Source organism: Aythya fuligula, chromosome Z (assembly GCF_009819795.1).
Source record: "Aythya fuligula isolate bAytFul2 chromosome Z, bAytFul2.pri, whole genome shotgun sequence".
Classification (NCBI taxonomy): Eukaryota; Metazoa; Chordata; class Aves; order Anseriformes; family Anatidae; genus Aythya; species Aythya fuligula.
In genome coordinates, this window is record NC_045593.1 from 50,133,260 (window position 1) to 50,372,411 (window position 239,152).

Genomic DNA, 239,152 nt, shown 5'->3' on the forward strand with positions numbered 1-239,152 from the left:
CTCAATAAGATTATGATCTGCATATGGGACATACAGTCACTAAGTCTTTTTTGTAATGATTTCCCTCCAGGAAAACTGCATTCTGGCACTGTAGTATAATTACAAGAGTGAAAGCCAAGCCATTAATGTTACTCTAGTGATACAAAGAAGTGGGCTGGTGAGTACATGGAGGGCTTCTCATCTTCAAGCCATTCTTTGAGTGAAGAGGGACTCTGGACTCTAGCAACAAAGGCAAGTTTGGAAGCAGATTTTTCTGTCACCCCTTGTCCTTCCCCTTTCAAGCTACATGTTTTTATGTTTCATGTGGAGATATTTTTCCCAGACACTCTAGTATCTGCTGACTGCTAAACACAGTGTTCCATGATAAAACAATTGCATGGGCTTCTTCACAGTACTCCTGTCAAAATAGGAGAGAACAGGGATATATCAATCTCACTTGCAAATGAGTGCTCTTGACGTATTTTCTTATGTTCTTATTAACAGGAAAATTACATATTCAAAAGCTCTAATATGATCACAGTCAGATTACTAAAATGGAAAAAGCTAACTTAAAGTAAGTCAGGCTGTAAGGATTTGTCAGAGACATTCTGAATATTAAGAAAGAGTTACTTCTCTGTGGGTCATTTATTCCCCAGTTCCCATTACAAGGAGCTCTGTACGCTCCCTGCAATGAGGTCAGCTGAGGCACTCTATTGAAAGTGCTACATCTGTACCAGAAGAGTAGTGGCTACTCAACTTTATGATCAAAATATGACAAAGCATTATCTTTCAGAAGCAACATATGACCACACAAGCAGATATAAATTCAGAATTAGTTACAGAGTGGTCACAGATCAAGCCTGTTGATGTTATTCCTCCTCTGCGGGTCTGCTTTGTAACTATACCAAATCCTGTCAGATATCACCAGCCTACTGACACCAGAAATCTGGAACAACATATCTTCTCAGGAGTCACTTCTTGTAAATGCAGAGGCTGTCAAATTGAAGCGGAATATGTGAACACTAAAATTGCTAGCACTAATTACTATGGCAACTCTGACAATTCTGATATTAAAATTAGGCACTTTGGTTTACATCTCCCCTTTCCTCTGGAGGAAAAAAATAATACCATTTAATTTATCTTACTTATAATGAAAATATTTTAACATATTTACATTCTTCTCATAGAAAATCTTTAAGTTCAAAATGGAATTTTAATCAAACTGATTCAGATCTGAAATCTGTGAAACACTGTAAATATAAAGCAAATTTATTCTACAGATATTTTGAGTTGAAAAATGTGGTATGGAAAGTATACAACAGATATTTTCCATTCGTGCTTATCACACCAGTAATTAAAATGCCTTGTTTCTGAAATAACAAACAGCAGCTCTCTATGTGAAGTAAAAAGTAGTCAAATGTCATCCATTTAAACAACTAGAGGAATGGGTGCAACTAAAAGGTGCAGAACACATTCTTCAATTATCTAGAATTAAATTTTCATTTAATAAAGATTTATTTGTGTAAAGAGGGAAATTAAAAAAATGAAAAATCAAATGGAAGAACATATTCTGTAATTAAATTTTGCTATCAAGATTTCAAAACAAAGCTATCTCAGTTTAAAACACTGAGTTATTCTAATATCTAAGAGGGGTTATAAAAATAGTGATGTCAGAAATCTGTAAAGATTTTTATTGTTTCACTTTTTCACCGCTGTTTTAATGAATGCTATAATGAAGACCAATAAATCAAGAAGCCATGCACAGTTGAGCAGGGAGCAGCAGTGCTCCTATCAGATGTAACTCTTGTGGTCACAGAGTTGGTAAAGTAACCAAAAGAAAGGACAGCCCCTTCACTCTGTGCCTGCTTTCTCTTGCATATAACATGACCAGAGCTGGTCCTGGAGACAAAACCACTGCAAGAACTTTGAGAAAGCTGGGGGAGGATTACTGATCCTTGCAAACAAACTAATTTTGAATATGTTATTCCATAAATTTTCATAATAAAAACTCATCAAGGAGTTTCTAGTTCCTTACAGTGTCCCAGAACAAGACAAAGATATGCTAAGCCACATTATCTGTGTAGTTTCCTCATTTACAATGCATGAAAATTGCGTGGGAAATGAGACAAAGATGGTATTCTTGACAGAGCATGTTGCTGTGCTCATTAACAGGTTTCCCCTTCCCCCTCTCACTTTGTCACAGTTGTCAGCTCATCTCAGATTATGGAGATGCTTTCAATCTGCCTTTTTGCATTAGTCTGTCATTAGTTTTACACTTTGTTCTTTCATCAATGGCTCTTAATTACTGTAATTTTGTTCTACAGTCTGTGATAAACTCATGCAGTGTCCCCTTTTCACGTTTTCATCCTATTGAATTGAAGGCGATGACTCCAGCACTTGCAAATGGTGTTAATGCAGGACTAAAATACCCAACCACACGCAAATGATTAGAAACCCATATCATGGCTCCTACTTTCATGCAGTTATTTTGGGAGATAAGGCTTTGATGCAGGTTAAAGAAAGGCCAGTATCCAGCACTTGTGGTAGGGAAGGAGAACAAAACAGATTTCAGTACATTTTTTCTGGACCTGGCTGTGGCTTCTGTCCAGCTTCCTGGGCCATTCTCTGCTGCCTGCTTTTGAGTAGGCTTTGGATGTCTGTCTTATCATCAGTGTCAGTGGTCAGAAGAAATATGCTTTAGCTTTGTGACATGTACATGGTTGGACTAGGAGTGGTAGACTTCACTCACTCACAGAAGAGAAATACGTAATGTTGATCTCTGACTGAACAGAGTTGCAAACTCAAATTCTATTCTGAAGATAACTTCCAGCTGACAGCTTCAGAACAAGTATAGTCAAAAGTAGGGTAAAGAATCATTATAAAACAACATTTTCTTTTATTTTATTTTCTTTCTTTACTTTTTTAACTGGTCCACAAAGACCAGTTTTCACTGTTTCTCTGCATTCTTTTCCATACAAAAGACTTCAGAGATAAAGGTGTATAAAGTTTTTTGTGTGAACAGATTAGCTGCCTTGCTCGATAGACACTTAAAGCGGGAGATCTATGCAATGGTCTGGATGATCCTCTGTTTAGCAGACCCAAAGAACATTTTTCTGGACTCGCATTTTGCCTTTGAGTGTTCTAGCTATAGGCTTCTAAACCCAGAACCATTACTTTGAACTTCAAGTTGCAAGGAGATTTAGCTGCAGAACTCGTTGATTTTAGTTCAAATTATATGTCTAGAAATCATGTTTCTTTTCAAAAGTATGTGTAGCCATTTGTTGTTCTTTCTTAGTAAGCATTTCTACTGACTGAACTATTTATATGTAAAGCCAAGAAACTGAAAGCTGCTATAAAATAATTCAAATTTTCTGTAATATTCAATGCTATATTTCTATGATTAAAGTGCATCCATATTTTCTAAAAGATCTTGTGGCTAACATTTTATAGATAAGAGCATTACCTCTGTGAAGCTGGCTGCATTGGATCCTAAATAAATATATATTTTAAGTAAAGAGTACAGCATAAATACAATATAAGACAAAATCATATAAGTCATTCTTATAACTGGGGTTCATTGGAGCCCATAAATGGGATCAGAATCTTACTGTGCATGGAACAAGCACAGGCCTAGAAGTGGAATGGACCCCAGAGACCTACTATCAAAGTATCAAATAAACAAGGAACGGAGCAAAGCTAGTGTCTATTAGTCAACAATGACAAGCAGAATACACTCCAGGCAGCTGCAAAAGATGCTTATTTAAAAACATAACAACAAAGTTTTGCAATGGGATCATATATCAATAATGAAAGAATGGTGGTGTGTATGGCAGTAAACTAAGCTCTAAAAGTGTAGAAATGCAGCAATCATTTCATGGAAGATGGTTGGCATGATGCACAGTTCCTAGTACATATCTACTCAAAATACATCAAGCAGAAAATATTAGTACATGCTCTAGTATGGATGTGCTTGAGTTTCGAATGGTTCTTATCCTCACTTGGATCTCTAGCATGGTTGCCACTGAATTTATTAAGCCTGTCAATACAAAAATAAAAGTATTGCCAGTTTTTTCCTCTTACTATAAATAAAATTGCCCTTGTCAAAAATGTACACTGTTGGTGAGTTACTGTATCTTTAATAAAAGTTAAGGGAACAACATTATGCAAAATGGAGCATGTGTTGTCAAGCAGTCAAAGGTTACTCATGCCAGACAGGTGCCCTCCACAAACCATCACTATTACTAATTGAAACTGATAATGCTGAAACTGTGAAGTTTTCTACAGGGAGAATGGTGATGATGATGATGATGATGCTTAATGGCATCCTATTTCTAGGAAAGGCATCATGATCTCATAGGTTTTAGCAGGTTGTCAAATTACATTGCTTTGATTAATCTTTGAGCTGAAAACTGATTGTTCCTATGATCAAAAATACACTAGTTGGTGAAGCTAGTCACATTTTCTTCCTTTGGCTTTTGTTCAAAAACAACTCCTGTGACTGGAGAAGTTTTCCACTAGTTTCTGCCAGTGAGGTCCTCTTAGCAATTTCAGCTCTGACATCATAGAGTTGCATTAGATTTCCTTGAAACAGTTCCCTAGGAACAGTGACATTTGTGCCCTTACCTTTTGTCATAAACAATTTAACAACTTATTTTCAAGGGGGTAAACAGTAATTTTTTTCCTGACTTCTCTTCTTCCCTCTCTCTATTTTTTTTTTTTCTTCTTTTTTTTTTTTTTTTTTTTTAAGTCTCTGTAACCACAGTATGCAGATGCTCTGGGCATGAACCCCACAGAAGCAGGCACCCTGTCATAGTGCTTCTCCAGCCACAGGGAACTTTATCATAAAACCCACCTCCAGAATCTTTTCTTCGCTCTTTTTTTTTTCTCACACCCATCACTGTGTAAGCCTTAAGGATAGACCAACCTTTGCTAGTCTGACATTCGGCAAAGTCAAATAAACTTTTTATTTTCTAAGTGAGGGGAAAGGTGGCACAACATCCACTGTGGTATGCATTTCTTTCTGTCATCCCGTGCTTCCTCAAGACATCCTGTATTTATCAGGCTTGGAATTACTAGTTGCCTGTTTCCAAATATAGTGCCGTAGTTGGATGTGGGATATCAACAGTGCAAGTAGGATTATTGAATCTCAAAATATCCTGAGTTGGAAGATAATCAAGTCCAACTCCTGGTCCACACAGGACCACCCAAAAATCAGACCATGTGTCTGATAGTGTTGTCCAAATGATTCTTGAACTCTGGCAGGCTTAGTGCTGTGACTACTACCCAGGGGAGCCTGTTTCAGTGTCCAACTACTCTCTCAGGTAAGAACTGTTTTCTGATATCCAGCCTGAACCACCTCTATCACAGCTTCAAGCCATTTTCTTGGGTCCTGTTGCTGTCACCATAGAGCAAAGCTCAGAGCTTGCCCCTCCACTCCCCTCATGAGGAAGCTGCAGGCTGCCATCAGGTCTTCCCTCAGTCTTCTTTTCTCTGGGCTCAACAAACCAAGTGTCCTCAGGCACTCCTCTTATGTCTCGCCCTCTAGACCCTTCAACATCTTTGTAGCCCTCCTTTGGTCATCCTCTAACAATTTTACTTCTTTCTTGTACTGCAGTGCCCAGAACTGCACATGGTACTCGAGGTGAGGCTGCACCAGCGCAGAGTAGAGTGGGACAATCACCTCCCTCTACCAACTAGCCATGCCGTGCTTGATGCACCCAAGGATATGGTTGCCCCTTCTGTATGCCAGAGCACACTGCTGGCTCACATTCAGCTTGCTGTCGATCAAAACCCCCAGATCCCTTTCTGTGGGGCTGCTCACCAGCCTCTCCCCTCTCAGTCTGTATGTATAACCAGGGTTGCCCCTTCATAGGTGCAGAAGCTGGCACTTGTCGTTGTTAAACTACAATACAATGAGTAACATCACTGTAACTACCTGAAAGGAGGTTGCAGTGAGGAGGAAGTCAGTCTCTTGTTTCAGGTGACAAATCAAGGACATGGGGCAACAGCCTCAAGTTGCTCTGGGTTGGTTTAGATTGGACCTCAGGAAGAATTTCTTCACAGAAAGTGTAGTTAGGCATTGGAATAGGCTGCCCAGGGAAGTGGTAGTGTTGCCATCCCTGAAGTTTTTGAGATGTGTTTAGTGGTAGACCTGCAGTGTTTGGTGCTTGGACTTGATGATCTTAAGGGTCTACTCCACCCCAAATAGTTCTAAGTTTGCTATTACCATTTTCCTACCTCTAAGCTTCAACACTTAGTACTAGAGACATACATGTATATCCCATCTTAATTTATCTGAAAATAAAAATCCCAGTAACGCAACGTCAGAACAGATATTTATTCCAAGCTTGGACTTTTGCAGAGCAGACTTTGCCCTCTTCAGGGATCTGCTTGGTAACATTCTTGGGACAAAGCCCTGGAGTGAAGAGGAGCCCAGGAATGTTGGTTAATAATCAATGATCACCTCATTCAAACTCAGGACCAATGCATCCCAACAAAGAAGCTGGGCAAAAAAACTAGGAGGCCTGCATGGATTAATGGGGAGCTCCCAGCTAAACTCAAATAGAAAAAGGAGGCCTACAGAGGGTGGAAGCAAGGATAGATAGCCTGTGAGGAATACAAAGAAATTGTCTGAGAAGCCAGGGATCAGGTTAGGAAAGCCAAACCCCTATTAGAATTAAAATTGACTACAGACATTAAGGGCAGCAAGAAAGTCTCCTAGAGGTATGTCTGTGATAAAAGGAAGTCTAGGGAAACTGTGGGCCCTCCGCAGAAGGAAATGGGAGAGTTGGTTACAAGGGATAGGGATAAAGCTGGGGTACTCAATGAATTTTTGCATCAGTCTTGCCTCAGCTCAGCAAGAGCTCTAGCTACATAACCCAAATCACAGAAGGCAAAGGCAGAGAATGGGAGAATGAAGAGCGACGTACTGTAGGAGAAGATCATGTCTGTGACCATCTAAGGAACATGAAAGTGCACAAGGCCATGTGACCTGATGAGATGAATCTGGGGATCATGCCTTGTCTCTAAATCGGAGAGACATAGATTTGATGGATGGAACACTCTATGAGTAAGGAATTGGCTGGATGGTTGCAGTAAAAGACCTGTGGTCAATGGCTCATTGTTCAAGGGGAGATTAGTAATAGATGGTATTCCTCAAGGGTCAGTATTGGAACCAGAACTGTTTAACATCTTTGTCAGTGACAAGGACAGTAGGATTGAGTGCACCCTCAGCAAGTTTGCTGATGACACCAAGCTTGGTGGTGCAGTTGATGCACTGGAGGGAAGGGATGCCATCCAGAGGGACTTGGACGGGCTTTTAAGGTGGGCCCATGCAAACCTCATGAAGTTCAAGTGCAAGGTCCTACACCTGGGACAGAGCAATCCCAAGCACTGGGTTGAGAATGAATTGACAACAGCCCTAAGGAGAAAGCCCTGGGGGTACTGGTTGATGAGAAGCTCAATATGAGCTGTCAATGTGGACAGACAGAAAACCAACCATATCCTAAGCTGCATCAAAAGAAACATGATCAACTGGTTGAGGGAGGTGATTCTCCCTCTACTCTGCTCTCATGAGACCCCATCTGGAGCGCTGTATTCAGCTTTGGGGCCTGCAACACAAGAAGGACACAGACCTATTAGAGCAAGTCCAGAGGAGGGTCACAAAGATGATCAGAGGGTTGATCATCTGGTACAGTTTTCTGCGCTGTTTGTATCCGCTCCTTCCTTTCACATTTATGAACTCTTGTTCCCTCCTTTCTCGTAACTGGCTCTTGTCTTTATGTATCAGGGTGAGTAAATTTGCTCATCCACAGACCTTCCTTACAAACAGAAAAAATAACTTTCTTGCATGAGTTCCCATACAGTTACATTCCCATTGCCTACCTCTGTCTCCTCTTGAGGCACACACATTTATGCTTCTTTTCCATAAGATTTGGCCCATGGGTTTCCTTACCTGGTGATGAGCTGAATCCATACAGGCCTGGTAGAGCAGAGAGTAGCAACATGCCAAATGTATGGAAGGAAAAGAAGAAAGGGAATTTTCTCTTTGATTTCTTGACTGCTTCCTTCTTTGCCTAGTCCCATGTTACTGTCAGTGTAGGCTCTCTTCTAAGGGTGTTGTAAGTTAAATTACGATCACTTCTGGGCTTTTTTGAACATGACTGGCAGATTTAGGGATTTGTCCTTGTGTCCTTCCCTTAAACAACTGTTGTTTACAGTAAAAGAGATGACACCATTATAAATGTACAAGCAATACAAATTTTCTACTATAGGCTGTTTTGGAGTAGAAAACACTACATTTCTTAATCACTTTTACGAGAGACATCTTCCTGTAATTTTTTTTTTTTTTTTTTTTTTTTTTTTTTTTTTTTTTTTTGTCAAAGGCATTTATATCTATTTGATATCCTCTTGTATTAGCACATGCTGAGTGCATGGCTCATTACTGCACTGCCAGTGCTCAATTTGGCCGCAGTCACTTAAAGAAATTTGCTCAGCTTTTTCAAGAGAAAATACTCTGTCATAACTCATAGTCATTCTGGTCTTCTTATCCAGCAAAGCCATTGTATCAATGCAGCAAATAAAAGGTTGTTGGTGAGCATACTCTATTTCAGCCACATATCTGGGGTTGATATTTTTACAGCAGCTCTATACTACTATCCAGACATATTTACAGAGAATCGTAGACCATCCCAAGTTGGAAAGAACCCATACAAATCATTGAGTCCGACTGCTGACTCCACACAAAAATCAGACCGTATGTCCAAGAGTGTTGTCCAAACACGTCTTGAGCTCTGACAGGCTTGTTCACCTGAAGGTAGATCCCATTATACTATCGTATTTTGTATGAACAGGTTTCTACTTATGTCAGATCAAGACAGACATTTAAGAGAATTGTCCTTGCTCTGGTCTAAAACTTACACTCCTTTCACTTGCAGTTCAATCCTCATTGTCAAAGCATTCAGTCAGCTCATCTTCTCTTTACCAAAAATAGCAGCACATTGATGGATGTATAAAATATAACAATTTATTGCTCCATATTAATCTAAGCCAGTGTGTGAGTCATGAAAGGTTCCTAAATACCCAAATATAATTATCTCAAGCACAAGTATGTTTTTCTGCATCACCCATCTTGTTCTATGTTTTTTTTTTGTTTGTTTGTTTGTTTGTTTGTTTGTTTTTTAATTTATTTGTTTGTTTATTTAATGAAATCAGTTAAAGGCTATATACCAGGAATAAATAAATAAAACCAGGAAAGTTTTGTGCACCTATGTTGGCTAGCCTACTTCACTTTTAGAAATACCTTCACAGAGCCTATGACATTGCTGGGGTTTGCTTACTGAAGGAATGTCTTCAGTGGCTGTGCACAGAAATTGTGGCAGCTGATGTTTTTGACCGTTGTATTTACTATCTGAGCAGAGGGTGAGTATGCCACATCAGAGTCCCTCTGAATCTGAGAATCAGCCTCTCATTTGTTCAAATAAGTCTGGTAAATCTTGCTGGCTCTATGAAGCTGAATGCTATGCCCATAGTCACTTAAAATTATTGCTAGACTTATGAACACTAACACACTGTAGGCACCCTATGTGCAGCAGGGCACTTACCCAGAGATGATCTTCCCCCCAGCACTACAAAAGAAACAAAATCCAGCAGGCTATAGTATATAGTAGATCTTTCAAGCTCTACCTACATGGTTAAGGTCTTCACTAATGCTAAATAAATACTAAACCAACAAGGATGCTTAAATTTTTCTTCAAAGTTCTGATAGAAGTCAAGCATCTGTTGAATACTTAGATGTCTAGAAAATAAGAGCATAAAAGAACAGTTTGTATCATCTAGTTCATATATGTATTGTCTTACATTTTAATAACCATTTTAATATTCATTTTGTTTAAAATGATGGAATTGCTAAATCTGCTTCTGGGATTATATATATATAAATATATATATAAAAAGAGAAAGAGGGAGAGAAAGAGAGAGAAAATCCCTGGAGTCTATTCATTTTCCTAGAGTTAAGAAACAGAAGAATCAGAAAGGTTTTGCATCTACTTGCCTTGATGGTAATCCAGTATAAGGGAGACCAGAGGAAGGGTGAAGTAATAATATCCAGAACACTTTTAAATTATAGTGACAAATAGTATATATTTGTGTATCGGCAAATGGAAACAATTTGAAGCAGGACTGGAAATTCATTCAGCAGTTTTATATGGCAGTGACATCATAAAACCATAACAAGAATTATTGTGAAAGCTCAGAAATGTTCAACTACTGTTGCAATATATATTGCAAATGGGGAGACCCAAGGAAAGGAAAATAGGAAGGAGAGGATAAGTCATGTTAAACCAGCTTATTAATCATGTGTATAAATGCTGGCAGAAGAAAATGTATAGAAAATTATTCTAAGAAATAAAAGAATTAAGAAAGGATTGATTTAACTTTATATGTTACTTACATACAGACTTAGAGAAAAAACCTTCAGTGGTATTCAGATATTGTAAATAGATAGACTCTTGTCAAACATCTTGTGCTGCAATTTTGGACCTTAATCTTCACTGCTACCCTCACTTTGTGGATGATTTTTGTATGTATTAATTACAGGCATTTCTTTCTTGTTCTTTGTTCTTGTTCTTGTTCTTGTTCTTGTTCTTGTTCTTGTTCTTGTTCTTGTTCTTGTTCTTGTTCTTGTTCTTTGTTCTTTCCCTTTCCCTTTCCCTTTCCCTTTCCCTTTCCCTTTCCCTTTCCCTTTCCCTTTCCCTTTCCCTTTCCCTTTCCCTCTTTTAATTTTCCTTTTTCCCTTCTCTTTCTCCTTCTCCTTCTCCTTCTCCTTCCCCCTCTCCTTCCCCCTCTCCTTCCCCTTCCCCTTCCCCTTCCCCTTCCCCTTCCCCTTCCCCTTCCCCTTCCCCTTCCCCTTCCCCTTCCCCTTCCCCTTCCCCTTCCCCTTCCCCCTCTCCCTCTTCCTCTCCCTCTCCCTCTCCCTCTTCTTCTCTTCAAAAGAGATTCTTTTCATCATCTGAACCTCATCTGGTTCTTTTTTGAAAAAATAGAGCAGAAGCACAGAACAGTCCTCCAGTCAGAAACTCACCTGTTCTTAGTCCTTAGTTTTCTCAAATAATTTTAGTTGATTTGAGGATGCAGGGAAATAAAAGATGTAGACTGCGGCTGTGCTTTGTTTTTATCTTAAAGCTAGTTTTGTTTGGAGAAAAATCCCTTGTGTGGCAAAGTATGTGTTAACTAATTACCAAACCAAGAGATTTTTAAATTACTTATTTGTTCTATTTAAAGAACGTGGTTGTTAATTCATGTTCCTTGGAAATCTCCATATTTCCTCAGGATCTGCAGTGCACTCCTAAGAGGCATTTTACCCTTATTATAACTTTTGCAAGAGAAGTGTGGCACTCTTGACCACACAGTGGTACAGTCTCCCAAAGGCACTTTTGTGCTCATCTTTATAGTCTTTGGTGAGTGCAGAAGACAAGTCTGTCCTGCTTTTTGGCACAGAGCCTTTGGCACCTTTTTTCCCATGTTTCCCACAATATGGTAGATCTTCAAGAGTGAAGTGTCATCCCCCAGCCCTCCTTTGCCCTCCCCAGCTGAGTGGAAGGACTGCTGATTTTGTCTTTCCTCTCCTTCACAAAGTCCCTTGAGGGGAAATAGGGAACTTGAAAGGAAGCAGACTCCCCTTTCCACCTGGGGATAGGGAGACTGAGGGTCTGCACAAGGATTCATGCCACCCCAACCCAATAAAATCTCAGTTTGACATCCTCCATTCACTCCTCCCAAGCCCTGATTATTTTATTTTTATTTCTATTTCTATTTTTATTTTTATTTCCATTTTTATCTCTATTTTTGTTTTTATTTTTTAATTCCCAAAAGCAGCCAGCAGCAGCAAGCAGCTTCATCTGCCCACTTGTAGCTCCAGGGAAAGGCATCCAGCAGCACTGGTAGCACCAAGAAGGTGCCTTAGGCAGAAGGTGTAGACTCCTTTGGCCAAACCACTTACCTTCCCCGAGCTTTCTGCCTTTCCCCAGCTTGAGAGCAAGTATACTCTACTGCAGGATATATTCAGCAATTCTTAGGAAGCCCAACCTGATGTCTTTCATTCATCTGGAAGATATAAATGCTCTGTTAAATTAAGTACTGTGAGCTGAAAACCATGTCAGTACGGGGCTGGTGTCAGTATTTCTGATTCTCTGTATTTCTGAGATTGTTTTAAGAACAGCAGTGTCTAAAGCCAGAGTGCAAGTAGTTTGCAAGCTGCTTCATTGCAATGAAACCAGGAAGCCTATTTCCAGAGTGAGCAGTTTTTGGAAAAATTGCTCATTATGCTCTTTTTTTGTGAATCCATTAATTACGCATTTACAAAGGGACATCATACACATAGAAATTTCATTTTACAATCAAGATTATGATTCAGACTAGACAAAAGCAAACAGTTGAATAGCACAGACATTCCCATCTTAACCTATACATCCATAACATTACTCTAACACTTTTGTGCTTTTTTTTTTCTTTTTTTTTCTTTTTTTTTTTTAATATGATCTCCATAGAAGGCATATTATTCCTTAAACAAACTAACACAAGTTCTCAAGTTATCTCAGGATAGTTATTTCAAAAGACAATGCAATATTTCATAATAAACATTTATAATCAGGTTTTTAACAAAGTAATTCATCATATAAACAAATGAACCAGTCAGACACTAAATAAATATTCATACTGGTAAATACTAGCATTTTGCTTATATCACTTAGGACCTGATCCTGCAAGCCCTCTGTATGCATCTTGATCCCCATTGAATGATTGGTTCCATTTCTTGTTCTAGTCTACTATTTTACTTTGAGCTGAACAAATACTTTCTGTCCACTAAACTAAAAAATGAAATAAGCACTGGATAGTACTCAGCAGATAATTATCTCTTTACACTTATTTGTAAATCATTATTTTCATTCATGTTTATGAAATCATCACAAACATTTATCAACGGGTATTCATTTTCAGATATTTGCAATCTGAGTTGTGTCAGTTAGCTGAGATTAATCAAATAAAACATGTTTCTTGTTCTTGGCTATCTAGCTGACCATAGCAAGAGCTTTGCACTCATTCAAGCTGAAAGAGAAGTTCACAAGAATTCCTTCATAATTAATACTAAATTTTATTTTCCCCAGATATCTGAGCTAACAAAACTGAGCTAGGAAGGAAAGAGCCTCCATGAGAATAACAAGCCAGGAGCACTCCTTGGGGAGGGCAGAAAAGCATGAATCTGTTCTAATCTAGCACAAATACTACCTGTTCCAAGGCAATGGGGATGACTACGTTTAAAGAATACAAAAAGGCCACAGCCAGCCCTTTGACTCAGAGTTTACTTATTCCCTTTTGGGGATGCCTTTTTCCTTGCATAGCAAATCCAGAACAGCCACCCATAGATAAGAGATATTAACTGACCTATGCAACCTCCCAGTGCCTTAGGAAATTTATCAGGGTATCTTCACACAAAAATACATGTTAGTGAATTCCAATCTCCTGGTTGTAGTTTGAAAGGAAACACAGAGGAGGTCAGTTGCTCTTGAAAAAGTATTTAGCATGTGAAAACTTCAGTAATTGCTTGCGTTCTTTTGCCCAGTTCATTCTTAAATACAATTTGAAATCCAGGGTACTGAGGTTATTGGATGTACCCACTGTGTTAACTTAAGTTTGGCTGAATGCTGATGGTTTCTTGCATGACTTTGAGCTCTAACCAAATTGTAACATGAAATGTTACAAGCATGTGGGAAAAATAATTGCAACAAATCACTACCTGAACTGAAAAGACCACCTTTTGAAATGATTCTCTTTCTATTTATATATATATATAGGGACATAAGCACACACACACACACACACTCACACACACACATAAATATATATCCCCATATAAACATTTATCTAAAATACAAAAAGTTGTTTTCATTATTTCTTATGTTGGTATCATTTTAAATACTTTACTCTGTCAATTGGTAATATGACAACGTCAGGCTGTCCAGAGAGATAGATCTTAACATAGTCTTACAACCTCCACTAATATAAATATATTGGCAAGGAATTTTGACCAGCAATAGTAAATTCTGAAACTTAAATAATTATTCTACAATTACTTTAATTTTAACACCAAATTGCTTCCGAGTACCAATATTCACGAAAAACATTTAAAAAAAAAAAAAAAAGAAAAGAAAAAAAAAAAGATACAGCTTTTAATTCTAACATTCTGTATCAAGTGCAGCTTCAAGAAGGGAATGTAAAAGAAAATTATATATTAGAGACTCATTCTAAAAAGAGAAACGGCAACTTATACTATATGCTTGAAAAAATAATACTGTATGCCTGCACTTTATCATAAATTACCATTTTGTGTCATAGTTTCTTGCCTGCAAATGAAGGACATTGGTTCACAAATGTCCTAAAGTGTACATGAGGATTTGATTAGATTCTGTTTCTTGTGAAAATAAGGTTCATTTACACTTAGAGTGAATAATAATGAGGAGTTTGTTATTCTAATAAGACATTTAAGGAACTTGGTAGCCAGTACCAGTTGCATTCGCAAGTAACTCCTCAGTTTTTCTTTCTTTTTTTTTTTTTTTTTAAAAATAAAGTTACAATCATAGTTATTCATTTACTTTAAAAATTTTAAAGGTGAAGAAAAGTAGTGTTTATACATATAAGTCCTGATATAAATTATAAAACTCAAGTTTATCTAACAGAGTTCCATCCCCAGAAGAAGCATAAAGCACTTTTGTGGTACCTTCACCAGTAAATATTTGTATCACATCAAGTCTGAGAAATGCAACAAAAATGATACTGCATCCTAAAGTCAAAAGAGAACACTCCTCTGATGCAGTCTCTCATGATGGATGTGCTCCACGGGATCATATGATTGCCATGATTTGACTGACTTTCAAATAAAGGAAAACTGACAGAATTCACTTAACCAGTTCAGTAGGTATAAGAAACATCAGTGAACAGCAGACTCATCTTGTTTGAGGTCAACAGTCTTTGGAAGACAACAAAGAGGGAGTTTAAAAATACAACAGCAAAATAAAATAATAACAATAACAATAACAATAATAATAATAATAATAATGAGGTAAACTCCCCTTAAAAGGCCAAATGAGTTGATATGTCAGGAGAGAGTTCGATTGTACCTGACACCCAAATGTTTCTCTAGCCAGAGTTCCGCAAGCTGCATGGTAGAAGCAAATGTACTTGCTTTGGACCCTAAGCACATTTTATATTGTTTCGGATCTAAATTGGGGTCACACTGAACTGGGTGAAAAATATGAACAACTCCGACTTCTTGACTTCTAAAAGCCTTCAAGCCAGATGTTATCACTTTAGTATAGAGGTCTACATCCTCAAGTCCCCAGCCTTGAATTGAGGTATCAAATCCACCAGCAGTAAGTAGATCACTTTTGTAAATACAGGTTATTCCAAATCCATACTCCCTCCAAAATCCAGTTCTTTTTGTGAAAACAAAATTACTGTCAGCTGGAGGATTGCCTCCATGTACTACTTTTGGATCATATTGGCTGAAGATGATAGGGTAGTAAACCTGTTCTCCCTGAATAGTGTTCTCTCTGCATCGCTGGAGGAAGTCTGGTGTGAATATCAGATCAACGTCACAGAACAGAAGCAAGGTGCCATTGTCAAATTGAGATGAGGCCATTTCAAGACCTAAACCTCTGGAAAACTTTCCTGCCATAGGAATCAGAGACATATCTGCTGTAGGATACTTAATGTTATATTCTTTCAACAGTTCTATGTGTTTGCTGGAGTCTTGGCCTGACTCAGAACTGAAGAGAATTATTGCCAACTTTACATTCTGCCTGGGAATCAAGCAAGTCTTCTCAAAGTTATCCATAAATCTTGAGAAAATGTCAAATCTTCCTATAAGAGGGACAAGAATATGTATTTTCTTGTCACTGTGTCCCCCAATGTCTTTGGTGCCTTGGAACGATGAGGAAAAAAATTTTAAAGAATTTGAAAGAAAAGAAAAAGATTGTGTGTCAGTGTTGGTATCCTCCAGCAGGCTTCTTACATCCAGTTCTTCTGCTTCTCTGAAGAAAGGTTTGCTAAACAATTGCTGAAGGTAAGCATGACGTCTCACTGGAACTGTAACTTTCCTTCCTTTGTGCCTTTTGTACAAAAGTAGTAAATCCAGGATGTACTCCACTCCATGCATAGGGTCCACCCTACGGTAGCCATACTGTATTTCCTTGAAATCAATCAGCCTTCCTCTAGATCTTGAGTTCTCATTTATCATTTCCATGACTTGCATTACAGCATCATCCAGTGCAGCCCGCAGGACACTGCTCAGGCTCTGCCGGGGTGGCTGGTTCTCCACCATTGAGTAAAGAAATTTTCCTGTTAGGAATTCCCACTCAATGACGTCATCCCTTTCATGTGGCTGGAAATGATTGAAAGATGGTAACACTCCCAGTTGCTGATCTTCTTTATTTATTTCACTGTTACTGAGCTTGCTCATGAGGGCACGTTCCCTATGGAGCTGGATGGTCCGATAGCGCAGTTCAGAAATTTTGCGGCTCAGTATATAATTGTGAAGCCTGTATTGGTAGGCTGGTCTTTTGTTTGGATGAAGGGTTATGGCTGTGTGAATCTTGCTGTTGTGAAGATCTTGAATGTAACCCTTCCGATTATGTTCATAGTTTTCATGAAACAATTGTTGCATCTAGAATAAAAGACAGGGAAAAACAAACAAAAAAAAGACATTAAGTGGAAGTGTTTCTACCTACAAAAAGACTGACATTGATACTGTTTATCATTAGGAATTTTGCTAGATCATAGGTGTTTTCAGGCACAAACTTTAATGTATTTAACAGGAACTATTGGTTTTGATTGATTTTAGTCTCAGTTTCAGCACAGTCTGCAGTAAGTAAACATTGTCCTCTAACTAAACAGAAGGGCAGATATTTTGGGATTATTTTTATTTAATCAAACTGCAAAGGTCTATAGGTACAGCAAAGGTCTATGAGTTCCTGTGTGCAGGCTGAATCATACTGTTCATCATGAAACACTAGGTTTTCAGGTACATCTGATTAGCAAAGATGTACCTCTCTGTACTGAAAGGTTAGCATCATTGAAGATTTTTTCTTAAGAAAATCTTGAATTTATATCTATGCAGTACATAGCTGCCTGCACTTCCTACAGCCATACACAAATGGATAGTGATACTTAACATTCATTAAGCAAATGGACTTCATTTCACTACATTATTTATTTATTTATTTATTTACTTGTTTGTTCCTGTTAGGAACCAACAAGGGGACAAAGAATTAAGGGACTGAAATTTAATCATTGGAATAAGTGTGCTGGCAGCGATATATCTAGCGATAATCTGTCGATTAAATCATAGATCATGCTAGTATAATTCATCCTGAGTAATTTCTAATGTATTCAGGTGACAAGAAAAGCCATTATACTTTTGTCAAATTACTAATTGTAATGTTTTAACTTTTTAGAAGACATTTTATGGCTGAAGCACAAGTCTAGGATTTAGAATACATGGCCTTTATACCCTTCTGTGCTAACATCTGAAGTATGAACAAATCATAAACCTTTTTCTGACTCAGCCTCTTCCCTAAAAGTGCACATAGCTCATTATACGTTTAATGTTATGAATATTCATTCTTAAAAGGAGAGCAGTATGGAGGAGTAACACATTAAGTTCATAAATATAGACCCACAAGCCTTTGTGAAGTTCATACTTACAAACTCCACAGGGAAAAAAAAAAAAAAAATCAGTGAATAGTAGGTAAAGAAGAAGAAGCTGTTCCTTTTATCTGAAAACATACTGGTCTGTAATTAATACATAAGAAAAATGTGATAATTAGGTAGAAATTGTTCAAGGAAGAGTAGTAAGCTTGAGCTATAATCAGATTTGAGATTTGTATTGAAGTTTGTTTTTTATACTCTAAGGAAATCAAGAAAGGTGGCATCTGATGATACAACATAGACTAAAAATGTGTATGCCATTTTACTGCATTTTTTTCTAGAACAGAAGTCTTGTTACTAGAAGTAATAATAAGCATAGGGTAACAAATGTAAAATAATTCTTAACAGGCTAAGATCCATGACAATTGTTCAAAAGTCCATTACCATGTACAAGAAATACACATGAGAAACACAGGGTTTCAATACAAAGTTTCTAGGATCCCCCTCCCCACCCAGGCGCTAAATGACTCTGCTTGAAGAAACATTGCTAGTCAGGTCAGCATTTTTGAGGCTATGATTACGACATGGAGAAAAAAAAGCTTCCTAATTCTGCAGACTATCTTCAGTGATCTTAACTTTACCTTTAACATAAATGTAGCAGACATTCCAGAGTGAGAGCACCAGTGAAAAAGATGTATATAGTTACAAGAAGACTCAAATACTCCTAATTCACAGAACACCTCCTGTCTAAACATGTCAGACCACATTTGTCCTATCTTGAGAAAGAGGTATTTTGCTTCTTGAGACGAACCAGCTACATGGTTTGGGTGATTTCCTCGCTATCAAAGGAAACAGGCACCAACATTATCAGTACTGAATCCCATAATCCCAGAATGGTTGTGGTTGGAAGGACGACCCCTCTGGTTAAGCATGGTCACCTACAGCAGGTTGCCAAGGATCATGTTCAGACAGCTTCCTAGCAGGGAGATTCCAAAACCTCTCTGAGCAGGGTTCATCAGCAGTGCTGGTGAAATCAAAATATGGTTTCTTCATGGATGAGAGATTAACATTGGCAGGACAGGCAGATTACAGGATGAAGAACTGAATCTCTCCAGTTGTAAACTTCACTCCCTTCCCCGCACCATTTATTTAAAGCTGTCTATTGCATCTTCTGCAAGTTGACTGTGCTTTTATATTTCCCTTTCAGTCACAAATCCCAACAGCTAGATCTTCTGTTTTCTTAGGATGCCAAAATACTAGCATTTTATTAATTGTAAAACTACTGAAAAGGTCATGTTATTTTCCGGAAAAGAAGTTGAATCTATAATTTTCACATTTAGAATTTTACATTACAATCCCCTTATAAAAGAGAAAGAAGATGTATAACTTTTTAAATGACAGAAAGTAAGGGAAGGCTGTTTAGTTACTGAATGGCATCAACATCCTTCTCCACAATTCCTGACAATCCTCTTTCCTAAATCCTCCTAAGTAAAGAATCACTTGTGTTTCTCTTCTTCATCCATAAAAATGTTGTTTGAGTAAAACTGAAACAACCATAACCACCTTTACAAATATAACTTATCTGCTTATCTGAACAGCAAGTTTCATTTAAAGAATTATATATATACTTTAAATATATATATACTGAAATACTTATATATATATTTTACCCCAAAGATTTTTAACAGATGACAAGCTGTCACTGTAAATCTAAACACTGTCTTATTGTGCAAATTCTTCCATAACCCTTGACTAATTACAAGCTCGGCTTCACAGCAGATTCATTAGCAGCACTCATGCAACAGGAATATTCTATTAACATGAATAGTACATTTTTATAACATTCCAATTTCAGATGCCTTAGTTTATTAGATATGCTCCACTGAAATCATAGTGAGAAGATGTACTCCATTATACTAATGACTTAGCCTTTGATAATCAACAACAGATTAACAGCAGCAATGAAAAAAGTTTGCATCAGCTCTGTAATACAATATTATCACACATATAGAAAACTGTACTAATCCATTTTCACTGCTGTTACTGAGCAATTTTAATACATCTCAATAATGAGAAAACAGTCCAGAACTTATACTGAAAACAATACTGAAACTACAAATTCTTCCTGAAGATAAGAAGTTTTCTTATTTGCTGTTCACCATTGCACATCTTAATTCCCAAACACTACTCTAATACAGAGAACAAATAAAAGAGAAATTAATTTCTTAAAACAATATACTAACAGAATACTCCATTTTTTATTTTTTTTTTTCCCATTGCAAACTGCTGGTACAATAGTCAGAACAATGAGTAATTTCAATTAATCTAGTGGAAACAAACTTCATTTTTGATGGAAATATTCTATTTTGTCATTCTCTCTCTCTCTCTCTCTCTCTCTTTTTTTTTTTTTTTTTCTAGAACACGTGTTTTATAGAAGTTCAGATTTGAAATTTGCATTGGCATTATCTAAATGTTGTTTTTCTCAACTTTTTTTTTTTTTCTTTTTTAAATCTTGGTGCCATGTAAAATATTTTTTTATTTATTATTATTTTCTGTAGGAGAAAATGTCTTCTTATAATTCAAATTCAGATAAATGTGATGCTTTTCTCTGAAATTTCTGAACAATAGGTCTGTTTAGTCTGGTTCTGCCCAGGAAGCAAAAGGGAAGATGGTTAGCTTTCTTGGAGGACAGATTTGTGCAATGGCATGAACTGGTCAGTGCAGTCATAAGTGACCTGGAAAAGGAGGTGACTTGGGAGGCAGTAAAATATAATAATCTAAACTAAAATCATTCAGCATTGTAAAAATAAATCTGCCTGAAAAAGTTCTCATGATTTTGAATGGCTAGGTAATAAAATAGATCAAATTATCTGTAGAAAAAAATGTACAGCACTTGTGAAGAAGGCAATCCTAATTACATGAATGATAATAGATTGCGAGCCAGTTGTTAGCACTCTGGAAAGTTTTACAATAGACAATTCCATGCAAATGTCACCTCACTGTTCAGTTGTGCTGAAAGAACAAGCAAACGGGACACGTGGAATCACTTGGACAAGTCCAGAGTGAATCAGAAACATCACTGTACCATTGTCCATAGTGCACCTGAATAGTCCATAGTGCACCTGAATCTTGAACAACATACAGGTACCTTGTCAATACCTTTATGTCCCATCTGAAATCTGTAACATAGGAAAAGAAAGGCACTAACCAAGGTCATCAAATGATCATGCATGTATACCATTAGATGACTAGGGTGGAAGAGGGTAATCCAGAGAGGGCCATCCCCAAGACAAGCACCATAAGGGAAGTGGATAGGAATAATCACTGTCTCTTCTCACAATGAGAGCTCTGACACATACAATGATGCTCTCAAGATTCAAAAACAGAAATGTAAATACTGACATAGCTCAATCACAGAATTTACTGGTACAACAAGTTGTGGATGAAAAACTTTTACATGCATTCCAAAGCTGAGTGGACAATTTAATGGAAGTCTTCTATCATTGACATGTTAAACACAAAGGTCAAATTTCTCTATGCTGCAGATTGGTGGTGCTGAGGTTGAGGCTGTACATTAATAAAGGCACATGTACAATAAAGGCACAATATGCCTTTATTCTGTTATATCTCTCCCTACTTCTATGGGTTTCTGCAGAGAAAGCATACTTGGTCAAAGGAACATTTCCCCTGACATGGTAGAATCAATTTAATCTTACTGAAAGTAGTGAATGGGAGAAATTATTTTCAATTCAATAAAGGGATGCACAACATTTTAATTTTTCATACTGCATGACTTTGTAACTTTCTTGAAGAGTTTGCTGCCTTCAGAACAATTCTTACAGCACAACTAACACAAGAGTTGGCAAGGGTTTCTGCTTGCCTCTTTTCATGCCAGCTGAAATTAGAAGTTGGCAAGAAACACCAACAATCTAATCATGCTCAAAGGAACTCCGAACTGCAAGCAGGAACAAAAGGGGAAAAAAAAAAAAAAAAAGATAAGAACCAAATTAGAATATTAGAATAAAGGCAATGCTTTATTATTGTGGGAGAGAAATACAGTAGCTAATACGTAAGCAGAATGTAATTTGTGTTGTAAACCCTGAACTCTTTGCAATCTTAGTGTCTTAGTGATTCGCTGATGTAATAAGAAAGGAAAGTTCTTGCTACACACACACAAAAGCCCAAACTAACACACTTTTATTATTGCAAAACTATAATTCATTAAAAGATAGAATCCAAATGGTCATTTTTAAATCAACAGTTTTATTTTTCTTTGAGCATTACTTAAAACAGTCTCTCCATAACCGTGAGGACATGATACTTAATCCCCTCCAGGTATTCTTAAATCCATAATACTACTAAACTGTCCACCACTTTATCTAAACTTAGCTTTTAAAAAAATCATAAATATAATCAAGAACTGTTATAGTGTTTGTTTGTTTGTTTTTTTCACCCTGCTTTTTAGAGTTTAGGTTTTCAAAATATAAAGAATTATTCGATATTTTCCGATTATTTCAAGAGACACTTCATCCATATAAAAAATGTATACAAAATCTGAGTCTGGGATGATACTGTCTGGCTGAATAGCAGCAAGATAAGTATCTGAACCAAGGAGAAAGTGAAAACAAACAAAAGACAATTCAGATGCAGGCTGAGGTACAGCTACAGGCACAGTAGGATTTTCTCAATAATGTGTAATAGAATATAATACAACTTTAAGCTTTCCTATGAGTGATCATAAATTTCCAGACACGAAACAGATTTCTGCAAGTCTCTTGGCATAGTGTTATGAGAAAAACCGTCAGCCTAAACAAGATACGGATTAAGACTGAAAGTACAAAATACGTATGTACTGGATAACAGAGTGGCAACAAATAGTGTTGAAATGGGGGACTGTTAGTTTAGAGGACCTTCCTCTAAACTAACAGAACCTTCCTGGTAACTAGTGCACTGGCACAACATGTGGAGCACAGCTTATGACACAAAGGAGAAGGCATCATGATCAGACAAGAGGAAGAGATATCCAACAAGAAGAGCCAGGAAACTTGAAGCAGTAGTTTCAGAAATTCCAGCACGAAACCATACATCCATGGTTATAGGAGGTAGGTGACTAAACATATTAGGAAAGTTGACTTTTTAAACTGGAAATAACTGACAAGTAAAGAAAACGTAAATATAATAAAGAGAATGTAAATATATGTCAGCACACAAGGTGAATGGAAAATTGAACAGAGTACAAGACATCAGTGTTTCCTCCACAGAAAAGAAAAATGAGATTCTGTGTTTCATTGGTCAGTGTATTTCTGAAAGACACAGCAGACAATTACAGACAAATCTGAACCTGCATCTTTATCAGAAGTGTGGGAATAAATCAATGCCAATGAGATTTGCCAGGACTGCAAACTGTTCTATGAGAAGGAGTTAATGTTATTTGGCTTCTTTAACTTCAGAAAATGAAGGATAAGGATCACACTGTCTCTGAATACATTCAGAAAATAAGAGAGAGATTAACTAGAGCAAACTAGCCATTACCATTTCCTACCATTACCTGGGTAGGAAATTACAAAGGAATTTCTACCTGTCAGAAGAAAAAGTTTTAGATCAGATTTTCAATACTGGTAATATATATAACTTTGAGTTTTATCAGGTTATAAAAAACAGATTTCTTCTGAAAAGGGGAATCTATGACTTGACAGATCCACTCATTTTCTCCTAATGATAGAGTTTGTTTCTTAGTAAGAATTAATTACATATTAATTGGCAGCAGACAAGCTTCTTACAGATATTACACTGAAAGTACTTTACATCCTTTCTCTATTCACAGTTCTTAGCCAACAGCAGTTTCTTGTTTCTACTTAATGTAACATCTAACAGCAGCTTTAAAACTTTAAACAATAATTGTAATAGTTTTATTTTTATAACAAACCCATTTACTTGTAGTTTATAATACATCTGAGTAACAACTTTATGGAATATTTTGCCACAAAAACAGAAAAAGGACTCGTGGTTTACTATTCACATTATTGTAAGGGGTTAAATACCTTCATAATATGCACATCACTTTAATATATGATGCAGCCAGATACAACATAGGGAGAACTAGCTTATAATTATAATCTAATGATTATAAGAATGATTATAAAATGCCATATTTACAACAGTTATATCTTCCTGCATAGTGACAGGCACATCTGCTAATTCTTCCTGGAGAAAAAAAGTTTGTGCCAATAAAGCAGCAGAAGAAAGTGCTGAACACTGTTCTGTTTCATTCATCATTAACAGACACATTAAATAACTCAGACACCAGAATCAACAGTCATCCTGCTGACATTGTCCCCAGGATGAACAAAACTTGATGTATCAATTCCATCTCTGGTATGTAAGGGCTGGTGAGAAGAAAATTTGCAAGTATACACCATGAGTTCAATTAATAATGTCTTCACCATTAGGACTGCTCAGTCACTAGAATGGGGTCTAGCTTCTTATTTACAAGTAAGCTAGATATGATATGTAATGATCATAACAAAATAACAAATTTATAAGTCAAAATAACAGATTTTTTGACTCTTGTAAATGGTAGAATTGTTCATTAGTTACTTATAACTCTTCTGTTTACTCTCATCTTAGATTAATAAATAAAGCTCAACATCAAAGCTTACAGAGTTCGATGTTAACCACACCTCCTTTCTCACATGAGTCAAGCCATTAGTCTGAAATAAGCTCAGCACTCTTTAAGCCAAATAACATCAAGGAAATCTGAGATAAAACTCTCATGAAACAGTATTGCTCTATTAACAGTAGCAGATTTTTTTTTTTTTTTTTTTTGACACCTCTTTTTTGGCATAGCTTTACATTAAAACAAAACAAAATAAAACAAACAATTAAACAAACAAAACCACTCTGGATCTGAAAGCTTTCCCTCAAAGTAGGAGAGACAATACAAGGATATATGATGTCATGCTGTTCTTTTATATGATTTTACCAACTCTTCTGTTATTAGGTTAGATCATCAATCCTACAAGCATATGAAAGCCAATGAAAAAGCCTATGTTAAAAAAGAAAATTAAATACAAAAACTTCTGGATGTTAGGAAAAGATTCTTCACCGAGAGGGTGGTCGGGCACTGGGACAGGCTCCCCACAGTAGTGGTCATGGCACTGAGTCTACCAGGGTTCAAGAAGCATTTGGACAATGCTCTCAGACATATGGTCTGACTTTTGGGTTGGTCCTATGCAGAGCTAGACTTGATGATCCTTGTAGGTGCCTTTCAACTCAGGATATTTTAATATTCTATGATCAACCAACAGCACTGACATACAAGTACTGCAGCATACCTGCAAGAAAACAGCAAAATGTCTAAAATGACCCTCTGAATTACCTAAGTGAAACAGCTGTGGAAAATGTTGTATTTCAGAAGCCAACAGGTTCAAGGAAGCTATGCCTTGACCCTTTCAAAGGGTCAAAAAACTCTCTTGGGTTTGGCCTGCCTAGTGCCACTAACCCTCTCCTTAGGCCCCAGCCAGACTTCAGAGCAGGAGCAACATGGGTAACTGGGAAGGGGCAAGGAGTTAACTAATTGGTAACAGTATAACAGTGACAATGAGCAATAACCCCCACTCATGGACAATCTTTGCATTTATGTGTAAAAAGGAGAAAGCTAAAAGTGCTGATTGTGTTATGTGTGCCACCACCCTCTTTACCCTTGCAGACAAAAGCTAGCTCAGGTGTTTTTATGATGCTGAAAATGTTCCACTCCATATTCTGGAAGAAAAAGGACAAGCAAACACAGGGAAGGTATAACTGATTTTCCCTCTGTGAGCTTATAGTTAATGTAATTCAGTGATCTTCAGATTTGTGGTTGTTCTTCCCACATAAGTCATTGGGAGAGTTCTGGAGAGGACGGCATATCCATGCCTTCATGGAGTTACATAATGAGACACTGCCAACTGCACTGAGTCTGGCTATGTGGTCAGACCTGGGAGCCAAGCATGTCACTTCAGCACAGATGTTTGCAGTCCAGTAGGAAAACTCACCTGCAGTTCTGCCATCCATTTGCCTCATTATTGCCTAATTACTTACCACAGCGTCATTGCCTGCTATCCCATCTGGACAACTGCCCTAAACACACACACACTTTAAATCCTTTTGAAGATCTTAGCAGCACACATGCACTTCCTTAGGCAACACATCTGTGGTTAAGATAAATATTTCCAAATGATTTCCAAAATGTTCTTGGGTTTTCCTCCGCATAAGATGAAGTGGCAACCTGCCTTCATGCGAGAGAAACCCTCCCAAGCCCTGAGGGCCACACTGTGCAAACTGTATCTCACCCAGGTTCCTTCCATGCTGCAAAGACTCTCCCAGCTCCTGGTACAACCACCCTGCCCTGAGCTCTGCACCTCGCTGATCCCTGATGCCTCACATAGATTGTCTGGAAACCTCTTGCAGAAATAGGGATTCTGACTTTATTCCTGCAAGAAGGACAGATTTGAGACCTAGCACCCTGTGTGAAGGTTTAAGAGATTGCTGCTTTGGTTTCCAAGCAAACTTTTCCACATCTGGGAGAAAGGAGAGCTGAGAGCTGTTCTCTACTTGTCAGTGTCAATGACCTCTAAAACAATTTCAGATGTGGAAGGACTGTGTCAAAGGTGTTTTTTTTTAATTTTTATTTTTTATTTTTTTCCTTGTTGGAGCTTGCTGATAGAACAAATGCTAATATTTATTCTCAAACAATTCTTTTTGGTTGGAGTTTTCCTAAAAACAAGCAGTTCTTTTATTATCTTATAGCTCAGAGATGCTCTGTAGCATCCTACAATAATATCTATACAGATGACTTGGAAAATACAGTACTTTATATATACAAGTTATATCTTCTGACTGTAAATGCTATGATGATTGTCCTAGGATCAATAGCAGTACAGTAAAATGCTCTCATGCTAAGCCTGTAAATAATTTGCTGTCATCAAGGTAAAGAAAATTGATTTTCTTTCCAAATGCTAAGACCTAGATTTCAGTGATTTCTCTTTTAGATATAGTATGAGACAGGAACAGAGTCAATTAATAAGCAATATTTCATAATTCTTATGATTTTTAACTTTACAAAGGTTTCTATATAAAACTTAGAGCATTTAAAAATGTTTTTATCTATAAGCTATAAGCATTTCTATTATGTAATTTAAAAATAAATAAAAAAAAAAGCTTAATCCTTGACTTCAAGGAGCAAAAAAGGTAAGTTACTTTGTTAACATCTTACCCTAAAGTAGAACATTTCTGAAAGCATGTTAGAACCACATTTAACCATAAGAATGCATTCCTGTTAGCAAAAATAATGAATGTTTTATTGTGTCCATGAAGTTATTTATTAAAATAAATTTGAGTAACAATTAACTCTATTACATAATCAATGTATTTTAAAGTGTTTAAGTATTTTTCCTTCCTGATCTTAAACTGTTTGTCACTGTGTTATTAAAAGTAATAAAAATCTCTTGTGTGATACTCATTTCTTTCTAGACAAACTGGGGTGAATTGTCCTGATTGTGCCTTCTAGCACTGAGTAAGTGAGAGATTTGGCCATACACAGGCAAAAACATTAAAATATTCTAAATTGCTAGTCTCCAGGACTTTTGCATCTGAAACACACACACACACACACACACACACAAAAAAAAAAAAAAAAAAAAAAAAAAAAAAAAAAGTTTAAAGGTCACAGATTTGTTTAGAAACAACAAATTCCATCATTTGGAATACAGAAAAAAGATGAAACAGTGACTTGATGACTGATTATCTTCTCTGAATTGTTTCAATGCGTTTTGTGAAATGAGCATTTTGTTTAATGATAAACTTCATTAAATATTTGTTTAATGATAAACATCACTAGAACATGGAGTTGTGCATCTGTGGATCTGATCAGAGATCTGAACATTGTAATTATTCTTGTAAGTGCATTATTAGCACAAAAGTTGATTTCACGTCACAAATTATACCCAAACTGGAAACTTGGTATTTTTGTAATACATGGATAATATTGCATGGGACTAACAGCATATCCCATTTTTTAGGATTACCCCAGAAAGAATACTTCTTCCTGAAAATTTTCTGTTTAGTTACACAAAGTATATGAACAATTCCATTATTTTCATGACAAGTTAGATTTTTTAAGCTCTTTAATTTTTGGATTCTGTTTTATTACAGAGTATTTGGCAATATTCTGTGCCTTCTGAAACATGGTGCCCAGTGCTTATGAATTCTGAGGGAGAATAAATCTAACTGAAGAATCTTCATGTTCGTACTTTAGACTGTTGTCCACTAAAGAAACTATACATTTTAGGTTGTTCTGCAAAAATTAAAAAGTTTGTCCTTAATTGATTCAGTCCTAAGACTCATTTCTTTTGAACTAACTAATTCAGCAGTTTAAATGCTGAAGAAATTATTGAGGAAAAATCACTATCATTTCTCATTCTTTTGAAAAACCAACCAACAAACAAACAAACAAAAAACATAAAAATCAGTTTCAGGACTATAAACCCTGAGATCTAACTGCTAAGGTAAATTGTTTTATGTTAGAAATGCTTCTCTGTCTCACCAGTTAGCCAGATTTCTGGCTAAATAAAGAGTTTTAAATAAAATCAATTATTCACATTTAATATTCACAATATATTTATTATTGCATATAAAAGGGAAATGCTCTGAGGTATTATACAGCAGTGTAATCAATTGTTAAATGCTCATCTCAATTGGGTTTTAGTAGTCATTAATAAGTATTACTGTTTGAGGCTAAAATTTGAGGCTAAAAATAAAGCAAAAGCCATTTTTTTCAAGCTTTTTAGTTGCTGTTTATCTTCAGGTTTACCTGATTTATCTTGATACAAAAGACAGAGTAAAAATCATAGAATCATAGAACAGCTCAGTTTGGAAGAGACTTCAAAGATCATCTAGTTCCTCCCCCCCCACCATAGGCAGGGATGCCACCCACTAGATCATGTGGCTCAGGGCCTCATCTAACCTGGTCTTGAAAACTTCCAGGGATGAGGCATCCACATCTCTGGGCAACCTGTTCCAGTGCTTCACCAGTGCCTGGGCTCTCTTTATGCAGCCCAGGATGCAGTTGGCCGCCTGGGCTGCAAGTGCGCACGGCTGGCTCATGGCAAGCTTTTTGTCAACTAGAACCCCCAGGTCCTTCTCTGCAGGGCTGCTCTCAGTGAGTTCTTCTACCAGCCTGGGGTTGCCCTGGCCAAGGAGCAGCACCTTGCAGTTGGATTTGTTGAGCCTCGTTAGGTTCACATGGGCCCAATTCTCAAGCTTTTCCAGGTCCCTTTTGATGGCATCCCTTCCTTCTATTGTATCAACTGCACCACTTAGCTTGGTGTCATCTGTTCAAAAATGAACAGATCTATGCACCTTGAAGTCCATATTAATTTGGAAAGAGTACTTTATTTTCCATGAATGCCAACAATAATAATAATAATAATAAAAATCTGTAACTAGAAGATGTCTTTATATGTCACATACCAAAAAAAATCTCTTTTTAAGCCTGAATGACAACTATTCATTTTTATTTATTGACTGCTAATTAATATTAACTGCCTTTACATGGCTTTTTGTCCTTTTCATGGCTTTTCATGCATTCCAACACATCACACTGTCACCCTCAAGCACTAATCTTCTGCAAAGACATAAGCTTTTGGAACTTGTTTGCCAGTACTTTTAATCCAGTGCAACCTGCTGCAACTTTGATTCTCAGCCCTGAACCCTATCTTCTTTTAAGAGCAAGGGACTGGGCCAGATGATCTCCACGGTCTCATTCAACTTAAATTATTCTGTGACTCTGCAATTCTATATTAAGATGTGTTCTGATATTAAGAAACATAATCAAAACAGTAACGTGGCAGAATTTTCAGAATCGGTTTCCTGAGGTTTTCTGAAAAGCAACTGGAGGAGAGGATGGAAATTAGTAAGAAAGAGACATTTTAAAAATACAGAACATAAAGACAAAAAAAAAAAAAAAAAAAAAAAAAAAAAAAAAAAAAAGCATCTTAAAAGAAATTCTGCATAGGATAAGGATGGGCAATGTGCGCAATAGACCTGTTTTGAGGAGTAGTGAGGAAGAGTTCACTTATGGGACCAAGAAAGAATGAAAAGAATATTCAGATATGCAGGAAGGAAAGGAAGGAATTTCTCATTCAGAAAGCAGACTTTGCCCTGAATAAGGGAATGCTGTACACTATGGGACATGTTCTCTGCTACTGAAATGTTCCTGAATGGTAAAGAGAACAAAGGCAGGGAAATGCATGTAGGGCTTGCTTTGTCTGACACTGTGCTTTCTATGTCAACAAGTAACTACTAAGGAAATGCTCCTAATACCAGTGAGGCATCATAAGGCTTGCTTACACCTACCTCCTTCCACTGGATGTTAAAACATACCAGGAACGTTTACATAGTTGAACATAGGGGATTTAGCTGTAAGGGATTGTGAGAAATAAGCGGTATGTTAATGAAAAAGCCAACATTTCCAATACTGAAGGGTTGCTAGACCAAAGATCAACTCTGAAGGGGCCTAGGATGCCCTAGCCAGAGCAATGCCAGGCCGTGTCTAAGATGCCAGGAGATGAGAATATGCAAGAGCCCATGGACTGGAGCCAGATATAAGGGTGGTTGGTGGATTTTTCAACACAGAGCTTGTTCAGATATACAAAAGAAGAAATATAACAGAATGTTTCATTTGCCTTTGCTGTTGCTTGTCTGATTAATTCTAGAGATATTTTCTCCTTAGATACAGAGAGATCTGAAAAGAATAAAGTGTTTCCATATCTGCAAATATTCATAACTCATAATAGCAAATCAGATTAGTAACAAAAAATAACTCAAGCACTGAAATGGGAAAAATTGTTTTAAAAGTCATTCAGGTTCTCAGGAAAAAAATGAGATTGGCTGGAAATTAAAATAAATAAATAAATAAATAAAAAACCCTGTATCTTTCCATATTTCAACACAATCCATAATGATGCATCTAAAATTTGATTTCTCTTGAGGTACAGGCACACAGCTTGTTTTCATCTCTACTGTTCAGCAATTACAACCTTTTTTTTTTTTTTTTTTTTTTTTTTAAAGAAACTATCACTCTACTGCAAATGCACTTCAGAAAACTGCTGTTTTTACCCCCTAAAGAATCTTTGAATTATTAAAATAAAATTCAATAAATGTTTGCATAACCAATTAAGTACAAATTTATACTTCAGCATTATCAGATAATGTTTAAATGATGTATGGAGTACAGCAACCATAACTTCTATTAAGTAACACCATGAATTTTGTGTTTAAAAACTTTGTCAACCAAATGAATCGACTGTCTGAAATTATTATCCACTTGTTTATATTAATGTCTCTGCACCTACAATAAAAATACTGCTGGAAAAACAGTTGGCCTCAAGTGTCTTTTTTATTCACAATTAGCAATATTTCACACAGAATTACTTCAAGTATTACTATTTCCAAATCCATTAGATCCATCTGGATAGATTTTTCACACAAAAAGACAGGTCAAGCATTATAAAGAGATATGCATAACTGAAAACCTTAAAAGCTTGTCATAGGAGTGACACTTGGTAATTTCTTTAAAGACAGAGTTTAAGAATTCAATCTGCAGCATCTGTGTTAAATTACATTCAGCCAGACAGCATCAGATAAAAATTCACTGCAACCTTTCGTGCACTGCAGGTTTAAGGACAAAGACAAGAATGGGCCATTGAGGTAATACATGTTTTTAAAACTAACTTGTATAAAAGCAAAATACATTTTGAGGGCAAGATAACTGGAAAGGACTTAAAAAGCTGCTTGGAAGCTTTTTGGACATCTTTGAGAGTTAATTCATTTCCTTGCTTCAAGCACAGTACATGATGTTTGCCTTTCTGTTTTGGGGTAATAAATGCAACATATTGACAAAACCTAAGGTATCGAAATGGATAAAGACCAACAGAAATTGTCAAACTGAAAATAGAAGTAAGTCAGGGCCATTATATATTCAAGATTTACAAGGAGGAAGATACTGCTAATACAAAAAAGACAATCATAAAATCAGCAACTGCAGCAGAGCACTGACTTTCTGCTTAAAACTCGAAGCATTTTACATTTATTTGATTTTATTTGAAACCTTCATGTTTATTCAAACTGCCTTTGAAATGTGGTGTCATGCAAAGGGTGTTGGGTGGAGTACATGTTCAGTTATGGATGTGTTGGAGCAGAGGAGTCCTGAAAGACAGCACCCAAACACAAAACAATCAAATAGCAACAACAAAAAGGAACCCCCCCTCTCTCCCCCCCAAAACAAAACAAAACAAAACACCACCAACATTTGTAAAGCTGGCAGAAGCTACAACTCCTTCTTCACACATTTCTCTGGATATGAGACCACAACCATCATTCCATTTCATGTGATTTCAGTGTACCTAGGCTTGACAGACAAATGACAGATGACATGAGCACTGAAGTGTGTTTAAGTACCTGTCTGTGACTTGATCTGTGTATACCCATTTATAGGGAAGTGGTCTGAATGAGAGCTATGACAAATGGCTGCCCACAGAATGAACTATTGCTAACTAGTCACCTTGACCTTTCTTGTGTGATTAAAACAGACATAAATTAGAGAATGACAGAATCACAGAATGGTAGAGCTTGGAAGAGACCTCTGGAGATCATCTAGTCCAACCCCCCTTCCAAACAGGATCACCTACATCACGTTGCACAGGAATAGTATTTCTACAGCAAGTCACTCAGCAATGCCCCACTCTGAACACCAAATCTTCCAGTCCTCTTTATGAACCTTGGCATCCCTCAGCCACCACCTGAGATGAGCTGGCCTTTGGTCACACCACAAGGCTTACCTGGTGTGTCCAGACCATTTACACTTCTAGGCTCCCCCTTGGGAATGCAGGCATGAACAGTGTTCAGAGAGCACATAAGCATGAAAAAGAAGATCAAAAGAGCACTTTTCTGGAGTCAAGGCTCCTCTCTTTGTTTCCTCAACCAGCAGTAGGGCTTTGTCTTTGCATTATGCAGAGGTCTTGCATTGCAAGTTAAGTTGAGTTTGGCACTGGGAGCTGTGCTCCAAAGGTGACTGGAATGGAAACCTGCCTCCCAGCCAGCTTTTTCTAACAATGGTAAGAATAACTTTACAGAGGGAACATGCAGTCATGCAGCTGCAATAACACAGAAATAATTTACAAGGTAAGGGAAATCAGACATGTCTCTTTTACTAGCGTGGAGAAACTGAAAATCAGCAGACATAAAACTTTGTAAAGGAAAAAGTCTGTGTGTGATCAATTACTTAAGGAAGCCAGCACATCTTAAAATCACTGAAGCACAGAACTTATCATGAAGCTAAAGGGATTAAACATACAGATAACAAGAGCATCAAAGATGCCATTATATAGGACAAGAGCAGTGAGGATCCTTGCTGTTCCAGGGCAAAAGCAATTTGGTAGCTCAACAATGGCACATTGCAAAATCTTAGCATGAGTGCACTCCAAAGATCAAGCCTACAGGATGCGATATTAATAACCCTTCTCAGAGAAATATATTTAGTAAAAAATTAGATTTTGAATTCTCTCACATATGTCAGAACACATTTTACATACTGAGAAGTTGAATTTTCAGTACCTTTGGACAACAAAATAATAAACACAGAGTAGTGAAAAAAGAGTTTTTCTTTATTTTTAACCTGATGAGTACATTCCAAAAATAATTAAATATATTTCAGAGTCCCATTCTTACCTCTCATGTTAAACAAGAAAACACAAACATCAGCAGACCTGTATCACATGGCCCAAAACTCTTCATTCCATCTCTGCTGATTAAATATTCTCTTCTTAATATTAACTTAAACATAGCATGTATAGCAGCTTCTACAAATTTTAGGAATGACTGAAACCTAATTCCACTGGCGGATCGAGTATTGAAAGTTGCTTCCTAGAAGTTTCCAATGGAGAATTAAAGACTGAGATAAAGAAATTAGAATCACCTAAATAACCAGAATTCTCCCCCCAAAACAACAGACAAAATCAAGATGGCAAGATTTTCTGTTATACTTCTCCACTCCCTTGACACAAAGGCTGTTCACCAGACTTCACACTGCTAGTCTGCACGATTGGCCAGATTTAACCTCTGATTTAATTTTGCTGCACTAGCACTGCATCAAATCATTACTCAGCTGAGGAACTGAACAGCATGCTCTCCTTGTCAACCTACTTTTTTCCTTTCTTGCTTTGTCAGTAAAAAAAATTAAATGACTTAAAAAAGGATGTTCAAATTAAGATTTTACTCCTTATGGTGTAATCAAGATTAAGCAAAGCTTCCTTCCAGCTGATTTTATTAACATTAAAGTTTATGATAAATTATGAACCACCCTTGAGCTAAACATTCAATTAAAGTAACATAAACGTGGCAGGATGTCTGTTACAATGTTTTTCTTAGAAGAAATCCTAATTATATTGCCATTATACTTTTCCACGGGCATTGCTGTGTTTTCTGACTAGATGGGATGAAAATATAGCATTAATTAACATGAATGCATTCCTACAACATTACCGAGAATTAGTTTTACACTAAAAATAAACATAATCCATGTCTACTGAGTTATGTGCTTCATGGGGACTGGAGATATTGCACTAAACAGTGACTCCCCATTCTCCTGGTATTATAAAATATTCTTAACAATACACTTTATTGTTGGGTTTCCGAATCAGGAACTGCTGCTGTTTAGTAAAAAGAAAAAAATCTTCCAGCTGCAGAGTGGTAATTTAAAACCCATTTTATACTACCTCTTATGTCTTTATGGCTGAAAATGTTACTGTTTTACACATTTGAAACAAACATTAGAAAATCTATGTTACAAAAAACAAAACAAACAAACAAACAACAGAAAAAGTCGTATTACCTTCCTAAAGGTAATTTCTAATTCAAACCATAGAATTCAGACTATTTCTTTTTTTTTAGATGGTGAAAGACACAAATATTCATTGGTTCCTCAGTAATAAACTCTACCAATTTTCCTACAAATCACAAAAGCATGTCTAACCTAGTGATTAGCTTAAGAAGGAATTCGTAATCTACATGCACTGTGTCTCTTTATGTTATACATTTCTGTACCAAATAAGTGTGACCAGTGATAAGTGATAGGACCCAAGGGAATGGTGTCAAGCTGTGATAGGGAAGGTTCAGGCTGGATATCAGGAAGAGGTTCTTCACCAAGAGGGTTGTTGTGCACTGGAATAGGTGCACATAACTCATAATGGAATGTTGTGCACCCGTGTGCTACCAGGAGTTGGACTCGATGATCCTTCCAACTCAGGATATTCTATGATTTCTGTTTTATACCAAGTCTGTCACAGCATGTATATAGTGTAGTATAGCATTTCGATAGTATAGTATATATATAATATATATTATTTACTATATTATATAAATACATATATACTATATTTATACTGTACTATTGTATATATATATACTATATATATACACACATGTATATAGTGTGTATATATAATATATAGTATATACTATATATACTATATATAGTACTATAGTATATACTATTTCATATGATGAAATATTTAGAAAACTTCTATAAGCTAACCATAAAGATTATGGAATCATACAAATGCAAAACAAGAAAATTGGCAAATGGGGAATTGCGGTGGAGTATAAGTAATGGACAGGTTTTACACATTTGGAGAAATACTCAAGAGTAGCAAATTCCCAGTGAAAACAATTCAGAAAATAAAATAAAATAAAATAAAATAAAATAAAATAAAATAAAATAAAATAAAATAAAATAAAATAAGATAAGATAAGATAAGATAAGATAAGATAAAATAAAATAAAATAAAATAAAATAAAATAAAATAAAATAAAATAAAATAAAATAAAATAAAATAAAATAAAATAAAAAAAGCACTTCATATTTTATCAGTACAATTGACCTTTTATTTTTATTTTTATTTTTTTTTAGAAATGAGTTAACCATCACTTTTATTAAGTTGTTAGTTGTTTTGTTTGTGTTTTGAGGGGAGGTTGTAGGGTAGACAAAAGAGTAAAAGGAAAGTAAAAATCCAAACAAAATACAATAATTCATTTTAATTTTCCCCCATCTCTTGCTAGAAGTGTTACAATACCTTGAAGGAATGAGACTAGAACTAGAGAAAGCTGGATCTAATTCTGTAGGATAACCTCTTCTTTATTTTTAATAGGATAAATAATAAGAAAATTACTCCTCTGTCTAGGTGGCCAGTAGTTCCATTTCTTATTGATAGCAAGATAAGTTCTTTCACACACAATTTAATTTTCTGATCATCTTGAAAAAGCATTTCAGAGCCATTTGAAACCCACCTAATAGGACTTTTACATTTGTTTTCTTGGATATATGCCTACAGGGAGCTGTTATTTCTGTTACAGGCATGCCTAACAATTCCTATAAAGGATAAAATTAAATAACATTTATTTAAAATACTGAACAAAAAGGGGAAAACAACACAGAACTTTAGAAAGATGTGATAATAGGAATAATATAATTCAAAATCACAGTAACAAAATATTTTTTCCTGCACTAGGACTGAAGACAGAATGTGGAATGTTATAAATATAAAGCAGTTAGACACAATGGGTATTTACACTCAAGTTGCACTGAGATATGAAGGCAGGTTGAAATGAAGGTGGGTTGAAATGTTACTGTATCTGGCTCAAAACAAAACTTTGCCTTCCCAGAAAAGCTACACATTACAACATGCAAATGACCTCACTCACATATGGAGTTCACAAACCTTATCAAAAAGGAAGAAGGAAATAATGTATTGGAACCTTCCTGCTTCTAAGCTGAAAAAGCAGTAAAACTAGGAATTGGAGACATAATTGGTTATTCCTACCACATTAGTGGTAGGAATGAACTGATCAATACAGCTATCATCAGTTTGGAAATGAGTTTTGGTCTTTTCTATTTACTGTCAGATAGTCGTTTGTTAGTTTGTTTTTAACACTTATCAACATATTTTCCATACAGCTATCACCAACAGATATTTCTTTCAAAGTCAGGTTTAAATATATTTAGAATAGCAATGAGTTCTTTCATCAAATAAGCATGTTGTATTTACTTGTGAAATAAAAGTAATGCTGTTAACTATGCAACAGCTACTGTACATGAACATATTTCAACCACTACCAGCTTAAATTACAGTTACACTGGTGACCTGGAATAGCTTAACATCCTAACAACAACAAAAAAGAAAGCCCACCTAGCCTAGGGTCTTTCTGCTTTTACATAAATCATGTAAAGGAAATTATTAGAAAGCATGTGTCCATTCCCAGACCGGTGTCAAACTGATAAACCTATTTCCCCACCTTACTCACCTCTCAGCTTATAGAAACTGTAAGTATGAACTCCTACTAGGTCCTCCCTTCTTCCAGTCTACAAAATAATTCCTTAGTGGCCCCTAATTTTAAAATGCTCACATTAGGAGGTTTAACTCATAATGACACATAATCTATTTTTGTATATAATAAATTCAGAATCACAATCACTGAATTTTAGTCATTTTCTTAAAATCCTTCCCATAGAACACTTGGAACAAGCAAAATTTAGATGCAGCACACTGAGCAAGGAGCATTCACAGACAATTACGCTTAATCACTGCCTTAATATGGGCAATTTCTGGTGTATAAGATTTATTTTTAATGCAGTCTGAACTATTAATTTCATACAGTTGGCTTAGAATAAAAGTGTGAGAGGGAAAAAACAGAACCACTTAAAATAGGAAATGATGCAAAAGCACTGCTTCTTATTACTGTTTCTGGTGATCCTTGAATAGTAGTTTTATAATGCCTTCAAGTGCATACAAAAGTAGGCATATAACTCTGCCTTCAAGAATTTGAAATATTTGTCTCAGAAAGCTTGCAGACAGTAGCTTTTTAAAAGTTATTTCAAGTGACTTTTGTTAAGCTAGGAGAGTTATAACCTTCTAGTTTTGTCAGCCTCAAAACTGTAAAATCAAAATCCTCTGGAAAAGGTCCTGCAGCAGCAGAAAATCTTCAATTACCATCTTCAGTTTTAGAAGGATTAAATAAAACAACTAAGCATACACACACACACACGCACACACACAAAACAGACAACTTTTACTTAATAAATTCAGAGAAACAGAGGATCAGCATTTTTCATTTGAAACAAACACTATCATTGTCTTGGACAGCAGTCACATCCACCATACTAAAAAGGCAAGATCCACAAAGGTTCCCAATTTTCTCTATACAGGCTAGAATATATGCTGAGGGAAGATTCATAATCTAAGATACAAACAGAATTGATTTTGTGATTTTATTTTATTTATTTTATTATTTTTTTTTTATCACTTTCCATAGGCTAGTCACACAACTAGTGCATCTGACACCGCATACAGGCCAGCTACCAGACAGCATTATTTGTGACTGTATAAACAAATACAGAAGAGTCAGAAGTCATAAATAGAATTGTTAATCCAATGTTTTCATTAGTCCTTGAAAACATCATCTACATACTTATTGCATAATGCACAGAGAATACATCTGCTTGCCAGATCTACTAACTAGTTATGTGCAAAATACATGCTTAATGTTTTCATTACAAATAGACACAGTATGGTTCTTTTTAGAAAGGCTATGAAATGTGTCTATGAGACGCACGAGTTACTTTCTAACTTATAATCAGTGAAAATGAATCAGGAATTATCAGTTCAGACACTACTGATTCAGACACTACTTATGTAGTGTCTGAACTGATAGGCTGCTCACCATCACCAAACAACTAGATTTTCAGTACACGAAATTTTAAATCTCATGATACCAACTGTAATTTTCTAAAGCTTACAGCCACTTGAAAACTACAGTAAGCATGTCAATACTTAAAACTGTCTCCGTTACCTATACATTTGCCTTCCAGAGACGAATTAGAAGTTCAGTAAGCTCAATATCCCCATGTGAAGTAAGCTGCAAAGAATACTAACCTTTGTAAATATAGTATTTGGCAATAAAATAGCTAAAACGTGTTTCACAGAAATGTTAAGCAAACTACAGATCACTTTTACATTAAGTATAATTTTAAGTTTGCTAACTAAGCAAGGCTCTTTAGAAAAATTTCACTATATTTTAAAAGGATTAAAACCTCCACTTCCCATATTCTGTAAGCACAAAGAAAGATCACCCATTACATAGCATTCCATTGGAATAAATTACTTCATCACCTTTCCAACTCTGTCAACACTTCCTCCCACTAGCTGCAGTTTTTCTTCATATGAACTAAAAGATTTCATACAATTAGATGCCAAATAATTGTTTTCAAGTTTTATTTCATTGGATATTGATGGAGTCTTGAAGAGAGCTTGTATGTCCAAATCCTCATTTTACTACCTCTACCGTGTAGCTCCAATAAATGCCATTGTGTCTCCCTACAGTCCTCACCTGATATAAAAGCTCATAAGCATTGGTGGAAGGGAAAAATTAAACACAACCTTCCCCAATTTCTACATGTAGGAGTTTTCAGTGCTTCTATTTTTTACTACATTCTGGATGCAATATTACTGTTCTTTAACAGAAACAAAAAATTAAAAAAAGTACTTGCTACCCATCCATATGACATAAATACATGTAATTGCTTTTCTCTAGTTTTGGACTTCACAAGAAATTTCAGGATCAAAGGTAGGGGATGTGGCAGTCTAGAGCTGCGAGTTAAGACTGTCCAAAGCACACAGCCTGGGCCAGGAATAAGCAAGTAGGGTCACATCAACTCCTGACTGCTCCTATTAAATCAGTTTGGTCTTCAAGATCCCCAGCAGAGGCTTCAGCAGAGGCTTTGAATTAATGAAGGCCGATTATAAAAAAAAATATTAATAATACAGAGAGTTTTTAGCTCCTGCTGACTGAAAAGGAGAGCAGAAAGGAGACCTGCTGCTGCCAGTTCTACAAAGCACATGCCCTAAAACTTACAGTTATCTCTCTCTGCCCGCATCCATATTTATGATCATACCTACTGTATTTTCTCCTCAAATCCTTGCTCCTGTCCAGTGGTCTTCACTGCCCTACTCTCTGCCTCTCTGCATTCCCAGGCACCCTGTCATGGACCCCATGCTCTTCTACTGTACAGAGGTGTTTCTGCTTTGCCCCTCCAGCCACCGCACTGGCTTGCTTTAGAGGGGTAATGAGTAAGCAGTCATGTTGGCAGGTAGGTGCTGTCAGATGGCAAAATATCCTTCCAGCAGATGACAGCTTTGGACAGCATAATTGTCTCTGTCTTTCCCACAAAAACAATCTGTCTGTAGGTAAATTTTCACAATGATGGTTAGTACGGATCTGCACCTCGATCATCAGTCTGCTAGCTGATGACCCAGTAGCCATCCCCAAGTATGAATGTGAACCCATTGGTCAGTAAGAATGCATTTCTGCTTTTCTTAATGCTGACCAGCAATATTATTTCCCTAATCTTGTTCTTCAAAGATGTCATTCACATCTTGCAAAATTATAAGCAAAGAAAATAAAGCCTTTTTCCAGGAAGATTTATGCAATCCATAATTAACAACAGCACTATCAGTCCAGGCTACACGAAATAACGGCATAAACTCAGTAGAAAAACAGAGCTTCTTACACAGAATTAAGTCTACCTTCTGCTCACTAAAGCAAAAGACAAATAAAAGTCTTTGATTAAAAGTCCAGACATGTTTACATGATGTGTTCTGATTTATCCAATATTTCCTATCACTGTCTGTTACTATAGTATCTCTGTTTGATAAATGACTTCAGCTCCTCAGAGTTTGTAGTTAGATTTGCAGATATTTGAGTACTGATGTCACAGTGTAAAGACTTTAAATAATCTGCTTAAGTTTTAAATATAGGATTTTTAGTCCCTTTTTCTTCATTTCCTTTATTTGCCTCTTTTTACATTGTTTCATTTCCACAGCTTCAACCACAGTCATAGCTGATTATTTTTTCCCATTCAGAAAAACAATATATCCCATCACTAACTAAAATTTAGATCAATCTGATGTTCATTTCTTATCAGAGATTTTTAAAATTTCAATAGGAAAGTACATCATTTTTTCCTTCTTAGAAAATATTTTATTTGCAACTTCTCCTGCAGATTTCCACTTGCAGAAAACATCACATATTTCCTAGGGCTCCTCATTCTGTCTAACAACCAAAAAAATGTTTTGTGTGGGCACTACATTGCCAACAGCTGACTGTAAAACTTAAATCTTCTCCGTTGAAGCCAGGCAATTTTTGATGGGAATCACTCCGGGTACTTAGCAGTCCAGCTGACCTACACACTAGCCAAAGGTGTACTGGGTACTTCAGAACTGTGAACACACGTGCATAACTGATGTTTGGGAATTTTTCCTGTAATGCATTACTGAAGATTCAAGCTATGCTGAAAATGTAAAATAAATAAATAAAATAAAAAAGGAAGAGACAGTAATAAAAAACTCATTCCCAGAATGAATTCCTACTATTTTTTTATACAATTTTATACTCACAGTATTTTTTCTCACTGATACTGCACATTTTCTTCAGAAGCCATGACCACAAAGACTCTCTATGACCGTCCTGTAGGATGCAACACAGGGACAGGAGCCTGCACTAATAAAAGTCTCAAATCAGAAGTGCAGCACCCCTGTGACAAACCTTTGATGGAAGCAGTCCAGCTTAGTTGCCTGCTCAGCGGTGTATTGTATTTATAGCCTTCTACTTGTATGAATGAAATCTTTGCTGATAAAAGCAAAAAATACCATCACTTACACTAGCAAAGTGCTTTTCACAGATGTTCAAGGGCTATGAAAAAAAATTACAAGTCAAGCTGATTTTACACTTGGTTATATTTCCTTTTAAAACAGATGGATTTCTTTTTATGGCTTGTAAAGACAATTTTTATATATATTTTAATTATCTCTATTCCATCTGTACAGTTTAATTACTGATTTATTTTGCTTTTTAGTATGACATCCATCTCCATATATTTAATTACTGTCTATATTAAGGAATGCAAATAACTTCATTTTCCTTATGAAAGTGATGATGTGTCTTTTAAAGACAGTACGACTAGGACATATCAACAACAACAAAACAGCTACAACAAAAAAACCTGCAGAGAACAAGATGTGTAAGTGTAGTTCGTTTTACTAAACTCTATATCTTATCATCTAGTTGTAAAAAATGTTTTGATGAGACAAAACAACATATATAGTGTCTCAAAGTCTGATTTCACCTGTTTTGCTTAAAGCTTGCTCAGAATTGCATTACAGTTTTCTCTGTGAATCCAGATGCACTATCTCAGGCTCTCTGAAAACTCTCTGTCGCTTTTTAATGTGAACACTAAGATACACAGTGTAATTTCCTAGTTCAAACTTGGGCAGACCCATTTTGATTTTGATGTAACTCTGAACATAAGGAGAAAATTAGCAGTACTTCCCTCTTCAGAATGTGGCTTTTTCTAAAGCAATAAAATACAATGTTGGTCCAGTTATGAACATTCTCATGATTTTGTAACAACCCTGTCCAAATGGCACAGGTGCTTAAGTAGTCATAAGGAAACATATGAATACAGTAAAGAAATAGTACAGTTGAATCTGTTCACAATTGGGAGGTTACTTATGTGAGAATATAAAATTTAGGAAAATGGTGTAGTTAAGTCCATAGAACCGATCACATGAATAAGTAAAACTAGCATAGTTTTAACAGATGCAATGCTTTTATACACTTTTAAAAATCCTGGCTTTCCTACACGTGTAAGATATTTCTGATCAAGTGGAGTGTAAATCATTGTAAGCGTTTATCACTATGCCTCATATATCATTTTCCTCTCCAAGAGCAATTGCCAAGAAATAACTGTACATTGCAATGGTGACATTATACTATAAGCAAAAACACATGCAAAGCCTACAGAAAAGCATTAATACTGCCACAGACTAATATGTTTACCAAAGCAAATTCTACATGTCTTTTATAAATACATGTAGCTTTTCAACATAATGATTAAAATGGGATCAAACTATACCCAAAACAAGTACTGTTTACATTTGACCTAGCAATAGTCAACAGTGATGGAATAATTGGGAAAACCAAAAAATATTTAGTTTATATCAGAGCTGCTGAGAAGTAATCAGAACTTTCAAACCACCTTGAGACAGCTGAAGCATTTTATTAGAAAGAGGAAAGAAAAAAAAAGATCCAGCTGATCTAGGAATTAACAGATTATATGTGTCAACATGCATCACTCTCCAAGAACACAGGGTTTATATGAACATTATTATTATTGCTATCCCTTTTGTTCTAAGTGTATCTAAGACGAACTTCAAAACTGTGGTTTTGCTCTTGCTCTGCTTGACCTTAATTTTAGATTAAGATCATGCTTTCATACCATAAAGCTTTACAAAATCTTCCCAAAATAAATAATTTATGAAGCAAACTTACCTCATTTGCAACATATTTAAAGGGTGAGGTCTTTACTTGAGCAGACAGCTACAGTCATTATACCTCAATCACTCTACTTAGTTTTTAGGCTAAATGAAAGCAGTCATCCTATGAATCAATGCAGAAACCAGGGTGATTGATTATGACCTCAAGTACTTCTGTAACTCAAGCATCCATAGCTCCCTTAAATTACAGTACAGTTGTCACTATCACACAGATTTTAGGTTCCCTTTCCACATTGTGACTTGGGCTGCTTGATGTTGCTAAAACGACCACCTGACTCACGGACTTTTGTACAGAAAATGAGAAGAAGGCAAGAACAGGTAAGTAAATCTGTGTTATCCAGAGTAGTAGAGAGACAGAAGAGACTACTGTGATGATGATGGAGAAAAAAAATAAATCATACTATACTGTATTAGGCAGCAATGGGAATGGACACAAAGCAGTGGCTTTGTGCAGAGGCAAGCTCTGGATGTGCTTCTGCAGGGGCCTGTGTGCTGCCTGCTGCAGCTTCACATGCCCCAAGCAGCTGTACCACTGCCCCACCTGGGAGTCATGCTGGAGCAAATGCATGAGCCACCTTGGCACAGGACCAGCTCTGCGCTCCTCTCCATGATGCTGTCAGTGTGTAGCTCAGATAATCCAGCCTTGATTAAGTTGAGAGAGAACATCGCAAGAGAGCTGGGGGTATTGACAAGACGACCTTTAAGCCAGCTGCATGATTTACCACATAAGACTATGAATTGCAGCAGTGGAGTCTCCAGGTGCTTGTAAAAGCACCACCTTGTGCAGTGGCCACGTTAAACATGATTTCTGAAGGACTGTATGCCTTCTGTGATTCTGTGACTCACACAAATCCAAAGGCAAGCTAGTATTTTTATTTGTGCATTAAAACTTGCAGGTGTTTTTCCTTGTTAATTGCTGCCAGAGCAATAGAAATGACAAAATCCATGAGATGCAAAGTGCAAGTGATTTCTCTGATCTTTCTGGTGTGACAATTGGAGAACTGATTACTCAAGTTCCTACAATGCAAATGTGACTACCACAGTTTCCAAAGAGATTGAAAATGTCTTAAACATTTCTTTGCTTGCAACAGACTGTACATATGAGAGCAAATATAGAAAGAAAGAATGGTAAACATGACTGTTCCACACTACCTCAAACAAGCTAACTATTCAGCTGGTTTCAGTATCACTTGTCTTTGCCAAAAGCACCATGCTATTGATATGTATGAGAAACCCATCTTCCCATGTGTAACTCAGTTGAAAAGGTCAGTGCCACATATATGATACTTTTACTCAGAAATTAGGATTCCTTTTACTCCTTAAGGAATTTCTACTTTGCTAAATGTTTATAAAACCAGATACTACTTTCAAAGAGTGCTTGATCGACAATGCCCTTGTGCCACTCCCTTCTCCAAGGAAACAGCACCCGACTCAAGCAAATTATATTTCAAAAAATATAACAGCAAAAGATGGACACCATAACATTAAATGTGCTTTTGCATCACGCATAACTTTTTTATTGACACTGCCTCACAAAACGTTCTCATTCAATTTAGTTTAGTTGTTTAAAGCTAATTGGCTTGACTTTCTGGGTTAAGTCATGTAAAATGTCACTAAAGTTCTTTGTTCCCTAGGCAAGGATATTATAGCCCTCCATGAAGGAGAATGGATTATTACAGCTAATAATACAGCTAATTATAATAATGTTCTTCTTATTAATTGTTCTTATTATTATATGTTCTGCTTATTTAAACAGAGGTAAAACATTCATCTTCAGTAACATTGTTTAGAAACCTCCAAAGAGGAGAATTTGTAATTTAAGAATTTCCTTAAGTCGCAAAACAATAAACTGAAATAAGTTAGCTGATCACCCTATTCACAGACCACAAGATCTAAGAAATATCTGGACATAAACAGTTTTTACTGATGGCCATCACTGCAGCATCCCAAAGTAAATCCTGTGTGATGATCCTAGAGCACTTTCTGAAAAACTAGGAGTCTCAGAAGGTGACTGAGCACAGCTCTTCCAGGTTTTGTTGAGGCTCTTACAATAGCTAGTGAAAAACAGAAACAAAAGAAAAACAAACAATGAAACAAACAAACAAACAAAAACACTGTAACGATATCCCAGTAAACCAAAGGTTCAATACCTTTTTTCCTCAAAAAGAGAGGAATATACACTGAATATACCCCATTAAGACTATAATCAGAGGCTTACTTGATCTTCCAATCAGCTAAACATAGGAGTAGATTTCCGAATGACATAGATGAGGTTAATATGGTATTACCAAGACATGCATTAAATTTATACTAGCAAATAATTTTTTCTGCTAATGTCCACTAGTCTGTAACTAATCTGAACACTTCACAGACTACCACACAGAACAATTAATTTTTTTCCCTGTTTTTTTCTGCATTCTTCAAGGGAGAACCTTTAATGATTTATTGAACAGTCTGCAATTACTGTAGCTTGACCAAAGGTAAAACTTTCAAAAGATAAAATTAGTAACAGTAGGAACATGCAAATATGCATAATACAATGAAATGAAACTCTAGCAAGGGGAGAGGGAATCAATTTTAACTTTTTTTTTTTTCCTCCAACATTAGTATTTTGTACCAGAAAGAGTAAAATAATTCAAAGAATCCAAAAATGTTCTAGTAAGAGTATAAGACAAATATGATGAGACCTGATTAAGACATAGCTTTAACATCACTTCTGGAAATACTAGCTAGTTATGAATTTCATCGCAGGTCATAACTTCTCCTTGACCACTTCACTTTGACTGGGGATAGCTACTGTAACTGAGCTGCCTTTTAGACGGCCTTTTTTTCTTTCATCTGTCAAAAGCTCTAAAAAGAAAATTACAATTTAAGATATCATTAAAATTGAAGAGAGGGTTTTAATGTGTGCAACAACAGAATTATTTTGGTTTATTGTGTAGACACTGGCAATAATCAAGCCATAACACCAGAGGTAGTAATCAGCTGCAGCAGTGTGTTCCACATGCAGTATAAACAACTGACAGTGTTGTAACATGTGCTTAAGCCCTAGGTCACATGCACCAATGTTTATAAATATCTTCCTCTCTCCTCCCTTGAAAACTAACTTCCTCTCAAAACTAACACTGCAGGCAGCCTAAGTTACTAATTACTTTTATTATAAAGTCAGACTTACAAACATAGAAAACTGTGCATTCTTGAACCTTAAATGGGATAGGCTTAAGACCATTTTTAGTATGAGCACAGATCATACAAATTTGCATAAAGGCTCAGTCAGACTTTGACCGACCAAACCAGCCAAATTCTAACCAAAACAAAGTCAGACCTTTGAGTCTGTTGTCTTTACATATCTTTAGGCACTATGGTAAAACACTGTTCTGTGTTTCACTTAGTTCCCTTGTTCTAAATATGACCATCCACGTGTTTGTGGCAAACATTCTGCATGCTTTTTTAAGAAACATTTTTTGCAATACTTCTGTGGGAATTGATATACAGTGGTACTTGCCAAATTTTTTCAAAACATGACTTTGTAATCATGTTTTTCCACCTGTAATGCCTTTTCCCAGCTTGCATTGTACGTTTCTCACATATAAAACATTGTAAGAAAGACACAGTTTTCTGCAAACTGAGTATTCTTCTCAGTTAAAAGCTGGTTGAGAGCAACTAACAATACTGTAACAATCCAGCAATCATTATTACTTTATTGCTATTGTTAATTGAAAAACAGCAATCTTGTAGACTGTATTCACAACACAATTGTTCATTGACACTTATCTACAAGCACAAAGTAACACAACTTATTTTGCAAGATTGTCTTCCTTGTATTCCATAGTCTTTTGCTTCATACAGACTATGCTCCACAAAAAACTCCTATTTTAATACTAAAGCTAAGCAAGAAACACGTTTGCTGTTACATTTATTTTCCAACTCTTGACAGTATTAATTAAAAAATGGTAATGGTGACAGAAGACAGGAATTAATGTGTTATATAAAAAAAAATGATGTAAAGAAAATGTCATAAATAAATAGCTGGTTTCAATATCTGCATTAGGTTTTAGAGAGTGCTGCCTTCATGACAGGATAAGGATTATTTAGGGAGAAACTGGAGTTTCTAGTTCAGAGTTTGAACTTCTTGTGTGCTCTCATATTGAATTATACAGAATAGTACCTCACCTTTGTTCCTATATTCATCTATATCTGAGTAAGTAAACAGGAAAAACAAAAACAAACAAACAAACAAAAAAACTTTAAACCTGACAAAATAACGTGGCTTACTCAACATTTGGTTTTAAATACTTAATGATACCCTCTTGGTTATGTGCATTCACAAAATCTCAAAAGGAAACATGCTGGGGCTTTTTTCTCTGCAATTATTCAAGAACCGTTAAAAAAAAAAAAATAATTGTGTTGTTCTTGTGACTTCACTGTATTTTCCTCTGGCAAACAGGTCATTCATGTCCAGCGAAAGAATCATGAATGAAATCACTGCTCTGTTGAAATACTGGGCAGCCTGGTAACTAAATGTGTCTGCAGACAGCCTGCGAGTGCTTACTCCCTTTCTCCAGGAAAGGGGTCCCAGCTACATGTGAAGATACAAGAGAACGCAGGAAACTGCCTCCCATTGCTTCCTACTTCATCATCTGCTTTCACTGTGAATCTGCAGGAGCACATTCACTGCACTTCAGTTAGGGTTCCCCCAACATATGTCGTGGAAGGGAAGAAAAGGAAAAGGAATCCTTCCTTTTGTTACTTTTTAGGTTTTCTCCAACCCTTCTTATACTGTCTAACTTAAAGAAAGGAATCAGAATATTTCTGACTTGTCTTCTGAAATTCAAATTCCAGACTAAAGGAAAAAATTACTTCTATATGAAACTTATCATTAGGTAGAAGAGAATCCAGCAAAAATACTTGAGTAGAAATCAGAAAAAACAACAACAACAACAATGAAGAGCTGTTGTTTGTTTCCACTGCCAATTCAAAGTTAAATTTCTTTTGGATAGGGAGGGTGTGTGTTCAGTCTTTTGGGTTTGTTTGCTGCAGCAACTCTGCTCTCCAACTGCATATACCATCAAGATGTAGTACTAAAGTAATGATGGGAAAATATTTTATAATTCAAAGCCTATTTGCATTGCTCAATCTGTAGAAATATGATCTAGAACACTAAGCAAATGTACAGTTCCTGCCATCACTCTTCTCTCCAAATTTGTTTAAGAGAGTTTTGTAAATATGAGCTCTCCGCACTTGCTACTATATTTTAAAGGATGTAAACGTAAGATTGCTGGACTGATGATTCTCTTTTACAACTAAAAATGCCAAAAATACAAAACCAAAGCCAGCATAAGGATATTTATATTAGCTATCATATCCGATCACAGTTCTCTAAATTCAAACACGTCATGAGTACTTTTTCTACACAGAGAAAAACTTTCTATTCCTTTAGAATTTATCCAGAAATTGTCTCCTCAAAGTGATTATAATAATCTATCTTCAACTTTTTCTACTCATAGGGCCTTAATACTGGATGTCACAAAGGAAATTTTGAAAATTAAGCGACTATATAACACTAACTTCTACTCTAACATGCCAGAAGCATATGCCTAAAAGAAGGGCCCCAATGACCCTGCAAGAGAAAAGAAAACAAAGCAGAACACCAACTTGTACAAGAATGTACACGTAATATTTTTTTCATTGGAAAGAGAACAATTCAGTTTTTCTCTAGCAGTTTTCTAAAAGAAGACTTCTATTTACAGTTATTTTTTTCAGCAGCTACTCTCCATTACATTTGATTTGCATGCCAAACTTGCTTAAGAACTACTAACCTCAAGTTTCCATTGGGGAATACCTTGCAGCTGCAGAGTGCTTGCCAAAATATGACACCTTGCTGCTATGTTAACATATTTTATTGTAGTCTCTACTACAGAAAAACTCAGTCACATCTTTCATTTGCTTAAGGAAGTAGACCTAATGGAAAAAATCTTTCTGGTTCCACAGAAATATACTAGTGCAAGATCTAGTAGTATACATTAATCTACAGGCACACAGAGTGTCATTTAAAGAAAGAAAGAAGAAAGAAGAAAGAAGAAAGAAGAAAGAAGAAAGAAGAAAGAAGAAAGAAGAAAGAAGAAAGAAGAAAGAAGAAAGAAGAAAGAAGAAAGAAGAAAGAAGAAAGAAGAAAGAAGAAAGAAGAAAGAAAAAAGTAGCATCCTTGTCACTTTGAAAACTAGATGTATTCATCCTAGCAATGGACTGACATAATGTTTGTAAAAACAGTGATCTACCTCAGATATTCATTAAGTAAAGGCAATAAGAATAGGTAAATTAAAAGGAGAGGAATGACAATTCATTGATTAAGCCATTGCAGTTTGAGGAACCCATTCTCCGTTCCTTATGCCACTACAAACCTACTAGTGACACTTCAGATGAGAAACTTTGAGTGATGATAAAAAAAAAAAAAAAAAGGAGAGAGAAGAAAAAGAAGACAGGCACTAAGAAAAGATTTGGGTCCTTGGAATCAAAAGTCTCAATGAAATTACTTTAAAGCTTCTGCTTTTACTTGCATGTATCTAAGGTAACACTTGCAGTTACTTGTTCCCGCCATGTGCTGTCATGGAGCAAGGTTGACTCCAAAAATGTATTCAAGAAATTGGCTAGATAACATCAACAACAGGCACTGGCTGCAAATATAGATTCACCTCTAGATACACCATGATACTGTCAGGTTGTCATCGGTCTGACCACCAAACATCTTAGGAGCTCAAGACCATGCAGGGTTTTTCACTAAATCCAAAGTGCAAGAATTTTACTTCTGCAGTCACTCATCCCTCTGTCTCCTTCACTCTCCCCACCATGTTTCCCCTCTCTTTCCTGACTCTCTCTTCTTTGCCTTCATTGAAAAAAGAAACAGACTTGGGCAGCCAGGACCAAGAATTCAGCTCAAAGCAGCACGCTTAAGAGGCTGAAGAAAATCTGCCAGGGTTTGGAAGGTTGTTGCATCATTTTTCTGTCTTTCTTGTTCTCTTCCCCATTGTGCACAGCTTTTTCTTTCTGGTGTCACCTTTCTCTTCTCTGGAAGTGAGAGGAAAGGAATATTCAAGGTATTAAGACCAAAACACATCTCAGTTCAATTAAATTCATGCTCTACACACTGTCCCCAAAACTTTCCAAATGAATGCAAAGAGCAGTTTTTTCAGTAAAACAAAGACAAAGAAAATAAAAGAGACTGTCAAGAATGCAAACCTTACTTAAAACTTTGAGTTACAAATGCTTTCCTGGTTTTCTTCCTTTGTGTATTTTAACAAAGTTTTTTTTAAAGATTTAAGTAGCAATTTTTCGACAGAGACAAGTCTGTGTCTGAAATCCCAAACTCTGTCTGACTGCTTAGTTTTCAGTGAGAGGATCACATTAATTCAATTGAATTTCTGGGCTCATTTAATCTAACAAAATTAACATACTTGGAGTAAATAATTAGATAGTTGCAGTGTACTAAGAAAATACTTGTTTAAAAGCACAGAAAATCTGTCAGTTATCAACAGAAATTAATGATATTTCTCTAATGTGGTAGAAAGTTCCACAAGTGAATGATTTGAAGTGTACTGAACATTTGGAGATTGTTTCGCAGTACATTTGCAGCTGTTGACATCAGCCTAACTCATACATTCTCACTGCGTCAGTTTTTATATCAGCATTTGCCGAGACGATCGGCTCCGGGGCAGACGCGTTCTGCAGCGGAGCGGGGGATCGGGCCAGGCAGGGCTAATTTTTTCCGGCATCGAGCCTACTTGAGGGAGCCGCCAGGACCCGGCAGCCCTCGTGAGGGAGGCTGACGAGGCGAAGGCGGAGCCAGCAGCGCCCCCTCCCCAGCCGTTCAAAAGCCGCCCTTAGGGAGCGCGGCGACCAGGGCGGGCAAACAGGGCGTGGCACGTCAGAAGGGAGTGGCGCGGCAGTTAGCGCGGCAGTTCGCGCAGGAAGGGCAGAGCGCTCCCCCTACACACAAACAACACCTCGTTAACAACAGCCGTAACTAGGCGATAATGGTCGCCACCAGGCACGGCGCGCTCTCCAGAAAGTCGGTACACACCCAGACCGACTACCCGTTAAAAAATGCCGCAGTTCAGGTCACCGGATGCAAGGAGTGTCTGAGCCTGTTGCTGCCATCGGCGGGAGGCAGAGAAACTGCGTGCGTGAGGTGCGAGCAGGTGGATGACCTGGTCCGCATGGTGGCGGAGCTCAAGGAGGAGGTGGAGAGGTTGAGGGCCATCAGGGAGTGTGAGCAAGAGATAGACTTCTGGAGTAACTCCCTGCAGGGCCTCAAGGGGAGGTGCCGAGGTGAGACTCCTCAAATGGGGGCGGACCCCCTGCCCTGTCCCGGTCGGGCAGAGGGAGGGGATCTGGGAGCTGAGGAGGAATGGAAACAGGTCCCTGCTCGACATCGCAGGCGATGCTCTCCCCTTCCGGCCCCACCTTCCCAGGTGCCCTTACACAACAGGTTTGAGGCCCTAGAGATTGAGAGGCCGGTGTGTGAGGAAGAGGTAGCAAATGTTCCCAGGAGGATGCCTGGGACGAGGAGGTCGACTCCGCGCCTCAGGACTGCCTCCACCAAGAAAGACAGGAGGGTTATTGTTGTTGGAGACTCGATTCTTAGGGGAACAGAGGGCCCTATTTGTCGGCCTGACCCTACCCGTAGGGAAGTCTGCTGTCTCCCTGGGGCCAGGGTCAGGGACGTTGCCAGGAAGCTTCCTAACCTGGTACGCCCCTCTGACTATTACCCCCTTTTGATAGTCCAGGCGGGCAGTGATAACATCAAAGAGAGAAACCTCAAGGCTATCAAAAGGGACTTTAGGGGACTGGGTCGGTTAGTGGATGGAGCGGGAGTGCAGGTGGTGTTTTCGTCCATCCCTACGGTGGCAGGGAGGGGTTCAGAGAGGACACGGAAAGCCCACCTGTTAAACACGTGGCTCCGGGACTGGTGCCAACGCAGAAATCTTGTTTTTTTTGATCATGGGGCACTTTACTCAGCAGCTGGCCTGATGGCCGCAGACGGGTCCCTATCTTTTAGGGGAAAAAGGATCCTGGGCCAGGAGCTGGCAGGGCTCATTGAGAGGGCTTTAAACTAGGTAGGAAGGGGGATGGGGCTGAGGCTAGCATTGTTGGGGCTGTGCCAGGGGGAACAATGGCAAGGCCGGAGGATAAGGCAATGGCCCAGCTGAAGTGCATCTACACCAATGCACGCAGCATGGGTAACAAACAGGAGGAGCTGGAAGCCATCGTGCGGCAGGCAGGCTACGACTTGGTTGCCATCACGGAGACGTGGTGGGACCAGTCTCATGACTGGAGTGCTGCAATGCCTGGCTATAAGCTCTGTAGAAGGGACAGGCAGCATAGAAGGGGTGGTGGTGTGGCTCTCTATATTAGAGAGTCTTTCGAGGTTGTAGAACTTGAGGTTGGGAATGACAAGGTCGAGTCCCTTTGGGTTAGGATCAGCAGGGACAACAAGGCTAGTGTCCTGGTCGGGGTCTGCTATAGACCGCCGAACCAGGATGAGGAGACGGATGAGGAATTCTACAGGCAGCTGACAGAGGTTGCAAAATCATCAGCTCTTGTACTCGTGGGGCACTTCAACTTCCCTGACATATCCTGGACGCACAACACAGCCCAGAGAAAGCAGTCTAGGAGGCTTCTGGAGAGCCTGGAAGATAGCTTCCTGACGCAGCTGGTTAGTGAGCCTAGCAGGGGTGGTGCCCCGCTAGACCTTCTCTTCACAAACAGAGAAGGACTGGTGGAGGACGTGATCGTCGGGAGCTGTCTCGGGCAGAGTGACCACGCAATGGTGGAGTTCACTATTCTTGGCGAGGCCAGGAAGGGGACCAGTAAAACCGCTGTATTGGACTTTTGGAGGGCTGACTTTGAGCTGCTCAGGACACTGGTTGGTGGAGTCCCTTGGGAGGTGGTTCTGAAGGGCAGAGGGGTCCAGGAAGGCTGGGCGCTCTTCAAGAGGGAAGTCTTAATGGCGCAGGAACGGTCTGTCCCCACGTGCCCAAAGACGAGCTGGCGGGGAAGAAGACCAGCCTGGCTCAACAGAGAATTGTGGCTTGATCTTAGGAGGAAAAAGAGGGTTTATAAGCTTTGGAAAAGTGGGCAGGCCACTAAGGAGGACTTTAAAGAAGTAGCGAGGCTGTGCAGGGACAAAATTAGAAAGGCCAAAGCTCATCTGGAGCTCAATCTGGCTACTACCGTTAAAGATAACAAAAAACGTTTCTATAAATACATCAACACAAAAAGGAGGACTAAGGAGAATCTCCATCCTTTACTGGATGCGGGGGGAAACTTAGTTACAAGAGATGAGGAAAAGGTGGAGGTGCTCAATGCCTTCTTTGCCTCAGTCTTTAGCGGCAATACCGGATGTTCTCTGGATACCCAGTACCCTGAGCTGGTGGAAGGGGATGGGGAGCAGGATGTGGCCCTCATTATCCATGAAGAACTGTTTGGTGACCTGCTACGGCATTTAGATGTGCACAAGTCGATGGGGCCGGATGGGATCCACCCAAGGGTACTGAGGGAACTGGCAGAGGAGCTGGCCAAGCCACTATCCATCATTTATCAACAGTCCTGGCTATCGGGGGAGGTCCCAATCGACTGGCGGCTAGCAAACGTGACACCCATCTACAAGAAGGGCCGGAGGGCAGACCCAGGAAACTACAGGCCTGTCAGTTTGACCTCAGTGCCAGGAAAGCTCATGGAGCAGATCCTCCTGAGAGTCATCATGCAGCACTTGCAGGGGAAGCAGGCGATCAGGCCCAGTCAGCATGGCTTTATGAAAGGCAGGTCATGCCTGACGAACCTGATCTCCTTCTATGACAGAGTGACGCGCTGGGTGGATGAGGGAAAGGCTGTGGATGTGGTCTACTTTGACTTCAGCAAGGCTTTTGACACCGTCTCCCACAGCATTCTCCTCAAGAAACTGGCTGCCCTAGGCTTGGACTGGCGCACGCTTCGTTGGGTTAGAAACTGGCTGGATAGCCGGGCCCAAAGAGTCGTGGTGAATGGAGCCAAGTCCAGTTGGAGGCCAGTCACTAGTGGCGTCCCCCAGGGCTCGGTGCTGGGGCTGGTCCTCTTTAATATCTTCATCGATGATCTGGACGAGGGCATCGAGTGCACCCTCAGTAAGTTTGCAGATGACACCAAGTTAGGTGCGTGTGTCGATCTGCTTGAGGGTAGGAAAGCTCTGCAGGAGGATCTGGATAGGCTGCACCGATGGGCTGAGGTCAACTGCATGAAGTTCAACAAGGCCAAGTGCCGGGTCCTGCACCTGGGGCGCAATAACCCCAAGCAGAGCTACAGGCTGGGAGAGGAATGGTTGGAGAGCTGCCAGGCAGAGAAGGACCTGGGAGTGATGGTTGATAGTCGGCTGAATATGAGCCAGCAGTGTGCTCAGGTGGCCAAGAAGGCCAACGGCATCCTGGCTTGCATAAGAAACAGTGTGACCAGCAGGGCTAGGGAGGTGATCGTCCCCCTGTACTCAGCTCTGGTGAGGCCGCACCTCGAGTACTGTGTTCAGTTTTGGGCCCCTCGCTACAAGAAGGACATGGAGGTGCTTGAGCGGGTGCAGAGAAGGGCGACGAAGCTGGTGAGGGGCCTGGAGAACAAGTCCTACGAGGAGCGGCTGAGGGAGCTGGGCTTGTTCAGCCTGGAGAAGAGGAGGCTCAGGGGCGACCTTATCGCTCTCTATAGGTACCTCATGGGAGGCTGTAGCGAGGTGGGGGTTGGCCTGTTCTCCCACGTGCCTGGTGACAGGACGAGGGGGAATGGGCTTAAGTTGAGCCAGGGGAGTTTTAGGTTAGATGTTAGGAAGAACTTCTTTACCGAAAGGGTTGTTAGACATTGGAACAGGTTGCCCAAGGAAGTGGTGGAGTCACCATCCCTGGAGGTCTTTAAAAGACGTTTAGATGTAGAGCTTAGGGAAATGGTTTAGTGGGGACTGTTAGCGTTAGGTCAGAGGTTGGACTCGATGACCTTGAGGTCTCTTCCAACCTAGAAAATTCTGTGATTCTGTGATTTAACAAAACAAGCTTTTTTTGGAAGAGCTGATTGATGTTTCCTAATGCACCCTCCCAGGTAATTTTCCCTTTGCTGTAATATGTAGTTTAGAGGCGAGTGCTAGCAATGTCCCTGACTATCATGCAACCATGATCACTTGGCAGTCATGCACCCTTGGAAGTGGCATGAACAAGGAAAAAAACACAGGTTTTCAAACCGGACAATGAAGAATTTTGAGACGCAGCCATGGGACACCTCAAACAATATGTGAATATATACCATGTTGAACTGTGGAAGCCCTACTTGCTCATTTTAAACTGAAAGTCAAAACCAGGAACCACTTTTCTGAAACTTGTTAAAAGCCATATTGTACAATGTTTTAATGGTGAAATCCCTGAAACAACCCTGTAACTTCTGTTTGTCAAATGTTTTGAAAAGACTGTCATTCTTTTCCTTTTTTGGCAAGATGTGGCGGGAAGGCAGCATACACATCTCCTGTTAAATTGGTAAAGAGTTGCCTTAATTACTATGAATTGTGCCTTCTATTTGCTTTTGTATCTAGCCAAGCCTTTGGGATAGAAAAGTATTCACCAAACCAAAACATCTTACCCGTGCAAAATTTGCAGTATGAAGCGGGATTAGGAAGGACATATGTATCATGGAAGTAGTTTCAAGGAATTCTAGTGCTTCCATCCAGAGTAACTTAAACAGTAATGTCTCCTACCAAATTATTTTTATGTACTTAAAACAACCAAATATTACTGAGCATTCTAAGAGTAGGAAGAAGTATAAGCACGTAAGTAGAGGAATGGTAAAGAAAGAATTCCTTCTGTATAACAGAAGTGTTTAACTTTCAGTTTCATTGTTCATGTTTGTGGCTTATTTATTTCTCATTCTCCCTTATGAGTATACAATTCATAGTGTTTACAGGTATACATTACTTTATCATCTATTTGCACCTTCTGCCTTTTTTTTTTTTTTCTACATAATTTGGAAGTAAGAAAGTCAGTCTGTGTTTAATGGCCAGGAACTTTCTAATATAGTTTCAAAGATAGGTCAGAACCAATCCAACCTGTAGAGGGATAGCATGGAAGCAGCACAATGGATTTTTAATTTTATCAAAAAACTCCAACTCTTTATTCAATCAACCTTTTGGTCTTCAATGTTTGACCATTTTTTTGAAGTAATGTCAGATTGTAAGTAAATAGAACTCACTCAATGCTTCTCAAACTAGAAAATATGTTAAATTTTAATGAGAGGGGAGGGGAGGGGAGGGGAGGGGAGTACCAAATTCTACCACTGGCTCCTCTTTATTTGCCCAAGTTTCTATAAGTAACTCACAAGACGGGGTGCATTGTTGAAATGGAGATAAGAAGGGTACAGGCTGCATAAAGGAAAGGAAGGGAAAGGAAGTGAAAGGAGAATGAAAAAGAAAAACAAAAATAAGAAAGAAAAAAAAAAGAAAAAGGAAAAAAGGGAAAGGAAAATAAAAAGGAAAAAGGGACTTGGAATGATGGAAAGGAGAAAAAAAAAGAAGGGGAAACAAATGGAAAGGGGAAAAAAGGAAAAAAGAAAGAAGAAAAAAACGGACATCTCAAAAAGAAAATGAAGAAAATGAAGAATGTTTGTTATTGTCAGCTAAGCAGCGGAATCAGGCTCAAGAACAAATCCAAGAGGAAAAGAGGAAAACAATAATAGGTGAAGCTGGAAATACGCTTCAATGCATTCAGACGAACTCATAAAACCACTCCCCAAAAATGGACTAAGCTATAAAGAAACTCAAAGTCTCATGGGTTTTGCTAGTTAAAATGGCAGATGTTTTGCTTTTAAACTACTGCTGGGCACTTCATATATATATATGTATACATATATATGTACATAATATGTATACGTATTTAATTTCAGATTGGTATTTCAAATATGATAAAAAATATTTTTTTTAATATGCCTTATTTTCAGGTTTTCTTAATGTATAAATAGTATAGGAAGTCTAAACGTAACAGCCATATAATCTCGATATATAAAATAATAATAATAATTTTCAGCTGTTAGAATAACTTAATTTCAGAGTTTCTATATATATTACTCTAAGATGATGGTGCAATAAACATGATTTGACTAATGATCTTTTCCTCCACAGAAAACAATTCATTTTCCTTCTACATTTTTAGGAACTTAAGATTCATAGAGCAAAACATGCTTTGAAAATTACCACAATGTAGTACAGAACAGAAATATACAAAATTAAAAAAAAATAAAATAAAATATAGAGAAATGACTATATAACTAGCTAGTAACTGGAAAATATTAGGATGCTTACACTTTCGGTTATTTTTACACCACTAACACAAGGCGTTGCCATGCCAACATTGGAAGAATAACTAACGAGTGTATATATACATACAGATATATATATTTTAGGTATCAATCTTAGGGAAATTTCTGGTTTCTAAAAGCAAAAGAAACTCTAGATAACCAAATTCAGAAATCATTCTAATAAAATGTAATATGGTTCAATACTGTACCTAAAATGTACTGTACCTAAAAATACCTTTTGTTTCTAAGCATGGACTTATAATTAATATTTAATTTCAACCATCCATACAGTTTAGTCTCTTTCTACATATGGTACTTTCAGCACTGAGTTATGATATATACCCAACAGAGAAATGCCAAAAAATTTGAATTGCCACCATCCGTAAAAATGACTATACATAGGTATATCATAACAGAAATGAAACAGTAGTTTTACTCATTATTGCCTCAATCCCGGCAATTATTGGGGGGGGGGGGGGGGGGGGGGGGGGGGGGGGGGGGGAGTTAGAAAGATTTGCATTATTGTTCTTGAAATATTTTTTCTGGATTTATTCTCAGTCGTAGAAATATCAGAAAATCTAAACTGTCTCTTTTTGGAATTTTGTTTTTAGAAATTTTCAATTGATACAGCAAGACATTCTGTGTTTTCTGCCTTTAGTTGGAGATACTTGGATACACTGAATCTTTAGCAAACACATAATTTATTTAATCTTTCTTGAATTGTAATTGAGCTCAGCAGGTGTTAAAATACAGCTTTAGACACTATGAACAAAACCGTTTCCTTTCCTCCATCACATATTTGTTCCTTAATTTGAAAAGTAACAAATTACATGGCCATACTATGAAAAAGACATTCATTTTAATGCATGGAATGGGAAATTTTTGTATACTGCATGGTGTTAAAGGAAGCAAATGACTGAATTAATAAATATAAAGTATTCTGTATATTTTATAAAAATGCCTAACTTTACTATATGAAGTTGTATATATATGTTTAGTATATTTCATATGCAACATGTAATACATTAAAGATTTTACCATGGTTAATTAGAGAATACCTACATAAATTTGATTTACTCTACAAATCCAACCCCCAGTGTCTTAATGCTTAAAGTCATGATTTAAGATAGGCACAAATGTAAGACTGCTCAAGTAAAATGTACACACAAAGATGACAACCAATAATATCCTTACATAGTCACTACCTGGCACAGACAAGAAAAACCCAGAGATTCTCACTTTCGGATATGTTCAAACAGACGTTTCCCTCTTCACATGGTGTGGAAACCACCGAGGAGCTCCTCACATGAAAGGCACTATGAAAATCCTGCAGTTAGGGAGGGATGACTCATTTATTTTCTGCACTGCCTTTGTGAAAAGTCTTTATGTGGCTTGATGAATTTACTAACTTCTTAGGCTGGAACCATTCACTGTGAATTTTTTGACCTGTCCATCATTTGGTCCTCAGTTTCAATCTGAATAGATGCTGCAATAAATGAAGCTACCTCATGATTTCTTGTAATCATCTCACTTAGAAATGCCCTTTTTCTGATTTGGAACAATACACTCTTAAAAAGCTAAAGGTTATATTTTCATTTTGTTTTAATGGAATATATTATTGCTGCTCAGGGCCTATTTTTATCATCTGTTAGCTGCCTCACAGATTCTTATGAGTGCAGTAGATTTGAACTGTTCCTGACTGCATCTAGAACAGAAAAGCTGAACTCCACTGCATCTATTCATTATTTATTTATTTATTTATTCAGCCATTTCACCTTGACATTTATACAGCCACTTCACCTTGACATTCCTTCTTCCAAGCTCAGAGTGGCAACAATGAACAGCATAGCACAGATGTCAGCTGCTGTCCAGACTCACAGAGTAAGGCATTGAAAGGAGGAACTAATATAAAACCAGGTTCACTATTGCAAATGAAGAACTCTCCACCATGCCACAGCTGCCTGTTTGGGTAATCACAGCAGCAGCACACAGAGTCCAAATGAACAATCTTCATCACCTTGTGTTATTATTTTAGCCCACCAGGAATTGTAAACCCACAGTTGAGTTGATCAGTATGCTCCTTCAGATACTGTTAAAATCATTGCCCTGCTTATATCCATTAGCAACAATATTTGTTGCTGTTAGAATTGTTTTAAACACCGCTCCTGAGAACTCAGCGTTATTCTTGAAGTTCCTCTCTTTATGAAGTGACCAACCTCTCCCACACCGCACCTCAGTGCACGTCAGTTTCCACTAGCTTCCTAAGTGCCCCTCTCTCTTCTAATTTCTCCACTTTCAAGTCAGCAATGTATTCTCATTTTCTGCAGTATCATGCATGCTTCCATTCTCTCTCCTCTGCCACAGCTCCTGGAAGCATTGTGCACTTTATTTCACTGCAGAAAGACATCAGAAATTCAATTTAACTAAGTAACACACCGAAGAGCAGCCTGGCAGCAACTATGCCAGAAAGGGTCATCTCTTTTCATGGACTAATAGACAGGCTAATAGACTAGAAAATCTTTCATAGTCAAACTTACATACCATAGACCCCTTCATACCTTGTATTTGAGCTTCACATTAAAGTCTATACATTATTCTTGGCAAAGAAGCAGCTTTTCAAAAGCTGATGTGAAGGAATCAGAAGGAAGATAATCTGCCATTTGCCTCAACAGTTGTTTCAGAATTTACACATACTCCCTTTAAAAAATCTGTTAATTTTTCAGTTTGACTTTCTCTGCTTGTACCTTTCAGCCCTTTTTGTTCTGTCTGACTTTGATAAGAAAAGGAACCACCTAGTAACAATCTTTTCACTTACATGTTCAAATAATCTAGTCATACCTCCATCTCTTTCATATAAAATATACCACCAAAGTCTTGCGTTTAACAATGACATTTTCTCTAACTCTAAAACAATTCAAAATGCATATGCTAGACACACCTCCAGGTAACAATCACAGGTTTTACTGGTGGAAGTAAAAATTCCTCCTTTCTACTCTACTATTCCACGTTTTCAAGGATTTTGCTAACTCCAGTGGCCATACTGTAGGGTCAGGCTCAACTGTCTGCCTGCTCTGCTGGCTGAACCTTGTATGCAGTTCTTGTTTTCAGGAACACAAAGCCTTCCACCACATTTTATAGGAACAGCTTCCTTTCCACGTTCCCAAGCCACTAACTCTTGCCTTGGTTAAAGGCATACAGTGTTCAAATTAACCATGTAACAGAGATTACCCTGCTCCCTTTTAACCTATCTCTCCATTGTGCCTTTCATGACAGTTGTCAGGTCTAGCAGGGGATGTTATTCTTAGGAAAAACTTATGATGACTTCTCCCAGTTGATAAATATGTGTAGAGACCTCACATATTGTTAGCTGTATCTTAATAACTTTAGCTTGTACTCTCTTCATAGCATATAATGCTGTTAAGAAAAATGATGCCAAGCAGTATTAAACAGTTAACAAAACCCATTAGTTCTACACAATTTACCTTTATTAAGCAAACCTGAATCTCATCAGGGGACACCAATGAATCAGGCAGAGAGTTTTTATTTTCCATGTAACAATTGTGATGAACATTAACTACATTCTTCAGTTTTAACTCTAATTCATTTTTCTTCTAATTGTAACAAATAGTGGAAAGTTGCCACTTTCCACTTGCCACTGGAAAGTTGACCTAAAGATATTGATCTAGTTCCAGAACCAGTCTACAGAAGTCAGTTATGAAAGAATTACAAACTGGGACAGCAAACTGGGACACACAGCCATCAATGTATGGGCTTGCAAAATACCTCTGAAGTGAAGCTCAAAAAAAAAAAAAAAAAAAAAAAAAAATCAAAGCAAGCAATCCTTCTATGGAGATGCAGGCAGAGAGGAAGTCACCAGTAACACATGATGAAAGTATCTGGCAACTGCAAAACTGTCCCATTCTATGATAGACTTGGTGTGATCTACTACATTAAAATAGTTTACTACATCAAAATAGTTCAAAAATTAATCATTTATAAAATTCTAAGGCACACACACCACTATTCCAATGGCATGCCTAACAGCATCCAGACAGGCAGGCAGGCAGAGATGGAAGTCTTGATAAAAATTTAGATGAAAATTACTCTTTTCTGCTTTGGTCAAAGTTTTTCCCTGCTCCTTCTCCCCATTAAGCATTGAATCTGCTTAGATTACAGGGAATGCTGAAAACATCAATTGGGTTTCAAGCATAGTAATCTCTCTCTTTTTTTTTTTTTTTTTTTCTCAGAAAAACTATCATAAAATATCCATGTCAGGGAATTCTAAAGACCAGCGCAAACAGAACGTCCACACCAGAGAGGAGGTAGTAGGCATTTTGTGGACTGCAATGGTTCAGTGAACAAAGTTCCTTCTGTTTGCTAGCTCAGGCCACCAGCCAAAATAACCAAATGGTCTAGTAACTTTTACAGTAAGTTAGGTAATTCCACAGTTGTGGATCCTATTACTAGATGACATCATATTTTTGAGCTAATGGTTAAAACTCCTGGCTTAAATCTATGATTGTGGATGTTTTGTCAAAGAGTAGGTAAGGTATGTCCTGAAATCTTATACTGCATTTTATAGTTCACCATTTAATGTACAGATTATTATAAAATAGGAAAATGCAGTAATATAAAAGCTCCATCTTATGCATAAAATGAAGTATTAGAATCAGATATAAGCTACTGAGAAAGTAATAGGAAAAACATTTAAACCACCAAAAATGGTTTAAATTCAGCTAGTGCTAGCTCCATATGTTAGTTGGGAGAAAACAGAAAAGACAATCTTTTTTTTTTTTTTTTTTTTTTTTTTTTTAAATAAACTGCACTCTAATTGAAAGGGAACAGGAAAACATTCATCAAATGCATGGAATATTTTCATCAGGTAACATCTTATCAGGAAAGGCTGACTCAGATGATAAGCTTTAGTCATAGTACAAGCAGTTTGCCAGTGATCACGCAAAATAATTGTAAGAACAAATTTTAGCATACTAGCCAATCCTTCTACAAACCTGTTTTTAATAGCTGTACAAGTCATGCTATAACTGAGGATTATTTCTGTGAATAAGTACGTTACATACAGTATCCACTGGAAATCACAACACTTGAACATAGGCTGCCACTAGTGCCTCTAAATATAGTGATCAAAACTCAATTCAGGAAAGAGCCTAGTATGGGAATATCTGAGTCTGTATTTTTAAGAGACATATCAGACTAATCTAAAAAGTGTAACTTACAGATTTTAACATGGCTCTTACAGTGAAGAATAGTTAAAATTGGGAGATTTTACCAGAAATGAGAAAAGACTGGAGGAACTGAACAAGCATGGATACTTAAGAAAAAGAATCAAGGAAAAAAAGAATACAGCATTAGGAAAAAGGCAAGAAGATACAGTACTGCTTAGCCAGATTAACCTTTACGGCACATTATGTAAACAATTCTGAATAATATAAATGCATGTTATAGTAAAGAAGATATTAAGGTTCTTAAGCTTGTATACACCAGTTGTCACAAAAACAAGAACGACAACAACAACAACAACAAAAAAACAGCAAAATAAACAGGCTTACTAAAAACATATTTCAGAAAGTGGTGAAACATAGACATATTGTTCATCTTATTTCCATTTCTAAGAGAGTTTTCAAGATTGAATGCAAATCTATCATGTTGGTTTACCATATTTGTAAACATAGAGCAGGAGTAAGTAGGGCAACATCTGCCAGAATTTACCACCAAATGTTCTTCCCAGCCATAATTTGTAAATAAATCTCCTTGGGTTTAAAAATTTAGATAACTGATCTCTTCTGGATGTAACATCCAGTGGTGTCAGTATCCAACAAGGACAAAAGCATGTTTTATTTCTTTTCCAAGACTGTGGCAACAAATAAATAAATGCTGGGTGCTGGATTTTGTTGTTGTTGTTGTCTCTCCTCTTTTCCCCTCCCCTCAGCATATTTTAGTTTTCTGCACTGGTTACTTTGCAGTCCCATTAAAGCGGTCATTAGTTTGACTGTTTCACCCAGATTTCTTTCAAAGGAATCTAATCTTCACATAATTGGAAGTTTTTCTGAATTGGTTATATTTCAGGCTCTAAAAGACTAGGTTATACCTTAAACTTGTCACCTTACCAAGAAATCCAAGTATGCTTAAAGATAAGCATAAAATAAATTATTAAAAATAATAATATAGCTAATGTTGTAAGGAAACACAGATAAAGAACTGCTGATTTTATGATAGTATCACTAGGGACAGAGAGATTCAGCTCTCAAAAAAAAATAATAATGTGTATATATATATATATATATATATACACCTATATATATATGAACATATGAACATCTTTTATGTTGTTCTCTTTCTAGAAAATGAGCTCCTGAAAAATTTTAGCCATAAAATTACATTATATATATAAAGCTTCATTGTAAGAAGCACAATATTGATTCTGTGTTTCTCTTTTTTTTTTTTTTTTTTTATTCAATTTCAAATCCATGGATAATCACATCTGCTTTGCTGTCAAATACATGATGCACAGAATACCTATCACTTAAACACACAAAACAAAACAAAACAAAGCACTATTATTTACAAGCAGATGATCTAAGCAAGCAGAAACTTCCTAAACATTGAAGCCACACAATATTTGTGGCATATACATTTCCCCTAGATCATTCCTTATTCAACGGGTAAGTAGCAGTTTATCCCAGATGTTTTTCATTTCTTCACTCTCAGGTACCAAGTAGTCGTTTTCAGTGCAGGGAGTGAAAATTCTCATGGATCACCCAAATGGCTTAAATAGCATGTAACATCCTCGCATCCTACACATCATGCCTCCATGACTAAATACATCTGCCAAGTATATGTCACAGGATAGGACCTGCTCAGTTATGCTCCTGTAATCCCACTGTTATGCTGCTTTTTCTAGCATCTGCCACTCACAGTTCTCCTCCCTCACAATTTCATTCATCTTGGCAGGCAAGCTCCCCAGGAATGACCAGCAGCTGCTATGTCTGCAGATCCCAGCAACAGATGACAACAAGCAGTAACAATACATGCCAGAGATGCAAATACTGCTGATTTCTGCATCCTCTCAACAGGCTCTTCAGCCAAGAAACAGTCAGGATATGGAAGTTTCAATTATTTAAATGAGCTAAAATAACAAACAAGAGATAAAATGAAGTCTTGCTCTGCCTTCCAGCAGAGACAAGGGCATTCCAGCACAGAACAGAGGTCCAGCTCATTGAGAACAGAGAGCTTGATAAACCAGTTAATACCTATTAAAAACCATCATTTTAAGTCATTAACAACACTTAAGAGTAATCTTAAAAAACAGGTTTACAGATTGTCTTATAAACAGTAACAAGCCCTAACAGAATTATTAGCTATGATATTGGTGGAGAGCATCCTGACAATACTCACCCCACTGCTAGTAGTATGCCCACAACTACAAATAGATTTATGTGAAGAAAGTGTGAAATACTCTAAATCAATGTGTAACAATGTCTTCACACCACACATCATGGTCCAGGTGCTGTGTGTATCAGGTTCTCCTGTCACAGTGTTTGTGGAGGAGGCTGACCCTGTGCTGGTCACCTCAGAGCCGCCTGGCCATGGTGATAGCACCTCAATGAAAACTTATTTAAGAAAGGGCAAAATACACTGAACAGAGGGAAGATGAAGGAACAGAGTCGGAAACAGCACAGAAAGCACCAAGACCAGAGAAGGAGGATGAAGAGGTGCCATTTGAATTGGCAATGAACTATATTACTTTTCTCCCATCCAAGTCTGTTTGCCTCGATGGGTAATTGTGAAGTGATCTCCTTCTCTCAATCTTGACTGGTGATCAGCTTTCCTGCTTCCGATTTCCCTGTTTTCTCTCCACTTCTCACTAATGCAGGGGAGTGGCTGAGTGGGACTTTGGTCTTTAGCCAGGGCTAACCCACATTGCTTAACTAGCAGCTTCTAGCTTACAATGGCAAGTACCAGAGCAATAGTGTCCAAGCCCCTTTTCAGTATGAGCAGCTTGCACACTGCAGACACAACAGAATATTTCATTACAAGGCCTGTTCTGTGGCCTAATTTTCTAATTTTGTCTGGACAGAGCTGCCAGGATACATATGGCCAAGGACACTGAGCCAGTAAGCTGCAAACAAGCTTGAATGCAGAATTCCAGACTACACTATCACAGCACCACTTGTGAATAGATCCTTAGGCTTACTAAGCTCCATGAGAATGCAACCAATAGCTAAATCAGTATCTGAGCAAGGATGTAATTTTCTCCCAGTGCAACTAAAACAAAGTACAACTCACTGAGTACCTGACTGATACAATATACTTCAGGGAGAAATGATAACACAACACTGATTTTAGGCTGAAAGCATAAACCGAATCTCAATTAGTCAAAGATGTAACTTGTATTCAGTCTGCATCTTCTCAATATGCCTTCTGAGCAATAGGCTGACCTTCTCATATCAAAAATATGCAAACCAGCAGAGCATTCTTCAGAGACAGAATTCAATGACACAAAATGATAGGTAAAAACTAACAGTACTTCCTTAACTCTTCTTGGAAAACAACTTTTTACTCAAAATCCTCTAATGGAAGATTCCATGCATTCAGTGCTCTAGACCTAATAAAACAACTGTTTCCTAATGGCAATCACAAGACATAAAAGCACCAAGCCACTCTGAAATCATGCCCTACTCTTTCCTTTCTAATGTAGGACAGCTGTATGTCATCTGGAGCTAATCTGATTACAGTATGCAAAAGTAATCAAGAAGAAATTAATAGTCTAGGAGCAGTGAAGAGTACATGACTTCTTAGATTTTAGTAAAATTGTTTTTTGTTTTGTTATGAACCTAAGGCCATGAGCAGCTAAGTCTAAAACTTAAGTTCCTTTTTTTTTTTTTTTTTTTTTTTTTTTTTTACCACAAGATGCTATTATGAGTGCAAATGAGAAAGCATTAAGAAAGTCATTTAGGCAAGTGGGAGCAGAATGATGACAAGGTCCTTCATGCTTGTTGAAAACTGGAAACCATAATAAAGGAAGCAAATGACAAGAGTAGTAGACAACCACCACCAAAGAGGATGGAAAATCAGAACAGGGTATATAGATACAGCATCAAAAGGAAATAAGAAGCCAATATATCTTGAGCTCTCTGCACCATCATTCCCCATTCTTACTACCAACACTCAGTGTCTCATCTTTTCATAGACTCAAAAGGGAAAAAGAAAGATACAAGCTATTTGGAGATCCAGGTGCAATTGCTTCCTTCTTTCTATTATACTGATAATACTGTTTTGCAATAAATCTTTCAAAAGTCTCAGTGAGAAAGAATAGAAAGTAATTCCTATAGGAAAAAAAAAAAAAATCAGAAATCCTAGTTGAGACACAATCCCTATATTTAAGCCCTTTTTTTTTTTTTTTTTTTTTTTTTTTTCCAGAGGATTCTTTTCCTTCATTTCTTTGTATCATTAAAACAAACTCTCAGTTCCTCCCAGCCAAAAAAGTGCTGAAACATGACAAGGAATTGCTTCAGTTTCACTTAACTAATCCAAACAGAAAATGTTAGAAAAGTGAAGATGGAAAACTAGTCAATATGACTAATAATTGGGTATTACATAAATAATAAGCCTTCCTCTGAGCACTATTATAACCTCTGTTTCATTCAATTCAGGCTTCACTTGAAATACTAACCAAGGATAATAATGAGAAGTTTTGTGTCTAGAAGATAGAAACATTGAAAAGTGACTGAAAGACTTTGGGATACATATTTTAGAAGAGAATGAGAGGAAACATGCTGTTCAACTCAAAGAGATGTTCTTTGTCTCCTGTGGGATTTCACAAGTATCAGTAGTTAACACTGCAGCAAGAGAGAGCAAGGGAGGAAGCAGTTAGTAAATGGAAATTTAGTTAATACTGAAATAGACTGCCTAATGAGGTGATGGTATGTCTATCACAGGAGGTTTCTAAAAAGAACATAAGCACCTGTTTATCTGGAATGACATAAGTAAGTCATTCTGAAAGCATGAACTAACTGATGTTGTGAGATCTGCCCAGGCCAGATTTTACAGACTAATGTTAAGGGCTTTCTCTACTGCCAATAGCAGTGAATATAGATGATGATGTAAGAAGTGGCAATGTATAGATAAAATCTATGTTGGTCATTTAAGAAAAGGACTAAAGAAAATTCAGGGGTTTGGTTTGAATTTAAGCGAGTCGTGGGTAACATGACACTTCATATACTGATACTTAGAGCTTTCAGATGACACACAACATGGTGACCATCACATTTAAATGAAGCTAAAGGGTGTAATTTTTTATGAATATATCAATAATCTATGGAGGTTGGGAAGAGCATAAAAATGCTGAAAACAACATCTAGGTAGGAAAACAAACAAACAAACAAACAAACAAAAACACCGAAAACATCGTGAAAGAATGAAGAGAGGAGAGGAGAGGAGAGGAGAGGAGAGGAGAGGAGAGGAGAGGAGAGGAGAGGAGAGGAGAGGAGAGGAGAGGAGAGGAGAGGAGAGGAGAGGAGAGGAGAGGAGAGGAGAGGAGAGGAGAAAGAGGAGAGGAGAGGAGAGGAGAGGAGAGGAGAGGAGAGGAGAGGAGAGGAGAGGAGAGGAGAGGAGAGGAGAGGAGAGGAGAGGAGAGGAGAGGAGAGGGTAGCAATCTTCCACTATTCAAAAAAATCACTATTGAGATGAGCTCAGTGATGAGCTTTTCCAGATGTCTGCTGGGTACCCAAGGAAAAGGATACATGTATGTGGAATGGGATTCCATTTGGAGCAAGATTATTTTGCTTGCATGGCAGAAACAAATATTTTAGCTATATACTGAGGAAAAACTTTATGATACCATTAAATTGGAAATGTCAGAGTGTTCAATCTAGGAGGCTTTTAAGAATACATTTGACAAATTTATATAAGGGATAGTCTAAGCAGATTTTAGCAGGTTGCAGTGCACTAAATCAATAGAATCCAGATGACCTTCACGTAGCTATATTCCTGCATATCTAAATACCTCTGAAAGTTAGACCCACATTTTAAATTTAGCAAAGACTAGTGTATCAGAGGGAGCAAGTCAGAAATTAGATTTTATCATTTTATCATGAGAAATGATCCTTTAAAAATTTATGTGGATTCATGAAATAATAGTTTACATGCAGAAACATCTACTTTCCATATAGATGTAGTCTAAAAAATTCTCTATTTTAAATAGTATTGACAGTTAAAAATCCCAAACTTACAACAATTGATATAGTATCTGTAAGACTATCGTTATCTGGAAAGATACCACATTCTCTCTGGAAAAAATCCAGTAACCTTGGAGTTTTCTAAACTGCTAAAACCCAATGCTCCACAATAAAAGTTCAGTTCTAACTCGAAGGCTATGTTTTGTTTGAATCTAAAATACTAAGATAGGTCAAAACATTCACGGTTTCCTCAGAGGAATGCCTTTCATGTACTAACTGAAAAGTGGTATATCTACTCTTGAAAATTATCAAAGCTTTTATACATGTCAGGCAGAACAAAGTCTCTCCCACTTAAATTTGTCCTGTTGAAGACTATTACAAAACTTTTGCTCAGAGGTAATAAGGATTATTTTATAACACTTTTTTTTTTTTTTTTAGTACTGTTTACTATTTTTGTAAAGAGAAGAAAACCAAAGCTTTCTTTTTAAAACTCTGCCAAGGACAGACAACATGTGGCCACTCATAATCAAGCAGTAAAAAAGGTACAGTGCTTCACAGAAGATAGAAGAGCTCAAGGTCTCCAGCATGTGGCCAGCAGCCGTATGTTCCAGCACATTTCTGTTGGTCAGACCTCAGATGTCTGAACAGAACCAGTACAATGTAAAGGACAAGTAACAACCTTCCAGGGATTTAGATGACTCACTCATAGCTCTTTGCAACTCATGTTCAGAGAGGTACCATTAAGTTCAATTTGGGTGAGCAAAAAACACATCCACTTGAGACGGCATAGATACAAATCCCACTTTAATATCATTACAGTGCAAGCAGCACTGTTATCTCATTTCATGATTTTCTAGCATTTTAATAGGTACTCTAATAGAAAACACATTTTGGGACTAGGTTGTCATCAAGCACAACAGATAGAATTTTATGAACAAAAAGGACAAGCATAGAGAAAGTAAAAAATGTCACTCCTGATCAGTGATTACTCTCCTAATCTGCCTCTATCTATTTACAGGAAGAGAAGTGGACACAGAAGAGGAAAGAAGGGAGGAGATAAACAAGAATACTTATGAGGAATGTGAATGAAGAAACCATGGAAAAAGGAAAAAAGAGAAAAATTATTAACAGAAGATTCTGTCATTAATAACTAAAATACAAGATGGCCTAAAAGTAGCTGGATGGAAAAGTCAAGGACATTATAAGTCAGGCAGGCAAATCAAAACTTTCCATGATGCAGAAAAAAAAAAAAAAAAAAAAAAAAAAGTGAAATTAAAATCTGTGACTATGAATAAGAACATACATTTTAAGTACTGATTGTAGTTATGAAAATGTAGTTATGAAAAAATGTTCCATGATATGGTATGCTGATATGCTGATTAGCATACTTAACTTAAGATGAAGTCTTCTGAGGCAGAAAGAAGACAAGAGTTTCAAAATATTTGGAAGACTGTATTCATAGTGCATTATAATTCTGTAAGCATTTTGTTTACTTACTTTTCACTCAAATTTATTATCACAGACAACTGAGTAAACAATGCTAAAGTTACTCTCACACTACTATGAAGTTGTTCTCACTATGCATTCTCATTAGTCCTGTTTTCGCCTTTGTGAGATTTAAGTGTGCGCATTCTCCTGTTTCTTTTTCATCATAAAATGCAAACTCTCACCTTTCCTACCTTGTATCCAGCTCAGATTTTCACTTGCTTCATCATCAGTTTTTCCCAAACACTATCATTCTCTTCCCACAATACATACACGCAGAGCACATCACTTGACATATTAAAGGTAACAAAGTGATCAATCAGGATAGGCAAGAAATACAATGTAGAAGTTGAAACACTGGGCATCATCCAATTGATTATATGTCAGGTAATACCTTGAATAATTAGTTTCCCTCTTATCCAGAAGTTTACACTGCTCAATCAATGCTCATCATCGGTTTTGTCTTGGCCATTAAATTTTAGTCACATCAATGACTGAGAGGTTGAAGAAAATCAGTGGTGGTGCTTACAACTCATCTGAAGCATGACTGATCCAAAGCCCCAGCTGAACACAGGGCAGCAGGGACCCAGCTAGCAAGCCGGCCTGCAGCAGACAGGCTGCAGTGCGAGGCTGGCATCACGAACACTATCGCACGTGTTTACAGAGTCAGGTTTGAGCACGATGGTCAGACTACACCTTTTACATAGCATTTCTATATTGAATGCAAATTTTCACATACATACTGCAAACTCTGCTAGCATGTGAGCTTGTTTATTGGAGCCACTATGCAGTGAAATACTCACTAGGAATCAGTATCTTTCCATCTACATATGAAACAGAGCTAGGAAAGCTTCTGACTCAGATACAACTTTCTCTTGTAAATTTTTAACTATGTATGCCTAATTCCATGGCTAACATGACCTACAGCCCTATAGGTGGGATCTGGATTTATACCTACATGATCTCTAGCCTGCCCCTTCCTCCTCCACTCCCCAGGCATGCTTATTCAGACTGCATTATACACACTACTACACCGGATGCTTTTAATAAAAGTTTTAAGAATTTGGATAAAGGTCCTTTAAAGTCCCCAAAATACTAGCAGCAATTAAGCTAAGCTTAGGCAACCCTATCTAAATAAACTTATTAACATTTAACATAAACTTATTAACATTAAAATTATTAACACAAGCTAAAGGAAACTGAACTGCACTAAAACTGACGTATCCATGGAGGAACTTCCTTTTTGACTAAATTGGTTTTAACACTTTAAATCAATCCATGAACACCAGCAGGTCTTAGATTTCTTAACCTCTCACAATTTCAGAACATTCTCAAAGTAAGTAAACACTGACCTTCAATACAATTCAGCTCTGCACCATGCAAATCAGGGTGACAGCTAGAGGAAAGGGCCACATGTTCTCAAAAGATGCCAAATCTTGCCTTTCTAAGGTCTAAGAGAAGTTTCACAAGATAACATTAATACATTTTGCTAGTATTGACGTATTTGTCTAAGATGCTAAGGTTTGGAAATAGGTTGAATAAGATGTTGCCATCTTTGTACTCTGAGCTTGTGCACTGAGTTACCTAAATATGTGTAGAACCCTTTTACCCCTTGGATACAACTCTCTGTAAACATTCTTGAATATTTTCAGGAAACTGTGATTTTCAGGAAAGCAAATATTTTTAAAATTGTATTAAGGATGCCTACATAATGTAAGAGCCTGCATAATGTAAGAGCCTTAAGAGGCCCCACAGGACTGGGATGTAGTTACAACAAGCCCCATGTCCCCCCTTTGGCAAGACCCAGCAGCAATATGAAGGGATAGCATGAGTCCATCAGGCAGTAACACACCATCAGCATCCAAGACCTTGTCATCCTTGATTGGACAGATACCAGGAGAGATTATAACTTACACAGAGGTTAAAACAGGATTGGAAGGACAAGGGGGGGACCATGTGACAATGGAATACAAACATCTGATTGAAGAACCTAGAAGAACCTCTGTGCCTGACCCACCTTTTTCCACTTTTCATAGAAAAATCCAAGACAATGAGTTGATAAAGCTGATATGCAGAAAGCTGATATTAAGATTCACAACTATGTAAGCACAAAATTCTTTTCTGTACCTTTCTCTCTAGAAGCTATTGCCCTGTGCTTATTAAGCATATCTTTCTGAACTTTTGAAAGGAACACAAAAGGAACAAATCATTGTTTTAAAAAAGTAGCCTGATCACACTCCTGAAGTCTTACATCACACCGTAAGTCACATTATCCTGATCTATTAAGCCTCACATTACATCACATTATCCTGATTTATTAAGCCTGCAGTATTAACTCATTCTTAAATTTCACAGCTCAGACAGATACCTATAAAAATAGAAAAATACTCGGATACTAGTAGGTAACTTGCATACAATATTTAAAGGGAAAATATAATTTGTCAGGAAATAAAATACCATAAAGACCTTAAATATTGGAATTGAATACCAAAATTAATAGAAATACAAAGCTAATAATGAAGATTAGATTCACAAGATCACATGTGAAGACACTGAAAATGATTCTGAAACTTTTCATAGGATAATACCACCAGCAGACTGCAGTAATATTTCGTAGTGTTACTTCTACTCCAAAGTAAGTATCTGCCAAGCTGTAAAGCACCTGAAGGATTTAAACTCCAAGCAAAGAAAATCGGTGAAGGTATTATACACAGATTCCAAGTTACATAAATTTAATGCTAAATACAATAAATTCTTCCTCTTCCTCTAACATAACAGCCAGCTGCAATTCCTGGCAACTCTTTTTCTTTCATTAAAATGTAACCAATAAATACAAAAGAAAAGTTATGCTACTAATAAAAAGATGCAGGCATTTCATGATATCAGCAAATTTTACTGGTTAGGCAGTTGTAAATAGGTACCCCAGAAAAAAAGGAAAAGCAAGTTTTATGAAAGAATATAAAGGAGAACAGGTATACAACTTCAGCAAAACAGATTAAGAAGATGGTACTGGAGAAAATGCCAAAAAGCAGTTGAAGCAACTGATTTTGTTTGTCCTAGAAGCAGCTCAATGGTTAGCAGAAAACAGAAAATTAAACATGACAATGAGTACAATCCCATCTAGAACCAGAGGGATAAAATAAACATCACTTCACAAGTGTGATTTTTTCTCTCTTTCACTTTGCACCACTAGCAAAATCACTCAGAATTTTTATTCTTTTCTGTGAATCTCAACATGCAATTTAGAGCATCAACAATTTAAAGCTTCAGAGTTCTTTTTGAAATGAAGTATTTTATTATGCAAGACCTTGTTCAAGGAAAATGTGTTGTAAAACTATCTGACTTCAGTACATTCTGTTAAAGAAAATAAAAAATGGACTATGCTGTATATATTGCAACAATTTAGAGCTCATAAAGCCATTTGAAATTCTTCCCAGCAAGTATTTTCAGGCTCTTTTGCTCCCTCAAGCCATTATAGCAAAACACTTAAGATGCTATTAATAAACCAGCAGTGAATCTTTCTGAATTCTAACCAAACACACCAAAACTGAAATGTAGCTTTCACCTAGGGCAATTTAGTTAAGGCTGGTATGACTGTGCTGTATTAGAATCATTTTAGAGGTATGAATTCAAAATAAATTTTCTAAGTGATAGTACTCTGTCCTTCACTTGCTAGCTCTGTCTTCCTTGGTACGTTACCATGAGCTGCAGATGCAGTGGACTTGCTTGACCTGTGTGTATAAATAGCAGGTGCTGCTTTCCACATTTAGGATCAAATAGAGTTACAATTAAATCAATGACCATAACTCTGGTGTCAGCACTATCTAACTTCACACAGGGATTAGAATTCATTCTAAACACCAGCAGCTCTATTAGTGCCAATGGATAAAAGGGCTCCTTCAGCAAAAATTTTAGGAAAGGTTGACAGCAGACGTAAGGGTGACAGTTGGCCAGACTCTGGACATGCCACATGGCTACAGAAACATGTTTCTACCTCTTTTCTAAAGGTCTAAAAAGAATTTTATGAGCTACAAATGAATTGTTTGCTCCTTACTGAATAGTGTTCCTGTTTGTGTGAAACAGTGAAAGCTGAAATCTTTCTTTTTTACTTTGTTCAACAAGCAAATCTCTCTAATCCAGCCACAAGCAGGTATCTGCAATTATATGTCGTGCAAAAACTTGCTAAAGGAGACCTACTAGTAATCATAATAAAATAATCTGTTCTCTGCTTCATGACATGCTGAGGTCTGTATTGCAGAGAGGGTTTGCCGTGGCTTTAGGGAGAAAACAGGCAGATGGAAGCAAACAACTTGTGTCCTACACTCCTGCTGTTAAACTGTCTTTTTTTTTTTTTTTTTTTTTTTTCCTCCTGCTGAGTACCTTGCAAGGATGCATTTCCAATACTTTGACATTTCATTTCAGAACTTTTTTATGTCTTCCTCATGAAGGACAAAGGCAATTAATTTTGTTCTTTTTATGAAATAGGTCTAACTTATTTATTTGAAATAAACAGTGTATGCTATACATTTTGGTTGATATGCCACCAGAATTCAGCAGTTTGATATCAGAAGACTTTACAGAAAATGAAAGAAAAATAAAATAAATAAAAGCAACGAACTAGTTTACGAAGAAAGGGAAGGGAAGGGAAGGGAAGGGAAGGGAAGGGAAGGGAAGGGAAGGGAAGGGAAGGGAAGGGAAGGGAAGGGAAGGGAAGGGAAGGGAAGGGAAGGGAAGGGAAGGGAAGGGAAGGGAAGGGAAGGGAAGGGAAGGGAAGGGAAGGGAAGGGAAGGGAAGGGAAGGGAAGGGAAGGGAAGGGAAGGGAAGGGAAGGGAAGGGAAGGGAAGGGAAGGGAAGGGAAGGGAAGGGAATTCTTTTCAATCAAGAGTAAGAGGTCTCCACATATTCTGTTGATGATTGCCTTCTTTTTTACACTAGTACTTGAAAAGCAGAAATATTGTTTCATGGATGAAGGTGTGCAGGAAAGTATAATGCAGTTTAATGTTTAGTGCTCGTACTTTAACTAGACATGTCAGTTACACTTTTTTTTTTTTTTCCACCACAGTAAAACATAACTTAAAATATCTTGATTCTGGAAATCAAGATATATATATAGGAAACTATACTACTTACTGCATGGATCAAGAAGGCTTACTCAGAATAATGAGCAGTACTGCTCTAATAAACTGATTTCAGTTTCCAATCTGTGGACTTCATTACTGGAAGAGTCCCACTTTCACATCTTAAATATATGGAGGTAAGTACTGAGAACAGTCACACTCCTCCAGTTTAGTGAAACTTGTCTCCCACACAGAAGTGTCTGAAAGCACGTATGGCACTGTGCTCGAGCCACTGAAGGTGCTCTGCTTCCAGCTCTACTGTTCTGTACCACAGTGACAGCCTGCTGTCTGCTTTGCTTCTGGCTTCAGCATTACACTGTATAAAATCCAGACAGATGTCTCAGCAGACAAAGTCACATTATGGGACAGATAAGCGTAACTTAACTCTCCTTTTTTTCAACCTTCCAGGTAACGGCACAGAGCTCATTTGAAAATTACTCAACATAAAGTTCTCTTTTGGCTATGGGCTTCAAGACAATATGTTGTAATTTAGACTTACAGGCTTGTCAGACCTAAAAATAAATAAATAAATAAATAAATAAATACATACATACATGCCACAATTGGGACAGTTATTTAAAATGTCTTCTGAAATAAAGTAGAAAATAATACATTCATTTCAGGCCAACCCAGATGCTGAGGTATCCTTAGGATGGCTGAATCCACAGCTGAAGTTTGTACCTCCAACTTTTATAAACATGAGTAATAAGCAAAGGCAGTATTCAGCTGTGTAGTAGTGCAAAACTGCTACAAATATCAGATATTTAGAAGCTATATATTCCTATAAAAACATGTACTTCATGAAACACAGTAAAGTTAATATCATGATAAAAAGTGATGCCTTGATGTCTTTCATGTTTCAACTGTATATGCATTAAAATTTATTTCTGTGGAAAAAGCTCATGAAAGCCATAGAAAAGAGTTTTTACTGTGTTTAATGAGTTAGAGGTCATGTGAGAATCTGTTCAGTATGGAGAGTGATGTCCATGACTGGAAGATTCATTTTACAAGCACAACCTTCTCCCAGTTAAAGAAATTAAATCTGTTTAACTTTAACTTTCTCATTATACTGGTTGAGTAGTACTAAATATCAAGTATGATAAGCTTTTGGGGCATTTTGAAAGTTTGGAGGAATTACTTCTAAATCTTCAAGTGCAATGAAGACAAGGATTCCCTCAAAGAAGAAGAAAAAAATACTATATTAGTACATATTTACATTGTGTTGAATTATTTTCTTGCAGTTCTCCTGTAATTATTAGAATGACCGCCACTGCCTTTTCCAGAATTAATAGCTTAGAAGCATTAAGTGTCATGCATGCATTTGGAAAAGCTCCATGTATTCAGTAGAAAATACATTAGACACAGTAACAATTTATTTCTTTCTCATGTAAGTATCTCACTACCAATTCTAGAAAACTGCAATCTACTCATTTGTTTTAACTTGCAGTAAAAGATATAAACACTGGTACCTTTTCAAGTTTTTCAATTTTTTAATATATCCACTTTTTTATTCTATTGCCACATACAGAATAATGAATCCAGGAAATTCCTATTAGCTGCTTTTCTTTATGGGAACAGAAACTGGAAAATGAATGAATTGAATCTGAATGCAATTATTGGATTTTGTCTGTTATTAGAACTAATAATATACCGATACAATACATTATCCATAGCAAAGTATAAACCAGAAACTTGTACTATTTTGTTACTGATGTTGCCCACCTGAAATTCATTCCTCTTTTTCTTGCTAAAACATGAAATTATTTAAAAATGTTAATCAGGAATTGCTCTATGACATGACATTAAAATAGCAAGTTTCTCATGTGCATAGCTCACTGAAGAAGAAAAATTGAACATCCACTTGAGACAGCAGAGATCCCTCAAGGGAATGCCAACCACAGGGATATACTTAATTGCTGGTTGCAACAAATCACAGAACACATTAAGAGGAAAACCAGGCCTCAGTTTCCATGCACAGAAAATTAATTCAATCCCACAGGGACTCGTAGGATTTTCAGTTGGTGGAGAATCTAATTGGAAGTTTTGTAGCTGGTATGTGTGTGGGTGTGTCTATGTGCATAGGCATCATTTCTGTGGAAGAGAAAACCATAGCACACAAGAACAACAGTACAGTTCAGTCATTATTAGCATAAATACTGCATTTCTCTTGTGTTGTGTGTTGCCCAGGTAAATAAAAAAATACATACTGCATTTCCTATAGACAGGCCTCAGTTGCCATCTCCATACGCTAGCATGGTTTTCACAGTGAACAACATTGCACCTGAGCAGTCATCCTCGATGAGAATTCTGTTGGCCATGCCCTAGCTTGCAGATATGGGTTGTGCCAGCTTGGGCAGAACCCAAAAAAACAGCATGTAAGAAAGCCACCAGGTGCTTTACAATTAATTGATCAATTTTTCTGTTCTAACACAAGAAACAGCTATTTCCACCCTATTAGTATAATTTTGATGCCGAACAACGCACACCATTCTTCTTTCATGTAACTGCTTTCTTATACCTCTATTACATAATGCTCTTACTGCATGTTACCACTAATGCAGAATAAGATGGCTAATAGCATTATTGCTGCATTAGGCAAAGTATTGCCAGCAGGTAAAGAGAGGTGATCCTTCCCCTCTACTCAGCACCGTTAATGTGACACTAGGAGTGCTGTGTCCACTTTGTGGGCTCCCCAGTACAAGAGAGACATGGACATACTTGGAAGAGTCCAACGTAGGGTCACTAAGATGACCAAGGAACTAGAGCATGTCTCCTGTGAGGAGAGGCTGAGAGAGCTGGGACTATTCAGCCTGGAGAAGAGGAGGCTCAGGGGACATCTCACCAATGTCTATAAATACCTGAAGGGAAAGTACAAAGAGAATGGAGATAGGCTCTTCTCAGTGGTGCCCAGTGCCAGGAAAATAGGCAATGGACACAAACAGAAATACAAGAGGATCCATCTAAACATCATGATAGATGTGGGGGTGATTTACTGTGTGGGTGACTGAGCAGGCTATCCAGAGTTGTGGAGTCTCCCTCTTTGGAGATCTTCAACAGCCACCTAGACAAGGTCCTGGGCAACTTGCCTTATGTGCTCCTGCTTGAGCATGAGGGTTGGACCAGATGACCTCCAGAGGCCCCTTCCAACATCAAGCTTTCCGTGACTACGTGATTCTGTAGTAATAATGAGTGATTTTTACCAAACTGTAAAAAGTGCTGTTGTGGATGAACTCCACTATACTATAATGGGTCCCATGGTGAACGAAGTGGGTGTCCTAGTAATGGGAAACGCTGAGAAAGCAGAGATACTGAATGCTTTCTTTGCTTCAAGGACTGCCCCCCAGGACTCCTTGACCCTGGAGGGAGGAGAAAAAGTCTGGGAAGTGGAGATCTCCCCCCTTGTTGACAAGGGAGTGGTTTGGGAGCATCTGAGTGGGCTCAACGCACACAAATCCATGGGTCCCAATGGGATGCATCCACATGTGCTAAGGGAGTTGGCAGAGGTGATTGCTGAACCACTCTCTGTCATCTTTGAAAGGTTCTGGAGAACAGGAGAGCTGCCTGAAGATTGGACTATAGCCAATGTCACTCCAGTCTTCAAGAAGGGCAAGAAGGAGGATCCGGGAAACTACAACCCAGTCAGTCTCACCTCTGTACCTGGAAAGGTGTTGGAACACCTTGTTCTGGATGCCATCTCCAAGCAATTGGAAGAGAAGAAGGTTATGAGGAGTAGTCAGCATCGATTCACCAAGGGGAAGTCGTGCTCGACCAACCTTGTTGCCTTCTATGATGGCATCACCAGCTGGGTAGATGAGGGGAGAGTAGTGGATGTCATCTACCTTGACTTTAATAAGGCTTTCGATACTGTCTCCCATGACATCCTGCTAACAAAGCTGAGAAAGTGTGGGATAGAGGAGTGGACAGTAAGGTGGGTTGAGAACTGGCTGACTGGACAAGCTCAGAGGGTGGTGATCAGTGGCACAGAGTCTGGCTGGAGATCTGTGACTAGCGGTGTTCCCTGGGGGTCAGTTCTGGGTCCAGTCTTGTTCAACATCTTCATCGACAACTTTCATGAGGGAACAGTGTCTGCCCTCAGCAAGTACGCTGATGACACAAAGCTGGGAGGAGTGGCTGACAAGCCAGAAGGCTGTGCTGCCATTCAGCAAGACCTGGACAGGCTGGAGAGATGGGCAGGAAGAAACCAAATGAGGTTTAATAAGAGCAAGTGTAGAGTCCTGCACCTGGGAAGGAACAACCACATGTATCAGTACAGGCTGGGGGATGACCTGCTGGAGAGGAGCTCTGAGGAGAAGGACATGGGGGTCCTGGTGGATGACAGGCTGACCATGAGCCAGCAGGGTGCCCTCGTGGCCAGAAGGGCCAATGGGATCCTAGTGTGCATTAAAAGGAGTGTGGACAGCAGGTGAAGGGAGGTGATCCTCACCCTCTACTCTGCCCTGGTCGGGCCTCACCTGGAGTACTGTGTCCAGTTCTGGGCTTTCCCGGTACAAAAAAGACAGGGATCTCCTAGAAAGAGTCAAGCAGAGGGCCACAAAGATGATATGGGGCCTGGAGCATCTTCCTTATGAGAAAAGGCTGAGAGACCTGGGTCTGTTCAGCCTGGAGAAAAGAAGACTGAGAGGGGATCTCATCTTTGTGTATAAATACTTGAGGTGTGGGAGACAGGGATTTCTCCAAACTCTTATCAGTGGGACAGGACAAGGAGTAATGGTCACAAGATAGAGCACAGGAAGTTCCGCACCAACATGCAAAAGAACTTCTTCAAGGTGAGGGTGACAGAGCACTGGAACAGGCTGCCCAGGGAGGTTGTGGAATCTCCTTCTCTGGAGATATTTAAGGCCTGTCTGGATGCCTACCTGGGCAGCCTGCTCTAAGGAACTTGCTTTGGCAGGGGACCTGATGGCCTTTCAAGGTCCCTTCCAACCCCTACAATTCTGTGATTCTGTGATAATAGCATGCTCTGTTACAGTCAAAGTGCAATTCAAGTGCTATGTGGGGCTGCAATAAGTATACATCATCAATTATGCTTCATCAAATTAAATTTAATACCAAGTAACCGCATGAAACCTACAAAATTTTCACAACAGTCTCCCCACCAACTTTCTTCTGCCCAGGCTACATCATCTCAAAATCACCCATGGACATGCCCCAGCTATGTAGGAGGGTCATTTGGGTTGGTTTTGTGTGGAACTACTAGCTTGAAAGTATAATGTGCCAAACAAATCTTCCATGTAAAATATCTAAAGAGTTTTTAAATATACATTGAGCAATCTGTAAGAAAACACTGCTAAACAAAATCGTCACATTCATTTTCATCACTACTACAATGTCAAGCACAGAGTGCTGATAAATACTTCAGCTACAAAACAACAGGAGCTCTAGATGTAACTAATTTTAAAATTAAATTGCTTCGTTGTTCTTCAGAAAACACATATTACACTGATTTTATTCTATTTTGTTTTTAATGAAAACATGCTGGAGAGCTTGAGTATGTTGTTTGAGCTAAAAGAATCAGCAAAACATTTCATATTCAATTTATGACAACTGTAAAAATCCTTTCCTACAAAAGTGAAAGGACAAATGGTATAAATAGGAACCTATTTACTTATTTCTACTAATACATAGGGATGTACTGGAGTGACATGTTTATGTTGACAGACAGACAACCTATCTGCCAGCAGCAGATGTTTGTCTCAGTGAAAATTTACATATACAAAAGAAATTGTATTTCAGCAAAATTAATTCCATTAAATTAATTCAAAAATATTTATTTCAGTATTTAATTGTAGTTTTATTGGTTCCTGTTACATTCATTAAATTTGCTCTCATTTGCTCTCATTTGCTCTCATTTAATTGGGTTCTTTATTTTCTCACCAGTTGTGTTGCCTTTCATTTCCTGAGGCTACTCTCTCCATTTCAAATTTCTTGTTTTAGATTACTGCTCATTCCTCTCACTCTTTGTTTCTTTCACAGTTATTTCTACCTAGATGGATTTTTTCTCTACTTACTTTACCAGATTTTTCTCCATGAGAGCAAATATCTGACAACCAATTTTATCTTCCATTTATTTCTACTCATTCACCTTTTTGATCCCTTAAATTCAGACTATACATTTCCATTCCTGTTAACAGTACAGATGTAATTAGAATGTACATTGCAGAAAAATAAATAAGAAAGTATGAAACAGTATTTCAGTTTTAAAACATAGCTGAAAACAACAAATCCCTCCCGTAAAGTGATAGGCCAAAAGTATTGCGTTTAAAGGATCTGTAGCCATGAAAAGGTGAGAGAATATGGTTTTGTACCAGTGCTATACTAAAGAAATTTTATGTTAGATTGATTGCATCTAATCATTTCCCACTGCAAGTCTGAAAATGCAAATGCAACTATTCCATGTAGCATTGTTTTTAGTCTCTCACAAAACTCAGAATTCTTCATTGTCTGTGTGATACCCACTCCACTCATGGTATACTGCATAAGTGCACATATTTTGTCCAACAAAGTGGTTTCAATCATCTCTATAGTTGTAAATCCACCAAAATTTAATAACATCTCCTTTTGCATGGGGAGAGAAAATAAACTTTCATTCATCAACATAAATTGTCTTAATCTAATGACATTGTTCACAGTATCCAAACTAAAAATCTCTGTTTATTTTTCTTTTTTGTTTTCAGATTTGACATTCACTACTTCTGCAACCTGATTTTTTTTTAAATTCCATACAAGAGGTATTTTCCATGTATTATTTTAAATCCACTTAAAATTAAAAAAAAAAATAAAAATTTTAAAATTTTAAGTTCCACATTCACACAGGACAAGACTGATTTCTGAAAGTTTGTTAAATTCAGAAATCTTTAAATTTAAGCACACACAGAAGTGTGTATAGGCTAACCTATACCTACATGGAAGAGCAGCAATAATGACAGTCTTTAATTCTCAAATATTACTAATACTTTTTACCCATACAAACACTGCAGCATGGTTTGGCTAAAGCAATACTTTGTTAATTGTCCAAGTTGTAGAAAAATCACTATAAATTCAAAAGCAACGGTGATAATCTAGACTGATAATTTAGACTTAGGAGGGTTGACTGGTTTATTTGCTGGTTTTATTGTTTTTATCTGAAGCTCTAAAATAACTCAAATACATTAAGATCACATATTAAGTTTTAAAAACATAAAAAAATGCTTCTACTTAGCTCTCACATTTTAGGAATCAGATGAGTCAAAAATCCTTCATGTCTGTTTCCAAGCAACACAGGAATATTTGTTTACAAAAGTTATGATTTGTCTACAAATTTCTTAGTACTCTTTCTACAATACTTCACCAAACAGAAACCAACCATCAAACAAGACACCAACAAGAAAATAAAAAAGAGAGAGAAAAAAAAAAAATTGGCAAGTTTTTTTTTTTTTTTCCTAAGTGTTCTGCCAGGAAAGGTTACAGTCAAATCCTTACTTGTTTTGACATCAGAAGATTATGTTATTACTATCTGGTAGAATTATAATTCAAATGTGTGTATTTTAATATGAAACAACTTAAGACACAAATAATAGTAACTATCCAAAATGAGTTAAATTGAACCAGTGATGTATGGCATGGTCATGGAACATAAAATTGGTACAGGTATACTTACATGTCTACTTGTACAGAAGACCTTTTCTGCAATAATATTTAAATATACAGGTATGCTGATAAATTACATGGTCATATATGCACACACTCCAAATTTAAAGTGACACAGGGCAGATAAAAATTAAGGAAAAAAGGTGAGTTCAAAGAGAACTTACTGTTAGACCGCAAACAACATTTAAAAACTTGAAAGATGTTTTCTTCTTTAATGCACACAATTTAAAGTTGTCTTAGAATTACTACAAGTGAGCAAAATGTATTAAAAAGTATAATCTCACCATAGTACTAAAAATTGGAAAAACATATAAGACATTTGTAGGGAGAATACAACCCCAAAGAATAAACATTACTGTTCTTATTATTCTTATCATTATTTACTTAAAAATAGGACAATGTCCTGATTAATTCCTATTTAATTTTAGACATTAACATTAGGAGCCCTAATATACAAGGAACAATTTGTAGGGAAGGACAAAGACATTTATTAAAATAAACAGAAAGAGCAAGCCTTAGGTGCTAATGTTAGAAAACCTCAGTATGCAGATATTCAATATATAGATCTTGAATCTAACTAGAAAGATATATATAATTCCTCTTAACATTTCAAAAGTTGTATCTATTAGCTAGCAATAACACAATCGATTTTGTTCCAGCTGTAAGGTACACTACATTTTAGCATTTAAAACACTCCCAAGAATGTTGTCTTTGAAACCTTAAAATTTAATATAAAACTGGAGAAGATATTTCAATTTACTTAAATAGATTTAGTATGCTGTACTATATTAAGGCAAGTTCTCCAACGAATGTTCCAGTAAAATTTAGTGAAAACTAACAACTGCAAGACAACATTGCACTACAATTAAGACACTAAAAGTAACTGTAACAGCATAATCACCGTCTTAAAAAAAAAAAAAAAAAAAAGCATTTCAAGCAACCAGCTGGTGAAGGATGTCATTACTTAGGGAGACATCCATTTCTAATGAAAGGCACCTGTGAAAAACACAAACAAGGCTTAACACAGAATTCTGATATAATTGTATTTTTACTACCATGGCTTGCAGTAAATCTCAAATACCCATAGTCAGTACAAACCCTGTAGGAAAAGTTCCTAGTTAAATCAGGCTTTTAAAATTTTAAATCCACAGGGCTGCTTTGGACAGAAATGTCAAAACTTCAAAAACTTACAGCACTATGTTTGAAACTTACTTTCACCATTTTATTTCAGCTAGCATGAGAGTTTTTCAAATATAATGCTCTCTTCAGTGACAATTTATCTTTGCTAAAAATGAAATTAAAACGTTAACAACATGGGACCACAGCAGGAGGAAGTTAGCATATCTGCAGATACAGTTTCGGGTTGCAGAAGCAGTACTTGTCAGTATCCAAACGAATGAATGTCACTATACCAAATGAATGGTTTTTGCAAAAGATGTGATGCTTACTTATAATTTAAAATAAGAATAACAGCTGCACATGATTTTAACTGGAAATACTTGTTGATGGAATGCACCTTTTTTTTCCTTTCCAATCCTTAATTCTTTTTAAAAGTAGTCTTAAAATAAATAATAATAATGAAAAAAAGAAAGTCACATCTTGAAATATGAAGCATTGTTATCCAACGGAAACTTATCTTTCAATCATTTTCAGAGTTTAAAGCATGTACTGGGAGAGATTTGTTCCCAACTGAACCTTTCAAAATGATAGATAAAACAAACTTAAAAAAAGTAGTCAGAGCTTTTCTAAAAGTGTACAAAAATCTGTAAAATGTGTATGTGTATGACATTAAAAGAGTAGGATGTAGCATTACCTGGATACTTTAGAAAAAAGGATTTTATTACTGACTTCAATCTGTTCGCACTTTGGCAGAAGTTTCCTCTTGCACTGTAATTCTTTATAATGACCTTTCACAAAGTTCAGCATGAGTGAGAACTGCATTTTTTTTTTTTTATTTTATTTTTAATATTGGTGATTTCAGTTTGTATTTTGAAAAGAGAAGAAAGTCCTGTTATGAAATTAGCTGTTACAAGACTCATAAGAATTTGAGACGCCAAGCTGCATCAGAATGTTTTTTCCTTACATCTACAACCCACCCTTTAATACAATTCTGCCATGCGGTTGGTCACCAATCCATAAACATGATCAAACTGTTTAATCATTCTAATAACGTGCCTAGCATAATAAAGTCAGACTCCCATAAGAAGAGATGTGTTCAAGCATAAGACTACATTGCTTTAATAGTAATTCATCCCCACCGAGGAAAATCCATGTCAGTCATTGCCAGAAAAAGACAAAGGCAAATTTTTATGAAGTAGCTATCTATCACTGATATTTAATTTTTGTTTCATGGTGTATTGAAAATAATTTTAATATGTATATATATATGACTGTTGGTAAATTGTTAATTCAAATAAAAAACGAACAAACAAACAAAACCTTTCCTTGATTTCTTGTTCTGAAGTAAATACTTCGGTACTACTAAGTTAAAGTAAATATTACATTTGGTTAAATTTTACAGACCAAAGTAGTCTTTACAGGTCTGTTTGGTTTGCAGCTTGGTAATGCATTACATCGGTATTCTGCCTTCTGCAAACTAGCACATTAGTTAAAATGTCATATATGAACAGCAACTTTCCATGAGTGTAGACTGTGATTTTCCAAGGCAGATAAATCTGATGAACTATTTGCTGTGGAAAATACCCTAGACTGAGAATATCATTAAAAAACAAACAAACAAACAAAACCTATATATTTAATAACTCCTTATAATTATTAATATAAATCTGTTAAAATCTTACAGTCTAAGCATTTCCACCAGATATTATGTAAAGTTACTGTACAGACTTTTAATGTATGAAATCTATTTTTTCCACTGTGAATCAAAGGAAAGTACTTTTTATCCTTTCCCCTATTGCTGGAGCTGAATTAGTGCTCCTGCACTTACTAACTTTAGTCATGCTTTTTTTTCTTTTTCCTTTTTTTTCATCAAAGGCACAGATAATCCACACAACTGAAATGCAAAGTTAGGTTTAGAAAGCAACACACAATACCACAGCAAATTCATTGCACAGAAGGACAAAGATAATTGATTCCAAATCCGTCTCAGCAAAAAGATCTGAAGCAACAATAAATTATAGCAGTAAGCATACAGTAATTATACAAGATGAAAACTGGACCTTTACTGATCTGAAATTATCAGTTAATTGTATTAGTGCTTTTAAAAGAAAATGTATTAGTTATTTCCTAGAGAAGTTACCCCATTATTAATGGCACCTCTCAAGTCCCATTCTTTTCAAGTCAGAAAGTCACTCATCAAGATGTGTGAAGATATGTATGTAGGAATTTTTGAAACAAATTTTCTTCTAACACTTGAACTCTGGACCTTTTGAAAAGTCATGTAGAGTGCTCAAAATCCTGACAGCCCACATTACCTGCATGAATGCGGTAAACAGTGTAGACACAAACACAAAGCAAGAACTCCCTCTTTAACACAGCCAACAGCCTCTTTCCCTTCTCACCTACCCCATAGTATTGTAAAGAAGCATTACAAAGGAAAATAGTTAGAAAAAAAGTCAAAAACCCTCAAAACCATCCCCTTTCACATCTGACCACATAAGTCACCCATCATTCCATATTCTTACAAAATTTTCCCAAAGTTCAACTAATCCTAATATTAATTATAATTATTATTTTTTATACAGCTTTCTCTATTTTTGCATTCCTGTCTCATCTAGCTATACAGAATTGTTTCTAACAGTACACAGGCAGTTTGTTTGTTTGCTTTTTGTTTTTTTTCTTTCTTTTTTTAAAATTCCTTCAATAAAGAAGAATGGAAAGATAGGAACAACTGTTTGGCTAAGTTTAACACTGAAGATAGTACATAGAAGTCACATACTGGAAAAAAAGTATATACTTAAATAGTATTCCATACCTTATAGGTTCATCTGCAAGGCACCAATATAGGATATATTATAACAATTTCATTACGGTAACTTACTCACGTTTGGATTTTTGTATTTCATTACATGCAAATAGGGAATTGCCCAAAAGTCTGTTTTCTATGGATAATCTCCAGATTTTATTTAACATGGTTTAAACATATTTAAACAACTACCTGAATATTTTCAAAATGCCAACAAATAAGTAGCTAGATTAAAGTAATTTTTTTGGCAACGAAAACTGAAGTACATTAACTGAACAGCATTACAAGAAGGTTTATTTTCACCAATTATCTACATTTTTGTTCCAGATAATAAAACTTGGACTTGGTATTAATTCTATTTTATTTTCAGCAGAAGGTGTTATCAACAGAGTCTGAAAACAGCAAGTAATGCTTTATCTCAGTAAAAGAAATAGGACCACGTTTCTTTAATTCCTAGACCAACGATATAACTTTTCTTCAATAAAAGCACAGTTCTCTTGATCTCTGTAATCTAGACTCAAATGTAAATAGAATACATACCTACAATTTCCAAAGGGCTATTTATTCACAATATTAGCACTTCTTTACTCATAATATGCCTGTGAGACACATCACATTACTTTAGCAGGACACTGACCATTGCTAACACCAGAGACATCACTGACCAATCATACTAATTACATTAAAAATAAATTCAACACCACTTTTAAATTTATTTGCATATAAACTGCTAATTCAATTTCAGGATCTCAAACTACTTGAAAAACATTAGCTTTTAGCTTAACAACATATTTGGGAAGAAGCCAGCTGTTATTGTTCCTTTTGAAATTACATATGCCATAAAAAAGACTTGCCCAGAAATACCTGGTGTGCAATAAATTCTAATGCTTAATCCATGACATATTTCTTCTTCTCACTTTTGTATTTCCCTGTTATAGAGGAACTTTCTAAAAACCAAATCCTTAGACTGGAGTCTGTGGAAAATTCAGTAAAGTTTCAGCCTACCACAAACACTAGAACAGCATTCCAACCTAGCCACCAAAAAGTGAAAACCAAGAACATTGTTTCTAGATAGGAAAGGACAGCGAAAAAAGATAGGTTCTGAGTTATGAGTCAGATGAATATTTGTATTATGCTTATTCCCAAGACTACATATATCTCAATAAAGATGGCTTCAGGGAACAATATGTGTAAAATTCACCTGCGCCTTCTTGTTAAAACCCACATATAATGGTACAAAAATGTCAGAAATGTATGAAGGACTTCTGCAATGAAGAACTCAAATACTTCTTTGAAGAATTAAGTTATACTAAGTTATTCTCAGGAATAACATTTTCTTCTTCACACACTAGCAGAGGTCTTGGACAACTTTCTCATCTAGTACAGACACAGCCCTTAAAAAAGTATTTTCAGGATTTCAGCTCTTGATACAAATAACTCATATCTCATGACCAAGACAACACAACTGAATGGCTAAAGTAAAATTCAGTCACATGTCCTTTAAACTTCTCCCTTTGCAATACTATCTGCTAATTTTCCTCTGTTAATAAACTACTGCTATTTCTACAAAACAGAGGATGCTCAAAATAATTATATATCAAAAGAAGCTAGAATCAGACAAAATGAGATAAGATGAAAAAAATGCCTTCTTAATTAAACAGACCAAGAAAGTCTTCCAGACCAAAAAACAAAACAAAACAAAACAAAAACAAAACAAACAAAACAAAACAAAACAAAACAAACAAAAAAAAAAAAAAACAAACCAAAAAAAAACAAAAAAACAAAAACAAAAAAAAAAAAAACACTCTTCCTGGTAGTATTCCAGCCTCATTAAAATTTATCTTCTGGTAAAACATCAATTACAAATATTTCATAGCAAGACTGCCAACTGCATTCAAATGTTGATAATCTGGAAGGTGTAATTGCCATGCTGGAAAGTGAGCCAGTAAAGTTCATGCATTTTACACAAAAGGGGTGTCTTACAGAATAAAATGTTTACTACTAGAGTATTCTCAGCTACATAAAGTGTCTACTTACTCTACTGTATACGCTAAAGAAACTCATATTTTACCATTTTTCACATACACCAATCAACAGGTAGCTTTTGAAGAAAAAGCAAACAAAACTGGAGAGAGAATGGTGGAGCTTGTCATCTCATTGTTACAAAGGATCTCCAAAAATATTCCCTACCTGTAGCAATTCTACAATACCTTACAAACAATTCAATGACAAGGATCTTCCTTTCACTAGATGGCTGAGGACATGCAAGAGCAGCTCAGGATTCTCAGATCTATTCCCTGCTCTGCACGGTTTCTACAGCCCTCACGTGGAGAGTCTCTTGTTTTCTTCACTACCTGCTCAAGGCCCCCAAACCTACCTTAAATTCCTTTATTTCCCCCTGCAAATTTGCTCTGGTACTCTGAGATCCTGCTTGAATTACCAAGTGATTTGCTATCAGTAAAACACAGAGGAGAAAGTGGACACATTGTGGGAAAGAAGAGACACTAGGCGTCTTTACAAAGAAAGAAGTTAGAAAAGGTAAGGAATCCCACACTTTTGTGAGGCAACGCTGCTGTTGGAGTGATTTGGACTGACTGAGATTTGAGTGATAAGTCAAATGATATAGATGTCTATTGTTTATCACCACGGAAATGGACTCTTTATATTTATAATCATGTATATATTCTTTGTGGTACACCATTAAAGTTACTTTTAATAAAACCATTTCATTAACCTACAGCAGACTACTCCCACCAAGTACAATGGGAAAAATTGCAGTTTTTCAATATGCTTTATGAGAATAAGTTGATTTTTTTTTTCTTTTATAAAAGAAGAACTGTGGCAGAGAAAATAATGATAAGGTTTACACTAATTTGGGGTGTAAACCTATTTTCTACTTGCAATTGCTTTTCACACATTATGTACTATCCTTTATTCAATAGGCAATAGCTTCATCGATTTATTTCCTAAGCACTATTTTCTGTACCCAAGCATAAAAGTATATAGGTATAAAAATGGAAATTGAACCATAATGCACATGAATACGGGAAACAAATTAAGCTGGTATGGCTAATCTTCAAATTGACACATTTTTAACTGTGACTTTGCAACAAATCTTTGAATACAGCAACTATGCATTTAAACAAGTAACTGCTCATTTTTATACTTTATTTGCAGGAGTTGAATTCTTAAGTATAAAATTCCAACTCAATAAAATGTGCACCAACTTCTAAAAAATACAGCTACAAATATTTTAAAAACAAGGGCAATTTTACCAAAGCAAGGAGATACACTTACACAATTGTGAAATTGCAACGTGTTACTCCAACTAGTGTTTTTGTTTGTTTGTTTGTTTATTATATATATATATATATTTATATTTATATATTTATATATATATGCTGATACTGCTTGAGAAAAGAAGCAGTATCCTGGACTATCCAATTCTAAATTAATATCAAAGCACTCACAGCCAGAAAAGAAGCATAATTCTAGTTTTTTTTTTTAAAAAAGATACCTTTTCCATTTGATATAAGTATACATTAAAAGTTTTCACAGTGTAACAGTTGAAGTAACAAATGCTATCTATCCCCTGAATGTTTCATATTATATCAGTGAAAAAGATTTAAATATTAAAATTACAATTTTCTTCAACTGAGTAGGGAAGTTCTAAATTTTACCTTCACTTAGAAGAAACCTGGGCTCCATGTAAATAGTTTTATCACAGAGATGATAAAATGATTTCAATATTATGTTGCTGCTTTGGACAGTAAATAGAGTAAGATGTATTGTCAGAAGGTCATTTCAAAGTATCACTGAAACAATTATATTAAAATCTTGGCAGTAGAAATAATTGAAGTTTTGTGACATTTTGATGATCAATAATATACTTGCAAAATGTAATAAATCATTCATCTAACATCCACTGGGAAAGGTCCCAGTGTGAGAAATAGCAAAGTTAATTCAAAAATAACAAAACATACCCTCTGGAAACGGAAGCAAAATTATGTATTGTTCATTCCATACACATCATATGTGACTGGTATGTGTACTTTCTGTAAATGGTAGAGGCTGATAGTGGCCAGCGTCGCCATAAAGCACACCCAACAAAGCAAGATAACCTGCATATAACCTACCTGGAAATCAGCAGGAAATCTGGAGCCAACATAATCCCAATAGCTGAAACACAGATTTCTGCAAACATTCCACTGGGATGTTTTGTAACAAACATCTTATCTCCAGCGTTTTTCAGCACTCTGGGAGGACCTTTCCAATTAGTGAGGGTTGCCAGGTAGCAGCCTGGGGAAGCCATTTGGTTAGTGGCAACTAAGCAGTGGGCGCTTTGGCTCTCCATAACAGAGAATGAACATGAAGAAAGGTGAAAGGTGTCAAATTGCCCCCAGAAAGGAAAAATAGCTCCTTATCAGAGTTGTCTTGGATGAACATAACCACACAGCTATGACCTCCAGTGAAAGAAAATGACTACTCTTCCCATCAAATTAATATCAGAGGAAAGATGGCCTTGGGAACCAGAAAGAAATATCACCTAAGGGTTTGAGTATGAGCATGTGGGTGTTGGGTGCAGGTGCCCAGGCGCTGGCAGCAAGGGTCTGCAGGGCCTCTGTGAAGAGAGGCCAGGGCTGCCCCATACTGCTAACATCCAGCTCTGGCCCACCCCAGCTGCCCCACTGCACAGGTAGGGCACAGGTAGGCCCAGCCACAGGTGAGCACCTTACAGAAAAAGGATTTAGGAAAGGATAAAAATACCAGACAGCAGTGAGGGGAAAAAAAAAAAAAAAAAAAGTGAGAAAATGAGAATATGAGAATTACACAGAAGTTCTCTTCTTGCACAACCCATCGAATACATTCTCCAATATCTCAAAAAATTACTTGGAAATGAAATACTGCATTAGAAAGAGAGAAGCTTAGAGAAGCTTAACACTTACACCCCTACCCTCCCAACCCCCTCATTGCTCTACTAGCAAAGCTAGGTATGGCTGCAGAAGGACAAAATTAGAAGTGATTTTTATTATTTTAGTTCCATTATCAAATTCAGATACTTTATTCATCTCCAGCCTTTTCAGCAGAAGGTGGTCATCACTGTTAAGCACATCCTGCTCTTCCTGAGCATCCTCAACACTCCAGTGTCTGCAATGAAAGCCAGGCCTGCTTTCATACATACAGTCCAGCTGCAGCATCCACACTCAATCACAAACAAAAAAAAATAGCAGTACTACAGAATCCATTGCATACCTGTGTACTTAGTAACATGCACAACATACATTGGATTTAAACAATTTTAAATAGCCTAAAATTTTAAACAATTTTAAATGGATAGTCTAAAAATCAGCTTAAAAAAAAACAAAAAACAAAAAAACACACACACAAAAAAACACTTTTACAAGTGCAATTCTCTTCCAACTGTCCTGTCTCTAATATGTTTCTTACGTTTCTACAGCTCATAACAACCTGCACTGGTTTTCATCACCAACATACTTCATTTCTTTGCTGTGTTGAGAACAAATAATACCAAAGGAAGTTCATAACGTGACTTAAAATAATATGCTTTTTCCTTGTTGCAACAACAAAAGCAACAAAACTAAAAAACAGAAAACAAGCTTTAAGATATGCAAAGAGAAACTTAATATAGATTTTTGATCTTCTGATTTCTGATTTTCCAATGTCTTAGAGATCATCTTCACTTACATTTAACAATCTAACATATGGGAGACTGCTTCAATAAGTTCTACTAAATCTCATTTTCCTTGCTGAAGGGAGCTCACAATTGCTATCTGTTTCATATTTCAAATATTTAATCTTTATTATTAGTAGATAAAGGCATATACGTACACATATACGTAAGTGTGTTCCACTGTGCAAACAATCAAGAATTGTACTTAGTGAAGACAAACTTTGTTTCTCCTTCATATTCCCCTGCTCAATTGCCTTTTAATGTGCACGAAAAAAACTATTAAGTACAGATTTAAGTATTGTTAATATGATCCAAAGTAGCATATGAATATAGAGAGAATGTTGGATTAATGACAGAGAAAAGAAAATGTCACCATATAGTTACTGCCAAATGTCTTCTTTTTGCTGTTTTAAATCTCAGACAAGGTAAATGAATAAATTGGGTAACTTTTTTTTTTTTTTTTTCCACGAGAGCAGATTTAATCCCAATGATTACTGTTAAATTCAGTAGAACAAGCTTCCCCAGCTTTACATAGCAGGATCATTTCATTTCTGCTTTTCTACACATTACGAGGGATTACGTATAAAAGATTACAGCAGTTACAGCAATATTCATGGCTAAATGGAAGACACTAAGGCCAAAGTTGGAACGGTCAGCTTTTCCACCTTTTTTTCCCTGCATATTCATTAACCTACAGTAGTACTATCGTAAGATCGCATTCTCCTAATAAAACTGACAGGCTGTGAATTATTACTTTGAAATGGAGGCAAGGGGAAAAATTAAGCAACTGCAAGGACACAAGAACTGATACAGCTTTCACATTAGAGAATCCATTTGGAACTACAAACATCACTGGCATGTGCAGTGGGTTTGCACCTGAACGCCGAGGTAGACATCTTTTATTCTGGTCCAATTGCACTCTGTGAGAGGCCTCTACAGTAATGCTGAAAGCATACCAATGGATGACTTTGAGAATAGAAGAGACTATACTGTCCTTAAAAATAAATCACTACAATTAGCAAATCCCATTTAACTGCTTATGAAATCACAGAATCACAGAATCATAGAACTGTAGGGGTGGAAGGGACCTCGAAAGATCATTGGGTCCAACCTCCCTGCCAAAGCAGGTTCCTCAGAGCAGGCTGCCCAGGTAGGCATCCAGACAGGCCTTGAATATCTCCAGAGAATGAGACTCCACAAACTCCCTAGGCAACCTGTTTCAATACTCCGTCACCCTCACCGTGAAGAAATAATATACAGGACTATATCCTAGAAACATAGATGGCTTTTATCAAATAGGGACAATTGTATCCACTTCTGCTTCAGAAGGAATAACATTCGCAATTGTAATTCCTGATTTTATTTTATTTTATTTTATTTTATTTTATTTTATTTTATTTTATTTTATTTTATTTTATTTTATTTTATTTTATTTTATTTTATTTTATTTTATTTTATTTTATTATTATTATTATTTTGTATGAGAATTAACATATATTCAGCATCAATGCAAGTTCATTAGAGGTGGATTTTCTGTAACACAAACCAGTAGCATTATACTAGGTAGTCTGTCTTAGGTAAGGATGCTGAACCGTTAGCAGATCATGAAACACACAAGCACCTTAAAAAACAAACAAACAAAACACTTTATTTCTTTCCCTGGGTGTATTGCTCCAAGGTTTTTTGTTTGTTTTGTTTTGGTGTTTTTGTTTGTTTGTTTTCCAGAGGGCCATTGTTTTATTTAGAAAACCAAACCAGAATATTCAAAAGAAGATTTCAGAAAAAACTTAAAGAGATAAAGTGCAACAGCATAACAGTTCAGGATTCAGAAGGTGCTTCAATTAAAGTTCTCGGTTTTACAAACAATATAGTGAAAGATGGCAGAATAGTGATTCTAAATATTACACATTTGCATTACTGATAGAGGGAAAAGCCTAGACAATACAGTTCAACAATAAGCATCTCTAACTTAATTATAAAATGATCTTCTAATGTTTCCTCCACAGATGAACTGAAGAAGAAAAGCTATTTGAAATTTGTATTGGTGCTCTGAGAGATGCTGAAGGACTTTCTTCTGTTTGCTGTATTTGCTTTTATAATGAGAATGCAGAATCATCTAGAATATTAAACCACTAAGGATGAATTAATCTTGTGCTTTTCAGAAAAAACCGTAACAAAAGACCTCTCAAACCTACCTACTGAAGGTACACTGCACATACCTAATATAAAGAAAATGAAAAGGTACAGTTATACTATTCAAAATACTTCATGTTTGAATACAATCAAATACAATGGCCATTTATTACAAGGTTAAACAGGGGGTCAACAAAATCTCTTTTTAATAACAGTCTTAAAAGTCTCTTCCTCTTTATACGGGTGACAGAATCTTGTGACATCCTATTTCCATAGTTTCAGAGACACTGTGGCATACAAAGATCAATGTGATATAGCTTATAAGCAAACAACAACACAAACTCTGTCACAACCTTTCTCTCCACCCAACCAACATGACACATACAGTCTTTTTACACTAACATTTCAAGTTTTATTAATTTATTAATAAGACCGAAAAACAAAGCAGTCATCCTTTTCCATAAAATACTTACAATGTTAACATTTTTAACATTTAACGTTTTAATGAACCTTTAGCATGCTGATGAAATGATCTGTCAAACAGCTTTCAAACATATAAATGCAAAAAACAGTATAAAATGAGAAAAAATATTTATTTATTTAATCTATCTAATACCAAAACCATGGGAAGAATTATGATTCGTTTTTACTTCTGTGTTTTTTTGTTTGTTTTTAAGACAAACTGTTGATAAACTTGCAGAGAAAAGTGGAATAGCAAAATTTTCTCACTGAGATTGGGAATGGTCAATATTCCATGTATTTCTCCATTGTGGAGTCTGAAAGGCTAATAGAAAAACAGTTAAAGGAAAAACAGACGAAGCACAGCCCTGCATCTGATTTAATGAAAGGATTTTATGAAAACCCTCTTTAATAGCTTCTAAATTAGCTCACAGGACTAACAGGAGGCTTTAAATATGCATAATCCATTTCTAATCACAGGTAGGCAAAGTTTGCAGTTATCTTTTAACCACTTTCAAGAACTATCTCTTAATAGAAATGTGTATTAAATTAAATAAAAACCTACAAAGGGAAAAATATACATTTAATTTCAAACTTTAACAATAATCAAAATATCTACTTTAGAATCATCTTGCTGAAATAATATTCTCAGACTCCTAAGAGGTGATTTCAATCAACATCTGTCCTTTCTCCTTGAACAGATTGTCACTACCACAGCTGAAAATACAGGCTATGCAAACATGCATGTAGTCACACAACTTTAAAACAGACATGCAATAATCTTTCACCCTTGTTTTCTAAAACCAAGGTCCTTCTCTGGAATAGTTAAATAGTTTGTTATTCTTCATGACTTCTATGTAAAGAGCTCTGAATTTAAGGAGTTCCCGTCAAACAGAATGTACAGCTTCCACTTAAAACATCTTAGAAAGATTACTCTTAGCGTAACTTTAGCATATTTGACATACTCCTCTCAAATGTAAATTTATTAAGGATCATTTGCAGTGTATTACATACTGCAAGCTCATACTGTTTATCAGTACTCAAAAACCGTCTATGCAGTGACTTTTAATGTATGCTCTGCAGGAGGATATAATCAAGTTCATTGCTTTTGTCCCTGTCTTAAGGAAAAGTAGCTCCCATTGCCTTCACACAAGAAAAAGTCATCATGCAAATCTGCAAAGAGAAGAGACAAGGTATTTGCTGCCTAAATTTGCTGACAGCTGCTGGAGTGCTTTGATTAGAAAAATAAATTTGACCGCAAGCCAAACAATTATGCAAACACTATTTCTGTAGACTTAACTAGTCCAGAAGAACTAGATGTCACCCTTCTTATATATAAATTGCAAAAAAAGTTCTTAAGCTTGTGGTGATTTTACTCTACTGAGCTACTAAACTCCACCACAATCGCTCTCTCACTCCCCCTCCTTAAAGACAAAAGGGAGAAATATGTTAGAAAGGGCTCAAGGGTTGAGATATGGACAGGGACATCACTCTGCAATTATCATCACAGGCAAAACAGACTCAGCATAGGGACATTAATATAATTTATTGCCTACAATTAATATAATTTACAAACTACAACATTGAGAACTAAAAGCAAACTAAAAACACCTTCCCATCACCCACCCTTTTCTACCTTTTCCCCCTGATCAGAGCAGGGGAACAGGGTATGGGGGCTGCAGTCAGTCCATGACACTTTATCTCTGCTACTCCTTCATGCCGCTCCTTCACTCTCTGCCCCTGCTCTATGTGGGATCCCTGCCACAGGATGCCATCCTTCCTGAACCGAGCCTGCAGGGGCTGCCCACAGGCAGCAGCTCTTCAAGAACTGCTCCCACATGGCTCCTTACCACAGGGTCCATCCCCCAGGAGCAAACTGCTCCAGCACGGGTCCCCCACAGGTGGGCGGCAGCTCCCCCCAGAGCTCCTGCTTCTGTGTGGGCTCTCCATGGGCCGCAGTCTCCTCCAGGCCACATCCACCTGCTCCACCGGGGGCTCCTCCACCCATGGGGGGGCTGCAGCGTGGAGATCTGCTCCATGTGGGACCCATGGGCTGCAGGAGGACAGCCTGCTCCACCAGGGGCCTCTCCCTGCACAGGCCGCAGGGGAACCGCTGCTGCCTGCCTGCAGCACCTCCTGCCCTCCTGCTGAACTCGCCTGGGGAGCTGCAGGGCTGGCTCTCATTCCTCATTCTCCCAGCTGCTGTGGTGCAGCAGTTCTTTTCCCTTTCTTAAATATGCTCTCAGAAAGGCGCAAACAACATCACTTGTTGGCTTGGCTCTGGACAGCAATAGGTCTCTGTTGGAGCAGCTGGACCTGGCTCTGCTCTGACATGGGGCAGCTGCTGGGTTCTGCTCACAGAGGCCAGCCCTGCAGCCCCAGTTACCAAGCCCTTGCCATGTAAACCCAATACAAAACTTTGTTGCCACTTTTATCATCTTTGGAAAACAAAAACAAAAACAAACAAACAAAACGTTTCTAGCAAAAAGACCCTCAACATCCCAGACACAATGTTTGTTACAGTTCTGAGTAATGAAGACCCCTACTAGGCTGTACGAGTTGACAAACTTCTAATACGTAGTTATTAATTAAACTAAATTAGTGCAATTTCTCGAGCAGACCTCTCTTTCACAGCCATTGCATCATACCACTGGAAGATTTGAAGATCTGAAATTTATACTATTTATACTGTTACCTATTGTCTGTAGCAGTACCTTATCCTTACTATGCTCAGCTGTCTCTTTCTCTCTTTTGACTTTGTAAATTATTAGACACACATTAGGCTTTCTTAGTTTACAGGATTCAGCATAAAAGATATGGTTGTTCAAAATGATGCTCACAAAATAAAAAGAGAAAAGAACTGATGTAACAGCAGCCACATGTATTTTGCAGGCCTCAACTGACAATTACTGCTATAGCTATTATAAATAATAGTTTATAGCCTTTAAGAGTGGTGAGGAGGGGAAAAGAGAAGAAACCACTTAAAAGTTCCACACTATTACAAAACATCTTCAAGTAGCAGGTAAAATATATCAGAAGTCATGCTGATACCTTTTATATAACAGCAAAAATGCTATCTGTTTTTATTTAATGAGAAGTTCAGATAACCTAGATGCATATGACAGGTGAAGAACAATTACTTCAAAATCGATGAATCAAGTTCTTACAGGAATATTATTGGTCTCCATTAATATTCTTTGTCCAATTTTAAATTAGCTGTTGCCTTTTTCAAATTAAAGTATGCTGTTGTCTTATTAATAGCACATATTAATTGGACTGCTAAACATCGAGCAAGAAGATGAAGCTTAGGTGAAGGGGTACCAAAGACAGCAAATTACTTTTCAAATGTGGCCATTTTATGTTACGCTTGCTGGCAGCGTTTCTGTGCAATATAGTTAGAGTGTATCTAAGAGGTCCCTAATGTATATTATATATCCTATGTATATATTCTAAGTATAGAGAGGAGATTATCCAATTCAGAATATTGTTCCCAGATTATTCCTTAAGTTCTGTGAATGTTCTTGTTCTTAAATTTTGAACCCTCCCCCCCCCCTAAATTCACGTGTTTTCTTTAATATTTTATTTGCCTAAATATCATCAAGAAAAAAATCAGTAGAGTGTACAACGATGATGTAATATTACCGTATATAATTCACCACAGAATTTTAAATTACTCAATGGCCAAACTTTGTAACATCCAGTTCCAGAAGTCAAAATTTAGTCAGTCCTTCAATAGAGTAATAAGATAATGGAAATTATAACAACATGAATAAGATTAATCTCTCTTATTAAACAGCATAGTAAATGAGATATTCTATTCTAGCTATTTTATAAAAAAAAGCAGATCTTACAGAAATGAACTCTGCAACAAAAAGATAAGTATCTGAGCAAGAAATAATAGTGATCTGGTGGATAAATTCAAAGACACCTTAATCTGACATATGAAGCAAAATTATCCCATGTGAGGGGCATGGCTAGGATGTAAAATTTAGGCAATGTACAAAATGTCTGAAGTCTTAGGATAAAACACTTATGGAAACAAAGAGTAGAATGAATAACTGCAACGGGCGTTCAATTTTCTTATACATACCAAAACAGAAAACATGTGGAAGATTGAATTCAAATAAAATATTTTTTCACTAACTTCAACTCTGTAGGTACAAGATGAGGGAGGAAAAGATCAGTACACTGCAGTCAAAGGTAAAAGTGGTATAGAGTGATGAGGAGAACAGAACTGATCTGAGTTTTCAAGCAATACACTAGCGGGGCCAACATCAAATTATTCATCATAAGTCCTGTCTCAGTATCTGATAAATAATAGATAGGACATAACACAACAATCTGTGCTAACTTAAAAAGGCCATGGGCTGCCAGGTAGCACAACGGATGGGATTTTATACAAAGAGATATAAACAAGCCTTACTGTAGGTCAAAGTTTTCCAGTAGATCTGAAGTGTTTAAAGTCAACATCAGAATCTTGAAGAAATCATTAATTAAAGGGATGGGATTATTTAGAAAGGATATTCTATCTGTAACTTCACATGTTCCTCATGCAACATTTTCAGTGTTCAATTTTAATTCACTGCTTTGAATGCATTTTATGCTCACACAAGATATTTTTTTTTTCATTTATTGTGGTGTCCTCACAAACTATTTGTGCATTAATCATTATTAGGAATTGATTTATATAAATAGAATTCCAAGGCTACAGATAAAAGAATTTTACAAAGAACATAACAGCTATAAGCTAAACACATTTCTTAGGCAGTTTATCCAATAACGGAATAGCTAGTGTTTCACAAAAAAATTATATTCATTTTAATATTGTTACTGGAAAAGGAGAGGAGAGAAAGGAGAGAAAAGAAAATAGACTGAAGAAAGAGGGGAAAAAAAAAAAAAAAAAAAAAAAGGTTGTCCAAGAAAGAACACATTTATTCTGAGGACAACTTTCAGATGAATATTGAATCTGTGCTAAATAAAATTGTTACACAGGTCAAGTTCTATTTACAATACATAATAATAAAATCAGTCAAAGAAGAAAAATCTTGCAGTGCACTTCTGTTCAATGTCCAATGTCCAATGCCTAGGAGAAACAGAAGGTATATTACACGACCCTGTTTACAACACCAGTTAATGAGATATCTTCTGCTGCCTACAATTGCTTACACTGATAGGTCTGTAAATAAGCAAAGCTGAAAAAAGAGAATATCTCCATTGTCATTGAAAAAACATTTGCCAATCTGGGTCATAAGGGTACAGCCAGTTGCATTCATTTAATCCACAAGTCACCTTTTCATTATCTTTCATTACACGAGTCATCATGAAATGAAAATCAAAACCAAATGACAATCAAGTTTTTTCATTAGAATTTAATTGGTAAGTTTGGAATTTATTCATTTAAGTTCATTTATTCATCTTTAAACAAAGAAGGAAATAATTCCTGCCCTGGTTCTCTTACTGTCTTTCACAATAAAGTTTCAGAAGGAAAAACAAATAATAGATGCAGTTTGTTGGAACCTCATCTTTTTCATCTTCCTTTTCTCTCTATGGTAAAAACAATGCAGAACTATCCATTATGCTGGAAGAGCAAGGAATATTGTCTTTAGAATTTTTGTCTTTTGTTTTTATCATTAGCATGAGTATTTTCATAAGGGAAAAGAAAGAGGAGGAGGTAAAGAGGAGGAGGTTATACGTTTTACACAGTAAAGTGTTTCTTTTTTTTTTTTGCAATACACATTCTTAATAAAAAAAAAAAAAAGAGAGAGAGAGAGAAGAAAAAGAGAACATGGATTTTACCACTAAAATCAAAATTTTATTTTGTTTGTAATCAACTATTCTAGAAGGCTTAGAGAAAGAAGTAAGTCCGAGGTTGAAAAAAATACCCTAACTTGTGTATCTATCCTGATGGGAAAGACATTTGCTTCCAGCAACTCTTCTCAAAGGAATATAAAAATACAACCTTAATTTAGTGTTACAAGACTACGGAGGCCACAGTGATGAACTATGTATCAAAAATAGAAATTAATTATGTTAGGAAATTCTAAGAATATTTTAAGATTAATCATCCTCTTCATTCACTCAGTGAAGTCAATCTATGCAGCTTATGTTCCTTATGTTCCAAATGTGCAGTTTACACATCAAGAGGATAAACCAGCTGCTACAGTAGAGAAAAGAACAAACATTGATTTCTATCAGTGTTTTGGGTAATTATGTTATATTCCAAGATTAGAAAAAGAGCAAGGATGTCATACTTATGAAGACAGTAGTAACCAAGTCGTTAGTGCAGACATTATTGGTTGCAATTTATTTTTCTCTTATTTCTATAAATGCTTTTTACATCAAAAAGCTTTTTCATTATGTGATGTCTGTACTTGAATCTCTAGAGCCTTTAAACATAAAACTCGCTGTTAAACATAAACAGCCTTTTTCTAATTGCTATTATTAAAATCAACACAGCTTGTTTAATTTCTCTTAGAAGTAATGGGGACTAGGAAAACATTAATAAAAAGAACTCAGTTTGTGAAGCCGCTTCCTAAAAGTGGGCTACCTCACCGGAACACTGATAACTCTATAAGCAGATTTTTTTTTTTTTTCCTGAATTAGGTTGCTGCTAAAATCTAAAATGTAGAGATAACATATAGTTGAAATGGATCTGCAAATTGCTTGGAAAAGAATATAAGATGTTAAAAACAGACAATACTACCTTTTGAGATACATCTTTTCCATTAATGATAATTTTGTAAACCACATTATAAACTATAGCTTCAGGGTCCTTGCTGTTTGGAGATAAAAATGAGATATTCTAAACAAAGCAGAAAAGGAATAGCATAAAATACAAAGATATTATTGCAATTCTTATAAATGCCACACAATAAAACAAAAAAATTGATAATGGAATATTGCAGATACTGATCAGATCCTCTTCAAAGAAGAAATAATTCCCAGTTTAGTACAATGTTGAAGCCTGCCTACACAAGTCAGTTGAATGAAATAAAATTTAAATCAGAAGAACTGAAATAACTTTTATATACTTACACACACATATCTATATGAATAATAGCCAAACTCCAAATGAAATACTTTCAAACTGGATTAAACCAGTGCAAAATAAATGCACAGACACAAACAGGAGGAGTTAATTAGGAATTTCTCCTCTAAAGACAAGATCTTGAAGCATATTTTACATCCATATATCAGAATCCACAAGGTATGCATAATCAGAATTGCTATTTGAGCTAATTGCCAAATACAGTGACTATGTAATTTCCAACACTATTTTTAACATAAGTAATTGCTTGGACTGTATGCAAGCTGACAGTTGTTAATGATTACATTATACAGATATTTTAAATAAATTACTTAAAACCTAAACAAGGATATGCCTAAGTGCATTTGTAATATTAACAAACAATTACTAATCTGTAACATTGGCTAGAAGAACCATGTAACTAACTACAATTCACAGCAAACTGGCTTCACTGCACGGATTCCACTTATCAAGTGTTATGCATATTGTTTCTAATTTTCCGTGTTTATTTTTGATGTCATCTTGGCTAAAGAAGAACACAGTTGCTTCCACATTTAAAATGTTTACTGAGCTGGCCTCAAAAGGACAGCTTTCCTGTTTGTAAGTAACAGAAGATCTCAAGTTATATGCAATGTCTCTCAAGAGAAATTATTCAATGGTACAGTCCATTAAGTGTTTTTATACTAAATGATCCTAAAGAGAGTTTCAAAATCTTCTATTCACTTTTTTCTGCTGTAACCTGAAGAAATTAGCTGCTACAATTATTACAGGCTCTTAGGAAGCACATGGATTTTTTTTTTAAATTTAATTTCTTAATGTTTACACAGTGTCTAGCAAAAGGAAAATCAATAACCTTCTAAGTAGTTTCATCCTGTAAGCACAGTATAATTAAATATATCCATTTATTGTGCTTTTTACATCAAATGTTTGGTGACTGACAATGCAAGTGGCCACTTTAGGGCTGGACCACAGATTTCCTTAAGGGGTAGCTGTTTCAGCTGACATAACATCTCATCATTGCAAGAGACTTCTGCCCCCTTCATGTATTAGTCAGGCTACTTAAGTTAAACTAAAGTTTAAATGAAACCAGTTCATTTTCATTATAACAGGACAGGGTGCCATTCCAGGGACAACAGTGGCAGACAGAAGTGACCTCCTTCCTTGGAATGACAACGGTAGTAGGGTGCAATGGTCTTCAGCCTGAATATTTATAAAAATCTCAATTTTTATTTTAAAAACAGTATACTGTTTTATCTCAATGAAGAGACACAGGAAAATCATGGACAAGTATAATAATCTGAAAAGCCTTGGTACCAGATTGTCTAGAGCCAAAGTTGTGGTATGGCACTGTAAATTCTTTGTTGTATCATGACTTTTACTTGTAACTTTAACAATTCTGGATATTTAATTCATGTTTAAAAACACAAGTCTTGTGACTGAAGCAAGTAGACTCACTGAGATGAAATCTAAAGACAAAGCCAAAGTGCACTTCACGAAAGCTTCCCTTAGTTACCTTGAAAGTAGTCTTTGGAGAGTATGCGTTCCCACAGAGTAGTCCTAGACGTGGGCACAAGCATTTAGCTGTACACAATTAAGCTATAGTTAATATGTTAACTACATCAAACAGTTCTTATATTCAAGAGTGCCCATTTTTATTACGTTAATATCCTATGCCTCTCATGTTAGTAAAAACAGCAGTAGAAAAGAGGAAGGAGAGAGGCTTTTAACATCAAAAGTAACATATTGCTATCTTTTATCTTTTCATGAACACCCCTCTGCCAGGCTTTTTGTTGTCATACATGATGGGGCACAGCTCTAACCAGTGGAGTCAGACAGTTTGCTCTGTGTCCCGTAGCTGCCATCAGACACTTTCTGGGTCAATGAATCGTGTTCACCATGCTGAAGGAAGGATGCACAAACAAATTAAACTTAATCACAGGATTTTCAAGGTAGCAACATCTTAGCACATAGGTAACAGTTCAACAAGGTCTTGCAAGACTGAAGAAAGGTATTCACATGGAAATATCTGACCTTATGCAAGGTAACCATGAACTAAAGTGGTGTTTAGCTCTCCTAGATTTTGAGGAAAATGAAGTCAATTCATTTCAGAAGCAATGCTAACATATGCAGTTCATCTCATTTTGATGACTTACAAACAAAGAAACAGTTCTCCTATGGCAGTAATCTAAATATCATGGCCTCCTCATCTTCTCAAAATGTTCCTCATTCTAATCTCAACCTGAAAAAAACAAGTGCACTTAATTTGGGGTGTTAACACTCTGGATGATGCTTTGAATGGTGTTCACTTTAAAAGAAGGGGAAATGCAGCGATGTGGCAAGATCAGCGTTAGAGGAAGCCTTGCTAAAAGACACATAAGACTGAGTATTAAAAAAGCCTGCTGAGTATGTGTCTTTGGCATTTATTTGAATTTTGCTTTAGACAGAACTGAATTTTTCTCTTAGCTTCACAGCTGGACAAGAGTTCCACTCCTGCAATCCTAGATAAGCATTTAGGCACACGCCCTGATTACATTCAAAATATCGACACTGCATTAAGATAATGCACAGTTCTCAGCACAACATGAAGCTGATTATTTAAACTACTATTAGTAAACTTTGTATTTTAGAAATATGGGATAGTGAGCTCTATTACTTAGCCATAGTACAAAAGCTTCAAATCACAAATATTGTTCGGTGAATACTATACATGTATGCATGTTTCTTACATAAAGCTCCCAAACTTACCTTCACTTTCTGTTGTTCTTTGTTTGTTTGTTTTCCATGTAGAGAGTGTTGTGATAAAATTATTTAGGCAATATATGTATATAAAGATGTTGTGACAGATTCTATAAGAAAAAAAGGTAAGTGTTATGAACACTCAAAAACTCATTGTAATGTTGTATGGTGTATTCTTCTATGGGCACCTCTTCTTAGTATATTTTTTTCTTATAGTACAATACAAAAACTTTACAAGAAAATCACAGAATCATCTAGGTTGGAAGAGATCTCCAAGATCACCTAGTCCAACCTCTGACCTAACACTAACACTAACCTAACACTAGAGCCACCCTAGCAATTGCAGGTCATGACATCCATGATATGCACTGGGATTTCTTTCACATGACAGAAAGGGAGCAGAAATTATGCATTTTAGCCACAAGTCCAACCATCTTGACAGAATTCTTAAGGAATCTTTGCTACTATCTAGAAATATTAGTGACAAACACAGAAGTACCAGTTACTTTGTTTTGATCTATTAAAGAAAAAAAAAAAAAAAGAAAAAAGAAAAAAGAAAATGTTAAAGAAAGTTACTGAAAAAGACTAGTATTTCCTCAAAAATAAACAGCTATCACATAATAGCTGAAATAGTACCTAAGATTCTTTAAATGAATATATAGTATAGTAAGTATTGCCAGTAGCTTCTACACTTGTACTACTCCTTGTAACTTCTATCAGAAGGAGCAACATTTAAAATTTACACAAATTATAGCTATAGATTGAAAATAAAATCATGCATTACTCAGCAATATATTGAAAGGGTGCAGTTAATATCTGTGTAAACAGATGTCTCAAAACCCATTTTTGTGTTTCATCTAATGTACTTCAGTAAAATGACACCCTAATTCATTCTGAAAGTTTTTCATTCTGCAAATGTAAAAAGAACACTGCTGGGAAGCAGAAAGACTTAGCAGATCTTCTGAAGTGGAAAAAAATATTACTTGCTTTCACTAAGAAAAAGTAAATAAATCAATCTATAGATTACAAATGTCTGTAGTAAAACTAAACATCACATACATCAGACTGGTAAGAGTTACCCAATCACAGAAGAATAATGCATATAATACAAAATAGATTTCTGTTAATTCTTTTCTAAAATTGTCGAAGTGTGTCTTGGAACATCAAAATTCTTATAGAAATAGTCTTCTTACTTCTGACTTTTAAAATTCAAACTGAACTCATCATAATTCATGAGACTGTATTTTGGAATTTTAAGTTTAGAAAGTAAAAGCCCATCTGGTTTAAGGAAAATTGCAAAAACAAAAACAATCAACCTGGAAGTTATTAGATTTATTGTAAGTCTGTGCAATAAACTCAAAACAAACATAACTGTGCTTGAGAAAAAAACACATTCACAATGATTTTTGGAATTTATTCTAAAAGTAGATGCAGGAATGATACTGTATTCACAGAGCATTTAAAGAGTTTTCCACAGTCCTGCACTTAGAAATTTTAAAACATTAGTTTAGTGTAGCCAAGGTATGAATATTAAGCTTGCAAATCATTTTAATAGATGATGAAATTATATTGCAACATAGTAGAACCTTTCAGCTGTGTTTCAAGGAAAACTCTTCTTAGTTAGTTTACCAATGAAAAATAGAGATGCTACGTATGCATCATCAAAATGCTTTCCAGAGAGCACCATTCTAACTGAGAGGAGCAGAAATCACCCACCTAACTCAGATGCAGATTGATAAAGCAGAAGTAAAATGGGAAGAATATCATTTTTATTCTCTGTTCCACCAGTGCCTTTAAGAATTGCAGAAGCCTGAATAAATGAACTGAATATTAACCAGATCGTTGATAATTTTACAGTTAATAGCCATGACTTCATGTAAGGTAGCTGTTGTGGTTTAACCCAGCTGGCAGCTAAACACCACACAGTCTTTCGCTCACCCACCGCCCTCCCTCTCTGGTATGGGGGAGAGAAACGGGAAAGTGAAGCCTGTGAGTTGAGATAAACACAGTTTATTAAGACAGAAAAATAATAATAACAATAATAGTAATAACAATAATGATGATAATAGTACTACTAATAATAATGTGTACGAAACAAGTGATGCACAATACAATTACTGACCACCTGCTGACCGATGCCCAGCCCAACCCAGAGCAGTCCCACCCCTCCACCCCAGCTAGCCACCCCTATATATTGCTTAGCATGGCATCAGATGGTATGGACTTCGGCTAGTTTGGGTCAGCTGTTCTGGGTCTGTCCCCTCCCTGCTCCTGCTGCACCCCCAGCCTGCTCGTTGGCAGGACAGAGTGAGAAGCTGAAACGTCCTTGGCTTGGTGTAAGCACTGCTCCGCAACAATTAAAATATCAGCATGTTATCAGCACTCTTCTCATCCTAATCCAAAACATAGCATCCTATCAGCTACTAGGAGGAAAATTAACTGTCTTAACTGAAACCAGGACAGTAGCACTTCCATTTTCCTTTTGCCTTAAGAACATTTTTGTAGGCGGCCAGAGAAATATGAACATCTAGCAAATCCCTGGATACTTTCATTTTCTTTTATTTTAAACTGACTTTACCTGGAATTTCAGTTGATTTACTTCACCTGTCAGAAAGGTTTCCTACAAGATTCTTCATTAACTCCACCTAAAATCCTGATGCTCTATTTTCTGTAAAAGGCAGCACACTCATTTGAGAGAGATGAAATCCTGCAGTACGTTTAGAAGTCACTATGTGAATGGTCATTACAGCTCATGAGTGATTCACCTACTATATCTACTTCAAGTTCAAAAAAATGTTCTGTCCCTTACAACATAAAACAGTGAAAATGATAAAAGTTCCCTGTTTCCATAATGATGTATAGAATGATGTATAGAATAGTTCCACTTGAAGGGACTTTCGAAGACCATCTAGTCCAACTGCCTGACCACATCACAGAATCATAGAATGGCTGAGGTTGGAAGGAACCTCTGAACATCATTTAGTCCAACTCCCCTGCCAAGCAGGATCACCTAGAGCACGTTGCACAGACTGGCATCCAGGCAGGTTTAGGTTTTGAGTATCTCCAGAGAAGGAGACTTCAAGACTAAACAAAAGTTAAAGCATGTTATTGAGGTCACTTGATGCCTCTTGAACACTGACAGACAAACAGCTCTCCAGGAAAGTTGTTCTAGTGTTCCACCCTCAACGTAAAGAAATATTTCCTTCCATCTATCTGGAACCTCCTGTGGCACGGCTTTGTGCTGCTCCCACATGTCCTGTCCTTGGTTCCCAGGAGTCAGAGGCTGGCACCTCCCTCTGCACTTCCCCTCCTCAGGAGTTGCAGAGAGACTTGAGGTCACCTCTTGGACTCCTCCAGAATGGACAACCCAAGTGTCCTTAGCCTTTCCTCACAGGACATTCAGGAGTTAAGAGAGCACATATAAGCTATTCAGAAACCTGAGTACACAAAGACCTGTTGAAGGAAGGCATTAATTCAGTTAATCACTATAGTTTATGCAGATTAGGACAACTACACTTAATTTGTGAATTTAAGTTTGGATTTCACAGGCTGGAACCAGCAACACCTGCTGAATTAGATTTTGCCCAAATCAACAGGACTGACCTGAATAAATTACTGCTTTATTTAGGTCTGAACTGCCTATTCACAGTTCATTTGCTACAGTAACTCTGTATGACTACTAAGACCAGAGTGGCAAAACTGTCCAAATGGCCAAGGAACCCACATGAAGGTGTTCCCCACCAGCTGCAAGGCCCCGCAGGCCACACCACCATGGCAGTTGCACCCAGATCATTTCAGCCCTGTTCCTGTCCATGTGGGCCCATCCCATAGCAGCTCTGGCAGTGACCCCTCCTCTGGGCACCCTCACTGCAGGGGTTTCCATCACTCTTAGAGAAGGATATCTGTTTTAATATCTGTAAAGTTGCTAAATAACAAATAAATATTTTCACAAACAAACACTTCATTTTTTTCTCTAAAAAGAGACATAGCGTGTTCAGCTTTCCTATAGATATGCAACAAACACTGTTTCAATTCTCTTAACTAAATGGTATGACTTCTGTGAAACACAAATGCATTTCTTAACACTATTAAAAAAAAATCTGGCATATGGCCCAGTCTTTGACCAACATATAGTATACGTTTGTTTCATCCACCATTTGGGGCATGTTATTTTAGAGCAAAAGTAGTAATCATAAGGAGGCATACACAGGATTTAAAAACTGTCTTCTCAAATCAGAGATTCTTCCATCTGAAAGGACTCATTTAGAGATTTTTTTTTTTCCTAATGTATCAAATAATGTCTCAGAGCTGATTCCATCATAATAGGAAATTGATAAAGCAGTCAAAAGAAATATATGGAGATGATGCTTTTCAGGTGCAAGCAGAAGCTATCTTTTATGTCATCTTAACAAAATGGTAAATGAGAGATAATGAGGAGCAAAGGGGAAGGCCTCTCCATGCCCTCAGTTTCTCTTTACTACAATTTTTAAATATTAGAACATATCCCACTATCCACTCACTAGTAATCTAATTGCCCAGTCCATCTCTTGCCTTAAGTAGCACTCTGCAAGAGACCAACTGTGGGTGGAAAAGGCATTTTCAGAATTGTGTTGGAAAATTTCATAAAATAGCACATCATTATTAACAAAAAACTGAAATAAAAAGATACACACAAACATCCTGAGATCACCACAGGAAGAGTTGATTCAATTTTCTTTAGATGACTTTTAGACCAGGTACTAAATTTTATGAGGAGGGACCGTGTTCCATTCTGGATAATTGTGATCCAAAACATCACACTGGATACAGATGGTAGCTAATCAGAAAGCAACTTACATAAGAGACATCATTTCCAAACATTCACCAAAATGCCAGCATCTGAGATATCAACTGCAGAACAGCAAATTGTCCATTTTTACAGAATGCAGTAACCACAGATTCAAAAACTAATGGTATTATAACAATACAATAGGACTATACATGCCCAGTGTTTGATGGCTATGTAATCAAAAAGAATGTAAAGACAGACCTAGCACCAAAAATTCATATGGTGTGTGGTTCAAATCCATGTCTATAGCTAACACAAATGCAGAAGTTTCATCAGCCCTACCTCCATGGTCATTTATAAACACCAGTGCACACGGATGTCATATATTAATATTGGGCAGCAAAATAGTCTTTATTTACTTGACAAAATACAGATACATTAAAACCTCCTAAATATATATATATATATATATTTTATTTTTTTCGGAAAACACTCCCTACTTATTTACTTCAATTTATGGAATAAAACCAAATTTCAAAGCCTTGAAAGTCACCATGAAGTGAATTCTAATCCTCTGACACAGTATCAAATACATTCATCTCTGTTGAGAATGTTGAGGCTACTCCAAAGATAAAAAATGTAATTTGTAAATTACAGCCATACAATTTCATGAACTGCATTCATAAAAAGTGGTTCAGAAGAAATAATTAACAACTGAAATGAACAATTCAGTTTAGCTGAACAAGATATTACAGGCTTCATACACAGATTCTTTAGAACTGATTCTTGACTACGATTTGACTAGATTTTAATAATGCTTTTTTTCAGACTTAAAACATGGAGACTCTTTATCATTTTGCACTTCTCTGTGCAGAAAATGTTGAGACTTTTCTATCACTTTCCTCCAAAATTCCTCAAGGCTTCTTTTAGGAACATGGACATACCACACTTCAGCATTTTGAGGATGACGTAGAGAATCAGCAATATCACTGGCAGCTATTTCTATATGACACCTGGGACAGAAAGACAGGATTTTTTCCCTCATCATGCACGATGCACTGCCACACTGAGACAACAAAGCATCTATGGGGCTTTGGGTTGCTGAATTGGGCCCTGCTTAACAACAAAAGGGGATCCAGTTGACATGAATAAAATCCCACTACTTATATGAAGGAGGTGTTTCCATGCTCACTTTCCACTAGAAGCTAGAGATGGGAGTAGCCCAATGGCTAGGGTTGCAAGCCTCCCTAGGTACAGCAGGGTGTTCCCACCACTTTCTCACACTGCTGAGGGACCTGCAGCAGTGACTCACAGTGCATTACCTGCAGTGGGGGGCACAGCTAGACATTCCCTTTTGCTGCACCTTCTCTAGAAACACAGCAGAGATCAACAGAAGTTTTTTAGAATGACAGAAAAGCATCGAAAGCTTTATTATTTTACACCAAACTATTCTACTCACAATAATAATTGTAATATATACACATTAATATATTACACAATAATAACTGTAATATATACACAGTTGTGATTTGACATATTCGCAGCCTTGTAAAATGACCCTCAGAGAAAAGTTCTGGCAGATTATTCCTCAAGATGCACAATTAACTCCAGCCTCTGATCTATGCCAACTGCTTTCCCACACAATATTTATATTTAATTTGAAATGAAACTATCATTTTCACGCAGTCCTATAAACACCCATCAAATTTAATAAAAGTATCTACATTTGCGTGAACCTCTACAGAACACCTCAGCAACACCTATGCAAAAGAAGGCTACTTTCATGTTGCATAAGGCATTTGAGATTCTCTACTGCTAGTAGGGAGATCCCCTGACTGCTAGTTTCCCAACTGTATTATTGTGACTTTCATGTCTGAACGTGGGCTCTAACCTTGCCTGACAAATCTGTCTACCTGAGCTTTAAGAAGTCCCTTGGTTTCTTTCATATCTGTCTCTAACAATTCTATCCATACAAAAATCTTTAGTCTTACTTTTACCAGTCACTCAACAAACAGTGCAATTTGAAAACTTTGTTTCCTAGCATGAACACTGACAATATACTTTCAGAATAAGGTCACTCATTGGATCTTCTTAACCCATCTGAGGCACTGCGCTATTTAAAATGTATGCAGGGTAACAGATGTAGCCCTGCTCCATTTTTATTACCACCTACACTCATTGAAACTCTGCTGCAGTCAGCAATTCTGCAAAACGTCCCCATATACCCTGATCCTAGATCTGTGATGACGTAATTTTACTAACACCTCCTTCAGGATTGGAACCCCACTGAACCGGGCACTGTACACACAGAAAGACATGATGTTTTTTCACTTTTACCTCCAAGTCTCTTCATAAAAATATTAATTTAAATACTTCTTTACTGACAAATATTCAGCTTGCTTCCTCAAGAGCAAGAAGATGAAAAAATATTGCACAGCAATAGATTATGCAAAAACAACATACTCTCTAATCTTGCCAGAAAGAGCCAGAAAAGGTAGCTGATGCCCAGGTCTAAATTTTCTGGAGGGGTAGGTTAAAATTTCCAAGGTATCTCTAATAAGAATAGTGTGCACACACTTTTGCTTTACTGCTATAGTTACTCATTCCAACTCTGCTCCATGATTTACTGATTTACAAAGCCTTCCTGTACAATAGATTGTCATTAACAATAGGAAACACTGATTTTTTTAAAATGTCTTTTAAAATCCATGGTTAGAAATACTATTTAAAAAGTGTCTTGAATATTTTGCTCGAGTTTTTCAGCTTCTTCCAATTAAGAACTGAAGAACAAGGCATTATTAATGAAGTGTAAATTTAGAAATAAAATTCCATCTTCCTATCCCATCTTAGCACAGGTACTGGTAATGTATACCAGTACTTAGAGAGGTAAAAACAAGAAAAGTTTCTCCAAATGTGATTTCTCTGATTGAAGACGAAGGTCTTCAATTAGCAGTTGCTCTCGTATTTTTGTCTCTTTTTCACACATGGATGAGCTGGAGAAGTGCATTTAGCTTCTAAATACATACAGCTTTTATTTCTAATTTTGAACCAAGTCTAACTTCAGACAAAAGAACAAACATTTAATTCCCACTTTATTTAATGTAAGCTACATTTTGAAACTGTCTACATATGCCTACATTATTAGTAGTCCTTCTGAAAGCTTAATGAATTTTGAAATGCAATTTTTTTCTTTCGTGTACTTGCAACTTTTTTATATATTACAAACCTTAGTGTTTATAAAACTGTTATCTTTTAGTCAAAACTCATATGAGTTTACTTTCTACGCCATCTAAATCCACATAGAACCAACCACAGTTGTGTTTTTTTTTGTTTGTTTGTTTGTTTGTTTTTCTCTTATACACTTATACATCACTTATACATTAAAACATCAGTTTCAGCTGTGTTGGAAAACACGCCAGTTTGGCTGATGAACCTCTCTATGACAAGAGAATGCTAAGACTTATGAAACTTAAATCATAAAAACAAAACAAACAAACAAACAAACAAACAAAAAGATCTGATTTTATTAAAACTATCTATCTAATCATCCTATTTGTGACATACTCCTACACACACATCTTAAAGCCTTTATAGTTCTGTGAAGTGAGAACTTTGGATATGACAGCTATGGTGACATTAACAAGTAGAAAGAACCCATTGTGTTACTTGACTCAGTGTATGCTGTCTAATAACTTAAGGTAGAAATTGCAACACATTCTTACTGAAAAGGATAAGAGTTCAAGACTGAAAATCAAAATTTGCTTTCTTTGTACGAGCAGTATTTGAAGGGTTGCTGTCAACTTTTTTTTTTGTTTCTTTTTCCTTTTGTCTGGCAAATGCTGGATCCCAAGTCCTTCCCCAAAATAATCCTAAACCATGTCCTCCACACTGCTTGATAGAATCAAAGCCTGGCTTCAGCTTCTTGCTGATTCCTAAAGCCTCCTTCACAATAACAAACATTCTCTCAGATTCTCAGATTCTCAGATACTGAGATAGATAGCAAAGTTTTCTCGGTCAATCAAACTAAAATTAAAAATACTAAAATAAATAAATAAATAAACACATTTTTACATTGATATCCTAAACTACAGAAGAATAAATATATATATTTATTGGTTACAATCAAAGCTATTATGAACAGATCATCTGATGTTAATATCAATAGCTGACATGTAATTACCAAAAAGATTTCCTATTTATTTGAATAAGATAACTGCTATGAAGATCCAAATCAGTATTCAGCTGCCCCGTAAAATAAAACATTGCAGCTTCCTTTCTTTTCCTAGCATTATTTCGTCTTTTTCTTACTATCAAAACCGATCACAGGAAATAATTCCATTCTCCTAAGTCAAATACTGTTTTCTATTTTTTTCTTTTTACCTTTTTTTTCTTTTTCTTTTTTTTTCTTGGTATCTCAGTGCTTTGGCTTTTTATTTATTTATTTATTTATTTATTTATTGTCCCTTTCTATAAGCTTTCTTTTTGATTTTTCAACTCAGTTCTATAGAACTACTAATTTTTTTTGTTAAAGATATTCCATTCATATTCCATTCAGCTTCTACATTCAGCTATTCTGTTGGAAACAAAACCTTGATTGTAAGAGATCGCTGAAAAAAAAAGCAACCTGTCCTTAAAAAATAAAAAATGGTAAGAATAAAATTACTGCTATAAATATTAAAGCACATTTAATTAAAATAGAAATAGGAATAGGAATGATTTGCTTCCTTTTGGGAAGGAGGTACAGCACTTGTTATGGCAAGAGATAACAACCGTACTTGCAGATACTAAATGATCAGATCCCATGATCAGCTCCTCCTCTCCTAATGATAACTCTGTATACTTGCCATTTAAACAGAAAACATCCAGATTCTTTCCTTAAATACAGTTTGATGCAATCAGCACTACATAACTCACTGTTCTTTCAAATAAGCTTTCGATAAGCAGGACGACATCTGGCTCTGAAATCTTGGACAGGGCCAGAAACAGGTAAGAAAACCTAGGTTTTAGTTTCAGAAGTGAATCAGAGAAGAGAAGCATTTTTCTTCCATCAAAAGTGAAACAGTTCATTTGCATTTACCTGGAACTCTGCCAAATCCAAATCAGAAAAAGAGTCTGAAGTTTATCAATGGTTAGCCAAAGGGGTAAGTAAATACACATCAGCTAATCTTCTGGACTACTACTGAATCAAGTAATAACCTAAAACATAAAAAGTGAATTTAAATTCATTGATGAGAGCTTCTTTTTTGCTTCTTTATTTATAAAGGCTTCAGTAGAAAGTGTTCATTGGTGTAGCCATGGCTCAATTCTGAAACAACTGAAGCTTGCTTATCTATTTAGCACTGGAAAAAGGTAAGAGTATGAATAGCAAGTAAGATTCAAGGTGAGTTAACACACAATATATTTCTAAGTACATATTCTCAAACTGGTATTATCATTGCTGTTGTCTGATTCTGATTATGCTGAATTCTTTCAACAGTGCCTTTCTAAGATTTCATTAGCAGATGTATTATTTGACAGCATTTAAAAGATTTTTATAAATGTTATCAAATAGAAATCATATCTTTGCTTCCAAATTAAACTGGTAAAATCTTTGAAGGAGAGTAATATGCACAAGGATTGTCTAAACTCATGCTTAGTATTTTGCTGAATGTTCAAGCACAATGTAAAGCTTGCAGTCCAATTCCTACCAGGACTTCTTTTAAGACACTATTTCAGACTATTTCAGACACTATTTTAATGTGCTCCTGAAAGTCTCAACATACAAGCCTGAAATCCCTTGCCCCAAAAAACAAACCAAACCTCAAAAAAATCTTACAAACAGTTGAAAGGTGTAATTCAAAAAATTAAATAATGAAGCTTATGCAAATGTGTCATTGTGAAGAGACTGCCAAATTAATACGGACTGCTCTGGAGAGCAAGATCTCAGAAGGCCAACTACAATTTTCAAGGGGAAAAAAAATCCAGCCAAGCTGTGATGTCTGGTCTATATTTCCTGACACGTTATTTGGAGGTAATTGGTATAAAGTGGCTCTTAAAGTCAATGCACATCACTCAAGCAGTTACACAGCAGCTACTGTACCCTTCCTTTTCCATGAAAACACTTCCCATACACTTCTAAGAAAGGGATGCTCAGAACTGGTAAATAGTATGCATCTAGATGCATCTATCCCTAAAAAGAAGGAAGATAGCAGCTGTTACACATACTAGGATGAAGGAAAAATAAAATCATACATTTGTAAGGAAAAACTCCAAACATTTCTTTCTTTTCCTTTGCAATTTTCTCATGATCACATCGATAACCACCTTTTCTGATTTACTGAATTCCATGTCTATTTCCTTACTATAAATCAGTGACTTCTTAGAATGCTAATTTGCCATCTCCAATTACCCTGCTTTGAAATATTCCAATTGTGACCTTAGAAATTCACACATTTTTATTTAAGAAAATGAAAATGCAAATTCTAGCTTTATTGTACTTTCCACATGTTTAATGTAAAAGAATAAGCAACCACAACCCTAAGCAAACTAAGCTACTAGAATTAATCAATGAGATATTTGTGTTATAAAAGGTATGTTCAAAAGGTTTTTTATGTACACATTTTTTCTATGGATAATAAGACAATAATCAGAGAGTTCCATACAGAGGATCTGCCCATATATTGACATGCATGATACCAAGTTAGAATTTTCCACATCAGAGTTCATTTCTCATATTAATGTTACAGCAACAGTGATGGAAAAGACGTGTACATTTAATAGCTTCTTGCTCCAATCCAGCATTTTAAACAGAACTGTTCAATAAAATTAATCAGTTATACCTCTGCAAAACGAAGAACCTGCTTTTAAATTAGTAACTTAATTTTGTTGATAATAAAGAAGGAAATAAGAACTATTGGCTGAACAATTCTCCTTTGGAAAGAAGCAATATGTAGCTAATATTAAGCTTCTCAGGGTCACTCAGTCGCTATTCAGTAAGCTTTCCTCCGTCAATAACTCAGGTCAGAAGCTTCAGATCAAAACTGAAGTAATTGCTTGACCAAAATCACAGGTTGCATTTGAAAAATATTTACATAAATCATAACACAAACAAAAATTCTAAAAAGAATTTCACATGACATGAAGAAAGGATTTTCAGAGTTCACTAAATGGACAGAAATTGACTGTAGCAAAAAATCACCTGTTTGATGGGAGAGATAAAAATAGTTACTTTTTTATTTGGATGAACTTATTAATTTGAAATGACTTAAAAATATAAATTGTAATAATTATTGAAAAAAAGTACAGAATCACTTTTCCATTTTTCCTACAAAATCTATTTAAATTGAAGTTTATATAACCTTCTCAAAGCCCTGAATCATATTAATGGGCCTATTATTATTCAAAAGACCAGAACTAAACACCAACAGAAATTTGAGTGCTTTATAAATTGTCTCTTATTTACTATACAAGAAAAACTAACAGATGGTATGTAAAAGTATCATGAATGTATTTCCCTAATTTTGAATATTGCTATTATAATCTGGATCTGCCACGATACTTTATTCAGTATATTTTATTTGCTTTGTTCAATTTTGGATCTGAAAAAACTCTGGACTTTTTGTCCTTAAACCAGTTTTATGCATATGTGCTTGCTACTTGCATCAAATGAGGAATAGTAGAAATCCTAAATATCTGTGCACCCTGTCACAGTTGACCCATGCACTCAACATTGCATTCCATCCGTAAAGAGAACCAAAATTACAATAGTAGCACAAGCTGCTTACTTTATATATTAAGTGAATACAGACACAAAGCAAGATGTTTTTTCAACAGCATTCATAGTCATACAACTCTTCAAAAACTTTTGATTCCCTAAAGAGGAGTTAACTAACACTAAATGATTAAATATGCCTCATTCTGAAACATTAATACAAGCCAGAATTAGTTCTATAGCTAACTCTAAACAACTAAAGCTATGATTTAAGGTGCAGTGAAAGGGTACTGCAAGCTGATGGAAAATGTAAATACTGTTCAGTGGCAAAGAACATAAATGAAATATGAAAAGTTAAATAAATGTTTCAGGGAAAAAAATGCATATTCAGCTGTAATCTGTGGAGATAACCTTTATTACATCACATACTAAGTTTAAAGAGTTTGTTTCTGTAGATTAAATAAAAGCTATTTATTTATTTATTTATTTGTGGTCTTGTTTTACAGAACAGGGTCCAGAATTAGAAACTGTCTGATGGAGAATTATCATGAATAATGAAGTTCATATTCAGTTTTCCAGCATATAGTGTGATGAAAACCTCTATTGAACTGGCAACAAGTCAGGCTCTGTCTTTATAACTCCATAACCAAAGACTTCAGTTACTCAACTGTATTCTCAAAGTCTATCATTCAAATATATATGAAGTCTCACATATCCCAACTTGCATTTTCTGTCAATTGTGTCCAATACCAAAATATTAGCAACAGCATATTAAGTGTCAAGTGTCCATATTTTCTTACTGGCAACATTACACATATTCCAGGGACTGTGAACCAAAAACACACACTTCCTGCAAACCTATATTTCCAAGCATTAATTGCCTTGGAACCAGCATACTATCTTAAGATGCTACGGAAATCAAAATGCTTAAGTACTAAATCAGAATTTAAAGATCAAGCAAAATGCCCAAAGAGATAAAGCTTACATCATATAACATACAACATACAACATATAACATATGCTTTTTTTTTGTTTGTTTTGAAACATGACATTTGAATTTTTACTCCTATGGAAGCTCACTTTTAGATCTAAGATATTTGAATATTATGGTACGATAACAAGTAAAGCAAAGAGTAACAAAAATGTAATACATGCTATTTCTATCTTGCTATAAACGCAACACTGCAAATACCATTCTTTCTAATCAAGAATTCCACTGAAAAGTAATAAAAAATGATGCTTCTGAGCTTCTTCAACCACACCTGGAAAAACAAATTATACAACAAAAAGACAAAAACAGTATTTCATTTAAGCTAATAACTAAGAATAATTTTTCAACCTTTCAGAGACAATTTTGTCAAGGCATCAGGTTTTGTTGTTTGTTTATTTTTCTGTTCGTTTGTTTATGAGGAAGAAGAAACAATGCAAAATAGACAGGGATGGAGGCAAACAGGTATCCTAAAGACATACATTCAGAAAGGCAGAAGTTAGCCTAAAAAAAAACTCAGAATGAAAACATTATGTTCACCGCTTAATTTTTTACTTGTAAAACTTGATCCAGCCATCGGATGAATGAATAATCCTCCAGCCAGCTCACTTAAACTCTGCTGCTCACATATTCTTTCTATCAGGAGACTGTTATTGTTATTTCTTTCTATAGCTACCACAGAATTTCAGATGTACTTTCTGTGTGATAATACTCTTAAACAAGATGTAAAAATCCGATTTATTTCATTAATATTTTTAAAGATATTAATCAAAGGCCAAACTAAATCACAGGAACTTTTGCTTTAAATTCAACACGTATTTAAGAAATGACTCACCTTGCAAACTGCCTTTCAGAATAATTAACTAAAGAATGAAAACCCACTCCTTTTTGATCATTTTCTAGGATTCAAATATACGAATACTTGAAAAATAAGAAAGAGATAGCTGCAAACTGATTTGTCATAACTCATAGAAATCTTTGTAGTGAGAAAACAAAGAAAAGATAAACACTTTCTCTCTGCTGAAAACAGAAACAGATGAAGCAAAGAGAACAGAAAGAATAAATGTTAAAATATTCATACTTCAGATGTTGTACATAGAGAATATGTTACACACTTAACAATATATTATAATTATCCAGAAAGGAAGTACCGTAATTAGGAGGAATGAGATGATCTGACTAAAGCAACACACTACACAAAAACAGATATAGAGCAGAGCCCAGACCTCAACTTCATAATGTTAAGCCAATGTGGTTCTCAGAATGTGTCAGGCTAAACAGGAAGATTCAATCCAGCCTTCAGTAAGAACCAACAAGTATTAAAAAAAAAAAAAAAAAAAAAAAAAAAAAAAAAGCTTGATAATGCTCTTTTGAAGCTATGCAACAATGTATCAAAAATACTTCCAGAAATTCAAAACCTTCAGAAAACAAAACTATTCAGGAATAATACTGGAGGCCACACCAGCGAGAGCTAGAAATAGAGGACACTTCAAGACACTTAACAAAAATGTAGATGGATGCATTTTCAACTAAGCTCTCTGTCAAGAACTGTCAAAAGTGACAGAGGCTTAGAGTTTCAGTAGATTTGTAAGAAATTTATAAAGAAAGGAAAGAAAGAAGGGAGGGAGGGAGGGAAGGAGGGAGGGAGGAAGGAAGGGAGGAAGGGAGGAAGGCAGGAAGGCAGGAAGGCAGGAAGGAAGGAAGGAAGGAAGGAAAACATTCAGTCTTGAGAAGTGGGCCCACGTGGACCTCATGAGGTTCAAGTCTAAATGAAGGGTGCTGCACCTGGGTTTAGCAATCCCAGACGTGAGTACAGACTAGAAGATCTCATTCAGAGCAGCCCTGCAGAGAAGGACTTGGGGGTTCCAATGGATGAAAAGCTCAACATGATCCAGCAGTGTGTGCTTGCAGCCCAGAAGGCCAACTGCATGCTGGGCTGCATCAACAGAAGAGTGGCCAGCAAGGAGAGGGAGGGGATCGTCTCTCTCTGCTCTGCCCTTGTGAGGCCCCACCTGGAGTGCTGCATCCAGGTCTGAGGCCCCCAGCACAAGGAGCTGTTAGAGCGGGTGCAGAGGAGGGCCACAAAGATGATCAAGGGGCTGGAGCACCTCTGCTATGAAGATACACTGAGAGAGCTGGGGCTGTTCAGCCTGCAGAAGAGAAAGCTCCAGGGTAACCTCATTGCAGCCTTTCAATACTTAAAGGCATCTTAAAGGATGGAGACGGACTCTTTACTTAGGTGGATGATGATAGTACAAGGGGGAATGGTTTTAAACTAAAAGAGTGTAGATTTAGCTTAGAGGTTAGATGGAAATTTTTTCACTCAGAGGGTGGTGAGGCACTGTAATAGGCTGCCCAGAGAGCTTGTGAATGCCTCATCCCTGGAGGCCAGGCTGGATGAGGCCCTGGGCAACCTGATCTAGTGGGTGATCTAGTTCCAACCCCCTTACCAATGCCATGGGGGTTGGAACTAGATGATCCTTGAGGTCCCTTCCAACCCAGGCCATTATATGATTCTATGATTTATTTATTTTTTTAATTTAAACAGATACGTCAGTTGTTCTAATATATTTTCTAGTCCTCTCCCTCCTCCTTCTGCCCTATTTATCCTGAAGCAGGAGAAACAGACTTCTCACTCTTCTGTTTGTCCAAGGTATAAGCATATCTAGAAATTCAAACCAAAATACTAGATGTTTATCACGATCTAACAATGTCTGCACTTTCCCCTCTGTTCTGGTAGTTGAAAAAGGAAGGCAGAATCTTCAAGCACCCCAAATTTTAGAGTAGGTAAAAATACGAATGGTAAGCCATATATTTTTCCAGACTCTTCAGCAGTTCCTTGAATTTACCTTAAACCTAAAATTTCTTCATATTTAGAACTATACAAGATGAATAACCCTGCAGCTATTCAGCAGCATCTCAACCTAGCTCAGAGCTGCACTCTCACAGCTTCTTGAGGTGAATTACACACTGTTGAAGGAACATTCAGAGCAGGCATCTCCCTTGACAGTGTTTACCTACCTGAACAACGTGCTGCTTGTTTTAGTACTGCCCCTCATGCCTGCCATCTCACACCTCACAGCTGCCAGCTAAGCTACGCTACGATAGTCATACAAAATAACCAAACACAGTGGGAAGAAAAAATAAATAAATCTAGCTCTATCTTAACATCCAGAAATGAAAATTAAGTAAAAATCTAACTGACTTCCACCCACCACAGTGTAAAACACATATACAAAGAATGCTTTAAAAAAAAAATCTTCCTGAAATACCATGAGACCTTTTACCATTTTATGAAAGCCTCAATATAAAGTACTTTGCTGCTAAAACTCATGGCTACTTACAATTAGAAAAAGTTTTCCTAAAATATATATATTTAAAAAAAAATTTAAACCTTTCATAAAATAGCTTTCATTAAATTCTATTAAATCAAACCCAGAACATTTCAGTAGAACATGCAAGCTTACAATATATTTTAATGAAAGATATTTCAATTATATCTTTATATTTTCAATTTTTTCTACCTAAACAATAACTGAATATTATAATACTATATTGTGTACTGCATTAAGTATCAATATATTTCAGAAATACAAACTTGAAGGAGTGAGTGGGAAATACAGTAGGAAACTTTTGATCCACATCCACAAAACTTTAACCAGTGCTAATTTCCTTCAGTTCTCAATTAATCAGATATTATTAGAAAAGTATTTAATTCATATTCTTATCCATTTATATTTTTCCCTGTGGCTAGTCATAGAATTTTTGCATAACTGAGGTATCTTGCATAGGGTAATAAACAAGATCATGTACGACAGAGGACAGTTAAAAATCTAGAAAAACATTGACAACTCCTTATTTGTCATTTAAAAACTACTCTTCAATAACCATGACTTTTCTTTTATGTGTGGCTCAGACTGATAAGCTTCCTTGGAGCTCCTTTAAAATCCACAGTGCTGTTGGAGAAGTATCCGGGCAACCAACTTTTAGCATGAGCTTTATTAAATTTCTTGTCTGGTTGCTCTGACATCAGCTAGTTGGGAAGAACATGACCCTGATTAAGCCACTGGAAAAACAAAACTAAACTAAACAAAACAAAACCTGTCAACATTTTTGTGATTCAGTTCCTATAAGTAGCAGTTTGTCAGAGTTGATTAAAAGGACAACTCAGAAAGGAGTGGCATGGAATGCTTAATTAGGCAGTCTAAAAACTAAATTACTCTGTCTCTCACACAGTACTATGAATAGTCTCATAGCTAAATTTTCAAAGAAACAGCAAGCCAGATGATATTTTTTCTGATGAGTCAGAGCTAATATCAAAAAACAGAAACACACCTAAATATCTAGAGTGTGAAAAAAAAAAAAATATCCCAACAGTTCTAACTGTGTTTTGGCTAAAAATACCATTTCGTTGTAATCTACATTTCAGTGAAGAAAAAAAAAAAGAAAAAAAAAGACATTTTGCAGATGGCAACAGTGTTTGCAACTAATGGTGGTAATCACCACAGGGGAGGCATCAGAGAGAAAAACCTCTAACTCCTGTCATTACTACTAAATGTGAGAACCCACTACAGAGACTAAACTGAAACTCCAGCTCCTGTTGAAACAAGCATATGAATAAACAACCAGTGATTAGGATATAAGGATATTAGGATATAAGTTTGAACATGTTGACAAATCTCAGGCAGTGTTACACAATACATAGACTTACAGGGAAGGTGTGAAAAAACTATAATCACTTTTCAATCCTATTCACTTTATGGGAGAAATATTATCAACGTAGACAAAATTAGTAGACAGAATTAGATTAGATAGAAAAGAAATTAGATTAATATCTAATTAGATTAGATTAGACAGAAAAGAAAGAAAGAAGAAAAAAAAAAAAAAAAAAAAAGACTTCCTAGAGATCAGAATTCAGAAGATGCATAAAATGCATAAAAATACATACATGTATTAACAGACAGTTGTGAAAATGAAAAGCAGACTTTGCAGGACATAACAGATGAAGAATAAAGTAGGCCCTGATTCTAGAGAGGGGCTTTGATTACTTGACTTATCAATAAAAGGAATCATAAGTAGAAAGAAGGACCTTGACATAGGGATAAAGATTTGCAATTAGAAGAGAACTTGAAAGTCATGTGAAATTAACTAAAAGAAAACTTACTGAGAATATGAGAGCATTTAGGAAAATATGGAAGAAAACATATTCTAAGAATACAGGTATTCTTAGTATAGTCAGTATACCAAATAAGGAATACTATAGTATATTTATATTAAATCTACTTCCCCTTTTATGAAACAAATTAAAAAAAAAAAAAAGACGGGGAAACTATTGATGGAGTAGATCTCTTTCTTCTGGTCTCCAAATGGAGGTATATGTATGGACTCCACCAGAAAAGACTGATACTTTCCAGAATGTGAGCTGAACAGAATGTGTGCTGATGCAGACCACAAAAAACAGACATAATATAAAATGGCAAATTGTTCGACTTGAGAGGGAAAATATATGAGAAGAGAAGATAAAGAAAGCTGAGAGGAGAAATCACAAGACACTGCATACTGACAAGGTTTCAAAAAAGACTGACACAGTTATGAAAGAATAAGACAAAAGTACAGAAAAAAAAATTGGGAAAGATAAGAACAAACACAGGCTAATAGGAGAGTAATGACTAATGTAAATATGAAAGTGACTGAAGGAAGGACAGCTGAAAAATGACTTTGAACAGCTCTTCTTAAACATCAGTCTCTGACGAAAACTATATTTTATGATAAATGAAGTATCTCCGTTTGCATGTTTGACAAACACATCTGAGACAAATACACCTGAGACTGGAATAAGGAATCATCTTAAAAGAAAAATCCAGGGGAAGAGGAAGGGAGAAAGGGGGAAAGAGTAAAAGGGTGAAAGGTCAAAAGGGGGAAAGGGGAAAAGGGAATAAGAAGGTTTCTACATAGCAGAAAATAGTGATGGAACAAAACAATCCACCATTGTAAAATAAATAAAAATTGTAAAGCAATAAGGATAATTTAGAGATGGATAGGAAATATGACTTGATGAACAACACAGAGTGGAAAGGGATGTGAAGTCCCAGAACAACTCCCAAAACTAGAATGTAAAGAATTATATATACACGGAGGACCTAAAGAAACAGGGAGTATGTTAAAACAGAGAAGAACGGTATTAGAAGTCACCATGGATGTTACCATACATGTCTGAACACAGACTAAAATGAAAGGCTTAGAAAATTCTGTTAATTAAGGGAAACACACTTCACTTACATGACAAAACAGATGGAGAGAGTACATATGTTATAGAAACAAAAGTGATGGCCTTTTTCTTGGGCAAAAATAATAAAGGAGCAGACTGAAATAAACATACCGGACAAAAAGGAGTATAAGCATAGCTTCAAAAGAGAAAGCATTATTCATTTAATCAGATCATACTCATGCAGATAGCAAGTACCTATAGTCTCAGAATTTTGAAACTGCAAACCTACCACAACTCTGTCTCTAAGAATATGCCTATTTTAAATGTCATTTGTTAAAACAGAACACGATAGAAATAACTCACATAAACTAAAATATTTGCATTTTTGTGGCACATGATATTCACCAGTGAATCAATGAAAGGTATATTATATGCACCTACCAATAATATGGGAAACAGTATTACAAAAAAACTCTAAAGTGAAACCAAACCATAAAATAATTTCCATAATTATTTCAAACGCAACTGTATATTTTTTTTTTCTAATGGAGTGCAGTTATATCTTGTTGTTTTCAAAATACAGTGATGCCTCTGGGAGTAGAGCCATATTTCTGTTTGTGATATCATTGAGAACGAGCTCCCCATGTGATTAATGTACTGTGAGTGGTGCATGCATTTCTTTCCAAAGCAACAGTTTGAAGCAGTGGTCCAGAAAGTCACCATAACCTGATAAAACTCCATCCAGTTTCATTCGGACATATATAGAAAAAAAAAAAATCTGCCTGTTTTTATAATTTTAGCTTGTTCTGTCAAATTTCTTATCCAATGCCAGCTCATTCTGACAGTATAAACATGAAAGAATTCTAGTGTGCCTGACAAAGTCAAAACACTAAGGTCTTTCCTAAATTAAATGCTGTTATTGCATTTACACAGCTAAGGAAATAAATGTGACAGCTCAGACAACCTGAAGAGTTGTAAAATAAGCTGTGTTTAATTGAATGTTAAACGGACCTTTGCATATATCCACTCAATGATTGCACTGGTTCAGTCACCTTTAAGAACACTGAGATCTGTCTTTACTATATAAAACCTCACTGTGTGGTAGAGCAATAATATAAATGCTACGTTGTCTTATAATTGCTGAAGTCTCATGTTTCACAGTAAATTTATCTCATTATCTATCTCTAAGTCCTTTCCAGCAACACTACAACAACAACAACAAAAGTATGAAATCTTCATGATTAGAAACTGATGCAGTAATTGTGGATGGTTAGAACAGAAAATCTTCAGTATTATATATGGGTACTATGAGCGGCGGATCTAGCCTGATTGCTGCCTGAGGCTTTATTACAGTGCTCTGATACACTCCTCTGAAACACTCCTCTCCACAAAACAGAGGCTGACAGATGTGATGAAATGAAGAAGTCACATTAAACATTACCTGCATCTTCGGTACTAACAAAGTTACCATAGGAAGCCTTCTGTATGTATACTCCCTGTTTTGCAATGAAATGGACAAAGAAAGGCAGTCATCCTGCCAGCACTTAGCAGTAATCATTTTGAAAGCACATGTTTGTTTTCCAGTGTTCAAGTGCTTCTGTTCATCAAAAGGAAGACTGGAAATCATCAGGATCTTTTTGGCAGGCAAGAGACTAAACTGTTGAATGAACAAAGCGATGCCCTGTAAAAGTGAACTACAACAAAATGAACAATTGCCTCATTACAAAACCAGAATACTTGCAAAAGATCTGCTAGTTCCAGTTCTGATACAAATCCAGCATAGCTATGAAGCATATTCAGAATGTCTCACTAATTTAAATTGGACCGTACATAATGTGAAAAACAAACTGCTTTTAAATCAATAATCATGCAAACTGGATTAATACTAAAGAAAAAAAGTTATTTCATCTTCAATGAATCATAAATGATACTGTTGTAGCATATCTCAGTAAAGTTTAGACATTGTCAAAATAAATTAAATATAGACTTAAAAGTAAAACTAAGTGAAATGTACCTGAAACTATTACTGTGCCCAAATCACATACTTGCCTCCCAGTTTTAAGCCAGAAATCACTTAAAAGATATTCAGTAAAATGTCACTGTAATTATACTGATTTTAAAACTTGTGGTTCTTCTGACTCATTACATATTCTTCTTCCTTCCCAAATTGAACCATTTTGATCCTGTCACTGTTCAGTTTCATATATTGCAGAAATACAGCAGTTCTGCACTACTGAACTGAATTAACAGTTTTCTACCATCAAACAAGGCCTCTTTCTTTCTCTTCCCCTCCAAAACTCACCCTTACCTCTTCACTGTGTGTACCCGCTGTTTAATTCTGATGTGCTTCAGAACAGAAGGTAAGTTGACTGAACTCCACTAACCCATTTCAAAATATTAATGTTTCTGGGATCATTACTTTGCTGCTTTAGTGAGTAGTCCCAGCTTATGACTGTGAGGAACAGGACCTTGTCTAGGAGGGAATGGGACTGCCACCATGTTATGGTGCCTGTTCAACTAGAGCTTTGCATACGTGCAACCACATGGTTAGGCTGCAATGGTACAAGAACATTTTCAGCAAAGCCCTATTTTCAGTAACTTCAGCCTAATTCTAAAAATATTTCAGAATAATATTGAAAATAAAAAGGAATGTTATTTTCCTCTTTTTCTGAGGAAAAATAATAACCTCAATCTCTACCTTATAGAAAGATTTTCATCAAACCTTTAAGGAAGACCCTCAAATAACTCAGGAGTTAATGATGTCATTGTGAGGCCATTGCTGATAATCTCTGAATGATCATGTTGACTGGGAGAGGGGCCAAAGGACTGGGGGAAAGCAAACATCACCTCTATATTCGGGAAGCAAAAGATGGATGAGACAGGGTACTAAAAGACAGTCAGCCTCACCTCAATCCCTGGAAAGTTGATGGAGCAGCAGCTAATGCTGAGGACCATTGATAGGCAAGTGAAGGACTAAACGATGATGAGTAGTCAGCATGTATTCACCATGCTTGACGAACCTGATAAGCTTCTACAGTGAAGTGACTGGAGACAAGGGGTGGATAGTGGATATTGTCTACCTTTACTTCAGTAAAACTTTTGACACAGTGTCCAGTAGAGAAGCTGACGAAGGATGGGCTGGATCAGGAGACAGTGAGTTGGATTGAAATCCGACTTAACAGCTAGACTATTGTGTTGGGTCTGTCTGAGCTGGAGTCACCTTTTCCCTGCAGCAGCCCACACAGTGCTCTGCACTTGTAGCTGGAACAGCACTGATATCACTCCAGTGTTGTGTCTATTGCTGCAGCATCAGGACACCTTCCAAGCCCCCAAGAGCCAGCAGGCTGGGGGTGGGCAAGTGATGGGGAGGGGACATTGCCAGGACAGCTGACCTAAACCAACCAAAGGGATATTCCATAACACCTGATGTCACACTCAGCAATAGAAAGGGGGGCTCTCGTGGGGGAGGGGGCTGTTCCTCCTGAACAACCACTACACGTTTTGAGACCTTGCTTCCCAGGACGTGGCCAAACATCGTTAGAGAATAGAAGTAGAGAATAATTTTTTTCCCTCTCTCTGTGCTTCTGCGTGGACTTATTTTTTCTTTTGTTTCTTTTTTCCTCCCCATTCCCTTTTCCTTTAATTAAACCTTTCTCATCTCAAACCTCGAGTTCTCTGTGTTGTATTTTCTCCCCCTTCCTCTTTGAGGAGAGGGGGAGTGAGAGAGCGGTTGTGGTGGAGCTCGGCTGCCCACCTGAGTAAAACCACCACAGCTATTAAAACAGGCACTATTAAATATCTTAAATGCCTATAGATTACTTGCCATCAATACAGTGGTTGTTCTAGTCTTATACATTTAAGCAATCAAACTGAACAGAGGTAAGAAATGAGACAGCTCAATCACATTCAAATCCTGGCCTAAAGGGCTGCTAATTACACATTTTTAAAGAAAGACTATTCTAAGAAGCATACTCATTTAAATACTCATAGTACTTTTATTGTAAAACTACCTGTAAAAATGTCAAGATTCTTCAGTATAAGCTTTTTCCAGAATGCAAAAAATAAAGTCTTGTTAATTGAAAAGTGCAGGAAAACAGAGTAAGGTGAGAAGCAGGATATTTCAGTTTAGCAAATAGTAAACGTATCACTGATCTATATTAAAACTAGCTGCTTCATACAGCTAGTATTTAGAGTTTTCGTTGTTGATGCATTCTTCCTTTGCTCTTTAGTTATTTAAAGGCTTGTAATCCTAAAATTTATATATAATTGTATATATAATTTATATATAGTTTATATATAAATCAACTGAAATTCATTAAGAGTACTGAACACTTTCATTTCCAAAGCCCCAGGAAAGAAAATCCTGGAATGAGGTGTGTATAAAGATGGATGATAAGGCTATACAATAATTTAGAAGTCCTTTTCTGTATTGGATGTGGGGATTGATGCTGTTGTGCTGTGGACTAAAGGCCAATACAGCCACCTGGCTGCCGCCATGCCACTTATCCAGTGGCATGCATTGCCAGAAAATACTAGTAAGCAATTTGTTTTTTTGCCCACCTCTTCTTTCTTTAGAATATAATTTCACCAAATTCTTCCATGTTTCAGTTTGTAAATCATCTATGTCTAACCTCAGGATTAAGGTTATTTTCTGGGGAGGAAAGGAGGAAGGGTAGACAAAGAATAGGTCATGCTAACTAAATAAAACATTATTTTATCATATCAGAATTCTTGAGAACTGTTCTTGCAATGTTGCGAGCAGCTCACTTCACAAGACAACAGATAATTGAAATCTAGCAGAAACTGAGTGAAAAGGATGTTGCTTTCTGCTGTCCTCTTGGAAATTTTGCTGTATAAAATGGACCTCCTAAAAGACAAAACATATTACATAACACGTACAGGACTGAAGTTGCAAAGCCCAACACTCTGAAGTGTAGTTTTAGTTTGGATCACACATATCAGTAGAATATGATCTTGGATATACATCTCCCCAAAAGGACTGATACTTCTCAAATGCACAAAAGCTACTTCACTGGCTAGTGAAAACATATACAACACTCCTTTTTTCTCCACAAAGATTAATCATTGTTTATCATATATTGATTAAAAGAATAAAAAAATAAAATAAAATAAAAATGAAGTAGTGCAAATATGTAAGAATTGAAACCAAATATCTGTCTGGTATTTCTGCACTGCTATCTGTAAAAGATAGTCCAAAAACTACTGCTACACATTCTTCTAGTGTATAAGGCATATGTATTAAAGCATCCAAAGGCCATGCCCCTCCTTTGCTGTTTCTCTTCTTCCCAAGGCAGGTGAAATGTAGCACCTTTCTATCCGCAGTGTCAGAGCAGTCCGTTGCTTCTTGCCACTGGCACACAGATTTGGTCCTGTTAGTTTTGGAACTGCTTCAAGGTAATAGTTCAGCCCTGAAGGATTCAGATCATTTAAAATTGATGTTTTATACTATAATTCACATCACATAAGCATATATTTATATACTCATATTAGTATCTGCAAACGATAAAAGAGACGGTTACATTCTACAATACATGATATGTGATTGCATTGTACAATGTAATACATATGAAAAATCAAACACACTGTACAGCAGACTCTCTACAAACCCTCAGCTTATGCAAATGTAAAGCAACGTAAAATGACATGCCCTTTATCTAAACTTCAATGTATCCAATCTATCAAAGGCTACTCTTAGTAAGAGTTGAGCTGATGATTATTACTATCTCCATACTGCTGCTCAAGGTGGTAGTTATGGCACACCCTATCACAGCACATCCAAGTGCTGAAGCAAACACTGACAACTGTCTGAACCGTATGCTTCAGAGACAATACTTAAGAAAAAGAAAATAAAAAATGACGGGTTACAGAAAAAGCTACATTCACCACAACAAAAATTAAGCTCTCTTTTCCAACCTATATATCCCTCAGAATTGAGTATTTTTACAAAAATAGGTAAACTTCTGCAGCAGCGCAAGCAAATCTTCAGCTCATCATGTTCCAGCCACAAATAAGGAATGCAGAGAGCCAGTTACCTGCTTCTTGGATATCCTGCATAGCTCTCTGCCTCACCACATCAACACAAACAAATATAGCCATTATTATAAGTAGTTTATGTGTAAGTAGTTCAGCATATCCAACTATTGTCCCAGACCTTAGCAGACAGGGCTTTTATTTACTTTTCTATCTTTACTAACTTTTATGGCAATATTGAGAAAGGGAGTTAGGAGAATCTTATCAAGTTGCAATAGAGCACTGACAGCATTAAATTAGGATGCTAGTGTCTTTGCTAACTATGGTGCATTGTGCAAATTAACTAAAGCAAGAAGCCTTGGGCCCCTTAGCAAGGTGGGTTTCCTAATAAGAGTGTGAGCCTGTCTTAAGAAACTGGTAGAAACTGGTCCTGCAGATGGACAAGAGCCAAGGAGCAACTGAGTCTGTGCAAAGACAAGAGGTCAACCAGCAGTGACGAGGAAGAGTCATCTCCCACAACCCCTGATGATCACCACCAGAATACACTGCGCAAGCACAGATGGGAGTCATTTATGGAAATGACTCCTTGGAACTAATTTTAATATGAAGGGGGGACACGTTATGAATAAGTATAGGCGCATTGTGAAACTTCATGCATATGTTAACTCTACTGCATATAACCAAGGCAAGTTGCCATGTAAGGTGCACACAACTTTGGCAGGACTAACCCCCATGTTGTCCAGCGCTGAATAAACATACCTACTTTACAATCTTACTGATTGTGGAGTCCTTTTTCCACAAGTCACTTTGGCGAGCCAGCCAGGAGACGCTCTGCTGATGTCAACTGCAGAGCGGATGTCCCTAGGTGCACCCTGATGTGAGGAATGTTTTAACAATTCGTGTCCATAAAGAACAATTCTGTTTGAATCCTGTCTGCCTCTGGGCCCTGCACTGGCAATTTAATTCTTGAACCACAGATGCAGTGTGTCCCAGTCTCCCCCTCATTCTAGTCAATTTATCACTTCTTAAATTTATGAACCTGTTTGCTTTTGTTATTCCGGACTTCTATTTCTAACACTGCTATAGATGTGTCTGTGAATGGCTGGGGAAGAATGTTTTAATTACTCGTGTGTCTGGGAGTTTCAGAACAACTGATAACAACTAGTGACTGTTATGGGATACTATGTGGATCTTTGGTATCTGGTTAGGGGGGGACGAGAGATAAAGAGGAAGGAGAAAGAAGCTGAAGGACGGCTGGGAGACAAGACTTGAAGAGGATGTTCTATAAACTTGGCATGGTGCCCAGTAAGTACAAAGGGGGAGAGGAAGACTACGAGCCTTCAGCATGAAAGACCCCTAGAGACCCCCAGAAGAGACCCCAGAGGAGACTGCGCATGCTCCAGTAGGAGGGACTGCACCCTGGAAGCTAATTTTAATAATCTATTTTTTTTAGAAGTAGTAATGAATATGTATTAGTCTAGGAGCATAAAAATCAGCTGCTTGATGTAACTGGTGTGCGTCCTGGTGGAGCGGAGACTCCCGGTGCACCCAGCGCTGTTTGCTTACCTCTATTCCTTTATATTCTTTCAATAAATCCTATTTTTTTATTTAATCCTAATTTGAATCCTGAGCCATTTATAACAATTTGGGGGCTCGTCCGGGATGGCTATAGTTCCTGAATTCTGATTTAATCTAGGAGAGGCGCCCCACCATTTGGTGGCTCCTGTTTGAGTCAGATCAGGACTAATGCCATCCTGAACCTGAATAAAGGTAAGCAAAGAATTTGATTTTTTTGGAGCTCCCTTGCCGGCTGTTTTTTGCCCGTAATTCTGCGCGCGAAGATCCGGACGAAGACGACAGTCGTTTGGATACCGTCTGGTTCGATCCCAGACAAAGACGCTTGTGGATACCGTCCGGTTGGACTCTGGACGAAGACGACTGATTCGTAAGATACCGTCCGGTTGGGTAAAGGTACGGTTGCCCGTGTTTGTGTGTGAGAGTGTAACTGAGGCTTCTAAAGTCTGCGTAGAAGTCTTTTTGTTTTCTCACTGGTTCTAATCTCCTGTCGGGGGGTCTGGGCTGGTGAATGGAGTGATACGTGGGTGGGTGATAGGTCCTAAACCCCCTGCAAGACACTCTCACTGTGGGCAACCAAGGGCTGTGGGAATTACCACTAGTAAAATTCCCGGATGGGTCAGATAAAATCGAAGACCAAGGACCAGAAAGGGAGAAAATTAACAGATATATGACCAAAAAGTCCATTATGAATAATGATTAGGAATTGGAACAATAGGGGCCCCAGAAAATTAAAGAGTAAATTAAAAATGATCCAGTATTTTATGATAGAATGACCAAAAGAACCCTTAAGACCCCATGTATTTTGATCCACGGAGGACGGGGTCTGTCAGGCTTTGAACATTAATAGTAGAATACCTGTGGATCTGGAAAAGAGCAAGCTGAAACATTGGAATTAGAAATTAGAGAGCAATTGATTAAGAATGAATATGTGCTACATTTGTGCCTGTGCTGCACTTATACCACCAGATAACAGGAGCCTCTCGGACCCCGAGAACCAGATCAAAAACAACCTCACAGTTCGGACTTTAATCAAGGGGTCTGAGATAAGGAGGACTGTTCACAAAGGGACAGGTTATGCATATGTATAGGAATGTTCATGTATATGTAACTCTTTACTAAAGCAATTTGCCACGTTAGGCGTGCACGACTCTGGTGGGACTACCCGCCCCGTGCTGCATGGAACTGAGTAAACATACCTACTTTACAATCTTACTGATTGTGGAGTCAGCTTTCTGTGAGTCATTTTGGTGAGCCAGGCAGGAGACACTCTGCTCGGCTGCAGGATCGGCTGCAGCGCGGACGCCCCTAGGTGCACCCTGAGCGTTTTGCTTGGAGGGGACTCCACTCTCAGCTGCTCACCGCAGGAGCAAAGATCTCCTGAAACTGCAGACAAACGGTATGTTTTCAGCTGCTGGAGGGATACTAACTGGAGTGTTAATAATTGTATGTGTTTTTATGTATGTATTTTGTGTTGACATTTTGTATATTGTAATATTTGCATATTGTATGTATTTTGTGTTGAAAGTATTTGTGTAAATGTAAGGGTTTGAAACAAAGTGTTACAAGTCACTTCACGAAGAACACAGTCAGAGACAATACTTATTTGGTTGGTTATCATTCTAAATTATATTCCTGTGGTATGAATGAGATGTGCTGGAGGTCTCCGTGTGCGATTGTGCTGTGTGAGTGAGACGCAGCGTTGCTGCAAAGCGAGTGCAGAGTTCCAATCCATGGTTCCATACTCTCTGCAAGGGGAGTGGGCAGAGACGAATGAAGTGCTTGACAGACTGAAAAGAAGTGCTGTTTTATCCAAGTTTTGAGTGGTGGTGCCCGGTGTATCTTGTGTATCTTGTGTATCCTATTTTTTGCTCTTAAATGTTTTGACTGTGACAAGAAAAAGGCAGGAGCATGATATGACATGCTTCCTGCAACATATGAGGCCCGCACAGGCCGAGACCTGGACTCGCTGAGACCTGAACAGGCCGAGAGACCGGAGCGGCGCCGAGAGACTGGAGCGGCGCTGGGAGACCAGAGAAACTACGGAGGGACTACCGCTGGACGGAGAGAGCCCTGGGACGCTGCAGAGCCACGGACGGCTCTGAGAGACAAAGAATAGACCTGACAGAAGCTGCAAAACGCGGGGAAATTGAAGTAATTGCGGAACATCCGAGATCGAGTTGCTACGGGAGATCAGAGGCGTCAGTGGACACCGGCAGTCGACTCTCACCGTGAGGCGAGTCGGCACAGAGCAGAGGGGCGGACATCAGGACCCTGCAGCCTGTCTGATGTAACCATGGAGGCAGCGGCAGCAGCGGCTGTGCTGCTTCACTCAAGCATTCTTTTTATAAAAGGTTTATCTTGCAATGCAGAAAAGACTATTAGTCCCCAGATCGGTGTTATAACTATTACTAATGGCGACTTAGCTCTATTGCAGGGCAGGAATGCAGAGACGCAGATTACACTGCCAAATGACCACCGGCAGGCTCTTTCACAAACCTAAGGTTGCAGCTGGCACTGCCTGCAGCCATATAGCAGACGTTACACTCTCTTTCCTAACTAGTAATCATGTGTCTCATCCAGTTGTGGTGAATGGTCAGTGGCAAAAAGAAAAGGAGGATGCCACTGACACTAACAGCATGGGTAATAGGAGTAGTATAAGTGACACAGGTGACGGTGCAGGGCACTCTGCCTGCTGCTCGCCCTCGCCGGCCTGTGCACTGCTGCCGACGGTGCTAGAGTAAAATGTGAAGACTGCTCAGATGGCAGTGATGAGAGTGCTTGTGTGAAGAAGATGTGTGCTGAATCTGACTTTGTGTGCAACAGTGGTCAGTGTGTGCCAAACAGATGGCAGTGTGATGGGGACCCGGATTGTGAAGATGGGTCTGACGAAAGTGCTGAGCTGTGTCATATGAGAACAGTGTCATGGAAATATGATGGTGAAAAAGACTGTGACAGTGGAGAAGATGAAGAGAATTGTGGCAATGTGACTTGTAGTGCAGCAGAGTTCACATGCAGTAGTGGACAATGTATTTCCAAAAGCTTTGTCTGCAATGGTCAAGGTGACTACTCCGACCACTCGGATGAATCTTTGGAGCAGTGTGGCCGCCAGCCTGCACCTCCGGTGAAGTGTTCTGTGAGTGAGGTGCAGTGCGGCTCAGGTGAATGTATCTACAAGAAGTGGCGATGTGACAGAGATCCTTATTGTAAGGATGGAAGTGATGAAATTAACTGCCCTTCCTGGACCTGCAGGCCAGACCAGTTCAGATGTGAAGATGGGAACTGTGTCCATAGGAGTAGGCAGTGCAGTGGTGTGAGAGACTGTCTGGATGGCACTGATGAAGCAAACTGTAACAATGTTATTCAGTGCTCTGGACCTGGCAAATTCAAGTGCAGAAGTGGAGAATGCATAGATATCAATAAAGTGTGTAACCAGCAGAGAGACTGCAAGGACTGGGGTGATGAGCCCCTGAGGGAATGCAACATAAATGAATGTGACTGTCCAGCTGGGAAACTGTGGAGGTATTGATGAATGCCAAAACCCTGGTATCTGTAGTCAAATCTGTAACAACCTCAAAGGCTATCAGATGAATCCTGCTACAGGAACCTGGAAAGGGCCATACGGCAAAGCAAATTAGATAACTGTTATTTAACTTGTCAGAAGATAAAAAAGAAAGTGTTTCAACAAGCAGCCATGGGAGGGAAGAATCACTGAACCCCCGATGTGAGGGACTGTACCTTGTTTTACTGACTACTGAAACAGCTGTGAGAACTGCAGAAAGGGACCCACGCATCCAGAATAAAAGGACCAGTAACTACTGAAACTTGGAGGGTTGAGTCCGCTCCTGGGAAACTGAAACTCAAGCTAAGGGAGAACTAATATTCTGGCAACGAGGCTCTGCATGAATTAAGGATGCCAAATAAAGGGGACAAGCCTAAAGGGAGAAAAGGGAGAAGGCAAGACCAGGGCAGGACCCTCCACTGCGGTGTGTATGGTCTACCGAGGGAGGCAACCCCTATGGGTATTGACTGCCGAGTGAGAGGGCCTCGACCGGACTTCTCCCACACTAAGATCAGGTTGTCCCGAGAAAATAACATAAAAAAAACTCTTTTTTTTAAACCTATATAAAATTGTGATTCGTTTTACAGGAGCTGGATCACCCTGACAGGCCGAACGGTAACACAAGCCTGAATTGACCCTGAAAGCGGGCCTAACTCCTTGACTGAAGGCTTTTGCCTATTATGATCCAGCTACGTGGGCAGAAGACAGGTTCTGGGGCTATAGGACCTCAGTATATATACTTAATAGAATAATTAGGTTATTAGCTGTAATAGAAATAGTTATAAATGATGAGAACTGATTTAAATGAGTTTTAAAGATGAGAATTGCTTTGTATCAAAATTGCCTAGCTTTGGATTATTTACTAGCACAAGAAGGAGAAGTCTGTGGAAAATTTAGCTTTAGTAATTGCTGTTTAAAGATTGATAAAAAGGGTGTTTCTTCCTAGTAGCTGATAGAATGTTATGTTCTGGTTTACGATGAGAAGAATGTTAATAATATGATGATGTTTTAATTGTTTTTAATTGTTACAGAGCAGTGCTTACACCAAGCCAAGGACCAAGCCAAATTCAGCTTCTCACTGTCCTGTCAGCAGGCAGGCTGGGAGGAGGGCCGGACTGCTTGGGGTTAGGTTGGGCATCGGACAGCAGGTGGTGAGCAATTGCATTATGCATCACTTGTTTCGTACACATTATTACTAGTAGTACTATTATAATCATTATTGTTATTATTATTGTTATTATTTTCTTGTTTTTATCTCAACTCACAGGCTTCACTTTCCCATTTCTCTCTCTCATCCCAGAGAAGGAGGGGGGAGGTGAGCGAGCAAACACAAACCTGGAAGGATATGGAATGGGATTTATTTTCATGACTGCCTGGTGGACCATGGGTTAAAAGAGTGTTATTTTTATTGTCATATGGTGTAATTATGTTATTGTATATACCTTGTATGATACCTTGTCTTACGTTATTAATACACTGGGTGATAAATAGTACATTTGTAATAACTTCATTAAAAAAGGAAGGGGATATGTCAATTATGATGTTTAAGAATTGGACCCTCCAAGAACGGACTGATGAAATCCAGTTATTAACAACAGAAGTGACACGAATTGTTGATATTAAAAAGAAGATAAGGGATTGTGAGGAATGTTTTAACAATTCGTGTCCATAAAGAACAATTCTGTTTGAATCCTGTCTGCCTCTGGGCCCTGCACTGGCAATTTAATTCTTGAACCACAGATGCAGTGTGTCCCAGTCTCCCCCTCATTCTAGTCAATTTATCACTTCTTAAATTTATGAACCTGTTTGCTTTTGTTATTCCGGACTTCTATTTCTAACACTGCTATAGATGTGTCTGTGAATGGCTGGGGAAGAATGTTTTAATTACTCGTGTGTCTGGGAGTTTCAGAACAACTGATAACAACTAGTGACTGTTATGGGATACTATGTGGATCTTTGGTATCTGGTTAGGGGGGGACGAGAGATAAAGAGGAAGGAGAAAGAAGCTGAAGGACGGCTGGGAGACAAGACTTGAAGAGGATGTTCTATAAACTTGGCATGGTGCCCAGTAAGTACAAAGGGGGAGAGGAAGACTACGAGCCTTCAGCATGAAAGACCCCTAGAGACCCCCAGAAGAGACCCCAGAGGAGACTGCGCATGCTCCAGTAGGAGGGACTGCACCCTGGAAGCTAATTTTAATAATCTATTTTTTTTAGAAGTAGTAATGAATATGTATTAGTCTAGGAGCATAAAAATCAGCTGCTTGATGTAACTGGTGTGCGTCCTGGTGGAGCGGAGACTCCCGGTGCACCCAGCGCTGTTTGCTTACCTCTATTCCTTTATATTCTTTCAATAAATCCTATTTTTTTATTTAATCCTAATTTGAATCCTGAGCCATTTATAACACTGAGTATTTTCCTCGGAGGAGCCTCCACTCTCAGCCGCTCACCACAGGTGCAGACCTCCTGAAGTTGTGGACAAACAGTATGTTTTACAGTACAGGAAGGGCCTGTAAGTTGTACACATGGCCAAGGCAGCTGGTAAATTGCACAGAGACATCTAGAATGCAGTATAGTCCCCATATAGGAGGAGGATACCCTACAGGCTGACCAATAGAGCAGTCAAGGGAGATTTGGTGACTGATAGAGTGGTCAAGGGGGATTTGCTGACCTACAGAGTGGCTGCTAGCGATCTTGGGAGTAGATCGAGCAAATCCGAGGTTACTGCTGCATCCCAGTTTTGGGAGCCAGGACAGACCTGCTAATGACTGTATAAGAAGCAGGAGAAGGGTAAGCGGGCTTCTCAAAATTGTGACAAGGTTATCTGGATAATATTTGCAGGTGCTGGAGGGATATTAATTGGAGTGTTAATAATTGTATGTCTTATTCGTGGATGTCTGGGTATCTCATGTTGAAAGCATTTGTGTAAGTGTATGTGTTTGAAACAAAGTATTGTGAATTACTCCACGATGAATAGGATCAGAGAGGATACAAACAAGTTTGGTATTGTTTTAAGTGATATTCTTGTGGTATGAGCAAGAAGTGCAAGGGGCCTCTCTGTGTGATTGTGTGATTGTGCGAAGCGAGTGCGGAGTTCCAATCCACAGTTCCGTATTCTCCACGAGGGGAGCAGCCAGAGATGAACGAAGTGCATGACAGACCAAAACGAAGTGCTGTTTTATCCAGGTGTTGATTGGTGGTGCCCAATATACAGGTGCGGCAGTGCATCTTGTAATCCTATTTTGTTCTTAAATGCTTTGAGTGTGACAAGGAGGAAGGCGGGAGCATTATCTAAGTAATAGTTTAGAAGTTTTGTTGTATTCACGGTGGTATTTGGTCAGTTTCCCAAGTATCAGGGGAGTGGGGCTGACTGATTATCAAAGCGGTAGAAGGGAGAGTCACTTCTTTGGTGTTTTGGGCTTGAGACCTGGGAATTTTGTAAGAAGAGGGAGAGCGAATGTATTTAGGCCTCAATACCTTTTAAACCCTCATATTGACGGATACACAGGAGTGATTCCTTGTTTTGTGTTGGCTTACTGACTAGGTGCATGAGAAAAATTGGCATTCGGCTGAAATTCAGTCCTGTTGAACTGTAAATTTTGTGGAAAAGGTGGTATTGTTTGTCTAGAAGATGGAAGGCTGAGTGCTTCAGGTGTTTTCCTGAAGTCCTGTGGATTTATGATTGGAACGGGCTCATTAATAATCTGAAATAGTAACATTTGTATGTGGAAATGAGAGTTTAATCCCAGAGAATTGGGACATTTGGGAAGAAGATTAGGAAAAGATAGTAAAAACCTGCAATAAAAAGGTTTGCGTGGAAATTGAAACAAGGGACAGTAACTAACATAAATAAATAAAAGGGAATGGGAAATCAAGGAAATGGGTAATATCCAAAACAAAGACGTTTTAAAGAAAGCCTCCTTGGGTGCATATTGGCACATTGGAAGGATATTGTTAGAAATGGGGAGCACAAAAAGCAAAAGGACTTCCACCAAGTATTGCAGTCAATGGTGGCCACTATATAAGCTAAATGGCCACTTTATGGATCAATCGACTATAACACTATCTTGTAATTAATGTTGTTTTTGAGGAGAGACGGAAAATAGGATGAAATGTTGTATACTGATATGTTGTTTCAGCATCTTAGAGGGAAAACGTATGGAATTAAGTTGGCCCCTGACTGAGCCTTTGGTGTTGGCATTAAAAAGGTACAGGCTGGAGAAAGATAAAGGAAGTGTTAAAAGGATTGTTGAAGGTGTTAGGGGTTGTGTGGCATGTAGTATTTAACAGAGCTAAGAAGGGGATGTAGGAATGTTAATAGTTCTGCCTCAACCAAGGCTGAGATCTCAAAATCACAGGTGTGAGACCTCTGGGGCAGAGGGACCATGATGGGTCCAAGAGAGTTGTCATGGAAACAGAAAAGCAACTAACTTTTAAAACAACCTGAGTTTATGTGTGAACTCGGATTGCCAGTGGGACCGCTCAGGGAACTGTCCACGATTGCATTCCCTTGCAATCCCCCCACTGAGACCCTAATCACCCTAGAAATAATGAACGGTTATGTAAATATCAAAATCTGGTTAAATTGGGAATTGAGAATCTGTTCCAACAAGGTCCAAAAGAAACCCCTATGGAATTTTTGGACCAACTTTGAAATGCAATGGAAAACAAAACAAACGAAACAAAACAAAACAAGCAAACAAACAAAAACATTTTGGATCTGGCTTCAGAATACAAACAGAGGCAATTGGCTAGCCTCTTTCTAGGGCAATCGGCCCCTGATATCAGAAAGAAGTTGTCTTAGGCTACAGGATAAACTTACAGCAGTCAGGAATGACGGGGACCTGGGGCATCTACCCTAGCAGGTCCACTAGTTGAAATAAAGCTAGGAAACGAAGACAGAGGCTTGAAATTTTTGTTGGTTACGGGAGCCTTCTTTCTCTGTGTTAATTAGTCTGTAAATGTAATAGGAACAATTGACCAACAGGAAAAGGCGTTTCTTTTTGCAATGCTTGAAATTTAAATTGGAAAAAATTATTGGAATTACAAACTGAGAAAAACAGTAAAGTTTGGTTCATAGTACTAGATTTACAGGATGCCTTTTTCTGCCTGTCCGTGGCAACTGAAAGCCAGAAACTCTTTGCCTTTGAATGGGAAAATCCTAATAGAGGACAGAAAACTCAGTTTACGTGGATAGGGGTTCAAGAATAGCCCCACTGTGATCTTGAAGCTTGAGAGACCCCTTCAGGAAAAGGGGACATTGTTGCAACACACAAATGATAGCTACTGAAGAAGAAAAGGAATGTGTATAATGGATTATCAGTTTGCTTTTTTTTTTTTGGCACTAATACTGTGAACCCAGCCTCTTTCCTTAGTAACAGAGTTTCCAGATTGCCCATTCATGATTTCATTAAGACCACAGACACAGTATACTCTAGCTGACCAGACTTAAAGGATACAACCCTAGAAGATGTGGAGGATTGGTATATAGATGGCAGCAGCTTTGTCCGCCAAGGACTTCGCCTCACAGGATATGTGGTAAAAAACATCAGCCCAAAAGGTGGAAATCATCGTCATGATAAGAGGTTTTGAGCTGGCAAACATTTGGACAGATTTGAAATATGCCTTTGGTGGGGTGCATACACATGGGGCAATTTGGAGGAGAGAAGACTTTTATCTTCCTCGATTAAACATGCCAAAGAGATATACTGATATTGAAAGAGGGAATAGATTGGCTGATGCAGGAGCCAAAAGGGTGGCAGAACAGGCACCAGAAAGTCAAATTTTGACACTAGTATCAGGAACAGAAAACCAGGCATTAACAAAAGCTTTAGAAAACAAAGTAGAATATGTAATGAAGTATGAAGATGTAAACGGAAAATGTTACCTACAGGTTTAACGTAAATAAAGGATGGGAGGATTGTGATACCATATTAAATTGAATGGTGATTGGAAAACATAATAAAGCATGCTGGGGAGCTGCAGTAGTATAACAGTTTTTAAACAGAAAATGGATAGGACCTAATTTGTATACCATTGTTAGACAGGTATAAAAGTAATTAAGCTCCAAACAGTGGTAAATTATTTTTTTTTCAACTCCCAAGAAAAGGGAGGTATCAGTATTTGTCAGTATTAACTGACACCTTTTCAGGATGGCATTCCTGACTAGAACAGCCAAGGCTAGGGAGGTAACACAAAAGATACAAGAAATAATACCTCGTTTTGGAGTTTCAGCAACTATAACCTATTACAGGGGCAAAAGTGGTACAACAAATTGGCTGCCATTTGGGTATAGACTGGCAACTTCATACCACATATCACCCTCAGTCCAGTGGCCAAGCAGAAAAATGAACCTTGATGACCCCCAATGACCATGACCAGAATACACTGCGCAAGCGCAGATGGGAGTCATTTATGGAAATTACTCCTTGGAACTAATTTTAATATGAAGGGGGGACAGGTTATGAATATTTATAGGCACATTGTGAAACTTCATGCATATGTTAACTCTACTGCATATAACCAAGGCAAGTTGCCATGTCAGGTGCGCACGACTTTGGAGGGACTACTCCCCGTGCTGCCCAGCACCGAATAAACATACATGTACCTTCTTTACAGTCCTACTGATTGTGGAGTCTGTTTTCCACAGGTCAATACAGCGCGTTTTTTGATATACTCTTTGCAGAAGCCTTTCTGTTTTAGATCACAAGGGTCACATAATCCTGTTTCTGACACCTGAAGCCTGGTCAATAATTTAGACATCTATGTATCCTGGATGAATAGATGCCATGGCAATAGGACTAAGGAGATTTTACATATTGCAATAAGTACTGGCAAACATTTTTTCTCAGCTCTTCCATCAATTCCTGTATAGCAAAGTATTGATTCTTTTTATTAAAACACATTAGCAAAGAAGAATAAAATTAATGGTTGCCTGGGAGAAGAGACTGACCCCCACATCACTACAGCTTCCTTTGAGGTAGTTATAGAAAGTGAAAAGGTCTCCCCTAAGCCTCCTTTTCTCTATGCTAAATAACCACAGCTCACACAGCCACTTCTCATCAGACTTGTTCTCTAGACCCCTCACCAGATACACTGCCCTTCTTTGAACGTGCTCCAGAACCTTAATGTCCTTCTTGTATTGAAGGGACCAAAACTGAATACAGTATTTGAGATGTGGCCTCACAAAAGTTGAGTACAAAGGGACAATCTCTTCCCTAGTCCTGCTGACCACATTATTTCTAGTAAAAGCCAGGATGCTCTTGGCCACCTGAGCACACTGCTGGCTCATTTTCAGCCAGCTATCAACCAATACCTCCTGGTCCCTTTTCACCAGGCAGTTTTCCAGCCACTTTTCCCCCAGCCTGTAGTGTTGCATGGGGTTGTTGTGCTTCAGGTTCAGGACCCAGCACTTAACCTTGTTGAAACTTGTACAGTTGGCCTCAGCCCATTGATTTAGCATATCCAGGTCATAGAATCATAGAATCATTAAGGTTCAAAAAGACCTCCAAAATCGTCTAGACCAACTATTCCCCTACCACCAATATTACGCACTAAACCATGTCCCTAAGCACCACATCCAAGCTTTCCTTAAATACTCCCAGGGACAGTGACTCCATCACCTCCCTGGACAACCTGTTCCAATACCTGACTACTCTTTCTGAGAAGAAATGTCTCCTAATTTTCAACCTAAACCTCCCCTGGCACAACAGGAGACCATTCCCTCTAGTCCTATTACTAGTTATCTGTGAGAAATAGCCAACCTCCAGCTCTCCACAACTTCCTTTGAGGTAGGTGTAGAGTGAAATAAGGTCTCTCCTGAACCTCCTCTTCTCCAACTTCTCCCATTTTCCACAGCCACTACTCACAGGACTTGTGTTCCAGGTTCTTCACCAGCTTCGTAGCCCTTCTCTGGACATACTCCAGGGTCTTAATGTCTTGTAGTGAGGTGCCCAAAACTGAACACAGTACTTGAGGTGCGGCCTCACCAGAGCAGAATACAAGGGGACGATCACCTCCCTGGTCCTGCTGGATACACTATTCCTGATACAAGCCAGGATGCTGTTGGCTGCCTTGGCCACCTGGGCACACTGTCGGCTCATGTTCAGGCAAGCACTGACCAACACCCTGAGATCCTTTTTCTCTACATGCACAGCTTTCCAGCCATTCTGCCCCAAGCGTGTAACATTGTATAGGGTTGTTGTGACCAAAGTGCAAGACCCAGCATTTAGCCACTTTAGATCCCTCTGCAGAGCTTTCCTATCCTCTGGCAGATCATTGCTCCCACCAAACTTGGTGTCATCTGCAGAGTTACTGAGGATGCACTGAGCCCCAGTGAACACCACTTGTGGCTGACTTCCAGTTGGATTTAACTCCGTTCACCACAAGTCTTTGGGCCGGGCTACCCAGCCAGTTTTTTACCCAGTGAAGCATATGCCCATCCAAGACACGAGCAGACAGATTCTCCAGGAGAATGCTGTGGAAAAATTTTGTTAAGGTCTAGGTAAACAAAATCCACAACCTTTCCCTCATCCACAAACAGGTCACGCTGTCATGGAAGGAGATCAAGCACAGCCTGCTTTTCATAAATCCATGCTGACTGAGCCTGATCACCTTGTTGCCCTGTATGTGCTGGAGTACTGGCACTCAAGATTATCTGCTCCATAACCTTCCCCAGCACCAAAGTCAGACTGCCAGGCCTGTAGTTCCCAGGGTCTATCTTCCTGTAGATGTGCATCATGTTTGCTAGCCTCTAGTCAACTGGGATCTGCCCAGATAGCCAGTGCCATTGGATGGATTCCATTTGGCCCCATAGATCTTTGTCCATCTAAGTGTTATAGCTGGTTGCTAACCATTTTCTCTTGGATTATGGGGGCTTCATTCTGCTCCCAATCCATACCTTCTAGGCCAGGGATCTTCTTCCTGGTTACAAAAGCTTTTTGCTAAAACAAGGACTTAAACATCTAGACAATTTAAAAGTAATTTGAACAAAATTATTTGCATGAAAGTAATACAGCAAAAAGAGCAAAACTCCCTAGATTCATTATATTAGAAAATATCAAAAGATTAATTCTGACTCTGAGGGAGAGAATATCTCTGCTTTCAAATCACTCACTATCTCACTATCTCTGCTCTCAAATATTAATAAATCAACATGTTCCAGGCTAATTTGGATTTCCTGAAGGACACAATTATTAAATTTAATTCTGTAAATAATTCTTTTCCCATAAGAAGCAAAATCATATACTTCACACTTTCCCTACCATGTAGAAGTATACACATATGATTTTTCACATAATGAATTCAAGATGAGAAAAGTATAAACCAAGAAACTACCTGTCTTAATCTGACGTATATTAAACCTCAAAATCCCATAACAACTTACAACAAATAAATAAATTAACAAATAAAAACAAATGAACTTGGTTGAAAAGGTTGAACAATATTGTTCATGATTTTATCTTCAACTGGAAACCTTTCCTTGTCTTACAATTCATATTACATGCCACTTATTTGCCACCTCTTTCCCCACTCACTTCTCTCTTTTTACATACACCTTCAAAGCTGTAAATCTCCTTTTTTTCCTCCTGCTCCACACCTAGAGTTCATCTCATCTCAAGAGCATCTTTGTGTACTTCATGTTGTTTACAGTGCTCATAACTGATTCCTGGAAGCATGGGAAAACTTCTTGCAAGAGAATGTATGTGACTGTGTGCTAATTAAGGCAGGTGGGCTCCAGTAGATTCCCTCCAGTATAGTAGAAATTCTATTGTTGACAGTAATATGTAGATGAGGTGTGAGAGAATAGAGCCTAACAACAGTTACATAAAAATGCACATTATTTCCATTCTGAATATACATTTGAACAGATTGAGTGGTGTCACGGGAAACAGATAAAAGCATGGGTGTTTGGATCAAGTACATTGAATATATAAAATATTAAGTTAACAGCAATAAAAATATTAACAGCAATAAAAAAAGTAATAAAAATTAAATTGATTCTGAAAAAGACACTCCTTATTTCTTGTGTTTTAGGATTTTGACTCAGAAGAGGGTAAAGTAATATTACCAAGTGTTTTTCCATTTCATGTGCAATACATTTGAAGTATAGGCAACTTAGACAGTAGGTAGAGAAATATATTACAGAAAAAAATATTTAATGTTCAGCAAAAATCATAAAGATTGAAACTTGCAGTCATTCATGTTTAATGGTATATTGTTTAAACAATAACGAATAAGGTTCTGAGAGGTAAACATTACAGAATATATTCAGACAATACTGTTGGGCTGTGCTGATGGTGTGTATTTAAAAGGACTAAATTCCAGGCAGTTAGTAAGAAGGCACTAAAGAAGACACTCATAGACTGCAGGATTAAATTTCACCTTCAGGAAGCAATTACAGTACTGATGGAGAGAGTCAGTTTCAGATGCAGAAGCTCCAATCCATAATATGCATTTTTAGGTAAAACAAAAATAGATCAGACTGTCAGTTCTTAACACTAAAGCTCCTTTGAAGTGCTCTGTTTCCAAAAACATTACATTGAACTGCAGCTTTAGAAAGTGACAGATGAGTTCACTGAGGAAAAAAAAATATTAAATTGCTCAAGGAAAAAGAAACATGCAAAGTACTTTCAAAGGATGCCTCACTTTTGCCCATTATGATAGAACTGGAAATGCTTGCAAGGTGTTATACCCCTTTCTAGCATGCTAAGTCTGAGAACAAACACAGGAAGGCCTAAAGGCTACTAGGAGTGCTAAAGCAGCACCGTCCCTGAGGACATTTAAAGAACTTGTGTGATGATGACTTCCATTCATATGGCTGAATTTCAAAACCTGTCCAAACATTATACTTGTATTCTGAACAACAAAATGACACCTCACAAATGTGGTTACCAAGACTAAAACCTCACAGAAGTGGTCTCACCACTCCTGAGAAGCTAATATTATCTAATCTTGCTCCGGGTCTATCATAGTTTTGGAGACAAATCACCACTACATATTTCTCACAAAAAAAAAAAATACTGCATAGCTGTGCAACTGCAACAGCATGCCTGGCAGCAAAGATTTGGTGGACTCTTTGTCAGTGTCTCGTCCATAAGAACAATTTCTAAACCCAATGAAGCTCATGCTTTTCCTTATGGATGGTCCAGTACCTTTGCAGACATAAGCTCCCGTAAACTTCAGTTTACTATACCTATCCATCCTACTGCCATATGGGAAAAAATAAAAAATAAAATAAAATAAAGGAATATCAATTCCTTCTCCTCTCTGTCCTCAAATCGGCTGTGAAAGAAGGTGATAGTTAAGCACTAAGCATCATGGCAATAAAGAATAAAACTAGGTATCCTGTTTTATAAAAGGGCTCAATTTCTTATTCTATTTTTCCATACATCTGTTTCTATATTGCCCTATCACTATAAAAAAAAAAAAAAAAAACAGAAAAAGAAAAAAAAAAAAAAAGGATTTCCATGATTTCCATGGCTTAGAGCTCCACAGTTACAGTATGCTGTATGCTACCCTCCACTAGTTTTCTTCTAGACAGAAGAAACCTATTGGTATTGAACAGATAAATGAGCAAGTATTCCAAAAACTAGTAAAAACTGACAATTACTTAGGAATCTGGAAATACTGGAATCTGGCAACAGGATTCATATACCGTAATCCATGTGATGCAAACTACATTAGTACATGCAAATTTCTTGATGCCATGTCTTCTGCACTTATATTCTCTAATCTGCTTTGCGTAGATTCATGTTTTTTCATTATCCTGAAGTCTACAGTAATGGAAAACCCATATACCAACTGATTTGAAGGGAACTGGAATGTCATTACTATCATTTTGTAGTACATATAGTCTTTATTAATCTTTATTGCACTGCCATTAATATAGTTTTGCACTGACCTGAATTATCAGATTCTCAAAGAACAGCAACTGTACAACTGTGTCAGAAGAGAACTCTATCTCATTTTAACTTGCAGTAAGATTAAATAACAGGATTACTTAATTATATTTAACAATGTTTTTATATTATTTTTCTGTTAAATCTTCTTCATACTGATGAGTTATCCAAACAAGACTTAAGGCACTAATATTCAATAAATAGTATTTAAAAATTAAGAAATTTTAATTTTCTATCTGGCTGAAATAATCACATTATTTAACCCAACTATGGAGCATTCAAACAGTTACAAGCTGTAGTTACTGTACCACTACCAATCAAAATGTTCAAAATCTGTATCTTCATTAATATGGGAAGTCAATACCGACATATTACAGTGATATAATTTGAAGTGGGATGACCCTGAAAATACAAGGGTTGAAAATGCTATTCATGTAGCTGGGGGGATCTGTGAAAGACCATTAAAGAGGAAAGTAAAATACCATTCTTACAGCAGAAGTAGATGCTTACATCCAAGAATAAGAGCAGCTCACAAGCATTTATGACTTTTGAAAAGAAAACTGATATGCACATATCTAATACAGTAAATGCAAAGACTATTTGAATACCATCCTCTCACACTCCTACTCCCAAATGAGGTCTGACCACTTCTTAGAATCAAAAAACAGGCACTCCAAGTGCTGGGTTGACAACTGGGACAAAATAGAAAACCAGCCAAAACAGAGAAACATAAAAAGGGAGAAAAAATATCCCTTGTTGGTCTTTAACAAAAGACTACTCACCTACAAAATCATTTAATCCATGAAACAACTGAAAATCAACGCCCAGCAACCAACTGGTATTGGAAAGATCTAGTTCCTTTCAAGAAACTGCAGTAGGTACTTGATAAAAATAAATACATAAATGTTTACCATGTTTACAATATCCACTTGTACCCATTGTATGCACAATAAAATTAAAATTTAAAGGCTCATGAGTAATTCAGAGTAATTTCTGATGTGGGAAGAGAACAGAAGAAATGAACTCAACATTTTAAGTTCCTATCCTACTCTGTTTTACTGATTAAAATTAATATTGTATTGACCTGAGCACAGGTGACCAGTGTTACATCACAAGCTACCCACCACGGCTGTACACAGGCCAGAAAAGGGCTGAAGTTCCCTGTTTAAAGAATACTGTATCTACGGCTAAGATAAAGCAGGTCAGAGAAAGACACGGACCTCCTTCCAACCTGATTCCCTGAAGAAAGACGATGTTAGAGAAGAAGATTTTTGAGAGTCAGTAGGCTGAAAAGAATAAGGAGAACAAGATCCGAGAATTACATCTAGGAGGTGTAGGTAACAACTTTTTTTTCTCAGGTTGTCTCCCAGACAGCAAAGTCAAGAGTAATGCAGGAATCCAGGTTCTTCACTATCTGATTGCAAGCACTGTCTAGGGACCTTGCAGAACATTAACTTTCTAATTACCTTCTGAACACACAGACTTCTGATGGATAGCAAGCTGCCACTGCAGGGGATCTTTTGCAGCAAAGTCATTGCAGTCACTCAATTTTTTCTTCCAAATAACAAAAAATAGTGCAAAATAAAGAAAAAATACTCCCCATTGCATCTCAATCTAATCCATTCCATTCCAATCCCAAAGGATACAGACATCAAGGGAAAAAAAAAAATAGCATGACACAACATTTAAAAAGGAAGTAAGTATATAAACAGAGAAGAAAACATACGTGCCAGATGCTGTTATAAATGGCACCTCTAAATAATAAATAAATAAATAAATAAATAAATAAATAAAATAATGTAATAGAATTAATTCTGGTTAGTCTTCGATCCTTTCAGTTTTACTTTTTTCCTCTCCAAATGTATAAATGCTAAACTGGCTTATATCTAGTATATACAACAACAAAATCATCACTGCAAAAATAAAATTAATATAAAACATTTGCATCAAATAATGGAAACTGTTACTAACACATTTTTTACTTCAGAAATGTTGTGCTATAGTTGATCATTTTTCCCATTTAAAATAAATTCTATAATCATTCACTTTTAGTGATAAAATTTGCTGCTAACTCTACTAATGCGTGTTAAAACAGAGCAAAAAAAAAAAACTTTGATAAACATAATAACAATAAAAGAGAAGTTATTTCAAGCAGGGAAACGCCTAATAATAATTAAACTTCTATTTCTACTTAAGCACTTATAAGAGTAAAAGCAAGGACAATCAGGATAGGTGACACTGACATACTGCTCAGAGAAATGCTATAGTCATAGCTCTAGTATAACTGCTTATACAACAATGGCAGCAGGTAAGATTACGATTGCAAAATAACACTCCAGGAAAAATAAACAATAAAGTTTTGAAACAGACCAAGCAGCAATTCCTGTGATAATCACTATTACACTAAACATAACCTTTTACTTACCAAAGCAGAAATTAGAAAACACTTACTTCAGGGACAGAAAAGGGAAACAGCTTGACAAATTCTGATGAAAGCTAGACAGATTTAGTAATAGTCTTTTCTATGGGGTCTTACTGTCATACAAATACTCAGAGATTTTATATTTATTCTCTGTTCTTTCATCTGGGACAGTTAACTCATATTTCTATGAATGCTGAAAGCCAGCATAAAGCTAAAATCATAAAACTTATTTCACAAATCAATTCACATCTAAATTTTGATTCTATATTTCTAATATTCTATTCCATATTTTCTAATATTCTATTTTATGCTATATTTCTAATAGCATCATATAATTGTTATGTGCAATGATATTGCATATATTGCAATTGTATTGCTATATTTATGATGTCATTATATATTTTTTCTGCTTTAATGCTTGAACTGGAAGGCAAAAAAAAGCACATATATCTTCTTTCATTTTTTCCCATATTTCTTGATATTCATAATGCAGTGATTCGTATACAGATACAAGCACTAAATAAAGGATGCAGCAGCTACTCAGTAAGTTCTGCTACATATATTTTTAAAGGTCACCACTAGTTATCTGAAAAAACAAGGATTATTACCAATTTGTACTAATTTGTATGAGATGTAACAACACATTGAATTAAAATCGCATCATACACTAAGCAAAAAGACAAAGGAGTCCCTTTGTCTTTTGCAGTCCCTTTATGTCAACATCTATGCTTTATCCAAGCAGAAAAATGATATTACACTAGTTAAAATAAAAAATCTTACTCCTACAAAAAAACTCAAGTGCTCCTAAACCTCCCATAAATGTATTTTTAATTAAAACAAAAATTTAGTTTAATAACTCTCACTAAAAAAAATATTGCTAAGCTAATGTATCCAGAACACAACTTAAGATTTGAATTTCAGCTTTCCTGAGCTTGAAAGATTCTTGAAAATTTAATTTTTCATCTGCTGTATACTACTAACCTGATTTGCTTCAGCTGGACTTGTAATCGGTATGATCTCAATAACCCATTCTCTAGTACCAACCAAAACTAAAGGTGATAGAAAAATCCACATTTCAGAACCTATTTTCATGAAATTAACAACAACAAAACAAATCTTATTCAAGGAAATTACTAGTAGTTACTCACTGTGTTGCACTACTATTATCAGAAAGTAACAATGGAAACATTTCTGTTTTAAGATCAAGGCAAGTACTACTTAGTAAAAGATAAACTGTTTTCTTCTTCCAATTCAATACGTCTACTCTAGTTCAAAATGTCTCCAGTTTTCCAGATAAAAAATATTTTGCACTACATTAATTACTTCTGTCATTTATTCAAACGGTTGTGGAAAGTCATGGAATTTTGGAAAATGCCGCTCTGTTTTGGAGCTATGTTTTCTGGCCAGACCTCATGGTTATTATTTACTTGTTTGTGTGTTTCTGGCAGCACCCTTTTCTACTTTTACTATTCAAGGACAGCCTACATCATCTAGTGAGTGAAAGCACAAGGTGTATGTCACAAGAAATTCATTCTGTGCAAGTACAAAGCTTCAAATGAAAAAAAAGTAACAGAGCAGTTAAAAAATCAATGAATCTTTTTTTTTTTTTTTTTCATTTTATGAAAATGTTCTTAAGATTTTAGGGCAAGAACAAAAAATTCCATCCAGGAAGTAGCCTCAGCATAGAATAAACTTTCTTCCTTTGATCCTTCTTTCACTCTTTTTAGTTTTTCTACACTTACAATTTAAGAACAACTAGAATTTGACACATTTCACTCACTGTTAATTAACAATTATCATAATAATTATCATAATAACATAATGAACCAAATTTAACATGCCATATTCCTTTATTTTTTTTTCTGTTTTTGTTTGTTTGTTTGTTTGTTTGTTTTTCCTGCAGTTTTGAGATATGCATAGCATATTTAACATCATGCAAGGAATCAGTAGTCACAAGACATAGCTGTAAGACTGCCACTTAAAAAGTCATTGTTTTAGAACCTATGTATCTAAAAAAGTGTATATGGTTGACATATGGAAGTATTAATATCATCATAAAATACATCATGAAAGAAGTCTAAAAAAGAAAGGTATCTTTTCCCAAGAAAACTCAAGACTAACTGTGGAAGCACCAATAGGAGTAGCAGCTGTTAATAGAGAAAACCATAAAAGTATGTTTCACAATCCTCAGGAAAGTTTAAAATTTAAAAATTGCTTCAGATAACAAGACAAAAGGGCCAGGTTTAAAGGCACATCTTGAAGAACTTCACAGAATCACAGAATCATCTAGGTTGAAAGAAACCTCCAATATCACCGAGTCCAACCTCTGACATAACACTAACTAGTCCTCCACTAAACCATATCACTAAGCTCATAAACATCATAAACATCTGTCAAACATCTTTTAAAAACCTCCAGGGATGATGACTGAACCACTTCCCTGGCCAGCCCATTCCAATGCCTAACAACCCTTTCAGTAAAGACGTTCTACCTAATATCCAACCTAAACTTCCCCTGCTGCAACTGTAGCCCATTTCCCCTAATCCTGTCACCAGGCAGGTGGGAGAATAGACCAATCCCCACCTCGCTACAGTCTCTTTTAAGGTACCTGTAGATTTTGATAAGGTCGCCCCTTAGTCTCCTTTTCTCCAGAATGAACAACCCCAGCTCCCTAAGCCATTCCTCATACGACTTGTTCTCCAGACCCCTCACCAGCTTCATTGCCCTTCTCTGGACTCGCTCAAGCACCTTCATGTCCTTCTTGTAGCGAGGGGCCCAAAACTGAACACAGTACTCGAGGTGCGGCCTCACCAGAGCCAAGTACAGGGAAACAATCACTTCCCTAGCCCTGCTGGCCACACTGCTTCTTATACAAGCCAGGATGCTGTTGGCCTTCTTGGCCACCTGAGCACACTGCTGCCTCATATTCAGCCAACTATCAACCATCACTCCCAGGTCCTTCTCTGCCTGGCAGCTCTCCAACCACTCATCTCCCAGCCTGGAGCTCTGCTTGGGGTTCTTGCGCCCCAGGTGTAGGACCCGGCACGTGGCCTTGTTGAACTTCATGCAGTTGACCTCAGCCCATCGGTGCAGCCTATCCAGATCCTCCTGCAGAGCCTTCCTACCTGCGAGCAGATTGACACACGCACCTAACTTGGTGTCATCTGCAAACTTACTGAGGGTGCACTTGATCCCCTCATCCAGATCATTAACAAAGATATTAATGAGAACTGGCCCCAGTACTGAGCCCTGGGGGACCCCACTAGTGACTGGCCTCCAGCTGGATTTGACTCCATTCACTGCAACTCTTTGGGCCTAGCTACCCAGCCAGTTTTTAACCCAGTGAAGCGTATGCCAGTCCAAGCCAAGACAGTCAGCTACTGGTACAGTAGTTTAAAATAGCTCCTTTTGTACTATATCCTTCTAGAAAAACTACCCAAGAGCCTTCTAGCTCATACCTAGTAGAAGGCTCCTAGACTGAGTTTCCTAACTCCCTTTTCCTCTGCTTTTGGGGCTTTAATATTTTCATTCCTAGGCCAGAAGCTAACACTTCTAATATTGGTGATCACTTACCCTCAAAAAACATAGCTACAAAGAAGTCTGTGCCAACTAATTATGTACATTAGGAGGGCCAGGGATACGGTCTCAGGGGAAAGACTTTAACACTAAGCTTTAGTCACCAGGTTTCTGCAAACAAAGTTTTAGAATCAAAAACACAAAAAAGAATATGAGGATTTGACGAGTACAGACATTCCTGTTCCAGGTAGGCTTCTGCCAACTCAAGGCACAAGTTTTCCAAAACTACACCATTTAACTCCCTAAACAATTCATCAAAAAAGCAAACAGCTTAAGAAAAAAAAAATAAAGCAGCAACATCTAACATCTCTGCCCTCTTCCTGCATTAATATGCTGATTAAATCAGCCTAATGAAAGCTCAGAAAGGGATATACCTGATCTTACTTTTTCCCAGGACTCTGGGTATCAAGTCAAGTGTCATTAAGAAAATAAATAAATAAATAATGAAAAAAAACACCTGATAAGAACAGAAAGGGATCGTAGTTCCATGGCTGTGCTGGGGATACCTACTTGAGTAGACAGAGACATAAACCCTACCTGTGCTTGGCATTAAAACTTACATAAAATTCACAGTGTTAAAACACATTGTTAACTCCAATTTCTCAGTCTCAGATGCAAAACAGACATATGCTAATATCTGGCAAAATAAGTGCCTCTGGACATGAATAATAATAAGACTCCAGACACCGGGTGCTTATGTTGTTCCACAGACAGAGGAGGTTAAGTAACAACATGCTTCTCAGTCTTGAGCATCTAACTTCTTTCAACATAAAATCTGGACCTGAGTTTTATTTGCTGAAAATCACAGTCAATGTTTATTGTCAAGCTCTTTGAGAAAGAAATCAACAGCTGTGAAATATCTGTTGTTGAAACAAGCCTTGAATAACTACACAAGGCCAAGGATTTGGAAAAAAGAAAAAAAAAAAAAAAACACTTTTATTTTGTAAGTCCTAGGCAGAAATCACCAGAATAAAATCTCTACAATGTGTAGAGATTCTGTTTATTTCTACAAAAACCTATGTTGCAATAAAGAAGAATATACTAGATTTTATACTGTATATACACAATACACATGACAAACATCAAATTCACAACTAAGAAACAAATAAATGAATATAAACTTTCTGGAGTTAACATTTAAAGTAAAATTATGGCTTAAAAAGATAACAAGAATCCTACAACAATTGACTGTGTATTTGCTCCTTAACTTAACTCATACATTTTCTTGAATCGGAACAAAACATTTTAAAATACTGACCTCTTATTACTCCCCACCATGATATTAAATACTGCAGTTGGAAATTCATGTTGGGTTCTGATCGTTATATCCCCTGTACATTGTCCAGTAAACTGACCAGGAAATTTACTGTGTTCAGGTAAACACTTTGAACACAATGGAACAACATGTGTTAACTGAAACTTTTAGATTAAAGTATAGTGATTTACAATTTTTCATGCAAACTTACTACTAACTTTGTGTTTTAAATTGCGCATTGTCTGGAAGCTACTGCACAAGTTCATAAAAGCCCACAGAAAACCAATATTTGATTTAGTACCCAAAAGACCAGTAACAAAGCCCTAATTTATAAAGCTGACTTTTCTAGTATAAAACTCCAACTGTCACAGTATATCTGCAGTTAAAAGAAGAGTGCCATATGGATGATTCACACAATTAATACTGTGATTTGTTCAGTGATTCATGAAGGTTTAAAGATCTTTAATTGATGCCTTTCCTGAACATACCCAAATAATGTAGGGGATTCGATAATTCTACTTCCCAGATTACAATGGATTTACAATTGATTTACAAACCATTGAGCACAGATAATTCCAGTTAAAAGCAGAGCGGTTGTGGTTGATTGGCATTTGTGAGGAAAAGCCCCCAAGCTTTTAAGAGTAAAATGTAAGCTCGAAACCTAACTGCACTAAAATCAATCTAAAATTTCAATAATGTACCTGTTTCCATCTCTGTTTTAATAATCCTGAGGTTTTATAAATCCTGAGTTAACTGTTCTCTCTCTTTTTTCTGCATTAAGATCCAAGTACTGGAAACTGGAGTTGCTTCATAGAAGTCATAGTAAAATTTAAGTTCAAAATTCCTCTTCTAAAAGCAAAATTCAAGACAGTAACAAGCCATCTGAGTCAAGGTAGGCACTACTTGAAAGAACAAGCAGTTACTCACTTTTCTAATAGTTATTTTGGGGTCTAGTTATCACTTACAGTTTATCAGGACAGAACTCCAGTGTCACAAACCCTTGCACACTTCCTAGTTTCAAAGGTTTTTACAATGTTCTTTTATTTTCATATGTAAGTATTACTATTTCTCTTTGTACATCTAATCAGTAGAGTAGACTGGAGATCAAAGATAACTTCACAAAATTGTACAAAATTGTACATATAAGTGACTACCTAAAATAATCTTAATCTGTAACAGTTCTTCATAATTGTACAGGCATTTTTTTAAAAATCTTACTAAGATATTTTCATTCGTTTGCATAAAATAAGATCTTTTTCTGACATTTCAGTTGGACTACCCAGATTCTTCGGCATCTAATATTGCTACTCCTTCTTGAAAGATGTGAATTCTTTCCTCTGTACTCAGTTGTGGTATACTAATAATAACTTACTGTTATATTTTTCACTATTTAAGGCAGAGCACTCTATGGCATGTTGGAATAAATCCATGTTAATCAAGATTAGTATACATTCTAATGGATTAGTATTATATGTATATATGGTAATGTATATACATGTAACAATGCATAATACATTAATATATAACATACATAATAAAAGTATATATGTATGTAGTATACATCAGTATACATACACGGAAGTCCTCTCCTTTCCAAGGAACTTTCTCTTGTCATCAGTTCTGCAAGTTTGCTACTTGTTACCAATTTTAATTCTGCCACAGTTGACAAGCCCTTACAACCCCACAATAAAAACAATAAAAAAAAGCATACCCATTCCTTCTTTCATTTTTTTCTTAGAGATTTTTGTCTTATCTTGATCTTCTTGATAAATACCCAACTAGCAACATACAATGGACAACAAACACAGATAACAATTGTGACATGTTACTTCAGTTAAGGTATCAAGAAACCCTCTGCAGAACGGTACAGGGTATATTACAGGATTAACTTACTTCCCTCTGCAGTCAGTACCAAAAGGTAAGTCACCACCATATGAACATGCCACAGAACAGGCATCTCTTTGTAGCTACAGAGGATAACCTTTTTGTCCCAAGCCAATGCTTGCAAATAGAACATTTGTCTTAGGTTTATCTAGTAGTCTAATACTGAAAGCATTTAACTGCTCTGAGTGCGGAGTTACAGTGCCTCTGACCAAAGCATCAATGCCCTGAAATAGATCGTCTGCAACCTGTACAAGCAGCAAACCTGCTAACTGCTTTTTTGCAGTTGTTTCTAAGGGCAAGTTTCATCCCATGAAGAACCTCTGTTCTGTAGGCCAGTAAGTTGATGTGACAATCAGTAGTATCACATTGTGCTGGTAAAATTAATAATATTCCAGATTTGAGAGGTCTGGCTGAGAAGTTTAACCAAAACAACATACCTTTCAACTAAAAGCTAGCAGTCTGTGATTGTTGCCAAACCTCTCTTTCTGGGCCAATATAACACTGGTTGTTTCACTCCTACAGGCCCCACCAGAAGCCATCTCTCCATATTGCCACATACTCTCAGAGTTGTGGCAGTCAACAAGGGACTTCAGGAGTATATCTCTCTCCCAGTCAGTTGTTTGGCCTTGTGAACATATAAAGGATTTGCTGGAGCTTATCCCTCCCAAAGATGGATACTTGGTTTTGTTAATATTGGAATGATTGCTTCTTCTTACCTCTTCCTTTTTTTCTGAAACAGTATGTAGGTCTGGTCTCTGCAGTCACTGGGCAGAGAACAAGGAAGCAGAGGCAGAGATGCTGTCCAAATTTGCTTTCACTATGGTTATACTTAATAAAATGCAAAAGAAACGCAAACGTGTTCTTCCTTGAGGGAACAGCTTTTCAGGACTTCAAAGAATATCTGTGCTTCTCCTGTTTGAAATACTCTCATAAAAACTTGGTTTTGCGCACCTAACTAAAAATGTGAAATGCAAGCAGGGAACAAATTTGAGACCATGCATGTACAGTTCTAATGCAGCTTTGCATATCCATGCTGAGGCAGCTGATCAGAAGCCAGCTCTGTGTCAGTGCATCTCCTGCAAATAAGCAAGGCATGAGGGTTGGAATTCGCTCAGGCCCAGAAAGCCCAGGTACAAGCACCTCCATAGGCAAGCTTAGCACAAGCAACGACAAGGCAGAAGGTGCAGCTCCAGGCCTTGTAAACATTACTTGCAAGTACTATACGCAGTGCTATCTTTTATATTGAGACAGGCAGTTATTTCACATGCAGCTGTATTATAAATAATTATCTGTTTCTGTTGCCTAGCCTTTTCCTACCAAATTTGTTTTGTTCCAAAGCTTATCTTCTAACTGAAAGATCAAACAAAACCCTTGCTTGTTTCTGTTGAAGCCCATACATGCCATCTTCTAAAACTTTGCTGGCATGTTTAAATTCACCACAAAGTGAGAGCTGGATTAAACCACTGGAGCATAACAATACCACACAGGTTTATGTACTAATAGTTCCTTGTGAGCCTTAAACAGACTTAATAAAAAATAAATAAATAAATTCTCTGTGACTGTCCTTCTGGGAAAAATAACTAGCTACTTTGGTCAATTACAAAATTACATTGTACAACTCTCTGGTCAATTACAACACAAATGCTATAAAGTGTATGTGTATGTTTACCAACAGTCACTGTCTGAATGTTCACCACCCTATATGCAATGAAAGAATATAAGATCCTGGATTTGGAAAATTAGCATAACCCCACTTATTCAGAGAATAATATTGGTCTGTTACTGCTGTTAAGCTTTTTGGAAAGCAAATCTTGAAGACATTACACTCTGCTCAGCAGAACATATGGAAGGAACAGTGCAACTGAAGTATAAAATACATGTATACATATACAGAATTTCGAAAACAAATGTGTGTGCACATGCACACATATTATCATAGAATCATAGAATCATAGAATATCCCGAGTTGGAAGGGACTCATAAGGATCATCAAGTCCAACTCCTGGCACTGCACATGTCTATCTGAAAGTTTAGACCATGTAACTAAGTGCACAGTCCAATTGCTTTTTAAATTCACACAGGCTTGGTGCAGTGACTACGTCCCTGGGGAGCCTGTTCCAATGTGCAACCACCCTCTCAGTGAAGAACCTCTTCCTGATGTCCAGCCTAAACTTCCCCAGCCTCAGCTTAACACCATTCCCACGGGTCCTATCACTGGTGATTATGGAGAACAGATCACCTGCCTCTACACTCCCCCTTCCAAGGAAGTTGTAGTTGTGCAATATTCACGTATTGCATATTGTATTTGTGCAGTATTGCATAAGATTGGGCTGAATTGTCCTGTGAGTTTTGAACAGAAATAGCATTCAACATCTGAGATGTGTAACATGGGAGAAATAACTCTGTTCTCTCACTCTCCAACTCTCTGTCTCTCACATAAAGGTAAATTTAAATCTACTTACACTTAGCTATATTAAAATTTCAAATTAAAAAAAAATCACCAAAGCAATATACTTTTAAAGGTCTATTATAATTCCAATTTAACTAATGCTAGCTCCATTAAAAACAAAACAAAACAAAACAAAACAAAGCAAAAAACAAAAAAAAAAACAAAAAAACAAAAAAAAAAAACAAAAACAAAAAAACACAGAGCTCGACATTTCTCATAATTTCTATTTCAAACTGTCATAGCCATGTGACTGTGATACTGCATAATTCTTCAAATAGTCCAACTATTATGTCATGTTTTTTCCAAATTAGAACAAGGAAGTTGGGCTCATGAAAACTTTGATAAACAGATATATGATTCATGTAAGTTAGCACCCTGTCTTTCAGTTGGACATAGCAGTCACTTAAGCAAAAGGTCCAGAAGTCCAGAAACATATATGAAACGCATGCAGATAAAGTAAATGTCTTCCTTAGTTTTAGGCAATCAAAGCTGATTTATGCTATGACATATAAGGTTTTAGTTTTTAAATTATCCTTAATGTAATGTAAATATTAATAACCCATGAAACATCTTTTTTTCCTAGGCTCTTGACCTTAATCTCTCACAGCTATAGGTTTCCAAGCTGACACACACACTGCACCGAGAAGTCCTTTTCTATTTTAAATTTAATACTTCTCAATTTCACTGAGTGACCTCTATTGAAAATATGAAAGAGGTTAAAAAAATTTACATACTAATTATGTTTTATTGTTTTATCTATATACTTAACTCAAAATTTAGTAGAACTTACCAAGGTCAGTGGCAATCTTTTTTTCTTCAATTTTCAGTAAGAAAAAAAAAGCTTCAATAAGATTTTTTATTCTATAATTTTTCTTCTTTTTTTTTTTTTTTTTTTTACACCTAGTATGCACTTTCACTAAGCCTATCAAGGGGCACAGGCACCTATTTAACTACTCTATTTTAGTATGTTACATCCTATTTCTTAGCAACAGCATTTTTTTTTCCTATTTTAGTCCTAAAAGTGCCTATTCACAATGATAAGGCAGCTGAGAAGCTTCCCAGCCTTGGCCTGTCTAGTGGCAGCAGCACATTTAAAACAGAACAAAAATGTAATTTGCTCATTCCAGTAAAATTACCATAACATTTTTCACAAGAGCTGTGCCTGCCAAATGGCTTTGGGATCAATGGAAGCTCTGGTTTGTTTTACAAGTGACAAATCAAGAATAATAACTTTCAGGCATACCTGGTTTGATTGAAAGTTTTATTTTGGCACATGAATTATCTTTACACAAAGCTGAAATTAATTTCCAAGTGCAAAGTCATTTGGGAACATAAGAACTAAAATATTACAAATTTCAGATTTTGGAGCAGAGGAAGGTGTTTCTCCCATTAGCTCTATTACCTTACTGAAACAGATATGAGCTCACCCCAAAAAAAAGAAAACCACACCATTTTTGATGCCCCAGAAGCCATGTATCTGTGGCCTAGCTGCTTGATTGAAAAAGCATATAAGCTGTTCTGACATGCTGAAGATATTTAGATACTCTTCAACTCTTTAGAGTATGCTGTCCTCTGCTTTTGAATAATGTGGCAGGACAGATTTGCTTAAGTTTCTCTATTATGGTAATCTTACTCACCATGTCAATCAGTTCCTGCAATTTAATTTTTCTATATTTGTTCAAAACGTAAGTGCCCCAATAACACCATTCTGTACAGAAATCATGAGCTATAGGTTATAAACTTTGCTTTAGGTCGTGTGACTATCACATAAGTTAACATATGAAAACATTCCCCACTAAATGGTATTGAAACATAGGTTTATCGGTGTTGCAGGAAAAATGAGGGTCTAGTCAGTCAACAATCACTGCAACTCCAACTGCAAGTAAACCTAGTATGCTACTCTGTTTCCCACATGCACTTCAAATTGACCAAATTCAGACTTGCTTAAAATAGACACACATTTGATGAAAACATTTTTCTTTCCAACTGTGGAATTGCATTTGCAGAAAAAAAAAAAAAAAAAAAAGTTCTTCCAACACCATTTATATTCTACTTCACAGAGGGTGAATCTTTCTTACCACTTTACAAATATATATGAATTCAGAAGTCACCAACTGCCAAAATGCAAGTGGAAGGAAAACTCAGAGTAGTCTATGGCTTGAGAATGCCAGTGTGTCTATGCTCTCTGTGGCTCGCTGAGGTAGGCGTTAGCCACTGTAGTAGTAGTAGTAGTGCTAGTAGTATTGCTAGCTCAACACTTTGTGAAGAACCTGGATGATGCAGAGGCTCCCCCAGGGAAACTGTCCCTTCACCTGACAGGGAGTATCTCTCCAGTACAGAAGTCTTCTTCAACCAAGGAATCACAAAGGCCATTGCTAAAAGGCCATGGAACACTTACATGATTGTTACCTGAAGCAACACTAATAGCAATTTAAAAATAAACAACTTTTTTCCCCCAGAGGGAAGATCATTCCCTTTGCTATTTTTTCCATTTTCAGTACTTGCATAGACTTCCTGCTATCAAACTGGGACTTAAATCCCAGGCAGAAATGTCAGTTTTGTTGCTCAGAGCTGCAGTAATGCAAATGTTATAAACCTAAGCTATGCAAGCTCCAAAGCAAACACCCTGTCAGTAGGAAAAACATTTAAAATGTCTGCTCTTTGGAAGGACAAAGCTTCAGTGAAGGAAAGTAACTTTACTCTTCACAGAATCAAAGTAACACTATTGATTTCAGATCTCTAATGCAGTATTACATTACAACAATCACAATTTTAACAGCATCAGAAAAAGTATTACATTAATCTGATCTTTTGTACAATGTCAAATAACCAAACATTACTACAACCTTGATTTCAGTTGCTGTACATACATATGTCTATAAGTATTCTTTAATAGAAAGAAATCTAGTCTCCATTATATATATTATATTATATTATATTATATTATATTATATTATATTATATTATATTAGCCACCTAGGGAGGTGGCTAAAATGCTTTGTTTTTCTTCTTTCATGGTATGATCTTAGATCTTACTTTGAATCCCAGTTTGTATAGTGTTTGTTTTCATATTGTGATTCAATGATGCAATTCACCAAGCTTCCATCAGTCTCCTTTTCCATATAGCCATTCATTAATTATAAAGAGATCTTTTTTTTTCTATTGTTGTTATTTTTTTTTATGCACAGATGCAGATGAGATATGCTTAAGAACTGAAACAACAGAAATGATGCCATTCTTCCCACCAAAACAATTTCTGCAATATCAAAACCAGACAGTCTTACTCCAATATAAGTTTTTACAATGGAAGATCACATGAATTGAAATCGTTACACAAAAAAGTAAAGCTTAACTTGCAGTCCTCTTAAATATACATGCTTTGGAAAGAAATCTTCTTCAGGTTCCAAAAAGAGACTCAGTTCCAAAAAAGACTCCAGTAAAAGCATTTGTGAGTTTACTGTTTAAATGTTGCCTCACAGATTCTGTGCAAAATTTGCTCAGGTGATAGACAAAAAGCTCTCCTAACTGGCAATACTGTAAATTTGGATTTGCCCCAAACCCAAAATAGATGCTTTCCTTCTCAGGAATTATCATTTAAATGTCCAGTTATACACTCAGCAACATTTATGCCATATACTTCAATGTCAAATATCAAGAAACTCTTTCTCCCAGAAAAGACAAGGACCTTAAAACCAGAGTCATATTTCTCCACCCTGATCTCCAGAGCTCTCTCCCAAGTTTTCAGGCCACAAAGCAGTCTTCGCGCAAACCATGTTCCACGCAGATGTGGCTTTGGTATTACAGAGAGTGCTGGAGAGACCAAATCCAGTACTCAGCTGCCATACCAATACCTTTGAGCCTCTGTCCTGATCCAGATCAGTGAATAACATCCAGTCACGACAGTATTCATTAAACATAACTGATAGACTACGTGATGCTCTAATTCTTGACCAACATTTGTCCTTCATAGGATCAATGTCAAATGCCAACAACAATTTTGATGACACCAGGATGCTCCATAGATTAAAATACAAAATCTTTTATTTTAAGGACTACTTTACTTAAAGCTATTCTCCTGAATATGTGTGTTTCTTCCAAAACATGAATTCCTCATGTTTTATACAACGTAAAAGATTGCACTATTACTACTGTCTTATGATATGGAAATGATGAGAGAACAATTGCATCTCCGTCCATCCCTCATTTTATTTTGAAAATTAAAAGCTGGAAGGGAAAGAGAAGATTGTCCTGTCCTCTGCTGCTCCTTTCTTAGTTCTTTGACTTTTTGCATATTTTTCTCTGTAGAACAATAGCAACAATAGCAACAAAAATATTACCAAATCTTCTTTCAAGCTTAAATAGCATATAATCTGCTATTTTGTGAGTTCCTTAATTTTAATCTGTTAGTACATAACTAATTAAGATTTTGCTACTTTTTCATAGAGTACACTGCTGCCTCGTTTTTTTCTTGTCAACAGACCTGGTTTGTCTAGAATTTAAACGAACCCTTTATCCGTTTATTATTGCTGCCTATTCTACACCACATCTCATCTGATCCCTCCTCACATGCATTGAGCAGGACAGCATTAGCAGATCAAGGCTTAAAGCAGGAATATTTTCTCATTAGTGCTTCCAATCGATAACAAGATACCTTTGCCCCTGCTTTAAATCTTTCACCTCTCTCCTAATGCCATGCCACCTAATGATTTGAGCCTTTCAAGACTGAAAGTAGGAAGATGGCATCAGTCAGTTCTTCCCCAAGCAGAGAACAAACTGCCTTTAATATGTGTCCTCTAAATTTTAGCTGAATACTATTTTATATCATTTTCCCCTAAATTTATTATAAGGCTGTTGAGAAAATATATTTTTCTCTTTTTAAAGCATGCAGTCATAACCAAGTTTGCTAGATAACCATAGTAAGTATGAAATTGTAAATTTTTCATAAATGATGTAGTTAACAAGGCACAACATACTCATTGACACATCTTTATAAAACGTGTAATTATATCCTGAACTGCATGCCTTTACAACACAGTTACATATTAGAGTATAACTCTCAGTGGCACTTTATAACAGCTGTCAGCATAATTTACAACTTGGGTAGGATTTGACATTAAGAAGGATATCCATTTTTATCAGATTTTATTCATCCTGAACTCTATTTGCTGCTTTCTAGCTATCATAGTGTCCAACAAAGACTTTAAGGTATATAACTTGGCAATAGACTAAACTAAAATCTTTCCAAAGACAGTATTCCAAATACAAGCAACAACTTTGGGTGTGGCCTTTAGGCCTTTATCATGGCAAAATGTAAACACTTGGTTTAGACCTGTCATATAGAAGGTGTAATTCTTACTGGCAAAGCAAGAAAAAATTATTTAAGGACAGTTTTGAAGACAGCCTGTCTTTGAATCCTCCCTTATATTCATTCTGCATCTCTTATATAATTAATAGCCATTCTAGAAAATCATAAGCCAGTTAATGTGATACAGATAAAGGCTTAAGCATTTCTACTGCAATTCTGCCCTAACGACAATCAATATCCTTTTCCTGAGAAACTCCAAATACATTTAGCCCTAATAAACAGCAGGACTTTATATCAACAGAAGACTAGAAATGGGTGGCAGAGAGTACATATCATAAAATGTCATCAGTTAACAAATTCCAGAATAAATCTTTCAAGAGTGAGTTTATATCTAAACCACCTATTTATTACACACAGCACTTAAGAAATGAGAGCTAATTTTACAATATGAAGACTTTCTTTGAAAATATTCAGGATCATGCTAATACAAACAAGACTGATACATTATAGAAGATATTCCTCTGTGAATAACAAAAATGACTGATAGAATGTATAACATTGTTCATTTCAGGGTATAAAGGGTGCCAAAAGTTATTTTTATAAGTTTTAATGTGTTAGATATCCCTAGAAAAACTGTTCTTAGATTCCACAACAAAAAGCATTAAAATATCTGTAATATTTTTGCAACTTACCACAAAAACAGGTCTTATAACTTAAGCTAATACCACGACTGCAGACAGATAAAGATTGTGCATTAGCACAGTGCAGTTAGACCGGTTATATCTAAGTTCTTCTCATCACAAATATAGAAACAAATGGAATTTGTATCCAGGCAGATATATGTATACACATATATGAAAACATATATATATGTTTTTCATATACATATATATATGAAAATATACAGGATAGGACTAGTTCATGAAATTTAGTATGGGGGAAACTGGAAAAAAATGGAACGGATTTGATTCTTGAATCAATCCAGATTACCAGATGCTAGCTAAGGAGGGTGGAGGAAGAGGAAAGAAAGTGAGATCCCACAAATATAGCAAGAAGGAATCAAAGTATCACATCAACACCTTGAAAAACTTTAGACATCTAATTAAAAGGTTAAGACAGACATACAAAAGGAGGAATAACACCATGACTCTACATAGAGGACAAGTAAAACTACACAGAATGCTATGAGAAAAGTACAGAAAGAAACTGGGCAACATGTCTGGCAAGGCAAGCTACAGAAGATATTCTTATAAAACCATCTTTTTTCACGACTTAGTGATGTTGCAGTATGTGTGTGTCATGGTCCACACAGGACATGGGACTCTCAAGAGAATTACTAGAGAATTTCTTGTCCTCTGTACATGTTCTTGAGGGCTAGGAATGAATACAGATGAAGTTTTGTGGGGTTTATCTCATAAGAATACTGCACTATATAATGAAGGATAGATAGTTCATCAACTTGTTTCTCGTATAAACTGGGGGGGACAGGGGGAGGTGGTGGACAGGGGGATGTGGATTGCACTGCAAAGTACTCTTAACTGTCTTATAAATGCCAGTAATTCAAACGTAAGAGATTCTGGAACACCACCATTTAATTGAAATCAACTCTAAATCAACTCTTAAAAAATGTTTTTTTGAGGTATATTATTTTATTATTTAAATTGATGTGAATACATTTCATGGAAAAGGTCAGTATAGTGAATTTATTGGACTTTAGCATAAACATTTGCTCTAAATAGTTGGAAAACTGTCTTCAGCATGAAGGTATATTTGTTTGGTTTAATACTATTTCCCTAGAAAATTCAGTGACTCAGAGCTACATCACATTGGCTGACTGCATGTGCTCTAAGCACACGTAACATCCTGTATTATACGACAGCAAATATTAACTTAGTATCAGGTCTGCACCTTACTTAATACTGTAGTCAGAGGCACAGGAAGCACATGGCAGACATCAGACACTCATACACTCTATTCAGAGAATGACTTGAAGCCAGCCCAAACCAGTAACAGAAGCAGCTTGCAAACCTATGAAACAATCCCAGTGGTGCAAATTTGGATTTTCTTCTAATCTCTTAGATGTTATAAAATCAAATAAACAAAAAACATGTAATTAAACCTGCAACAGTGAATACATAAACTGAAAACAGTTTAGCTGAGGGATACTTCTGACAAGTATGACTGCACAGCCAGCTACCTGCTCAGATACAGCGAGGTGCACCTACTTAAAAGGGAGCATGTGTAAACACTTTTGTACCACATATAATACAAATGTACGATAGCATAAGTGTACAGATCTTCTTAACTGACTCCCTGCCTGCCATACATTATGCACAATTACCCACAGATGCCTAGAACTTCTGAACACCTGGCAGCTTCCTAACACCCCCAATTACATAGCTGTGTTGTTTCACTGTCAAAGTTTTCTCACCTAATTCTAGCAAATCTTCAACATTAGTTCTACCTTGATAAATACTTCACACAAAGAAGTATCATCTGGAGAAACAGTTAAGTGAGACAAACTTCATTTTAATCTTTGCGGATGAATAAAATGCAACTTTCATGAGCTTCATAAATCTTGTCACTGAAGTGCCTCTGTCTTATTCTAGTTCTTGGCATTCTATGAAATTTTTGCACAGAGAATTTAAGGCAAGTTAAACCTGGCACATTTAACTCAAATTCTTGCATGAGCCTTCAGGTTGTCTACTAACAATACAGTTTGTACATTCAGATAATACGCAGGTTGTGCTGGCTGTTGTTAGAGGAAAAGCAGACTGATTCTTATTTAACATAAGAAACTGCTGACAGACAAATGCAGAGTGGCAGTGAAACAGATAATGAGTGACAGAAGACTGGATAGTTCAGAGATGCATCTGAAACTTATCATCCTCTTGGCAGTGGAAGAAGAAAGAGAAGACTATCAGTACTGCTCACCTTCCTTACTAAAACATAAACCTGAAAAAAAATATTTACGTGACAGTGCTGAAGACACGCCAAGAGAAAAAGACATTGAGAACAAGGATAACAGAACTTGATTGTGCTACCGTAACGGTGACTGTTCTGAAGATGAAACGCAGTAACCTCAATGAAGACTTCTGTATACAATGTGAAACTCTTCCAACAGCCTTGGAAAGAGGCTCACCATACCCCTATGGTCAATCTGCTAACAGATAACTAATCATTCAGTCATGTAATGCTATTGCTATTCTTCCTGCCACTGTTATCTTCTGCCACTTTATAAGAGTAACCGGTAATAAAAAAGTAGCAAGGAGACTGGGTCACTCAAGGGAGTCCAAACTGAAGATTACTAGTTGCAATACAGCCGTCACATATCTACCTGACAGTGCAACAGTTTGGCTCAGGGAGACTTTTTGAAAAAAGGGTGCTTTATTTACAAAGGTAGGCAGTCAAATGACACAAGTATCACTGCACGTGCACCACCTCTTCTCAAAATTGCATAAGGTATGTTGCTACCCTCAAGTAAGATGGGAATCAAATTCAGAGAGAAAACTACCTTCAGAATTCAGTTACTTATCGGGAAAGAATAATTTTTTATTTTTTTTTCTACCTCATATAACTTGTGCTTGGCAGGGGCACCTACATCCAAGGCTACAAAGCACACAAAAGGGGACAAAAAAGATGGAGAACCATATGAACATGCTGTTGACCTAGCCAACTTCTAGCTCTGGAGCTGAAGTGGTATAAGCTGCCTCGGTGAGATTTTCTGGCTGCAATAGACATTTAAAATCAGAAGTCACCAGAGCATGACTTTTTGACTGCTTTTAAACCACAGAGGTAGCAGCCTTTTAACTTTCTCACGTTTGAGGAAATTCAAACTGCTACTTTAGGCAAGAGTGTAACATGAAATAAACATTTTAATTGACTACCTCATTAATTATATGAACATTAATTGGGTTTATTTTGAACTTGCCACAGAAGTCAAAAATAAATCCTTAAAAAGAAGAGTAGAAAGGAAAGTGATAGCTACACTTTTTACATACATGCATTTTAGTATTCCTATCCCCATTTTTTCCTCCTCTGCATATCATACCTGTCTCCACACGCAGTGAAGGCATATTAATTACTTGGCTCATTTGAAGTATCAATGCGTTTTATGCTTTCTACTAAGACCAAGGTACCTGATGGTATTAAGAGGAAAGTGAAAACATTGTTGCTATAAATAACAATTTTCACCATTTGTAAAGATTGTTTTTTCTTCTTTGGAAGTCTACTCAATGGAAAATTCACATGAAAAATGTAAATACTGCTGCTTCAGATGACTGCCTTCAAAACAAGCTGAAGCATAGCCTTGGCTTTTGGGAACAATTTCTAAATCCCAAATATGGGAACAAGTAAAAAAAAAATATATATATATATGTATATATATATATATATATATATATGTCAGAATACAAAATGGCATAGTCTTCACATAATCTTCACATAATATTAAAAACAGTGATAGAAATTATGTAAACCAATACTCAGAGTAAACAGTTACTGATGCACCTACTATGAAGGATTTGCATACCACAACATTCCTAGGACTATGCTGAGATCATATAAATTAGACACTACAGACAGGTTTGCTGATCACTGTAGTCCAAGTAATAATTGCCAAATTTAGCCCAAGAGTGCAGCCTTACTGCTTGAAAATAAACTTTTTGAGACAATCTCTTTTCAGTGCAATTATAATTTAAGGAATACCCAGATTTGTCAGGATTTTTTCTCTCCCTCAGAAAAGTTTATCTGAATACACTATTCCACAGATGACAGAAAACTTCTACATGTTACTGATTTGCTCAGCATTTGACATGAATATTCATCTTCCATAATTCTGCTAAAAATATTGTTTAAAAAAATGAGAATCTGAAAAGATCTGAATGTGAGAAAAGTGCAAGAATGCGCAGAATTCTGCAGTGCTCATCCCAAGAAAGAACATATTCAAATAATATAGATATGCAAGATGTTCTACAAATGTGACATCAAATAACATCTTTCAAACTTAATATAATAGTATTTGTCTTGCCAAAAACGTAGGTGAGTCAGACTGTGCTAGCAGAAGAACTTCTTAATCAGTGTAATGTGCTGTTGTCATCTTAGCTTTCTGAAATAACAAGGTGACACAAAGAGAAGTTAGAGGTAGAAACACTGTAGAAAAATAATTAATCATCTTCTATATGGCAAAGAAGCTGGAATCTTCTTTCTCATATTTTTGGTCAGTAATTTTGAAAAAAAAAAAAAGCCTTAAGAAAAAGTCAGAGAAACAGTATGAGTGCCTTGACTTCAATGCGACTAAAAAGTTTAGACCTTCAATGAGTTTAGGTATCAACAGATAGACATGTTGTAGATCACAGAATCACAGAAAGGTTCAGGTTGGAAGGGACTTTAAAGCCCATCTAGTTCCAACACCACCTGCCATGGGCAGGGACACCTCCCAGCAGACCAGGTTACTGAAAGCCCCATCCAGCCTGGCCTTGAACACTCCCAGGGATGGGGCACCCACAGCTTCTGTGGGCAACCTGTGCCAGGTCCCCACCACCCTGACAGTAAAGAATTTCCTCTGAATACCTCATCTAAATCTACCCCCTTATAGTTTAAAGCCATTGCTCCTTGGCCCATCACTACATTCCCTGATACAGAATCCCTCTGCTCCTTTCTTGTAGGCCCTTCTTACATACTAGAAGGATGCAATTAGGTACAACTTCCAACCTAAACCATTATATGATTCTAGGATTACCACTTACTGGTTCAGCTACCAAAAAATCAGGGGGACAGTAATTCTGAAACACGTATTCTGAGACACAGAAGTAAATAAAAGTCTTAAAAATTGTACTGCTAAAAATCACAACTTTAAAATGTATTGGTTTCTTAGGACAGTTCAGCATACAGATTTTAAAAATCTATAAATTATTTATCTTCAAGACTATTCAAAACACACTTACAGCTAAAAGGATACACAAGCCTTTTCACTGTCAGGCAGTAATGTTTTAATTCATTATACAATGCAGTGCAAAGTCATTATGAATTCATTTTATCTTTGCTATCCCTCTTGAAGAAAGACAACTAAAGCAAGGAATCCAGATGTACTGAATATGACAACTATTTAAGTGAATGATCTATACCTAAACTAGCATTGCGTAGTAGCACAGAAACCATTAACAACTTGAAAATACCTCAAGGCTATCAGTTCTGACTTATATTAACAGCAAACAGATGTCACATCAGAGAAGTGGAAGAGTCATTGTACAGTCCTCCATGGAAAAGTGTTAAGAGCAACTATTTTCTCCTTTGGTGATGTGTGTTTTTAAAGGTTTCTGAGAGCATAGCTTAAAAGCAGGATGAAAATAGAACTCTAACCTTGTCAACAGTGTTTAAGTATATCTCATGTGCAACAAAATAGAGAAATGTATTTTCATCTTCTTGAACTTTTCTCAATAATGCCTCTCTTTTGACCTGACTCTAAAAGTTTTATCACTTCATAGTTCCAGGTTGGACATTGAGAGAATTCCAAAATGAAATAAAATAAATCTGCAAATGTTTGAAGATACTGCTTTTTGAAGTAATGGTTTCATCCATTTCAGAATATTGTACTGTCATAAAAAATGCTTACTTTCCTCTAACTTTTAAAGCATGATCTGCAGTGCAACTCAGTAGAACTGAATGCAAACAGAAACTATTTTTATCATGTATCTTCAAGATGTAGAGACCTGAAGCCTTTCAGTTTTACACTGCCAGCAAGGATTGCCTGTTATGCTTCAATGGAAATAATTTTAGATTATTTAGCCTGTCAAATCTAAAATGTTTTTGAATGTTCAAAGCAAAGTAATATATAACATGCAGGTTCATCACAATAAAAATGAAATGAGCAGACATTTAAGAGAACATATTTAGATAATACCGTATGAATTTTCTATTCTACTCAAAGATGCAGTTGACTACAAAATAACCAATGGTCCATAGAACACTTGGCTGGTGGTCAGAAGTACTCCTGTCTAAAACATCAGTGAAGTCTTGACATGTTTAGTAAATGTAACATATGGGAAATTAGAACACTTTCCTACATGAATGGACTCCTAGGTTATTCAAACCTATTCAGAAGGCATCTAGCACTAAGCATCATCAGCCACTACCTATTAGCACTCAGCCAAAATTACGTCTGTGTTTACACTGGACCAGAATAAGCATTCCTCAAATCTCTCAGCTACCTACCACTGCATTCTCCTGTGTATGACCACATCAGAGGCACATTGAGCTGCTCAAACCCACCTCATAAAGTCATGACATATTTATTATTGTGTTTTGGTAAACCACTTTGCACAAGATACTGCATGGCCATTTGACATACCAGATCACAAAGAAAGCATGGGGCCATGTTCTGCTTCCTTTAGCTACACCAGGAGGTAGCTGAAGCTGGCAGACACACCACCACAGGCTGCACTTAAAACTTTTCTTTAAAGGATTATTAACCTGTGTACCATCTTGTATTTTGAATTCACTTTTATATAGTTCTATCCATTGAAATGTATAACTTCCATTCGAATTATAATTATTTTGTTTTCTCATCATAAAGTCTTTTTCCAATGCTTTACCATTTTCTAAAACAACAGTTGAGTTGCAGTATTATATCAACAGTAAATTTCAAAATAGTCCAGTATCAAATTACATAAACTTTATTATACCAGTCTCACTAATATGCTTCAGGCCACGTTTTGTTTCTCCTTCTATTCCTTTTTGCTTTATTTTATTGAAGTTTCAGTAAAATCAATTTAAGGACTTTCAAAATAAGTTTTATGAAAAAGTTTATGTCCCAAAATGGCAATAGGAGCAGGGAAGGAGAAATGCATGCAGTCATTTAACAAACAAGCAAACAAACAAATAGACACTCCACACTCTCAAATATGCCACTGTCAAATCTGGGACTTCAACTTCGTACATATAGAGTTACAAGGCTACCCTATCTATTCATTATCTGTTCTTTTGTGTATAAATTTAAAACATAGTACACGGTTATGCTATTAACAACTGTTTTATATGATACAAAACACATTTATAAGGATTAGGAATATGGATTAGGAAGGAGACTGAAGCTTTATTCATCATACTACCCCATTTGTAGGATTATATTCATTTGTGACAAAACCTGTATTAGGCTAGAGACAAGAAATCATGATCTGTCACCTTAACAAGGTCACTACATGCTATTGTACAGCAATGAATTCACCACATTTATGATATTGGGAAAATCCCCTAAAGCAAAATTTTACATTTAGCCACTGAAAGCACTTCTGCGTGCAACACTGTGATTAAAAAATCTATTTTAACACAAGCACATTTAAATTACATCCTAGCACTTTAAATTTTAAGTGCTTGACATAGCAACCTCACTGCTTTGAAATACACAGGGTTTGTTTGCTTTATATATACATTCTTTTAATTCAGTTCCGAATCGAAAATCATTTTAGAAAGAAAACTTATTCAGTAGCTCCCAGAATCAAATTTCACTGAACAATTTCAGAAGGATGTCCAATTAAGTACACTCAGTTGTTTCCTTTCACTGTACTGACATCAATTTAACAACCTACCATGATAACTGGATCTAGTGTAGAGCTTAAAAGCAGAAAAAGAAAAACAAGCCTTGTCACACAGATTTCTCCATGAGATTGGTAGCAACTGAACACTGCCACCAGGGAGCAAAACACCATATTGGCAGTTATCTCTACCCTTCCCTTCTATCAGCAGGTGGCAGAGCTGGAGAATTGCTCCAGCCCAAAACAGGACCATGACAATTAGTTTTACCGCATCCTGAACTCTGAATTCCTATTATACTATACTACATGTTCTTTCTATCACTCTTCTAGTCACATGGCCCTGTTACTCTCCTACACTCATAAAAAACATATAACTGGCATGCTTAAATATAATGGCAATTGGCTTTTTTCTTTTTTTTTTAAACTTGGGTATATATGTCCCCTAAAAGGTTCCAGATATTTTTATATTATATATAGAAGTAAAAATAAATTAATCACTTTTTGAAACACTTGTACATCTTCAAGTCAGACAACTGATATTATTAGTCATATCATTCGACCACACTTCATTATATGGTCTTTTTTTATAATACTGTATATGCTGAAGGAAATTTTTTCATTGATCAATAAAAGAGGCAATCTGTAACAAAGGAGAGTAATCCCTTAAATTTTTTACTGTCCTTAGAAGTGTACAGTTTCACAGCAGTCTGCATTTCATTCTTCTGTTTCACCACACTCTGCAGAAGGGTTATGACTACAACTAGTGCAGATAGTATAGCTACTGCATTGTCTGTTTTTATTTCAGGAAATGATGTGTAACTCTATCCTACAGCAGATCTAACAGAAACAGAATTAACAAGAGTAACTCTCAGCAACTAAACCACATTCAGTCAACAGTCTTCTCATAAGACTTCTCAAAGTATTATAAAACATTAATTTGTTTGGACATATTTTTGCATACTGTTGTTATCTTCAAACAAGAAAGTGATCTGAATGGACAGACCAACTCCCAGATAACTTTCAATTAACTTCCACATATCTTCCAATTTGCAAGAGGCTTAAAAAAAAAAAAAAAAAAAAAAAAAAACACTTTCCTTCAATAGGGTCATCTCTTAAAACACCAGAGTGTTAAAACTTTCAAAAGTCTGAAGTACAAGGCAGACAGAAGTAAAAGAGTCATCTCTGTACATGTATGTTTAAAGTTACACAACTTTAAACAGTCATGGTAAGTTTCATATGGACAGCAATTTATGTTCAATATTATATATACACACAAACATATGCATACACAAATTTTCATCTATTTCATTTAAAAAAATAATAATCAGGTCAACACAACTGTTACACGTCCAGGGCAGCTAGCCTGCCACCAGAGGACAACTGCACAGTGTGAAGGTTTGTATAGTTTACTGGGGATAAGATATTACTCAAAGTATGCAGAAACACTGAAAAGTTTACACCATGATAAAGAAGTCAAATCACTCATCTGAGCTTAAGAAAGCAACAGCTGAAATTTACAGTGTCCACCTGTGGCATATAATGGCATGAATAACATATAGGCACCTTCAAACAATTTAAGAGCACTATAGCTTTGAAAAACTAAATGCAATTCAATGTGCTCCATGAAAAAGCTTCAAGAATAAACTTTAGGTAATCCCATACCAACTAATTCATATATTCTTAAAACATACTGAATACATGCAACTATTGTTTTTTGCAAAATTGCGTTTTTCTGCACTCAAAGGCCTTCATATTCTTCACTTCAGCCTTCCTATTCTTCACCTCCTCAGACTATTTTTTAAATATACATAAATGAATTAAAGAAACAATGCTGTTTCCATAATTTCCATTAAATTTCCATAATTTCCACAAAAAGAAAGGTGCCATAATTCTATTTTATGCCTGCACCAAGTGTACAAACATAAAAATAAAAGGGTCCATCAATACAGCCAAACAACACATGCCACTTAAAACTGTAGTCAAAAGTTAGATGTTTTTGTATGTTTTTAATAAGGCTCCACTCTGACTGAAAACAGTATTTAGCCCACTGACATATTCTGCCTTTCTCTACCTTAAGTCTTTCTTTCCTCCACTCTTTTTTTTTCAGCAAAAACTCAGTTTTACTAAATATTTTGGGAAATACTACTCCCATAAACTACTCTCATAAAACTACTCTCATGAACTGCTAGAAACAACCTATTTTTCCCACTATTTTGTTGTCAAGTAAATTTCTGTCTACTTTTTGGAAGGGTAAATGTGCTTCAGGAAACATATTACTGAACAGATACTGCTACAGCATGGTGTGATAATTAGGAGTCATCCAAACTTACAGAAGATGTGATAGGTGTGATGACACATCACCCAAGCAATTCATAACCTGGACAGATCTCCCAAGCACCAGACATCATCCAAGAATAAACTGGCAAGGATCAGCATCTTATCCTTTTGGTACAGATCAAAATAGTTCCTATATACACAAATTGTTGTCCATTCATGATAATTCCCCAAATTCTCTAATTGTAGATCAATATGACATAGAATTTAATATATATATATATAAATATATATATGTATTATATATAAATATATAATATATATATATATATATAATTATTGAGTATTTAATGGAAAAAATGAGAGCATCCCAGAGGCAACAACATTCTGCTAAGATGTACATACTTAACATTACTATTGCCAGCAATGCCTAAAAGAATAGGTAAAAACTTTTATATTCTTTAATATTAAAGAATTAAAACTACCGAAATAGGATTACTATTCAGTTGTTCAAATTATACATTCAACATATTTAATTTGACTTACTTGAAGGTCTTGTCACATTAAATAAAGCAGAGAAATACACATTATTAGGCCAGTAAGCAATAAAGAAGAGTACGTCTTTCCTTTGTCAAGAAATAAAGAGCTGTTATCTAGAGACTATGAAAACTAACATCAGTGACCTACAATACTTCGTTCCTACTTTTTACCGTTTAAATAATAAATATCACACTTGCATTTGTAACCCACAGAACAGACCTTTCTCATCTACTTAATATTTTTCCTTTTGAAAAAAGTACATATTTTTGCACACTTTTTCTACACATTACTTAACCTAGAATACTTCCCTCCAAACCGTATTGCAATCCAAGCTTCCTGAAGTTACTTAATGTTTTGTTGTTCTTCCCATTAATTCAGCTCAGGTACAAAGACCAAGCCTACTTACACATACAGTCAAAAGCACTTTTCATACTAGATTAATTTACTCCCTACAGTCACAGGCATATACTGTGTATACAAGCTGATAACCACAGCACAATTTTTTCCACCTTAAACATTCTGCCTCTCAACCACGCAAACCTGAACACCTTCACCGAGTTTCAGTTCCCTGGAGAACCACAGTAGTATTTTACTGGTGTCCAGTGTTATTTATTGGACAAGGAAACTGACAGTGCATTGAATTAATTACCTTCTATATATGGACCTAAATTACCATATTGAAAAACAGCAGTCAAATAAATCCACCTTGATTTAGATATTTTTCAGAGACTGTAAATTGTCATTACAAGATCAAAACCATTTTTAGCATAGATTTTAGAATAAATGTGCTTTCTGAAAATACACAGAAACTGTATTAAACTATCTTTATTGAATACAAACATGGTAATTTTTATTTAAAGAATGCAAATTCTAACTTATCATCATGGTTCCATGTGAATTATATCATCTGCTGTAGCTTGACAGCCCACAAAGTAGTTAATGTCCAGTATGTTAATAACATAAAAGCATATTCTAAAAACATTTGCAATTAGTTATGCAATTCAAAACACCAAGAAAATGTCAAGCATGGCAAAAGAGATCAACTTTGACAGAAGGTTGAAAAATAAAAGAAGAAAACAAATAATTTTTGGAAATAAAGAGCTACATTATTCAAAATCTCTTTCCACTCCCTTTTCATATTCCCACACTCCCTCCTAGCCTGATGTTTACTTTGAAACTAACAGTAACTAACATTATTTTAGTACTGAAATTCACAATTAGATAGGTCTTTATTCAAAAATTAGGTATATATATTTTATTTTTTTTTTAACAAATGCTGTTCCTGGGGGAAACAAAGTGAATTGATGCAGGAGACTCCAGGGGGTGTTTGGATTAGTTTCTGTTCCGGTACTACAGATGTTTAATAAAGTTATAATTCTGTTAGAAGCAGCAAATGTATAAAGAAACAGCCTGCAATTTTTAACACATCTCACACACATTTTTCTTCGGGATCTGACTATCTGAGGTACTATAAAAGCAGAGCTGGTTCGAAGGCTATTACATTCCACTTCATAGCTACCTTAGGAGGGTGATGTAGTACAGACTTGGACCCCTGCTGAACTCTCTTATGGCTCAAGTTGCATCAGTGGAGCTCTAGATTGGCTATTACAAATAATTTCTTCACAGAGAGGGTGGTCAAGCACTGAAGCAGGATGCCCAGGGAAGTGGTGGAGCCCCTATCCCTGGAAGTATTTAATGGACAATGGATGTGGCACTAACAGATGTAGTTTAGTAATGGGGCTTGTTAGGTCATGTTGACAGTTGGATTTGATAATCTGGAAGGTCTTTCCTAAATTTGATGACTTTATAATTCTATGATCTCATCAACATCTATGATGCCCTGTTTCTTCCCTGCTCTTTCAAAGAATCCTTTGTTGACATTCAAGATTTTCTGCAGGGGCTTAGGGGACCACCCAGCCCAACCTCTGGCTTAAAGTGCATCTTGGAAACTTCCCTCCATGGAGACTGCACAACTCCCTGGGAAACCTATCCCACAGGTTTCCCTGTCCTCCTTGTGGAAAAGTTCTAATGTCCAACCTGAACATTGCATACCACAGTTTAAAATAGAATAGAATAGTCTGGTTGGAAGGAACCTTCAAAGATCATCTAGTTCCCCTGCTTGACCACTTCAGGACTAATCAAAAGTTTAAGCATGTTACTGAGGATATTACCCAAATGTCTCTTGACACTGACAGGCATGGGGCATAAACCACCTCTCTAGGAAGCCTGTTCCAGTAGTTGACAACCCTCACAACAAAAAAATCTTTTCCTAATAACCAGTCTGAACCTCTTCTCAGTGGTGCAGCTTTGTGCTGTTCCTTCGTATTCTATCATGGGTTATCAGGAATGACTGGCACCTTCCTCTCTTTCCCTCCTCAGGAAGTTGTAGTGAGCATTGAAGTCACATTTTCTGCACACTACACAATCCAAGTATCCTCAGCTCCTCCTCACAGGATGTGCTTTCCAGCCTTGTTATTGGCTTTGTTGCCCTCCTCTTGATACTTTCAAGTACCTTAACATGTTTTTCGTATAGTGGAGCCCAGAACTGCACAGACAGGGAGAATCAACTCTTTGGACTAGCTGGCATGTTTAATGGAACCCAAACTGCTTTGTAATATCTGTTCCGTTGTTATAGCTGTCTTAGCTGTCTATACCTATTTAGAAGAGCTCACTTCCATCATCTGTGTAATGCCCTTCTAATATCTATAGACTACTCTTAAATTTTCATTTAAAATTAGTCATAATCCTTCCAGCATGGAATTAAGGGTAATAAATCTTCCCTCAGTCTACTCACCATGCTCTTCCTGATGTATACAAGTATGTGGCTTGTGTAATTAGCAATGGGAGCATACTTTTGGCTGATCTTGGCGTCCCGTATAAACCTCGAGTCTTTTTCTGGCTCTTCATCCAGTCCCTTCTCAGACTGTACTGATATAGTAGACTATTCTACTGTCTGTGCAGAACTTTGCAATATTTCTTGCTTAGCTCATGAGGTTTCTGAAGGCTCAGTCTTCATCTGTCTCAAAGCTACTATTAAAATTCTCCTTAAAATTGTACTGTACTGCACGTCACCTCTTTCAGTCTGTCAGCCCCTCATAGAATCATAATTTCAGGTTGAAAGAGACCTTAAAGATCACCTAATTTTAAACCCCCTTCCATGAGCAGGGACACCTCCCACTGGACAAGGTCCATCAAAGCCCCATTGAATCAAGGCCTGAACACTTCCAGGGCTTGAACACATCCACAGCTTCTTTCGGCAACCTGTTCCAGTGCCTCAGCACTCTCTGAGTGAAGAATTTCTTCCTTATACCTAATATAAATCCCCCCTCTTTTAGTTTAAAGCCATTACGCCTTGTCCTACCACTACACCCCCTGAAAAAGAGTCCCTCCCTAGCTTTCCCCTAGGCGCCCTTTAGGTACTGGAAGGCCACTATAAGGTCTCCCCAGTGCCTTCTCTTCTCCAAGCTGAACCCCAACTCCCTCAGCCTGTCTTCATAGGAGAGGGGCCCCTGCCCTTTGATTATCCTCATGGCCCTCCTCTGGGCTCACTCCAACAGGTCCATGCCCTTCTTGTACTGGGGTCCCCCAAGCTGAACACAGTGCTCCAGGTGGGGTCTACTGAGAGCAGAGCACAGGGGAAAAATCACTTCCCTCAACCTGCAGGCCACATTTCTTTTGATGCAGCCCAGGATACAGTCAGCTTTCTGGGCTGCAAGCACATGTTACTGGCTCATATTAAACTTCTCATCAATCAACACCCTCAAGTCCTTCTCAGAGCTGCTCTCAATCCATTCTCTGCCCAGTCTGTATTTGTGCTTGGGATTACCACTGCTCAGGTGCAAGACCTTGCACTTGTCCTGGTTGAACCTCAGGAGGTTTACACAGGCCCACCTCTCAAGCCTGTCCACGTCCCTCTGAATGGCATCCCTTCCCTCCAGACTGTCAACTGCACCACACAGCTTGGTGTCATTGGCAAATTTGCTGAAGGTGATCCCAGTCCCACTGTCTGAACCGATGACAGATGTTAAGCACCACCGGTTCCAATACCAACCCCTGATGGATGCCACTCATCACTGATCTCCACGTGGACATCGAGTTGTTGACTGCAACTCTTTGAGTCCAATGCAGTGCACTCAAATGAAGTGTTCCCTGCTAACTTGTAAAGGGTACCTTCTTCTTGTTTCTTTTTTGTTTGTTTTGTTGTTGTTTTGTTTTGTTTGTTTGTTTTTCCAGCAACCAGGTCCTCGGTAAAGACACCAAACAATATTGTATTTGACATCTTGGGTACACCACTTTTCCCCAGACATTACTCACAGAATCACAAAATTGTCTAGGTTGGAAGAGACCTCAAGATCATCGAGTCCAACCTCTGACCTAACACTAACAAGTCCTCCACTAAACCATATTGCTAAATTCAAGATCTAAACGTCTTTTAAAGACCTCCAGGGATGGTGACTCCACCACTTCCCTGGGCAACCCGTTTCAATACCTAACAACCCTCTCTGTAAAGAAGTTCTTCCTAAAATCCAACCTAAAACACCCCTGGCGCAACTTTAGCCCATTCCCCCTCGTCCTGTCACCAGGCACATGGGAGAACAAACCAATCCCCACCTCACTACAGCCTCCTTTAAGGTACTTATAAAGAGCAATAAGGTTGCCCCTGAGCCTCCTTTTCTCCAGGCTGAAAAAACCCATCTCCCTCAGCTGCTCCTCGTAGGACTTGTTCTCCAGACCCCTCACCAGCTTCATTGCCCTTCTCTGGACTCACTTGAGCACCTCAATGTTCTTCTTGTAGCGAGGGGCCCAAAACTGAACACAGTACTCAAGGTGCGGCCTCACCAGAGCTGAGTACAGGGGGACAATCACTTCCCTAGCCCTGCTGGCCACACTGCTTCTTATGCAAGCCAGGATGCTGTTGGCCTTCTTGGCCACCTGAGCACACTGCTGCCTCATATTCAGCCAACTATCAACCAATACTCCCAGGTCCTTCTCTGCCAGGCAGCTTTCCAACCACTCAAAGTAGATATTGAACTATCACTTACTAACCATTAAGTCCAGGAATCCAAGTATTTTTCAGGCTACCTACCACCCTGTTCCTCAAGCTTATACTTCTTCAGCTTACAAATCACAAGAACTCTGAAGCATAAAGCTGTCTTCTAAAGTGAGAGTATACTCAATCCAGCCCTCTCACCTCATCTGCAAAGCCCATTGTTTCATGAAGGCAATAAGGCTGGTCAAGCATTACTTGTGTTAATAACATCACCTCTTTTTAAAGACTCTCTTTTTCTTTGGGTGTTCTCTTCACTATTTATCTCTTGAAGGGAATGTACTACAGTCATTCCTAAGGGTTCAAGCTGCCTTAGTAGCGTGCAACACCTGCTTATCCCCAGACAACTGGAGAACTCCTTCCTGCTCTGCACATCTTGTAAATTCAGTTGTCTCTGGGTTTTCTGTGTTGTTTTGTTTTGTTTTTGTAGCTTTTATATTTAGTCCATCTAAACATAGCACATAAGTAAAGAGACTACTCAAAATCACAAAAAAGCTATTTAAAACTAAAGGAAAGGAAGAAGAATACCTCCAGGGAAAACATTTCATGCTGACTTTCAAAAGAGGTAATAACTAGTGCGTAAGACAGAGTATTAAAGATTACTATTCAAGTAGTAGTGACAGCTTTCAGAGTTCATACCCATTACAGAATAATTTTCATTTGCAAACACTGATGCTATTTAAATGGCACAGGAGTAATAAAAAAACAAAACAAAACAAAAAAATGAAAACCAAAATTTTGACAAAATGAAACTTGCAAAATGATAAAATTAAGAGAATTACAGAAACCTTTTTTTTTTCTTTTAATTAAAAATGCCTTTTTTCAGAACTACAAATAAAAAAGCTTTTTTTTTTTTACAATTGGTATTAGGATTGCCTGAAACTATTTCACCACTGAGAGAAAACATATAATACAGGGATTATCACCGTTACTGTTTTCATCATGTGGTTTACTGTATTTTCTGCAATAACAAAGAATCATCAGAACAAATACATGAAGTAGGGGTTTTTTTGATCTATCTTGCTCTTCTGCCTTACTAATGAACTGAAATAAAACTCACTTTGTATATGTAAATGAATGCAAGATACAACGTTTGTAGCCAAGAGTTTAGAAGACATTATAAATAATACGCTTTGAAATTAATTTAAATATTAACTGCCTTTTGGGAACAAAGAGTACTCCTCCACAATCGTGGCTGGATTCTGATGTAGACAAAGCAAATTGTTTGCTTTGCAACAACTCTCTGAATATACAGAATTCCGTAATGAAGGGCATTTCCAACCTTAGAGATCTTTCAGTTGTGTTTTTTTTTCTTCATTTTTGAAATTTTCATATATTTCCATCTTCTCCAGTAATAACACAAGAGAACTACAAATGTATTGAAAGTATATGTATTAAAGCATTCCTTCATTTTAAAAATGCTAGTTGTGAAGTGGCTTTTTTTGCATGGCTATAATGTGGCTAGTAAGAAAAAGTACAACACAAACACAAGGGCTTGCAAAGAAAGTAACTATTATTATATAAGTACAAGAACATTGTATAAGTAAAACTAACAGAATAGGATTTTTTGTTTTGTTTTGTATTGTTTTTAACCAATCTTTTCAGAGATCACCATCATAACACCGTTTTTCAAAGAATAAATGGGGAAAAAGACACAGGAATTGTTGATTATAACTGAGTGCACTAGAAATAAACTAACTTAATTTGAATAGCTAAATCACTGCCAGTGAATTAATCTGATTTTTTACAGAAGTCTGTCAGAAACCAGGAGATTCCACCACTAAAAATATAACACTACAGGAAATGTCTATCCAACTCTGCTAGTGTTCAATAGAATTTAGTACCATTTCATCCTATGCATACTAGCCAAAAGATTAGTGTTATTCTCTGTCCTTCAAAGCTAAAAAAGTGAATCATTTCATCTTTCAACAACTGCATAAGCTAATTATTGTTCTTAGTCCACCAATCTCCACTTCCTTTAATAACAAAATGATTTTATCCCTCATTTTTGACCAAGTAAATAAAATCAATATCTGCCCAAATAAAATCTTGATAAATCCTCAAGATACCTCTGAGAAAGGGAAGTCTGTTAAATCTTATCTGGTATTCATTATTGCTTAAATTGCTATAATAATAAATTCTAGGCCAATGGTCTACAAATCTCAGGAATCTGCTGGATAAATATCATATTATTAAGCATAGTGGGAGAACATTGATAATTTAAGAAACAACAGGAACACTTCCACCAGCAGAGGGAGAAAGTTGCAACACTTTAGCCCAAGGATCAATAGAAGTAATTAAGAAATAATAATTATTATTAAGCCAGAGCTATGCTATCATTCCACCATGGTACAACTCATGGAAGCATGCTACGACTAGTGCAGTGACTATGAGTAGAGCATGCCAAAGCATACTGTTCACAGATGCATTCATTGGAGCACATATTCATAAGTAGTGAATATACATATGTATATACATCCTTACTGCCATCTGCATTAAAAAAAAAAAAAAAAAAAAAAAAAAGCTACAATTTCTAGACACAGAAATCCTGCATTTAATAACATTGGTTTACTTATCAAAGAAAGACGAGCTGTGGTAACTCAAACTCAAACACGACATGGTTAAAATTAGTAGGAACTTTTAAAAAAAGGGGCAAGTAAAACATTGCTTCCATGAGTGAAATGGTCTGGTAGCATAATCTTGAAGCAAACATGTGCTCAGAAAACTACAGTTGGAATCTTAATTTACAGTTGACTAAGTTATTTCATTTTTTTTCCTTCCATGCTTCTTAGATTAACAAAAAAAAAAATAGATGAAAGAACCATGCATTTTCTACAATTAAAGAAATTACAAGCCTCTTTCTTTTAAATTTTGTGAGACAAAAATACTCAAACTTGTTTGTGGAGCTGCAAGGAGTAGCAAGACCATGTTGTGTCACATATACCCTAGGTATTGTAAAATATTCAGAGATGAAAATTTAGAATTAAAAAAATATCCTACTTAAAGGGCTGGCAAAGCACAGTCATGAAACAAATCTTTGGCATGGTGAATATGAGAGAATATAGAAAAATGCTTCCAATAAAGCCCCTATCTAGCAATCCTCCCCACTCCCTTCACAAAGGGACATATTATTTTCCTCCTATATCACATTGACCGAAGGACCACCTAAATGCTACAATGCTTCCATACATACGCAGGATCCCAGAGGATGACAATAAGCAGGGTGAATGGAGGAAAACCTACCAGAGCTGTACCAGTTATATACCAGCATATACCAGTTTCTGGCTAATTACAGACAAAAAGGTAAAACACGTTCCCACTCCTCTCTGGCTGCAAAAAGGCATCAAAATCTCCTGCATCAAAAGCAGCATGGCCAGCAGGTTGAGGGAGGCGATTCTTCCCATGCTCTGCTCTTTTGAGAGCCCACCCAGAGCAATGTGTTCCGCTCTGGGGACCCCAGCACAAGAAGGACATGGATGTATTAGAACTACTCTAGAGGTGGGCCATTAAAATAATCAAGGGGCTGAAGCCCTCTTATTAAGACAGGCTGAGGGAGTTGGGATTCTTCAGCATGGAGAAGAGAAGGCGCTGGGGAAACCTTATGTGCCTTCCAGCACCTAAAGGAGGCCTAGAGGAAAGCTAGGGAGGGACTCTGTCGGGGTGTAGTGGTAGGACAAGGCGTAATGGCTTTAAACTAAAAGATGGGGGCTTTATATTAGATATAAGGAAGAAATTCTTCACTCAGAGAGTGCTGAGGCACTGGAACAGGTTGCCCAGAGAAGCTGTGGATGCCCCATCCCTGGAAGTGTTCAAGGCCAGTTTGAACGGGGCTTGGGCTACCTGGTCTAGTGGGAGGTGTCCCTGCTTATGGAAGGGGGGTTGGAGGGAGATGATCTTTAACTTCCAACCCAAAGCATTCTGTGATTCTATGATTCTACTAAAATCTGAGTTGCTCTTCAGCAAGCTTACTGAAGGTTAAACCTTTGAAAGAAATGAACTGCAAGTGTGGTAGTTTAAACTGAATACATTTTTTGTTAAAAAAGATTATATGCAGCATAAGATAATAGTGGGTTAAATATAATATATTGTGCCCCACTCCCACCCCCCAAAAAAAAAAATCTAGTTAAATTAAAAAAACACACAATCAAAAATTGACTGGAATTTCACAGTGCAGCAATACATTAAAACTGACAGAATAAACAGGAATATATTTTTTGGACATTTTACTTTTTTTCTATAATAATTTTTGCATAGAAAGAGAAAAAAAACAGCTGAAAATATGTATTCATGAAAGGCAGGATATGTCAGATTAGTAGCGAACAAAAAAATACACATGGATGTGAAAATCTGAAAAAATGTGTTTTTTCTTTTCCTTTAATAACTATTATAGTGTTCATATACATCCTAGACAATTCACAAAACATAAAATAAAATTTGGTCCCAAGAATTATATCATCTAAACTCTTTGCATTAGAAGTTTATTAGAAATTACCATCACTGCAACTCTGTGTGCTTTTTTCCTGTATTGTCCATTTAGAATAGAACCATGAATTTTTACACAAGGAAAAAATCCAGTCCCTAACAAGGGGCAGTCCTTGTTAAAAGGAAGCCCTCAGTGACTGGGTCACTAGATGCTACAACTTAGTGTTTCAAACCAGCACTTGACAAGTGAACAAGATACAGGTGAGCATTCTAAAAGTGAGAAGATAAACAGCATCATCAGCACACCACAAAGACTCTACCATGATTTTATTTTATTTTTTTACAGTGAAACATTACTCCATTAGACTAGGAAAGAAATAGAAAAAAAGAAAAAAAAGAAAAGAAAAGAAAAGAAAACAACAGTAATGGCAAGTCACTGTAAAACATACCTTCGTTTCATGAATTTAACTTTAAAGTCGCGTAAAGTACTTTCATTCATGGTTCATTGATTATTTTTTTTTATTATTATTATTTTGTACAGCTCTATTCATTCTGTGTTGATCTGGGTGGTCTAACACCATTGCTCTTAAAAATAAATAAATAACATATCTGGAGAGCTCTAAAGAAACTCCCAATTTGTTTAAAGTTACTTAGGGAGATTGTTTTTCTTTCTAAACTACAATGAACTAAACCCTTCATTCATGTTTCATTTATATTAGGTATAAACCCTTAGTAAATGGGATCATTTAAAGAACAACAGACAGTGCATTAGATTCTTCTGCCATGTCTTCTGTCATGTTTTAACTATTCAAACTTTAACTTCACTCAGAATATCCCATCACCATTACCATTATGTTTTAAACTGATTGCCATTTGAAGTTATTAGCATGTAGTCTTTCTTCCAGTGTATGATTTCTTCACCTACTTAACAAGAAACCCAGCTGGATCTCCTTTGCTGGAAACAAAGTCATTCAGTCACAGAAAGCCTTCCTTTGTTACCAAATCTAACAACATTTGTTTAGGAGTCCTCTTCAGGGCCTTGATGCAAAGCTACACATTTCACCCTAGATTTGACACCTTTCTTTTTTATCCCTTCCTAGAAGACATTTTTTCTTTACTGTCTGCTTGTCTCTTTCATGCTCTCACTTTGTTATGTTATGTTCCTCTGACACTGCAGAAGATAGTGATACTCTTGTTGCACAAAGTCCTCCTTTTTGTCTTCTCAAGAATTCCAAGAAAACTTTTCAAATGAGCATCTGCCCAAGCATCCTTATTCTGCCCGCTGACAGTATCTTACAGTCTTGCCTTCTGTCTTGTCTTCAGCTCTGACGAAGAAGATCACACACACTCCCACAGGGTGCTCTCAACCCCTCCAGCAATTTACTACTGCAGGGCTTTCATATCACCCAATAACCCAACGGGTCAGGGTCTTCTCTCCTGGATGCCTGGGAAATGACATAATTCCTTGTATCTTAACTATTATCATTTCTTTTACTTTCAGCAACATTCCTCACATCTTAACTACGATGATTTTTTTTTTCAACACCACAGAACTAGCAGTAAATACAAATGCAAAGACAGTTCATGGTGTGAAAAACAGAATTCCTGTACAAGCCCCTAAATCATCCAAATGACAGTGTCTATCAGTTTAATGGGTATTTCTACACCTACAAATATGGTAAAATACATTATATAACTGTATATTGTATAGATCTTAGCAGAAAAGTTTATTTTAAATATTCTTTTTCTCCAAAAGTTTATTTATGCATGCATACTTGTGTGTGCGTATATAAGTATACAACATATTAACTTGTATGATCTTCATTCAAAGGTAATGAATTCTTTGTGCCTTGACTGTGGATCTCCTCTTAAAACATCTTTCCTTCAAAATAAAGGTTTAATGTATTTTTTTTCTACAATTGCCTTCAGGGGCACTTGACAATACTATTACATAAAATCTGCAGCCAGGGTGAACCTAATGGCATGCACTAGTCATTCAAAATCCAAACAACCTGTTTGGCTTTGCAAGTCACTTACTTTTAAATTGCTCACCCAGCACACAAATGAAAGAAGTTACATACATGCAGGTGATTTGAACACTTAAACATTTTGTAATTACTTGGATGGAAGTCCATGGAGTTCAGCTCCTTTACAGGCCAAAAATTCATCTAGCTAAAAAAAAATGAAAATTAATGAGCTGTCTAATAACACATGGCAATACTGTAAAATTTTGCAGAGATTTATGTAGGCTGACTATACAATGACAAAAGTTAGACAAAGGCTGTCACATAGGTTAACATGGGATTTCTTTGGGTCATTACTGTGGGAATAGAAATGTTTTTGCAGAGTTACATTGTTTAGAGGAAAGGAATATGGTATAGAGATACGCTTCCAGTGATAAGAAAGCTTAGCAGGCATCCTTGTAAAATGCAGACAACCAGACTCGTTAGGACAATTAGGTGAAAATCACGGTGTTAAGTCAAGTCAGATAAGTGAAGAAACATTACCACTTCAAGCAGTAAAAACTTCAAGCTTCAAAAAACTTCAAGCTTCAAAAAACTTCAAGCAGTCAAAAGAAATTTGAAATTTAACAGGCTGGCAACTGAAGGCCATGCATTGTTTGTGAAGCATCAGATAGATTGTGAACCTGGATTACCCACTCAGTGGGGAAACAGGGGAAGGTCCTGTCATCAAAAGGTATATAAACTGTGTTTTGGAACTAGTAGGGGCACTCTCCTGCTTGTGGAGCGCCCGCCATTGCAATCGTGAATAATTTACTACTTCACTGAGACCCTTGTCTGAGTCTAAGTTACTGGCTACAGCGTGTTTCTCACAATTTGGGGGCTCGTCCAAGATCCAGTCACCTGCTGGGGAGCCCCAACGCCGCAGCAACAGGAAGGCATGCCCCGCTGATTTCAGTGGTCCTGTGCATCGACGGTGGTGGTTCTGCGGAGAGCTGACAGAGGGCCCGAGACTGATGACAGAGGCAGGATCCGTGAAGTAGTGGGGAAAGAAGAAGGTAGGCACTCCGGGTTTTAAGAATTGATCCGGTCACTCTGTGCACAGACCAAAGTAAGAAATATTAAGTATTGCCTTGGGGGTCGGGTGAGACTGTGCAATGTGTGATTGAGACGTACTTTTGTGAGTGTGGAGTTTTACTGATCCGTGGTTCCGTAGCTCTGCAAGGGGCACGGCTGGAGACGGACGAAGCATGAGATAAGGGAAGAGTCTCAGGAAATTTGGTGTACAGTAAGCCCTTGCACGGTGAAGTGCTTGGCAGTACACCAGCGAGTCTGGTAAACTCATAGGTGAGTTACCCTTAAAAAGGGTTACTGAAGGTGTTAAAAGTGTGGTATGTAGTGTCTGACAGAGCTGTTCCAAGTTGAATGAGCAGGGAAAGAGGATGTAGGCATTATCTAAGTAACAGTCTAGAAGTTTTGGTATATTTGCTGTAGTGTTTGGTCAGTTGCCCAAGTATCGAGAAAGGCGGGGGTGGGGGGAGACAGCCTGCTCCACCAGGGGCCTCTCCACAGGCTGCAGGGGGGCTTCGGCTCTGGCACCTGGAGCGCCTCCTCCCCCTCCTGCACTGACCTTGGTGTCTGCGGGAAGGTTTCTCATTCCTCGCTCTCCCAGCTGCTGTTGAGCAGCAGGTTTATGTTTGTTTGGTTGTTTTCATGGATGTGCTCTCACAGAGGCACGGACTGTGTTGCTCATGGCTTGGCTCTGGGCAGCGGTGGGCCCCTTTGGGGCTGGATGAGATTTTTTTAAGGAATCAGGAGCCATGAAGTCTGAAGGAAAATAGATACTCCCTGATGGGAGAGAAATGCTGAATAAAGCACCAATGAGGCAAATATTAATTGTTTTACATCAAGAGTCAGTGGGAGGTGCAAGCAATGTGTGATGTTGTGCTAAGAAAGTGTGTCTGTGTAGGAATATACACTTTAGTAAAGCAAATATGCAGAGGATATACCATATATCAAAAGGTAAATAAAAAGGTCATCCGTAACCCACCTAGATGGGGACGGGAGCCAGGGATCCTACTTTTTCAAAGTATACAGGTAGACTTTACTGAATTACTTGTTTGTCCTAAGTGACCACGTGACTGTCTGGGTGTAAGCTTTACTGCAAGGGTTAAAGCAGGCCTTAGAGACTGAGTGGGATTTTCACATCCCCTGGCACCCCTCCTCTTTTAGGAAGATGGAGTGAATGAACCAGACATTAAAGAAGCAATTAACTAATTTAGTGTTAGGAACCCAACTTCCTTAGGTAAAATGCTTATTCCTATAGGTTCAAACAGCACCAAGAAAGGATATAAGAATTTCACCATATGAGATGCTGGTCAGATTGCCCTATCTGGGCAGAAGGGATGAGATACCACAATTCAAAACAAGAGAGTTTTCTTAAGGGTAAGAGGGGCTGTCCTCTTCTTTGTCATCTCTCAGCACCCATGGGCTGTTGGCTCAAACCCCACCTTTGGAATTCCCCATTCACCACCATCACCCAGGAAATTGGGTCCTGATTCAGACCTGGAAAGAATCAACTCCGGCCTGAATGGGAAGGACAATTACTGACCACTGAAACAGCCGTAAGAACTGCAGAAAAAGGTTGGACTCACTATACTCGAGTGAAGGCATCCGTTGACCCTAGTACCTGGGAAGCTGTTCCTACAGAAGACTTGTTGGAAGTTGAAATCAAAGAGAAAAATCTCATAGTGGACTCTGAGCAGGATAAAAGCTTACAACTGTAAACTAACCTTTTATTTTCACAGGTAACTAATGAGTGTGGCTTGCGAGTGAGAGAAAGGACTGGCCTATAGCAAATCGAAGTGCTCCCAAGGGGTTTTTGTTCTAGTAGTACATATGTCTTATTCCTTGTATTGATAATTATTTGGAAAACTAAAGTTTAAAAATAATGACAGGGAAAATTCAACTGTTAATTTTGTTTCTAAGTAATTGTAGGCCTTAGAGAAGGCCTTGGTCAATTAACAACTTGGAAAAGGCATGACCAGATAACAGTAATACGGGATACCCCATCAAAATATGGGTCACTGTGACAGAGGGTTATGTACCACAATCCGTCATGTTTGATGCTTGTGAGGTGTTATCTTGCAGAGATTTAAATGCCCAGCGACAATTGAGCAGAGAGAACAAATAACTGGGAGAGACCCAACAGCCAGATTGAGAACAGCTGTATGGAAACAATCCTCTATTGCCATCAGCGAAAGGGAGAAACTCAAGGAGAAAACAGGAGAGAAAACAGGAGGCCCTCTTTGCAATATGGCAGTTCAAACATTTGAGATTGAAACAGGGTACGGGGATGTGAAAGCCTGGATAGAATGGGTCATATATACTGTCTAGAGTCTCAACCATAGATATTGCTATGCTTGTGCCTCAGGATGATTAATTGCCCAGATAGTGCCCTTCCCATAGGGGTAGACCAAGGATTCCCAGGAGATGTGACGTATGATTGCATTGTACCAAGAAAAAACTGCCTGGGGAAATGAGGCCTGTAAGTCTCTCTTTGCTGTTCACTATCAGGGTTTCCCCTGCATTCTCTACAGCTACAGGTAACCATACAGCTTGCCTCTCACGGCAGAGTGTGAGTGCTACCCAGCATCTGGGAGAATTTGCCTTGTGCTACCTAGGACTTAATGGGAAACTGCTCAAGACCTGAGATCCCCAGGGCAGATCTCTGGTGGTACTGTGGAGGGAAGATTGTACGGTCCACCCTATCATCTAACTGGGGAGGCACTTTTGCACTTTTTCAATTAGCTATACCCTTCACCCTGGTATTTGAAAGAGAAACATCACAAATACCCAGAAGAAGAAAAAGAAACTCAGGAATATCATTTGATGATAGATACATAGATTCTACTGGGGTGCCTAGAGGAGTTCCCGATGAACAGAAACCAAGGAATCAAATTGCTGCAGGGTTTGAGTCACTGTTCTGGTGGGTAACAATCAATAAGAATATGGATTGGACTAATTATACTTATCAGCAGAGATTCATAAATTATACAAGGGATGCGATAAGACAAATCGCTGAACAACTAGATGCCACCAGCAAAATGTCTTGGGAAACCAGAACAGCATTAGATATGATGCCCGCGGAGAAAAGGAGGTGTGTGTGTGATACTGAGCAACCACTGTTGCACTTTTATACCCAACAATACTGCCCCAGATGGCACAGTAACTAGAGCAGTGCAAGGGCTTACCACCCTTGACAGTGAATTGGCAGAAAAATTTTGTATCACTTCTGAAGACATTTTCTCAAAATTTCTCTACCACAAGTGCTCTGCTCTTCAGCATCGTCTGAAGGCATTCACTAAGCATGGATTCAGGAAACCAAGAACTGTGTAAGTTATTATTATTATTAGGATCATTTCTTTCAAACACCCAAGATCTTCCATAAGTCTCCCATCCAGATGATCTTGAGAAGTAACCACATTTAACTGATAAAAGCTGAAAGATTTGGAACACAGAACACGGCTGCCAGCATTCAAGAAGAAATTCTAAGAAAACATAAATTACCATGCTGAAAGCATTTATATTGTTGGGTGATTTTATTATCTAGAGAACATTAGGGTAATTAATGCATATGAAATTATTAAACATTAAAAATGCTTTCTAAAAGCTGTTCCTTCCTTCAGTTTAGACAAAACCTTCAGATAAGTGCCCCATGATGATCACATTATTCAGGTTTTGAAAAGTCATGACTACAAATGCTACTTATGAATGTTTAATAGCTGAAGAACTTTTGATAATGAACAGAAATAAAGGGTGTGTTCAAACTATGTGACCTTATGAATTCAGGAACAATGTATACAATTTTGGGCATCAGAAAAATTGTACCGAAATTAAAGATAAGAAGATAATAAAGACAGAGGTGCACAGGTGTACAGGACTCTCTAACAAAATTGACTTTATCGTCAGACATGCTTGGTGTCAAAGCAACACTTACACCAATGGCATGTAGCTGCTCAGCACACAGAAGTGTTATCCATGGTTTCCAATGCTTCTCTCTGGAAGAGGGAGCAACAACACTTAAGTATTATGAAAATGTGCATATTGATCAAAAGAAAAAAAACACTGGGGGGCTTGCAGGAGAGTTCAAGTGAAAATTTGATGAAGAGAATGAAGAGAATGTAGCTGGAGAGTGTCTGCGCATGTATTTCTTGACTTAGCAAGTAGAAAGAAAAAAGTTGAGCTGCTTTTCTGGGACTCCAGGAAAAAAAAAAAAGTTCAAAAATGACTAGAAAGTTTGTATTTGCTCCTCAATAACCTCCTATTGATGTTTCATGCACTGAAAATGACATCTCTCCTTCCCAGGTATTTTCAAACCACTGAATGAAAGCCTTAACACCTCACAACCTACCGTTCATAAATGTTTGACTTGCACATCTACTTCATTAACTAACACAATTATTTTCTTTTCATAGACAGACTGTAGTTTTTTCAACAGTTTTGCTCCCACAGTAACATGGGGCTATACTTTATGGATGTGTAGGTTTTCCTATCACTTCAATAGAAGAAACAAGAACCACAGTATACATTTTGCATGGGTGGAGCAGGAGCCCTGTGCAAGGAGGTGACTTCATGTCAGAAAATCAGTCACAACATTCAGTAGGTGGCATGATCTGCATGTAAAACTGAAGAAACTTCCCAAGATAGAGGCTAAAAGTGATCACTTTTCTTTAGTCTGAGGGTGGTGAGGCACTGAAATGGGTTGCCCAGAGAAGTTGTGGATGCCCCATCCTTGGAAGTGTTTAAGGCCAGGCTGCCTTTGGGCAACCTGGTTTGGTTGAAGGGTTTGAACTAGGTAATCTTCAAGGTCCCTTCCAATCCAAACCATTCTAAGACTCTATGATTAGAGGAAAGTATGGAGACTGCATATGGACCACACAGGAGGAAATGCACCACAGAAGACAACATTTTTGTGCTACTCCAAAGCAAAACACAAAAAAGCCACTGCTGCCAATCACAAACTCACAGGCTGTACCTGGCCCACAAGCCAAAGATTTCCTACTGCAGCTACAGGAAAAATATATAACAGGATGGGAATTTTGATCAGAGCAAAGTGAGCAGGTGGGCTGCTCAGCTCAGACCACTTGTAGTGGATAGCAGCTTTAACACCTATACATGCTATGGAGACCCAGAGCTTCCCTTGAGTCTTGACTATTCTCACCACTCTAATACCAAAAGTGCACCACCAATAAAAATTCTCATACCTAAAGATTGCATGTAACAGAGATCACAGCAAAAAAGACACCAGAGCCAGTTTTAGGTCTACAACTAAAATTGATTTATTTACTTAGGAAAAGGTTCTGCAGAAATTAGTATTTTTATTCCAAGAAAGCTCACAGAGCTAGCAGAAGACCACTTGTATGCTACACAGACTGCATTATTTGCTGCTTCGTATTAATTGCAGATGACACCAAGTTAGGTGCGTGTGTCGATCTGCTTGAGGGTAGGAAAGCTCTGCAGGAGGATCTGGATAGGCTGCACCGATGGGCTGAGGTCAACTGCATGAAGTTCAACAAGGCCAAGTGCCGGGTCCTGCACCTGGGGCGCAAGAACCCCAAGCAGAGCTACAGACTGGGATAGGAGTGGTTGGAGAGCTGCCAGGCAGAGAAGGACCTGGGAGTGATGGTGGATAGTCAGCTGAATATGAGGCAGCAGTGTGCTCAGGTGGCCAAGAAGGCCAACGGCATCCTGGCTTGTATCAGGAACGGTGTGACCAGCAGGGCTAGGGAGGTGATCGTCCCCCTGTACTCAGCTCTGGTGAGGCCGCACCTCGAGTACTGTGTTCAGTTTTGGGCCCCTCGCTACAAGAAGGACATGGAGGTGCTTGAGCGGGTGCAGAGAAGGGCGACAAAGCTGGTGAGGGGCCTGGAGAACAAGTCCTACGAGGAGCGGCTGAGGGAGCTGGGCTTGTTCAGCCTGGAGAAGAGGAGGCTCAGGGGCGACCTTATCGCTCTCTATAGGTACCTCAAGGGAGGCTGTAGCGAGGTGGGGGTTGGTCTGTTCTCCCACGTGCCTGGTGACAGGATGAGGGGGAATGGGCTTAAGTTGAGCCAGGGGAGTTTTAGGTTAGATGTTAGGAAGAACTTCTTCACTGAAAGGGTTGTGAGGCATTGGAACAGGCTGCCCAGGGAAGTGGTGGAGTCACCATCCCTGGAGGTCTTCAAAAGACGTTTAGATGTAGAGCTTAGGGAAATGGTTTAGTGGAGGGCTGTTAGCGTTAGGTCAGAGGTTGGACTCGATGACCTTGAGGTCTCTTCCAACCTAGAAAATTCTGTAATTAAAGGACTGATGCCAACCTCAAGATGAAGGCATGATCTGAGCTGCTTAAGAAATATAAGTACACATTAGATTTAACACACATATATTTACTAATTGCTGAAGCTGAAAAGCTCAGAAGAAGCAATGCTGGAAATAACTTTGTATAAATAAATTAACTTCACATTTTTAGGAATTAATTTTAAAAATATAAACACAACGGTAAATTTAAATAACTACAACAAAACTATGACTGGACTTTTTCCTGAGGTGAAATCTGATACAAGCTTCTGAATGACTCTACTTTTTCCTTAAGCATTCTTAAGATCATGTAGCATCATCTGCAAAATGGTGTATACCTCACGCTTCAAAAAAATCCACGCTAAAGATGAAGGCTAAACTGTTTCACATACTTATACAATAGTATTTTTATTGAATACATATTTAAATGAATTTAACTACACTAATTTGAACGTTTGTTGCTAAACTTGAATGAGAACAATCATATTTTTGAAACAACTCATACACTGTCAGTTGAAAAATAGTCTGTACAATTACAAAAACAAATAAGTTTGACTTTATTAAGTGTTTTAAAAAGAAAAAAAAATAAAAATAAAATAAAATAAAGGATTTTGGTGTACTGGCCTCAGTACTGGATCAGAGATTACTTGAATATAATTATGGGTTGGGCAGGACCTTAAAGATCATCTAACTCCAACCCCCCTGCCATAGGCAGGGAAGTCACCCACCATATCAGGTTGGCCAAGGCCCCATCCAGCCTGGCTTTTAACACCTATATATATATAGGTGTTGAACATATATATATATATATATATAAATGTTGTTGTCTCGGATTAAGGATTCATTATCTTTGGAAATCACTTTAATCTCATGATAGTTACAGAATGACATGTTGGCACATCTCTTCAGAATACACAGTCAACCTAATTGTGTAAAGGAAACGCGCACTCAACGTAGACAGAAAGCACTAAGTGCCATTATAAAAGCTAAAGCTGAAAACTTGCAGAATATACCCATTCAGCACCTGAACTTTTCATTTTGCAATTTACTTCATCCACCCTGTCTGAATGATGTTGAAACATCTTTCCTAAATGATGAATCTTCAAGAGGTGATTTCCACCATACATATACTATTTTCTTGAAATCCCTTAATCTTGAAAACACCACATTTATGGCGTTCTTCTTTTCATAAGAACATATTTGTAAAAACACAGCCAAAAGTCTCTTTTAAAAGAACTTCATTTACTTCATTTTCAAGAAATTAACTCAAGCTTCCACATTAAAAAGTACTGTCTTGCTCTCCTAGGATAGTTATAGTATCTGTCTATAAATATATGCACACACATATATATTTACATACACACATGCACAAATTGGGAACTACTGCATGTTTATCTTCCACAGATACACAGTTTTAGATTCAAGTAACTGACTTTAAAAATCAAGTCCAGCATTCAAAGACAATCGTTCCAGATCCTTTGGAGATCTAGAGTAAGTGATGTGTTAACTTGCAGGATTTTCTGCAACAAACAACATCTAAAAGGAAAATGGCAAATAACAGAGGATAAAGACCAAAAGGCAACTTTCCTGTAAGATGTACTGAACAGCTTCCTTTAGCTACATTGAAAGCACTTAACAATTCACATCATGTGTGATTAAACTCTTTGCAAGATGAAATCTTTCTTACTTTCTAATCATTTCTCTCCCAGGAGGTACAAGTAGACTTGGAACAACTGTGAGCATTTTCCATGTGGAATGTGATCACACAATGCAGCACAACCCCCCTTCTATTGCCACAGTGACTGCCCTGCCGTTGCCTGGTTAAGCTAACCAACCACACTCACTTTATATGGGAAAATGGAATTTTTATCTGATACAGAATCAAGTTTAGGAAAGCACAGTTTTCCACTCACAACAAGATTAAACATATGATATTATTATACCAATAAATAATACAATTAAAAAAAAAAAAAAGCATTTAAAAAAAGCATTATAATACTGGTTAATTTTAACTTAAGTAAAATACTATTCTAGTCAGAAGCTAAACAGTTGAAAATGGCTGAAGATGACACTGACCTAGTGGTACCAACCAAATGCAGGATGACAATGAATGTACAGTGTGATGAAGCCTTATAAATGATAAATATAAATCTGAGCTGCAGGACTGAAGCTGTTTCCAGTAAAAGAAATATTGTGTGTCATTGTAAAAGTTGGTGACTTCTCATATACAGTACTGTCTATACATAATCCTGATCACAAATTTAGGAAAAAAAAAGTGACTGAGGCAGACGAAAAGAAGGGTTACTGGGAGAAGAAGAGGAACAAAAAGCATAGATTTGTGCCTAGCCAAATAAAAAGTCTGTAGTATTTATCAGTATGAAGGGATAAGTACAAGGCAAGAAGCAAGAGCTTTCTAAGTTAAATAAATAAATAAATAAATAAAGATATCAGTACAAGAACATATGGAAGCATATTTTTCATAAAGAAGTTAAAAGTGAAAGTAAAGTAGGCACTTATTAAAGCAGTAAGATTTTTATAACAGTATTTCAGTGGCATAGCATAGGTAAAAAGGAAAACCCTACTATTTTAGATGGAGTACAATATGTTTATAAAGAGGAATGCTGGGAAGTGATACTTGTACTAGATGAAGAATGGAAAGTATTCCCAGGAGAGTCCTCTCTACAAGTCAAGAGAAAGAACATGTCTCTAGGTGTAAAAGCTACAAAGCAATTCAACCCAAGAGCCATAAAGTAAATCCTGCATCAGCAAATCTGAGAGCTGAAAAGGCTATCTCATTTTGAAAATATGATGGAAAATTTTTGCGCTTTAATAGAGAATATATATTAAAAATAAATAAATAAATAAATAAATAAATAAATAAATGCGAACATTACTCGTTAAACGAGTGCTTTAGCTATAAACAAGGCACAAGCACTAAAATAAGACAAATCCCTCAGTACTGTACTTTAAGCACTGACACAGCAGAATTTTAAAGGTTGGATTTTATTCATCAAAGTCAGTAAAACCTTTTTGGTAAACCTTTTGTTTTAATTTATCTAAGACAGAGAAGGAGGAAAAATCCCTATAATTTAAATGGAAAGGAAAAAAGAAATAGGAGTTATGGTTAAAAATGGTTGATTTTTGATGGTACTTTTTTTTTTTTTTTTTTCCCTGAAATACTATTTAAGAGTCATTTCTGTGTTAGTTTTGTTTCACTAGAATAAAAGCTTTAGTTATAATAGAGTTAACTTTAGAAGAAGAAAAAGAAAAGCTACAAAAACATTTACAAAGGAAAACTTATAAACATGTAGTCAGATCAAATGCTCCAATACACACATTTTACGGCAATCAACATCAGAATACATCTCATCAGAAACACATCTAGAACACAGTCCTAGATAATAGTAACTAGTCACTAACACCAATGTAAGTTGAACACCCAAATGAAAAATTTGGCTTCTTTCATCAGGTAGCCAAGTTGTCCTTCAGCAACCATTAGCTCTTATACAATTAGGAAGAATAAAAAGAAACACTAAATTCTCTTAAATATTTCCTCAGAGTGTGTGAGTCAGTGGAAGTATCAACCAGTTAAATATGATAGTATTTCTGTTTTCACATCTGTACTGATGAATAGATGCCAACAAAGCTCTACTGAAACTCACCTTATAATGTATTTACCTCCAGAGAACAAAGTGTAATAATTATACTATAAAAAATATAGAATTTTTCTTGAAACCATTTAAAAGAATAACAGAGCAATGACATGATTCTGTCCTCATACGAGTCATTAAATCTTCTCTTAACATATAACTAAAATCCCTAATCTAGTAAGCATTTCAGTTACCTACCTGCATGACCATGATGGATGTGATAAGGAAGAAAATAGTTATTTAGTTTGTATAGGGTAGTATCTAGTCTGCAGACTATTTTGACCAAGCTGACTAATGTAATTATGGCTAAACATAAAGATTGAATAAAAATAAGAAAGAAAAGTGCAAATCCATTTCTTTCCCACCTCCCTCCCAAGCATCATCTTTTGTTTTCTTTCAAGTTTTAAAGACCACAAACTGTATCTACACTGAAGATAAGATGAAAATTAAACCTGGTGAATTATCAAGTATTTTGTTTCCATTGTTCTCTCTATGGACTTAATGCAGGACCTCCAGACAAATCTTTCAAAGGAAAACTGTAAGTCTCAAAATGATGTTTAGCAATGGAAAATAAACAGTGAAGTTATTTTATTAAAATTTTGAGTTTAATACTAAACTAAACATTCAAATTTTCAATGTCATAGTTATTTTAAACTGTCCTAAAGGGAAGCTCCTGCCCTTCTGGAGTTACCTGCAGAAATATTGCTGGGTATCTTTAAATGCTAAGGTTAAGTAACACAATGTTCAGAAATATGAAATATATATATATGATTTAAAAAAAAATAATCTACTAAAATAGCATAGAATATAATATCTAAGAACATTCTTAGATATTTAACATGGTTGTTCTGAGGGCCTCAATTAGATTTTCCCCTTCGGAACTAATGAACTTTTATCAGCATTTTATCAAAGCATCCACAGCTAATGGAAATCCTATTCAGATCAATATGGGAGCATAAGAGCTTTCACATTCCTCAATGAACTAGCAAACACATTCATGTTATGGAAAAACAGAATGTTCAGTAGAAACGGAACAACTCCATTTTGGATTCCATTACTAGAATTTCTCACATGGGTGAGGTTCCTATACTCCCAGGTGTTATCTGTATATAACAATTGCTTATTTAAGCAATTTAAGCAACTTATTTAAGTAACTCCATTAATAATAAGAAGCTTCCAGAAACAGCTGGTAACAAAGTAAATGACATAAAACTGATGGTCTATTTGAGTACGCAGTGCTCAAGGTGGAGCAAAAAGACAAACAGCAATAAATTGTGGTGTTTTAAAAAATACACACATACAAACTTACACACACAACACACAGAAATCATCATCATGAGATCCTATATTAAGCCAAAAACTCATGAGAGAAGTCTTATGAGGATGCAACTCCCAGTCATGAGGCGCTGATTCACAGAAGCCATTTTCTAACATGCCAAACTCCACGAATGCATGTCAGTCTGTTATTCCAGCCTACTTTCTTTGAAGGTGTCCCTCTCCTGCTTCTCCATCACATGCAACTAAAATAATCACTACTGCTGTAAACATTCTTTTACTGATGAGTTAGGAAGCTTGGGTTGGAACTGCTGATGACTGACTCTAGATAAATATCCAGCCCCCTTCAGCTCCACGGGGATGGTACGTCTCTGGGATCAGTCTCCCGTGGCAGATTGCATACGTGCCAACAGTACAGCATGGACAGGAATTAAGAAGAAAATCTGTAGCTAGGCTTATTACACTAAAAACTAAGGCTAAGAGACTTGGAAGACAAACAAATACTAACTTCTCATGGCCAGTATGCAAGCAGGAATGCCCAATGACTAGTTTCAGAGAAGAATTCTTTCTCAAAGGTACAAACAACAACCAATTTTTGCAGAGAAGTACAAGACATTCTGCAGCTCTAAGCAAACTTCAAAGCATCAATGTGCCACAAAAGAAATGTACATACACTTACACGGCCCTCTTGGATATAGTAAAAATACAGTTACCAAAATTACTATAGCAAAATAATAAGAAAAAACACTTTTATGTGTGTTTTACAGTATTTTGCATTTTTGTCCTTTCATTCCAGGCAACTACCTTCAATAGGTGCAACTATTTTCCCCCTAGCACAGGAAGAAAAATATCTGCAATTATAGAAATGTCAAGTACAAGAAAAGAGGAATCCAAAATACTGATACCTGACTTCATTTGTTATAGCAGGATAGACTTATACCTAACAAATTATTTTTAAAAAGCAATTAAAAACTCTTAGACCATTTAATAAAACTGTTTCATTTGCCAAGTTAGGAACTTTTCCTAACCATTTTGTCATCAGCTACTTTCAATCCTAGCTAAATCCCGTGGCTACTGGAACTATGATTCACATACTTTAGCAAATTTTGCCCAAAGCTGATATAAAGTTACAGAAAAACTCACTGTGCTTTATCATAATCAAAAATAGGAAGCTGTACACTTCTAGTAGGATAAGAACTGGTCTGTAAGATAGTCCCCTTTGGTGATGAAAAGTTATTTGATAGTTGGTGCACTGCAGTCTGTAGCTGGAAAAAAAAATCTTTCAAGGGAAATGAAAAGACGAAAAGCTAAGTTTAATTGAAGCTGGAAGCAAAAATACATATATATAAAGGACAGAAAGGCACTGATGTAACTATGAAGAGAAATGAAGAACAAACTGAAAGCTAAATTCCTAAGCTTTACAGAAGCATAACTGCAGTAAATGTGTAGAAACACGGCTTAAAAGCTCTGAAGAAGCTTAACTTACATCCCTAGGGAGTATGGCTATCAACAAGGCACAAGTTTTAATGTGTATTCACATATAAATGTGTATTTCTGCTCAAACAGATTTACAATGTACAGCTCATGTAGTAGTTAAGGCCATGCATACTTCCTCTGCATTGCAGCCTTGTATACCTTATTTCTTTAGTACATCTGCTTTCATCCTAGGAGTAGGAAATAAAGGAGCTCGTTTACACATGCCATACCCAGAAAGGGCTCCATGAACGTACTCCTATCTAACAACAGCAAATTAGTCATCCTTCAGATGTTAACTTGCTCTTGACTAGATGTTAAAAAATTTTAAAAAATAAAATAACGGCTTGGTACACAAATGCAATTTAATGCAATCTTGAAAATATGAAATCAGAGCTTTAAGTGTACACAAAAAAAAAGGCACAAAATGATAATCCACTTTGAAAAATATTAAAATGAATGCTGCAAGTTTCTGAATCATATTTCACCCTAATCTGAAAATTTAAGAAAAAAGTCTGTTCTGTTTTGTAAGTCAGTAAGTGTTTAGTCATCAATATTCTTCTAACTGCTTAGTTAAACTAGCATAATCCAGAAGAGACTTATTTTAGACTTTTCCTGATTCTATTTATTTAATTATTCATTTTTAACATACAAAAGGGTTAATTTACCAAAGATAAACTCCAAGCAATGTGGAAAATGACTGTGGAAAATGTGATTCCAAAGCACTCAGTTAAAATAAATGAAAAGGTAACCTTCACTTTCATAGGTTTGTTTCAAGACTAAATTATACATAAAACAGCACTCACAAAGTCCATGTCAGTTACCAGGCCTCTTATCCTCCTCCAGAATTTTCTGAAATTATACCTCTAGTTTAAGATGTTCTTTGTTTCCTAAATAATAGGTATGTTTTAAAAGAATTCCCAAAAGAAGGACAAAAATCTCTTCTAAGTGTCACTTTTCTAAGTGACCTAGAAAGTCAAGAACACTCAGGTGGAACTATACATTTATTTGTTGTCCAGTTTCAAATATGTCCTAAAGAGTAGGACTAACCCTGTGGACTAACCCTGAGCTTAAAACATTAGCCAGTACTGCACAGATGGAATAAACTCTTCAAAGCTCAGCAGTTCTTGCTACACTCTAAATTGATACTTGCATTTTAAAAATATTTCATGTTTCATAAAGAAATAAAATACATAAATTAAAACAAACATATTAGAGCATCATATAAGAAAATGACTTAAAATACACCTTCTCATAAAAACAAACAAACAAACTGAAAATAGGTGGAAAACCAGGCTGGTAATGATAACCACAGAATGAATAAACACATAAAATGGTCCAGCTACACTTTATGCCTATTTGTCTACTTGTAGAGAACTCCCAAGAAACATACAAAAATAGAAAAGTGTCTTACAAGCTTATTCTAAAAAAAGACCCTATTTTTATGTCTATCCTATTTTTATGTCTAATGAAATACCGCAGTGACTATAAGTATGTTTAATTAGTGCTTATTTCAAATACTTCTTTATGGAAACATTAGGGGATTTTGTTTCTTTGTTTGTCTAGCTCTTCTATTTTACAACTTCCAGTTTCTCTCTTTGTGAGAATTTTCTCATCAGCATCTTAGTATCCTGAGTTTATCAAAGGATGTAAAGTTGGAACCAACTCATCAGCTCTGGGAGAAGGGAGAGAGCAGGAGCAGAGAGACTCTTACTATCATAGCCTGTAAAGACGGGCTTTGCTCACACTCTTTGCTCAATTCCATGCTCTTTGCCTGATAAGTCTGCAACATACTACTCATCTCCAAAAAGGCTCAAGTAATATAGTCAAACAAAAAACTCTGTCAAAGTATGACTAATAAACTTGATCAAACCTGTACGTGTGGAAGGGAAGTTTATACTTCAGAACACCAAGGAAATAACAAGACTTTGAAAACAAAATTCTAGAACTACCTTTAGGAAATGCTGATTTCCACATGTTTTGGTTTCTTTGATTTTAAGGTAAAAGGCAGAAAATAATTTCAGGGTAAAACTTAAACATGTCAGGGTTTCCCAGTGCTTTGTTTCATGGATTCACTTACAGCGCTGAATATACTCTTGACCCTAAACCAGGCAAGTTCTTCACCTGCAAGCATATTTTTAAATATCAAGCTTACTCCTTGCATAATGTGACAGGCACTGTCAAAAAGGTTGATGTGATGGTTTCAAATGAGATGACTGTCAAAATAGTTGTGTCACAATTGCACTGTCTCTATTTTTAAACACACTAAAAGCTAGCCTTCTGCACTAGACTCTTATGAAGATACCACTCCAGATATGAAGATACCAATTGCACAGAAGTTTTGAGAACACATTTCCAATAAAACTAGAACAAACATGATAAAAAGTTGAACATATTTAGGTTTAAACTTCTGTGTAGGGTGAGAGATGATTCACAATACCCACATACACAAATAGAGACAATTTGTAATCATTTTGGAACTTTTCCTCTTTTTTTTTCATCGTGTTTGTCTGTGAGATGTTTTGGTAATTCAAAAAGGGTCTTATTCTTTACGAGGAAAACCTTTAATATGTACAAATACTCAAAACAGACTAGAAAGCTGTCAGCTAGCCAACATAGTCCTGCATATAAATACCTGCTGGCATCTTAGAGGAAACCATGTTACAAGGAATGCTCCCACAGACTTTTCACATCATGGACATTAAACCACACAAAGAAGCCAGCTAGGACTTTGAAAACTTAGCACTGGCAGTCAGAACTACACAGGTATCAACTCAAATAAAACATGTTGAACAGTATTTCCTATCGGGGCACAGCCGAAAACACAAGGCATCCAATTGGCAAACAATCCAGAAACCTATGAACAGCAAACTCTTCACCAGGCTGAGAAGAAGCCCCCTCAGCACTTGGCTCTGTAGCTCACATGCCCTCCACCACTGAAGAAGCCACAGCTGTGGCCTTGTGTGTGCCAACACACCCTTCTTTGTTGGCTGTGGGTAACACCATCTGAATCCTTCACAGCAGAGATACTAGGATCTCCAATTCTTGCAGTCCTACTGAGTGAGCCACATGGGTAAACACTGAAGACTTCCAATAAATTTAAGTACAAGGCACAACTGGTTTCACATCCTGAACCATCCAACTGCCAGCCAAGATGACCTTGCAAGATGACGTGGGGCAATAGAGGAATGACCCAATGTCAGCACTATGATTAGTATTGCATGTGTATGCAATAGCATACACATTTAACGACTTTTATATTATTTGGTATCATGTACACACAGAAACATTGTACATATGGAACGGTATGGATATGGATAATGATATGGAATGGTATGGAAATATAACTCATTTTTCCAACCTGTTGAGAATTATATTACAGTTATCATGTTTGATAACTACCATTACCGTTGCTGTAATGAGGTAGCTTTTAATAACAAGTAGTTAAGAGAGCAGATACACAATTCTGTACCAGTAATTGGCCATTTATGCAAATAGTTGAGGCCTCTGTGATCATCCTATTCCTCTTCTCATGCCCTCAGAGATGCTGCTACAATCTTAATGATTCACTATTTCATGAATTGTTATTCAAGGGTTACTGATAGCTCATTCTACACTTTTTTTTTTTTAACACAATCATTGCATTTATATTACTATTAAATGTAGCTGCCCAAAACCAATGTTTAAGTATGGGTGCTGCTGTTTTAAGATCAAGCATGCCAGTACCCAAGTGACCAAACACCATCTTATCTTCACCAAAGGCAAATACACGTCTAATGCCTATGTTTGGTGTAGTGTTCAACTCAAAGTTTAGCTGTGAGGTAAAGTACTTTCAGAGGAAGCAGAAGATGGCTTGTAAGGGTTCCAGAACCCCAGAAGACAGTCACAGTGCCAGTCGCACTGTAAAGGGAACCTTTCTGAGCAAGCAATTTGATCTGAATAGACATTTTCACAGGAAAATTGCTGTAAATACTGTGAATCAACAACAAATAGGATATTAAATAGCTGTTTTATTTAAAAAAAAAAAAAGTCAAACTACTGAGACTATTCTTTCTATGGTTTTCATAGAACTTTGTAGAACGAAAAAGACTACAGGAAAATGCAAACAGCCATTAATGTGGACTGCCTGTATGTACAGTCAAAGTAAAACTTTTTTTTCAAATATCAAAGCATGCATTACCAAAAGATTTAAAGGATAAGGGACATTTTGTATGAATGCGTATTTTCTCCTGTAGAAATGGGAAAAAGACTACAAAAAGAAAAGCCTTACAAAATTAGCATTACACTGTGTCCCATCTATGTTGATGAATGGTCTTTAAATGTGTTTGTGTTGAATTTGTTATTTTTCAGTTTCTGAAGAAATCCTTCTGTTTTGCTGATAGCCAGTATTTATACACTGACAATGTTTGATTTCTGCTAGAATTGTTACAGTCACCTAATTTATGACTTGTATTTTAGTTTGCCCTTTTGAGAAGTACACTATTTAATCTTTTATACATTTAAGTTACAAATTACAAAACCATCTTCTGAAACCAGAAACGTCATATAAATAAAAAGGAAGGTGGGAGGAAAAAGCAGCCAGCCTTTTTTTTTTTTTCCCAAATAACCAAGAGTCAAGGCCCTCCTAAAAGGCACAGCAAGAAACACGATCTCAGTTTTTTAACTTTATTTTTATTTTCTAATGAATAAAACAAGTATGAGTCAGTAACACCAAGCTAGCCGCTTCATTTACAGAAAAGCATTTCTAGGCTTCAAAATTAGTGGAGGAAAGAGGCTCGCTTGAAAAATGGACTCTGAGAACACAGAAGGCCCTCTTTAATCTCTATTATTATTGATTTGGGGAAGCAAAAGTTGTTAACACATGAAAAAACAGCACAGAGACTTTTCAGGGAGGCATTTTACACCCTATTATATTACACCCTATTCGCTAAAGGTGTAATAAACCTTGCATCACCAAAACTGTAGAATCAGTTAAGAAACACATCAGAACAAAGACCAATTTTGTGCAGAAAGCAGGAGGGAAATGACCTGTGCACGGCACAAAGCCCCCACCAGGCTGTTGGCCACTGCTCTGCAGCTAGGCTACAGCTGAGCTTTTGCTCTTGGCCAGCTGCATATAAACAGCTACTAAGGCAGCAACCTGTTGCTGTCCTCCCTGGTCACTCCCTGGCACCACCACCCCTTTGTTCCTCCATCAGGCAGAGGTTTGGGCAGATCACCCCCAGCCCAGACCACCACAGGCCCATATAGCAGAGTGGCACAGAGCAGGACGGCCTCTGTGGGCAGCCGTCATCCCTCAGGCTGTGCCACACTGACTGAGGGCATCTGCTCAATCGTAGCCACAGGGCAGACTTGGGCCTCCTGCTCCACACAAGTGCCTGAGAAACCCTGTTATTAAATTAATTTCCAAGCAATCTGATGACTACTTTAAATTGGAGGAGCCCTATCAGGAGAGAGAGCAAGACAGATCACCTCAGCCATACGATGTGGCACATGGGAAACCATGCTTCAGCCCTGGCTTCCAGCTGAGCACAGTGAGGATTAAGCTCTAGAAAATTACTCTCAGAGCAAGAGTGAATCACTGTGGGTTTGTACACCTCTTCTTTTCCTGTTCATTCTGATGGAAAAAAAAAATCTTAAACCAAAACCAAAACAAAACAAAAACAAAGTTGTAGCCCTCTCCTTGCCAGCCAGTATAAGCATATAAACTAGTATACACGTAAAACCAAACACACCATACTTGCTGTATCTCCACAGTAAAAGCAGAACAAAGCCTGAGAGGCAGCCAGGCTAACCTATACCACCACAGCCACCTGTCAAAGATCAAGCGCCTCAGGTTTTCTCAGGAGTTCTTCAATTTCTTTTATCCTCACCAAAAAAGAAAAAAAAAAAAAAAAAAGATTTTCAGTTTCTTGAGAAAGAAATCTAGTAACTGATGCCACACAGATTTAATTTTTCTACAGTTTTTCTATTTCTGTGAATCTGAATGGAACTGTTTCCAGTTTATATCAGTCCTCATGCAAGACCCAAAACCTTCCTTGATGTCAGAAAAAGTGATGGTCAGAAAAATCTTGCAGTTGAGCAGGTCTCAGTTTAATACTTCAAAACAACAAGAGGACTTCAAGATAAATTTGGAACTGATTATGCAGAATGCCCAAGCCACAGTCTTTGGTTTTGCACATACACCTATAAAAATAATTCCCCTTCTAACACCGAAATAGTGTGGCTGATCTTATGCAGTGATGGAAAAGAACAAAGAGAGAGTTTTAATAACCTAGGGAAAAAGTAAACCCCCGTCACAGTCTAATTTAACAACTTGCAGTTCTACAATCAGTTCGGGTACCATATTAGACCACACTAAGTAACCAGCTTCACAACACAAGGGGATGAAACTATGCCCAAGCATGAACTAAAGCTGAGGACTTTTGGTTTATTAGAATATCCAGAGCTTTTCTGAAACCATAATATTAAATTTGCAGCTCTGCATCATAGCAAAAATAAAATTTGTTCCAAAAGACTCTTGCAAAATGTATGCCTAAAATAATTTGATATTTCAAGTTTTTTAGATATAAAGTGTAGATATTTTAGAACAGCAATCTTAAGCAAATCAGTAAAGTGGCCTGCTATACTTTTGGTCTGTTCCATATCATTTCTAAATTGATACAGACGGGAAGCACCCATTTTTCATGCCTCAAAATAGCTAGGTTTGGGCTGCTCTCTCTCTCCAGCATACCCTACTTCACTCAGATTTAATACTAGGATAGCACTCTAAGCAGCTTTGTCTTAATCATCTGCATCTTCTGGAGGATCTGTTGCATAGGCAACAAGGTTAGAGATTCTTCTAACAGACAGAAATACTAGCCAGAAATGAGAAGCTGCTATTAAAACGTCCAAAACCTTTGTTTACTTTTCTTTTACCATTCTTCATTATATAGACATAGGGTCCTCAGGAGCAACTGACAGTCAAGACTGGTGTCACTCCAGACCCCATAAAAACACATGGTCCTGTTCCATTAAGTTTGAACTTTCAGGCTCCAATCTTACCACGAAAAGCTGAGGTTCTGGGGAGTCTTATAACTCAAGTCTCCAAAAGAGAAAAAAGCAGACTTTTTTTTTGCTCCAGCTATCACACTTCGTCTCTATCTCACTTACACTCAATTTCCAGAACAAACGTTTCCTAATGTTCAACTTCAAAATAAATTACAACCATGGTGATAATGTTACCTTTTTTGTTCTCTTCCCCAAAATTCCTCCCAAGAAAACAAAACAGGAAAAATAAACACAACAAAAAACTTCCAAAATACTCCTGTCATGCAGAATCATATTTCTGCTACTGATACAGATCAGCAGGCATCGAATGCCTGTAAGGATTTTTAAATGACCTTTTACAGACAAAGCACAAACATATCTGAATGTAAGATTAAGCTACCAGTGTAGCACACTGTTTAAAAGTCTGATTAAGAACTGCTAGCCCAACATCGATTCCCATCTGCACAATTAATACCTTCCCAGCTCTAATAGTGCCACTGGTGTATTTTTTCTACGTTCTAATTTACAATAGTTGTTGAAGTAGTCTCTAGAAATACCCCTATATAGTGGAATAAGGGATAAGATTTCCACACCCAAAAACTGAACCAAGTACTAACTATTCAAGATTTATTGTTCATTCACTATTCATGCACTGCAGCCTACCAAACCCATTTTTAAATGGCCACCTTTTCCCAGGCCTCTCAGAAAAAAAAAAAAAAAAACACTAATGCACAAAACCAATTATTTTTCCTGTCTTTTTGTCTTTAATAGCACATAACCTCTTTCAGTGGCCCATTTAAATGATTTTCCTGCTTAATGAGGTAATGCCACAAGGGCAAGCATACATTAATATTAAAGAGCCAGTCAAAATAACCAAAACTGTATTCATCGTATTAGTTATCACCCTTCACCCTTTCTGTCAGTTGCACACAGTCTATTTTTATCTACAAAGATACTCTTGCTATTAACCACAATATTTTCAGTGAAATAACCCTGAATTTCAGTTATGGCATTGCAAACAAACTTTTCTGGAACTGCAACACATCTTTATTACTTCAGAAAATGCTGCTACTGAATGAAGTCATTTGTTCTAAACCAACTTCAGCATAGTAAGATTTGTTATACTGTGTGTGTCTGTAATAAATTTAAACACTGTCCCTACACTAAGTAAAATACTGTTGAAAGTATATCATAGACACGGGCAGTGTAACAAACTTTGTATCTGTACAAGAGAAAAAATAGCTCTATTTCTGCTTTTGCCTGTAAGGAACTCTATTCTGAATAATTAAGAAAATACAGGCAATTCCTCTTCAAATACCACAACATATTTTACAAACCTGTGGTGCAGAAGAAAAAGATATGCCACATGCTTATACAGAAATAATTTTTAAATGGCTCCAACCTTTACAGCATACATCTAATATGGCAGCATCCTGCCAAGGATTATATATAGAAACCCTAAAGGTAGTAATGCTTTAGCAACTTATAGCATAGCAATACTTACAACATGGCTGCTCACAGACACAAGCTACAGTAACTGTCACCAAATGAAAATTGAAAAATACGAGTAGAAATAAATATGCTTGCAACAACATGCTGTGAATGTTCTCCTATCTTTTTTTCCTTGCAGTCTACAGTTTACATGCTGATGCATGCATTAAAGCATAATTTTGGTGGGAAGAGACGGCAGATAGAGCTACTTACGTTGCAAGATGCAAAACCCTGTAAACAAACACCACCTTGCAACAAATACTGTTACTTACCTCATATGACCAAACACACTGTGTTCCTCCAAACCTTCGGACACACCTTCCCACCTCCACGTCCTCGTGAGTGGTGTACATCTCCCTAAGGCATTCACCTATGTGTGGCACCATCCTCCTGAGGACCTCCCGGCTGAAGATCATTCCTGGCCCTCCCATGCAGAAATTCTCTCCAGGCTCAAGCCCCAGTTTTCCGAGTTCTTCAATATTGCCCAGACCAGTCTGTCCCAAGTACAGAGGTTTACTGCTGTTCAATGAGCGAAGAAACTCCTCCAATTTTTCACCTGAGAAAGATAAAAGATTACTGTTATTTCTCTGTCTATACTGCCAGCCATCTGTTTTCCTCTATCTCAAACTTTTTTTTTTTTTTTTTAAATGCACTTCAGACTATCACAGGAAACAACTTCCAATCCAGTATTACACACCTACTTGAAAATATCCTTGAACAAGATTACATTTCTCAGACTTATATGAGAATATGATCAAAACCTTGTCCTGTTCAACCAACACTGATGGAAAACTGTCCCCTGCTTGTTTAAAACTCCCTAAAGCGCGACAATTTGTCAATATAGTTCTAGGTTGAGGAGGACAGTGAGGGGAAGAGTCAGGTTCATTTAATGTGATTGTTTTTTGTAAAGACAAGAACAAACCTAAATTAAGTAGCATAGAGTTGATACAGAATAATTTCCTGTACTTCCTCTAGGATCCTGGTGAAAATCAGGCACTTTCCAAACTGTGTCTTGTGCTACATTGTTTACACACACTTCCTTTACAAAACTTACCTATTTTTGCAAGAAACTGTGATTTAATATTTACTTGAAATTCAGAGTTGATGGACAGGTTTACTTTGGATCCAATTAAAGAGAGGTTTTCTACAACTTGGAAACGAGCCCCAAAAAAACGGTGACACCTTTTACTTCTTCAACCAAACACATGTACATGTGTGTGTGTAGTTCACAGATGAATGACTGCTGACGAACAAGCAGTCTATTAAATGATTCAGACAAACCAAGTGACAAATAGGCAAGTGTGCTGTTACCTCAAGTTAACTTTCAACAGTTTGTATGATGCCTCTAACCTAGGTTTATGCTTATAGCCTTTTTTTTTCTTTAACCTAAGAACAGTACATTTCACAAGTAACAGCGATTTTACTCTTATTACCAGAAAACAACCTTTTTTCTTGCAGCAGCAAACACACACCAAAAGGAAGCAGGTTTCAGAACATCCTTCCTAGCGCTGCTACAGAACCCTGACGGCGTCAGGGCCGACACTCCGCCGCCGCGAAGCACACCCCCAGCTTTACAAGTCGCCTTTCAGGGGCTGCGACGGCTCAGCTACGGTGCCAGCGAGCCAACCGAGAGAACTTTTACGAGTGCTGATTTCCGCAGGGGACCAAACCGGAGCCTTCGGGACGAGCCCGGCTCCCGGCGGCGCCGCCCCGCCCGAGGGGACGGGACGGGACGGGACGGGAGAGGAGGGGACCCACGGCGGAGCATCCCCGAGGATCCCACGCCCGGAGCACCCGTATCCCACGCCCACGGGGGACCGCGCACCGCCTCCCCGGGGGTCCCCCGCCTTCCTCCCTCCTTCCCTCCCTCCTTCATTCCCTCCCCCTGTCCCTCCGGCCGTCGGGGCGCCCGCGGTCACCTTTGATGTAGACGTCGTCGTCCGCCCGCATGAACCACTCGTACTTGTCCAGGTAGTGGTCGTGCATGTACTTGATCATCATGAAGGACTTCTTCTGCGGCGGGTACGAGTCGTCCACGCCGGGCAGGGCGACGACGGGCAGCGGGGGCAGCCCGGGGGGCGCGGCGGAGCCCTGGCTGGAGAAGAACTCCACGCGACCCGGCACCGAGGGCGCCCACGTCCTCTGGGCCGCCACCGCCCGGCTGCCCAGGTACTTCTGGGCCGTCATCACCCCCACGTAGAGGAAGTTGCGGGGCTTGGCGCAGCCCCCCGCGCCCCCCCAGTCCCCGCTGCCGTTGTGGCTGCCGCCGGGCCGGCCGCTCCGCTTCTCGCCGCCTTCCTCCTCCTCCTCCGGCTCCCCTTCCCCGCCGCCGGCAGGGCTGGACACCGTGCCCTCCTCCGCCCAGGGGCTGCTCCTCACGCCCGTGCCGCCCAGCACCGCCGCAGCCGCCTGCTGCCCGCCCGCCGCCGCGGCGCCCCCGGCCGCCCCCGGCCCCGCCGAGCGCCCGTAGTAGGAGCAGAGGCTGGCGCCGCGCCTCTTCTTCTCGCTCATCTCGGCCACCCGGGGGGCGATGAGCCAGGAGGCGGCGGTGAAGCCCAGCACCAGCCCCAGCACCACGCTCAGCCAGGGTCTCCGGGACCGCGCTGCCATGGCGCGGCCGGGGCGGCGTCCCCCCGCCGCGTCCCGACGGAGGCGACCCCCGGCCCGGGCCGGCGGCTCCCGGCGCTGCTCCCTTGCCCCGCCGCGGCGGCCCGGGCGGCCGCGCTGCTGCCGAGGCAAACTTCTCCGGGCGGGCGGGCGGAGCACTAGCGGCGGCCCCTCGGCTCCGCTGGCACCTTGTCACCGCCGCGGCTGGTCCCTCCCCGCCCCTCCCACCGCTCTGCCTCCTCCACACGGCGGCGGCGGCGGCGGCGGCCCCGGCCCCCGCTGCTCGCCGCTCCGCCGCCTTCCTCCGCGGCTTCCGAGCGCCTCACCCCGGAGGGCGCCGACGACGACGGCGGCGGTCCCCGCGCCGCGCCGGGGAAGTCGCAGCCGCCGCCGCCGCTCCGGAAGGAAGCGATTTTTTTTTTCGGTCGCCGCTGGCGGCTCCCCCGCGCCGCCGCCCCGACGCCCGGCCCGGCCCCGCCGGCCCCCGGCGCCCCCCTACGGCCGCGGGGCGTTGGGGGACGGGGGCGACCCCCGGGGGGCGGCGGGGGGGCGCTGGGGCTCCTCGGGCGCCCCGCTGCGCCTCGACCGAGGGCGGCCGCGGGACCGTCCCGTCCCGTCCCGTCCCGTCGCGGTGTGTCAGCGGCAGGGTGGTCCCGGCGGGGCAGATGGAGGGGGGCCGTCCTCTGCCCCTGCTCCCCGACACGGAGCAGCTGGTAACTTTGCGGGCGAGGACGGCCGTCTTCCCCGAGCGCATCTTTTTTATCCCGTATTGCCGCGGCCCGGGAACGTGATCGCGAACTCCAAGATGCTGGGGCAGATCCGCATCCTGCCGACCTCCCCGCCCCCCCCCCGGCTTCACCCCGACTGCGCTGTCCGCAGGCTGCCAGCTGGGTAGCCTACACAGACAGCAGCAATTCCGGTGTTTTAAGATCTCCCTCTGATCTCCTGTGTCTATATTCAGTCCTAATGTAATTGTGCGAGATCCATAAAGGTAAATGGTTCCTAGCACCCAAATTGCAATTTCACTGAAATTAATCCAGGTTACTGGAGCATATGTTTAATCGTTTGCCAGCGAAATCACCCATTTGTGTAGTTCTCTAAGCCTATGGCTGTCTATTACTTAACCTTTTATTAACTCTCACATGAGAGGAGGGGGATGAATGCTGGTATTGTGTGATGCTAGCAAAAGCGATGAAAGAGTAGTGAAAGAAAAAGATTTGAACCTTTTTCCAAATAGATAGAAATTAGTTTGCACACCTAACAGAAAAAAATAAGCTCAATGAGCGCAGTCCTTAGCTATGAAGAAGTCACTTACAGAAGTAATTTTCAGTTTTTCCTGGAAAATGCAGTGAATGGACTGTGTGTTCTTTGTGTTTTTGATATGTGCAAGCATCAGGCACAGAAAACATACCCTCCAGCTTCCCCAAGGCAGAGCCTCCTTTCCAAAGCTGCCCATCGTTCATTTCCTCTCCATGTGTAGGCAGGCTGGAGCATTTATCATGCCAAGAAGCAAGGCTGTGGGTAACGGGCCCACGTATGTGTTCACTCACAGCTGTCACCACTAAAAATGACAGCCCAAGCAATGTGTCCATGCACATAAATGCCCCCCCGAGCTGTCCTACTTGCAACAAGGCAGCAGATCCTGGGTCTGTCCTACCTGGGCTAGTAGCAGGCAGAAAGCTGAGAGGGCAGGCTGCCTGGGTGATCTCTTTTCTCAATGCTTCCTTCCTAAATTTCCCTGTATGTGTTGTATTTTACTTTAATCTGCACTTAAAAGCTGAGAAAAGGTGAGGACATTTAACAAATTAAAAGCTGTTAAATGGCAACTAGCGTTGCTGGACTTGGCAATGGTCGTGAATTGATTTCCTGCCTCAGAAAGGCTGTGATAACAGCCGTGAGAGTAGGACTTCATGTACAGCTGTCCTTCAGGAAGCAGTCACCATAGCTTTAAGGGATTATCAGCATTACTAGTGTCTCAGCTTTCCATATGAGTCTTCCACTTAAAAATACTATCTCCCACTCCTTTCCACTCCCACACACAGCTTTGCTGGGTCCCAGCAAGTCGTACGCAGTACTACTTCCAGCAGCAAGGGCTCCTGTACAACCCCATTGCCACAGCCTCAGTTTTCAGACAACTTACTGTTGTGGGCTTGCACAGGTGTATGACACTGGGCTACTTCCATTGCTTTCACATATACTGAAATGAATCCTTCAGTCAGTGTCAGCAGCACTGACTCCTCAGGTCTGACAGCTGGGGAAAGAGCACTTATTTTTGTCAGGAAAAAAAAAAAAAAAAAAAAAAACAATAAATAAAATAAAAGAGCAGGCAGACCCGTGGGACCATAAATATTTTAAACACTTCCAAAATGAAACTGAGCTTTAACGTGTGTGTTTTCAAAATAGGCTATAAAGGAACAGTGTATAAGGGTATTTAAGTGTATCTGGAGCAGAAATATTACAGATGTGTACCTGCAGTTATATTTTCATCTCAATGCTATACCAGTGTTTTAATACACTGCAGGGAAATCTGTTGAAGATTTTTATTTTTATTTTTATTTTTCTGTATGGACAGACCAAGGCACAGACTGGACTTCTTTTATATGAGCAACTGTGGCATCTAGTGGTTAAAAACAGTCCTGCTTCTGTGTACAGGAAAGTAATGAAACCTGAAATATCTTTCAAATTAAAATAAGTAGTGGTTAAAATGATGTGTTAAACCAGATATCATGAATTCATGGCTATGTGTCTTGTTACATGTTATGATACATTTGGTAAGAATGTCATCAATGTCACATTGAATGTCTTTGGAAGCAATAGAAGACGAGGCTAGGTGATAGCTTCAAAAATTTGAAAGATAGTTTTGCAATAAATATTGGATTGAAAATTAGAAAATCTGCCTTCTGTCCACTGTGACATGTACTTCAAATTGTAATCTTGGGGGAGTCTCTCAGCATTTTTTTTCTCCTGTAAAAAAAAAAAAAAAAAAAAAAAAAAAAGGTAGAAAATGTAATCTCCCATTTCACCCCAGTAGCTTTATAGCCTCTGAATAACTTTTTACACACTTGTCCTTTGTTGAAGGAACTGCAGAAACATGAAGGTGTATTAGTCTTTTGTAATGCTTTTAAACTAAGAATATATATATATATAGCATATACAGGAAGGAGAGGTCATCAGATACCACCAGAATCCAGAATTCAAATAACACCTTTTTACACCCACTATGTTTTTAAAGTAATTGTGATGACACGGAACCCAGTCATTTTGTCTTCAACATGTCTGAAGGGATGGTTTACATGTCTGCAGTGTCAAAGAGGAGCAGACAGAGATAGTTGTTCTCAAACCTTCTCTCTCACTCATTAGTAGGAGTCTTAAGACATGTTCTTCTCAGCTGTAAATCTAAAGCCATCAGCAATAGTTTGCTAGGAATTACCAGAAGGCTTTAAATTCAAAACTGGGCAGGAAATAAAGGAAGATAAGTCTCTGGAACATTTTTGGATGTTCTCATTCAACTAGTTTGCTGAGATGTCTGTCATGCTAAAAAAAAAAAAAAAAAAAAAAAAAAGCATCTAAAACAAGATAGCCTTAACTTCATTAACAATCTCCTCTCAGCATTCACAGGTGAAAAGCACTGACTAAAGCTAACTGCACTTTAATTGAGGCTGTGATTGTGAAATGGAATCTTTGGGCATAGTCTTTTATCTCACTAGTCCCATACCCTGTGTCAATAATATTAAGAAATGATGCTATAAATGTATGGGTTGGTCTGCTGAAACATATATAACTCAGGAGCAGATTAGAGCTGAACAGGGAAGAGAAAGCATCTGATTTAATTTTCCCATCAGAAAGAAGCTCACTGAACTGCAGTCTGTTCCAGTTTTATTTAACTCACCCCCAGATACCCTACATACACAGATAAGTCCACTAAAACAGTAGGATTTCTTTCCTGACTTAGGAATTCATTGCTAAAACAGAGAGTATGCCAGCAGTAAAAGAAAACTGAAGAGCAATTGTAAGGAAAAATTATTTTTTCCAGATATAGTAGAGCTGTTATTTCAAATAGACTGCCTGACAATTAACTGTGTTAAATTCTGCTCTAAAGAGAGCTTCATGGAATAACAATATTAAATATATATATAAGTATATGTATACATCAAGATATACATCAAGATATCAAGTAGCTGCTAAGAGGCCATTTAATTGGATTATCAGAGTTATGAGTATCTCAGCTCTCCGTATGAATTTGGTTTTGTTTGTGTGTGCTTGAACCAAATGAAACCATTGTACACAATCATAGTATGTTCTTCCCAAGACAAAATAAAATCTACCTTAACATATAATATTTTTGTATTGATATTGTGAGATACTAAGGACAGGTTTAGAGAATTTTAGAGTTGGAAAGCAATTTTAGATACCTATTTTGTATTATTATTAAGAGCATCTTGGTGACATAGTGTGAATTCAGAAAAGCAGTCTGAGGGATGACTTAAATTTATATTGTAACAACCAGTAAGGTGAATTCAAAGTTTTCTAAGTTACCAAAGAGTAATGACAATTAATGCCATTTTCAAAACAAGAAAAAAAAAAAAAAAAAAGCTAGGGGAAAACAACAACAACAAACAAACAAGAAACACAGCCTAATAAAATGAGGTGACATACTGATCTGCTTGATGGATGAACCAAGAAACTCATGACTAAAATACTCATTTTTAAAAGGATTGGGTTGACACTAATAATCACTAATCAGACAAGTCTGAAAATTTTGCAATAGTGTCACAGAGTCTTTGAAGCCAAAACAAAGCTTCTTTGACTGCTTGAAATCAATTTTCTGCTTTTGTTTTTTAAAATATCATGAGGAAGCACTGAATGGCTCCCTGGTAGGTATATGAAGTTACAGAAGAATCGTAGTGTTTGGCTTTAAGTGAAAGACTGTAATATGCCCACCACACAAAATTGTTTAAATCAGAGCTAGCATAGCTATCTGCATAAGACAAAGAAATTTCAGCATTCTCATAGAAGGCACCTATGAAAGCATTAACCTTGAAATTTCCCTTGGGGATTCAGTGTTGTTATGCTGTTATATATACATCATTTACAGAGCAGTAGTTTTAATTATCAGCTTTCCTTTAACATTTTTATAAGCACATATTTATTAACTAATTTATTATTATACAACTGGGAAATCATCTAAAATAATGGTATATAACCTAAGAAACAGTTTTTATTGTCCCTATTTTTATCATGTTCTATTAATGTCCAGGGTGTTTGTGCTCATCTTGATATTGTTACATGGTACTGGCAACATCTGACTCTTAGAACCATCCGCATTTCTACATACTGTTTTTTTGTTTTGTTTTGTTTTGTTTTGTTTTGTTTTTAAAAAAAGTAATTACAGGTTGGATATTAGGAAAAAAAAATCTCAGAAAGAGTGGTTAGGCATTGGAATGAGTTGCCCAGGGAGATGGTGGAGTCACCATCCCTGGGGTGTTTAAGGTAAGGTTGGACCTGGTGTTTAGGGACATGGTTTAGCAAGTGATATTGGTTTGTAGGGGGATGGGTGGACCAGGTGATTTTAGAGGTCTTTGTGAACCCTAACAATTCTGTGATTCAATGATACTGTGATACAGGTTCAATTCGTTAACCATCACAGCCATACTCCTAAGCTTAACTGAAGTCTTTTCTGTTGATTCTACTGGTCACTGGACCCAGCCAAATCTTGCATGAGCACAACCCATTCTTTCAAGACAGATCAGCTTCTTATGTGTATTCAGGCATATCTACACACTTACTGTCTTCCTACCGTTTCCTTGCACAGCAGTGACAGCTAACGGAGCAGGAGTTCGGCTGCAGTGTTGTGCTCATTTCCTGTTGTCCACAGGGCCATTTATGAAGCTTCATTTACTCACCCATGTTCAAAACTGAGATCAGTGAAGTGAAACAGGCATTACTGAAAGCAAAGCCTTTATATCTTTTGGAATTATATGTAGTTCTGAAAATCCAGCAGAAACTTGGGTTTTAGATTCAAGATGGGTTTGCAGCATCAGCTATTACAAAACTCATCTTTCACTTGTGAAGTGAATATACTTGATCTGCAATTTAATGAAAGACAAACACAGAACTCCATATTACTGTAATTCATATCTGGATTAAAGTCAAAATTGAAATAATATTAACTATAGGCTTGGTTGTGAAAAACATATTTACAGAAACCCTTTCAAATTCAACATTTGTTACATTTATTTATGAAGAACTGTTATGACACTTGAGTTTACTTTGATAATTTGTACATAAATTTTATTAAACTTGCAGTATCTTGCTCATCTTTCAAACTGTTTATATCTATTTTATAAAGGCTGTTTTACCTTGCTCTGTCCTGAAACACAGATAAATGAGAACAGACAGCTCTTTCATGAACAGGAAGCATCCATACACCTGTAACTGGGATTCACTAAATGGTCCTATATAGTGGACAGCAGTATTTACTGTCTTCCTCTCCTGTTGCCACAATACCTATAGGTCTGTATGGAAGACATAGTCTCAAATGATTTTAAGGGGTTTGGGAGGCTGTGTGTCAATTCTCCCCCAAAGGGCTGACCTCCATAGGAAATACTCAATGAAGATAGGAAAGATGTTTCTTTCCCAGCATCACACTTTTGTGTGCCATTAAGCTGACGTTGATGTCTAGCCTACAATACAGGTATATTTTGTAACACATCACATCATAGGCTTTGATCCTGACACCAGATCAGATAAGTGGCTGAAGAACACAGTATCCACCGTCCAACCATCTTCCCCCTTGAAGCCACAGAATGAGAAAGTATAGAATCACAGAATCATCATAGAATCACAGAATGTCTAGGTTTGGAAGGGACCCTTAGGTATCATCCAGTTCTCCCACCCTTCCCCCTCCCCACCATAGGCAGGGACACCTCCTACTAGACCAGGATGTCAAAAGACCCATCCAACCTGGCCTTGAACACTTCAGGGATGCTGCAACTGCTCTGGGCAACCTGTTCCAGTGCTTCACCAAATTCAAAATAAATAATTTCTTTCTAACATCTAATTTAAATCTACTCTGTTAGTTTAAAACAGTTACCCTCTTTCTTATCACTACAAACCCCACTAAAGAGTCCCTCCAATCTTTCTTGCAGGTCCCCTTTAAGTACTGCAAGGGACCTTACTGCTATAAAATCTCCCCAGAGCCTTCTGTTTTACATGGTAAGTAACCCCAGCTCTCCCAGGCTCTCTTCACAGGAGAGGTGCTCCAGCCCTCATGGACAACTCATCTGCCAACAGGATTCCATCACCTGGAAGCAGGTGTGCTCTTTAGAGCAACTATAAGTGTACAGTGATAGAGACCGTAGAAGAGTTTTTTCCAGAATCCTTGAAAACCTGGAGTTTTCAGGTTTGGAGCTTGTTCTGCAGTTGTCATCCCAAGATTCGTACTTTGGATTTAACTGAGTGGCTTTGGGCAATGTTCTCAAAAACATCTCAAGCAGGGGAATCCAGAGAATGTTTCAGGGGAGCTGAAGACCTGTTTATCTCAGTGGAACTACTGGCTGGAGAAGTCTGTTTCTTTTGGCTTTTTGCACATTTCCAATACTAGAGAATGCAGAGATTTTTCCTGTGTTAACACTTCTGTCACATTTTATGGCCTACTATTCTAGTAGTAGATGTAAGGGTTAGGCAGGGTAGACTCTTCCATTCAAAAGAAAGTCAGCAATGTGCTGCATCTCCACATGCACTTAGGATAGTTTTGTGCACCAGTCTGGAAAAGAGGTAAGTACGGTCATAAACACCACAAGGGAAAAAAATCTCTTTTAAAGACTTTAGCAGAAACATATTGTTCTCAATGTACTCTGAGAACTGATTGGGAGTAGAAAGATTAAGATCTTCCTTGCTTAGTGTAACTTACCTACAATATTTACAGTAAGAAAAAAATCTGTGTAGTTCTCTTAAAAACTTCAAAAACTGCTCATGAGACAAAATAGTTCAAAAGCTATTTTACTGTAATACCTTCTAACAATTGTTATAGTAGCAGCACCATTTGATCAGCTTGGACATGTGAAGTCTCTTTTTACTCACTTAGGGGAAAAAAAAAAAAAAAAAACTTAAAATACAAGATTCATGGATTCATGTCTTTTAGAAGTCATCCCTTCTGTACACTGACATCTTACTGTACAACTGGAAGGCTGAAGCAATCTACGTGAAGGAGATGCATAGCATATAATCTGTTGTTGCTGTTGCTGTTTTGTTTTGTATTGCTTTGTGTTTGTTTTTTTTTTTTTGTCAAAAGGGGGGAACACTACCTGAGATGCAGGTGACAAAAAAACTCTGACAGTTGTTCAAGTCATCTTTAAATAAAAGAAAAGGAAAAAAAAAATGGCAGAGGAAATTAAAATGTAAACTAAAAACAACAACACAAACAAACACACAAAAACTCTAGAAAGGAAGCAGTAGGGTATGTACAAAGGTGAGGAGCTATTGCTCCCAGAAGAACTGAATAGTTATCTTCTACTTACACTACAAATTAGCTACAACAAGAGTGACAAGTTTATATATAAACAGATTTAGATAACCTCCTCCAAGAATTTGTGTCACCAAACCATGTGACATTTTCAAACAAAAAACTAATCAGTTAACATCTGAGCAAAAAAAATTACTCTATTAATTCCTTTAACTCTGCTAGATGCTCATATTATGGTTCCATTGTGTACGGGATAACTTATACTTACCCAGAATGCTTCATTCTGGATGTGTGTGTTATTCATCTTTTACTGCAATAGCAGTTATTGAGTTCTGTGTAACTGAGAAGATTCTTCAAATCTGAAATGTTGCGAGACAATGTATGGCTTGTGACTACAACAGTTCTCACCAAAACAAACCCTTCCCTTCCTCCCAGTATATTTTGTTCTTTCAAGTCCAGCTTTCACAGTGATGGGCAGAAAAAGAAAAAAGTTATTCAACTTGTGTAAAATCATTAAGTCCAGCAGACAAGTCAGCTGTGTAAATCAGTCCAATTGTATTCAGGGAGTAAGGAACCACATCAGAAAGTATGCATAATAATCTTCTGCATAATAATATGGGGGGAAAAAAAAAAAAAAAAAAGGTTAGTGAACTCTATGAAAACTACACAAAAATAATGTTGAAAGTGGAAAGCAATAATTAAGATTATGTGGTGAAACTTGAAGTTCCATTAAAGACACCGGAAAGCTTGTTGATTGCATCAAGCTTTGGACTGGGCCTGATGAGTAAGTTCAGTATCTATCTTACCAATGCTTTCTGCGTTTTAATATAAGTAGGCTGTATTACAGCTATGTTGGGTGACTGATTAGACGTTAACTGCTTCATTGGTGGCTGAAGAAAAATATACATGCACAATACAAAGAGTAATTGTGCCACCTTGTGAAGCAATACCGTGGTTGCAGTCTGATGGTTTCTGGCAGTGTTTCCTTATAATTCAAAACTCCATGTGACATCATCTTTAGAACAAAGTTATTATTACAAGGTTTTATTTTATATAATTTACTAGAGGGCATTTTCAAACAAGCTATTTTTCTTCTGAAGTACTTGCTGAAAATTCCATTGCAGTTTTGAAAATATTGTATTCTATTTACTGATTTCCTGCAGTATGGAATACATTGTGCAAAAAGTAGATCATTCCTGATAGTAGACCTTTTTCTATACAAATTGAATCTTTGGCACTAAATATCAACCAGTTTATATAAAGCACCTTGTCTTGAGAATTTTGAATCCAGAATTCTGAGGGGAAAAATAAAAACCAAAAAAATACATATTCACATATAGACACAATAGACACAGGTTTGTTTTGTTTTGTTTTTGTTTTTTGTTTGTTTGTTTTCCTAAAGGAAAAGTTAAATTGTATACTTAAAGTTTTATAATTAGACTCAAAATTCTCAAAACAATTTTAAAACATTTTTATATGTTGTTTTTGTGAGTAAAGGTATGCAAGAAACATCAATCATAAACTTAGTACAGTGAACTTCTATGAGAAAACAATTGCTCTATTTAAACAGTAAATCTTAAAAAATACACAAGGATTTTTACCTTCGTTGTTTAATGAAAACTGCATTTATCCAAATTAAATACAACACTTACAGAGTCATCCAATGTTTCCTTTGTTCCCTTTCGTTTGATTAATGTGTAATTTGTGGCACATCTTGGTTATTTAGGTACACATGTCAGCTCAAATTCTGCAGAATATATTCTTTTTAGCTGAGAAGTAATACTAGTGAAACTAGGACATTGGATTGTAAGATCCCAAAAGGAACATCTGCAAAAAGTGTAGATGGTTCATTTTGTGCATAAAATTAATAGGATGCTACCAAGTTTTGTTGTTGTTTTTTGTTTGTTTGTTAGTTTGCAATAGCCATATCATTGGAAAATGTAAGAGGTTCTGCAAGGTAAAAGTGCTGGTGTACATTTAGAAGCACAGATCCCAAAGGCTTTAATCGTATTGTGATTGTGGGAAGAGTATATTTGAAAATATGTCAATTCAAACTTTTCTAAATGAAAAGGTTAATGACTTTCTAAAGCCTAAACAAACTTAAACAAAGCTCAGAATACAGTTTACCCATTCAATTAATCTTTATACTGAAGGAGTGGTAATAGTCAAGATAAAAATTATGAAATTCAGTTTTTGTTGTTGTTTTTTCATATGCATTGATGGCCTCAGAACAGTGGCCTCAAGTTTGAGCTCTGGCAGATTTGCATTTAAATATCCAACTGCTTACAGAGCTACTTATATTTTATGTAAAAATTGCAAGAAAGAAATTTGCTTTCTTGGGAAGTTGCCATTTACACAACTGTTAAACATCATATAGGAACTCAGAGAGACTCTTGAGGATGTAGAATAGTTCAGTTTAGCTTGCAGCCTTGGGTTGAGACAGCATAAAGCTTATGGATTTACCCCAAGTTTCAAAGAGGTATGTCTATGTGGGCAAGGTCTTAAAACTTCATTGATCATCAGGCAAATATGAATAAATACTTCTCATGAAAAAAAATAGGTTTCCATAAACTCATATCTTGTTTTCTTTTGAACTTTCTTTAACATGGCTGTCTCAAAGAATTGTGGCTCTACAAAACAAGAATGAAAAACAAAAAGGCTTTAGACTTCAAGGTAGTGTACTCAGTTTTCCGTACCACTGTCAATGCCTCAATGGCTCAATGCCAACAAAAAAAAAGTCCATCCGTCCATCCGTCTGTCCATCTGTCCCCACTCTCCACCCCCCCGGCAGCAACAATTTCAGTTTAAATAAAAGCATGGAACAACACACATGTTTGTACGTGGAAATGGGTTAGTCACAAAAGGAAGGAAAACCATGAAAGAAAAATAAAATCTGGGACTTAAAATGTGGGCATGTGGCCAAACTGGCCTCTTATTTCAAAGGCAGGGAGAGAACTGCCTGCATGTCACAGTTAACACAACAAGCTTTATTTTTCCCCTTGCAGGCTGAAACATTCACAAGCATGCTGAGAAGGAGCAGGGGCAGACCTGCTCCTCACAGGGAGGTGGAAAGACCCCATGGTTGACAGCCACCAGCTGCTTCTGGCTGTCACCACTCCCACCTGGCACCATGGCTCACCTCGCCCTGCAGCAATCTGCACTGTGCAGGAACACCACCGTGCAGGAAATGCAGCTCTTGGCAGACAATGGTAGGCTGCTTTTAATGAATTTTCACTTCATTTCTGCTAAGGAAGTCCATTGTTCTCCAGGGTATCATGCCCCATAGAGCATCTGGCTCAGCTTTACCCCACTAGCCCTGGTGACAGAGCCTTCAGAACTCCTTCTAAGTGGTATTAAATAGCTCTTAAATCACTCTCTGCATTTTTGACTGGCCAGCAACTTGGCACAGAGTAAATCTGTTTGAACTGTTTTGCTTCAAGACAGAATGTCAGGGTGTTGTTTTAGACAAAATAGGCAGTGTTTACAGCCCACAAAGAAAAGAGAGAACTTGCTCTTTATTGTTTTCCTGATTTTTCAAGTAGCTAGAAAATTCACATGGCGCCTAATCTTTATGTGTTGTCCTAAGCAAAACTAGCCACTGGCTGAGCAGATGAATTACTTACAGGGCTGTATCAAAATGTTTTATGTACCAAATGTTAACATTGTGCCTCACCAGCTCAGCTACAGAAGCTACAGCAGAGAGGGGCTGCAAAGGTCTTCTGAGAGGTCTGTGTGCAGGGACAGGAAAGTTCCCCTAGGGCAAGAAGGGTAAATTTAAGGTTTTCCTGGGTTAACACGACAATCATCTAGAAATAATTCCTCAGAAAAGCTATGCCACCACTTTTACGATGCAGATATCTTTCCAGACTGTCAGGAGCAGTGAATTGTAGGAGTGATAGTGTGGCCATAATCAGGCCACCTGAAAGAAACAGCTGCAGAGTCCTGCATTAGCATATGAGCAGGGCATTTTGTCCATGCTGACAACTCCAACTTGGATGCTCATCAAAGTACAGCCGCTGCCATTTTCCTCAATTCTATTGTGTAAAAAGGAAGGGGGTGGGGGAGAGACTGAGGGCCAGTCAGCAACAACCAACCAAGCAAACAGCAGAAAAGAATAAGCTTTGTAGGGCTTGTGATACATCTGAGAGTATAGCTATGAACTGCAGTAAGAAAATATTCAGGATGAGGAATCCCGTGGATATGGGCAGCAAATAACACTCAATATCATGCCCTAAGGAAATTTTTGTATAAAACTTAGTGATCTAGTCTATTATTAGCTGTATTTGTCTTTATTCACCAGTATGAGAAATATAAGCAAGCAAGGAGTATCCAAATTACTTTGCTTTAGCAATATCTATGTTGCTAATCGTTATTTCTGCCTTTTTTCATTCAAGAAATTGTTATTGTGAATTTCAAAACTGGTCTGTATTTATCAGCTAACAACAGATTAAAACAAACAAACAAACAAACAAACAGAAAAACACAGATAAAACAGATTTCAGCAATTCAGCACCTAGTGCTGGAATTAACATCCAATAAGCCCTGCCCTGTCACTTGTGTCCTTTAGGTGCTGCCACACTGAGAATGATAGTAGAGCTGGTACTTAAATCAGTAAGTACAGTTCACAAATATTTTTCCTTAGACTAATTGAATATAACATAAAAATCCTTATTACTACCCAGAGAGCAGTATTCCTCAAATAGCACAAGGCTCCACTGTCTATTTGCTGGAGAAGTACATTTTCTAGAGGTAGACCTCACTATACTGATGTGAAGGTACTAACCTGAACTCTCATGCTGCTCTACTGTGTTTCAAACCATGATTTCCTGAGCACAGGGCAGTGTCACGGATAGATTTTTACACACTTTGACTTAGCAACATTTTAAGATTTATTAATACTGTCATTGTAAATCACAAGATTAGACTGTATGATTCTTAACAGCACTTAATCAGCACTTAATCATCAGCCAATTAAACACAATGATTCAACAGAATTTGCTACAATAGAAACAGGATCTTAGTTAAAGATACGAGAATGACAAGATTCTCACAAGTACACTTACAGCATGGTGTTTGAGGTGTATTCTAAACTCAGTCACTCTTGTACTAGATTTTTCCCCCTTTTGGTGAATTACCTTCTCCCTTGTTGGTATTTGCCTACATATGAGCTTTTACACTCAAGGAGTCAGCCCAGAGATGCATTTCAGCTCAGGAGAAGATTAAGGGCCATACCCTGCTGCAACCCCTGGAGAGCTCAGATAGGCTTTCTCCAGCTGCTGTATGTATAACATGAAGTGACTGGCTTGTAGTCAAACTCAGATTCCTTATCATGTTGTTCTTGACCTCCAATGTTATCCATCATTTCTCTATGAAGGATTTCAATGGGTACCTTCTTTAGGGCAGTTCTGTGCTTTGTTCATGGTCATGGCTGTGAGCATCCACCTGACACTCTATTGCTGATGAGCTATCCAGTTCACAGAACAGATACATCAAGCCCTACTGTGGTTCATAAGCCTGAGCAGGACACGTAAAATATATGAGCAGGACATGTAAAAAATGTGCTTGCCATACTCTACCCTGTGACTACAATCAATTCACTTTATCTTCAGCAGCACAGCTTATCTAGTCATCCCCCAAACATATAAGGCAATGGTTAACAGTAAGCATAATACAGTAAGAACTAATAAAATCACAATGGGGTATAGCATCAGCTTCAGCACTTTGAGTGCCATAAGAGACCACCAAACAGGACTTCTCACCATCAGTACTCTCCATCCTTTTTGACTCTCTGCTGTGCTTGATGTACTCCTTGACTGTCATGATGGACAGTGAGAAGAGTCTTCTGTCATGATATCTGTGCTTGTTGTTGTAGGTTCATCAAATCAGGATGATGGAGAAGTCTGTTGATTCAAGGCAGGTACATACCAATAGGTGTCAGTTGCAGCTCAATATATAACATGTAATCAAAAGACAAATCTTCATGAATAATTATGGATACAGAGAAATTAAAATCATAACCAATGGTCATGGAAAAGTTACACATGCATAGATTAGAGTGATTGGTTATACTATGAAATATATCATCTATTAGCAAATAATCACACAATGTTCCCATGCATACACATCCTTTCCTGATATACATGACCATAGTTCTAGGAGCTTTGTTGCTGTGTATTTTGAAATGACAGAAAACTTGCTCTGTGCCCAAACAGATGTCTTGAATTTTGAGAGCATTACTTTTGCAGATGAAACCTTTTTGTTCCTGCACAATGCATGCATCTGTATCAATTGTCTGCCACTCTTCATCCTTTTGATGGGCCTACAGACTATGCTCTAAGGGATATAGTGTGGTACCATTATGATTTAGTTCTAAGGCAATACTTGGATATATAATATGTACTGACTGGTGCATTACATATAGTGAGGACAAAGGTAATAATCTTATCACCTTCTCAATAATAAATAAAATTGACTAGTTGCCACCACAATTGAAACTCTTTCAAACTCTAATGCATTATCCCAAATAATTTCACACATTTCAGTGGGTAGGGTTCCTCCTTCCCTTTCTTTAATAATGGCTGCTACTATGGACTGTATCCATAACTGCACTTGCATACATCTCAAGGCAAGAGGTATTAGCCATTCTATGATTCTATACCTTGGGTTGCTCCAAGGACATTTACAATTAATTGATGGTCATTTTCTTCAGTTCATTCCCAATGATACAGAATGTCAGATAAGAGCCATTGTATTGCTCTTAGGGATAACAAAGATTATTTTAGTGGGTATTCTGACTTGTTTACGTCAACAGCAGTAGCACTTAATGTGTTCATTAGGAATTTAGCACCTATGGTATTCAATACTCCCAGTCCTGTTCCAGGTGCTCCTAGTCCTGTTCCTACTATTCCAGTGATCATTAAGGATCATCCATGTAACCATGCTAACCAGTAGAAGTAGGCTACTCCCAAAAAGGCAGAACACTCTGTTCTTATTATTGACACATTGATGTGCTGTGTTAGCTCTACCCTTTTTAAGAGGCAATGAGGATTAAAGAAAACTTGCTGTTTTCCTGTATTTTTAATTATGTAAGGGCCAGTGTCATAAATGCGAGGAGACAATTTAATAGGAGGCTAAGCTTGGGGTGGTGGTTGCTTGATACTGGAGACCTAAGCTGGAGCAGGACTTGGGGTCTACCCAAAGGCACATTACTATCTAATGAGGTATGGTAAATTTATACCAACATTCATGTCCAAAAGGACAGATGTGTGTATGATCAGGAACATATCCATCTCTACTTCCAGCATATTTTACAGTAATGGATGAAGTTGTTGTACATTCAGTATGATTTTCAATCCAGCTTCCTATTAAAATTATGTCCTCTTTAATTTCCCTTAAAGATAGATAGAATACAGTGGTCCACTGCTCCAAATCCTCTCTTTCTCTTTGTTGTTGTTGTTGTTTTTGTTTTAAATCCACTCCCATCTAGAAAGAGTAACATAATAGTGTAGTGCTACTGCAGATAAATTTAGGGATCTAGTGAGGTAGATGTTAGGTGCAAATTCAACAAAATCCATGTAAGCATGAGCCCATCATACACAACTCCCACACTCTGCATGTGTCCATTTTGAATATAAATTCTAGCCCTACACTACAGTAAGCCTATTGACAAAATTAGCAAAATAGGGTGTATTAAGGTAAAATCATACCAGTGTACAATTTGCTGTATTATGTAATTTTCTGTCTGCTTTCTCTCAAGTTGAAACTGCATGACATACAGCAGTGTTTGTTTGTTTCTGGTGAATAGATCCGTTGATCACCTGGCATCCTATTTTTATTTCTTCTCCTGGTGTCTCCCGGAGTTGGTGAACTCAATTAATACCTTCCCTATCCCAACTCCATTCGTTTTTCAAATATGTCTTGGTTCTGTATATGACTATGGTCAATATATTTAAATGTTTTAAATTTTGTTTTAGTCCAAAACTCCCAGTGTATTTTACCAATACATAGTCACAAGGATCTTGTGCTTTGGTAATTGTGAGTATATCCACTCCAATTAGCAAGCGAACGGATAGGGGCATATAGCTGTCGTCATAATTGCTGTCAAGACTAATCCCAGCAGATTAATGCAATGAGGAGACAAACAATATGAAAATGCCAACATCCAGTAGATTAGTCATTCCTATGGTGTTAGTATGATTCATTGTTTACTGTAAAAGAAAGGAAGACAGGTCTCTGTGGGGAAGGCCGAACAGCTTATCCCCTTTAAAATGCAGAATAAATCCATCTGGCACTAATTTTATGCTTTACTTTTATCACTGGCATCCCATGCCAGAGATCCTTGTGGCTTAATTAGGGTCATCAGTACTAAATTAGTCTGGTAGAAGGTAATTTTACTGTGCTGGGCTGTCTTGGTTTCATTGGACACCAGGTATGCCAGTTATCAAGAGGCTTATCCAAAGGAAACGTTAAGAAGGCATGAGTAACTAGACTTCCAAACAGACCCTACCACTTATTCAGCTGGTGCTGAGTTTTTGAAAGACAGCTGTCTTATTGCCCTTCATGTGGCTAAAGATGCTTTTACAGTAACCCATTGGCTCATTTAACTATACTGTTATATAGTATATATAGTATATATACTATATACTATACATATATATAGTATATATATATATATATATAGTACTATATATATATAGTATATATATATATATTTATAAAATTATTATTTTATAAATAAAATTATTTATAAATATAAAATTATTTATATATATATAATATATATATTATATATATATATATAGTACTATATATATATATATAGTGTATATATATATATACTATATATATATATAGTATATAGTATATATACTATATATACTATACCCTGGACTGTGGATAGTATGGAGTGGTATGGAACACCTATTTTATTCCTTCTTGCTTTGCCTATTCTTGCACCTTTTTACTATTAAAATGAAAGCCTTTATCACTTTGAATGGAGTGAGGGGTGGACAAAATTGAGAATCATGAGGAAAGACCTTGGGTAGTGTTTTGCCTGTTGGCTGCTTGGCATTTCATAGCCATTCAGAGTCCAGACACCACTTCTATTCCTGTCAGAATATACTTGTACCTGGTGGATGATTTTAAAGGCTCAATGTAATCAACTTGCTAGGTAGACCACAATGCTTTTTCCATCATTAATGTGCAAGTGGTGCTTTATTGGGATGATCAGTCTGTAATCTGAGTCAACACTGAGGGCACCCAATAAGAATGGTTTCAAATGCTTTCCCATACAGGGGCCAACCTTGGGTTTTGTGTTGCAAACGGCATCTTTGTGACTGTGTCCTAACTTGAGATGTAAAATTCTCCTAGCCAATACCATTCAGGATGTATAGTGATCTTCCTAATTTTAATTAAGTCAACAACCTTCCGATTCCATTTTGTGGCAGGCTCATTATCTTTAGCATATGCTTTTACCCATCGCATCTTAAAAGCTGTGTTCCTGGCTATGTTTAAAAACAACTGCCAATCTTCATTTCTCCAAACTGGGGATCTATTCATATACTACATGTATTTCCAGGTTTGCTGTTGACAGAGCCACTATGTGGCACATGCTCAAACATCATAGGAGTCCATGTATTTTACTTTGGCTCTGTTTTGAGCGGCAAGTACAAAGCTTTGAGTTCTCTCTTTTTTTTTTTTTTTTTTTTTTTTGTTCACTACCTTTTCTGTCTTCCACTGCCTGCTTGCTGGTGGTGATACAAGGCCCACGGCTATATACTTTTTATTGTTTGAGTTGAAACATCTGTGAACCAAATACCGTTGGTCAGCATGTTTTCAGTTAAGGGTAAGACAACAAGAATTGGTGAGGGTTTGAAAGGTTGTTGCAAAATTAAAGGATCACTATTTGTAGTTATATGGGATTTAGAATCTTTGGTTTGTCCTTCAGTTAATTGCATATTGTCAGTGACTCCTCTTAGATAAACATAATATTTTCTCAGCATGAGTTTTTGAACAATTCCTCATGGAGGAGCAGTTCCCTTCAAAATTTCCTCTATTAAATTAGGCAGTCCTCTAGTTGTTAAGTGCTGTTCCTGATGTATTTTCTCAACATGTTTCACCACTGTAAATAAGGGTAAAACCCCTTTCTCCCATTCAGAAGATCGTTGTTCTGTCTCTTTAAATGCAGTTGAACTAAACAACAGAGGTTGTTTCAGGTCATTAGGACAGACTTGGAACAAATTACAGTAAATCAGATGCTGGGCCCCATTCTACAACAATAGGATCAGAGGGGTGCACTGGCCCAAGGGATCGGTATGTTCACAGTTCATTCAGTAAAGTTTTCATAACTTCGTTATGTTCCTCAGTCCATTCCCATACCTTTCCTTTCCATAGAAAGGAATAAAGGGATATGGCTATAATCAAAAACTCAGGTACATGCTTTCTCCAGTATCCTAACATTTTCAATACTTGCTGGAGCTCCTTCTTGGATTGTGGAGGGTGCAAAGCTTCTGTCTTTTCCACGGTACCAGGAGGAACTGAAGCACTGCCAGCAATCCATGAGGCCTCTAAAAATCTTTCTTCTGGGGCAAGTCCCTGGAACTTTTCTAGTGGTACAACTACAGCACTACTCAAGGCTTCCCATACAGGGGCAGCATCTGTCCTTACTGCCCCTTCAGAATCACCCCCAATTTGAATGTCATCTACATACAGATAGAAACAGGTTTCTAATGGAACTGATACTTGCTGTAAAAGCTCTGCTTAATGAGCAGTAGTGTTTATAGTAGGTTTATAACCTTGGGGAAACCTGTTAAAAGTGTACTGCACCCCTTCCCAAGTAAATGCGAAACAGTGTGTCCTGTTCCTGCAAGGGAGAATAAAAAATATAACCTTTATATATAGAACTCCCATACATTTATGAGTAACTGCCTGTAGAGTGGCAGTTACATTTGCAATAGTAGGGACTGCTGTTTTTAAGGGTTCAGTATTGGCATTGAGACATGCATAATCAATCATAAGGCACCATCTATTGTCACATTCACAAGCAGGCCATTCTAGAAAATTGTATGGGGAAATGTGTGCCAAAAATAATTTGCTGAGACTTTTAAATTCACAATAACAGCTGAAATTCCGTCTTTGGCAGCAGCCAATGCTAGATATTGGGGAACATTAGTTAGACTTGAATCAGGGAGTGTAGGTGCCACATGAAGAAGATGGAAAGTAGCAGTTTTAGTTTCAACTCTGTGACTTCATATCTAAGTGACCAGGCACTACCATTTTGTAGCTGCCATCTTGGTACAACTAAAACAACAAACAGTTGTATAGTCATCTTCTACCACAAAGCAAACTGAGGTTATTTGTTTCTTGCCCAAAAGTCAAATGTTTACTTCAGCAGTGGGGCAGTTTGCTGCCCCCATTAGTGCTGGTTAATTTAACTTTAGGTTGCTATAATACTAACATGACTACTTCAGTTTGTGTAAGTACAGATATGTGTGCCCCTGTATGTATTATAAATTTAGTTGGTTGCTGGAGGGGAACTATGAGAAGCATAATATAAAGGCCATAATCACTTATGCATTGCTAAGCATCAACTTTCTGGACAGACAGGTCTAATAGCCATCTGGGGTCTACCTGTTTTTTGATTTCTGTTCCTGCAATTCCTCCAGTATTTTTTCACAGAGGGCAGTAAGAATTAGGGGTTCCTGAAGAAGCTCTTTAGAGTGGAGCAGTAGCAGGTGACATTGCAGTGGCTTACCTTTGAGAAGCTTTTATCAATTCTATCATGCTTAGAATGACTCCATCTAGTTGTCTGTGAATAACAGCTCTGGGAACACCCTATGCCATGACTTGTTTCCATAATTTATCCCTTGTTCCAGGCTTCCGTTGTCAAGCAGTGGGCTTGTGTCTAGGATTTTGAGGATCATTTTGGGGTGTTTGTCTAACCTGACATTTTAACTTGAGTCCTTAATCCTTGTGATGCATCATCCATTCCCATTTGTCACCCATAATTTATAACATCATGCATCAATTCTGCCCAAATGGGGAGATGTCTTTGAAGTATGTCTTGCTGGTCAGCTTCACCAATGATAACCCTTACAGTTAATTGAGCATTAAGAAACATGTCCTTCTTGATCTGGTCTCAGTTTGCAGTAAGATAAGGTTTGAGCGTGGTAGGGGCTCCCCTAATTAATGGCTTTAGCCTAGTGTGGTCTACAGTTCTCAAAATGGGAACATGTGGTAACACTCAGGAATAGCCTGAATACAGACAGCTTTCATAATAGCAGCAGAGAGATTGCACAGGGATTTAATGCGTGTAATAGACAGTTCTTTTCTCTCCAGTAAGTGTATTCCACCAGCCCAAAATGCCCCCCTACTTTTTACTGAATGGGAATCATGCAGGTGTCAGGGCCAGCTTTCAAAAAGGCACTAGGGCACCTGTATCCATTAGCCTCATTGCCATTCAGTAAAATCCTATCTCCCCTAGTTAGACAGGCCCTCCATAAGTATTGTCCCAGTTTTCTCCAGTCTCTCATTGTACTTTCTTGTAAACTTGCTGTTTGAATTGTTTCTTAGGGGATTGTTTTCCAAGGCATATTACCACATCCACCACCCTGAGGTCAACCAGTTTCTTTGGATTTTATAACGAGTGTAGCTGTAAACTGAAGAGGTTCAGGAGTAACCTCAAATATTACCATCCCACTCCTCAGGAGATACTACAGTTTTCTAATTTGAACTATACTGGGAGGTCAGAGCTTGTATTAACATATTTTCAGTGCATTCTCCTAACTTTTGTTCTTTCAGCTGAGCTTCCTTACGTTCTTTTTGCAGTTATTCTATTTTTATTGATACCAGCAATTCAGTAGCTTTACATGCCTCTATTTCATCCTGAAAATCTCGCCTTTTATAGGTTGTGTCCTCTCTTCCCAATATGAAGTTTCTGGGCATATTCCTATGTCGTGGTTTAACCCGGCTGGCAGCTAAACACCACGCAGCCGTTTGCTCACCCTCCCCCCTCCCTCTCTGGGACGGGGGAGAGAAATGGAAAGTGAAGCCCGTGAGTTGAGATAAAGACAGTTTAATAAGACAGGAAAATAATAATAATAATAATAATAATGATGATACAATGGTGATAATACGAAAGTAATAATAGTATGTACAAACAAGTGATGCACAATGCAATTGCTCACCACCCGCTGACCGATGCCCAGCCTAACCCCGAGCAGTCCGGCCCCCTCCCCCCGGCTAGCCACCCCTATATATTGTTTAGCATGACGTCAGATGGTATGGAATACCCCTTTGGCTAGTTTGGGTCACCTGTCCTGGGTCTGTCCCCTCCCAGCTCTTACTGCACCCCCCAGCCTGCCCGTTGGCAGGACAGAGCAAAGGCTGAGATGTCCTTGGCTTAGTATAAGCACTGCTCTGCAACAATTAAAGCATCGGGGTGTTATCAGCACTCTTCTCATTCTAAGCCAAAACACAGCATTCCACCAGCTACTAGGAAGAAAATTAATTCTGTGCTAACTGAAACCAGGACATCTATCCACCCCTTATTCCATACCATTTATGTCATGCTCAGGTTACACTCTTTTCCATACATTCTAATTAGTCACCTATAGTAATCACGGTAGTGATAACATACAGTATAATATACTATTTAACATGGTGCGATTCAGTTCATGGGCTATTCTCACCCAGTATTAAATCTCCTTGAGGTACACACCGGACCTCTCCGTTCTTTTGCATCACCCACCAAGTATATCCAGGTCCCTGAGCGAAAACAATTCCACGAATAGGTTTGCCTTTTCCTGAGGCAGGAGTAGCCCAGACTGTTTTACCCAGCATATTTTTTACATGCACTACAGGAACTTTATCCCCATCTACAGTACGTAACAGGTTTGATTGGGCAGGTCCAGCTCGGTTGGTAGATCCCCTAGTATTGACTAACCAGGTGGCCTTTGCCAAATGCGTATCCCAGTTTTTGAACGTCCCAGCGCCCATTGCTTTCAAGGTAGTCTTTAACAGGCCATTGTATCGTTCAACTTTCCCGGAGGCTGGTGCATGATAGGGGATGTGATACACCCATTCAATACCATGTCCTTTGGCCCAAGTGTCTATAAGGTTGTTTCGGAAGTGAGTCCCATTGTCTGATTCTATTCTTTCTGGGGTGCCATGTCGCCATAGGACTTGCTTTTCAAGGCCCAGGATGGTGTTCCGGGCGGTAGCATGAGGCACAGGATATGTTTCCAGCCATCCGGTGGTTGCTTCCACCATTGTAAGTACGTGGCGCTTGCCATTGCGAGTTTGAGGGAGTGTGATGTAATCAATCTGCCAGGCCTCTCCATATTTATATTTCAGCCATCGTCCTCCATACCAAAGAGGCTTTGACCGTTTGGCTTGCTTGATTGCAGCACATGTTTCACAGTCATGAATAACCTGTGCTATAGCGTCCATGGTCAAGTCCACCCCTCGATCACGAGCCCATCTGTATGTTGCATCTCTACCTTGATGGCCTGAGGTGTCATGGGCCCATCGGGCTATAAATAATTCACCTTTATGCTGCCAATCCAGGTCCACCTGAGCTACTTCAATCTTAGCAGCCTGATCCACCTGCTGGTTGTTTTGATGTTCTTCAGTAGCCCGATTCTTGGGCACATGAGCATCTACGTGGCGTACTTTCACAGCCAGGTTCTCTACCCGAGCAGCAATATCTTGCCACAATGCAGCAGCCCAGATAGGTTTGCCCCTACGCTGCCAGTTGTTTTGCTTCCATTGCTGTAACCATCCCCACAGGGCATTTGCTACCATCCATGAATTGGTGTAGAGATAGAGAACTGGCCATTTTTCTCGTTCAGCAATGTCTAAAGCCAGCTGAATGGCTTTCACTTCTGCAAACTGACTCGATTCACCTTCTCCCTCAGCAGCTTCTGCAACTCGTCGCGTAGGACTCCATACAGCAGCCTTCCATCTCCGATGCTTCCCCACAATACGACAGGACCCATCAGTGAACAGGGCATATTTCTTTTCATTCTCTGGCAACTGGTTGTACAGTGGGGCTTCTTCAGCACGACCCACCTCCTCCTCTGATGATATCCCAAAGTATTTGCCTTCTGGCCAGTCCATGATCACTTCCAATATTCCTGGGCGACTGGGGTTTCCTATTCGAGCCCGCTGAGTAATCAGTGCAACCCACTTGCTCCATGTAGCATCAGTTGCATGATGCGTAGAGGGGACCCTTCCCTTGAACATCCAGCCTAGTACCGGTAATCGGGGTGCTAGGAGGAGCTGCGCTTCAGTACCGACCACCTCCGAAGCAGATCGAACTCCTTCATATGCTGCCAATATCTCCTTTTCAGTTGGAGTATAGCGGGCCTCAGATCCTCTGTATCCCCGACTCCAAAACCCCAGAGGCCGACCTCGAGTTTCCCCAGGTTCTTTCTGCCAGAGGCTCCAGGTGGGGCCGTTCTCCCCGGCTGCAGTGTAGAGCACATTCTTTACATCTGGTCCTGTTCGAACTGGCCCAAGGGCTACTGCATGGACTATTTCCTGCTTGATTTGTTCAAAGGCTTGTCGTTGTTCAGGGCCCCATTCAAACTCATTCTTCTTACGAGTTACTTGGTAGAGTGGGTTTACAATCAGACTGTAATTTGGGATGTGCATTCTCCAAAACCCCACAACACCTAGGAAAGTCTGTGTTTCTTTTTTGTTAGTTGGTGGAGACATAGCTGTTATTTTGTTGATCACATCCATTGGGATTTGACGACGTCCATCTTGCCATTTTATTCCTAAAAACTGGATCTCCCGTGCAGGTCCTTTGACTTTATTTTGTTTTATGGCAAAACCGGCTTTCAGAAGGATTTGGACTATTTTCTTCCCTTTCTCGAAAACTTCCTCTGCTGTGTCACCCCACACAATAATGTCATCGATGTACTGCAGGTGTTCAGGAGCTTCCCCCTGCTCTAGTGCAGACTGGATCAGCCCATGGCAAATGGTAGGGCTGTGTTTCCACCCCTGGGGCAACCTATTCCAGGTATATTGGACTCCCCTCCAAGTGAAGGCAAATTGTGGCCTGCACTCTGCTGCTAGAGGGATGGAGAAAAATGCATTAGCGATATCAATTGTGGCGTACCACTTGGCTGCCTTCGATTCAAGTTCATACTGAAGTTCCAGCATGTCCGGCACTGCAGCACTCAGTGGTGGCGTCACTTCGTTCAGGCCGCGATAGTCCACTGTTAGTCTCCACTCGCCATTAGACTTTCGCACTGGCCATATGGGACTATTGAAAGGTGAATGAGTCTTGCTGATCACTCCTTGGCTCTCCAATTGACGAATTAGCTTATGGATGGGAATCAGGGAGTCTCGGTTGGTGCGATATTGCCGCCGGTGCACAGTTGTGGTAGCAATTGGCACTTGCTGTTCTTCGACCCTCAGCAACCCCACAACAGAGGGGTCCTCTGAGAGACCAGGCAAGGTAGATAATTGTTTAATGCCCTCTGTCTCTAAGGCAGCAATACCAAAAGCCCACCGGAACCCTTTTGGGTCCTTGCAGTATCCTCTTCTAAGATAGTCTATGCCAAGGATACATGGAGCATCCGGACCAGTCACAATGCGGTGCTTTTCCCACTCATTCCCAGTCAGACTCACTTCAGCCTCCAATACAGTCAACTGCTGAGATCCCCCTGTCACTCCACAAATATAGATGGGCTCTGGTCCTTTATAGCTCGATGGCATTATAGTACATTGTGCACCGGTGTCTACTAAAGCCTTATACTTCTGTGCGCGTGATGTGCCAGGCCATCGAATCCACACAGTCCAATAAACTCGATTGTCCCTTTCCTCCCCCTGGCTGGAGGCAGGGCCCCCCTAATCCTGGTCAGAATCTTCCTCGTTTCTGTGTTTGAAGGACTGTCTGCTGGAAGTTGGAGCAGCAAACTTTTCGGAGAATCCCTTTTTCCTGATTGTTTTCTTTTGCAACTCACGTACCCGTGCCTCTAGGGTCGCGGTAGATTTTCCATCCCACTTTCTCATGTCCTCTCCATGGTCTCGTAAGTAAAACCACAGGGTGGCACGGGGTGAGTACCCACCATATCGTCTTCCTTGTGTGGGTGAACGCCTACCCCTGACAGCTGAGACGCTGCTTTGTACAGGTGCGAAGGAGAATAAACTCTCTTCAAGTTGGTGAACCTTTTCAGAAAGTTTCTCCCAAGTGTTCTCCTTTGGTCGGTGGGCACTGGTTGGTTCAGGTGGGGAGGACAATAGATTCTCTTCAAGTTGGTGAACCTTTTCAGAAAGTTTCTCCACAGCTGAGACGCAGGCCTGTAAGGAAGAGGAGAGACTTTCTTCGTACTGCCGGAGTTGTTTAGCCGCTTCACCCACTGTGGGTTCCTCATCCTCTTTCCAGGCCATTATTGCCAATGAGCTGGCATATGATGATGGTGCACTCCGTACAAACTTCCGCCACATGGGTCGTGTACACTTGACTTCATCTGGATCTGTGGATGTTTGTTTGAGGTCTGGATCCTCATAAATCACTTCCCGTACGGCTAATTCCCTCAGGTACTGGATTCCCTTCTCCATAGTGGTCCACTTGCCTGGTAGACATAAAATATCTTCCTTGAAGGGATACCTTTCCCTCACAGCTGAGAGGAGACGCCTCCAGAGGCTGGTGGGTCGTGCTCCATCTGCAATTGCTTTGTCAATGCCGGCGTCTCGAGCAAGGGATCCCAGCCGCTTGGCTTCCCTGCCGTCTAATTCCACACAATTGGCTCCAGAGTCCCAGCACCGGAGCAGCCAGGTGACAAGCTGCTCACCTATACAGCGACCAAAATCTTTTCGCACATCTCGTAGCTCGCGCTCGTTTAGGCTTCGGGTAGTTACTGTTGCTCTTTCGGCATCCTCATCTTCCTCCTCCTGAATCCTTGACGGCCCAGCGTCGTCATCATCTTCGTCATCTCTATACTTAGTTTTGGCAGAAGCCTTACCTGGATTGGCAGAAGACTCTCTGCGTTCTAAACGACTTGAATTTCTATACCATATTTTCACCTTCTCTACAGGGGCAGCTTGCACTGCTACTGCTCGTTTCTCTGACTTTGTTACAGGGTCTGCCACAGGGGTTGGAATGCCCTCTGCAGGGTCAACTTGCACTGCTACAGCTCGTTTCTCTGACACGGCCACAGGAGCTGGAGCGGCTACAGGAGCTGGAGCAGTTGCAGGAACCGGAGCTGTAGCGGCTACAGGAGCTGGAGCTGGAGCTGGAGCAGTTGCAGGAGCTGGGACTGGAGCAGCAGTAGGAGCTGGAGCTGGAGCGGCTTCAGGAGCTGGAGCTGGAGCAGTTGCAGGAACTGGGACTGGAGTAGCGGCCGGAGCTGGAACTGGAGCGACTGCAGGAACTGGGACTGGAGCAGCTGCAGGAGCTGGAGCTGGAGCGGCTTCAGGAGCTGGAGCTGGAGCAGCTTCAGGAGCTGGGACTGGAGCAGTTGCAGGAACTGGGACTGGAGTAGCGGCCGGAGCTGGAACTGGAGCGACTGCAGGAACTGGGACTGGGGCGGCTTCAGGAGCT

General features: G+C 37.8%; 1 protein-coding gene across 1 annotated transcript; it reads right to left on the bottom strand.

Annotated features, from left to right (window-relative positions):
• Positions 1 to 14,591: 14,591 nt before the first annotated feature.
• CHSY3 (chondroitin sulfate synthase 3) lies at positions 14,592 to 212,138 on the bottom strand. The gene is made up of 3 exons (XM_032206403.1): positions 211,448 to 212,138; positions 209,801 to 210,084; positions 14,592 to 16,696 (listed from the first exon to the last, which is right to left on the bottom strand). The coding sequence occupies exons 1-3, from the start codon at positions 212,136 to 212,138 to the stop codon at positions 15,131 to 15,133; spliced, it is 2,541 nt and encodes an 846-aa protein (XP_032062294.1). The 3' UTR covers positions 14,592 to 15,130.
• Positions 212,139 to 239,152: the final 27,014 nt, after the last annotated feature.

What these genes read in the sequence shown, in the direction of transcription:
- CHSY3 (XM_032206403.1), bottom strand. Translation starts at nt 212,138, where the DNA reads ATGGCAGCGCGGTCCCGGAGACCCTGGCTGAGCGTGGTGCTGGGGCTG. An exon ending in CGACGACGTCTACATCAAAG is followed by an intron (nt 210,085 to 211,447) that starts GTGACCGCGGGC and finishes TATCTTTCTCAG; the next exon opens with GTGAAAAATTGGAGGAGTTT. An exon ending in AGTGTGTTTGGTCATATGAG is followed by an intron (nt 16,697 to 209,800) that starts GTAAGTAACAGT and finishes CTTTTATTCTAG; the next exon opens with ATGCAACAATTGTTTCATGA.